This window comes from Sylvia atricapilla, chromosome 4 (genome assembly GCF_009819655.1).
Source record: "Sylvia atricapilla isolate bSylAtr1 chromosome 4, bSylAtr1.pri, whole genome shotgun sequence".
Taxonomy (NCBI): Eukaryota; Metazoa; Chordata; class Aves; order Passeriformes; family Sylviidae; genus Sylvia; species Sylvia atricapilla.
In genome coordinates this window covers 60573028-60861385 of record NC_089143.1, presented here as the reverse complement: position 1 = coordinate 60861385, position 288358 = coordinate 60573028, and the positions used below count along the sequence as shown (strand labels likewise).

At 41.5% G+C, this 288358-nt stretch overlaps 4 protein-coding genes and 1 pseudogene across 6 annotated transcripts; 3 read left to right on the top strand and 2 right to left on the bottom strand.

Annotated features, from left to right (window-relative positions):
- The first annotated feature begins 28310 nt into the window (after positions 1-28310).
- On the top strand, positions 28311-34279 carry LSM6 (LSM6 homolog, U6 small nuclear RNA and mRNA degradation associated). The gene is made up of 4 exons (XM_066318070.1): positions 28311-28343; positions 29271-29383; positions 32500-32613; positions 34098-34279. The coding sequence occupies exons 2-4, from the start codon at positions 29290-29292 to the stop codon at positions 34130-34132; spliced, it is 243 nt and encodes an 80-aa protein (XP_066174167.1). The 5' UTR covers positions 28311-28343; positions 29271-29289; the 3' UTR covers positions 34133-34279.
- Positions 34280-42198: 7919 nt separating this feature from the next.
- REELD1 (reeler domain containing 1) lies at positions 42199-49822 on the top strand. Its single transcript, XM_066318462.1, is given in 8 exon segments — positions 42199-42418; positions 43469-43691; positions 45285-45436; positions 46159-46444; positions 47096-47159; positions 49205-49343; positions 49346-49508; positions 49510-49822. Coding segments are annotated over 8 exon segments (1560 nt in total).
- Positions 49823-56135: 6313 nt separating this feature from the next.
- On the bottom strand, positions 56136-64748 carry LOC136360652 (acrosin-like; annotated as a pseudogene).
- Positions 64749-69362: 4614 nt separating this feature from the next.
- SLC10A7 (solute carrier family 10 member 7) lies at positions 69363-207112 on the bottom strand. Its single transcript, XM_066318461.1, is given in 14 exon segments — positions 69363-69547; positions 69549-69560; positions 72775-72920; positions 88253-88326; positions 89864-89915; positions 92816-92981; positions 103215-103298; positions 114183-114218; positions 160291-160329; positions 194288-194331; positions 194334-194362; positions 198512-198648; positions 202589-202671; positions 206077-207112. Coding segments are annotated over 14 exon segments (2109 nt in total). The 3' UTR covers positions 69363-69376.
- Positions 207113-233722: 26610 nt separating this feature from the next.
- On the top strand, positions 233723-235933 carry POU4F2 (POU class 4 homeobox 2). 3 transcript variants are annotated; one of them, XM_066316856.1, is made up of 3 exons: positions 233723-233958; positions 234124-234168; positions 234622-235933. In XM_066316856.1, exons 1-3 carry the CDS (start codon positions 233867-233869, stop codon positions 235571-235573), a joined length of 1089 nt encoding a protein of 362 aa, XP_066172953.1. In that variant the 5' UTR covers positions 233723-233866; the 3' UTR covers positions 235574-235933. The 3 variants fall into 3 exon arrangements, with proteins under 3 accessions (XP_066172953.1, XP_066172951.1, XP_066172954.1); XM_066316854.1 differs by having other exon boundaries at positions 233723-234172; positions 234632-235933; XM_066316857.1 differs by lacking the exon at positions 233723-233958 and having other exon boundaries at positions 234143-234178; positions 234632-235933.
- Positions 235934-288358: the final 52425 nt, after the last annotated feature.

The window sequence follows — 288358 nt, the reverse complement described above, 5'->3', positions numbered from 1 at the left end:
TTGCAAATGAGGCTTGCATGGGACTGTCAGAAAAATTACCTTGCTTGTCCCTGCATATAATTCATTATCAAAACTTGTACAATACTAAGCTTTTAAGGACAATGTCTTGTTTTTAATTCATGGTTGGACTGTGGTATGGTTTAGTGTTAGTTTCAATTTAATTTTATTACATCCTGTATTTTTTTCTCAATTTCTTTCCAAGATGTGTCTAATAGTAACAAAATAATTATATCTTTTGCTCTCTCCATCAAGGATTTTGTTTTCTTCTAATTTTACTCTCAGCTGTTGTCTCCCATTAGGTCTCCCATGTCTAACACTTAATTTCTACATTAATTTCAGCTCCTAGCAAAGTAAAACATCATAGATTGAATCCTAAGTGAAAAACATGGAGAAGGAAAGGAAGTTACAGTGGATGGAGAGGAAGAAAAATCACTATTATTTCCCTTAAATTTTCTGTAAAATGAAAACTTTCTTCTACACTTTAAAACTGAGCAGGAGCGACAATTGAAAAAAAAAAAAAAAAGTGATACTTGCTTTTGCTTATACTTACTTCTATTCAAAAAATCTGCCATTTTATGCTTCTTATACTACTTTCCGTGGAGAAAACCTAAAAAACCAAGCAAAGCACAAAACTATGAGGTTAAAAAAACTCTCATGCTTTCATTAGAGAGAAACTAAAACTACAAGTTGTAAAGATAGACATTAATCACCATTATTTTTTAAAAATTTCAAGTCATATAAAAAAGCAAATAAAAGGTGTTAATCATGTACACCTTTTCTCTTCCAAAACGGGCAAGGCAAAAAAAAATTCCCAACAAAACCAAAAAAATCAGACAGAAGGTCTTTTAAATTTAAATCTAGGGAAAAAAAGTTATAAAATTTCTTGAGAGAGATCCATTAGAGTTTTTGGGGTGAAGAAAATAGAAAAATGTAAAAGAAAAAAAAAATCAACAAAAGAACCAAACCAAAACCTCCCAAAATATTTAGTTGCTAATATAAAGTAACCACTTGCCATCTTTCGTTATTTAGCAGAGTAGTCTCCAGTGAAATGGAAGTACTGAAGAATGACTGGAGATTTATCTTATACCAGCCTGACTCTTACATTGCAGGTCAAAAGAAGACCACTGTCTATTATTGCCTTTAAAATAAAAATGGGGCCTGTAAATACACATTTTAATTAGGAGGCTCAGCTCTCCCTGCCTTGACTTCCACGACACGTCCAGGATTGCAGACACCAGTGGAATGCTCAAATGAGATGTGCCACCTGAGAGGTTCCCCTTTTGCTTCCTGTGCTTCGTAATAAGGAAAGGTTAATTGTGATCCTTTGTATTTCCCAAGAGAGACTCAGGAAATGCAAAAGGTTCAGGTGTGTGTAAACACAGAGTTGTTTGGAAGCCTGTGCCAAAGGTGGTTATTTTGCTGGCCTTGCCCCTTGTGTCCTGTAGTTCTCAGCGCTGTCCTTCTGACAACATCCCCTGAAGTACCCATAAAATTATTTCACAGGACACTGGAGTGTCACCAAGGCTAATTGACTTGTGCTGCTGCAATGATCCGTGCCTGTACACATCCAGACAGCCAGCATTGTTCCCAGCCAAATGTATACATGCATCTTGAAGTGGAAACTGGGATTTGAATCCATAACCTTTAGTTTCCCAAATGCAGGTCTTTATGCAGAGAGTTAAAAGAGCAGCTGCAGTCACACAAAAATACTGCTATCCATGAGGATATTTACCTGCCAAGGTAAGGAGCAGCAGCGTGTGCTCACTTTGGCCAAAGTGACAGATTTCCCAGGGAAATCTGCTTCTGGACAAATGCCAGGGTTTCCTTACCTTCTTTTGGGAATCTGTGCCTGGCTACTGCTGAACAGCAGACACTGGAATCAGTCTGAACTGCCTCTATCTTTTGCCTCTTTGCCTCATTTCCTGGTCTTCTCCTTGTCCCCATTCTTCCTTTCCCTCATGTTTTCTCTGACTTACACAGAAATACAGTTTGCAAGTACATTAAAGCTGCTTAAATTTAAGTATGAGGTGCACTGCTCACAACACAATTACTGATATAGTTGATAAAGTGAACATGTTCATAATTGTTGTAACGTATCAGGCCTTAGTACAATTCATTGCTAAGCTTTCTATCTCATGTAATACTCCAGTATAAGGAGATCCTTTAGGATTTAAATATGTATTTAGAAGGATATTCAATGCTTATGCTTTTTAATTATATAATTAGGGATGAGGAGGATGTGTTTGCAAAAACTTTCTGAAGGATTATACTAGCACACTCCCTGTTGAGGCAAGATAACCTCACCTGTCACGCCACCTGAATTAGGAAACTCCTGCAGTTACAGAAGCAATGCTGGTTACCTTCAGGAGCTTCCTCAGAAACCAGAAAAGCTGTTTGTACAGGGCAGAAAAAATAGGCAAGTAGTGTTTCAAGTGTCCTTTAAAGAACTATTCAAAGCATTTCCTCTGGTTATAGCACACCTATTGTTTGGAGGAAAACAGGATTACCTGACAGGACTTTTTGGCCGATGTCCCAGGATCCAGATCTCCATCCCAGGAGCAAACACGAGGCAACCTGCTTATACATTCACTCATTTTCACCTCTGTGCACAGCCCAGGAATCACACTTGGAAACAAGATGTCCCCGTTTGTTCACACAGAGGCACAGAGACTCCTACTTTCAGTGACCTGCGTGGCATCTGCTGTGGTGACACGACACCAGGTAAACCAAAACCCTATGGCCAGTGCAAGAGAAGTGGTGCCATTTCTTTCACACTGTCCTCAATATGGAAGTTAGGGACTCAGTGGAAAGCAAAGGACTGAATGTGTCTTCCTGGTGTGGAATACTGCATAGCCAAACCAGGTGATGTCACTGTAATATGATGTCAGAAATGAAACATGAGGCCGTATCTTACCAACAGCTACAGCTGGGCAAGACTAGTACTGAACAAAATCAAGACAGAAGAAAATGAGAAAGGTAATAATTAGCATATAGACCTGTCCCACATAATCAAATGTCTTAAATATAAAATATGGATTGCAAACTGATATTTATATTTTGCAAATGCAGAACAGCTACAGTTATTTTGAAATCATTCAAGGACATGAGTCGGATTCCTTCAGTGTCGTTATTCCTATTTTTAATCAAAATGCCACAGTGGGAAGTGCAGATATCTTAGTTTTGCTTTCTCATAGTATAAGTGCAGAATAACAATCATTAAATCAAATTGTGCTTACTAGCTTTTACTGCCCTTCACATCTAAATAACCCAAAGCATTTTGCACATCAGAAGGGTCAGTGAGACCAGGCACTCAGCAACTGTCAGTGTGAAGCTGCCTGTAGTGACATCAACCTGCTCAGGACAGGAAGCCAAACGATACTGAAATTTATGAAGATTGAATTTAATTACCTAAAAAGGCTTGAGAAAGGCTAGGATTGCTACTTTTACAAAGAACCTTATGTGCCCAAAATGACACCTCTCTAACAGCACAACTCATTTCAGAGCTAGGACTGCCAGGTATTTGCTAACTCCTTTTATCTCCTGGTGCATATGTGCATGTTGCAATGATTTACCATTCAAATAAAACCCCTTTCTGGCTTAATGAAATCCGGACTGGTTGCAGCATCAAGATGGCCAGCTCATAAAATATCACTCTGGTTCTTTTTTCTCCAAACATAGGGCAAAAAGCTCAACTTGTACCAAACACCAAATACTGTATCTGGTACTGGATCAATTATGTTACTGAGATATTTTCTGAATGCAACGCCTGTCCCCATTTCAGGGTGATTTTGACTCTTGCCTGTCTGTGGTCCATAAATAATAGTCCTAATGCATTGCATAGCTCTTCTATAAGCACTGAAGTATAGTTAAATACCAACATAAAGGAAGTGACAAACACCGTTAGAAATGGGAGAAGGAGAGGGGGGAAGAAACTAAAAAAAGATCAATTTTAATAATAGCTTGACAATTACAATTAAGTAATCCAAAGCTCAAGCTGAGCATTTTTGTTACACACCGCATGAATGATGTTTGTACTTTGGAACCTTTAAAATATTTAAGCAGAGAAGAAATGAAATGAACTGCAACCAGTTAAGGTCATCCATTTAGGACAAAATTGATAAAATATTAAAATGAAAGAAATAAATTTTCAAACAGAGATACTAAGGCTTCATAGAGATGTATTATTCAAAGCAGAGGAACATGTGTGACCTCTAGGCTATTACATAATGGAGAAAGGATATGACAGTTCAAATGTGCAGGAACAGCAGAGGCAGAGAGGGAAGATGGATTAACCATTCCATGAGGCAGTGCCAGGCTTCCAGGGTACTTTAACTGGACCTCTGTATTACAGCATGGCACTCTCAGAGCCAGTTCTAGGACCCCGCTATTGTATTGGCCTTAAAAAGCTGTGGAAAGACTGTGGATTTTAACTAAAGATTGATTTTGTGTCTAGATGAGCTTGCTGGTTTCCAGAAGCTGCCATTTACAGCAGGGGTGGCCCCAGGCTGCTGAGTTTCAGTGTCTCAGCTTCTTCAAAATCCCCACTCTGTCCTTACACATCTTTCCATAGAACAGCCTGGAGTTAGGGCTGCAGGGGCTGGCCAAGGTGTAATCATCACACTTCTCCCTTGCTGTGGTCAGCTTTGCTGGCTCACAGCCAGCCTTCTCCTCATCCATCTTTGCGCTAACAGGCCCTGAGGATGCCCAGTTTATGCTTTGGACATCTTCAAGTGGATTAATCAACTCTAGCAATAAATGATTCCATTTTAATTTAAGGCCAGAGTCAGTATTTATTACACAGGTTTATTATAAAATGGGGTTTTGCAAAGATCTCAACTCTGTTGAAGTCTTTGGGGATAAATCTCCCCAAAATGAAGAAGTAGTTGCCTAAAATGACATGTATTTTTAAATCCCAGAAAAATCTGCCTAATAGCAAGGTCTATGCTCCTTTGAAAAATTAATTCCCACCTAGCAGAGGGTTCTTGCCTTCAAGCTCTGTGTTCTGAGGCAACTCCATTGCTCTCCTGTGGGCAAAATGTGTCCAGTATTCACGCAGTCAGAAAGGCTGTGCCTAACGTAAGGTTTGGAACTGCACATCAGGTGCCAGGTATCAAAAAGTTGGGGCACATAATGCCAGAGCTTTTTCCTGAAGGCATCTTAGCCTCCCTAGAGGACATACAAAAGCACCTAAAACATTAGGAAAATTAGTGTCACTGACAGTCATTTGTGATCTTGAGTCTTCCAAATGTTTTTGATCCTTTTCCCATTTTTACTCACTTGCAATCACTCCATGTAAAAAAAAATAGACCTTCGCATTTGCAGAGTAAGCATTTATTTCTAGCTCTCAAAGCTCCTTCCAAAACTAAGAATAAACATTATTAGCTTGATTTTATAGCTGTCTTAAGTGCAGAGAGAGGGACCATTTACAAATGAGCTCCTATGCAAGATGTAGGCCTAACCTATGATACTTCTTCTCTGTTCCTGGCACTTCAGGCTCTTATTATGACAAAGTGTTCCCTCAAATAATGTAAAACTTTCAGATCATATTTTAGGTGTCCATATATTTTACCCCAGAATTTGGAAATATAACCATGTTGCTTGTGCTTATAATTGTCAAAAGTGATCAGAGAATACAATCCTTTCAGTCGAAGTTAATTTTTTGTTGACATACCTGGGACTGACCAGGGCAATGAAACCAAAGGTCCAGGCCACCAGGTACCATTCCTCCAGCAGAAGCCAACAGCAAATGCCTAAGGAAGTGAATAAGAAGTGGCAAACGTGCAGTGACATCCTATAGTTTCTAGTGATCTAAGATTCAGGGATAGTTTTTATAAGTATTTTTTTAAGAATTACTATCTGTGCATATTTCAAAGTCCCTGATTGGTTTTACCCTCATTAAGTTGTCTGATTACATTTTCAATATATACAAAAAAGTGAGATTCATAAAATCCTATAGCAATGAGTACCACAGTTAAATTACAGGTTGTGGGGGAAAAAAACCCTCCTCTCACGGCCTTTCTAGAATTCAGCTGGTATTCCTCTTTCTGCTTAATCCAGCAGAAAAAAACCCATTGATATTGTTGAGTGGGAGACTGGTCTCTGAATTACCTAGAATAAATCCAAGAAACATTTTTTAATTAAGCCAATCTGTCTTCCTTAAAAATCTGGTAACAGGGATTTATATGGCAAGACTGAAGAAGAAGTGAGCTACTCTTTTCAGATAATAGACGAACAAAACTACAATCAGGTAACTCGGGAAACTCAAACACCAACTTTTTTGAAATTCTGCTGAAATATTCAGCTATGCCTTCAGTGCAGACAGGAATTTTGCAGCCAACATAGTTTTTAAAACTGAGATAAGAATGTGGGGGGGAGGGAATAATAGAGCTTTCTATTAATGGAAAGCAGTCAGGCTGCAGCCTGAACTGTGGTGTCTTCCCTCCCCATAATCATGGCATTAATTACTTCATAGGTCAAATTATGTTTCTGTTTGAAAGAGTTTGGCCATCTACGTGAATCAGGGCATGCATATTTAGATCTACTGTATCCTCCAGCATGGGCTTTTATTCTTGTTTGATGCATGCAGGCTACTAATTTAGATTTTCATTGAAGATGGCTATTTTTTCCTCTCCTGCACAATGGCAGTCCAATTCCAAAATACACAGAACAAGCACACATTAAGTGAATCTGAGGGCAAGCATACTTCCTCCTTTGACCATATGGATGGGATTTTTCTTTAAAGTAAAAAGGCCAAAAAGTGACTGGAACAATGCCCAAAGGGGAGAATAGAGACAGACATTTAAAGGTGAGCTCACTAGATTTATAATAGCAGGGGACACTATCATGCTTTCCAGCCAGCTACCCGGTTAGCAGCAATGCTTATTTCAGAAGAAAGGCCCTGGAGATCCCTCTTTAGAAAATAATAGCTACAACTATTAGTATATGGGGGAAGCTGTAGCAATCCACTTCAGATATTGATAATAAATTACACTGTTCAGATAAGAGATTACACACTCCAGGCAGGCAAACAGAAGAGCAAGTTTTTCGTGTGTATCAGTGTTATTTAGAAGAGCTGCTTGGAAAAGTTTTAAGGAATTAGAGTGCTTCTGTCCAGAAAGAATAGCCAAGGGCTTTGAACAAAAATACTGCTCATCATTTAAGCGTATTAAGAGCCTGGATGAGGCACTAGCTCAGAGCTCACAGGGAAGATGCTGCTTCTTGTGTTAAGCTGATCCCACTATTTGTGGGAACAACTTGTGAAATTACTTTGAATGTATCAGAAGACATAGAAAAAAATCAAAATATGGTAGCACATAGCAGGGCTTCTTCAGTCAATGAAAGCCCTTTCACAGCAGCATTAGAATCATCTTTAAGAGGGCCAGTAGTGGCCCAGCAAGCCACCCACTAAAAACCAAGCCAAGCAGTCTTGGTCTCAGAATTTTTTAGAGGATTAGCTTGCTCCCATGTGCAAAGAGGTGTAGGAATTTTGTTGTTCAAAACTTAAAATAAGAAACACAATGGGGTAGCAGGAAATAAGCCTGAAAATGCCAGGATTGAGAAGTCTAAACACATAAAAAATACCATGAGCTCGTTTTAAGAATTACTGTACTGCAGAACCCTGTGATGTTTCAGTCAACTGTCTGGCTTGCTGGTGTTGAGATAAATGGATTCAATGTCTTTACATTTTTTTCAGCCACCAATATTACACATTTGTTTATCTGTATAATGACAGCAAATATGCTCATGTTACCACAGCTAAGGGAGCTGAGAGATGTGGAAGCCCTTTAAAATAATGACTTTGTGGATAAGGTTGTGAGTATTGTCATGAGTGAGCTCCAAAGACATTTCTGAGCTCTGTTCAAGATCCTTCTCTTCTGACTTCTGAGCATACAGTACAAGAATTCCCACCGAAGCCAACAAAAGTTAAAATCCCTTTTGACTTGAGGTGTTCAGTGCTTTGTAGGATCACAGCATAAGCAAGGCTTACAAATGAATACAATCAGAGATTGTTGGGTTTCTTTAACTTTACCTTTTTAACTGTATTGGAGTCTTTAACACCACTTTTTAAGAAAAGTCAGACTGTAAGAGGATAAGCATAATACAGCAAGTTTGAAAAATTCCTTGACTCCCTGGCACCACAGATTCAAGTCTCGGGATCACTGAACCCTTCACCTTTCTCATACAGATAAGATGACTACTGCAATATTTAATACAAGATAAGCCACACAAGCATTTGACTGGATTTGACCTCTCAGACAGCTTACAAACCCAAGAGCCTGTGTAACCTGAACCTTTGCAAGAAAATGGATATTTGTACATTCTCTGTAGCTCCAAGAACGGGAGACTGTGGAAACATCAAATATCATAAGACATGCTGAAGGTGCTATCCAGAAATACTGCTGAAGACCCTTCTTTTGCTGTATGTTCAAGTATCAGTGGCCAAAGCTGCTACTCACTCATGTATGAAGAGCAGGCTGAGCTTTCGGAGTCTGTACATCTGCAAAGCTCCTCTCCAGAAGCAGCTGCACCTCAGAGACAAACAGTAGGCACATGAACTGCAGGTCAGATCCTGCTCCTAAGTGACAATAGGCTGCTTAGAGACAGCTCTTTGCATGGGAAGCCTGGATGGATTCTCTGTTGTCCCACGTTGTATCACCCTACTGCCACATAACTTGGTGTGGCAAATACCCTCCATGGTCAGATGCATAAACATAAAAAGTTATGCATAAAACCATAAAGTTATGTCCTTCACAACCAGAGAGGAAACCCAGATAGCCAAGAACATCCACCTCACATGATTTTGCTGTTCCAAGCATTGTCCTGGTGGTGTGAGCTCTGGTCCACCAGAGAAGTAGGGCAGGAGAGGACAGAAGGCTGCAGGTGGGCAGCATGGACAGCCACAGGCCTAGCCACACTCCACTGACTGTGGCACTCTCCCTTAAGCAGTTGGCCAGGAATCCTCAAATTCTTCACCCAGCTTCCGCACAAGTATTTCTACTCACATGAAGCACATATACATTTTCAGAGGACATTAACTCTGTCTTCCCATGTGACAAGGTTTCTCTCAGTGGCTACTGTCACAAAGGAAAGCGGTGCCCGAGGAGAGGTACTCAGAGTTTGCCTGCCTGCTTAGTTCAGGTTTCCCATGTACCAGCAGATGCTGCCATTCATGCTGCTGGGGCATCCAAATCTGCTCTGAAAAAGGTTATCTGTTGGTAAGGACACACATGGCTTGTCTACAGCTGAGGCTCTCCTAGTGCCACATTCAGACTAGCAATAGTGGAAAATTCTGAAGTGCAGACAACCTCAGACAGACACAGAAATAATCCACCAAATGTCAACAAACTTATGCAAAGCATTCCCATTTCAGAAGCAGTAATTCCTTATGAAAGTATTTCCATTTTATACTTCTTACTTCAGGGTGTGCTCCACATGCCTCTGAACGTCCAGGATGAAAAATTCTTGTCTTAATCCAAATGTCCTCTAAATAGCAATGGAATTTTGAAATTTTCTGTAAAATGTCAAAAACCTGGGGGCTTTTTTCCCCCTTCTGTCGTGGCATCAGCAGAAATGTAGATGACATAAATTCAAACTGCATAGGTGGAACTAAGGTCCCCCTCCTAGATGAGTTCTAAACAACAGATATGTGTCTTGTTTAATGTGATTTATGAAGACTTCTGGGGAAGTCAAACCACTTTGACTAAGAAAAAATAAACTAAACCGCTGCAAAAAATTAGGAAAAAGTATTAAATTTAAATTATTGAAGAATTATGTGTTCTTAATGCTGTGCTTATTTGGAAAAAAAAAATAGAAAATAATAATTAGAAAATTTATTATTTCATAATGTAATTGCCTTTGTCTGTACAAATATATTAATTCCTGTTCCAACTTGGTCCTAACACAGCATTGTTTGTATTTGCAGGTGATAGGAAAAAATATGTTACTGTTTGTGATTGAGGCTATCTAATCAAGGACATATTTTTGGTACTGAAAATGAGTACAGGAATAGAATTTTATCTAGCCCATAATTATTATTTTTTAAGAATGGAAAGTACAGTACACTATAGATCACATCTGGTCATGATAAACTGGAATATACTCCTATTTGCATGTTTACTTTTCTTTTTACGAAATGATTGTCAATGTGGTTTATTTTGCCTCATCCTGACCGATGTCGGACAAACTCTTCCATGCATTATTGCAAATCAATTCCAAACCATTTCACGTTACACAATTCAATATTTAAAAGATGTGGACTCAAACTAATCTATTGCTTCTGTAGTACTAAACTTGGTGCTAGCCAGCACAACCCCACATCTGAGAACACTTGCCTTAAGTTATGCAAACAGCCACAATTACTTCAGTGGGTCCGCTGTCATATGTGTGATTTCAGGTTCAGGAACCTGGCGAGTCTTCACCAGTTCTGTGCCGGTGGATCCTGCAGGTATCTATTGGCTGCAAAATGCTCCTGCAGAGGAAGAGAGGAAATCCACAGGCTGGGCAACTGCTTGCAAGCTGGATAAATACAATCAACTTGCCAGAGGTACTTCCTTTGTGTCAGACTGTTGCAGTCAGGAAGATTTGACAACCTGTGCCTTCAAAGGCAACAGTTCAAGGTGGCTAAGATCAGTTTCCTCAATCTGACATAACCAGGTATTAGGGATTATTTCCCTGACAGAGACAACGAGCTGACCTAGATTCAGATGCAAAGCTTATTTATGTGCAAATGTTACATGTATTACTGAAGTTATAGGATGCTTTTAAAATCAGAATTAATATTGCATGGTAATGGTTCTAAATATGCGTGTAATGAGAAATAGGTAGCCCGTAAGGTCTGAGATCTGCTGACCCTGATGGCAGTGACAGTAAACTGCTGCTGAAATAGTCCAGGCTGACAAAGGCACAAATATGACATTGCTAGGAGCAAGGCACCTGGTCACTTTCTTCTTGTTACCTATAAGTCAGCACTAACTGGGTGTTACTGCCTAGTATGCAAATGCTGTGCTTCTGTTATAAACACATACACAGATATAAATATTGCATGTATAAAATACACACACACACACTTACATGAAAAGAATATTTTAAATTAAGATTTCTTGGCCTTCGAGAATTTGCAGAGACCTCTCACTGCCTTCTTCCAAAATGCACATCTCTGAGTTAATTGGTTTCATTAATTTTACCCAAGCAAAGCTTTTTTCCCACTCCTGCTTGAGTGTATGTTTGAACCGAGCTTCTAGGTAAGCTCTGTTCCAGCCATGAATAAACCACTAACAGTTAAATGCCACCAATTCTACGAGCTGCTGTCCTGTGGATTACTCACCAGATGGATTTGGTAGATGAAGTCCAATATGATGACAGAGTTCCTGTGACAGCAGAAGACAGGGCATTACTGAGATAATCTCTACTGTGCTCCACTCTAGGGACTGGTGAACTCCTTCCTGTTTGAGCTGATGGTGGGACAGACTCCAGCTCTTCTCCTGTGAACATATTCCAAAGGGCAAGAGACAATGCTTCCATGTTAACTCAGTGACTTCTTCTCCTGTGGTGTTGAGACTTGATATTCTGTGGTGTCCTATACTATCTTAACCTTTGTTTCCCTTTTGACCAAGTTGGTTATGGCAACGTTAACAAGGCAATGACACGCCAGAGCTGTGCCTCTTTTCCCTACATTATTTAATGTTCACGCAACAAACGGTATACATTAAAAATAAGGAAAAATCCACATTAAAATATCGCTTTAGGAGGTTCACCTAAAACAATATTTCCTTCCAAAAAAGACAGAGTGATAATGATTTCAATATGATGGCAAGATCTGAGGAACCTAGTGATCATTTTATTTTACAGTGGTCAATAGCAACTGAATATTTCAATGTAGACATGCTACATTTTAATGTAGACATTAAATAGACATGTTCTCTGTCCTAAGGTCATAAAACAGAGAAGAGAAAGATAACTATGAAAGAGATTTCAAAATTTCAGAGTGACATTTAGGTGAGCAGCTTTTGTGCATGTTGAATATTTTTGTACCTCTGGAAATTGTGCTTTTCATAAAACAATGGAGATACTTTCAGATATCTTAATAATGGTGTGAATTAATTTTATTTGGGATTTTCTTACTGAAATATTAGCATATTTAGTTCTGATATACTTAACAATATGCTTTGGGGAGGAAAATTAAGGAGGCAAGAGTATATGCAAATAGGGTCAAGCAGCATGAAAATTCTTTGTGACAACAGCACTATGGTGGGACCAGCTCAAGACACAGGAGAGACAACCTGATAAATTTTGTCCCCAGTAAGTAGAGTTCAAACATAAGCTTGAAAATATTTACACATACCCAGAGAGAGAAGGAAAGTTCACATCCATAATGAATGGTCATTAAGGAAAAAAAAAAAAAAGGCAGAACAGATTTTTAGACAAAGCTGAATTTAAACCAGGGCTGATTGCAGCTGCTTTAATGGCTGAATCCAAAATTTGGCTCAACTCTAGTTAAACCATAATCTGACAGATAGACTCTTTCTGTTACAATTCTCTGCTGAATCATTTAGTTTGTGGAAGAAGCATGTTTCTAGTATCATAACTTAAATTACAATAATTATGAGATGACTCTTATGATGTAAAACGGTAATACTAGACTCATGTACTAATCTCCATAGTTTGCCCAGGATATTTTTTGTCCAGGAAACATAAATGCTACAGAGTCTAGCAGCCTGTAAGACTTACAGTAGTGGTAGTCCATTAGTTACCCTGTCAAAAAAACCCTGCAGTGTATGCAACATTATTAAATTCCTTGGGGTTTTTTATTTTACAAATGGTGAGCCTGAGAAGGGTTTTGCCACAGACAATATTAGAAACTGCTCAAACTTGTGAGTGACATAAATAAGTGGTTTCCAAACAGAGGTGCACATACAAGAAGCTGTATATAGATAACTTCCGTGTGGCAGATGATGTAAAGTTGCCACTGCCAATGAATGGACTTTTAAAAATTATGGTCTCCAAAGTGGGGCACACACAAGACAGACCACTGGGATGAAGGAACACATTCTTTCTGTGTGCCTCATTGATAAATAATTTTTAAAAAAAACATTTTATCTATTTAATTTTCAACTCATCCTTTTAAAATTTCTATTGTGTGCATGTTTTATAATATATATAAATTAGCACAGTAGCACACGTATACCATTCATGAATAAATAATTGATTGTACACAGAATGGTAGTATATCTTTTTGCTGATAGGGGTATATGATCCAAAAACTTTGGAGACCAGCATTTAGGGATCAGCCCCTGACTGACCAAAGTGGCACTCCCATTATTTGACAATTCTTCTCTAAAAGGTTGGAAAATGCCTGTTGGGACTTGTTGCAAAGATCAGTGAAACAAATGGAAGCCTTCTGAAAAAACTTCCAGTGGATCTGGATCAGACCTGTCAGAATTACAGCAGCAGAAGTAAGAGCAGTTATCTGTCACTCCTGAATCCTGTTCCTACTGCACTGCTGACATTGCTTTCCACAAAGCATTGTATAGATGCAGAAGAAAGAAAAAGTGCTTATGTGTAATTCTGCAGAGCAAAGGAGTGGGTTTATGGTGAGTAAAATATTGATATGGAGCAAGATAAACACTTCTTGAATCACAGTAAAGGTTACAGTTAGCAAAACAAATTTACCTGCCAGCTCTGTACTTTTTCTAGCATTACACAACATAATCATAACAGTCAGAACACTTGACACTGCTGTTATAAAATAACTGAATGCACAGCCCACTAGTTTAGACAAACAATTGCGTTCTATCATCCTAAAAACGGCAGCCATCTTATTCCTTAGCCCATGCCTTGCCCACTCAGGGCACAGCATTGCTGCTGACAAGCAGCACTGTGGTGTGAGGCACAGCCCTCTCCTGCCATGGACTCCCTTTATCACTGGCAGCTGTGTCTGCATGGCCACTGATCAGCACCAGCTTCTCACTGACCTCAGGCCCACAGCCTGGGCAGGAGCTGTGCTCATCCTTGATGCCAATCATGCTGTCCCTCAGGCAGCTCAAAGGCATGTTCTTTTCTTGGATCTGAATGATTAAGAAGGGCACCTGAAATACAGCTATTGCTGCCTCTACGCTCTAGAAACGTGGCGATGTAATGCAACACTTTTACACACCAGAAACGACCCTATCGCTAGAAAAAAGGGAGATGCATTTATTCAAACGTCTAAAATCAATCATCAGCTACCAGGAATAGATCATGTCTGAAAAGCTATTGCTTATCCTCCTCAGTTTCAGTAGTGACTTCACTGGAGGTGTGCCTTTAACATGCCTAAGTGGAATGGGAGGGTCAGAATGAAGAAGTCTATAACATATTCTTCTTGCTGTGAACCTCCCTCCACTAACTGAAACTTGTTTCCAGGTCTCTCTGCTGGCTTTTGGGTTCCATATGGATCTACTGCAGCCTTCTCTATTGTACCATATGCAAAAAGATGTCTGACACTTCCTGGCCATCTAATTTAATAAAATACATTGTTATTAATGATAATTATAGAGGATAACATTGAAATTACATTAGCTCTACAAAAATGCACACATTTAATACCAGGGCAACATTTAACACTGACACACTACCAGTCCATTTTTGTTAGTATATCAACAGGACATTGACTGATAGGTCTGCACTGGCCTGTTCTCCAGGCACTGCCACACTTGTGCTGTGGCTGCTACTGTAATTTCCATCTATACACAAGGGAGGGACTCAAATGATTTCACAGGGTGCAGAGGGGCTCATTCATTAGTCTGGCCTCATAAAAACTTACTCTACTGCAAACATCAAACTGGCTACACCTATTTTAATGCAATTAAAAGGCTGCATAAATCAATGTCGCAACAAGAATTCCCCTTTAGACACCCACTAATGATCTGAGCTCTTAGGAGAGAGCTTTGCTTTCCTTTCCTGAGTGTCAGCTCACTACATCTGGTTGGCCTTCCAGAGGCAGCAGAAGTCAGATCCTGGATAGCCAAGTGGCTACAGGTACTCTCTGGCATCACCAAGTCACTGTAGCCCTGGAAGCTGTTCAACAGACTTTCTCCTCTCCACACTCCTGGCAGAGCAGGTGTGCTCATTTTGGCTTGGAGGGCTTAATTCTTTCCACAGTTAGTTGATATGGGGTTATGTTTCGGATTTGTGCTGGAAACAGTGTTTGTTACACAGGGATGTTTTTGTTATTGTTTCTACAGGGCTTCCACAGAGCCGAGGCCTTTTCTGCCTCTCACCCCACCCAGCAGTGAGGGGGCTGGGGGTGCACAAGGAGCTGTGAGGGGACACGGCTGGGACAGGTGATTCCAAGTGACCCAAGAGATATCCCAGAACATATGGAGTCATGCTCAGCATGTAAAATTAAATTAGGGAGAAAAGAATCAGAGGAGGATGTCCAGAGTTGTGGAGTTTGTCATCTCAAATCCCTATTACCTGTGATGGAGCCTGGATTTCCTGGGCATGGCCAAACACCTGACTGTCCTTGGGAAGTGGTGAATGAGTTCCATGTTTGGCTTTGCTTGCAACTGTGGCTTTTGCTTTACTTCTTAAACTGCTTTTATCTCAACCCATGAATTTTCTCACTCTTATCCTTCCAATTCTCTCCCCCATCACACCAGGAGGGAGGGAGAGAGTGGGGCTGAGTTTCTGGCTGGGGTTACACCACAACAGCAAGCACTGCTGACCATTTCTGTATCTCACTGCTGCCCTGCCTTAAAGATCACTGCTACTGTTAGCGCAGCAAAGAGACCCCGGCACTGCCTCCAAGCCCTTTACAATGACAATCTATGTCCCATTAGGCACTTTCTATAAAAGAGGAGTCACAAAATGTTTAGGTGGCTTATCCAGGATCCAAAGCAACATCAAAGTGGTAATTCTTAAGTAACTCTTAAGGAAAGGAGCATATTTGACTGAATCATGATGCCTCCCAACCATAAATTACAATACCTGGAATCAGCACTTTCAAAGCTAAGAGCTGTTTGGTCTCTGACTGATGACTAATGAAAGAAACTGCTTTTATCCTCCAAAAACTGAAGAGAAACGGGGTATATTTCAAGCCTGTTTTATGAGTGAGCCCATTGTGGAACAGATAAAAAGTTGGAGATTCCCAGGAAACTTTTAATTACAAGCCTAAGCAGGTAATTTTCTGGAGACATGCATATGATATTAGAAACAGAAACTGGCATAATCACATCATGCAGATAAAAAGCTAGGTTAAACTCATACATCCCCATCCACAAGCACGAGCCCCCCACAAAGCCCCATGGGGTGCACATAAGGCAGGGCAAGGCTGCTGAGGCTTTGGGAGGTCTGCCACAGAGACAGCTGAATCCCAGAGCACAGACCAGCTTCATCCCTTCTCTCTTCACCAACAGCAGCCCAATCTGCTGCTCACAGAGGTGAACAAGGGGAAGGGCACAGAGCCCACTGGACACCTTCATAAGGCTTATGTTTATCTGAACATGGTTTCTATCATTGTTTTATAGTCTGGACCATGTCAACAGGAGATAAAGAGGAAAGATGACTGAGGAATTAAATTATCTGTAGTGCTGAGCAAGCCATTTTCAGCCCACTGTAGTTCAAATTTATCACCTGACATGATAAGGTAGAAGAGGTTTTGTTACACTTCAGCTCAAGATGCACCTGCCTGGGAAGGCCTAACGTCCCTCATTAAAGGGGACAGGGCTCGACCCAGCACTGAGGTTAATACTGAAGTATTCCCCTGGAGCCAGGACTGTGGGCCCTCATTACCATCACCCTCTGAATGTTGCTCTAAACACGGGCACTCTAACTGATAACCAGAATCAGCCCGCTTCAGACCTCAGAGACAAGCAGATAGAATTTGAGATGGCTGTTATTTGATAGCCAAAGAGGGCAATTTTAATTTTTTCTTCTTGTGCCCATTAGGTGTGGGCAGAACTTTAATCAATCTTCATGTGATGTCAATAGTCCACAGACAGAGCTGCAGTGCTTAAAGGAAATAGGTTATCTTTTCCCACTGTGAGCTGCTAGCTCTGAGGAGTGTTTGAAGCAAGTCTGAAGAAAAGTGCACACTCTGAATTTGAAAGGCCCATTAACCAAGAAAAAGTAACAAAACACTTAGAAATTACTGAGCTCGGCTGGCCAGTTTTCCAGCTATGACCTTTAATTCTCCATAAAGAGAAGGTTCTTAAAAAAAAATAAAATAAATCAAACACTCACCAATCTGGTTAATTAAACAGAATGGTGAATGTTAGCACATGTGTGGAAGGAATCCAAAAACAGTTTGGGTAGAAGAAAAAAACTGCAGTTATAACCCAGTCTTATTTAAAGAAAAAAAAATAAGCATATGGTATAATATTTCATGAACCTGTGAAAGTAGTGTAAATATATAATTGCACTAAACATATATAAATATTTCATTAAATATTTTAAATAAAAACAAACTGTGAATGAAATAATTTTTCCCTAAAAAATGTTACCAAAGTACTCAGCATATACACACATATATATATATACTTAGGGAGAGAGTCAAGGGAGCCAAGTGTTGTAACTTCTAAGTCATATTAAGTTACTTATATGAGACTCACACTGATTAGTGCAGATTATCTGACTACATCTGACTGTCCTGGTCTAGCAAGGATGTTGTCTGACTGTGCAGGCCAAGGGCAAATGAAACCATAGGCATTGCCAAGTCAAGATGTCAGCACTGGATTCTCTCAGTAGCTTGCTGTCTCTAGAGGTGAAATTTGGAAATGAAACGTTCAAAAAAAATGAAGCTTTGGTACAGGCAAACCATGGAGTTTATGCTGAAAATAAGTGGTTGCCAGTGGGTTTATCCTATCGATTAATTATAGGCTCAGGTATAAACTGGGCATCCCTTTTCCTTAATGTCTTAAGCAGGACAACAGGAATACAGTATAAAAAGCAATTGAAAGTGGCCTATTTGCAGTCATTACCCTTAAATCTGACAGAGCGAACAGAGAGGGCCTGGAGGTCCTGTCACAAATCTGAAATCTCTAAATTATTGCATCAGTTAGCTGTGTTCTGCAGTAGCCCACCATAGCTAGTGTTCATAAATAAGTTGTGTTTGTATACGTTAATTTCTATTAAGATTATTTAAGAGATCTCATGACAATTTTCATAACTTCACACATGACATGATCTACTGCTGAACTCTAAGCAATAAGTCCTGCTTCTGACTGTACCCTCACATTGCCATGGTATCCTGCTGCTAATACTTACAGTGCTAATCTAAATTCAGGCTTGAAGAATTAGATCATATTTCCTTTTCCCTTTCATCACACTAGAAGGTGTGTCCTCCTTACCTGAGTACTTGGTTAAATATCTCCTGGCTGTTCTTTCATCAGCAGAAAATGATGAGCTTCTGGTCCAATATACAATTATTTAAAGATTCTATTAGCATAGCACCTAATGGTCCCTTGCACTTGGCACTGGACAAGCACATTGCAGAGGCAAAGTACATTGCCAGATAATTTTCAATTCAGTTATGAATAAAGATACAATAGAGAGATATATCATGGAAAGCACAAACAAATAAGACTGGTTAATGTAATATAGAAGATTGAAAAATGTTACTTAGATGTGGCTCTTCTTCCACATTTCAGTCTTCCAAGAAATGTTAAAAATAGCTAAAATCCCTTAATTTCTTCCCTAATAATACTTTCCCAGGTGACCATATGCCACAGGGATGCTGCATGATCACAAACGGGAAAAATACCAAAGATCGTAAGGGGAATGAGTCATGAAGCAGCAAGACATGTTCTAAAAATATTTACAAATCCTTAGTTAGAAGAGGAAAAAAAAAAAGGCTGCTGCAAATAGCACTTCTTGGACAACAGGATTCTTTGTATGGATAAACAGCACATGCAACATAACAAATGGCAAGCTTTTCATGCGAGACCAATTTTCAAAGAGCTTATGAATGTCTCTTCCCCGACTTCCTTCTTCAATTTTTGCCCAAACTACCTTGAGTCTTACATATGGAGAAGGAATAAGCTTAATCGGGGCAACTGTAAGCCTTTCATCAATTCAATTATCCGCTAAAGGGCTCGCTCATTGAACTCAGCCATAAAATGTTAGAGTTGCAGCGCTGCTCCTGTCCATCAGCTTGTGTCCCTGGATTCTTTGTACCCTTAGGGATGTTTTATCTTCTGAAAAATGTGACAGCCTGCCTTTGGAGACTGGCCTCGGCACAGCTCCATAACCAATATATTGACGGATATAAGGCAGCGTGGAAAGAGAAGCAGTTCACGACTTGTGTCTGTCAAGCTGCTTTCCTCTCCAGACACAGGACCTTTAAAAGTTATTACAGGGCCTTTCCAACCATTACCTTACATTAATGACACCCGATTTATTTTTATAGGCATCTATGGATCTACAGCAGTATCACATTGGATCTCGTTTCCCAGTATTCTTACTTTTTGGAAAGTATAATTAAAATATTATCACAACTTAATTAGCACACACAAGGCTTATATTCAAAAAGTACCTTTGCTGTTGGAATAACAGGCTTAAAATGGGGAGAAGAATTCATTAATATTGCCAGTATTTCTGACATTTTCTACTGAAATGTGACTTGACTGTTTCTATATGTAAACTTCAATTTGCAGTTTCTCTTCCCTCCATTTTCAAAGTAAACGAAAACCAATCACATCACCTCTAAGAATACACTAATCTACAAAAATTAAATTCAAAAGAACACAAGACTAGCAAGTGGAATATTACAGGCACCCTCATGAGGTCAACCATCATTTCTGATTTTGCAGGACACACAGGTATGCAGCTGTATTGGCATAAGCGCACCGTGTTAGGGATAACTATACAAATTGTTCAATTTGCTCCTTGTTTTACCTGACTGCCACTGTTCCTGTGCCCCAGAACCCTGGTTAGGAGACCACCATGGTTCAGAGCCTCCTCTGAAAACCATTTTCATTTAAAATCAGGATTTCTGCAAAGATAATAGAAAACAAACTAATTACTTCTTATGTTGTTATTTTTCCTCTTCATTGCAATCTCTTCAAGATCAAACTGCCGAAATACCAAAGGACATAATATCCAAAGTTGGTTTTCTGAAATTTTAGTTTGGAGGAAGCAACTCTCTTGAGGAGATAGCTGTATCTATATATATGACAACATATTTTAATTTCCTGTCTTTAATCAAAGTCACCAGCCCAATGCTAACAGAATGTACTTATTGGACCTTAAGATTTCTTGCTATTTTACAGCCTTTAAATCTTATGCTCTTGTATATGATGTTTAATAATGGTGCATCTTCAGCATGACATGATAAAAGCTTTCAGTCAGGAGCTGGGAGCATATTTAAGAAATGCACATTTAAAATCAGCCTTTAAAATCACTGGCAAATATTTCCCAGACAAAGTAGTAAATTCTCTGGTCTAATGTCGAATGAAATAGGTTTTTGCTACTGGGTTCCTGTCCTTTCTCTCAATGAAATAATCATGTGTCCAGGTAATGGTGGACTATATTGCTGTCAATATCACTTTCAAGTTATTAGGTCCAATCAATGCTGGATAAAAGGAAAAAGGGTGGTCAACAGGCAATCTGGCTTTCGGTTTAACACTCCCTTGAGGATTTTCATTATCCTTTCCCTTTCTGTTCTCAAGGTTAGCTCGAGCTAGACTATTTGTAGCTTCAGCTTCCTGCAGATAATGCACATCCACAATAGCCTTGCTCCTCCAACGTCAGAGTGCCCTTCCACCTGAGTAAGCTGAGTCCTGTCTTTTTTCTATTATTTGTGACCTTTTCCTGGGTTAAAAGGTGACTCCTGAAGCAGACAGGTTTCACTTCTTATGGTGATTGCAGTGCAAAAAGCACACTTCTACCTTGTTAGAAGTGACATCACTGTACATTAAAGACATCATATCTCCTTTCATATTAAAATGCCTGTCAGTTCTGCTGCTCGCAGGCTGTAAATCTGCCACAGTACCCTGTGCTTGGGAGCTTTCATTATGAAAATACAGAAGATAAGCACTCTGCTGTACTGTCAAAAGGAAAAAGTAGTCTGGTAGTCATGAGGTTACTTTAAAAATAAATACACGATTCCTTCAACATAGATTACTTGATGCAGGGCAATTTTTGAAAGCAAGCTTTTTCATTTGAATTCCTAAAAAATTCAAGTTTAAAATATGGTATGAGTAGAGCATGCATATACAGTCCTGCAGAATTTATTAACGCTTAGATTTAGGATTGCTCATGCAGTAAATCGTTAGATTTTCCTTTGACTTTGGCCTTCCAGCCTTGAGAGAAACGACATACTAGAATTTAAGCTGTTTTCCATCTTTACATAATAGAGGTACAAAAAGACTTGGATGTTCTGCAAGACAGTGACAACACTCAGCTGTTGTGCACTTGACAGTAGAAAATATAGTCAGTAGAAAAATACCTCCTAAACAGCAAAGAAAAATATAAATAATTATTGGTCATTTTCTCTCATGGCATCATTAGGATCTTAATAATACCTTCCTACAACAAAGTTTTCATGCATTGATCTGAAAGCACTTTAGATATATAATTATTGTTGTTTTGCAGAGGAGATGGTGAGACACAGAGAGGTGAGATGATCACAGCATTTGAGAGCAGCTCAGCAGCAGAAGGGAGAACAGACCCTCCCACCCTGGACTAACCTGCTCATTTCCAACTGGAAATTTGCCCTGTTTGTTGGTGTAACCCTGAGGTGTTTACACAGCATGTGATTATTCATTTATTATTAATTACTCAATAATGGGATAGATTACCACAGATATTTCTTCATTGTTACAAAAAACCAAAACAAAACAAATCTTATCCATTTTGTGTGAAAACACTAACCCAGTGTTATTCCCCATTTCCACCAGAATTCCCTCCAGCTAAGGAAGCTTCAGCATGTGAGCATAGCACGTGTATTTTCACATTTCATCTTCCAAATGATATCCTCCATTGCTGATACTCTTTGAGGAGCCAAAATGAGCAGTTTAAGAGCTATTTATGGGTGATGAAGGCTTTCACCTCCCAGGCATTGATTTTAATGTCCAAACCCTACATCCAAAGACGGGAATATATTTTTAGGCTGTCCTGGGTGCACTATGTTAAATCAATTGGTAACACCAGTCCCAGGCAGACAAGCACACAGGTGAGAGCCATGGGGGGAAAATCTCCAAGAAAATAAAAAAAGAAAAAAGGAAAAAAAAAGAAAGGAAATTATTTGGATGAGGAAGGTGAATGCATAGGAAAAATGTATAGCTGAGGAGGTGACACAGTTGGGATATGACCTGGTGAGGCAAGACCAGAGGGTTGCACACGCCATGGAGGAAACCAAGAATGTCACTCAGTGGAGCGGGAAGCAAAACAAAACAAGAACCAAAGAACAGCATGTGAAGACAGTGTGTTTCTTCACCTTCCACTTTCTCCTGGAAGCAGAGAGGATTTTCTTCCTCTTTGTAGCATGAAGTCCTCTGCTGTGGAGCAGATTAGAGAGAAGTCATGAGAGCTGTAGTTCTTTAACAATCCAAGTCGTAAGGATTTATAACCCATTTTACAGCAATGTTGCCACCACTTTCCTGGCCACAAAAGCCTGCAAGGAATGATCAGGCTTTTACATCATCTGTCTCCTGCTCAGAAGAGGCTTTTGAACCTTTGCAGCTCCACAGGCACAAACCCTGTCTATGCTGAGTGCTTTCCTAGCGTTCTCCACTGTTTCCAACACCCATGCAGGTCCAACAGCAGCAGCAAGGGTGAGATTTTTAATGCCAGGTGGTCTGGATGTCTACAGACACTTTATGCTACTGCCCTCTCAATTTTCCAGGTAGGATCAGGCGAGTGAGAAAAGATGGGTGGAGGTTTTTTGCCCTAAAGCTCCTACAATTCCTGGGAGTGGTGGAGCTGCTCTGATGGCACAGATGGCAGTTTTGCCTGAAAGGCGTGAACCAGACTGCGGAACAATGAGTCAGTTGCCCTGCAACATTCCCCTCTCCTAGAAGATAACATTCCTCCAAACCTGCGGATCTGGAAGAGGTAGGACCTAACCTTCTCCCGTAATTTTTCCAGGAATATATTTTTTCATGTGAAAGCAGACAAGACTAAAGTATAGAGGAATATTTTCTGGCACGTGTGAACACCAGGGAATCAGATCTGAACATTGTGTTTGAGGTTATACTACATCTGAAACTGCAGGCCGCAGGGACTGGGCCACAGGCAGTCACATCAGATTGACAGATCTATATTTATAGGTAGAATCTTTATTTTCACTAGTGTATCCATTGAATTTATATTAGAGTTAAAAAGACAAGAGAGTTGTATAATGTGTTCCGTGAAAATTAACTTTTAACTTAATACACAGAACTTCATACTATTGTTCTATTCCTAGCAACATAGTTTATTTCATGGAAATACAACCTTCTAGTCTTCCCTTTTGATTTTACCTATTTTTGTTTTTGTATTACAAAAGAATTGCATTCTGTTTCATTTCCCTCATAAAATAATGACTTTTTAGTCAATAGTCAGAAATTTGGGCCTATTGGAAAATACTAGCTCACAAATGCACTAGGAGTGGCCTAACATTGACATTAAATTGCATTTTATTTCTGAAGAAATTGAGCTCTCCTGTTAGTAAATGGTGATGGTAACATAATCCTCATTATGCTAAATGCTTAAGTAGCTGAACACACTCTAACCTTCCTTTTTCACTGAAATTCAGGGCAAGGTATGTATTGTTATTACCACACTACAAATGTAAATCATGTTTACTTCATATCCCCAAGTCTGCATCAAAAGAATTTCTAGAGAGCTGAGAACCAACAATGTTTTGCAGCAGGAGGTCAGTTTAAAGTGATCACTTCAACTCCTGTCTGTGCTTAAACTTGATACCAGAGTTTTCAACCTGAAATACTGAATCAGCTTCATCAAACTGGATGTGGGGAAAATTTACATTGAAATGTCATCTGGAATTGATACTCCACAAGCAAAAAACATAGAATGTGTCTTTACCCTGATGTAAAGACAGATTCTACAGAGTCTAAGCATGAAAGGCTTTGCTCCAACTCCATCATACTTTAGAATAAAATACAAGCTAAGTAGTGTAAAAAGGAATCAAGTGGGGCTTCCAGCCTTTGCTTAATAGAAAGCACAAACCTGACATCATCTGTCACACTATATTTTAACTGGATAGAAAGTAGGAAAGACAAATGTGACAAAAGGTCACAGTGTCACTTAATGGTCACTTAAGCCATATAGGAGGAGATGAACATCCCAAGGTGGTGAGCACAGTGTAAGAAGTTGAAGACAACAGAATTTTGTTAGGCTCTTCTATCTAAAATCGATAGCACAAAGCCAGTACTTTTATGAGTAAGGTTCTATTCAAAACGACATTAACTTTTTAATTGAGAACATGGAAGGAAATCAGTGGTTCTGATGATCTTAGCACAGCATGGCAAATAATGCTGGATAACTAAGCCTCCATTTACAAAGAAAAACATCTTTGAAGTTTTACTGCATAGGCACAGACAATCATTCACATGCTGAGAGGCCTGAACTCTCCCACCCAAATGCATGCAAAGGGGAACATCAGACCTCTTAATGCTTGTGATAAAGCTGTGCCCTTGGGAAGCCAAGGAGTGCACTCCCAGGAACTTGGAGAGGATTAAATGAACTCTGAAAGCTTCTCAGGATCTCTCTTTCTGTTTTACAGAACTGAAACTGTAGCAGACATAGAGAAAGCCTCAGGCTGAGTTCTTACATTTGTCTCCCCACCTCCCTGGAAGAACTGCTGACAGTTCCTTGTTTGCCAGGAAGTTTGCAGAGGAGGAAAAGGAGGAAGGTCCCAATACTTCCTTTCCTTCTCTTGCTTGTTCATGCACCCTTCAATCCCTTAATGTCTTGTTCCTCACACTCAGAACATCAGAAGAAATCAGTTCTAAGAAGCACAAATCACAGTGAAAGAGCACAGCTCCAGAAGGAAAGTTTTGAGACCTCAGGTGTATTTTCAGTAACTTACAGAGGCATTCTAAGTAATGGAGGAGTAATTAGCAAAACTTCTGCTGGCTTCAGTGAGAGCAGAATTTTGCCCTGTGCCTCTCAAACCCCAGAAATGCACGATCATGTTGACTTCAGGGCTCTCAGGAAACCCTGCAATAGCAGTGCTAATCTTGAATGGCAGAGCTTCTCCACCTCAACACTATTTCATGGAGGCTGACATCTCCTTCTAGCTCCCCATTCTCAGAGGCACAGAACAAGAAATGCTCCCCTGGACTTGGAACTTGATTTTGGCCTCTTACTTGATTACATACTTTTTTAAAAATGGTCTTTTCCTTTTTTCCTAACCTAAGAAGGCACCAAAATTAATCGTTAAAATCATGTGATATGCTGTGATTTGGGCCAGAATGGATTTGTCCTCTGACACAAGTTTCAGGTGAGGACTGTGTAAAGATTGTGGCTTTTATTCATCTACTGAGTGCAGCTGGGGATTGTTCAGCCTGAATTCAAGATGTGCCACAGACACTCTTTTGTCATCTGGATTGTTGTTCATCTGCACTTAACTTATAAGAACGATGTGCAATTCACAGGAAAGGAGAAATTGGACACTCCTTCTGACCCAGTCTATGCTCTCTAGCCATCTCACTCTGAAAATGCTTTTATTTCAAGTAGCTGGGAGAGAAAAACCTTCCTAACTTTGAAGTGGGTTTTATCACATTGATAGGGGCAAGAGAGAGAGAGAGTGAAATCCCATCACATTATTAAAGTTAACTATAAAGTTTTAATTACATCCTCTGAACAAGGATTCTGTGATGCTTTATGTTTAAGAGTTAGCAACAGCACACAATCCACAGACTTCCATCTTAAAGTTCAGTTGACAAAGGCCAACACAACTCTTTTCTTTGTAACTCTGTAACCATTTATGTTTGAGGTGAAGATGTTAATATGGAAATTTTGTGAGCTGGGAACGACTACGAACTCTATCATTGTAATTTATGACCTTTCATCTGAGGCCAAATGTAAAGGCAATTGCAACTGTTCTATATCTCAAGGCCAGCACATAGCAGATGTGTGAAATTTGGAGTGCTAGACATAAACTTTTATTACCAAATTATAAATAATTTCTCTCACTTACAATGTTCACCTTTCAAGTTCATCTTGATTAAAAGGCAAGGGCAGCATCTCGCTGATTTCCATGAGCTACACAGCTGAGAAAGCTCTACCACGGTACACTAGGAAAAGATAATGCAATGCAGTTTTTAAAACAGTTTTAATGCAGTTTTCTACTGAGAGCCAGGTATGCAACATTTTAGATCAAAACACTTTTACATCTAGAGGACAAGCAAACAAAAGATAATAATTACCAATGGCATCTGAATTCTGTTTTCACCCTTGTAGATCTGGAATCCTTAAGGAGTCACTTTAAGGCTAATTTACCTCTAGGAATAGCACATGAGACTGCTTTGAGACCTCTGGAAAACCAAGGAAAATTAGCCAAGATTTGGGCTCATGGTTTGGTCTCAAACTATGGAAGAAGGGAGCTAAGGATACAGAACTTGCCAATCTCAATGCCCATGATTCAAATCTGATGTGCTTGTGAGGTTCACAGGCTGTGGAACAGCCAAGTCCAAGGGTTTTGTTGACTGACAGCAGCCAATCAAAGTACCCACACACATAGAAACTGTAATTAAGGATAAGCCTCAGCAAGCTAGAAAGCAGCCTATTGAGCAGAAGGTATAACAGCACAGTTTCTGATTGCTTGGAAAATAACATTACAAGCTCTGAAGGTAAACTTGTAAGAAATAAAACGAAGAGGAAGGCTCACAAAACAAAGTGCCCCTGGTTTGATTTGCAAAATTCCTACGCAAATTTACCAGCCCAGACATGAAAGTTTTATTTGCCCAATCTTTCTAGTGGAGATTGATAACAATGAAAACCAGAACATTCCCTTATCAAAGCATTACTCACTGAAGCCAGGCAGCCAAATAAAACTTTGCAAGTCTTCTCCCCTGAGTAACTATTTTATGTTCCTTTTCTGCTTCAAGTACTAGATATAATCAAGCACAGTTGGATGCTCCTGATTAACATGACGGTTGCCTGGAAACACAGGCGTAGCGTGGCCAAACTTCCCTGTCCGTGTCTGTGATGGAACTCTGGGACAGGCAGGTGAATAATGCTGGGTTTGCAGCTCTTGCCTCTTACAAGCCTTTTAGACTAAGCATCGGAGAAAAAATTGGAAAAAATTGCGACTGGGCACGTGTTTGGAAAGGTACTAAACCAATAATGGACAGATTTAAAAAAACCCAACAAAACAAGACAGTCCAAAAGCTTTCACAGATGATTAACTCTTGTCACAGTACTAAATCTTTAAAAAAAAAAAAAAAAAAAAAAAAAAGAGAGAGAGAGAGAGAGAGAGAGAGAAAAGAAGGGAAAAAAAAAAAAAAAAAGGAAAAAAAAAAAAAAAGAAAAAAAAAAAGAAAAAAAAAAAAAAAGAAAAAGTTTTTTCCAGACATCAGGAAATAGCTGAGGGAAAGGAAGAAGAACAAGTGAGATAATGGGGAGAAGTAGAAGAGTAGGTGAGCTCAGTTTCTACTTTTGCCAAGTTATTCCCAGGTGACTTAAAAAAAAAAAAAAAAAAAAACAAAACAAAAAAACAACCCAAACACTTACATTTCTATGCTCACTGATTCCTCTGTGAAATGAGCCTCAGCACTTTCCCGTCTTGTTCTGGACAGGATCCTGCCTGTGAGGTGCTCACCGTGTCTCTCATAAGGACAAGATCATTTGGGAACTACCAGGCTCTCAATAGAGTAGAATAGAAGAATGCACTGGACAGTATCGGACATTAGGAGGAATTCTTTCACAGAAAGGTGGATCAGACACTGGAATGGGCTGCTCAGGGAGGTGATGCAGTCACCATCCCCGGAGGTGTTTTAAGGAAAGACTGGATGTGGCCCTCAGCGCCATGGTTTGGGTGAAAAAGCGGTGTTGAGTAATGGGTTGGACTCGCTGATCTCTGAGGCCTTTCCCAACTTAACCGACGCTGCGAGATTTTTTTTCCACAAAACACCTTTTCCCTGTCAGATTTCTCTCCGATGGGGCGTTATTTTGTGCGGAATTCTAAACGAGACATAAAAACCCCCGCATCTCCTGCAGGGGCCGGGACCCACGGGCGGCGAGGCCTCAGAGCTGGGCGGTGGGGCAGGCTCCTCCCGGCCCCGGGCAGGCGGGGCGCGCCCCCAGCCGCGGCCGCGCGTTCCGCGCCCGGCGCCGACTGTCCCGCCCGGCCGCCGTAGCGGGGCGGGGCCGCGGGGAGCGCCGGGAAGGGGCGCGGGAAGCGCCGGCACAGGCGGCGGGCGGTGAGTGCGGGACCGGCCCGGGCCCCCTGTGCTCCCCGTGCTGCTTTCACATGGAGCCGTGCTCTCCGGCCGGCACCTCCCCCGGGCCGCTGGGGCCGGGCGGGAACGCGAGGGTTCCGCACGGGGAGGGCGGCTCCAAACGCCTGTGGTCCGGGAAAGGGGCACAGCCCTGGGGCGCCAGCATTGCTGGTGGCGGTGGGTGTTGATACGGAAACTGAGGATCCCTGGATTCACGGCTGGAATTGCCCATTGCCTTCTCCAGGAGGCTGGGAAATGAATTCGGCACCGTGCGGGTGTCTTCTGCCTTTGGCTTAAAACGCAGAACAAAGCGATGTTAGAGCAGAAGTCAAGCGAATACTGACTGAGAGGGGGTCGTGCACCAAACTGGGAGCGCCTGCTCCGTTTTTAAATCACAGCGTCTTTCCTCTGTAATCTAATCACAAGCCTTAACTTAGCCTGTTTTATTTTCTGAAGGCATGCTTTTTAATCTGTGCTTTTCTTATATCTGTGAGCCGAGATCGCTACTCTTGCTCTTACGGCACAGACTTCCGTGTACAGAGCATGGATGGACTGCCCCCTCCGCCCCTACAGAAACCCCTGGTTATGGCTTAGCCCTCTGGAACCATTGTAGCAAAAGGTTTTAGGGATGATAAGGCTTTTGGCACTGTTGAAACGTAAAAGATGCACAGTGTAGCAAACAAGAATTCTTAGTAATGCTTTCAGAAGTAATGAAAATTCCAAAGGGAAAGGTTAATGCAATGGCTGTAGGAGCTCTGTCTCTCCACCTCAACCCTTAAAGTTTTGCTTTCATCTCCTTCAGCATTTTCTCCTACTGAAAGTATTACAAATCAGGGGTCTGCCTGTCTGTACAGAGTATTTAAAACAATGTGGAAGCACATCTTTTACACTAATGTTTTCCCTTCTCAGCTTACCAGAGAAGATCAAGATGAGTCTCCGGAAGCAAACCCCCAGCGACTTCCTAAAACAAATCATTGGAAGGCCAGTTGTTGTAAAATTAAATTCTGGAGTTGATTATCGAGGTAAGTTCTCCATCTGACTCTCACAGTGAGTAATTCATCGAGGAGGCTGGAATAGGTGCATTAATTTTGAAAAGAAAAACAGTGTGATCCAGAATCACGGAGTAGGAGAATAGAAGTCTCAGAATGGTGACAGTAAAAATAGAAAATCAACTCTAGAGAAAGTGATTAAAAGAGGGGTAACAACAGTGGATTTAGAGATTAAAATAACTGATCTAAGTCATTAGTGTCCTTGGTCACGGTGATTAAAGTGGATGATTCTGAGTTTCTAAACTGATACTTGGAAAGGTTGTCTGGAATTACAACTCCTGAAACAGGCAGAAACAGCCCTTGTTGGAACTAGACCTTTCTTCACCTTTCTGTTCTCATTTTAGATGCAATACAAATCTTGATCCAGGAAAGCTTCAGAGTAAACCGTGCTGTCAGTCATAACAAAATTCTTACACGAGGGATGAAAGCGTTTTTAACATTCTTGGTTAAACAACTACTTAGACCTGTGTTGGATCAAGACTCACAGAGATACAGGAAAAAGTTGAGTGTAGCCTTTGACAACTTCATTTTAACACAGCCCATCAGTTTTATTCCTGATTTCTTCAGTTTATCAGTATACCTCCATGTATATAGGATTATAGATTTTTTGACCAGTTGATGAAACTTCTCTGTGCAGTGAAATGTCCTCATCCTGCTCCCGTTAAGATAAGAGTATCAACCTGACCAATTTTTAGTAGTATCTAAATTCATTCAAAACGAATCATGTGTTTTCTGTTGTGTTCAATTAAGAAATTTTATTCTGACTTAATGACTTAAATGTTATGGTTCTGCAGCAGATCCCTTCTTCAGAGAGGTTTACATCAAGTGGCTTAGCTTGGCACTTGTGAGAGGAGACTTGTTTGTGCTGTGACAAGGAACTTTGTGCTGTGACAATTTTAAATTGTTACTGTTCACTGACAGAGCAAGCAGTGCCTTCTTATCCCTTCCTGTTTCTCTTCAGTGTCACTCAGCTGACAAAATTTGCAGTCTCTCATTTCTTTGAGAACCATGTTGTCTGAGCACTTCAGGTGGGGTTGGGGGCTTACAAGGTTCTCTGCCTCTCTGTAAATTCTTTAGGGCAGGAGAATATAGAGGGAGCTCATTAAAGTCAATTAAAGCAAGTCATTTATCTGAGGGGCACACAAAAGGCAGGGCCAAACCAGATGTGGGTTTGGCTGCACTTTCTATTTTCTCTGAGACCATTGCTACCTCTCCCTTGGTAAGATCCATTTGTAAATGATGAACTACTCAACCTTCCCTTCAGCAAAGCTAGTTTAACGTGCCTACAGTCAGATACCACATTAATTGAACAAGAGTTCCTTGAACACCCTTATTTGTCACTGGATTTTTCTCCCCTCTTCACTTTCTTATTTCCCTGCACTCCTTTGATCTAGTGACAGAAAATCCGTGTAGTGTTTTAGTTTGAAAAATAAGCACTTGGTTGGTTTTCTGCAGAAATGTGACCAGCAGTTGTAAAAGGCAAACATTTACAAAACAGCATCTTGGGCTGTTGTTGCAGATCTGTCTGCATTCTCCCCCAGGGTGTGTTGCTGATTTTTTTTTTTTTTGTTACCTCCACCCTCAGAGGCCCCCCACACACCAACGTGGCCTCATGCAAGTGTTGATATGTCACTGAAATGCCTCGAACCATTGCCAAGTGCTGCAAATGTCCAAGGCAGGAAGCCCTGGGAAATGATCAGGGATATATTAATATATGGTTTCTGTGTGTAAATATGGATATGTACATTAAAACATCTCTACATACAGATAAAACAGAAAAATTGCTAGCCAAGGTGGGCAGTGATAATATTTGATGCCATTAGTGGTGTAAGAGTAAGCACAAAAAATAAAAAGGACAAAGAGAATGAAACAACCATGAATGCACTGCACTCTAGGAATGAAAGAGTCTGAAAATACTGCATTTATGGCCTACTGAGTTGTAACTCAGGTAAATCCACATAAAGTCCAGTTCTAATTTTGGACAAACATATTTTTCCGTTGTGTGGATCCCTTGGGATTACTAGAGTGGAAAAGAATCCTGACTTGGGTTTGGGTTTTTTGGTGCATTTAGTGTCACTTGATGAGCAGTTTTCCTATGCCTGTGGAAGCAGAGGAGAGAAAAACAAAAAGGAAAATAATAATCTTTAAGCCATGACAAGTTGGCAGAAGATGTTGAATTCCTGATTGTTATCTAGAAGATCCTGCACTAATGCTTCTGCAAAATGAAAATGTGTTGTGAGTTTTCTCCCTCTTCCTAAGTACAGCCAATATACTATATTTCAAGTTTTACTGCTAGGTAAATAGCTAGGTGTTATTCAGAGGAAAAACATTATTTAAATAGTATTGGCTGTGCAAGGATGAAGTCAGGAAAACCCACATGCAAGAGGAAGATAAAGCGACTTGTAAAAAGATCTATTACCTATGTGCTACTAAAATGCATATTTTCCTGATCAAAAAAAAAATCATCTAATACTACAAATTACAGGGGGGTTTTCATCAATTGCATTATCAAAACAGTGTAATTTTATTTTTGTGGGAAGATTTCAGTGGCCTTTGTTGAAAAGTATGTAGAATTTTGTTGACATCAAAATAGAGACTTGCAGCCAATGTTCTTCCAGCTCTGTAGGCGTGAAGACAAATACGTGTACACTGTCCTGTATTAAAAGGGTTGTTTTTCAGCTATATCCTTCACAAGTTTTGTTAACAACTCAGTTTACATAGCTTTGTCCTTAGGTTATGCAGTTACACTTAATGTCACTGGTGGTTTTTTTGGTGTGTGCTTAAAACACAAGTGAAAAGGGACAACTTACACTTTCAAAATGGAAATTGTCTATCTTTTGAAATAATGCCTTAATGTTTTTTTTTTACTCCTACAACTCTTACACCAGTTAATAACATAGCTGCCAGAGTGCCTGAGATTCCTTTCTCCCAGCTGAATTCTTTGAAGATGTCTGTCCATGCTTGGGTTTTTAGTTTGTTATAAGGATACAGGGTGGATTTTTTTCCCTGTACTATTCGAACACAACACAATTTTCTTCATTTTAAAATAAGTTCAAGCTGATTCTTTTTTAAACTGCCACTGTTCTCAGGTGTCCTGGCTTGCCTGGATGGATATATGAACATAGCTCTGGAGCAGACTGAGGAGTATGTAAATGGACAGTTAAAGAACAAGTACGGGGATGCATTTATCCGAGGAAATAATGGTAATTCCTGCTCCTTCTGTTACTGCACATTGGAAAATTGTCTTTTGATAGTCTGAGTTTGAGGGGTGGCTGAGGTGTAAGTAAGCTGCCTGTAAGACTAAAATATTCTTTCTTGGAAATCTTTACAGTATTTGCTTTTTACAGTTTCACTTGCCAGGGTTTGTGCTTCTCTACTTTCCTGTGGCCCTTTGCTCCTCTGAACTTGAAGTTCATTAAGAGAAGCATGCTCTTTTCTAGCCTTATGGAGCTTATTTTCTACTGTTTGACAGGCTTACTCCTTGCTTACTGCTTGCTTAGATGGCCTCTGCACCCTAAGAGTTTGTGTTTTTTAGGCAAGCTGCTGCATAAATTTATGTTATAATGCAGATATTACAGTGACTCAAATATTTTTCTGGTGAAGCAGTTTTCCAGGACTGAATGAATGCTTATCCGTAGTCCTGGAGGCTATTTTCATCTTCTGAGTGAAGATTTTACCACCAGTCAGAAAAATCACTCCTGCTTTAATATTGAGCCTTTGAATATCTAAGTGCAGTAGGTGGATTTTAGTGCACTTCAAGGACAATCCCAGGCTCCTGCAATGACTCTCTGGTATCAGGCTGTAATAGCAGGACATGCCAGGGAGAAGAGTATCTAAAAATAGAAAAGGTTCACAAGTCAGAGTGAAGAGACTTGTAGAGGAGGTAAATGAAGCAGAGTTTGACCAAGTTGCCTGGGAAGAAAATGGAGCTCAGCAAGGAGACATGGAATAAAAAGACACAAGGATTGAATCTCATGTTAGAAAAAGAGTCAAAGAGAATGTGGCAGCAGTGTAAAAGAGCATTTTGGGTGGAGAAACAGTTTTTGAAATGAGGCCAACCCTTGATTTTTGCAAGGCATTTGGGACTGGAGGGATTGGAGTGACATTACAGCTGGAGAATCAATTAAGGAAATAATCTGTTATGAAACTTAAAACAAATGGATGAGAGGCAGAAGGCTCAAGAACAGGCTGAACAGAGAACTGAAGACATGTGGCAGGTTTAGGAGCACAGCATCACTTTGTGTTGTGACTGGATCTGTTCTGGGGCTATCAGCCAAGCAGGAGGAAAATGTTTGTTCCTTCATAACTAATCATTAGCTTTGCCTTAAGTGCTTGGGATTTCCAGCTTTTGTGGAAAGATCACAGCATTAGTGACTGACACCTGTAATTCTGCTGCTGAGGAATTCTCTCATGCTCCCCTCAGAAATACTTGGTTCCTGCTCTGTTCAGCCTACATCTGCTGGAGCATAGTTGGGCTGTGAATAAAATAAATACTGAACCAAAGCAATACATAATGTTTAGAGCTAATGGCATTTTTTGAAACTTGGACTCGGAGGTTGCCTAGCTTTGTTCATGCTGAATGGGATCTCTTACAGTGTCAGTTTATATGCCATGGAAATAAGATGTTTTAAATAAAAAGGCTTCTGCATGTTATTTACCCTCTTCTGTGTGCCATTTTCTCTTTCAGTGTTGTACATAAGCACCCAGAAGAGGAGGATGTGAAGATGCCAGAAGGAGGCTGTTTTTTTGTACTTGTGAACCTCTTTGACGTGATGAGTCCTATTTGATTTGTAGTTCAAAATCCACAGGTGAAAGACACAAGTGTTTAAGTATTTTTTTTAAATAAATGTAAACGTGACTGTAAACTGCTTGAATGCTTTTGTTTCAAAGCATTGCTCTGTTCCACTGTACAGAAAAAACAAATAAAAGAGAAGCATGTAATAGTGCTGCAAGACTAATTTGAAGCAACAGCTCATTTAATTGTGCTAACAGTTACAAAAATACCGATTGGAAGTTAAGCAGGCATGGAGTAATTGCAAATCAGAGTCCTGTATTGATGGCAAAACAATAGTTGAACTGATGGTGGGAAGGGAAACACTGATGGTTTGGTGACAATGACCTGTCCTTTTTGGAAAGCACAGGGTCAGCTTTAAATGCCAGTCTAGTAAGAGTCATGGGCTAAAAAGTTCAGCTGTCCAAAAAATCTTGAATTGTGGATTGAATCAAGGGATGTAACAGTGACACTTCAACAGTTAGGGGTGGGGAAAGAATTGAATCAAATGGAAGAAAAGCCTCAGGGGTGAAAAGAAAGCTCTGTGCCAGCTGAGGAAGTCAGTCAGAGGTGAAGAGCTCTCAGTTGGTGTGTCAGCACAGCCTAGTAGCTACTTCACCTCCTGCCTGTGTACCCCCCACCCTCCTCTGCTTGGGGTGACCTTTTTCTTGTGCTTCTCTACCAAACACAATAGAATTCTTCAGTAAAAAGCAGTTTTAACTAATACCTAAACCTACTCCTGGAAACACACTAGGAATCTGAAAGCTTTTGTAAACACACCACATGTGTCCTCCTCAGCCAGTTCCTACTTTGTCCCATCCACTCCCCCCACAACCTGGAACCATCTCTATGTTCCCTCTGTCCAGACAGAAATGAGAACAAGTGCATTAGAGTATGGGGTAGGCAGTGGGGAAGGGGAACCTCAGCCAACAGCAGGGAGGAAACCTGCATTTTGCAACAATGTTCCCAGATAAACAAAGCACAGTGAATAAATGCAGCTCAGTTTTACATGGATGCTTATTCCAATTTATAAAATGTATCTTCTACTTTTACATGCAGTCAGCCAAGGGAAAAAACCCAAACCAACTCCGAAAATCCAGATTCTCCTTCACCTGAGTCTTCCTGCACTTAACATCACACACTCAAGGATGTTTTCTTGCTCTTCATAACAAAGTTGTAAGTTAGGGTAATGTACCTCATGGTGAGGTTATTGAGTTGATCTTTTTAGATGAGCTTTCTGAAGCCCAGCTTTATTCTTTGAAGGGTTTATAATGCCTCCAGGAACAAAAGAACTTCTAGTTAAGGATGGATTAACACACGACAACAACGTGAAAATAGCATTGTCCCATTCTTCCCAAGTAGCAGTAGGGATGCAGGCAGGGAACAGTACCATTCCAGTTATCCAGGAGAAAATGTGAACTGCAAAATTTTAATTTTACTGTTTTTTAAGATGAAGAAATAATTCTAAATTAGTTTGCAGTCAGTAGTTAACCTTTCCACATTAAGCACTTCAGAAGTCATGACAGAACACAAATAGAGTTGCGACTGTACAATATGCTTCAATAATTTATCATTTTCTGACAAGGGTTGAGAAAGGTCCAGGCTGTAAGACAAATCACCAACTTGTTCTTCTGTAAGTGACTTTTTTTTTAAAAAAAATGAAGATGTACCTCCAAGCGGGGCATGCAATTTTTCATTTGCCTTGTCATCTATATGTAGCTGGCAGGTAACTGCTTTCAGTCCTGGAGACTGTCTGGATTTTGTTGTTTGCTTTTTTGTTTTAATGTAGGGTTAATTTTTTTCCCTCTCCACCTTTCTCTCCCCCTCCACACACCTACCCATGGATAGGAACACATTTTGCAGATTTTAACGTTGAGCTTGCATTAACTTTTTAATTGTGGTTCTGTTTCTACAAGTCTAGTTATAGAACATGTTTCAGTTGTAATCTGCTACTTCTGGTGGTCTAATCACATACTAAACTCTCTATAAATATAAATACTGTGTTGTTTGCACAAGGATTTTTTTTAATGTATTTTAGGTCATGAAGTCACTCTTACTATGAGGTAAACAGAAGATTTGCATTGAAGGTCAGCTGTTGCAATTCAGATTTAAATTTTAAAAGTAGCAAAAGAAATGAAGCATTTACTTCCCACAACCACTGACTTTCAGTTTATTTTACAAATTCTCCATGTGACATCATTTACCATATCCTTATGCTCTTGCCCCAACACTTGTGTATAAAACAGTTTCACCTGGGGATGAAGCTCATTAAGATCAGAGCTGACCATGAAACATTAATACCTTCAACCACCTGCAAGTATTTGTCCACCACTTTTCTTAGAAGCACGTACCCCAAATTAAGTTATCCAAAACTAACAAAAATGACTGAATTTCAAAGACTAAATCTGCACCCGTGTTGACAGTCAGTACCTTTGTGCAATGAGATCACACTGTAAAACCACGGCCATTCAACCACTACCCCACCCTCAGCTACACACTCAGTTCACAGACACCCTATCAAAAGCAGTGACTGTAAGTTTGCTACATACCCACATCCAGCACAAGTTTCTGGCACTTGAAAATGCAAACTAAGCTACCTCTTAAAACAAAACCCTGCCTGGGAGCAGCAGCACACCATACCCCACAGAAACTAGAGAAAGCCTGGAAGAAGAAAGCAAGTACTCACTGTGTAGCAAAGCAGTCAAAATCAAATCACTACTAAAACCTGCAGAGCCCAAGAGTTGCCCCTATATAAAGAGAGCAGAGCATGCTAGGAAGGTTTTCTTTTAAAGGGGTATACCCTGATGACCCTGATTTATAAATTGTTTCCACCTGGTTCCTAGTTCAAAGGGAATCTAATGCAAACCACTCTGAACATCATTCATTTGAGTTTTTTCTATGTTTTTTGTGATGTTACAATGACAAAACAACTACTGAGAACCCTTTTGGGTATGAATTTGCCATTAGTTCCTTAGGGTTTTTCACAGCTCTGAAAAACAGCTGTGCCCCACAGCTGTGTTGTTCCTGGGAGATAAGAAAGCATGAAAGTGTTTGCCAGGTGACAGCCTTGCAATGTGTGACTGATGGTACCAGCAATGCCTGCCTGATCTCTAACATCCCAACTCACGCCCATGGCTGACTTCAGACCTGGGCTCGTTTTGAACACAAGCACGCTGTGGAGTCAGCAGTTTCAAAGTCTCACATTCCTGTGCCAAATTTCTCCAAGGCCTGAAATCAGACGGGAGGGGGCATTTCCTGGGCTGCTGTATTGACCCTGAGCGAGGGACCCTCGGCCACAGGATCCCCCAGCCAGGTCACCCTAAGGGAGCTCATGGGCAGCTCCCACTCTGTGCCGTGACCACACCACCTGCCTGGCCTCGCCTTTAGCTAACAGAGCAGCAACAAGAGATCATCCTTTAGAACAGAGGGTTGGGTTTGTGTGTGGAAATCATAAAATAGCTCAAGTGGTGAAAAGGCAGAGCAGTTCTCCATGGATTGTTTGCATCTGCTCTGCGCAGCGCACTGTGGGAAAATCAATGTGGGTTCTGACTGACCCTATGTGCATGTGAGGAGCCCAGCATCTGATTACCTGCTGTCTCTACTCATCTTACTCAGCCTTATTAAGCAATCATTGAGCTATTTGTTGATAGGCCTTACCTCTCTCTTTCTCTCTCTCACTCTCTTCCCTCCCCTCAACCCCTCCTCTAGAGCTGCCCAGGTTGCAGTAGTTACCAAATAAGATAAAGGGTTATTTTGGTTTGAATTTGTAAGGGAAAGAGGCTCACAACACACATTGCATACACGTGTACGTACCAGTTCCTTGCCAGTAGTGACATTTTAGACATTGTCACACTTTAGTAAGTGACAGAAGAACAGCAAGAATAGTAAACTGGATAAAAGGAGAAGGACCTACCAGTGCTTTTGCCAACCCTCTGCCTAACTAGTATCAGAAAAACATCCTGGTCTCCCCAAACACACGGGCAGAGACATGCATCGGCCAACTCTGAGATGCCAGTTTGTAGACATCATTCTCCACTCTCCCTTGTGGGACTACCATAGCTTTTTAACCACTCATCTCACAGCTGGACACTGCTCCTTGTTTTAAAGATGACTTGAAATATTCTTAAATAAGGTGGTGCTGCCAGCTTTGCTGGTTTAATGATCAGTTCCTTGTGATCTGAACTGAACTGTTGCCACCTTCAACCTGCCTACTTGATCAACCTGCCCACTCTTCCCTAAGCCCCCTCAAACTTGGTTCACAGGACTCAGGTGGCTGCCAGCTAACCAGAAGAGACTTCTAACTCATTAAAACCCTTATTATCTTGCAGCAGCAAAGTACTGCCCAACCTGTCAATGAAGCAACCAGCTTGCTCTGGAGTGTCAGCTCTGAGTTTCTTACATCCATGCCCAAATTACATACTGAGCTCCACTGCACCTGCTCCACATCTGCTGTCCCTGTTGTGCCCTGGTGATGTGGAGATGTAGAAACAATCTGCAAGAAGAACAGAATTTCTGCACCAGAGAACCTGCAATGTTATGAGGTTTATAATCCTTCTGTGCACTTATCAGTGACATTTCAAGTTACATGGTTTATACTCTATCTTAATTATCAAGTCATTACAGAGCATACAAAGTTGTCCTCAGTGCTATTTCAAATTCCCAGCTCTAGTCTGTGGGCATTTTTTTCTTCTAGAAATCCACCACACAAACGCTGCTGGGAAAACAATAGGGTGGAAGTTGTCTTATGTCTTATGTCCCCTTCTCCTGGCAGCTTCCTACTAAAGAAGAAGTTTATGACAAGAAGAGGCAAACCTCTCTGCAGTCCCAGCAGTGCCACGTGGTCTGTCTGAGCTCAAGTGACTCCAGCAGGTCACAGCCCTGGCCAGAGAAGGCTGAGGCAATGCTGTCCTGGTGGGTGATGCAACCAAAGGCTCTGAGAGGGCTGTATTTCTTACTGGAAACATCTGCCTGTCACTTGGCATTTGAATGAGCAGCTCTGAAGGTGCTGGTGGGTGCTTGTGTCATGGTACTGACTGTGACAGGCTTTTTCCATCTGTGAGGAGGAGATGGTTGTGACACTTGCTTTGACTGTAGCCTTGAAGCCACTGAGTTCCTGTGCTTGAGAGCAGGCAGTGAGGATGAATGCTGTGTAAGGCTGTATTTCAAGATCAGCCCAGCAATTAACACTGTCCAGGCAGTGCCATCTGACTGGTGCTGCTGAACCTGTGAACAGCAGCAGGCCCTGCCCTGCCAGAGGCTGCTGCAGCCTTGGAAGTGAGCACAGAGTTCAGTGCTGCCCTGTATCCTCTGCTGTTACACATGGGTTGGATCTGTTTGAGTGTCTTCTCCCCACAGCTTTGCTCCAGGGAACACCTAACACTGCTGTTTCAGGGTCTCCACTTGGCTGATTTTCCCTCTTTTCCAGGTGGGAGTCAGTGGACAAATGGACCTCACTGATTTTAGGAATAAATTAGGAAGGAAAAACCATAAGAGACTGGCTGGTTTCAGGAAAGGATTAGTCATAATACAGCATAAAGGTATTCTCTTTTGTGTATGAAGGATGGGCAATTACAAGCTGGAACAGAATCAAGAATGCAACTTGTCCTCCTTCCCCCTGAACTATGCTCTGCTTCCACTGAGAAAAGGAAAGAAAACTACAAGACTTACATTGTATCTTGAAATTCAGTGATTTTTAAGTTGTCTTTCAAATGCAGAGGAGAGCAGGTTGATGAGAGCCCAGTACCATCAGTTTCTGTATTTTCCAACCAGTTTAAGAGCTGAGAGCTTGGCTGTCAGCAGCAGAACTTCAGTTCTGTCTTCAGCAGAACCCGGCATTTTGTATCTCTTCCAAAAGACAGGCTGTAGAGCAGGGCAGGCTGATGGGAACAGCACTAATAAGGGAAGCATCTGCAAACTTGCCCCCAGTTTTTGGGGGTGTCTAAGACAAAGCTCAGGATGACCCCTCTGGACAGACTCACACAATAGTCAGATCCCAGACAGGATTACAGATAAGGCACCACTGGCAGAAACGAGCCACTGGCAGGGAGCAGGGCGAGCCTGGTGACAGTGGCCAGGGTCATCAGAGAGCCCTGATCACCAGAGCAGTCTGCAGAGACAAGGGACAGGATCAGCTCTGCCATCGACCGCCAGCACAGCTGCAGCAAAGCTCGGGCAAGGAGCAGGGCTGACAGCCTGCACACAAACACAGCTCATGGGCTGGGGGACAGCTTCAGGGGATTTGTGGGGTGTTGATGACTCCTTCTGGCAAGTCTGGCACATGGGATGAACCTTCCCAGCCTTTGTAGCAAAATTCTGCTTTTACTGCCAAAATTAATCCCATGTAAGCATGAGAGACAGGGCACACTGCTCGGGCGTCATGTAGGGAGCTGATGTGGCTTGGCTTTGCTTCCACATGGACGAGGGGATGTGTGAGGGGGAGGGTAACAGGGAAGAACATGTCCCATCATCCTGCACCTCTGTAAAGGAGTTTCAGGGTGTCCCACACAAACCCCATGATTTGCTGTGGGTCTCCCCCTTCCCTTCCCCAATAGTTGTCTTTGTTTTCATTGAAGAAACTTGGAGATTTAACAAACATACACAAGAAAAAAAGAAGAAGAAGAAAAAAGAAAATAAAAGAAAAGCAAAAAAAGGGGTAGGATGTGAAGAAAAAACCTAATATGATGAAAGCAGGATTTGGGCGCTGGCAGAGAGCTGCTGTGGGTGGTGGGTATTAGCAGTAACAGCTGCTGCGCTTCCCATTAGAGGAGCAGGCGAGGAAGGTCCCTGAAAGGATGGCTCTCGGGCAGGCTGGCGGGGCAGTGGTGGCAGCCAGCCCGGCAGCGAACGCGTCCCAAGGTAAGCGCTGGCAGCGGCGGCAGCCTGAGGCCGGGCATCCCCGGGAGCAGCGCTGCTCCCCGCGGGGACCGGCACAGCAGGGCCCTGGGGCGGGGATGGCAAACGCCACAGCCGGGGCAACACGCATGGAAAAGAGTTGCTGCTCGGGGTTGCTTCCATGAGCTCCTGAGAGAAATCTTATCCAGCCAGGAGGTTTAGGTGTGCCCAAAAGGGAGGCTGGCTCCATGGAGAAGATATCCTGCCGCTAGTCCAGCAGGGCTGGGAGAGTTAGCAAAGGCGCCTGTGATTCTCAAGAGCATCTTCTGGCACACAATTGGTTGGAGTGGCAGGAGGCTTGGCTGTGGAAGGTTAAACTGCAGCCATCTGCTTGCTGCTTTAGGCTGGGCATGAACTGTTTCATGTGCAGTGGTGCTTCGTTAGTCGGCTGGCAAGTTTCAGAACTGCTTCAGAGGGAGGGATAAACTAGACCTCCTCAGCCTCTGTTTCCTCTGATTTATTTATGTTTACTTGTTGATTAAGTGTAATGACATCTCATCTAAGGCAAGAAAGGCTGCAGGTTGTAAAGATGATAGTAGAAAGCACTACATTAAAATCAGGAGCACCTGCTTTGTGTTATCCATTACAATAAACGTCACACACTCATCCTTCAGCTTCACTTTGAAAAGTGCATTTTGAAAAAGCAGAATGGCACAATACTCTGTTCAGTCTGGAAATGTGTTTTGTGCTGTCACCGCAGGGACAGGTTCTGCCCTGTGATGGGGCCTGCAGCAGCACTGCAGGTCCAAGGGGCAGATGTTTCCCCTATTAATGAGGCTGTACATTTGGGCTGGGAGTGGTGGAGGGTGCTGACTGGCTGTACAGAGCCTGTTCCTCCCCCTAAAACCCACAAGACTTTTGAGAGCAAATCTTTTCTAGCCACTCCCTCCACTGGCAGCTTCACAAGAAATACATCCTCTTGTGGGGGGCTCTTCCCTCTCCCAGCCTGAACAGTTCACTTCAGAATGTAAACAGCGGATTCCCAAAGCGGCTCCAGGTGCCACTGAGATCACTTACTCCCTTTTGTTTAAAGACGGTGGGGAGGGCAGCTCTGGAGACCAGATGAATCAGCAGCACCATTTGGGAAGCCGTTTGCAGTGAAGTCCACGTTGTTTCCTGCTGAAGGATGGAGGATGGTGGGAGAGCCCACACTGCCATCGTTGGCTGGGCCTGCACCACCCTGTGCCTGGTCTCCTGCGCGGCCGCCTTCTCGCAGGGCGCGAGCCTTTCCGCCTGCTCCGACATGATGCCCAGGCACCTGAGGGTGCAGCTGCACAGCTCCAACAGCAACTACGTCACCGTCCACACCAACGTGTCCTTCTACTTCCCGGGAGACAAGGTGCCAGGTAAGGAACAGCTTCTCATCCCTGCATCTGAATTAATACACGGTAACGTATCGCAAGTGACGGAATTAATCTCTGCGAGGTCTGGGGAGAGGGATAACTGCTCTGAGTGAGTTACAACACCTCTCTTGTCATGAGGATGTATTTACAGAGGAATTCTGTTTGCAGCGTGAGTGCTTTGGGTGGGATTTGTTTATTCATACATGAAAGGCACCTCCAGTGGGTAAAGTCACCTTCCCAGTGCCTCTGTGTAGCCCTGGTTCATGCCTGAGATGTTTTGGCTTTCTGAAATTCTTTTCCCAGGGCATTTCCTGCAAACAAGAGAAATGTTTTTGCAAACTGTACCTGTGATTTCATTCCTTTTCCTAGGAGGGACTTCTTGATGTCCCTCTGGTCTGACCAATGTGATTGAAGAGGTTTGTCTTTTTGTCACGAATCAGATTGATCTGTGTAAAACAGTATATAAGGGAGACGCATCCCAAAAATAGTAATTTTCAGCCTTCTGAAGTTTGGAGTCTGTGTCCTGGTGTGAAACAGCGTCACCTCTGCATCACTTGAAGGGGTCTGGGTGACTCACGTGTCTCTTAGGCATGGTTGGCAGCATTCCCCATCTCTGGCATTGCTCCTCAGGCAGACACAGACAGAGCTGAGGCACCATTCCCCAGCTTGGCCACTTGCCTATTCATCCCTGTGCAAAGAAAAACCCCTCTGAGCGCAGAACACGAGCTTTTGCATACATACAGAGCGGTGTCCAAACCTCCTTCCTCAAAAATGGCTGCATGCTGCCTGATCCAATGTGGTTAATGGCCTATCAGTAAGGAGGGAAGTGGGGGAAGACTCAGGAAAATCTTGTGTGCAATTACCTATTGCAAAACCAAAGGTGAAAGTCTGGCCTCCTGTATCCAGCATGTCCAAGACACACTCTGAGGTCAAAGACAGTAAGGTGTTTTCGGTAGTGCTGCCCAAGGTTTTTTCTGGGAACTCCATTGCAGACAATTCCCTCCATAATAGCAAGACAAATCCCTTAGTGTCTCGTGTTTTGTCTTCCAAAAGTGACAGTAAGAAGCACCCGGGATTACATGGGCTTTATGCTGCAAGCTCGCGAAGTGTCCAACAACAAAATCGCCGGCACCTTCATCTTCCTGCCTCCTGGTTCCAAGCTGCTGACTTGTTCTGAAGATGGTGACACTGTCACACACTCAGACAAGTCACTGAAGAGAAACCTCTCCTTCGTATGGAAAGCACCAGACCAACCCATTGGAGACATCAAGTTTTTGTAAGGACGTGCTGGTTCCTAGTCAGAATTTGTGTTTTCTCAGTTGCAGGCTGTCCAGTGCAGTGGTTTATGTGTCTTGAACCCAATATAGCTAAATACTTACCAAATGCCACAACAATGTCCCAGCTGGCACATAAATCACCATTAAAATCTGCTGCCTAGTGCTGCTTTGTATTTACATGGTCACTGTTTTCTCAGAATAGATACACTAGAAGGTGACAGCTTAAGCATTTTAGGAAACAGAAATATTAAGGCATAAAGAGAGAACTGTGACCATGTTGCCTGTCTTTGTCAAATAATACAGCCCATAGGACTTCCCTGCCTGCAGGATAATCTTGTATATCTTGTATATCACTTATTAAAAAAAAAAAATTCTATGTAAACAGAATTACTCACAATAGAGAAAGAGTGAGCACTGTGTGTCAAAACTTGACATCTCTATTTTGCACCAAACTCCCAAACTGTTCAAGCAGGTTGGTTCTGATTTGGAATGAAATTAAACATCTTCTAACTGACTGCCTTAGAGAAAGCACAGTGCCTTTTCATTTCAAAAGAGATTAAATTGTTGTATTTCAACTTTACAAAGCCACTTAGAAACTGCTTGGCCAGATCCTTGGCTGCTTCCCAAAACCTAAGTGTCCTGTTGAGTGTTGTGGCTTGAGCATCTCATCGTGATTCAAGAAAATTCATTGAAACAGAAATATTGCTGCTTAGAATTTCCAATCTAAAGCCATTGATTTAGATCAGAAAATGCTATTAAAGTTTAAAGAAATACTATTAAACTCACAAAAAACCCCCAAATAAACCCAAACAAATTCCAACAAGACCTAATCCTAGCCACCCACTCTGATACTTCCTTCACATTCTGGCTTTTGACCCTCCAAGCTGATATCTAATAGACTCTCCCTTTTTACCCTGTCACAGCATCGGGAAAAATGCCTTGTTAGGCTTAAAAATGCTTTGTAAGTGTCATCTGGCACAGGAAAACCCAGGTTGGTTTCTCCTTAGATAATTCTCAGAAGCAGCTGAGCAATCTGAGCTGAAATTTTCCCAAAATCTCCAGCTTAAATAAGGCTCTTGGAGTGAAGTTAAAGGTTGGCCAACACAGTTTTGGCACCTGACAAAAAGCAGAGGATTAGGCAGGCTCAAATATCAGAGGGCTGAGAAGAGGGACTTTTTTTTCACCTTACCTATTCTGCTGTTTGTACAAGTTACATTGACTTGTTTTAATTAATAAATACCACTGTTGTTTCCCTGCCTACCGAAGATTATAAGCATAGCCAGTCCAAGTTTTACAAATTGACTTCTAGCAACATGATGGATGTAATACAGCTTTTTAAATATTTTTTTTAAGTTCCCACACACTTTTTGGCTGAACTTAATTATTAATTGAGTGGTGATTCCTCAGCCTGAATCTTTCTTATGGGACATGGTACCTTTTATTTGTAATAGAAGATGTACAACAAGCTAATACTTTAAAATACTTTTGCATTGGTTCTCTCTTCAGATTAAAGCAGTCTTCGTGATTAGCTAAACAGTCAGATGTTTTATTAATGCTATAGAGCCAGTAAATTCTTGATTATATTTTAACAGCATCTCCATAGTCCAGTCATACTTCGTTTACTGGGCAAAGATTGAATCTGCTGTTGTGGCTCAGGGAGGGCAAAACGAATCTCTTGCTGACAAGAAGCCTGACACCATAGTCCCTGCACCCCCACAGGGACCAGCTGACCCTCACCCCACAGGTATGGTGAGCAAACCTCCTTGTTTCTTACTAACACCCCCTGCAGAGTTGTTTTACAGCTTATTCTGGGCAAGTGTCCAACACAAGTGGCCCAAACAAGCTGGGGTGACCCATTTACCTCCTGGGTCTGTCAAGGAGAGCAGTGATGGCCAAGGCTCCCTGAAGTGAAGGTGTGGGTCAGTATTTGAGGTGCGGGTCAGTATTTGAGGAGCCAGTTCCAAGGAGGACACCAGACAGTTAAATGGAGTTGCCAGATCTAATGATTTCAATGCAAATCTTAAAATACTTTACCTAAAGCCTCAACTCCTGAAAAGAAGGAAGTGCAATTAGCAATGTTGCCTAAACAGAGGAACATATTTGTCTCTAAATGTGATTAATGCCCTCCAGGTATATATTTAGTTGTATTTATGCAGGCTTTGGTCAGTAAAATACTCCAAGAATTTACTTATACCCAAATCAGATGTATTTCTCAGCAGTTTTGGCATGGCACCCAGGCTGAGTTTCAATTATTTTACTTGACCATTACATAGGCAACGAGCTTTGCTGCTTTAATTTCCATGTGGGTTCCCTCTTAAAAATAAGTGACAAGAAAATAAAAGAGTCACTGTTACAAACCTTCCTGGCAAACCTTGGCACCGAGTGGGATTTGAAATAAACAAACCAAAGACAATAGACTTCTGCTCCTCTCTCTCTGATTTTTGTTTTGTCTCTCTGCTGGACAAGGTCCCATCTCTCCTGCAGCTGCCCCTGGCTCCCTGCTGCCTGCCAGCCCCACTGGCATCGTGGCAACACCAGCAGGAGAGCCAGGTTTTGGTGTGGGGTCGGACACTCGCCCCGTTGCTGAGCCAAAGCAGCCAGCCCGGACATCGCGGGCTGTGTCCGGCAGGAGCACCCGCTCCAGAGGTGGGGGCCTGGAGCCATCCCTTCCCACCCAGGATGTTGGAATGGTGGATGCCTTGGAAGGTTCCTTCTCCCAGGACAATGCCTCCAGCTACAGCACCTTCAATGGGTAAAAACCAGGTGGTGGGAAAAGCTGTTTCTCCAGTCTTTGTGGGCAAGGAAAATAGTACTAGTTTCCCTGCAGGTGAACAAGGAAGATACAGGAAGGTGTCTGCATGTAGGGGGAAGGAAGAGGGTGTTTGTTTGCTGAGATTTTGAGAAATGATCCTTTGGATACTGCACATGACAGACAGCGACAGGGAGAAAATCCAAAACTCCTTAGAACCCAATGCTGCGTTGCTCAGCACAGTGGGGGACTGGCCAGGTGGTGGGAAAATGTGATAAAACCTATCGATTGTTACACTTTTCTGAAAGTGCATACAAATATTCAGTGAAACAGTGAACTCAGCAGACCTATTTCACCATCTGAAGGGAAAAGGAAAAAAAAAGGATGCAAAGCAATTATGAAATTTGGGCTTGAGAATGTCTGCTCAGAAGTCTTAGAAGGTTTGGGCTGCATGAGCTTTCCTGCAATATTTCATGCTCTAGGTGAAAATGATGAGGACAGGAATCAATGATCAGGCGTTATTCAAAATACAGCTTGTACGATCTACATTGACTGCATGCATCCCAAAACTGCTCTAAGGAGCAGCACTTCTTGGAGTGGTGTGAGCCACAGGTGCCACTTGCTAACCCTGCCTTTCCTCTGTCCGTATTTCAGAGCAGGAAGCAATGCCAGTGCTGCCACCCTACACTTGTGTTTGATGTGCACAGACAAGAGGAAGGTAAGCACCAGGGGCAGGGAGGATGCCCTGGCAGCCATGTAGGTGTCATAAGTGGCTAAAACTACACTGAGACTGTTAAAAGTTTTAATTTTTTTCCTTAACTGGAAATTGGGGTTTATATCTCTTTCTAGTTTGTTTGGGGTTTTGGGTTTGGTTGGTTTTATTTTTTGAGCCCACTGCCTGGGTTTTTAAGAAGCCCACGGTAAAAACAATTGCTTTCCCTTATGTAGATGGGACTACAGGTTGCTGGAAATGTGTGTGCTTAGAGATACAGGACACAGAGTTAAAAAGGTAACTTCCCTATGCAGGTGATAGAGAGAAGAAAAATACAAGGAGCAGAAAGAACTAGACCTGTTTTCCAGGATGCCAAAGGAGGAAGAGAAATAATCTCTCAGAAAGCAAAGAGAAAGGAGATATACAGCACAGAACGAGCCAGAAATATTTAGGAAGGAGCAAAGGACAGAGCACAAGTAAAGGAGAAACGTGTACCACAAGCACCTGGCATAGCCATGGAGAGAAGTGGAGAACTGGGAGTAGAGGGAAAGCAAAGGGAAGGATGAGTTACTGCACAAGGCAAGGTCAGAAGAGCATAATGAAACAAAAACACAGAGAAATTAGGGAAGAATGGAGAGGAGTATGAAAAGAAAGGAGAAATGAGTTGAGAAAGGGCAAGGACTTGTGAGGCAGTTCCATTTTCTATCCCGAAGTCCCAAATCCTGCAGTACATCCTTGCAGTATGGCATTTGCATTTTGAGGGCAAGTGATCCATACACATGCAATCCTAACTTTGCCAGCCTGCTACTTTACAGTTTGCAGTTCAGCCACTGAAAGTCTTCTATTTACTTCTGTATTTTAATAGCGCCTTCAGAAACCATCCCTTCCACAAAGGATGCTCTGACCCTCCACTACTTCACAGCTTGCCAGGGCTCCTACCTCAGCTTTGTGCTCCTGTCACACTGTCTTCCCAGGAAGCTTTAGAAATCACTAATGATGGTAGAGGGTGAGAGTTTCTCTGGTGTAATTAATGGATGTGTGAAAAAGCCTGCTGGGCTGGACAGGCTGGAGACATGCCAGCTACTGAGGGCCACATCCAAATCTCAGTGGAGCCAAATTAAAAACTCCAGTACATTTTACAGGTTTTGGATGGGGCTCAGGTGCATAGTGGGAATGGAAAAATTCATTGGGGCCTCCTAAATTGCATGCTTGTTCCCCAGTTAGTCTTGGATGATACCTGCAGCAAAGCCTGGGCTGCAGAACTGGAGTGGAGCAGCTGGCATTTTGTGACAGTTAAAATAAGTGCATGGAACCAGGGAGTCCCCAGAAACAGGCCCAGGCAGGAACTGTCATTCCACTAAAATGGGTGGTTAAGCAACACAGAGGGGCAGAAGATTTAAGACTGGCTGTGTAAACTGAGAAAGCAAGACAGGCTTTGGGGGAGAGTTTATAGGTTGCATGTGAATGCCCCAAAACTGCTGATGGCAAAGGCTGTCCCAAGTCTCCTGTGTCCATCCACTCCATAGCCTGAGAAGGGCAATCCTGAATCCCGTGGGTCTGTGTGAGCCTACATAGGCAGCTTGGCTGGGAAGATCACACCTGCCCTTTCAGCATGACCCTGGTGGGCTCCTCAAAGTGGGAATTGTTTATTAAGTTATAATTGATATTATTTTGTGATAATGATGCCTGTGAAAAATACCACCACCACAACAGGAACTGCAGACGTTTAGTTAGACAAAGCAGTGATCTTCCTCTCTACCTGTGCCCTTCACGTTTGCCCCTCCAACCCACACTGCCTTTGCCCCTTGCACCAACTTGAGCGCTTTATCCCTCCATGGCAATTTTGATATGGATGGAGCAGGGTTATGTTGGCTTCATTTTCTAAAAGCTACTGAGTAAACAGGGAACAGAGAAGAGGTAATCTAAAGCCAGAGGGACACATGGGCATCAGAAACAGAGCTGAAGTGTTCCACAAGGCAAGTAGTGAAAACTTAATCAGCTGCCTTTTCTCTTCCCTCACTGCACATTTGGCCTGTTTTTACTTTCCAAAGGGCAGTACCAAGAGCGGGACCATCTTGAAAGCCTCCCTTCGTGCGACGGCGTCTCCCTCTGCCCTGCACATACGCACTCACCTGGGTGACATTGCTGCTACCCCAGCCTGGCTTGGTGACGCCGACACTGCTGGCAATTTGTCCTCGCCTCAAGGCAAATGGCAGAAAGAAGAGCTGGCCGGCGGCCAGAGGAGGCAGGCACCAGGGGTGAGGAGGACAAGGATGAGCAGGAGGCACGGGGGGAATACCCCTGCCGTGGGGCGACCAGAGCAGCTCCCGAATCTGCTGTTGCCGGGAAGGGAAGGCCCTGGCAGAGGAACCCGGCTCCTTGCAGCCCAGCTCGGCCTGCTCCTGGTCTGCACGGCCGTGCTGGGGCCGGCGCTGGCGGCTGCCGTGCGCTGTGTCTAGGCCCAGCACTGCCACAAGCGGCCGAGGTGTCCTTCAGCGAGCCGACCCCGATGTCATCGCCGTCACGGAGAACGGGGGAGTGCATGCGCTTTCCGAAAGGTCCGGGAGAACAGCTTCGTGCTGCTTGCAAGCTGAGCACACTGGGTCAGCCCCTCGAGCAGTGCGAAGAAGACTGTGGTAGTCTTAGTCCCCCTACGAGCTGCCATATAGGCAAACAAACCAAGCAGCCGGTTCAGACAGAGGCGTTAGGCCAAAGTATTCTAAACTACAGCTGCTGAGAAGATAGAAGCTGATAGATCGCTCAGTGTGTTACACTTACTGCAATTAATATTGTATATCTGCTCATTAGCTGTCACTGTGGCAATGACATGCACTTCCCCTGTTGCCTTAAGGGTGTAGGCAAAAATAGAAATTCTTCCTCTGCACTGTGCTATTGACTCCTGTTTAATCTCGGAGAAAAAGTTTCTAGTGTTCTATTTCTTTCTAGGAGCTTCAACCAAACCATTCCCATTTAAGAGCTTACAGGGTTGACTCTGTGCACTTGGTATCCCTCGGATGACAAATATTTGCCACAAGATTTCAAGGTTTCAATTTGAAAATAAAAAGCAGTAACTCATTAGTGGAGAACATTGATCCAAGAACACTGAATTGATACGTGGAGTGAAACACAGGATGGCAGACACCAGCTTTTGGGGGAGAAAACATGCCTCCATCATCAGGTGCAAATGGAAGAACATCTTTCCTGTCCATTTGCACTGATGAAAAGATTGTTGAAGCCTGACAGCCAACATTTATTTAGTCTTTTATTTTGAGTCAGCTCAGTGACACTGTGCAGAAACACCAGACTGAGAAGTACCCTTCCCAGGTCACTTTGGAGATGCCCTGCAAAGGCTGCATGGGAAGTTAACACATCCTCTTTGTGCAAACTTCTCTCTGACAGTGTGATTTTCTGCAGGAGACCCCTAAAGCAAACCTTGGAAAGCAGCATGATCCTGGACACCGTCTAAGAAGGAGATGTGATAACAGAAAGGGCAAAGTTTTATTTTACTGCAGCTTAAAGAGCCAGAAATAGACCTGATCATGATCCTCTTGAGATGTACATTTTAGAGCCTTTCGGAGAGCAGGAATTGACACTTCTGGTGTCCTTTTCTAAGGGTGGATCAGTTCAGATCTGATCATTCCCAAGCCCCATAATGGGGGACTAACTTACATTTTGGTGCTGCAGCCTAATTCACAGCTCACAGCAATCCCCTGAACAAGCAGGCAATGATTGACAGGACTCTGATGCTTCACCCAGCCTTCCTGGTGGCAACGTCCCCTCGTCAGGAGGGCCCTGTGTCCATCGCCAACTACTTGCCCATCTCCATGCTGGACAGTCAGTCAAAGCCCTGCTCCCCATCCTTACTTGCCATCACCACTGACTTCAAAGACAGGTGGGACATGAGTTTCCTGCTCCAGCTCCAGACTGATGCACTGAGTACAGCTTTTGCTAACAGTGCCTTCCATTAGCATCAGAAAGAGCTGGTTTCTGACCATACTGCTGCACTGTGATCAGTGACATTTGTGCTGCACACATGGACAAATTTTTATCGACTTCACTTCTAGCCCAGGGAGCCCTGGGCAAAACAAATGAGTAGAAAAGAAGTGTACTCACAAATGCAGCTTGCAGAGATGAGCTTGATGCTCTTAACCATTGCACTTGGAAGAGAAGGGCAACTGCACCGTAGCCCTTTGCTGCAGAAAAAGCAAAGGATAGTGCTGTAATTGAAAAGACAAAGTTTGGTTTAGGACTCAGAAGGATGCCAGGTGCATGGTTTATATTCGCTAATTGAGCTTATGCCCTACCTTCTAGTAAGTCTCCAGGTTGATCAGCACACATCTAGACACTTGCAATGGCTTTCCTCTCCTGTGTCATGCGCCTTAGAAAGAAATCATGTTCTGTAACCCAGTGTAGCTGAACATGTGCAGTGACCTAAAACAGACTACATTCAAGTCATTGTTAATGCAGCCAAAAAAAACAAAAAAATCCTAATTAACTGAGAAATAGGTCAACAAACTCTTAAATATTTAAAGAACTATCACATATTATTTTAGAAAGTTTTCTTATGATGGCATAGCTGTTTATGAATAAATTACAAACACCTATGGACTCTTTCACTGTCTCACTAGGATTAATGCTACCAGACTGCTCTAGCTATAAAACCAGAACGTTCCTCTCCTCAGCTCTTTCCCACAACCCCAGCACTGCTTCCTTCTGTGCTGACTAGAGCAAGGGAGGGCTCATGGAGGTGTTTGACTGGGAATGTGGTACTTCAACACCATTCTGCCCTCTGCCAAACTGATGTGCCCCAGAATGATTAGTAAGGCCAGTAATGGTGGGATCTGAGGGCTACAGCTCCTCTGAATTAGTAACGAGTTTTGCTACGTTTGCGGCTCTCTTGGCTGAGACCTAAAGTGCCTCTGTCTTTTTCTTGACTTCTGAATGATGTTCCTTTTGTTACAGTTGCCATGACACGGAGGAATGGTGGTCTTATATCTTCTTAAAGTTGTTAAAAAAACACGAGCACTGGTAATTTATGAAAAAGGCAAACCACCCAGACATCCCCATTCTTACTGACTTGCCTTATATGGAAATTAATCTGTGCTCTGCCTGTAACACATTTCTGAGAAAAAAAAAGTTCAGAATTAAGAAAACAAAGGCACAAACCATTCTTTATACTGGAGAGACAATGAAACACTTGCCTTGTTTCCCTTTCTAAGTGCATGACTGGGCTGGTCACAGACGTTCTGCTGGAACTGGGGATCTCAGTTCCTGCAGGGCAGCTCAGCCTGCAGTCACCCATTGGCCCACACCAGGCTGTGACTTCATCCCCCAGTGAAGTGTCTTGGTTTGGGGTCAGAAATACTGAAAGCAGCTAATGCACACCTGTCCTGACGCCTATCTCCCCACCAGCCAAACAGGCACAAACACAGTTTTGGCAATAAAAATGTCTACAGCTATTGCAATGCTTGAGCTATCCTAACACTTGAAAAAAAATAGAAATAACAAATTGTAATGTGGAGAGGCTGCACTAAGCAAGACAATTGATGCAAAGCTTGGGACATCACAGGCATTTCCTGCATTGGTTGAATTGCCACTAGTAAGCAAAAAAAAAAAAAAAGCCAGATAGGCACAGATCTGGCCAGCTCCAAAAAGGGTGACAAGACTGACAGGAGAAGCCCCAGGGCCCAGTGGGCCCAGCAATCATGGTCAGCAGGGATGTGCAAGCTCAGGCTCTCCCAGATCCAGTGTGGGATGCAGCCCCAAGCATTTCAGAGATCTGGCTGGCTGGCTTGGCCAGCCCTTTTGGCACAGTTTCTGCAACTACTCAGGACCACAAAACCAAGGAAGGCAAAGCAGCAAGGTCAGGAACCCGGAGAGTAAAACATTCAGCAGATGCATGTGTTATTTATTCACTCAGATTTAAATAATAATGACAAATGCCTGTAAAAAAGAAAAGGAGATGCTCTAAGAATTCCTGCAGCATTCAGCTCCAAGAAGACAGCTGCTTACAGCAAACCAAATGACAAAGTAGCAGCCTGACCTGCAAAGCTGTGTGAACAGTGCCACAGACCTCTCACTCCTGCCAAGCTGGACCCTTTCACTGCCCCAGCCAGGCTCTTAAGGGTCTTTGTGTCAGGACAGCTCTACAGGGCTCCCTTCCTTCCTTTGCCTTCCCTTCTCTCTCCTGCCAGCTCATCCAAGGCTATGAGAGGGCAGAGAAGGATTTGGGGAGTCACAACCTCCCCAGGACCAGGAGCTGCTCAGAGGTCTCTCCCAGCCCCTTCCTGCCACCAAACTTCTTCCCCCTCACAGGTCTTGTCTTGGCAGCCTCTTTCCTCACTAGTGGTGTGTGACTCTCTCAATAAAACATTTTGCTACATGATGTATGAAGGACTGTGTCTCAAACCACATTTACTGTATATTTAAGTGCCTGTTTTGCTGATTTACAACTGTTCTAGAGAACGTCTCCCTCCCCAAGCAGGCAGGCCCGAACGGATACATCAGCTCTGACTAATGATTATTAGTACATTCCAAGGTTATGTCCCACAATCAAATAATGTGTAGGAGGGAAGAGAGACTCCAGCTTACTCGGCTGAGGACAAAGATCACAGATAGTCTCTTTCAATCTTCAGATTGCAATATCCATTACAGATTGCCACCTTCTAATGTCAAAGTATATTTGTTGGGGAGAAAATGTCTCGGTTCCAAGGTGAGTCAAAGATCAGCCTGGCTGTATATCAGCGCATGTTGATGTACATTAAGAACTGACGGCCAGGTACCAAGGACATCGGGCAGCTGGTGCAGAGGGAACGGCAGCAGACGTGACTCGCTGATCCTTCCTGAGCAACACAGGCCCGGAGTGGGAAAATATTAACCCAGTCAAAGTGAGGTGTCACCAGTAATTGCCGGTGTCTAAGACAGCACCAAGGCGACGTGCCAGAGGCAGCGTGCAGCGCTCTGTGGCCGCGCGGCTCCGGGCAGGGATGGAGCAGTACCGGCGCTCCCGGCAGAGCCGTGCGGGATCCATCCCGCGTGTTCCCGCCGGGCAGCGCCGGCCGGGCGCGCTCCCGCCGCCAGGGGGCAGCCTTGGCCCGGCCAGGCGGCGCCGCGCCCCGCGCCCGGCCGGGGAGCGCTCGGGGGTTTCTAATCCTTCCCTGCACCCATCAGGGACACGCCAACTTACGTGCTTTACACCCTGTCTTAATTACCGAGCCACTACAGAGCACACGCAGTTGTCCTCAGTGCTATTTTATATTCCCAACTGCAGTTCGTGGGACTTTTGCATCTAGAAATCCACCGCACAAACGCTGCTGGGAAAACAATAGGCAGGGTGGCAGTTGTCTTATGTCCCCTTCTCCTGGCAGCTTCCTACTAAAGAAGAAGTTTATGACAAGAAGAGGCAAACCTCTCGCAGTCCCAGCAGTGCCACGTGGTCTGTCTGAGCTCAAGTGACTCCAGCAGGTCACAGCCCTGGCCAGAGAAGGCTGAGGCAATGCTGTCCTGGTGGGTGATGCAACCAAAGGCTCTGAGAGGGCTGTATTTCTTACTGGAAACATCTGCCTGTCACTTGGCATTTGAATGAGCAGCTCTGAAGGTGCTGGTGGGTGCTTGTGTCATGGTACTGACTGTGACAGGCTTTTTCCATCTGTGAGGAGGAGATGGTTGGGACACTTGCTTTGAGTGCAACTTTTAAGTCACTGAGTTCCTCCAGTTGAGAAGTATTTCTTCCTAATATCTATTCTAAACCTACCTTCACTTTAAAGCCATTCTTCCTTATCCTATTCTTACTTGTCCTTGTAAAAAAAGGTCCTTCTCCAGCTTTGTTTTAGCCCTCTGTTTGCAGGGCTCCCAGAACTTCCTGCTAACAGCTTGCAGGAAAATACCCTATGCGGCATCGTGGTCTCTTTGGGAGGTTCACTGCCCCCTGCTCTCTGCAGCTGCTTCCCAGCAGTTCCTTCCCAAAAAGCACCACTAGAGCACATGGCTCCTGCAGACAGCACACACGTCCAATCTGGTTACAGACATGGCAGGTGAGCAGTACAGCACAAATTAAACATTCCAGAGATACCCAAGCAGTGTCACCCTTCCCATGCAAAGCACAGGAAGCATGGATGCAGCACAGTCCATGCTGGCCACAGCAGCCACAGCAACAGCTTCTGGGAGACTCCCTGTCCTTGATGCCTACAAAAGCTAGTGCTGTTGTGGGCCCACACTGACAAGGGCACTTGTGGACCTGGAATGCGAGGCCAAGGATGCAGCTTGTGTCTGTGAGACTGGCTCATTGATCCTCCCATCTCCCTATTTGCCATTACACATCCTCCTCATCTTCCTCAGCTCCTCTCTTTCTTTGCCCTTCTGTCCTCCCAGCTATCTTTTCTCCCTGAATCCAAGGTTTGCCCTACCTGTGAACAGACTTGGTGTTGCAGGTGTTGTTAACTAGCTCACCTTGGCCTTCCATGGCATTACAGATGCAGTTCCTGGATCCTTCTGCTCCTACCAGGTTCTTCTCCCCAGAATGACCCCAGCTCTTCCTTCAAACATCTCGTAAGTGACCACCTCACACATCAATGTCCCTTTGCTACCTGTGAAATCTTGCTCTTCCTTAGGGCACTGTAGCTCCTGTCAGCTTCTCCCTGTCTTTGTGACAGTCAGCAACTTTGCTCTTCATGCTCAGCATTCCCAGGTCTGCTCCATTAGCTAAGGCTTTTGCCAGGCCCTAGTCACCAGCCTGTGTGCCTCAATGTATCCCCCCTAAGGTGTCTGCATGTGGCATTGTCTTCTCCTGTCCTCTTCCTAGCCTTGATGTGCCAGTCTTCTCCACCTGTGGTGTCTCTGAGCACTCTGCTCTCTGACCAGGCACAGTTCCAGCCCTTTGGAGTGACTCCCTTTGTGCCCAAGTGCTCTGGTGCAGCCTCATTTTGCAGGTTCTGGGCAAACAAGTCCTAGCCTTGCCCAGGGGACCAAACTGGACTGAAAGCATGGTGAACCACAAACATAGGCAACTTTATTTCAGCAACTAAATCAACGTTAGCATTTGCATACACACAGAGGAGCAATGCGGGCAGGACAGAGCAGGCCTTCGGCACTGAGGTGGCCTTTGGATCAGCAGGCATCGCCTCAGCAGGAAACAGTCCCATGCAACCTGCACTGGATCCTGTCCATTCTCCTGCTCAAACTGCAATTCCCGGTAGGCTCTTCAGGAGCTCCTGCATCTGAGTGAAGAATTCCATCTTCTTGAGTGGAAATGGGCAGATCCCTTCCCCTGGTGGTGGTGTCGAACTTGGCCTCTGAGTGGGGGTTGGTTTTTGGCAGTGGCTTCTGAGTGGAATTGGTTTTGGCCATGGTTCTGAGTGGGCAGTGTTGGCTGTGGCCTAGGAGTGGGAGGTGGTCTCGGCCACGGCTTTGAGTGGGGGGTGGTCTTGTCCACGGCTACTGAGTGGGGGGTGGTCTCGGCCACGGCTTCTGAGTGGGGGGTGGTCTTGTCCACGGATACTGAGTGGGGGGTGGTCTGGCCATGGCTTCTGAGTGGGCCATGGGGCACTTGTCTGATGAGTCCAGGGTTGTGAGGCGGTTGTATAATGACCCCATGCCCGAGAAGCCTCTACTTGTGGAAGCAGTGCCATCTGGACCAGAATCCAGTTATAGAAGTGCTGCACAGAAGTGTATATTCCAGGCCGTTGTGCTCTGGCGCAGCCTCTTCCCCAGCTGGTCACCCCGACAACCCAGAAGAAGTCAGCGCTGTTGTCTTTGCACATGAGTGGACCCCCACTGTCACCCTGCAGAGGAGCAGAGAGGATTGAGGTGGTGCTGCGTGGCCCCTGTCAGCACTGGGGCTGCCTCCTTCTCTCTCACAGCCCCTGCCAGAGCTGTATTCCCAGCAGAGCAAGGCTCTGCTCAGCTGCTGGAGCCTCTAGAAGCTTGACTGGGAGCGGGTCGGGCCTATGAAGTCAGGCTGTCTCTCAGCTCTGCACAGTGATCCTAGATGTGCAGAGGACAAATGTTCCAGCATTGGCATCTGGACCTCTGGGCTGCCAAGAGCACTAGCAGGGCTTTCTGGGCAGAGTGCCAGGCCTCTGGGACAAGGGAGGCCCTGGGCTAGGCCTTGCAGATGTGGGGAACGGGTAGGAAGCCCCAGCAATGATGGGGAGCGGGGGCTGAGAGAGTGACTGGCCAGGGAAAGCAGGGGCTGGGCTGTGTTTGGGGTGGTGCTGCTTGCACTGCTGGGGGCTGGGTGACTTGTCACACACTCCTACCTGGCAGGTGTCAATGCCACCCTCCGGGTAGCCAGCACACAAGTTGTGCGTGGGACGTCCCCGTCGTACCACTTGCTGCTGTTGCACTTCTGGACATTGATAAGGTGGACCCTGGCCTCCTGTAGGACATCACTTGTTCTTTGAGCTGTGAGCAGAGAAAGGGATGAGGACCCAAAAGCTTGAGGCCACTTTCCCCATCTGGGGGATGCCCTTCCCTAGGGCTTGGCTTTGCCTCTACAAAGGGGCTGGAGCTCTGTCCCTGCTGTCTGCCTTTAGGGGGTGGGCAGCCTGACTCCGGCTTCGGCCTTTACTGTCAGGAAACCCAACTTATCTTCCCAGCATATCAAGCTTGCCCTCCATTTTTGGAAACTCACATCTTGCAGTGGTGGCACCCCAGCCAGCGACATAGCAGTTGTCCATCTGTGGCACGTTCAGCGTGGCGTTGGGCACACAGACCAGCTGGATGTAGGGGCTGCACTGGACAGGCTCGTTCAGCTCCAGCAGCGCGATGTCGTTGCTCTGGTCGGTAGGACCGTAATCCTCGTGAACCAGCAGCCGCTTGATCAGGCGCACCTCGGCCCCCGAGCCCGGCTCAGTCAGCTGGGTGGCCCCGATCAGCAGGCGCATGGCGCTGATGTTCCTGCACGTGGAGAGAGGGGTGAGAGGGAGCAGAGCCTGGAGCTGTGGCAGCCCAGCAGTGACCAGCCTTCTGCTTCTCAGCGAAGAGAGGAAGGCAGCGCTATGAAGGTGGTGACTGCTCTAGCGTGGCTTAGGCTCTGGGAATGTCAGCTGGAGGCTGCTAGGAAGCAGTGGCATGTGCCCGGCCTTCTCCTAAGCAGTTTCTCAGCTGGGCTCTGCATTGCCCAGGCACTGGGCACACTGCAAGGAAATGAGAAGGGAGAAGCATAGGCACTGCTGACAGGGCACCTGGTGATGTGGGGATATCCCTGTTTCCTGCTCCTCCTCACCTGGAGTCAGCAAAGCAGTGGGCTGCTGTGAGGACCCACTGTACGCTGATGAGGGACCCTCCGCACAGATGCCCCGTGCCTGAACCGAGGGGTCTTGGATGCTGACGAGCCAGGGCCAGGCCCCTGCCTGGGCACTGGTGCCACCCACGACGCGTGTCATGCCTTGCTCATCATCAGAAGTCAAGGGCCGGAGCCCACAGCTCCCTCTGCAAGTAGAAAGTCATTTCCATCCTGCTCTGTGGCTTGCTGCTGCTCCAGCAGGAGCTCCCCACAAGGTGTGCAGGGACAGCAGGCCAGGGAAGGCGCGGGGTGTGCGCCTGTCCACAGGGAACTGAGGCTTCCCCAGGGGCTCAGGAAGCTGTGGCCTGGCCACGTGAGGACAAGTGGGCCCTCTCCAGGGAGCCCAGAGTGCTGCCCAAGCTCCCTCCCAGAGCCTGGGCCCACTTACTCGCAGGTGTTCCACATGCCCTGCACAGGCCCACATGGCCACGAGGACAAGGAGGCAGAGCAGCAGCATCGCTGCCCGGGCTCGTGCCAGCTGCGGAAGCGAGGCCTCCGTGCGCCAGCACGGCCGTGCCCTCAGCCCCGGGCTGATGTCACAGAGCCGCCGCTTCCGTGTTCTGGGCACGGCGGCCTCGGAACAACGTGCAGCTATCAACGGGTTGGGTCAGAATGGACCTCAGCGATCATCCACTTCCAGCCACGGGCAGGGACACCTCACACCAGACCAGGCTGCTCAGAGCCCCATCCAACTGGGCCTTGAACATTTCCAGGGATGGGGCAGCCACAGCTTCTCTGGGCAACCTGTGCCCGGGCCTCACCACCCTCAGTCGAGAATTTCTTCCTCATATCTATTCTAAACCTGCTGTCTTTCAGTTTGAAACCACTCCCCCTTTTTCTACCACTACTTGCCCTCATAAAAAAAAAATCCCTCCTCAGCTTTTTTTGGGCACCTCTGCTTGCAGGATGAGGCCCTGAGGCACAGGAAATGCACGCGCATTTGTCAGCAAGATGGAAAATTTTGCTTTCATTCTTTAAAATGACAATTTAACTGACTTTAGGTATTGCTATCATGTACCCCAAGTAAAAGTCCATTTGGTCATATGTGTACTAAAATGGAAAATACCTGTGTCCCTGCTCTCCAGGACGACTTCTCAGCCGCAGTCAGCGCTCTCTGTGAAGGACAATAAAGTGCTAAGTGCTGCCTACAAAGAACAAGGCATAGAGAAAACACTGATGAAAGCACATGGTATTAAGAAGCATTGAGATATTTGATAAAATCTAGCTCTGCTTTCCACACCAGCCCTATATTCTGAAAACCTCCTGAAGATCCTTAACCAACCAAACAAAAGAAAACATGAATCACAATGGCATCTAAATATAACCTGCTGACTGATACAGATGTACACAAGTAATGTGTATTATATTATATATGTGTATTACATTATTTTAGTTCCATAGTGCTTTCTATGTTGTATTCTGTTTTCAGACAGCAAGGAAAAGACACACATAAAGAAATAAAAATGAGAAGCTTGAAAGAGTCAAAATCTGTATTTGCAAAACAAACTAAATTTTTGGACACTCGTTCTTTAAGCACTTTCTTTCCAATCTTATTAAAAGTGCTCAGTTTTCAGAGAGTACCTATCCTCCCAGAGTGATGGTTACCTGATGTGTCAGTGCCAGCTGAGCATCTGCCATCATTTCTTATTTTGGGAAATGTAGGCCTCATGTATTTACAATTTCTCAGATTGTCAATCTCTTTCAAGGAGCTGGCAAAAGGTTTGCATTTGCATTGGTTTTACTTATCTGAGTTGTTTTTCCATTCTTATCATCGCCCTTTTTCTCAGTGAGAGGCTGAATTTCTGGTGTAGTAATATCTATCCACATAAAAATGAGGGCTCAATACATTTTAAAAGGGAGAGTCACTTAATCATTGATGAAGGTACAATATTCTGAGTAAGTCTTAAAACCACCAGAGGTCACACATGGGTTTCTTCCTTCCCCTTTTTCTCTTCCAGCTTTTTTTAAATTTTAATTTGTTTGTTTGTTTTTCCAGTACAGCTGGATTTTTGATTAAAAAAGGGAGCTAAACTTAATGTATGGAAGATGCTGAAAAATAACTGCATTCAATGTTTGAACAGACTTAGTGATTCTAAATTTTCCTGTGAAAATAAATAGTGTGCCCAGAATATGAAAGGATGCTGGTTTACATGATTTGGTAGATTTATAAGGTATCATTTTAATGACAAACAGGAGAAATTAAAAATATGTGGGTGTTTTTGTTGTTGTTATTCTAGCGATTTTTTGGTTGGTTGCTTTTGAGTTGTGGGGTTTTTTGCTTGTTTGTTTGGGTTTTTTTTTTCTTTTAAGATAGCTACAGCAGTCAACACATTTGGAGCAATCTCCTACAGTGTTAATTGAGTAATGGCAGCTAGAACCACAACTTCTGCTGCCATAAGGGTCATTTAAAAAAGTTCTCTTCTTGGTGAAGATGCTGAACAGATGAATATCTGAATGGGATATATGTCTCATGTTGATTTGAAATTCACTAGAGAAATACAGACTTTGGATAAAAACATTGTTTCTGTCTGTAACTTCAACCTGTAGCAGCATCCTGTGTGTGGGTACAAATACTGGTATCTAGGACAGATGTTAAATACATTTTGTTATTTACTATTATTGTTATTTACTATTACTATTTGTTAATTCATATAGTTTTGTGGTATTATGTCTTGCCATTATTTGAGACATATTTCAACTCTAAATCAATTCCCAAACAACAACCAAAAAAGTAATCAAGGGTACTTAAAAACTAACTGGAAGTGGGTGATCAGACTCTTCCATTAATTAGGAAAAATATCAAAGAGATGATGGAATGTGTGCTGCAGAAGCACCAGTGACTGCACCAAATAAGCTGAAATCAATGAAGAGCTAATTAAGTGAACATAATAATTACCTACAATGTATTCTTGAAAGATAAGAGGAGCACAAAGTATCTACAACTTCCAGAGCAGAGGGATGAAACAGTGGAAGATACTGGAATATCTGAGGACCTGGTCAGGGCCCTGGGCCATGATGCCATGTAGACAGACACATGGACACAAAGGCTCCACTGTCAGCTCTGGCTTCTCAGGAGACTTGGGGTGCTCCATAATACTGGGGAGGGATAAATAACTGAGCCATTCATTAACACAAACCAGTTACCTCCAGTCTCCAGGTGTGGTCAAGCTCCCTAGAAACTAAGAATCCATGCCTGCCAGCCCTCTCATTTTCCAAACTGCAAAAAGCTGAACAATAATAAGGCCCAGGACAACTGTCAGTCCAAATTTTTCACTTCAAGTCAAGGGACTGATTTGACTTTTGATTTTTAAAGGACGACTATCATGGCTTTGAAGCAATAATCTGCAGAAGAGATGAATAGCACACTTAGGATTGGCATGATTTATTTGGCAAAGCCTATTAGTCCTTTCTGGAGAAAATTAATATTAAGTCTCATCTGTTTGTCACTGGGAATTTAATGTAGGCTAAAAAGTCACAGAGAGTTTTCTTCAGATGGAAGTCTGTTCAAAACAGAACAAAACAGATGAGTTTGAGAAAAATGCTTAATAAAGTCTTCTTTAAATGAAAACTACTCACGACTTGACTGTTAATCAAAAGAACATTACTTATCTTACTCAGCATCGCTGTACCAGAATCTGGCAGCAAGTTTTAAAAAGGAACCCTTTTCTCTTTCTTTACAGACATAATTTATAATAGCTGAATTATTGGCTATAAAACCTCTTTCTACTAATGTATTACGCTTCTGGGATTGTTCAGAGCAAATGTTTTGTTACTAGGAGAATAAACTCCTAAATTGAGGCTTCTGGAAAAAAATTTAAGCACATTCCAAGTAGCAGCCATTCAAAGAATATCACTGTGCCATCTTAACAGACTAAATTTTATTTTCACTAGTATTAAAACATATTGAAATTTCTCACTAGATTTATTTTTAAACTTAGGAAGCTGCTGCCTGCCATACAAGCAAGCATATACCAAATTTCAAGGTTCATATTCAATTAAAATATAAAATTCGAATGGGATGAGTTAGCAGAGGGAGTTTGCTTTAAAAGCTGAGCATTAGATAAGGAAAATACATTCCTAAAAATACATAAGGTATCCAATTACAGAACACAGACTATAATAATTTAATACAATGGAGGAGTTTTTATACATGTACGATGCACCTTACTTTGAGACAGCACAAAAAATCCTACCAAAAAACCTTCTGAAAACCTGATACCGATACCAGCAAGATTTGAATTTTGTCGGTTATTTTTGAAAATGCCCTGATAGATACTTAAAATGAGAATGTTTGGAACAGTTATATGTGATAGTGCAGCTATATACAGCTCTTTATGCCTTTTATAAACAGAGAGGTTCCACGTTAGTGTTTTGTGTCACAAACAGGCGTTACCTGATCGCAAAGACGATACGAGTCGGGCTCCGCTGACTGCAGCGCTTCTGTTCTGTTCCCTGACTCACACAAAATCTCACAGATTACAATTCCCCCATGTTTTTACACCTGGAGAGGCCAGAGGGAGGAAGTTTGTGAGCACAGGACGGCACAATGCTGTGGGATTTGGCTCTGGCTCCGGGAGAGATCCATGCACGATGCTCACAGCCAGCCGGGCTGGAGAGATACAGGCTTCTCACATTAACACTCCATGAGCTGCAGCAGAGTTACCAGATTAGCTGGCTCAAATTGTGTCATACTCTTATTTTTAGCATGCTATTATGCCTCTGGGATATAATTTATTTATCAGGGAATTGGACCTAAACACATGTTGTAGCTGTTGTCTAAAAAAGAGCTTTATGCAACTCACTGTGAGGTACCTGAAAGACTGTATGTTTTGGGGAAGGGGCAGAGTGAATGTGTGAGGCAAATACAGTAGTCCTGAGCTCCTTTGGGAAAGTACAGTTAATTTTTCAGACAATAGAAACCTAAAAGATATCAAAAAAGGGATTTTTTTTGTCATTTTTATAGAGAAAAATAGAGGTCCTCCCAACATTTCTCTAATTTGAAGCAATATTATGAAACAGAACGAGTGAGAATTTGGTGAAGAACTTGGAAAAATTTGTCATCAGCAGTATGGGATTGCCCAAAGGACTGACAGTGACTCTAATGGATCCAGCAGTGAGCTTCAGGTCTGCATCATGTGGGTGTCCCCTTCCAGGGGGGCTGCGAGTCCTTACAAAGAACACAAGAACTGTAATTTGCATGGGTTAAGTTGTTCAGTGTCAGCACAAAAGCTGACTTCTGCTTCCTCAAGCATCCTTGGAAGGCTGCCCTGATTTCTTGGCTACAGGACAGGGTCTCTAAGAGAGCTTGGAGAACAGATGAGAGCATCACCTTAGTGATGACACCAGGTTCAGTTGGCGACTGCTAACTGGGAGAAGCTAAAATAAGAAAAAAATAAAAAGGGAAAAAGATATTTTATCACTTCATTAAGCACTGTTGAGAAGTGGCAAAACTACACAGGGAAAGCACTGGGAAATAAAACATTTTTGTGACATCTTAGGTATGGGCTGTGCAGCATACAAAGGATAGAAACAGGGAAGGACTGCAGTCACAATGCTAAGGAACAGAGGGAGCACAGAACTGCAAAAGTGTTTGTCAATAGGATTTCATACCCAATTATTGTCACAGGACACTCAAATTTTATTTCCTGCATTTCTCCTGGCAGAAGGCCAGTTCTCACATGACCTCCATAATTTTTTAATCTTATCAATGAAATTGTCTTTCCTTCAAGGAAGCCCATTTTCTTCCCTTTCAAGACAGCTGATTTCTCTTAGAAGTTGGAATTGTTTCACAAGAACTCTGACCGTGACTAGTAAATTTTCTCTTACAGAGATGAACCAGTACCAGCATGCCAACATCTGCAAGGCTTTGATTTTGTGACTGTTATACTAGGTGTAGCCCACCCCACACAGTATGCCACGCAGAGGCTTTTTTCCTTTTTCTTACCTGTGTGTCAAATGGTTGTGCAGGTGCAGTTTGGAACACAGGCAAAGAGCAGATGAGATGCACCAACACGGGATCCTTTGGAGACGCATGGCCTCTTCCATGGGCTGCAGCTGCTGGCTATGGGCTGTCCCTCGGATCACAGTCAGCTCCTAATCTCACACCTGCTTCTGGCTGGGGCTAGCAACACAGTCAAAGTTCATCTGAACCTACCAGGCAGCCTAAGAATTCACTGGTTATTTCCTTACTTAACTGATCCAGGTGTTCCTGTCAGCTCAGCAGGGCTCTTTTCTGCATAATAATTCCAAATAATTCCTTTGATTTATCTGCCCTCCCTGCCCTGACTATGGTCAGAAGGGTGGGTGGCAGGGAGCAAAGCCTGATTCAGCAGCAGCTATTGCTCATTTTCTCGTCGCTCTATAGGTCACTGGCTGGCAGAAATCTCTGTGGACATGCATCTAAAAATTTTGAAAACTTGGTCTCCACTGATGAGAAAATTAAGTGGTGACTCATGCTCCCATCAGCGCCAGACTCGATTACTGCAATCTGATGGACTGAGAAGCTGATGTTCCACCGAGACTGCAATTTGCTTAGGGGAGCAGCTGAGAGGCCTCACTGGCATTCCTTGTTTCCAACACACCTCTCTTGTCCTTTTAATCACTGATAAATCTAATTTCACTTCTCACTGAAGATCTCACTCTCCACCTTTCTGGCAAGAGGGGCAATCCAGAGGCTGCTTTCATGACCTCTGCTGCAGCTTCAGATGCCAGCACAAAGCAGACTTGCCTGGAGCAGTGCCTCCAACCTGCATTTCCCAGCACTGCTTTCTCTTGTCCTGCACAGCTTGTCCATGCAACTCCAGAAGATTCCTTAGATCCTGCAGGGTGCCCTCTGTTGAATGAGAATTTTACAGCAACAGGACACATCGACTTGGAGGAATTTAAGTCAAAATGCCTCCTCGTAGAAGCCTCAGTCTAATGATCATGAGCAATAATGTGGTGAAGCAAGAAAATGGCAAAGAGGAGAATACATCCATCCTCCTGACATTGTTCTGATAGGATGCTGTAAGTTTTGGTCTGGGAGACTGGGGCTACCCCATGGAAATAGGAACAAAAGAAATCAGTTTGTAAGATGCTGCAAAGGGCAGGCCATCAAATCTAAAGTAAAATACTCTTCATTTACTCTCATCATGTGCTACATTATCCTCGAGCTTTGTTAGAACGATGGCAGGGCTCTTCAAACAGCTTCCCTGGGGAGACTGCTCTGCAGCTTAACAACCTTGCACTGGAGATGTGCAAGTGTAACCAAGGGCAGAATTTAGTCTCTTGTCTATTTAACGTTTGCGAGGGACTGCCTGTGTTCCTGGCACTTTAAATAATAGTAATATAAATGCATTTGGATTATAACCAAATGGAGAAACTATGATTTAGCCCTTTACTGTGTTGTAATTCCCAAATGCATCAACATCTATTTAAGTGCAAAACAGTCTACAGTTTACAAATACAAAGCTGCGATTGTCTGCTGTAAGGGTTCTGTATGAGATTATGATTCAATACAAAACACAATTCAGTGTCTGAAATTTCATTTTTAATGGCAGAATAACATCAAAAAAAGTAGCTCTTTCTCCATATGCAGTCTTGCAAAAAAAAAAAAAAATGTATCCCAGGGACTTGGCCCTTTCTAGTCATTTCTACTATATAACTGCTCATCTCTTATGCACGTATGCACTCGCACATAAATCAAGTGCTTGCAGACAGACCATATTTCATCTTGCCTTCTAACCTCCCGCTGTCAAGATATTTCCACAGAAAAATGTACACAAATAAAACTAACAGCTCCTTTTTCCCTGACTGCCAGAGTAATGTAGGGGACTACTTCTGTAAAACCAAGAGCCTTCTGCTCTGTGAACAAGCACAACTGTGCAGCTTCTGCTGAGACTGCTTTCTACCACATAACCTGTTCACACTAACTAAAGGATCAACGAGAAAAAACACAACCACGTCTTTGATTTTAACTACATTATGAATTGTTTACCTTGATAAGTTACTGGAGTCATCAAAACCTCTCAATTTAATGCACAAAAAGGGAAATGTCTGAGTAACTCAACACGAAATGCTACCATTGCCCATGACCTCTGAAGTGCTGTTTTATTGTTTGGGTGGGTTTTTTTCCTCCGTTATCATTAGCTGTGATTATAGAGATGCAGAAATAGGAAGTGTTGATGATCAAGAAAATGCTCATGTTGTAACATTGGCAAAGTTCTCATTTGCCATCAGTTTTGTTTGATTATGTGTAATATCAGTTAAATTTAAAGACAAGAAGTTGAAAAGATTCCCAGCTGTTCTAAGCCTTTACTGAAACCTGGTTAGGTTCAATGCTTAATTTTCAATTATAACAACTAACAGTATTCTGAGGACTTACTCACCCCCGAGTTCATAAAGTATTTTCCAGACATTAGTGGATTTTTTTAAAAAAACCCCAAGCAATCGGTTTAAAAGCTCACCCACAATAGAATAAAACAGATAACAGAGGTAAAAATGTGACTTAGAGGATAAATAATTTTATCTTGTTTTCCTTTTAACAAATCTGAATTCAAACGATTCTCTTTATTAAAGACATATAACAAGTCATAAACCAAACATCTTAACAGTCTTAACAGAATTGATGTGCACAGTTCAGTTTCATTAAGTATGGATTTAAAATATGCATTTCAGTTTAGCCTGATACTCCCTTTAGACCACCATCTCCAACGCTCATACACAATATTTAAGCTGCCCCAAAGCAATCAACAAAGACTTTGTAAAAGACTCTAACAAAACTACATTGTAAAACAGTTTGAAATACTCTAGAATGTAGAAAAAAAACAACCCCCAAACAAAGGATGTGTTAAATGGAATCTAAGCAAGTTGTTGGAAGTACCGAAAGGCAGAGATTCAGTACACAGAGGTAGCTCAGTAAGGGTACTTGCAGTGTTCTGACTATTTAGCATTGACACAACCACAGTCAGCTACTGTCTGCTTGAACTCTTCCTATGTATTTTGAAAAAGGGAGCATTGCCTCTGGGCCTGTTGTCTCACCATTCAAAACCAACAGAAAGAGCCACTGGTTTCAGTGGGGTGGTTGAAGTCTTTATACTCTCTGGAAATTCAGGTTTATGGAAGCAGAACAAAAGAAACTGCCCTGAGTTTGGAAGCAGTCCCCTGCTGCAAGTGGGGTTAAACCCAGAGGAATTTTTTCTCATGTAATCAGTTACCACTTAGAATGCTTAAGGAAGTGGAACCTTGAATTCGGCCCAGGAACTCTCCAGTTCCTTGCAGGCCTGTTGGTGGGTCTGCCTGTGCTATCTAGGGATGCACTGATCGAACAGTGAGCTCACTGCCAGTGGGAAGAGAGCAGAGCCCTGGGGACACGGGCAGTGGACAGTGTCCTCAACCTCTCACGCTACTCAGCAGGGAGAGCTTGATGCCCCTCCAGGGAAGGAAGGAATTCAAGCATGGTGCCACCTCCCATACCTGTGTCACATGGTCCTTTTATTGTGTGCCAGTTCTGAACCAGGCTGATGCTGTCAGCTCCCCGTAGTTTCTCACACCGATGGCAACAGGGAGTGGCCATCAGGTAAAGCACCAAGGATTGGTACCAGATTACTTTTTTCCTGTTGATCACAGGACTGGAAGTAACAGACTAGGTAAACCAAGCACAATTATTTTTTTAATAAGGCAAAAGGATATGAATTTCACATGCCTATTGTCACATAGAAGATCTGCAGCTTATGTAAAGGCTCACAGCCTTATTAGAGCTCTGATAATCTCCATTTGCTAAAGACTTGCTCTGAGGTGTTTGTGCTCAGCCACACTGTTAGCTGCAATGTTAACCATGACACACATGGAAGCTCTGCCTTTATATCGATCCCACACTGACCTATGCCTCCCTTACTTAATATTTTAATGCACACTGGCCAGCACAGTTCTTGCAGATGGGCACAACCCTCCAGTCTGGACTAGAGCATCTCCCAGACAAGATGTAGTGCTGGCTGCATATTTAATATATGCCTTATTCCGTCTCTTCAATGCCTAGAAATAGTATTTTGGTATTCTTTTTTTAATACGCTTATTAGAAATAGTAATACTATTTTTTAAAAGTTGTGATTGATTGTCAAATGAATTAGGATAGGGTTTCTGTCACTATAAGGATAATTTTAATTAGCAAAAAAAAAAATTGTCAACTTTCTTGTCCTCATAAGTTACTATTCATTATCAAGGCGCAAAAGAGAAAATTTAGCTTGGCTTACAATACAATAAAGGCTCTGTTTCAGCATCCTCAATTCTCCGTGCATTGCACAGGGGGAAGGAAAAGAAAAAAAGAAAACCAAAAATTTGTGATCTTCAGGGATAAATTATAAAAGATCTCCTAGCTGCAAACACAAATACTTCACTCATACCCAAGCACCAGACCATTTCTTTGAAGAAGCTTATGAGGCATTTAAGATATACAATGGCACAATATCATACAATGGAAGTGAAAGAATTTTCTTGAGAAACCATTACTTTGAAGGAATGTCCTAGACAACTGTGTCAACAAATGGCAAATAATTCATGCTTTTCAGCTTCTATCCATTGGATGGCCCCAATGCTGAGTATACACAAACTCAGAAGAAAAAGGCATGTCACAGTCATATGACTAGGAGTGTAACAGAGTCACACAGACATTCAAGTCATCTCAGAAAAAAACCATCAGAAAGCTCTCCCCAGGGTAGCCAGTAGTGGGATAGGCTTCTGGTCATTTTGGCTAGTTTAAAACAGAGACTTGCAGCTGGTGCACCCTGGCTTCAAAGCAGGGGCAATGGAAGAACCAGCTGTCAGTCATGACCATTCACTTGGTTAGAAAAATAAACTAAAGGACTTCCAAAATACTGTACAACCTCTTGCAGAATCCAACAAGTGGCTTCTGAAACAATGCTTTTGCCAAAAATGCATCTGTAAGGCACTTAACAGGTATCTTTTAATATATATATATAGATATAATATAAAAAAATAAAATATGCACTGAAGCAACATTCACAAAACCCAGCTGTGTCAACTGTCCGTGTGTAAAGTATAGTACATATACATTCACTGTGACACAGGCCATCTCCACAATTATAACCTTCACGGGTGCTTTGGGCTGCCTGGTTTAATTTCAGTGCCTGTGAACAGGAAACAAGACAGTCACTTTTTTATACCCTTCAAAGACAAGCAACAGCACAAGGTAAGATTCTCATTTATAAGGGGCAACAAAACACTCGGTGTACTTCTGAGAGGCTGAGAGAGGAGTGAGCATGCAGCTGACAGACTGGGGTTCTGAGATGACTTTTTTGTCTCTTACAGCCCATCACAGCCTCCACTTAGACAGAGAGGAACCACAAGAACTGTGACTACAGTGCCAGTGAAGGAAGCAGAGATGGGTCTCAGATGCCTTTTAGAAAGCAATATTTGGACCCCACTCAAACTACTCGTGGCAGAGATTAGAAGAGCTTCAGACCCTCTTAAGGAAGAAAATTTGTGCCAACACCTTGTGTCCCCTGCTTCCTTCCATGTGGCTCAAAGCCTGCTCAGAGGATAATCACTGCTACAGTGGTGGATGTCATGCACCTCTGATGTTTATACCTTCCTCTCTGAAAAAAGGGAGGAATAAGCCAAAGTCCATCAGACCAGAGATGACCTTATGCCAGGGGACACCTGACATCTTTGTAGCTCTATTGTTGCTGAGGAAGAAAGAAACCCCTTTCTTTTTTGACAGCAGAATCTAGCTCCATGTTCCTCACAGGGCTGGCCAGTTCTGGTGGCTGAGCTGTATATTCAGTGTGAAGTGACAGAAGTGCAACTCAGTGCTCATGCTTCCAGTCTGGTAGGAAGCTGCCTCTCTAACTGAGGAGAGAAATGTGATACATAAAAGAAGGTATTGGGTTTCAGCTGCTCCTGTACAGCAGTGTGGTCACTGGGCTAGATTCTGGCTGTTGGTGTGCTCAGCAGCAAAAAAAGCGCCATGCCTTCTTAGGTGGGACAAACTGGCCCAGGGGAGAGGAAAATAGAGAAAGGAGCAAGTCCTGAAATATGGAACCTTTGTTTTTCTGAAGTCCTTTTGGGTGAAGAACCCTGACAGGCTGGCATTTTTCTGACTTCTCGTTGCCAGCAGGTTGGCTAAACAAGCAATTTTCAGTCTGAGAGATGCCTGATGGGGCTTCCTATTGCAGATATTAACCTTTAATATTGTACACGTAAAGCTTGTAAGCACTGCTTGAAAATCACTCCAGCACAAATGTAAACCCTTAAAAAAAAACCCCAAACCTTTAAAAATAAATGGGCTATAATTCTCCTCAGAAACACCAGCATTTAACTATTGTTAAATCCAGCCATTTGAGATTAGTCTTTTGGATATTATTCAGCAAGAGACTTTGGAGAGAGAGACATCATTCCACACTTTGTTTGGGGAAACAATTTTTTAACTTTGTAGTTGGCAGATTCTGCTGCCATATTTACAAAGTAGAAATACCTTAGTGTAGATGAACCTCTAAATATTTAAATTCAATTTCATACAACCGGATCACATGTACTATCATAATTAAGTAAGAATGTCACTGGCAGTTGATAGTACTGTGACTGGATAACTGCCTCCCCCTGCAAGAGAGATGCCAAATGAAGCCAAGGTGTTTGTAGAAATAAACATCAAGGGTGATGATGACATTTTATTTTCAAAGCAGGAGACCATTATCCAGTCACAACATTCACTTCTATTATACTTATTGCAAACTGCACCAGACCCAACCTCATTGATTTTTTTTCAAAGAGTAATTAAAATAACATTTGTGAATAATACAGAAGACCAACTGAAGAAACCGCTGCAACAGAACAACAATCCCCAAAGTGGTTCTACAGTGGCATTACAGTCCTGCTTAGCACAGGAGGTTTATTTGATGCTTAATGAATAAGAAACTAGTGCTGGTGAACTGTAAATCTCTCCAGTACTGATTGACTGTTCTGATGCTCTGTTTAAAGGCTGTTTTAACTTGCAGCAGCTGACAGCAGCCCTGAAGGCCATTACTGGCCCTGAGAATCACGGAGGTCTGGATGAGCTCCAGTCCCACTCCTGAGATGCTGAGAGAAGTCAGCATTGCAGGGATTGTTCTGTCACCAGCAGCACTAACTTTAGGCTGTCTTTCTACAGGAATAGCAGGGAATTTTCTTTGTACCACCTGTAAAGCCTCCTGATAATTTCTGATTTTCATCCTGGTGGATAATTGCCACTGGATTCTCAGATTTTCATTTTCAGATACTCAGATCAGTATATATTAAACAACACCTGAAACACAGGTCCTGAAAACAGAGTTTTCCTGCTTTTAAACAGTTCAGGTAACACATGAAAATCACTGATTTGGTGAATTTTAGCATTCAAGATAGCAAGGTTACTTCAGTGGTGTGAAGCTGTAAAATGGCAGCCACTGGGTTTTGTTGAAAATTGGAAATGTGAGTGTTAGCAAAAAAATTTCTCAACTGCTTAGTGGAAAATGCAGGGTGCTGATGGGAGCTGGGCTTCCCACAGTAGGTCTCAATCATCACTGAAAATGGCTGCCAAAGGTTGCTTCAGTTGCTGCAGCTTCTTGCTTTTTATTATCTCAGAACATTAAAAGACAGCATTAAAGTCGATTTCATGGACTAGTTTTTGCAGGGTGGCTATTCAGAGAACCTGGCTAAAACTGCTGCAATCATTTCACATAGATCACAGAATGGCTGTCAGACATCATACCTTCAATTTGTACTGAAATAAGCATAATTTGAATCACTGATATTGATTCCAAACCCTCTAGGTTATAGTGCATAATCTTACAAATTATCCCATACTTTAATTTTGGCATGAAATGGGATGCCCCAGACTCCTGTAGACTTCTTGCTATTGTAAAGGGTGACCCAAATGGAGGGGAAGGGAAAAAAAGGTCTCATCCTGCTTCAATCCAGTTCAGAAGTGTCTTTATTTTACCTCATTTCCCCAGCTCCCGTGCCAGCCAACCAATCTTTGTCACTTCTCTATAAAGGAGATCCAAAGCTGTGATTATTAGTCAGCTAATGGATGGAGACATTCTTATGGGACATATTCTGAATTCATAATTCGAATGAATTTGCAATTTGAATTAACTGTAGAGGCCTAACTTCATGCTTTGAACTTTTCCAGAATTTTTTTCAAGTAGGATAAAGTTCTGCACTTTTAATTTGATATTGCTGTGATTATCACTGTTATACAGGAAGCAAGGAAATAATAATAAAAAAAGCCCTACCATAGAAGGAACTCCAGGAGTTTAGGACGTGTTTAGTATTTTTCCCCTCACAATACACTTGCCATTATAAATCAAATCCAGCAATTCTTACCTTTTGCCTAGAAACCATCCAGGATTTTATCGTTGGTACCAACAGACTGCCGAGAAGGATCTGAGCAGGATGATAGATGAGCAAGGGACGGAAAATTAAGGACAGGTGTTCATAACCTGCAAACACTATCTTCAGCATGGGAATCCCTGCAGGCAGAAAAACAGGAGACAGACTCTCACCTCAGACTTTGAGCTCCAGATAAAAGCAAAGCATTTTATGCTGCACTGACATTTCACACACACACACAAAAAAAAAGGTCCCAAAAATCCAAAAATGAACTGAAATGTTTTATACATTAAAAAGCCGACCCAAACGAGCAAGAAAATGGAAACAAAAAATACATGGCAGGGAAAGTTCTGTGGCAGAAAGGGAGGAGTAAGGGAATGCCATAAAAGATCTTTTCTATATTGCAGTCAAGAAAAACTGCTGCTGAAGACTTGATATACAATGCATTCTGCTATAGCATGACTGTCCAGTTGCTGAGCACAGTTCTGAACTGCTTATTAACTACTTCCTCTCACTGGGCTGTTCTGTGTTCACATGATTGTCCTCCATCCACCTGCCCAACTCCTGCTTGTAACCTTTGTAACCTTTTGTGGGTCTGTTCTCCACTGGAGGAGGGTCATGTTTTCCTTCATTCCCTCCAGCTGGTGAGCATCCCAAGGGGAGCCTTCCTGCCTTGACTGATCCAGGTCAGCTAGGTGAGAAATATGAAGTGATCCTGCCCACAAAGAGTTAGGGCAGCAGCTGGAGTACAGAAATTGCTGGATGCTGGAAGAAGTCAGTGCTAAGACCTAGAGATGGGCCATTTTTCCTAATTAGCACTCAACAGTGCTAATTCTATCAGACATCTCCATGCACAATCTTCCTGCTTGATGATGTGATATGTAAATTAAGTTTCATTCCCTTTTGCAGTAATGACACTAATTATGCCTACTTTGAGCATATTACTGCTCAAAATAATCTGTTTAAATCTTGGAACTTTGCTACCATGCTCCACACATTAACAGGTGTGTGCAAAACCTGCAACCAGCTCCATCTTGCCTGACCAGATATTTGCACAGCTGCCAACAAGAGCAGCTGTGATTCCTCAGGAGCTGCCTGAGAATGCACCTTATTTTCTCTCTCATCTTAGATGTCACTCTAGGAATCCTCTGCCAGCATCAACCTTGAAGTGAAGCAGACACACACATTTTCACAGAGCTCTTCTGAGTGTCTCATAAAATCGCAGAGTGGTTTGGGTTGGAAGGGACCTCAAAGACCATCTTGTTCCAGCTCCCTGCCGCAGGGACACCTTCCTCCAACCAGGTTGCTCCAATCCCCATCCAACCTGGCTCTGCCTTGTCTCCTTTCTCAGTAAGGACAAACACTGAGCTTTGGGCCACATACCCTCCATTTCCCCAAGAGATGTTTCAGATCAGCCAAAGCTGCCATATTTATGGAAACTTTTCTTTATATCTTGGATAAACTCCCATTCCCAACACCATTTCGGGTTTCCTTTAATAAAGCTGACGCCTCCCTGTGTGAGTAAACAGCTTATTTGTTGAATATTACCACTTCACCAGTGCCCCACTATTATTGACATGTGTCTAAGCTTGCTGAAATCTTCATGATCCACAGCACCATTTCTTGTAATTATTAATATTATTAGCTTCCTCACTATACACCACTAAAAATCTCATGCCTATGCTAGTAGCCTTTAACTATGTGTATATTTGCAGGGACGGATTAAATCAAATAAATAAAAGCTGGCTTTTATTTATTTTTATTTTTTTATTTATATTTATATATTTATTTATTTTTATTTATTTTTATTTATACTGAAATAAATGCTTTATTTCAGTATTGTAATTTGCTTCAAAACAACATCATGGACCTATCACAGAATTGTTTATTATTAATTTCTGGGGCTTGGGAATAAACCGTATTTAGATAGAAATTAAATGGGCATTTGTATTACATTAAGACATATAATTTATCTCACATGCCTATCACCACTGTTTTTGTAAATAGATGAAGGTTTATAGCCTATTTCTACATCTCAAATTGACCCTTGTAGGTGCTTTTCTATTTTCTAATCACAGAAATATACACTAGAGTCCCAAGCTATGAGCACGCAGTATTTCTGTTTGTAAGACAGTACTTGGTGTTTTGGTAGTGCAATTTCATCCACAGATCCAAAAACATTTTAGAAAGCTGAAGAGAGCTCCTACAGAGAATCAGAAACACTACAATGACTAGCCTAAGATCACACAGAAACTAATGGCAGAGATGTGAACAGAATGCCTCCAAAGGGACTGAGACATGCTTTAGATAACTGTATATTTTCTGAAAGAAATAAAAGAAATTCCAGCCTAAAAGGTAAATTCTCTAGAGGAAAACTATTTCTGTAAACTAGGAAAAGAAAATTAAAGTTGTCAAATATAAATACAAAGTACTATAATTAGCCTGACAATATAATTAGATCACTGGGTAGAGAGGAGTTCTTAATTCACAGCTTGTTTAAATACATGTCACAACAATAGGTTCCTGGAAGCTACTAATGTGCAATTAAAGTTCCTATTATTTACCAGGAAATGCTAACTGGTGAAATGAGGAGCTAATAATCATTTCTGCAGGTAAGGACTAGTCTAATGGAAAGAAAAAAAACCACCCAACCTTGTTGCCTTTTTATGCACTTTCTGATCTTTCTAATTCTAACTTGGCAGTAAGTAACTCTCTCAGAAAATATTTCATGACCGTGATCCCCACAGTGTAGTCATCACAAATGCTTGTGTCAGGAACATCACCACAAAGCTAAACTAAACAGGATGAGTTGTATTTATTTTTAAAAATGCCATCTGAACATTTTAGTAGCAATATGCAGTCGCTGCAAGCATCAGTATGACTGCTAATGTTTTCCAAACATATAAAATCCATGCAAATATCCAATTAGGAAAAAAAAGCGCTCTAATAGTTACCTTTACCTCTTTTAAAATGAAACACAGAAATAACTACATTTTTATCACACACACACATATATATATATATATATATATATAAACACTTGGGGAAAAAAAACCAACACCAAACAGTGAAGGCTCTTTATGCCACAAACCCCACATTTCTGCTGCTGTGGTTTGTGGAGTTATAAGCTTCCAGAAATCTGTTTCAACTCTCTGCCAAAGACCCTCACTCACTAAATATCACAAGACCTGAGTAACAAAGTTCTCCTCTGTGCCTTGGTGCTAGGTTGGTCAGCTTTGCTCAAAGTGGGAGTTTAACAGGTATCCCATCCTCCTCCAAAGGAAGCAGTGGGATGAGACAGCAGCGCTCCCCCTGACTTGAACTACAGAGAGCTGCAGTAGAAGGGAGAAAAACCAAAGATGGTTCTACAGGTATCCCTTTGAAACAAGATCATCGGTATTCCCAGCTTTTTACCCCAAATTTCCCTCTTCCCCTTTATTTGGGTATGTTTCTCCTACCAGTGCTCCCCCATCCTCCTCCTCGCTCTTTGGCCCTGGTATTCAGAGAGAGGCTCTTGTTCTGTTTGTATTTTCTCCCTCCCTCCTTTTCCCTCCTCCATTCCCATGCTTCCAGCCTCTGAGGGTTTGCTTCCCAAGACTTTTGATTCTACTCATTGCAGCCATGTACTTCCACTGAAATCACTCAGCTCCACTAAGGGCAGGGGCACCAACATCACAGCCCCACTGCAGCTGAGAGAAGACAGGCCTGTGACAGGGAGCACATTTCAGTTTTCTCCCTTTTTTGTGTCCTCACTCAGCTCTTTTTTTTCCACATTAAGCACTTCGCAAACCTGGGGAAAGCAAAGGAAACACTGTTTATCCATGATCTTCAACAGCAAGGAAGAGTGAGAGGACTGCTCTTGCAGGCCAGTATAGGAAAGCCCTCTTGGCTCTCTGTTGCTCCAGGGTGCTCCAGGTTGGCTCCAAGGCTGTAGGTTATCAGCCCTGGCCAAAGTTCACTGCTTCTCTAAAACTCTGCTCAACTCAAAGCTACTTCATCCTTCCCCAAATTTGCACCCAGTATGGCCCCACACATCTTCCCCTTTCCCCTTTCCTACTTTCACTTTTCCTAAAAGGCCCATGAAAATATTATGCTGCACTTCACTACATTTAGTTAACTGTAAAATAATAATAATAAAAAACCCTAAAAGATTTGAAGGTATTTTAAAGATAATTTAAATATAGGGCTCTTTTCATCTAGCTATCACTGCAGTAATATAAATGAAGCAAATTAATTTTAATGCTCCAAGGTACTGATTCTGTGTCACTGTCACTGACAGGATCCAACTAGACTTTATGAGATGGCATTTGACTTTATGGAAGTGAGCACTATGCACGCATTTACAATTTTACAGGGACTTTAAGCTGTCATGCTGAAAAATGTTTATAAAACATTAATCAAAAAATGCCTCTTTAATACAATGCATTGTCTGAAAGATGTTAGAAGGCACATATTGTAAATGGATTCTTTTTCTGACTAAAGTAATTTCTACCAAAAGCCTTTCCCCACTGCTATACAAGTACACAGTGTGGAGAGATAAAGAGCACTTTCTCAGCACATTACTACCTGATCCAAACACTTGGGAAATCACTAATGTACAGCATGCCATATTTCCATGTCACACATGACACATTTGTCTAAAATTACCCAACAGAGTTTGACATTGCAGCATATTCCTTAGCAGAGCTTTCAACTGACATCTGCCAAGTAAGAACTTCAAGTAGGAGCTTTCTTCTTCTAACAAGCAAGTAAGAGTTTTCTTTTATCCTATACCCATGATGGAAATGATAAAACAATAAGTACTGGAAATCAGGGCTTTTTTTTTCTATTTTAATATGTTTATTTTATGCTTGCTGGATGTGTAAGCTCCCCTTAAAGCACTGTTTCATCATTTGCTGTTTTCTATCACATTGCAATGGGTTCAGAGAACTTAATAGAACGTTTTTATTACCACCAAAACACAGGCCATTATCTCTCACACCCGAAGCAGAATTATTGCTAGTGCTCTACTTCCATACTTCACTGTATAGGTTTTTCCCCTTCAATGTCTTCATAACAAACAATTTATCCTAAACCTTGATTGCCTGCATTACTGCAACACATTCCACATCACAGAACACCGCAGCATTTCTTCTCAGGAAAAGAGATTTGGGGCAAAACAAAGAGGTCATCCTAGGGCTATGGAACCACCAGGCATCCAGGAATCAGAATGCCAAAGTACCCTCACCAAGAGGCAGTGGAAATACTTGGAAGAAAAGCTTTAGCCTCTCAATTTTCACCTCTCCCTTGTACTTCTCAATGCATTAGAGAACTCTCAATTGCCACAATCTTCAAGTGTAATACACAAAATGAATAAAGTGTACCATGGTAGCTTCTCTGATGCTCTCCATGCTACTCTCCTGAAGGATCCTCTCAGGGATTGATGTGAAAGGAGCATTATTGGTCCAACAGCTATTTCTTTTTTCATCTGAGAAAAGGCCTGTAAAGAAAGGCATATACTGCACTGAACCTCTCCCAAGCTGCCAGAGCAGGGGGGTGTCTGAACTCATGCTGCAAAGACAGAGCCAAATGAGCACCTGAAATTTGACTGCCAATTTTCAGAAGAGCTCTGCATGGAGGCCAGTGACTGCATGGTGGGAAGGGCTGGTGAGATTCAGGACGAATTCCCCAGTTTAGAGGATTAGAAAAGAGTTGCTCATGCAGAGAGCTGCAAGAACAGCACGATACTGCTCATCTCACTTGAAAACTTTCTTAGGGGTTTCCCTGTTTCTTCCCATGCAAATCATTGCTGTGGTTAGTTTTGAGGAAGCAGAAGGTCACACACTATGCCTGTCCCCAGTGAAGCCAAACCAGGGATAGATGTTTCTTGCCCTCATTCAGACTGTGCTATGACATAGTGAGGTCACAAAAGAAGAAGATGCTTTTGACAAATGAACTGGATTCTTTTTCCTACATCCATGCCCTCTTCAAAGCACACCCTGAATTCAAGTTAAATGCTTTTCCCTAAGGACCAGTTTCTTTCAGGTTTGGGAATAGCTAAATGACACCTGACTACCCCTAAAAATGCAAATATTTGTTTGCTACTGAGTATTCCTGTTCCAGCCAAAGAAAGCACTTTCCAATGCAATATGAGATCACCTTACACTGCAGGGAGAATTGTGCCCTTTTCCCCACAATACATGTTGTATGAAGAAGACTCACACTTAAAACATTCTCAGGGAAAAAAAACACAATTTTTTTTCAGTATATTTGCATATTTCAGGTCAGTGACAAATGTAATGGAAAGCAAAAACCAGGCTCATGGGGTGGCAAAACCAAACATCTGAGGGAGAGATTACACAAGGGCCTGTAGGATGTTAAGAGACTCTGGAAGAACTGCAGGGGAAAACTGCAAAATGGAGGCTTTCAGTTTGGAAGTATGGACCCTAATCTTCAAAACCCTTTCTCATTCTTTGGGAAAGAATAATCCCCTTGCATTACATTAACTGATTGCAGGACTAGAATTACTGGAAAGGCTCTGCCCTTAATCAGTGATGTGGCCCCATACTGGCTGTACATTTGCATAGGATGCAAGAATTTATGCTATGTTATAAGAGACTGGACTGGTCTAATATTTAAGTAAAGGATGAAGAGGAAGAGAAAATAATGACAAAGAAGATTTTCCTTTTGCTCTAACATGAATTTTAAAAAAGAAAAAAAAACCTAATATGCTTTGAATGCTTTTGCTCATTCTTTATCTTCAGGTAATTGGCCCACTATACTCACACAGAAATCAGTAATTCAAGTGCAATGTATACAGTTACCAGGGAACAGAATATCTTGACACTATCAAGGTTTTAAGGAAATAAAACCGCAAAAGCTGGGAGGAAGAGAAAGAAAGTACAGTTTGTCTGTTTCTGGGATTTCAACGGGTGCATTCAGATTGGAGGTGATGTTTAAGGAACAGCATAGGCAATCTCACCAGCTGCTAACAATGAAACATTTAACACCAACTGGTGTTACACTGGTGCCTGAGACTCGGAACACCTCCACCTGCCTGGCAATATGGTGGTAGGAACTAGTTCACAGGGAATCCAGGAATGATTTCAACCACCCTAAGTCATTTTTCATATGTGACTTACCCTTAATTTGGCAGCACAATGAGGACCTAGCAATGCTGTAAGCCCACACTCACACTTCAGGGCTTTTTTCATGCCTTGGATATCAGCTCACTCTTCATACACATGCCCTACTCAAAGCACAGGCAGCAAATTGATAATTAATTGCAAATTTCCTATCAATAACTAAGCTACAAAGCTAAAATTAATAGAGTTTAAAACCCTTTTTAGAGGTTTAGTACAGGAAAGCTACTAATAAAAGAATTCTGGACAAAGAGATGAACAAGCAACCTAAAAACAGGGAGCTGAGATTTGATTATTTCCTTGAAGACTACTGCCCTTCTACACACTGCTGAGACTAAGATTTCACAGTATTAAACTTCTCATTATGTAGATTTATTTACACATATTATTAAAAAAATTGCAAACATGTTTTATAGTTCTTATTATATTTGTAAACACAGGTAGGAAAGGTTTATGCTCCAACCTATTTCACACTATCTTTTCATCAGCTTTTTTTAAAGCTTTTCTCCACCTGTAACCTTGATGCAAAGGAAAACACGATACACAAATTCATTATAAATAGTAAACCAGGAAAACCCTTCTTTTCATAAAGGAAAAACCTGTAATTTTTCCTTTATTCATCTAATTTCCATAGCCAAAAAAAAAAAAAAAAAAAAAAAAAAAAAAAAAAAAAAAAGAACATATGAGGCCAGAAAACCTTACTGCTCCATTTGGGAAGGCATTTTGAGAAAACAGCTCCCTACACCTTGAAATCCTATGGGATATTATCTGCTATTCTAAAACTCTGTGGATAGGGTTATGTGCTTGCAGTGGTCATGGCAGCTTTTAGAGCTGGATCCCTGTTCCACACTCCCAAACTGTCATGCAATAGGAGATTTCTAGATTTCGCTGCTGCTGTTGATTTCTCCCGTGTTTGCACCCACTGCTTTAGAAGTGTCTGGAGTGAGCAGCTCAGAGTGGCTGCCAGAAGGTGCACTGAGAGCAGCAAATGTAGATACAACTCCCTTAGGGAGACTCGACATCAGTTTCAATAGTTACCAGCTTTAGTATGGGTGACACTTGTAGCCTCTGCCAGCTTGAGGTAAAAAAAAACCCCAACTTGAGTCATGTCCAAACATGGATCTTCCCAAGGGTAACCTGTCAGCTGTCTGCTGAATATAATGTAGTTTCTTAAAGAAGATAAATTAATTTTAACTGTTCTAGGTGGGAAGGCAGAGCTCCTGTGTCATTATCATTTTACAGATGGATATGTGTGTTTACTTTTTTTTTTATTTCATTATAAAGAGGTATGAGTTTGCTGTCATTAAAAAACCTGCAATCTGGTTTTTAGTGTCTGATCCAATTATGTGTGCTTCTGGAAAGACACACAACCAAATAAATAATTGGAGAGGTGCAACTCTGAAATGACAATTGTTATTCATCGATCTCTTTCTGCAAGCCGAGATTGAGAGATGTAAACTTCAAGTGAATGAGATCTCCTGGGTGAGATTCTTCAGTTCAAACACAGTAAACAACTGTTGTCCTCTGATGCACATTTTAGTACTGCTGCAGGCAAACTTTCTAAATATTAATAAAAAACCTATACAGATGAAAAGGAAGCCCTGGGAGTTGCTACAGAATTACTTGCCACAGTCTAGGTCTAATCAAAGAAACACATGTTTCAGGTCAGAAAGGAAAGGAGATTCCCTAATTTGCTGTAGTATTTCCCCTTCTGGAATCACAGAGAGGTCAAAATTGACTAAACTGCAACAGATTAAATGTACCAGATTGTGATTGTTGTGGTTAAAAAAAATCAAACCAAGGGAGAGCCAGGTATTTCTGTGCCCAAAAGCCACCATATCTCACAGGATTATACCATTTCCTACTGTCAGACTGGCCTGCAAGAACATTTCCCTCTGCCAAGTTCAGACCCAGGGATGCTCTGCTCTGAAGGAGGCAAATAGGGCAGTCACATACGAGTAACAAGAGAAAATAAGAGAGATGCTCTGGCACAGATGATCCCAGTGACCACAGGCTCCCCAAAACTGTCAGTTTGACTTCCTGTGAAGATAGTCCCTCCATGCGAGGGATGGTGTAAGTGCTGCAGAAATGCTTTCATGTGCAAGATAGCATCTCACCCTGGGGAGATTGGTGTGTGCAAGCAGCAAACACTCACCCCATCCCCAGTTAGAGAAATCTGTCTATATTTCAGTTTGCTGATGTTCTGATAGAAATAAACATATCTATATAAAACCTTGTATTTTATATACCCAGATATACATGGGTTTGCAGCTGTACTGAAAATAGGTAGCAGCATTTCCCAGGCATTTTTTGGAGTCTGTTGAGAAAGAAGACGTGATAGTTGCATGGTGATAACCTGACTGATAATATCGGTGGGTAAGAACCAAATGTTGGCTCTAGAAGACTGCCAAGCTAGGAAATGTAACTCACCTCTCTACAAAAGAAAGACGCTAACATGAGAAAAGGGCAGTAGATCAAGATGCTTCTGTTCTCCCCACAGTCATCTCATGTAACACAAATCCCTTGGTACTTATTTTCCAGAGACAGAGAGGAGAATCACAGAGCTGAGGAAAAAGCACACACAATAACTTGCCGCTCCTTTCAAGCTAATGCTGGGAAAAGACTGAAGTGGTGAGAAAAAGATTTCATTTTGGCCCAGAGAATCATTGCATCAAAACCTAAAAGAGGTTCTAGCAGTCACTAAGCCCACTCCTGAGGGATCTCAGAACCAGAAATGAGAAGAGTTCCTAACAGCAGCAATGAGGGGTCAAGACACAGCCTTTAGAAGACACTCTTTCTTTGAATCACTCTCCTCCCATCAGCCTCCCTTCTGCCCTGAGGGACAGCACCCACAGCTCTAGGCAGAGGAGGAGCCAGATGATTTTTACTTACATCACCCTATCAGACACCTGGGGAAGGAATGAGACTAAAAGCCTGTAAAAGATACAAATGCAAATTCAGGCACTACCATCACCAAGAGGTATGACAGGATGCAGTAACATCTCCTGTCCAACACTCATGGGAAAATTCTGAAGGTAAAAAACAGCATTAAAAGTCTTACTCTAGGAAACTTTCAGAGAACAGTTAACCAGGATTATTTTCTATATCTTTATGTGAAAGGCAGAGGACCTTGATGAATAACTGCCTTAGAGGAAAGTTCTCTGCCAGGAGCAGAGAAAAACCACTACACTCCAAAAATACCAGAGAACAGCCTGAATACTTGCTTAGGGCAACACACATGATTCTGCCATCTTACCTTTCTATTACAGAATGATTAAGAGATGCCTTCTTTTAAAAATCATCCACCTTTTATCTTAGCACAAATTCGAACATTTTAGCATTTTTCTGTTTAAAGGAGAAAGGTGATTATCACCATACAATAAAAAGAATCTACAATGGATTACTGCGGCATTTCAATAGATTATTTATCCTGAAAAATCTTAGGAGGTGATATCTGTAGAAAGCATGATAGAAAACTATAGATAGCTGGGAGCAGACTGGAGCTATATGTGAGCATGATGCCCTCTGTCCCACTGTGCAGCTGGGGAGCTCGGGGGAAGGCATGGGCTGATTAATCCACAGCCTGGATGAGCCCCTCACAGACATCCTCCTCTCAATCCGCTTGTGCATTACATCAGGTTTTTAAGAATTGTTCAAGTACAGGCCATTGCTCAAATACTTGAGTGGTACAAAGCTGAGTATTTAAAAAATAAATTTGAACTAAATTAAACAAGATAAAAGAAAGTTGGCGTTTTGGCTTTTATTTTTAGAATGAACTCTATTCTTGCCTGAAAGTATTTGGTAGCCTAGGAACTTTGATTGTCTTACTTGAAGGGCTTCATGGTGAGAGAACTGCTACATTGCTGAATCCAAATGAGGAAAAATACATCCTCCATCACAAACAATACCCTGATCTTATTATTAGGTAGGGTTATTTTTGCTGTTTGTTTTACCAATCTGCTGTTCATCATAGCTCCAGTACTAATATTTGCCCTTGTGGTAGCCAAAATAGGTAAGAGTACTTTGATTTTTTAATGATAAAATATTTTTTACATAGTAAATACCAAGAATTAAAGCATATATACATTTTTTGACAATCCTGAATTTTCCTTTCAGAGTCGTAATGTCGTCCTAGCTAGCAGTTCACTCTGAAAAAAATAAAATAATGTTCTGTATTTGGCTGCAACTTTTGTGTAAGTGCAAGCAAGAACTGCAGTATTTTTTAAATGAGCCACAGTGATAGCTTTGCACTTCCTTGAGGCCTCTTCTCTTCTCACTGAATGAACTCCAGGGAATGGCATCATGTCGGGCTTTCCAGATGGATTATGTGAAGCCATAGCTCAATGTCATTTTCAATAGCAAGGCTCATAATTAAAGGTCAAATAGTCACTTCATCTGCAATCAATCAATAGAAGAAGTACTAATACTAAGTACTAATCAATCAATGGCAAATGCACTAATAAAAGCCATGCATCAAATGTCTGCATATGTGTGTGCTCACATGTACCATGCATATATGTGAGCAGGGAAAAGGAGAGAAAGGGAACAACACGGGGGTGAAAATGCCAGAGGCCATTGTGGATACTATATTTATCTTGGCTCCCTTGCAAGTTCCTATCCTGCTTCACTCATTAGGTGAAATGCAAATAAACAGTGTTTTTTCTGCACGTGTGATGGCCTGTATTCACACTCCACCTCTATGCAGAGGTACCGGCTTGTGCTCCCAACTAAGGAACACAAAGGCACCTTCCCTGTGTAATTTGTCCTTACACAAACACGCCCTGCACTCTGATCTTTGAGACAAAAAGTGTGTCAACTGTTCTGTCTACAAAATAAAACCCAGCATATGGGAACAGCACTCATCTCCGTGCAGAGCAAGAACTTATTCATGGATGCAACAGTGGAAGTGGCAGTTGGCCTCATGAGCATGCACTGCATGGGAATTAGTTGGTTTCATAATATGGTGTGGGAGAAAGTGACTTACAAAAGTCTTCTCATGCCTCTCTTATTACCACTTCTAAAGCTTTAAAGCTGTCAGCTCTTCTCCCACTTTAGTTGGTGCCATTCTCAGCTCCCCAGGGAATGGGCCAGACATACTTATTTGGAGTTTCACCTGCCAAGCTGAGAGAAATCATTTTCAAAGTGAAAGAACAAGTGTTGGGGGGTCATTTATACACTGACACTGGAATCCTGAAGACAAACAAAGCAGAGCTCCACAACGGATGTGAAATGGGAGCGTGAGTCGTGTTTGTGCTTTCAGGCATTGCAGTGACAGAAGGGGAAGGAAAAGCTCTCTCCACCCTAAGCAAGGAGAAGATCTCCTTGGTTTATAACAAACACCTATGGACAAGCAGAAATGTGCCAGAACAGCAAAAGAGTAAGGGCCAAAATGCCTGTGTTCATCTTGTTTCTGCTAAGACCGGGGTAGACAGGGAAACATGTAAGTTTCATTCAGAAACAGCTAATCCTTAAAAATGAAGTAGATCTACTCTACTCCCATCTTCAGTGAAAGAAAAAGTGCTGCCTGCTCTAGTTAACATATCTGCATCATCAGCTCAGGGGCATGCCTCATCATACCCTGGCTTTGTAAAACTCAGTACTACTTATTTTCATATAGATTTGTATTTATACGGTTCTTCGTCATCTGGAACTGGTATTAACACCAAACAGAATAAAATATCAGTGGTCCCAAACTCAGCCAGGTGGAATCTGATACACAGCAGGCACGCCTGGACACCCGTGGAGCAGGGTGCACACAAGAACAGCAGACTTTGACCAAGGACTGCCAAAAGGAGCATCTCCATCCCACTCTCCCAGCATGACTGGAAAGCAATCTGCCCCAAAGGTGACAGACAGAACAGTCCAGAGCTGAGAAACAACCCCACTGTAGCACATTCCACTATCTACCTGTATTCACTTCAACCTGCACACTTGGACATGGGATATCTGGACTAGGGAAAAAGGGTATTTATGGCTGTGGAGAAGATGCAGGAGTCCTTGAAGTCAATGTGGCCAAGGTATTTTTGCTGGTGCACTCAGGCAAAGAAAGCTGCAGAATACAAAAGCTGGCTCATGAGGCTATGCTAACATGAGCAGTTACTTGGAATTGGGAAAATATGAGCCAAAAGGTCAAGGGAGCTAGGAACCTCAAACTAAGTTCTTCTAAAAAAGAAAATAAAATAAAAAATTGAGAGTGTAGTAGCAGAAGAAAAGTGATCTGAGTCAGCTGTGTGCACAGAGTCAGGTCAAGACAGGCTGCTCATGCAGCTTGGATGCTTGGTAGAGTGAGTGAAAGAAACAAACAGTCCTCATTTTTTGGGGGGTGATGGCAAGCCCCTTTAGGACTTAAATATTTAAAAAGGCTTTGTGCTTATTTTCTCTGTGTCATGGCAAGCTGGCAGAAATATTCAACACAGCATATATAAAACTATTCCCACCAGGGAGAGAAGGGGAAACTTGCACATTGGTGCTGTTAAACACAATGAGCTTCTCCAGCTTTTCTTTTGCAGTATCCCAGTTGTGCCCTAAGTTCATACTCACCTCCAAACAGCAAGCACAGCAGTGTGGTATGACTTATGTGTGCAGTCGCTTTGTACGAATACAAGTGTAACTGTCCTGAATACATGCTCATTTATTAGTCCAAGCTCAGTTTCATAGAACATTTAGCTGGAAAAGACCAATGTCGTTTAATCTATGTTCTGCTCCAAGGCAGGATCAACTCCAGCTATTTAATTCCCATCTGAGGCTTGTCTACAATGATAGGAGATTGAAGACATCAATAGGCAACATATTCCAAAGCTGAGCTGTTTTACACTTGACAGGTTTCCCTGATTGTTAGCTTAAATCATCATCACTGTAACAAAGTCCTTCCCTTTACAAAGTCCACTGTGACAGAGTTCCTTCCTTCCTTCCTTGCATCTACCTTTTATGCATTTGAAGATCACTGCAGTATTTCACTTATCTTCTCTCAACAATCCCAAGTGCTTCAATCTACCTCTGGGGTCACATTTTTAAGGTCTATGATCATTCATGTCACTCTCTTCTGATCTCCTTCCAGTAAGTCCACATAATTTTTGAATTGTGGAGCCCAAAACATTGTGCAAATATCAGAAGCCGTAACATTCTAAAGCCACACAACTTTTGCTACTTCTCTGCAACTCAAAGGACCCTCTGTGAAAGGAAGGTAAGTTAGTTTAGTATGCTATGTATTTGACAGAGCAGTGGGGCTGTTACTCATTTCCTTGTTCTTCCTACTCTGTTAAAATAATTTATTTAATGACTTGGTTCAGTAGCATTCTACAAAATGAAGTTAAAACTCACTGATCTATAATTCCTCGTCTACTTCTCATTTCCACTGTAAAAAGAGACATGTTATTTGACTTCTCCTTGTCTTCCAGGAACTCCTCCACTTCCCACAGACTTTCAAAGGCACTTGCTAACAGCTCTGCAGCACAGTCCTGGCTGAAGCAAAGAACCCTGAGGTGAGTTTTGCTCTATCAAACCGACTTGGAAAACATCTAAGTCCCACCTTGTTCTTCCCCTGTTTCAGGCTGTGTTCTTACCTTTGTTATTGACATTAGCTGTGTTCCTCTTTCACAGATACACTCTTGGAAAGAGTCAGATATTGAGTCATATATGATTTACCAAACATCTGTTTTTATAATCTGAAAACAGTCCAGTTGTGTCTCTGACTGAACACAATGGATGAACCAGTAGCAAATGGCTGTAAGTTTTTCTGCTTCACAGTATTTTGTGAATACCCATCAGAACATTCTATCATCACTACGGGGTCATAAGTGACAAATACCTCTATGAAATTTTGATAAATGAATTCCAAGAAATAAAGCTATCCAATGTACCTGTAGACTTCAACACATACATTTTGCTCATGTTAAGCAAAACAGTATTGTCTATTTGTGATTTCTGAGTACACTGCGTCCTTTGATTTTCACTTGGACATCCCAGTTTTCAGATGTAAAATTTTACTGTCAAACTGGGCAGATACAGCTTGCAATCTCTTCAGAAACAAGCCTGAAATTTTATCAGCATTGGGTTAGGCAACAGAACAGAATGAGAACAGAAAGAATAATACAGCTTTCCAAAAATCAGGTGGTCTTACAACAACTAAAATCTCAGCTAAAAAGATTGTGTTCTCTGCTCTGTAGGAATCATTTATTTCATCTGTGCAAGAATATTATCCTACTATTAGTATCATACTGGTAGCAGTACTTGTTACACTAAACCTAAAACCATTTAAGCAGAAAAACCAGCAACCAAACCAATTTTTTTTCCAACACAGCAATGCATGAATGTTACGGTTGTTTTACTTACAAGCTCATCTCCTGACTTACCCAGGGTGAGGGATTTGTGTGTGGAACAGAAGACAATAGCCACTGTGTCTGCTGGTGTGAAAGTAGAGTTATTCCTACAAAACAAAAGAGTTTTAATAACCTCTGATAGCAAAAAACCTTCTTAAAACAGCATCTATCAAATTTATTACTTTGAGGATCCATATACACGTTCACATCACTTTGATCAGTCTAGTGATAGAAATAACTCCACCCATAAATGAACAGTAGTGTTTGATTTATTTTTTTTAGCAGAATTGTTTCTCTGTTGTGGCAAGCTCTCTAATGATTACACTCCCACGTGAAGGATAGGAATTTTGAAGACATGGTGTGTAGGACACAACTTTATTCCAGCCAAGTTTATTTTGTCAAACATGCAAAAATATCAGAGCAGGGGTGACTTTGCTCCACAAAAGAAGAGAGAATGACCTATGATTTCTTTTCCTAGTATGGAACAGTAAAAAGAATGCTCAGTTTGGGCACTATATTGAGTCTACACTAAGAAGTTAGCTTCCACTTCAGTGAAAAACTACTTCTAAGGGTTTAAACATGGACTAAGGTCAGGAGGGGTGGGGAAATTACATTTATGGAGAGAGAGGGGGATATGACTGGCCAATGGATCACTCTTTGGACCAAATTAGGAGCAGTTCTATGAGACTGCAGATATTCCCCACACTGAGCTGGTTGCTGCTTAAGGCATTTTAGATTTCACAGTTGGGGCATATCTTCCCCCCAGGTTAGGTCTAGCAGTTCAGAAGTTATTTAAAAAATGCCTTTTAAGGCCAGGATATGATCTTGTCACAGAGAAATTTTCTCGTGGCACTGAAAAAAGCCTAAGTAGCTCTACGACACTGTCCCCTTCTTCGTGATTCTCCCTTATGGACATTGTATAATTTATATAAAGCATATGCCTGGAGTCTGCTGTTTTGTGGCACTCCCCATTCAGCAGAGTGCTGCTAAAACAAATACTCCAGTAAGCCTAAGTGAGAGGAGAGCTGTGGCTACTCCAAGCAGCACCAGTGATGCCCTGAGTCACTGGTTAGCACCACTCTCACAGTACTAGTTTTTGAGAAGTGAATGTTCAACTATCCTCCCTGGTTGATATTTTAAAAAAGAAAAAAACCAAACCAAACCCCCGCCCAAAAAAATCTACCAAACATTAGTTCAGGACAACTGTCTTTTAAGAATCACCATATAAATGTAGCAAATTTGACATGTACAGAGCGGAGTGAATTGCCAGCCCAGCAAATGTATCTTGAGATGTAAAAAGTCAAACTGAGGTCTCTCTCTCATATGTCATCAGCATGTCTGCAAGGCAAATTATACCTCCAGTGACATCTGTGCAAATTCATTTTTTTCAGTGGATGAGGTATAGCAGTGATTGATTGAGATTTAACAACTCTGTAATTAATGCACAAGAAAGAATAGAATTCTGCTCTCTTAGCCTATGAAACTCTAACAGAGAAAATGCAGTAAGGACAATACAAAATACCAAAATGAGGTGACCCCTATTCAGAAACCCGCCTTCACACATTTGCATAAACTTTGTCACCCAAACCAAAGATAGCACACAAAAGAAATATTCAAAGGTTGTGATTCGGCACATAAAATTACCTTGTGGAGAAGAGGAAAGTCAAAAACATGAAGCTCATCTGAACAGAAAATACTGAAAGAGAAACAAGCTAAAATTAGACCACAATAGAAATTACCCTGTCTATGCCTTTTGTTCCCATACTACCGGCCAGAAACAAGGCTGGACCAAGTCTAGCCAGAGAAATCCACTGACAGACAACCTTTAAAGACTGCCTGGAAGAACAATACAAATCATTCCATCCAGGAAGCTTGAATTAATGTTATGGCTGCACAAGTTCTTCCTGGGGTAACTCCTCTGAATCAAGTGCTTCTTGACACGATGAATGGCAGGAGATAGGGCATGGGCTGCACGTCTCTTTGTACAAGTTTTGCTTATTGGGTTGACAACATAAAATCTGTCAGGCCTGCTCTGGTTGCTGGGCATTTAGACTTGCTATTTTGCAGGAGAAAGCAGAGTGTGTAAGGATGATCCAAATAAATATTCTCAGCCCTGGGTATATCAATCATGATCATTCATGGGGAGAGGAAGAGAAGATCATCATAGATGTTTGAATTCTCTCTGAGACAAAGGCTAGCTCCTGGGCTGGGCAGTGTGTGTCAGACACTTCCTTCCAGCTCAGTCAGCTCTGTTAGTGCAGGGAGTTGTGAGCATCCCAGGGGAGCTCTTCTCTCTGCCAGCTCTGCTGACACCCACAGGGGCTCGGGGGAGCACAGAGCCCTCCCTGGGACTGCAGAGATACCAGGAGAAGCCAGTGGCTCCCATGAGTAGCTGCAGAGACCAAATGTCACCCCAGAGCACAGGGACTCCCCACAAGGCTGGAGGAGAGACCCTGTGACCTGCACAGGCCTTTTCTGAGCTGGTGGGTTTGGGGAGAAAGGCTTTTACTTGCAGCAGAATCTGGGGTGGGTTCTCTCCGTGTTCCTTGCAAAACTTGTGAATGCAATAAGGCTGACATGCCCCATAGGGCAGTGCAAGTCAAGACAATGCATTTGATTTTGACCTCAGTTTACAACTGGGAAACATGGCAGGGATATTAGCTATTACCAGTGACATTTTCTATTCTCCTACATACATTTCCTAGAATTTATAAATGTCACCTCAGCATGCACTTAATTCCTCCTTCGTGAACTAAGGGAGCAATCCATTGTTCCTGAATCACAATTTTTCTCCAACTAAGTACAATAATTTAATATGCACAGAAAAAACCAATCCCCTATTACACATAATTCTGTAAAGCAATAAACATGTGTTGCTACCAATTATTCCTTGTGAATATTTTGCCATGGCTAGAATATTAGCATAAAAATTACATAAAAACATTAATCAGCAGAATAACAAACTCAGTTTCACCTCGAATTCCTCTTGCTAATTTCACTTCCTGGTGTAACACAATACAAGCATCCACCTAACACATCCAGTGGTGACACAGAAACATATTCCAGAATACAACATGCATACCCATCTCCAAAACTTCCTTGGTTCTTGGTTTTATAAATATTCGAGGGAAAAAACCCATCCAGTTGTCTAATATGTTCCAAGCATTTCCAACACTTATGTTAATGTTCTTACTAAGAAATTCCAGTTCGTGCACACTGGCAATGAACGTGTAGATACAATTTTCAGTGTATTCCACAGCAAATGGCACACTTCATTCCGCATGGCACAAGTACAGAGCTGTCTTGGAGAGAAATAAAGGCCAAGCAAGGCAACAGAAGCAAACACTCTACATCAGCTATTCTAGGAAGAAAACGCCTTTTTTAAATAAAAAAGGAACTTTTTTTCCCCCACCAAAGTAGTGGTCAGCAGAGTAACATAAAATTACTTCATTCTGAGTTTCTCTACATGTTAAGTCCAAGTAGAAAATCTCTGTATCATTCTTTTTTTGCTGACAACTCTGCACTGATTTAAGTGCAAGGTCCTTCTGGGGTGCCAGTACAAAGAAGTATTTATTCCATTTCAAAAAAAGCTCCATAGCATTGCTCCCTACTTCATTGCTTTCAGAATAAAACATTGATATAGTACCATTTACAATTACATGTATTATTTGACACAGGTATAGTGTTTCATAATCAAAAAAAAAAAAAGCCACAGATAGGACAGAATGCACAAAGGGCAGAAGCAATTTTCCTACTGGCTTTAGTAGAGGTCAGATTTGTAGAAGATACATTATTTTTATTAGACAGAAGCATATGCAGACACATATCTCAAAGCAGGTGATGGACTGCTTTCTTGAAATCTAACAGTTTTAGAGTATGAGATGTGATTTATGCTGAAGTATACTGTAGTTACTTCTCCCCCATGCAAATTGAAACTCCTGTCTGCGGACAGTCTGAAGCAAGATGGGAATTCCCTGCTGGGAGAGGAGACAGTGCCTGTACAGCACTGCCTTTCCCTGGGAGGGAGGGATCTGCAAGAGTGTTTCCAGCTGATGGCAAGGATACCAGCAGCCTATTCTCACATGGATGTTATTTAAGGCTGAATGACTTGAGTGCTTCTAAAACAAACTCTAAGAAATGTGCTCATCCACAGAAACAGATCAACACATTCAAACTCCCAACTAGTTTCTACCTTTATAATATGCTAAGGAGGGACAGTTTAAAAATTATAACAGTGCTTCTGAGCAACAGCTCAACCCCAAATCTTTCCTTGCTGTTTGGAACAGTGCCATCTGTATATTTCATGGCTGTTTAATTACATAAAAGCCAAAACCAGAATGCCAATAATGCCCTTTCAGAAAGGAAGGACCACAGAGCAACCTCAGGCACACCTAAACACCAGGGTTCATTCTTGTCTAAAAGCTTACTTGACCACCTAAATGCATGCAGCTCCTAAGAGGTTTGGCAATCTGGTTTACGAGATGCTTTAGGAGTTCTAACACCCTGCTAATACCCCCTCCAGCTCCCCCACTACATGTAGCTCGTACCAGACCTGAAACACACACAAAAAAAGAGTCATTTTAGAGCTGAACTTACTTATGAACACGACTATAATCAAGCTAAATTTATCCAGGTCGATATTTGGATTGGCGAAAGTATCGCAGAAGGTTGTGTAGATGATCATCAGGAGCACACAGCTGCTGATAGCACCAAATGGAGGCTTCTTCCTTTCCAGCCAGTCCTTGATGTATCTTCGGACAATCTGAAACACAGAAACCAACAGGTTGCCTCTTTTCAAAGATGCAGGGAGCCAAGTTGGGCATCACAAAGTGAATCTGACAGCGGAAAGACACAAAGAGAAGAGAGTAATTTGGATGACGGCCACAGTGGATTTCAAAGCTTCCCTGCCACACAACTCTTCTTCTGGGGAATTTAACATTTGTAGTGCAACTTCCACTGGGCGTCCATAATGAGAGAATATTTTCAAGTACATTCAAATCCATCCTTAATCATGCCAAATGTTCTTTGCTAGCTGTCACTGAGACATGCCCATTAAGCCTCCCCAAAGTTTATCTCCTCTGCTGATACTAATGGATGTATGTAATTATCACAGTCCCCTTTGCATCAACAGACAATTCCAAGTGCAACTTTGGGAATCTTAAAAATCTGACATCTTCAGGAATTTCATGACGGTAGATAATCGAAAGTGATCCATGGAACATTTTAATATTTAAATACCTAGCGATGCACCAGAAGTTTTTAATTAAATTATAACTCAAGCTTGAAAAGCAAAAGTGCATGTGTTGTGGGAGTTTAAATAATTCAAACTCTGAATATCTGGAGTTTTTGTAAATCCAAAGACAAATGCCATTTGCACGCTTTTAGAATACAAGAATTAACACATGAAAACAAGGAAACCTACTGCACTTAGCGGAACTTTTGCACTTTCAGGAAACGGAATATGAAGCAGTTTTTCAAGAATTTTTTAGAAACTACTATAAATTTTAAAGCAACCTCAACTTTCAAATTATGCTGAATACCACAGCACTAAGCCTCAGCAGATACAATGCATCTATTTTAGTCCTGCCTGGGGAGTCGCTTTTAGTTTTTCTGTTTACTTTATATGGTTTGAAAAAACTTTTTAAAGCTTTTATCATACAGCTGCAACTTGTGTTAATTTTTCAGCAATTGCATTATCTTGCCTAATTTCTCCTGAGGCCTCCTGATGTTCTCTGTTACCACGCTCTTTTGGAAATCACAGCCCAGGATCCTGAAGCATTTCTGCCAAAGGGCTCCAAAGGTGTCTCATGACCTTCCCTTAGCGGGGCCATTAGCAAACATCACCACCACTGGTTTAATAACACAGAAAATCTTAGAGGCATTCAGGATTAATATCAAGGCGCCATCACCAATGCTACCATAGGAACCTTTCACATAACAAATGCCAAAGCCACGGGATCAAGTTGCTCTCAGTTTTCCTGAAGGCTCTCAGTTTTCCTCACTGCTTTCCTGGCTTGTTTGTAAGCCCCTCAGCAGGGAAGTCCTGGGAGCAGCTATCCCCGCCATCACAGCAATGAGACTCCATCAGGGCACACACTAAAACTTTGGCACGTGGGCTCCATGCCAAGCTGAGCAGGCTGAAGATCAGCACTCACTTCCCAGCTCTTGTGGGCTTCCTGCTGATGAAAAATAACAAATTTGCAGGAAAATATCTAAGGGAACGCTCAACGCCCCGGTGAAAACACTGAACTTTAAAATGTCACACTTGCCAGATGTTAAAGAGAGAAAATAACAAAAAATGTAAGGCCAGACTTCTGAAAGAGCCTCCACTGGAGCTCCCTCAGCTACTGGGTAGGAATAAGACACTGCATTGATGAAAGAGACACAAGAAAGTGAAGACATGCAGGGTGCAATGTGAAAGACATCTAATAGGAAGTTCAGATTAGTCTAAGTCTGAGCAAATTTGGGACTCTAATTATCAGAAGCAAAAAGCAAAGTCTTTCACTTCTAAAGTGAGTGGGTTTTTTAAAGAAAGTTAAAAAAAAATCTATTATCCCTTAAATTGTCACACTGGGGAAGAAGAAAAACTACTTAAGGCCATCTATTAATTTATGGTCCTTCCAGAAGATTTATATTGAAAGTAACGAGATGTTGAAAAAGTAAAGTGATGGTTCATTATGCCACGGTACAATTTCTAGTAGAAGTATTTAATACAAAAACTATAACCCTGTGTTTTTTCAGGCTCTAATTATAACAGATATGACACTAATAACATAATACACATATTTATCCTTGACTGACATAGAAGAGAAATTAAAAAAACATTAAAAAATGAAACTGCAATTATTTTCTCATAATCTTCAATTGAGTGATACCTTCTTTAAATATCCACCTCTACCTAGCCTGGAATTTTTGTGACTCAATAACCATAAATATCAGTACAACTTCTTACTGCACAGGGTATTTTTTTAAAAAAAAATTACATAGTCACACCCTGAAGAACTAAATTGTGGCTCCAGGAAATCATCTGATCAACCCAGTGTCATGCTAAATGTGCAAAAAATACAGACAAGATACATCTTCTCTAACACAGAGTCCCTTACATTTTGATCTTCTCACAAGGTTCAACATGATCTCTAATTTCAGAGGTCAATTCAGCCTATAATCACTGATTCAAGGTAACCTAAATTCTTGTATAACTTCAGGGGAGAAATATAACCCTACAGAAGCTCATGTCAGCTGATTCACTTTGACTGAAAAACAATCCATTTGTTATTCATGCCTGGAAGAGCTGCTTCAGGACAAGGATGCTTTGAAAGCCTTTTAATTCTTAACCCAATTCTATAACTTTTCAGGGTAAACACGGAGCTACAAAAAACAAAATTGTGACTATTTGTAGCGAAATAACGATAAATGCCACAAATACAATAAAGACAACGTGCATTCAGAGCCAGGGCTGAGATACTAAAGCTTCATTTGTCTGAAATGCAACAAAAGCTAACACAGTCAGCTTTGAACGTTAATGTGAACCACTGGTATCCAAAATAGATGCACGACACTGATGAAAAATAGCAAAAAGGGGATGTATTTGGTTTTGTGGCAAGGTTTGGTGGCGGAGCAGGCAACAGGGGTGGCTACTGGGAGAAGCGCCAGAAGCTTCCTTAATGACTGATGGAGCCAGTGCCAGCCAGCTGCAAGATGGAGCCATCCCTGGCCAAGGTCTGAGCTCAGCAGTGCTGCTGGTAGTGATGCTCTGTAAAGATTTTCATGCAGATCCAAACGCCAGGCCCAAAGAGCAGGGAAAGGCTGACCCAGAGATTGCACGTGAAAGAACATGAAGGTGAATCCTTCCCTCAGACTACAGTTTAGTGGAGAAAACAGCGGAAGAGAAGCAAAAGCTCATAGTAGGTGATATTTTATAAATAACCTGTGTGATCAAAGATGCTGATAAACTCACAGAAAAGTTAGACAATAAAAGAACATAACTGTGTCCAGCAGGCAACCACCTCCTGAAGACTACATTCTGGCAATCTCCAAAGGTTTTAGAAAGGCATCAGGTCAAATTTGCTTCAAAACACAGTTTCAGGCTCAAACTTTCCTCTTGCCCAAGATTTAATTTTTAACAACAAAGAAATGTAATTACACTTGAATTAACAGTAGTGTCCCCATTTCAATTTAGTTCTTCTACCAGAATAGTTATATCCACAGTATTTTTCCTACAGACTGCTCTGTATCCTGCCATAACCTCCTTGTCTGAACACCAACCTCCCAAAGCAAACTGGCTCAATGCTCAAATGCTTATTTCCCTTAACATCCTTGGGCAAAGAAACGTGAGCTGCCATTCCAGGAAAGCAGGTAAATAATGCTCATCTGTTATTAGATCACACATGAAAACAGCAGAAGGTGTGTTACAGAGAAACAATTCACTTCCCTAATAGTACCTTCAAAACAGTCACACTGTATGCCCAGAGAAATCTGTCAGTAAAATACAACTAGAATGTTTCCACCTGTCTCCCCAAGTGCTGGACACACAAGGTAAAAATGCAATGAACAATGTAATTCATTAATGTTCATTATTAATTGAACTAAATAGGACAAGGAGTTCCCCCTCCCACATCTTATATGGAATGAAATAATTTCTGATATTAGTCATACAGTACATCTCCTAAAAATTACCTAGATCTGTGACTTGTTTGTTTATTAAACCCAAGAAATGAAAAAAAACCCACCAAACCCAATAACAATGCCCCCAAAACTAAAAACAAACAAACCCACACACAAAAAATCCCTCAAAAAAACCCAACAAAACACCCAAACAAACAACCCAAACCTAAAAAACCCCAATGGAATAGATTGGAAATCAACTTTTTTGTTTTCAGTATACACAAAAGTGTGTCTTGGTATTTACATCATTATGTAAAATAGATTTTCCCTGATTCTACCCACTCTTTTGGACCGACTTCCTCCTTAACAGAATTCACAGTGGTTTTACTGCACTTCTGCTCCTTTTGTTTATTGTGTATTGGTATGTTCTTCTGAATACCTGGGAAACACACCTGAGGCTTCACCATCTCAGCAAAGAAACACAATCCACCTTTTCCTCGTGTTCAAACACATGAGTAAACAAGCTGAAACTGCTGGATTATCACCACACCTGAATGCAGCAGTCACCTTACCTAACTGGTCTTCTAAGGTAAGATTCCGAACTCATTATTAATTAATATTATTACTACCTATAGCGACAGACTTTTGCAATGAAGTTAAAATTGTAAAATTTTCTTTTGAAAATCTTTGAGTCTGGCTAGATACTTTAAACAGTCCAGAATTTTTTATATATCTCTTCTTATATAGTGATGGCAAACCGAGGAAGACAATTGCACGGAATATTGGGAACTATGTCAGTGAAGCCTGTAAGACGTGAAAGGTGAGAAAAATGGGAAGAAAATCAACAAAGATGACAGCAGCTGTAAAAACCAGTATGAAGAATCAGATCCTGGAATGGAAGAGAGATTAACTGGGTTGTAGAAATGAAATAAGATGCTAAGATGGACAACCTTCACAGATTTCTATAGCATAATCAGCCTCCATATATACAAGGTCTGCATGCCGGTTCAAATGCACAGACCCTTTTACACAGCAAAACTTGCACCACTTCAGCCACACCTCGCCCTGATAATTATAGAGGGATTTTACCTGTGTGAAGGCATAAATTCCCACCTGTTCCTGAATACTGCTGTAAAGTTTCAGACCTTGTGATGGTTCACCTGCTTTCCTAGGACATCAACAAATGTCAAATCTATCCTTATGCTACAGAGTGTGCAATCGAATGTTTCTTTTCTGAAGGCAGGGTGGAAAAAGCCATTTTTGCAATCTGAGGGGAAAAAAAAAATCCTTTTCTACAAGCACCTTGTTTTTTTCCCCTCAGCTTACCAAACTCCCCTAAAAGCTATCTTACTCGATTATGTCAGTCAGCTTACTCCCAAGAGGTAGCTCCTGACACATGTACACCTTTAAAGCAAGGTTTATAAAAACCTCATGAGGCCACTTTCAAAATTAACTTTCACAGTTTGGGGTAATTTACAACTGTTGCTTTAAAACCTTATAAACAGGTACAACACAGTAAAAAAATGTGAAGGGTGCCTGCAGCAGCAGTATGCTTCCTTCATATTTTGCATTCTGTGGAAACGAGGCTCTGTTGCCTGTTTGAGTCAGGTGTTAGCAGGGAGTGAACTGTGCTCTGAAGGCTGTTATCTGCTTTTTTGGTCCTCTGCAACAAACGCCTGGGAGAGCTCATCTCCTCCCTGCAGCTCCCCTGGACCTTGAAGAGAATCAGGGCTACTTCTGTACAAGAACAGAAAGATTTGACACTGCCCTCTCACTTCTTTTTGATAACAGTTCTGCTAATTTTTGTTTCCTCCACTGTAAATAGTTCCTTCTACTCCCTATCAACTGCCACCTACCTTCCCCCTTTCCATTTCTCATTCTTTAAAAATAAATACCTTGCTAAGCTCTTTAGCTTCAATTTCACTTACAACTTGTATTGCAATATAGCACCCTTTTAGACTCGTGTTTATAAGCACAGCTCCCAAACGCTGATAGGGCTCCTCTGGAACATTTTGGGCAACGATGCAGAAGGCACTGAAAAACCTTTACTTGTAGGACATCCAGAGTTTTTTTGTGTGTGACTAGATTCAGTGAGGATTTCTGTACAACTGGTTTCATTTTATAGATTTGGGAAGAAGAACTATACAGAACCATAACAATAATTTTAGTTTTAGTTAAGGTCTGTTTAATGTGAAGTGCCCACTTTACACTGGCAGACAAATCACCAGTGGGGCAACTAGAGAATGCATGAATGATAATGTACAGACAAGCTTTTTATTATTTATTCATAGAAAACAGTGGGTTTTGGTGTGCTGCTTTGAAAAATGTTCAAACTAGTAGAATATAATGAAAGCACGGTGAAAATTCTATTTCATTAACATTTAATCATAAATCACTCTTTAATATAAAACATAAAATAAAAGTCTGTCATAAGCGCTTAGGTGTAGGGAATGGAGAAAGTCTGCAAAAAGGGGAAAGGAAACATTGTGGTGGGTTTCACTGTTCCTGTTATCTGTCACTTCAGAAGGAAAAAATAAGCAAAGAAACAACAGTCTCCAGCTAGATCTCGCAGCTGGTCATGATGAAACTGCTTGGATATTTCTCAAAACCTTACATTTTGATGACTAAAAGTATTACTAATATCTGTGGACAAGGAAACAATGATTATAGGAAAATCACAACAGCTTTAGAGCAGCAATCTTACCCAGGATTCTGCTACCCAGATAAAAAACAATCAGAACTTCAAGCTGCCAGAGCAGATTCAAGAATCTTCTCCATGAAATATCTATTACCATGTTTATCGTGTAACAAGTATTCTCAGATTCCCCTTAGAGGTATACAAGAGTGATGCACAAATAACAAGCTCTTACCCACTACAGATCTTCAAGGCTTGTAGTAAATTAGATCTTTATAAAATAGTATAGATTGTGTCCCTTTTTGAGACCTCTTGTCAGAGGGGTCTTATTCGTTACTCTACAAATACAAATGCAATATTATACTATCAATTCTGATTTGAGTAACATCAGCCTGTCAATTAGCAGAATATGTCTGTAGACACTAAGGACACAGGCTACAACATTTTTTTTTTGCTTCAGACACCCTGCACATCTCTGACAAAGAACAGAGGGATTCTTCTTTTTGGAGACCATCTATCAATCTCTGAGACTCCATGCCTTTCTGATAACATACTATCTTCTTCCTCCTTTGACAGTTTTCTTTCCCTAAAGATTGGGCCACCATTTGAGCAGAGCCTGTACCTGCAGCCCTTTATACATTTCAGTGTCAGCAGCTAGAAGAGCATGTTTGACTCCTGTCAATAGTAGTCCTAAAAAGCTAAAAGTTCAAAAACGAGTAGACAATAAGCATCAATTACACTACTGTAACTTCTTTCTCCCAGCCATCATCAAAAATTCTGACTAGCCAGCCAAGCAACCAAAACTCTTGATCCGTTTTGCCATAAAGCAAACAAAAAAACCCAAACAAAACAAATCTAAAAGCACCTTCTTATCTGCTTTGCTTATATCCCAGGGGCTGCTCAAACAGCCAGCTCTGCAGCCTGCTCAGGAAATGAGCATTTAGGCAACACAGGTTTTCCCAGAGGCAAGATTTTTTTTTTTAAAGGAAAATAAAGCCCTTGGAGAATGGTTCCTTTAGGCAGCCTCCTCTGTTTTACACTGTTGTGGTTTGAGCATAAAGTCTCCACTGATCAGAGATGAGTCAGGAAGGCTGGAGAGAAGCAATCCTCCAAGCAGGCAGGTTTCAAGCTTGGGATTTTTTTTTCCCCAGTCAAGGTCTTTGCTACCAGGTAACCTTACCAGGCATTCTTCCACTGACTTTTCTGCTCAACAGTATGGCTGCAAGTGGTAAGGAATTGATGTGGGCTTGAAATAATAAATTCAAATTAACTGCTGAAGGTGTCATTCAGGAATGGTGGGCCATTATCTCCTGACACATCTGGAACCCCAGAGTGAGTGACCTGTCATTCACAAACATGTCCCTTGCCACATGAAGGACAAGGAGATCTATCACTGGATCTCTTGGTATCAGTCCTTTTCATACTTATGGTCTTCCTCGACTCCTGCCCATTACTTTTGGATATCCACCTTCAGAAATGGCTTCTACTCCTATCTGGGCAGGTTGGTTTACCTTTGTACAGCTCTACCTCATCAAGACAATCAATGTAAACAACTGGCATTTCTGATCTGCAGCTTTCATGAGCATTTCTTCTCTTCCACATCCTCTGAACACATATAGTCAAGTGCAGTAACTTCAGAAACAAAGTCTTTATGCTTAGAGAAATGTGAGCTACTTCTGTTGACCTTTCACTTCCACAAACTGCTTCAAACTCTTTTAAAGAAGAATCATCCTATTTCTTGTTCAAGTGTATTTATAGAAACCCAAACTATTAATTTGTCATTGAGTTACACAAGCTTTAAGATTCTCTATTTTTTAAGATTCTCTATTTTTTCTTTCAGTCTTTATCAGAGCTCCGAAACCCCATCTCAGGTAAGTCTCATCACAATTCTCATTTTGATGTTGTGGTCAGACAGAGCACTTCTTTCATATGCTTACAGCTCAATTCATGACACTCAGCCTTATCACTCCTTACAGCTAAAAGAACACGCAACTCCACCAATTAGCTCACATATCGATTTCTTATATCATCTTTCCAAAGTAACATTCCATTATATTTACAGATGAAAGTTCTCTGGAAATTCTGCCATCACTTTTTCCAGCAATCTGCCATCATCTTTGGGTTTATTACATAGCAGCACAGATGCTGATACCCCATGGCTACATGACACCTTATTGCTAAATCTGCTGCTGTGCATTTGTTTCCTAGAAATTCCCACCTAAGGCTTCCAACTAACAGCTTCCAGGGCTTGGACCTTTCAGAAGAGGATTTAAGTACTTTTGCTTGTCTGCTTTTGGTGGACACTTAATTTTGATGAGGTAAGAATGCAATACAGAGGTTGGTTAATCAGCAACCCTTTGTCCTAATTAATATGGAAGCTCTTTGACATTTAATTAAAAGCATGAGAGCAGCTCCACAGCCTTCAGGGACACAGAGCTAATGTCCATTTTCCAGATGATATGGTTGCAGAGAGGTTACACAGGTGCTGATGCTGATGACTACTGTCATGTTTATCACGCTTGCCCCTTTTCAGACTTCAATGTGTGTTTTTAATCAAAAGAAACTTCCAAAGCAATTTGTTAATTTTCTGTACATGCCAATTTTGAAATGTGCAATTACAGTTTGAATACAAGACTGATTGACTGTCCTGTGTAGCACAGGCAATGACAGATATTCTTACCCTTGTCCAGGGTGCTCCTTGATAGCCTCTGCTTTCATTTGCCTGCATTTCAACCATGCCTACCATTTCAAAGTCTGCTTTAGGCTAACAAAATTCAGAAGGTTCTAACTGAACCCAGAGTTCAACCAGATGCTAGAATGAGCTGCAAATCCCACTGATACTCCCTCTGTGCATTCTGAATGCCTGAGAACAACAAATACTTACAAGTAAGTAAAAATTAAGACTTAAGGTGCTTTAGTGTCCAAGAATGGTGACAACAGTTATGCCAACTTTTGTTCTTACTATTGTGGTTTCCCATCGTGACATGAGAGAAAAAAATAACTAATATTAACATTTGTGAACAAGCAGACACTACAGAGACAAGGATCACAGAAAACCTTATATATGCAATTAGCATTTTTTACATTCAGTAGAAGTTTTCTATCATATGCCATGAAAAATAAAGCTTTGTGTTAACATATGAACAGCGAGTATAAAATTAAATGTTGAATAACATTTCACAAATATCTTCCACCCAATGTAACATGATAGAGAAGTCATGTAAAAATAGTTTGCAGTTGTACAACTAAACCCCTTATTGCAAAGCATAGGCAAAATGACTTGAGCAGCCTTAATTTCATGATTTCTTAACTTGTGACTGCTTAGCCTTCATGTGTTTATTAACGCTGAGATTTTTTTTATTCCTGTAATTATTAGCAGATACTACACAGGGAGGAAGGACTTCCTTCACCCCCAGGCAAAGGGCACGTGACAAAAGGACTGTGTAGTATTCTCCAAGCTCATTTGTATGGGGCTGGAATTTCTCAGAGCCTGGGCTGCCATTTCTCCCACTTTATGTTTAGGAGCTCCCTCCTCGCTCCGCAGCAGCGCGTGTTTGTGGTGGTGAGGGACAGATGCTCAATCTCAACAAAGATCAATGTGGCTCCAGGGAGCACTGTAGCATCTTTTCCCTGATATTAGACTTCACTATCCTGAGGCTGTTCCTATGTGGCAGCTTATCAGGTTGCCAGTCTGTCTTTCAGATAGCTCTCTTTATCTTGTTTTTTTAAATAAGAATGTATATTTAAAAGACATACCTGTCCAATAATAAGAGGGACTACAACAGTCATAAACAGCTGCGAGAATATGGATGTGAAAGGCACAGAGGAGGATGATCCAAGCTACAAAATAAAGACACACCATTAACATTGCACTTTTTCTTAGTATCTGCAAATTTCATACGTAGATATCACACAATAATATGCATTTTATTTTACACATAAAAACTGGGAATTGTGTGCACTGGAAGTAGCTGCACACATGTTTAATAGTTAAGTCACAATAAAGCATTTGGTGTTCCACAAAACAGAACTAAACCAATCTCTGATTATTTTATAACCTAGGGTAATATTTCCATCAATATTCATTTAACTGAAAACCTGCTACACATATATGCCAAGTAAATTATATAAGCATTTAAAGGATGATAGTCTAAAGAGACAGGGAGTGAATTCTCCTAACTAAACAGTTAGCTTGACTTACTTTACTATTTATGCAAAGATCAAGCAACAGAAGTCAGTGTAGTTACTTCAATAAATAAATGAAAATCAAAGAATAGTGAAGACAACATTCACGTGTTTTATTTTGGTGCTGTTAAAGAAGAGATATACTGGAAGTATAGAGCTATTCTTTTGCTAAGAATACTAAACCAACAGGCTTAGTCCTCAAATAGGTGATCTAACTATAATTCAAATGCCAGAAGTATTTTTTTAACAGATACAGGTAGAAAACAGGAACACGCACTCTCAGTGGAATTTTTGGAACCTGCTTCAGAATGTTGAGGAAAATACAGAGTATTTTTTCCGTTCTGACTGGACCCGTTTTAGGCTAAGTAATTGTAAAGTTTCCTTTAATGTAATTTAACGCCTCTTTAACAGCACTGGAACATACATTAAGCAACGTACACTTCGAAGACTGAATAGCCTTGTCAGAGCTCCCACAGGCAACCACTTGCTTCACCATGAGGCAAAGGACACAACATCAAGGTTTTCACAGATCCACTCTATTTTATATTTTGCACTTCACTTTAAAGATTCTCAAAATGACAACAGAATACAGAACCTTTTCAGCACCATCTAAATGATGCTGATTTCATAAAACAGTCTTACACACACCATTCTTGTAAATTATACTCAGATTGGATTATACTTTTCACATTTACCTTCCCTTCCAAGCTACTTGCATGACAGACAAGGTGATCACGCAATCTAGTAACTTTCTATAAGCCTGCCTTGAAAAATCAATATATGGCCATACAAATGGGTTTGGCATAAAACAAGATTCTTCATTAATTTGAAGAACGGAAAAATCAGAAATTGTATACAGTGAAGTATTTTAGTTTAGGCAGAAATGTGCACCTGCACTATTTTCTTTGTACCTGTACATTTGTATCCACACTGCTCGTGAAATGGGCTAACACACCTGTGGGGGATGTCTGGGCAAACTGAGCTTTTGGTGCAGGCAAATGGCATCAGAGTTCATGAGTCTCCTTCTGAATACACTCTGGGTGGAGAGTCTCAGGAGGAATGTACAGGATCTGGCTGCTGTCTGTGTGCTACCTTAACTGGCAACATCAGCTAAGACTCAGTCTGACCGCTTAATAAATTACAGTATCTCGTCACCATCACCTCCAATAATGTGCACACATGGGAGGGGACCTGAGGATGACAGCACAGCCGAGAATTTTGGTCTGCAGGTAGGGATTAAGTGAGCCGAAATTTCCCACCGAGTTAACAGGGAGAAGTAAAAGCTCGCATAGGAAGATTCAGATCACCCGTGAGTACCCAAAGTCTGCCAGTGCAGCCACAGTCCCAAGGGACACAGGGCACTCTGAGTGTTTCCCTACAGAGAGCACAGACCTCCATTATCCCCCAGGCATGATCTCCTTGTTGTTTTAATCCTTGTAAGGAGCTTCTGAAATTTTAAAAGGTTCTTAGTTTTTCAAATTGTATTTGGACTTATTGTTACGTGCCAGGAGCTAAAAGCATTACTTACTGGGTATTCCAGGAAGCCTTTTCAAGTGAAAGTGAAGATTTTTAAACTTTAAAATCTGCCTGGGCCACAGAGGAGTCAATCTAAGCAAGCCAGGACACTTGCACAGCCTCACAGAACTATGACACTTTGGCAGTGACTCCTGTGCTTTTCTATAAAAATGCTGATTGGACTTTGCACGCTACTTCTAAGTTTTATTCTCAGTGGCTGCACAGTTTCTAAGTCAGGAATGAAAAACTATTCAAGAGCATAGTAACACACTGCTGAGAATTTTTAAGCACTTTGTGACTATGAGGATACATTCTGCTTTGGATGTGGTGGGACTTTTGGTATTTGTTCTGTTGTGTTTTTTACACAATTACAAACTGAATTAAAGGTACTGATATTATGTCTTCTAACAGACTTCTAAGTTTGTTTCCCTTCCGTATATTTTGACAATTGTTTCAGTGAGCTGGATTTTATCAAAATCTATCTCTTAGATTATGTCTATCAACTCTTGTACTACCTTAACCTTAAATCTATTTCCTGAGACAGACACAGAAGGTATAAGCTGGAGAGTAGGCACAAACTGCCCAATCACACAGAAAATAAGGACATTTTAACCCAGACTCAGCACACAGTGGCTAACCACTAGGAATCAAAAATACTGAAGAATCCCAAGCTAATGGAAGCATACTTTGACCAGGGCCTCCTCAACATCTCAACATCTCACATCCTCATCAGGCTCACAACTCTAAGTGTCCCCTGGACTCTCAGACATTGCCTGAGTTCCAGAGTTCCTTTGAATGTATATTTCGATATGCTTGCCACGCTTGTTTTGAGAAAGAGAAGTGAGGATTGAGGCACAGAGGAAACAAAAACCTTGATATAATGTTAATCAAACCTTCCTACACACCTACAAAATGCAAATATTCTGTCCAAATTATTAAATAGGATTTCACACAGGTTTTAGTTGGATCAAGCGAAGTTCTGTGCTCCATTAGCTGTCATGAAAGTTTTTTTAGAAACTACCTACCTAGATGATGTGCATTGCACACAGATTAGTATTACACTAACACGGCTGATTATCTTTGGCTGCCCTCCTTCTTATAATAATCTCCATGCCTAAAAATGAATCTTTCTTCAATGGCAAACAGACCTCCTGTAAGAACTGGCATAAAACCGTCATAAAATCAAACTGCTGATTCATAGCTGAAAAAAAGCCCACCCCTATCTGATTGGAATGATGTATGGCAGATAAAATGCTCGAGTTAATGAAAAAGAAATCACAAATTTCATGCCACCATGTTGTATGTTGTCTATGCTTATTTAGGAACATTTTTAAAATTTTTTGATACTGTGAAGAGATTGTTGCACACCATTCTGGATAGCAGCATTTCAGTTAAAGGTTTAGTAATAAGCCAGCCCTGCTTTAATGGACTCACTATTCAAGAACAGACCCTGAAAATTCTTGACTAGGGAAAGACACTTTTCACTGAAATAATCTGAGTGATTTCAGCAGTGTAACTCAGATATGCAGAAAGATAATTCCAGGCAAATCTTTCCAAACAATTCTGTCACCATGCAGTACTTCAAACCTGACCTGTAGCATTCTTGCTCATTTAGTCCTGGACCTTTCTTCTCAAGAGACTGCCTGTTTTAAAAAACCCAACAAATAATTTAGTGGGTTTCTTTATGAGTTTGTGGTAGAAGCACTGGCTTATCCTTAATTAAAAGGTTATATTTAACTGGATAGGGTAAAAAAAAAACAAAGAGCAAATCCCAACCTTCCTTACACAAAAACAAGACAATTCCATCTCCCAGCCTAGACTGTCTCCACAAGCCAGATGCTCCATTCTCATCTTTCTGGCTGACCAGACAGGTACCACCACAGTGGGTGTTCCCATGTCTGCACCGCCACAGACTCAGAAGAAACACATCCTCCCAGTCCCACCAAATTACAGCCCATGACACATGTGCTGCACACATTGTGTCCAGTTTTGAGCAGGCTGTCCTTTGGGGGTGACTTTAACTCTCCCAGTGCTCTCCTGCAATTAATGCTTCCTCAAGTTGTGTCTTTGTGCTCTTCACACACCATCAACCAGCTTCAGCCTCACCAGCTGTTGAGCACAGAGGAGGAAGTGAGGCAGGGGTGAAAAGAGGGCAGAACTGATGGGGAGGGGCACTACTAGCTGCTCTTTTACACAAGATATTAAATTTTAAGCTTTTCTTTTCCACATTCAGGTCGAAAGGTCTGGCTGCTCTGACACCCTCTTTAAATTTTGCATTCAACGCTGTGTTGTCACTGCTTCTGGTAGCTCTCATCCAGCCCAGATCCATGCACCTCAGAGGCCTGTCTGGAACACCCCATGCCCTAATCCCTTTACATCCTGTTGTGGATGGCAGACCCATTACAAAAAGGCCATGGAATACAATGCACTTTTGGAAAAGATGTGGATGGGATCCTGTTTAGTGATGAAGGGCAACGAACAAGAGTTACCAGATGAACAAAGCCCCCCCTTGCTTTGGACTCTTTCCAGAGCCCTTACCCTGACACAGTCGCTGCAGCATATTACAGTACAGTGGAAAAATATCCACATCTCCCTGAGTAAGGCAGAAATGGAAATGCTGTGATGGGAACTGCCATGGGCACTAATGATGCTGAGGCTCTGGGAAGCAGGGAGCAGTTGGAAGAGCGCTGATCTGCTCCTGTGAGCTCCACAGTGCCCAGCTCCAGATTTCAGATAGGAGGTCGAAAGAGGTCGTTCCTACACACACCTGAGCAGAGCTGACAGGTCACTGGGGTGTCCTTCCCACCCCCTGCTTTACAGGAATGCACATGGACAGCATCTGGACATCTCGGTAAGGCAGAGAAGCTGTGTAAGAGATGCCAGCTCCCAGCCACTGACCAAGAGTCATGGACTGGTACTGAAATAATCCACCAGGAATGGGTGGAAGGGAAGGGGAGGCATGTCACTGAGAATGGAGTTTCTAAATAGCATGCTTAAATTTAAAAATAATGGCAAACTGCAAATTGTCTCTTCCCTCAGAAAGTGGCAAAGGTACAACAGAGATTGCATCCAATGTATTTTAACAAAGAGATCTTTCAATATTATTCCTAAAAATTAAACTCAAGTCCCCAGTTCTGCTAAATAACTAGACATATTTTAGCATATTCTATACGCTTGTGTGGCTGTGGGAGTTGATTCGGCACAAATGAAAATGTATCTATTTGTCTACATACACCCTCCAGTTCTCTTGTCTAATAAAAAAAACCCAAAAAAACCCCAACAAAACAAAAAAACAAACCCACAAAAAACAAAAACAAATCACCCTAAGTTTCACATTTAGATGTATGGAAAAACAAAAGCTGACAATCTTGACTTTGTTTTTTGTTTCCTGGCTTGGGCAATGAGACTGTATATTTTGGGTTCCCCTTGTTAAAGTCATCACAGATGCCTAATCCCCTTTGGGTTCCCCTATGACACATTAAATACCAACCAATCCAAACACATCCGTGGATTTTAAAGCCTTTTATAGCGCTTTAAAAATAACCACAGGTATTCTTCATCTGAAATACACCAGAGCTACTCTTCCACTTAACTGTGGCCTAATAATGTGGAGGGTGAATGTACAGAAACAAGATCAAGTTTACAACCCAGAAACACCTAAATGGGAATTAGATTAATACCCTTGGAGAGCTGGGATTTAAGGACTAGCATCCAAAATTTCTGCTGCAAACAAGGTGCTGACAAGCTGGAAGGACATAAATACATGAATACAGGGTAGTTAAGAACCATGAATATTATTTATCCATGAAAAAGGAAAGTGTGATATACCAGAAGAAATAAATCAGTCAAGACAGGGGATAGTGGAGACATTGCATGAGGCCTGGATAAGCCCTTGGTGAAGCAAATTGCACAACTGTGCAGGATTTGTATTACCTGGGCTGAAGGAGGAATTAAGCTGGAGCAGGTGCACAAAACACTTCAGATTAAGGGATTTGTTTTACGAATTTAATGATTAGAAATGCATGGCTTATTCAGCCTAGCTGACTGAAGGCTGGCAAAGAGAAAGAGCCAGGGAGATAAATTTCAGAGAAATGCTATTCAGATGTGTAACACTGCCAACAAAGACAAATGGATTACACATCTTTAACCAGTACTTACAGGAAATTAGTTTTCTATTTATCAGAAACACAAGTTTCTAGTACTGCAAGGGTGGAGGGAGAGCAAAAATGCTTATTTTTAGGCTGGATCATGCTCAGTTCTGAAGTGAATTGCACAGCATGGAAAAGAAGTGGGTTGGGTGAGTCGGGATGGGATTCTCCTGGTAGCCTGATTCTATGATCCTACTGAAGATGTGGGGTTAACTTCTGCCCGAGTTGAAGCAGGTTGTGCACTGAAAGGCTCCCCTAGTTTCATACAGATGAAAATCTCAAGAGCAATAACATGTAGAATAAGAAACGCTAGAAAAATCTACAGTATTTTGCGTGTGAGTGAGGAACAAGGAAGGTCCCTATTACTCTGTTATTTGTTCCAATTTAAATAACAAAGCCATAAAAGTGAATGTGAAAAAAGCAATAAAATGATTAAGTAACTATTTCACAGCAGTCATTGAAAAGTTCTAGTCAATTATAAAGAGTTTGGATCAGACCAGAGAATTTTCTTTTCCCACTGATTAAAGAAGAAAGGAAACAGTGAGGTAAATAGCAGGTAGAAATAATGATGCACTTTAAATCTTCCACATGAATGAGTTGATCTGTTAATAGCTAATGCACTGTGCTGCTCCCCCCCCTTCCCCCACAACTGTAATCAGCCTTTTGTCACATACCAGTGAAATCCATTAGCTGCAACTTCCTTATCAACTTCCAAGGCTTTCCAGCTACTAAGATATTTGCATATTTAACGATTCATTTGACTGGTATCAACTCTCATTTACCAAGTGCTTGAGAAGCAAATCAAAGCATACTGTGTAGAAGTTCTGTTTAAAAACAAAAAAGTACTGACAGCTCCTTCCAATACACAGATTTATCTGAATTAATGGGATTGGAGTAGACTTGGAAAAAAAAATCTGAGAAACATCACCAACTTTTGGACCCATATTTTAATTTAACAATTATGAATATAAGTGAAAGCTCTTCAGCATTTAAATCAGCTTCTAAATTCACTCACTTTATTTCACTTTTCTCTGCTCTACTTGCATCAAACTTCCTTCACTTGTCTACTCCTGAATTATTTCAGCACTGCTACTTTCTAGTACTTATGACATCGCCACTACAACGCCAACATAAAAATAAAAATTAAGAAATCAGGAACAGGAGCAAGCTGATAAAGCCTTGGGAAGATTCTGTTTTGACACAACTGTCATAGCATTTTTATTGGCAAAAGAGCTAATGGAGAAGCAATACCTGACAGTCACATAGAGGGTTTGCCAAGTGTATCTCTAAAAATACATGAATTCTGTACTGGGTCTTTAACACACCACATTAACTGCTTTTTGAAGAATGTGAAGTACATAAAAATGTAAAATACTGACTTATCTCTAATACTTTTTGATGGTCTTTCAATATAAGTACATAGATTCACACACTTTAGACTTCTGCTACTTTAATAACTAACCTTGGAGAAAACAAAACTTATTCCTCTGCTTTAAAAATTTTCCCAATGGATCTGTAACTCTGGCTCCAACTGAGTATGCAAAGTGACAAGAGGGAGATGGACAGCCTCACCCTCTGAATGCTTCGGTACACAGCCTCCTAATCATTGTTAATGAAGCATTGCAGAATGCTGCAAACAAATACCAAACAGCACAACCTCATGCTAACTTGAAACTGATTTAACTTGCTTTGTTTCTGCTCACCACCTGTGTGAACTTCAGTTATATGCAGTTTATGGGACACTGGTGCTTTGTAACATCTTTGCTGGGAATGTGGCAAATTAACTGCTAATAACAAGGGTTAACATGAAGAGGATGATATTGCTGATTAACAGATCTGGGAAGAAAGATTCAATATCTTCCTATTAGGCAAAATGCTATCAGAGGTATCTGTGACAAAGTCAGATCTCCTTTATAAAGTTCAGCTAAGCATCCTCATACAGTCCAGTAATTACAGGCAGAGTATTTAAGGCTTCATTAAATTAACCCAAACCTCTAAGAATGTTAATTTTGAGTAAGCTTTACACCAGAAGTTTCACAGCAGAAACATACTTCTCAGAAATGTAACTGACTACCTTTTCAACACCATTAATTTAAGATGATAAATTATTTGCATTAAATGCATTATTTATTATAGCTTCAACATGCCTTTATCAATGTTGCTTAGACAATTTATACTTACATTACTGGGCAATTATGAACAAAAAGGCAGCTCAGAACATTATATTCTCTGGTGCACATAGGGCAAAATATAAACAATAACTGCTACCTCAGGTTAAGCTGTATAACAAGCTAATAGACAACAGTGTATTTTATTTCTGGCAGCACTAAAGCTATTTTATGCACTGTACACGGGGAGAATAACAAGTATCAACACTAATCCAACAGAGCATTCAGACTATCACAGCACAACTCCGTGGAAGAGTTAATGCTCATGAGTACCAGATTGAGGAGCTAAAATTCATTGGTGACACTGACTTGAAAGGTCCATGAATAGCATTCAGCAGCTCAGTTATTGCAGAGGTAAATGAAAGTGTTATTTTGAAACTTGAAAATTCTACCCTGTATTAATTAAGCATTAAAACTAAGCTGTGTGACTAAACTAATGAGATAACCAGGAATTTTCTAGTCAGTGTTTCTCATTCCACAGTACCTCATGAAATGATGAAGCTGCAGGTTGTAAGAGCAAGCATACAGAAACATGGGAACTGTGTGCCTGAATCCACGATGTGTTCACCAGGCCAGATGCATCGAGGAAACTCAGAGGGAAACTGGAGAGGCCCACAAGAAAAAAGGGTTTCAGCAGTCCAAGCCACAGACTGTCACAGGACATGGGAACCCGGGTTATGCATGTTCAGCTGTCCCAAATATCCACCACTGAATAAACTGAACCTTCACAGAGGGCAGACCTCACCTTAGCAAATTGTCCTGCTGGGCTGACCAGAATACTGCTCTTGATGTGTGAAACCCTCAAGGAAGGCCTCAAGACATTTTCAATATTTACATACCACAAGAGAAGTCCTCAAGTTTTGGGCTTTGTGACAAAACCCTACATATTTTGTAACTCCCTTCATCCCCAGACCAGCTTGTTTATCACTCTGATGACAAAGGAATTCACGTGTGCATCTTCCTCAAGAAGAACAAGTCCACGTCATGTTACAAATCATCCAACAATTAATGTGAATTTTACACACTTCTGACACAAATGTTTCCAAGGCTGGTAGGAAGAATAGAGACATGATTTGCCCTCCTGTTCTTGCACACATGAAGTTTTATCATCTCTTCTGAGAAGTAACAGTGAAAACTGCTATAGGAGAGAATATCTTGTTATCTGCCCATAAAGACACCAGAGAAAAGAACTTTATCTTGCTTGAAAAGATACACAGATCTTTCCTTAACATTTCACTTTCTGCAGAAAATACCCCTTTTGACCATTCAGTGCACCCAACTCAGTGAGGTAAAGCAGGATGAAAGCTGCCAGTGAGCAAAAGTAAAAAAAGCTGAAGTTTCACTTAAAAACAAGGGCACAGGTCTCTGAATGAATGCCTGTGGAACAAACACTTTCTATATACAAGAGGGAAGAGGACTGGAAAACAGCAACACAGATCATCCTGAATCAACATATTCAGTGCAGGAATAACAAAACATCCATCTTTTTTTTTTTAGAAAAAGTTACCTTTTTCAACCTACAGTAAGTCTATGGTCCCAGGTGTATTGAGAAAGCTTTGCTAGTGTGTATCAAAATATACAATATAGTCAGAGCAGCTTGTGTGTAAACACAGCTACATCAGTGAATTACAATTTGTTCTAGTAAAATAAAAATCTTCCCACACAGTTGCTCTGAGGAAGCAGTTGATGTTACAGCCACTCTCACAGTACTATTTATCCCAGTTGATACTGTTATATTTGTATACAGTGCATATGTTGTTGAGACATCCCTGCTATAAACAGTGCATCCCTTGCATGCCATGTACAAATTGTTTCAGACCAGCTTCCCACTTCTCCACCTTTGCAGTGTGCTGGCTTACATACAAAGCCATCAGTAAGACAAACATAAATGTAAGGCAAATGTATGTCTTCCTTGAAATCTTTGAGTGCTTCAGCCTATACCCCCTGCTCCTCACAGAGCTAGAGCCCTCAGCAATTTGCACCATACCATTTATGCCAGCAAATCCCCAAGCACCAAGACCTCCTATCTGACAAGGGATTTACTAAACACCACCACCCACCTGAAAAAGCCTCTCCATTGCATGCTAATATCCATGCCTTTATACAAGATGAAGATAAAGCTTAATTTTCTCTCTTTCTTTCTACCACAAGCTGCAAGGACCCAAGGCCCTCACGGAAGGGTAACAACTGAACGACCAGGAATGAAGCAGCATTACATTTAGTGATGCACAGGAGCTCCAGTAATCTATCTTGCTAACCTCCACCACAAAAATATCCACAGGCTTAGCTGCCCTAAAGCAAGGCTCCATTTAACTGATAGTGCTTTTCCAGCTGTTCTCATCCACTCCAGATCAGTGGACAGCCCTGTCCAGCTCCTGCAAGTGAAAGCTCTCCAAGAGCACTCCTGAGTTACTTTCCTACCTGGCAAGTGTTTGCATCTTGCCCAGCCTTACTAACACCATATGGTTTTACACTTGTGTAAGGGCAACAGCTTTTGGTCATCTTAGAATGAAGTGAAGGTGGTATTTACATTCACTATGGTACATTTTGATGGCCTTCCTGGGAGGCAGCTGATTTCAAATATTGACCAGAAAAATCTTCTTCATTGTTTATGCATTGTGAAAACCATTCAAACTTAGATCTTAAATATAATGTCTAACAGGTGCAGCATTACCCAGTAAAAGATATATTAATATTATGATACTTACAAAAAGCAAAAGGAGAAGTGGAGTTATAACAATGCCCTGGAAGAGACAAACAAAAACAGTCCGTTAGTCAGTGAGGCAGAATAATCTTTCTTACCTTAGTACATGGAAATACACAGACATCATTTAATATGATAGAAATTAACTAACAAGCTCAACTTTGCTCTTCATTGAGCATGTTCTTTAACATTTATACAGCAATCATTTCATAAACTACAGGCAGTATCAAGTACCTTTTTTTTACCTTTTTGCACCTAAGCCCCTCTGTTCTAAAAGATGGGGTATACAGAAACATGGATCATCTATTAAAAAAAATAATACTAAAGCTCTCCCCTCAGTGTGCTGTATCTTAACTTCACTAAGCAGCTCCTCCTTAGGGGGAGACTTGATCAAGTCCCATGCCACCCAGTCCCAGGTCCTCTTCTGAGCAAAAGCTGCATCAACTGTGATGAATTAGGTGTCGTGACTGTGTAATGTAAGCAGATATTCCCCAAGGAAAGGAGCTGAGATCTCAAAACTCATTTCACTTGATTAGACTTCATGTCTCACTGGTAGAAGGCAAGTCTTTCATCTAATTTAATCACACAGGACCACCTCGGCTTTCCACATCCCCCAGGCAGATGCAAGCAAAAAGATTTGTTGTCTTCACTGACAAGGAACAGGTTTAAAGCTGATGATTGGACAAAATAGAGGATTTTAAGTTTCATGAAAGCAAATCTTAGAATGAATTGTTTGGGTTGGGAGTTAACATGACATGCATCACTTTCATTGCTGCAAATAGCAATTCCCCATCATCCTTCCATCTGACTTCAATATTTTATTATTGCTCAATAAAATGATTCCATCATTTAATGCATGCTAATTCATAGAGCTGGCTCAGAACTTCTCTAGGCCAGGACTATTCTTCATCCAGATAGGTCACAAGAATACCTAGCTTTTCAGCTATTCACAAACTTTATTTTTAAAGGACAAAGGTCCAAAACACGCTCACATTTATCTAAAAGGGTGCTTATTTTATGTTTTATTTAGCTACAAGTGAAAAACAATTGAACAAAAAACCTCAACTGTCCCCTACTTTTCACTTAACTTTGAGTAACATGGCTTTATTTCAATCTCTTGGAAGAAAATATAAAGAAATCCCTTAAACAATTAGTTTTGTATTTGCTTTCTGGGTCCACAAAAAAAAAAAAAAAAATCACAGATCCAGATGGACTGTCAGCCACAGAGAGTTCCTATTGCATTCCTAAAACAAAATGCAACAAATCAATGCCACAAATTATAGCAGACAGGAAGGATCAGGGAGGCAACAGTTAAGCTGTGCAACTTGAAGGCTCTGCAGAATTTAAAAACATATTTCAAAATAAATAATACATGCCATATCTGACTGCCCCACAGCCCAGCTATCCATAATAATTTATCTTTTTGCAAATGTCACAATTGAGATAGATCATAAAAGACTAAAAAGAGAAGTAGAAGCAGTAAGAATTGCTTCAGGGAGTCACTCACTATTTACAGGAGGTCTAGACCAAACTGCAGGTAACAGATATGAAGAAATATAGGTGTTCAAGTACAGCAGCTGGAGAGGAAGAAACAAAAGTTGAGGAAGGGAGGAGGCATCAAGGGCTGAACTGACACTTGCATAGAGCAGAATCTATGAGAAAAAACTGACTGCAAGATCTGTGTAATGTAGGGACAACAGAGTCACTTCATCTGAGCGGCCAAACTCCAGCTTTTAGGGATGATTGCTCAGAGTACCTGAGCCAGACTTGGCCCTTCTTCCTCTTTCCCCACTGACAGCTACACTACACACCTCAAATACTACCAGACATTCCCAAGTGCCTGACTGCTCCCTTGGCCTCCTCTTATTTTGGGATGGCAGAACACCACTGCAGCAGGGTTCCACCTTCAAGCTTTTGCACAAGTGAGGAGGAGCATGGATAGAGCAGGAGGTGATGCTCCAAAAGCATCCTGCACACCAACTGAGCACTGAGTGTAGGGAGAAGAGAGCACAGCCAGCTCTCCTCTGAACCGGAATGAACTCCTTGATTCAGCACCATTAGCTGTTTCTTATGTGCTTCATGCCTCAGCATGGTTTTATATGGCTTTAACAAAGAAAAAAAAGCAAAGGTAAAAAAGCAAAGCAAAGCAAAGCAATCTTTATCTTGTTGATAAATCAAGATGGTGCCCTTCCTCTTTGGGATTGGAGCTGTGGCTTGTTACTTAATGGCTTTGGAAGCTTGCCCATATTAACACAGTGGGCAACAGGCACTGCTAATTCAATGCATGTGCCACAAAAGGAAACTGTACCTCTGTGACAGTAACACTTCACGTAATTCTCTAAGTGGAGAGCAAGAGAATCCTCTTATATATCATAAAGAGATTCCTGATGGAGCATGCTGCAAATCTAGCATTCAAAAGGTCAATTTTAGCAATTTGTTATTAAATTTTGCTATTAAACCTGGTGATCTTAATAATGCGAAGTGGGTTTCCTGTTGCCTCACCACAGAAAGGATTTACAAGGTTGAACTTTTCCATTTGCAACACACACACACACAATTCCCTGGGAAGCTAAACAATTACCTGACAGAATAGAGAAGTTCATATCAAAAAATAGATGCTGTTGCTGAATCAGAGTAATTCGATGTTAATGTCTTATTTTGATAAGGAGTGCCAGTTTGAAAAACCACAGGGATTACATTAAAACCAAAAGGGTTTTTTCTTCAGTCAGTAGTGCAGTGGTGGCTGTGATGGTTTACAGGTGCAAGGAAAGCACGATTTACTATGGGAGGGAACCTCTGTTACCCAACCAACTGATGGAACTGCTAAAGAACAAACTTTGGGCACGTAAAGCCCACCTATATGGTAACCTGAAAACACTGATGTGCTTTTGTGTGCAGAAGCCCTTCTCTTCTGGTTCCTGCCTCAGATATAAAGGAGGGCTCACCTGACCATGGTGCATCTAACAAAAGGCATTACCTTTCCCTGCACACAGCACCTTGCCTCACACGTCACCTCTTCATTAGGAACGTGCTCCTCAATGTGCTCATGAGCATTAGGTGATGCATCTCAATTCATACCCACTAAAGAATAACAAATAGAGCACTCCGAGTCTAAAGCCTACTGGCAGAAAATACAGGAGACAATTTACATCTTGAAGGTAAAGCCCAAAGGCTGATACACCACAAATAAAGAAAATGTGGAAGAAAGCAGTTACTCCAGAGCCCAACTCACACTCCAGCAGAGGCTTCATGAAGATGAGAATATTCTAACACTGGGACTGTAGCTGCTTTCTAAGACTGCAGAGAAGCACAAAGGAAGCTAAAAATTAAAATAAAGATGACCATTTCTAAGTCCATTGGACACTGAGACTATCAGAGAGGAAAATGGAACTAAATTTGACACTTTCCCCTGCCTTGCTTTCCAGGCAAGTGCTGTCAAATACATAGTGTATGGAGATAAACAGATTGTAGGTTAGCACTTCCAGCAAAAGCTGAGCATCTGCCCTTGAGAATGCAAGGTCATTACACAGTTTTAGCATCTTCAAAGTTCGGGGGGAGTGTTAGGCTTCCCCACTGCTGCCCACAATGGAGTCAAAGTTGTAAAGTGACTGCCGTTTGCTATCTGCAGAAAAACTTTCAAGAAATCCATTTACACCTCTGATGTGAAAGACTGACTGAATATATTTCAATGATTTTAGTGGAAAGGGCAGGAAAAAAAATCTCAGCCTGACATGAGACACTGATCCAACATAGGAGTCTGAAGAGTCAGATATTTGGAAATATCTCTCTCCAGTAAAGATCACGAAACTGATTTTAAGAGATTTTAAATATAGGTTTGTGTGTGCAAGCATGTACATAAATGTACATATTAACAACAGGGATGTACTTGGAGATCCATTTAATTGTTATTTGCTTTGATTAGATAAAATTGCTAAGAGGTTTTCTATAGGTTTCATCCAGCACACCATTGCTGTAGAGCAGGTATTCAGAGGTGTTTATCCTCCAAAAGAATATATAAAACCAATACAAGGAATTGGCTGCCAAATCAGACAGGGAAGGGAAGTCACCTAATGAATCTGGAACCGTGGTGGCAAATCATTAAGAATGAAATTATGCAAATAGGAAGAGAGAGGTGGGCAGAGATCCAGAGGGACACATGGTAGAAGACAAGTAGGGATTATTGTAATGAGGCATGAAATACATGTGAAGTTTCCTTCGTTTTCTTTACCCGCAAATTTCCCATGCAATTTTTCATCATTCTTACAGGTCAGCAGTACGACAGGCATGTGGCAACTGCTAGTGAGAAAAACCTTAACCAAAGTCACGTCTGATTTGTCTAAAGAACCAGGGCTAGAAAGGAAAAGAAGGGTTTTGTGATAAAGGTTCTGAACAAATGTGTATTTTCTGAACTTAATCACCTACTCATGCTTAATGCTACAGAGGTTCCTGAATGCTCCATCAGAGCAGGACACAAAGGAAGCAGAAGTGTTAGGTAAAAATTACTGGGCAGCATCTCCACGCTACCATTGATAGGGTAAGCTGTGAGAAAAGAGCTTAAGAACACTGGATAATTTCATCAGGAGACAACCATAAGTGAGAAATGAAACTCAGCCTTCTCCTCCGTATGGCAGTATTTCTCAAATGACTTTATTTCAAGAGCTGCTGGCACTTTTTGGAAAAGAAAGATCAACCAAAAAAAAGATTAGCTCAGTATGGTGAGAGTATAACATCAAAAAACCCAGCCTGCATGCACACTCCAACACACAAATAAACAAACAAATGTTCCAAACACAAAACTGTAGTTTTTATGATTACAACCAAAGAGAAATGTCAAAATATTTATTATTTCTTATGTCTTTTTTTTTCCCTTGATTTTGTGCTTGGAACTGTGTTTTTAATTTACTCTTCCTTTATTTTTAACAAGTTTGCAGAAAACTTTATAATGTTTCACATTTTAAAAAGAGAACCCTGCCTCTAGAAAAGTGCTTCTAGGTCTGAATTAGGCATATTTGTGAGCAACAGGACAGCTAGTACCAAAGTTCTGACAGAATACCAATGTTCCCAAAAAAACCAAACCAAACCAAACAAACCAGCCACAAAAACCTCACCCAAAAACAACAACAACCCACAAAAGAAAGAAAGTGGGCACTCCTAAAGATGGAAAAGCTGATTGTTCAGTGTTTTCACTAACATGACAGAATTGTGCTGTGGTGAAGGCCACAGCAGCACTCAGCCAGCTCTCAGTCTATTCAAATAAAGGAGCACAAGAATCCCAGTACCTCACCCCTCAGACTGGTCACAGCTCCACAGTTCCACTTCACAGCATCACCTCTGAGTAAACACACTGTTTACCCCATGTGAGACCACATTATTCATCACCTTGAATAAACTGATTTAAAGAGTACTCCCATGTCCATGCTTTGCAGTAATCTTAACTTCAGATATCATTTACAGGATGATTCCTTCTGCTAAAGCACAGCTTTCATGTACCAAAATCCTCAGAAATTAGCTGCCTTCTCCCTTTTTCCACCTGTCCCCACATAGATTTAGAATTAGGCAGAATCTCTTGACAGATACCACAGATGAAGATAAAATCCCCTATGCTAAATATACATACTTGGTTCCAAACCAGAAGGGCAAAATCCTCTAAAAGTCAGGTTGGGACCAAGTTCTTGTGAAACCACAAGTAGGCACTGAATGCAGAAGGGGCATAACAGAAAAAGGCCTGATAACAGGTGCAAAGGCAACTGTGAGTTTTACACATCTCAGTTTTTAAATACTAAATCATCTAAGCATGAACATTTCAAATTTGTAACTGAAATGATTCAAAAAACATTTCAGTGCCTTAGTATTTGGCTGCAGGAGCCTCATTGAGAGACTATCTTTTTATGGGTTCTTTAAGCAGCTTTTAATATTTTTGTGAGCATTGATATGCAAGCTATGCTGTTCATTTGGCTTACTTAAATATGGCAGCAGAGATGAAAAATTCCTGTTAATCGAGATGTTAAAATTAATTTTCACAATTAAACATGTTTCCCTCCTGTTTCCAAATTTATCCCAATGTAAATGACAAATGCTTGGTTTTCTCTCTTGCAATCTCAGGGATTAAATTGCAGCTTTTTCATATTCTTGTAATTTCAGTCATTTCCCCAAGATGTAACTTGTGTCCCTTTGTTGCTCCCCCATGAACATCACAGAAGCTCCTGGAGTCAGATAATTACTTGCCTTTTGTTTTCCAATTCAATTATTTTCAAAATAATTTCAAGTGTAAAACTCCTACTACACATTCCTTTTCTGTCAGCTACTCTAATGACATTGTTGGTTCTGAAAGTATGTAATTTAGCTCTTTATGTCTTGTTCTATATGAAATGACTGTTCTGAAAGCTGGGGAGAACAAAGGCTTATGAACTGATGCTTTTTAGGATGCTTAATACACCCATTCTCCTCCTAATAAATAAAAGGAAAATCTGAAAAGATATTAAAAATAGTATGAAGTTAAGTTCACACACTTTTGGAAAAAATTATAAATATTGTACCCAAGATAACAAACTACAATACAAAAATCTAAAATACAATTCTGTGTAACCCTAATTCAACTATAATTATAAATAAACACCACAACAATAGCTGTAACTCATCCAATTAAGCCAATATTAGATTTTAATAACAAAACTGTGAAATTAGAAGAACTCTGTCAAAACAGCTTTTGATTTCTCAATGGGGGCAAAATAAACCAGATTTCATATCAACTATGAGATTATACAGAGGGCTTTGTGAGTTGCTCCAGACATTTCACCACCTTTGTTCTGTTGTATTAATCTAGTGCCTCCACTTGTAGGAATGGACATTAATTTGAAAAAAAAAAAAAAAACAACAAAAAAAACCAAGAATGAGATTATGTTAAAAAGCATACCAGCATCAGATAACAGTAGAAATCAAAAACATTTCCAGTATTTATTAATAATTACTATTTGCAGATGTTCCTCTTGCCTACATTTTATACAAGTGTGAAAAAATGCAATCAAAAGGAATGTGAGCAGCCAGAGTTCAGTTCTTTCAACAAAACAGATCAGAGAAACAAGAAATACCCTGATCTGAACTACCAGCAGTAACACTACCACACTTGTCACAGATGAAGGGTAAAGAATAAAACCAGAAGCAGAGAGCTTTTTTTTCAGTAAGGTTAAGGGGTGACTCTCTGGTATCAGATTGAGTGTTAAACCAAGAATAAGAAAAGAGTGTCTCAGAAAGGTAAAGCTGGAGATTAGCCCAGTTTGCCTGGCTTTCCCAGCAGAGGGCATCTTAAACACATTAGAAATTTTTCTTACACAGCAACAGAATAGTTCAGAACACAGCAGTAATGACCCTGAAGTTCTAAAGCAACTATAAAAACTTCTTGTCGCTTCACAGGAGATACAGGAGTAATATCTGGAACAATGCACAAAACACAACACAAGTCTCAATCAGAGTTGGAAATGACCACTTCCATGGAACGACCTGAAACCAGCAGTTAGATGGGAGCTGCCTGCCAGGGTGTGGAACAGCCTCTACAACAGGTGTGATCCCAGGTGCTGCTTCTGGCCACACTTCCCAAGTGCTGCAACCTCTCCACAGCAGCTCCACAGCTCTGTGTAAGACCAAGGACACTCCAGTGGGCCTTTGCTCCCATTCCTGGAACAGGATCAAGCCATATCCACCAACTTCCTGCAACTTTTCCTTGCCTCTCTCTTGTGCGAGGCATTAACTCAGCTGTCTTGTTGCCATCTTCAGTGAGCTCAAGGATACTGTCGAGCCTGCTGGAGGTACATTTTTCACTTCCCACTTCCTCTTCAGTGGCTTTTGCTGACCATCACTCCTGGCCTCAAGACTTTCTTCCTCTCCTTTACCTTCCACCTCAATGAAGCCTTCTAAAACTTCATTCTATGCAAATATTTTCCCTAATTCCAGCTGATTAAACCACTGTCTGTTCCTATTCAAATCAATTTCTCGTGGGGTGTCAGCAGAGAACAAGATCACTGAGGTATGTCAGGACAGGAGGTTATACACTGGCATTAAGCGAAGGTTAGAGGAGACATAAAAGTGAGAAAGGAACTTTTTAATCACACCCTTACTCTTGTCAGAGTGACCTCCCTGCCTTTGCAAAAATCACTTGGACACAATCCTGTAATTTCTACCACTGCAAGCACATCATATGAGCATGACCTCAGTGAGACTGAGGAGGAAAGGCACAGAGCTTGTAGGATTAGGGTGTCTGTAGCTGTAAGCACAGCCCTTCCTTGAAAATGGGTTTAAGGTATAATAAGGATATAATAAACTTGATTACTTGTGTTGGGGTGTACTTCAAGTGCAAGGTATATTAGTGCAGTGCCCCCAATTTATCCTTTGTTTTGTACACAGAAAATAAAAATGCAGCAGCAGTAACAAATATGTTTCACGAGAAAATGTTATTTTTGACCGAATTTTTAAATCTGTTTTCTTGAAGAAGTTAAAAAGAATCTAAATTTCCCCGGTATAAGGATCCATGCCAAGTCACAGGCAAATCTTAATTTAAATTACTAAGAAGCCATTCCCAGCAAAGCATGCCAGCCTCAGCACCACTGCTCCCACACAGTCATGTGGCACTAGGACAGGATGGCACTAGATGGAGCTGTGGGACCTTCCAGGGAAAACAATCTCCTCATAAAACAGAAGTTATTGTATTGTTCAATTAGCCAGAGAGTTGATTCTGTATTTTGAGACACATTGAAGAGTACTAAGTCCCAACAAAAGAAACCAGACCCACAGAAATGGAAGGAAGACGCTAAGTAAACGTTCTGCTTTGACTGACACTGCTTTTTGGAGCAGCTAAGTGCCACTCCTCCACTGGAAGGCTTCTTGCCTCTCCTTCCCAAAGGAAAAGGATGCCGATTTTATGCTCTGCGCCAGCCTTGCTTTAAAGGGTTCTAAACAGAATTGAAACAGTCCCAAGTCACAGCTCCAACAGGCAAGGTCCCCACAAGCCTATTCTATCATTCTTTGGGACTGGACCTCACCAGCCTTTAACAGACATCATTTTATTCTGGTCAATGTTTAAAAAATTATTTTGACACAATAAGATTTGAATTCAGGAAACTTTGAATGAACTAATCAGTGCATTTACTTTTCCTGCCATGATAATCAGTTGTGTGAAAAAAACCAGAAGCATCAGGAATGATTACAGAAACCTGAAGGGAAAGCTATGGCAAATTCTAGAGAAATGAGCAGTTATAAGAAGGTATCAAAATTGATTCTCCTTATTTCTTTCTATAGCTTTCCATGTAATTGAAAACTATTCAAGTAGAACGGGTTCTGTATAAAGATACCACCAATAGATAAAGCAAAGCACATTTTGTTAACATAAACACTATGTTTAAATAAACTGATCTCCTTCATTCTTCTTCTAGCCAAGAACCTCAAACAGTGCAAATATAAACATTGCAAAATCACTCCTTGACACATGCAAGAAAATAAAAAAAAAAATATAGAATGGGCAGGAGTGTTGTGCCAACAAAAACCTATAAGGGTTAATTATGCACCCGTAGTATGGGTATTTCAATGCTTACTTAGCATTGAAAAGGTTTCTGAGTGACCTCCTATTCAAAAACACCACCTAAAACTTACCAGTAAAGCGCTGGCATAATTCTCCACTCGCCCAAAATGTGGGTCTTATCTGCAGTATCCATGAAATGAGATATTATCCCCCTCACCTCTAATCAAACCAACAGCATAATTTGTCTGTAATTATTGTTATGAATTAGATAGGTTACACTGGCTTTATCAGAAAAATGTCTCAGCCAAAGTGCTACCTGTACTCTGTAAGGTGAGAAATGCCCTCCAAATCCCCCAGGATCCTTCAAGATTATTCCTAAGTCTGGTGGAAAGTTAAGCTACCATCAATTAGTTTCAGAGTGAGCTCACTCAGACTAAAGATAAAAAAAGGAATGTATGAGTGCCTTGAACTGTTTTAATAAAATGTAAGACAAAGCTCATTTAATCTGTTTCCACTGTTATTCTCAGGTAACATTTTCACTCAGCATTGAGTATTCGCAAGGCCAAACCCAACCCAAATGCACAGAAGCCCATGCATAGACACAAACCCCCCAAACCCAGCCCCCAGTATGGTAATCTATATTGCTTGTGTTCTGTGCTGCCTGCCTGGCCCCAAGTCATCAATAATGAATAGAAATGTACAGCTACAGCAGTAGCCTGTGTCATGGGCTTGTCAGGGATTTTTGAAAAGGAACAAAAACAAGGTCTGCCATTTGATTGTGTCTTCCTCTGCAAACGCAGGAAGGGCAAAGCAAAGTGGTATTTAAAAAGGGGTAATATGATTAACCCTGTTTGTATGAAATGAATGCTTTCCTCAGCCGTATAGATTGGAAAATTATTTGCTTGCAATGCAACCAGTATTCTCCTAGGCCTGAGAATTCAACAATAATGTTGATTCTGAGCCCAGGGAGGAGAGATTTTTCTATTTTAAGATAATGAATACATACTCAAGAGGAGTCAAATACCACAGTTTACATAGAGAGAGAAAGGATTTCTTTTCTTAGGAATCCAGCAAGTTCAGTATTGAATAAATTTTGTTCTTGAAGCAGAAACTTAATGCATGCACATATACACACAGTCAGTGAAAGCAACGGCATTATTAAAAAATATGCAGATCCTCATGAATGGGCTCGGAAACACGAAAAAAAAAAAAAAAGGCGGTACTTGTATTTATTATTTCTTTTCAAATGTTCCCAGATACATTTCTACAGACATTGTGACTGTGGTCTTACAGGAGTGATTATCTCACATTTTACAAACAGCACACACCAGCTGGTACACTACCAATCCACCCCCTGGGGAGGGTGGGTGGCAGACTACAAAATGTCTACAGGACACACACAAACTAAACTGATGGAAAACCAATAGTAAACCCAAATCTTTCTTGCTTTCTACATCTGCATAAATTCCAGAAAAAGTCCTGCATTAATATATGTGATTAATAGAATTAATTAACATGAGTAGTAGATGAGTACATACTCTCCACTTCAGAAGACTCATCTGAAGATGCACGCTTACCTGGAACTAGACAAATTGAGGTAATTTATAGAAGAAATTAAACTATATAAGCACAAACTTCCAACCTGGCATCAAAAGCAAGACATCTCAATTCAGATTACACTGCCAGGCCTTCTTTTCTAGAAGCCAGTAATAAGAAAAGGCACCTGGCTTAAACACAACTGAGGAAAATCTTCAGAAAGCAGCAATCAATAATACAATTTAACCAGCCAACTCTGTGTTCCGACCTAACGTTATCTTGTGATAACTGTTTTTAATAGCTGGAGTGGGGTATTACAGTATTCAGCTGAGCTCGAGTGTGCATAAATCGCTGAACATGTTATTAATGACTGTGAATAAGGAAAAAGGACCATAAACCACCTTTCTGTGGCAGATAGTAAAATAACTGCCTCAAAATCCTAAGTACACACTCCAGCGCACTAAGGCTGAAACCCCCCCAAACCACACTCTGACTTTGACTCTGTTTAAACTAACTCATCAAATTGAGATCATTTACTTAGAAAAGAAACTTTATCCTATTTAAAGAATTCCAAAATTGTTTCACAGCAGAAAAAGTTCCTTCTGAATCCTAATTCCAAATGCACTTCAGCATGACTACAGTAAATATATTTCATTTTGCAAATTCTACACAGTCAGTAAAAAGTTCTTTTCTCCTAGTGACATCTTTTGTGGTTTTGTCAGTACTCAGATACCCCTCCCTCCAGCCTACTGCCCAAACACAGGTTTGGCAGCACAAAACTTCTGCCTTGTTTTGAATGTGCCCACAGAACACACAATCTACTTAGCACACATTTTAAAGTGCTGAATATGCACATCTGCAACAAGAAAATGCAGGAGGGGGTTCTCACATGGGGTAGGATGGGCCCAAACCTCATTCTTGTTATCAGTGACATATGACCCTTGGAGCACCTTGTGATTTTTGTTTTTAAATCCATCTGCTTCGAACACGTTCATTTTTTGGTGTGTTATTCACTAGATCTCACGTTCAAGAAAAGACCAGTGCCTTTGTTCAGTATCATACTATTGCTCAAGTGACAGTGGAATGGCAAAAAAGTCAGGCAGAGGCATCCTAAAGAACTGCTTAAAAAACCCACCACCACAACAAAAAGCCCAAACAAGAAAACAAACAGGAAAAGAAAAAAACAGAAAAAAAGGGAGGAGGGCAGCAAACAAAACTGGGCTTTGTACTTCCATTTCTTGTATGGGTTGTGCTGCTCCAACTTGCCATCAGAAGGAGGCTGCTTTTCCCCTGTCTGATCCAAATACTGGTTTTGCATTTAAATCATCTGCCCCAAAATGTGGGTCTTTGATTCAGTAACATAACAGAATATTTCCAGAGGAGGAAAATTGTTTCTGAAAACAAGAGAGTCCTAGTCTAGCAGAGACTGTCTAGGCAGGGAACAGAGCTGGTGTGTGAGACTGGAACCAAAGGAAGAGAAAATATTTCCGTCACAGTCCCCATAGCAAAGGCTTTTTTGATTTCAGCTCTTAAGAGCTCAAATGGCAAGACAGCGATACCTTGGAAGGCGTTTCTATTTTCTAGGAGGTAAAACAAGAGAATGACTAAAAGATGTTATCCAAGATTTCTACCTTCCTCTTCTCAGAACAAGAGTCTTCAGTCTACTTTGTCCTCAGGGAACCACAGCTCCAGAGGCGGCTCCTTGTGACTCCTGCTCAGGCTTTGCCCCAGCTTTTCCCAAAGAACCACCGCCAAGGTTGGAAGTTCACAGTATGGGATTAGAACATTTGTGGACTTATATTTACAAAAGCCTCAGTCCTCTGGATCCAGAATAATTCTCCTTCTACAAGAAGAATATAGTCCTTTAAAAAGTGGAATCCCTTGTAATTACTCAGTTAAATGACACATCACACACGTTCACAAAACATATCCCTGAGGCCTTTGATTTTTACTGAGGTTTTCTAGGATTTTAGAAACAACAAGAGATTTGTTTGTGCCTATTTTGTGTGCCTAAAACTTTTCATAAACTCTTTCCCCTGGTGGGTGGCAGAGTGGACTTCTCCACAGAAATTGTACAACACTGAGCTGAATCACTTGCTATCCAACCCTACCCTGAATATGGGAGCTGCAGGGAGAGTAGCAAGATTTAACTTATCCTAAGATAAATAACTGACACGATTTTCAAAGCAGTTCTTGGATGCTCTGTTTGCCTCATTGATCTAACATAAATCAGTGATATGCAACCAAATAACACATTACACTCCACTGTGATCTACCACTGTGAAAATCACAAAACCAACTCATCACTCAGCTCAGAATTACCTGATAATAACCAATAGTTACCCATTACAGGGCAGTTTCAATACCCATAACACGGAAGAGTTAAACAGCCCCATCTTGGTGTTAAATATCGGTTCTGTTTGAAAATGAGAAACACACCTCCTGTCTGCATAGGTGTGAAAAGTATGTTTCTTCAGAGAGCAGATTCATATCCACCAGTTTACTGTCAGCCCTTTTTCATTTCAAGTGTAATTTCCATGCGAAAAAGCCACAAGTTCATGGAGTTTTTTTACTAAAGTCTTACTGAATACTCTCACACAGGTGATAAAGCCAAAAATAACTGGTTATTTTCAGTTACACACAGCTAGTTCATTTCTCTTCCAAAGCAGTTTCAGGCAATGCAAATGCACATTATACAGGTTGGCACAACACCTCAATGGGCAAATCAAGGCTCTATTATGAAAAGGCCACAGTGCCATCATCCCTCCCATTTCTGGATCAGACAAAAAGGACATCAGGGTACCTCATACACAGAGTAAAAACAACCATCCTTGGGATGGTTATTATAATATATATAATTATAATATATATAATTTGAGATGGTCATTCCCATCTATATATATATCTATATATGAAGTATATATACAAAGTATCTATATAAGTTTATATATAGTGTATATAAAAAGTATATCTAAAGACATACTTTTTTTTTAATCCACACTGTTTTACTGAGAAAGTACATGAAGTGAAGAGTTGAAAGCCTGTTTGCCACATGCCTACCAGAGCTTTACATGCACACACACAAAAGATAAAACTGCTGAGTTATTTTTTATATATCTTATGTAAGAGGGGTTTTTAAATGTAAATATTATACTTAAATTAGCATTTCTGGTTTGCCTACAATCAAAAGCCTCTAACATCACAAATCATGACAACGAGGTGGCCTAGCAACCTAGACAGACAGACACAGGAAGTTCAGTCAGTCAGTAATAAAAAGCTTTGGCTGTCTGGCTTCAGGGAGAAGAAAATTGCTTGGATGATCACTTCAATACTCGACTAGGTGATGCACTATTTTATTCTTTCTGATAGCTGCAGTTTAAAAGAACTCAAAACAGGAAAATGTACATGTAAAGGCTGAGCAAAGATGTGGACTGAAGCTTTATTTTGTTTCGTTTCAGATTCACACTTTTGATAGAGCCTAGGGAGCCAGAGAGAGAAGAAAGGAAACTGTCCCCAGCGCCTGACAGTAACAAAAGTGAAAACAGCTGCTTGAGTTGCAAGCTACCTGCAGAGTGGCTCTAGGAGCAAGCAGCTCTGCTGGGGGGGAACAACCTCTGCAGTGTGAGCAGGCATCACTGCGGTGCATTCACCAGCAAAACAAAACACACCCATCAAATCACAGTCATCATTTAACTGCTTATCACAATTAACTGAAAATACACTGTCATTCTACTCACCAGCAAATCTACATCTGAATTTACCCCGTGGTAAATTGACAGTGTTGCTCATGAGGGACCCGAGCCTGACCATGCTGCTGAGCAACTACCACTCCTCCCAGAGGAAGGTGGCATTCTACCTCTAGCAGGAGGGTTCGTTTTTAAAGAGGTGCTGTCAGAGCTGAGGATTTTTTCTCCATCCTTCTTCATTCTAATTACATCTAGGCAGTAACAGTGCTAAACTACGCTAACAAGAAGCTTTAAATTCTTCTGTCAACATGACTGACTTTTCCCTTCCTTAGTCTTCTTGAAGCTCATTCTTTTCTTTTCTGCCTCACCTCAAAACCTTTTCCAAAAAGATTAAACCTGTAACCCTTCAGGGAGCTGACTTCCAAGTAACTAACATTTAAGCCTATACTCTGCAGGGCAGTCTATCCTCAGGCAGAGGCTCTGCCCTTTTTGTCATATATATTTTTTTCAATAACTCTTATTTAATCATGAGACCAAGAAACACCTTCTAACTCCATTACTAGTATCAACACTGAACAAACTGCCAACATTAACCTGTCTTCAGTCCCTCACAACTACTAGCAACTCACTCAGACAATTGGCAAATAAATCTGCTTTGGTCATTTATCCAGCAAGCGGTGATTATTAAGATGAACATTTCCAGATTTGACAAGTAATTGCTGTATTAAATACCATAAGAGTACATTTCTCAGAAGTTGATGGCCCATCCACAGGATTCTTATAATTAGCAGCAATAATCATTCTGGGTAAGTGACTATTCTCTTCCAAGGGTAATAGCATCTGCTTACATGAAGGGGTATTTTTGGCATATTCTCAAGGTCTTCTTTCTTCTGCTCTGCTGTCAGAACTCTCATTATGCACAGCACCTACAATGGTCCTGCATACTCCAGGTAATTAGCCTTTCCCACTAATCAGAGAGCATCTCTCATTGCTGCAAACATACAGGACACTGATTGTTCCTTAACCCTGAGGTTTCCTTTGCTCATTTCTCAAAGAACTGACTCAACACTGGCTACCTTGAACTACTCTTTCAGTGCACACAATTTAGAGCTTTCCAAAGAAAATCATTTCTGAGTATTTAGCTGGAAGCTGAATTTAAAGACATGAATTATCGACGTTTCAGCTAAAATGTATCCCTGATTTCCCTTTCCTCCTAATAGTTAAGAAAATAAAAGCTCACAATATGTTTCTCTGTGACCATCTTCACATGCCTTTCTGCCTGAAAAATTGATCTCCTTAGATAAAAACTAATTTACACCTGTGATTTATTAAGACAAGAAACTCGTGTTTAGAAGGGAAAAGGCTGCAGTAAGTGTCTATGCTCTGACAAATGGCAAAAAATACAGCTGATTTAACAAATGAGTGCTCAATCAATGATGCACTGAGGCACATGACAAAGGGAAGTCAAAATCCATTACATTCAAGAACCTCCTTTAAATTCCACTTCAGTGCACTGACCCTGTTGCTCAATGCTAAAGACTTTACAAGGTTTTCGGAAACATTTAGAGAAGCTTTTGTTTTGGCATTCGCTCAGCTGCACCTCACAATTAACACCGCCAGACTCCTCTCCAATCAATTATTCATTAAGATGACGAGCATATCTTTGGAGCGCCTTAACTCCACATCAGAAGCGTGTGAGGCATGATACACCCGTGTGTGCTTTGCAGAATAAAAGGCAGACTCTGAGCAGGTCTTAACGTTAAATGAGAACAAGGCTAAAAGAAGCGAAATCAACACTTTTAGTCAAAGTTGAGCTTCAGGCGAGCTGCAGGCAGTGCACAGCGTGAGAGAATTTGGCTCCAGAAAGTGCCCATGTGTGACAGCTGAATAAGAGTTTGAAGGCTTAATGGTAAGAAATGTTCCTTACACTTTACTAACTCAGTTAACTACTCATCTTCTCCAGCTCTGACAGCTGATGACACAAACCCCACTCAATTCAAGTTTTACCAGTTGCTATACAAACATGTTTATTGTGGTTCCCATGGCTAGTGTTTTTACCAGTCAAACAAACAACAACAAAAAAAAAAGCAGGAAATAATTTTCAGGATATAACTATCAAACAGAATTGTGATGAGAAATTAGGAATGCAAAACAATCTGAAATCTGGTATTTCTACAAGTAAAATAATGTGTAAAGTAAGCAATTATCAATTTATGGTATGGTAGAATCTGCTCTATTAAACATGTGTTGGTGAGGAAGATATTTGACCCCTTAACATAATTTAAGCACATAGATTAGGAAGGTTCTTATTTAAAGCCCATGAGAGATCTAACTTGGGCTCTGAAGTTAGAAGGTGTAAATGGTTCTCCCCACAGCACACAGAAAAACCCTGTTATCACAGAATCCTTTAGGCTGGAAAAGACCTTCAAAATCCCATTGTCAAGTGAAGTTATGAAGTTTTCAGTTCTTCTTTGTATTCACCTGTTTTACTTGGGTGAGAGTGAACAGCCAGATAGGACAGTAGGCAAGATGAGCCTAGAGTTACCTAGAATTTTTGCATTTTCTAAACACCACAGCATGAGTAAAGTCTAAAAAACAAGCAAACAATCACCAAAAGAAAGAAAGAAAAACAAAATAACAACATTACCCAAGACAAGCAAATGGTAAAGGGGTAACTGTTCAAGCGCTCACTGTGCTGCCAGAGCAGAACTGAGTTTTCTGAATCTGAAGTAGTATTTAATAAAATCTCATAATCTAAGTCTGAACAAGCCTGTAGCTGCTAAATATCATGTCAGTAAAATGCCAGAGGTGCCTAATACTCCTCTGTTCCGCATGCCCACAGCTGCTGCCATCCTGACTGAGAAGAGCAGCTCTGCGTTTTCTTTCTACACACAGTGATAAGCACATCATTTACCAAAATCTGGTACATTTTGGTTTTGGTAAATAAAAAAGCAGGTCATGTGCCAGGGACTGGATATCACGTTCCAGACCTGATCTTACATTATAGAAACAATAAAAAAACCCCAACTCATCAGCAGCTGGAAACAAGAGCCAGGCAATGCCCTCGAGCATCTGCAACAGATCCAAGCACTTCAAAATGAAGTGAAATTATGCTCATCATGACTACACCTTGCTCTTTAGGTTATCAAGTGGCTTAAATGCACAAGCCTCACCAACTGGATTTCTCAAAGCTACCCAATTCCCTAAAGAGAGACAGGTGCCTAGAAACATTTAAAACAAACAAAAATAGAGTAAGGAGCTTAGAAGTGAAATTGCCCTTGAAATCAAATTAGGTACTTTGAAAAGTTTGAAAAGTAGCCATCATGAGTTTACAAAGCATTCAAAAAGCTAATTGTATGCTTCAACAGACAAGTGTATTCCTAAAATAATATTCATTATCACACATACTGCAAATATGTGCAAAACATTTCAATGTATTGAAATCTTGACAGCAAAAGAACTTAGTGTTATCAGACCAGCATTACTGCACCCAAACCAGCAACAAAGAGCTTTAAATTATCCTTGGATGAAGTCTACCAAAAGGTTTGAATTCGCTGCACAAAATACCAGCTTTTAACATGCTTTTTGTTCCTGTTACGCTTCCAGTGATTTCAGAGAACGTGGTTACTCAGCAATAATTGTTTCAAGCTGAAATAAAATATTATGATATCTCCCAGCAAATAGACTGATATTTCAACTGAAGTACAGTCTAAATCCTTACACTATTTCCTTTACTGTTCTGATTTGTTCTTTTTGTTCAGAGGTAGCACTTGCATATGTTATCTCTGCTTTTCAAAGAGAAAATAATCATTTAGATTCATATGTAAATTCCATGTTCCTTCATGGATTGTCACAGCAGTGCATGACAGACTGTGCAGTATTATCACTGAAAATAAAGTATCCTAAAGGAAAAAGAAAAGAAAACAAGACAGAAAAAAAAAAAAAAAAAAACAACCTAGTAAAATAATTACCAATTCTCTGTTTAGCATCAGAAGCCTGAACACAAACTACAGCTCTGCCATGTAAAGCTCCCAGCTGAGAGCCCTTTTGGACACTTGGGTGTCACGAATTTCTGCTGTAACACAGAGGTCTGTGTTCAGTGACCAGGTTTGCAAATGCTCACTGTGGAGCTCCCCATCATTTGTAAAACAGATCCAAGGGTCCCACTCAACACCCCCACCCTGTTTATCACTGTGTACGGAGCCCTGCCCTCGGGGTGTTCATGAACAGTGTTTAAAAGGCAGCAATGCACACAGCTGATCAGACCAGCAGCTGATCAGTATTTAATCACCAAATCCAATAAGGAAACAAATGAGGCAGAGCACAGGGGTGGAAAACAAAGGTAGGTGGAAAATGTTAAATGAGCCACCAATTTATGGAAGATAAAAGCACTCTCAGAAACAATTTACAGAACAATTTTCTTTTTACACGTTTAATAAACATTCTGTCAGAGTAAACGAAATCTCAGAAGCTGGAAGTTTAAAAAAAAAATCAATTAAAATGAAGTCACAGGGAATGGTGGGGAATTGTTCCTGGCAGTTATTTGATATAGTATGGCTAATATTTCTAGTCAGGCAAATTAACAGTTTGGCTGCTGTAGACTTGCACTCACACAATACATAACCTCTGAGGACTTGTTCTAAAAATTACAGAAATATATGCATAAATACTGTTATATAGCTACATTTGAAATGTACAGTAACTGTTATTTACTACACAGACTCTAATACAAAGGAATTCTATACTGCTAAAACCAGCTGAGAAAAACGTCTGCATCTTAAAATAAATGTAAAAAAATACACCATTCATTCCACAGGGTCCCATTTCACTTGTAAAAAATATTTTGAAAGCTCTTAAATAAAAATCTGTTTCTCTAGCCAACTGTATCAATAGATGAGCTTTTCTTTAATACCATTCTGCTGTATAATTTGTACTGTGCCACACTATATTGATTAGAGAAAATTCCAGTGAGGCAGTGTCAGTTTCTGTTTCTACAGGGAAACCACTGAGCTGAACAGCGAGGCTCCTAAGGTCAAATCAGGATGCAACTTGTGTGTTGCTACTTCAAAATTACACGGGGCTAATGAGGAAAACAACGGGAGGTTCACAGACATAAGATAGATGTCACTTTTTTCCTTCAATATCCTGTTAATGTAACTGGAATAACCACGTGAATTAAGATTTTTACTTTTCATACCTTTTCGTGAATGAAGTCATTTATATTTGCAAGCAAAAGCTGTGTTTTCTTCCTATGCTTCAAGTCATTTGCTATCTCCACTGTGCTGCCAAGTGTGGCCACAGAAAGAAATCCCTTTATCTTCCAGCTTATCTTGAGATTCTGCTTAGGAGAAGCTGCTGTTCCTTGGCTTCTGTAGCTCATGTTTGCATTAGAGATTTACCCACCTGCACTTCAGGCGCAGGGAGGGAGAGAAAGCAGCTTATCTTTATCACAGTGCTCTTTGCAAACACATTCCATTTCACACGGATGGTGAAAGTACAGAAAAGCAACTTGATGCAATCTTGCCTCGTTCAGAGGAATGAAAAGGGGAAGAAACAGGAGCGTTTCACAGGAGAGTTCACATTCATTTATGTCTGAGCTGTACAAGCTGAATAACTCGCTCTCAGCTGTGACAGAGTACCTGCCTGCAGACACCAGAAGTGGGATACAGAGTTCCTCTAGTTTAGGTGTTTGGACACCTCTGAGTCGGCAAGTAAAGGGAGTTTCAGTCCTGCCCACTGTTCAGAAAAGAAGACTCATGTCCTGAGCCTTGGGCCCCCAGAGCCACAGCTCTGCTCTGATGCTTGGACAATATTCATCCCAGCTCTTGACCTGACATACATGGGAATTCTGGATCAAAATACTGTGCTGCTGTCATGCTATGGCCTTTGCCCACATTGCCTGAGCCTGGCACTCCCTGTCAGTGACATCCTTCCCAGATCTCAGAATTACACACAGGTTTGTAACACAGAACTCAGAGCCAGCCAATGAAAAGCTTCCACACCTTCAGGCTTTTAAGGTCTAATGTAAAGGTATGAAAATTGAGCTGACAACACAATGAAACAAAAGAAATATAACAATAAAACCAGTTGTATTTGAACTAAAGAATGGGCAGACTAAACAAACTTCATGTTAGCCTGAAGCATTTCATATATGTCATCCTTCCTGCCCTCCTCCACAGATCATACACAATATTTCTGAGTTCAGTTATCACGTACATGCTCAAAATAGTGAGCACAGACTGAAAGGATCAGCAATGGTTTTTACAAGCACTGTGCTTAATTATATCTTATTTTTTTAGTGGCTACTGGATTAAAAAAAAAACAACAAACCCAAAACAAAGCTATTATCTCGAGCTTGATCAGTGCCTCAGAAAGACTAAAGGAGCAGAAACTGGAAAAGTATCTCCCACCTCAACAATAGCATGACAAATGCCAGAGGTAATGCAATTAAAAGAGCCAACAATTAAAATAACCCCATCTCTCAACTAGCTAACTTTGATTTAATAGAGCAAAATAATTTAGCAGAGAACAATGCACACTTGCTAACTTTTCATGCCATGTTAACAAGCGGCAGTACATTTTTCTTCGATGTTTGTTGTGAAGTCAGATTCAAAGAGCCTGTTCAGTTATTCTTTGTTACATTTGTATTCCCCTCTGCTATCAATAGCTACATTAAAAAACCAAAACAAACCCCTCCCCATATTTTTAACCTTTTGAGATAAGCCTGTCAGTGCACACAAGCATCATGTAACCTTTTTTGAAAGTTATAACTGAAATTATAAACAAAATGCTCTCGATTGCTGACAGGTACAGTTTTGTACAGAAGTTTTGTTTGCAAAATCAAGATACATAGCTGAATTTATCATAAGGGATATAGTTAAAGGAACAATGGACAAAGCAGAGTAAGGACAGGTTACATACAGAAGGCTTTGCTCAGACTGTTCCTGTCTGTTCCTTACCCAAAAGCCAAACTTCAGACAGGTTTCCTGAAGTGAATGATCTCAGTGAGTGACAGTCCTAAACAAGCAGCAAACAAATCCAAGTTCTTCTGATGCCCATCTCTATGAAACTGTATAGCCGTGCCTTTATCCTGCATGTAGCATTGTTTATTTCCAAAGATTTGCACTCAAACAGTTCCCTGCCCTCCTCTTGATGTGTGAGAGTCTGAGACACCAGTGCCTTACTGTTTCAATACAATGCCTCAAGTAGTAGCAGGGAAGCAGAGCTAACATATGGGAGAAATGGCAGAATCTTCTGGTTAAATCTAATGGAAGAACTCTCATCCCAGACATCTCTTTCCTTAAAACTACTCTTTCACAATTGGATGCACATATGAGGGCTTCAAGAGAAGATGTATTTGTTGAAATCCATTACATATACAGAAATTATATGTAATTTAGAAAATACAGAGCTGGAGAGTGTGAGGGAAAAGTGACACATAAGGATAACCTGAACTTTGAATACAATGCCTGTTAACTATCTGCTCTAGGCCACTGATAGAGCAGGAATATTCAATCAGTTCCAGTATAGCAGATTTTGTTTGCTGCAATACAGTTGCAGCCATCCATGTATGAAGTTATTTTCTTTGAAGGAATATACTGTTTCCCCCCCAGACTCATAATACAACTGAGCAGCCATGGAATCTCTCCCTGTTGTTTTATTACCTACAGACTAGGAGAATTTCAGAAATTAAGGAGACAGATTAATTACATTACGATTTAATTAAGTCTTTGAAGAATAATGGATCCAGCAGAAAGCTCTGTAATAGTATGACAGAACTGTGAAAGAACAGCGAGTTCAAAGCAGCCTAAAAGGCTGCAATGGCACAGAATCTCCCTTTCCACTGAAGTTCTCAGGATGCAGAAATAAACACCTCCACAGCACGAGCCTCAGGGACCACATCTGCACTACCTCCCCCAGGACTGCAGGGTCAGTGCAGATTATCTCAAGGATGCCATCTCTGTTAACAACCAGGGCTTCGGCACGGTTCCTGGCCCAGCCAGGAACCACAGCAGGCACAGAGTGAACATTCCCAGGGAACAGAGGGAACAAAGCCCAGCCCTGCGCTGTGTCCTAATGAATCAGGATGTACTGCTGGTGGCTGAGGGATGTCAAATGCCCAAGTACTTGGAGAATAGCCCCAAGCTCTTCCCAAATGATGTGCTCTGGTATTACAGAGCTGCTAGCAAAATGTATCAGACTCTTTTGAGCAAAGAGGACAGATAAAAATAAATTGTAGAACAAAATCTGATACCGGGTGGAATAATAAAGGTGTTCAGTGGGGAAAGGTTTTCAGGCATGGCAAAATTCTGCAGAATTTCAGATGGCCAGGACACAGGTACAATAAATGCAAATGCATTCACTCTCATAAAAGTGTGGAAAACTTGGAAAAAGAAAATTCACTAGTATAAACATAAAATCTTGATCCAAGCAGCCTGAAAAGCTAATTATCAGTTAATAGTATATGCAAGACAAAAACCACAAACTGACAGAGTTTTTGAAAATGGCATTGTGAATGAGCCACGAAAAAAGTGCATTTTGAAACTGTATCAACTGACCATCAACAGCCAACAAGATATGAAAAACTTAGGCATCTGTGCATCGAAATTATTTACTCCATCCTGCAATGTGTTTAGTCTCAAAATTAAGGACAATAATAACTTGTAGGGCTGTTTGGTTTTTTTTTTGAAATCCAAACAACCCCAGGTACATAAGTTATGGTATCTATTAGTTCTACATCAAGGCATATGGAGGTGAAATTCTGCAGATGGATATATTTATCTTACTGGTATCAGCACATTCCCATCCAAAACCAGGATTTCACTAATCATATACTTGCAAGCCTTTGAAAGAAAAACTATGAAGAGCTCTCCAGTAGCCATCTGTCCTTCTTATGCCAGTACAATGTAGACAATTCTAGCAGTATTCCTTTCAACCTCTTGAACAAAGTATATTAAAATGGTTTGATCAAATTCTCTTTATGCAATATATGTCACATTCAGTGAATACAAATTGATGACCTTGCCCTTTGCCCTGGTCAACTCTGTCTTTCCTCTGTGAAATGGCATATTTGAACACAGTATTTTCTTAAATGTTGCCCTAATTGCATATGGAAAGAACACAGGCAGCTAAATGTTAATCAAACAAGTGAATGAGGTTCCTTAAATGTACTTCTCGTACACAAAATGCTCTTCTTGTACACAAAACGCTCTCTCACCCACCTCAAATCTTCTGCATAATGAAATGCCAGACAGGAATATTATGCAAGTATGTTAAAAAATGGCATAAGCTCAAATTATTTAACAGTACCATGAAAACAAATCCTCCTTTTTGTACCAAAGCACCAACAGATTATCTCTAAAGAGAATAATATTTTTTAAAAAAACTTGAGCACAAATGATGTTTAATAACTTCCATGGCTGTGGACAATTCATTAGGCTGCTGTGACTGAAACAGGCTAAAGAGCACCTCTCCTTTTTTGTTCAGTTTAGTATGCAAATGGTTGTCAAACTGCCAGAGTAGCTGGTTGCACTGATTTTTCTACACTGCCAGTTAATCAGTCTCCTATTTCATCTGTATGCAACCTTCATACACACATACAGGAGAAACAAAAACTGAAAACACCCAGATAAGAGCTAACCTACAAATTATCAGGGAAGACTCGGCACTAGAACAGATTTATTTACGTTATTTGCTTTACAATAGCAGTAAATGGTTACACGAACCAATGTGCAGTGAACTGCATGTATTTATCAGGCAGTCTCTTCCTCCCAAAGTCTATAACCTGGCTTATGAGACACACATTAAAAAATCCCAGAGGACAGAAAGGGAAACCAAGAGACAGATAGATATATGATGGGGTTTGTCTGGTTTTCTTGGTGCCCCCTCCCCCTGCTTTTTTTCAGTCTGGGTTTTTAATAAAGACCCCTTAAGAGTCACAGAAGTTACAAGTGATGGCACAAAGTGAACAAGCACACCTGTCTGCTCTTGGGCTGCAGAACAGAATGGATTATGTAGATATTTATAGACAAAGTTCAAGAAATTGAGACAGAGCTTTGTAAAGTGCACATCCAGAGCATTCATAGCATTTAACACAAAATCATTTGTAACAGGCTGGCAAAGACAAGGGATTAAAAGGAAGCGTTGAATACAAAGTGTTATTGTCGTGCTGACTGCCACTGCTTGATCATCAGGAAGTCAGGAGGTGGCATTTGATAAAGCTGGTTACTAGAAGGAGAAACAAAGAACACTCCATCTGTGTCACATGTATGCCACAGCTCATATTAGCAATGAAAAATACAGAGAAGATTGCCCTTTTATTAGTATTTCAGGGGATAAGAAGACCTTGCTGTAAGTAATAAAGACTGACAATTCTTCCACTTTGCTTCATTGAGCAGGTAAGATAGAACAGAGGTCCCCTCTGGAGGAGTATAGCCCACACTCAACTGATACATCACTGGCACCCACAAAGGGCATTTCTCCCCTGATTTCTTACACAAAAAGCAGAAGAGCCTAGGCCCCATTTGATTTAGGTACTCTAGAACACTTTTCTTTGGATTCTTTCTTGTAATATCCATGCCTTTCAGAACCATTGCCAAGTCTTAACTCTGCTATCAAACTGTGTGACGTATCTCACAGATATTCAAAAATTAAACCAGAAGCCCTTGAACAGCTTAAAAAAAGGCAGTGCCAAAAATATATCAAGTGCTACTTATACCTCCATTTGGTACTACATATATTTTATCTAAACTCTTAACTTCAGCATTTGAAAAGCAAGTGATTTCATGCAATTTTATCTTTAAAACAATTGCAGTTGTTCCATTCAAGCAAAAGGAGGTTGAAAGCAGTAACATTTCTCCAGCTGGAAGGTACTAATCCTATTTATAAAAAGAAGACTATTGTGTACATGGTTTGCTATTTGGACTAGGGAGGGAACCCAGCAGAATCATGAGAAGGACATTATCAGAAAGACTGTGTAAGAACAAGTGTATGAACTTACAGCATTTCCACTTTTTTAACCATAAGAATGGAATAAATAACAGAATCATTTAGTTTGGAAAACAGCACTAAGCTCATGAAGTCCAACCATAAACCCATGTCCACCACTAAACCTTTTCCCTCAGTGCCACATCTGCGTGTCTGTTAGATATCTCCAGGGTTGGTGACTCCAGCACTTCCCTGGGCAGCCTGTTCTAATACCCAACCACCCTTTCCAAGAACTTTCTCCTAATATCCATGTACCCCTCCTGTTGGGGAAGATCAGTGAAACCTTATAAACATGATTGCTTAGCAAAAGATTCTGAAAATATGAAACCTATAATCGAAGTAGAAATGAAAGCTTACTTTGAGTTGTAGGATACTGAGTCTTAGTTACTATATAACCTGCAAACAATAGTCTAGCTGAAGGAGAATCCCTTCTGATTGAACAAAACCTTTCTGCTGGCTAAGGGATCCAAAGGTCAATGTAGCAAAACAGAAGTTTAAAGAGTAGTTTTTAGAGTTTAAAATATAACACAGTATGGTAATGTAGTAGTTCTTATAGGCTGTATGTAGATTCTATAGGATTTTGTGTCTTCCATTGGTTTGTCACTGTAAATTAGAATATTCATCACAGAAAGAGATATAATGTATTGTAACAAGACCTCGCTTTCTTACTGTTCCTCTCTTACTGTTCCTCTTTCCCCCTTCTCTTACCTCTGTCCTTTTCCCCCGGCTCTTACCTCTCCTCCCCTTCCCTCTACTCTTGCTCTCTCCCCCTGCCCGTTGCTCTCTCACTCCCTTCTCATTTAGCCCACACCCTCCTGCTCTTTCTCCCTCTCTCTTTGGGACTCCCCTTCAGCCGAGGCTGGTGGCTGAAGGCAAGGCCCTTTTACCCACCACCCTTGCAATAAAACCACATGTTCTAGAATATACAGATTGGCAGAATTCCTTGTCCCTGCCGTCCACGGATGTTCCCCTACACCTCCCCTGGTGCAACTTGAGGCCATTTCTTCTCATCCTATTGCTTGTTACTTGGCAGCAGAGACTTACCCCCACCTGGCTATAACCCTCCTTTCAGGTAGCTGTAGAGAGATAGGGTCGATATGAGAGCGATATGAAACATGCTTGATTGGGTTTTTTTCTGGCCATAGCTTGGAGCACTTCAATACTTGACAAGATAAACTTCAAAATATACTAACAAAAAAACCCAGAAGAACAATTCCACCAAAAAAAAAAAAAAAAAAAAAAAAAAAAAAAAAAAAAAAAAAAAAAAAAAAAAGGCAATTGCTCCTTCTAATCCTTCTGGTTTGTAGCAAAACATTAGTTTAAGAAACCGTGCACTTTGGCACCAGTCCTTTCCATTGATTTTCTTCAGGGCAGAATTCCACCTTTTAAGTTTACACAGGGCACAGTTTCACTTCAATCTTCTCCAGCAAAAATTGTCATCTTTATCCTCCCCTCCTTTGACCACAGTTAACCATCTTCTCTTCTTCAGTCACACATGAGACCATTTCTAAGATGGATCACAGATGTGATTGAGTGGGGAAAATAAAACCCTGGTTTTTGTTTTAAAACACAGCTCGTTTCACTGTTCTGGTCTGAAACACAGCCCAAGAAACCAACATGTTGGCACCTTTTTTTTGCAGCATGAGAGGAGCATAAAGCAGGGTTGTCACCTCTTAAACTGACTTTGTCACCAGAGAAGTCTTTGAGGAATTGCACCTCAGATTAAAAAAAGAAGAAAATATATTTTTGCTGGATTTTGCTGGATCACACTTTCCTTCTGAAAGTGCTGTTAAAAAAAAAAAAAAAAAAACCACAACCCAAAAGTGCCTGTAAAAAAACTCTGACCGTGTCTGGACACGAACATTTGTCCTTCTGAGCACCCTGCTACTGTCTACCAAAAGATCCTCAGAACCAGGTTCACTAGAAGTGTGCCAATAATCACATTTAGTAAAATACATACATTATTTGAAACATAATCCCTCACAACTGCAGCATTTAAAGCACGTTTCTTGCTGTAAGCAGCAAAGCAAGAAGTTTAGTGATCTTCAGTGATTCCAGGCATCAGCAGAGATCTGTGATCCACTGGGATATTCTCACCAAAACACACAGAACTGCCAAATGCCCATTTGGGGCCACAGTAGAAACCATTCTCCTGCCTCATTTTCTCCAAACAAGGTTAGTTCCAAATTCATAACATTTATTTTAAAAGGTCAAGTTTACATTTTGACTTGCTTGATGGTTTTTAACTTTTGTAGCTCCACTCACCTGAACAACCTATAAAAATCAATGCATTTTCTAATGATGTCAACTCCATCTTAAAGTGACTCTGGTTTGACTATCCAAAGCATTCCACTCTCTCCCAGCCATCTCACCACTGTTCAGGGCTGTACAAAATAATATATGCACCACTCAAGCCTCCTGCAGGACCCCAGAAAAAGAACTTACTGTGGTGTACACCATAAAATCAATATCTGGACTAACAGTCTCCAGTTACACCGACAAGCAAAGGATGGACCCTCATACCTGCTCACCAGCTTGATTCCTGAAAAGGCTACCACATCTTTGTCAGACAAAACCAAATTTTTATCCCTCCAGTTACAGGGAAAGAAATTGACAACTCTCTAAAAAAGGCATTAGACATCCACGATGTCACTTCCAGCAGGTAAATTTACTAACTCTACTTAAAGACTTATTTCAAAGCGTTTCTTTCTGATGAAACAGAAAACCTCTGCCTACTTTTTGCACTCAGTTTTACTTTTTCAGACACATTTTCAGTGTTCCTTAAGAAGGAAAACATCCATTAATCAAGGAAAAATAATAATTCAAGTACATAAGTACACGTATAAATTCAAAAGTACATTTCCCCCCTAATACTCTGTTTTCCTATACAGCAATTGTCCAATCTCCTAGTGCTTCTCTAGTCCTTGTGATTCCATTTTTTGCCTGTCCCTTAGGGATGGCAGTGAAGAGAAATTCCATTGATGATCCACTGCTACACTGACCTCCACCACTAACTTCTGCCAACAAAACTGGAAACTTCCCTGTGCTACCTGGGCTGACAGCAAGTGGACGGTGTGGCCACCAAGCAAAGATGACACACCAGGGTGACTTCTCTTCACTACAACAGCATATTTTCCACTAATTGTGGCACGGACTTTGAATTACTTAGATGTGGATGGCTTAGGAAGAGAATACTACAACTAAAGAAATATGGGGTGGGAGCTGAAATGACCACTCCACATCTTTTGAGGTACATAAAGAGTCCTGGAAATCAGTCAGCTTTGGAAGGGCTGGTTCTTTTGTAAGCAAGAGAAGTCAAACAATAAGCCCACTGAGCCAAGAAGGCAGGAAAAATGGCTCGGCACAAATGCAAGGCTCCCAAAAGCAGTGACAGAAGAATAAAGGAACTGGAGTCTGTGATTTTACTGAGAGTAAATTTCTTGTTGTGTAAAACTTGTGAAAAAAATAAACTCTTCAGTTCTTTGCTTTCCTGGAAAGTGTTCCCTGCTAAGGGTAATTAGAAAATCAAAACCTCAACTCATCACTAAATTGTGGAGGGAGATGTAGGGAGGTGAGATAAACTAAAAATAATCAGCACAGAGCACAGGTTGGCTAAGCCTTGAATGAAATCCTTGTTCTCTGAAGCTGCATTTCCACTTTTGAAACAGAGGCTAAGCTTGCCAGCAGAGATACAAGCCTGTTCAGAAACTCAGCAGTCCGGTTCTGTCCATTTCCTACTTTTGTGTGAAGTTCTTGCAATTTCAACCAATTGTGAGTTTTACCCGGAAACAGAAAGTGGGAGATGTCACTTTTGACACACAACTCTTGAGACGCTCTGCCTGACTTTCCCTTGTGTTTGCCATTTTCCCTGGCACCTGTGTTGTGTATTATTGTTCTCTGGACTAAGATCCAGCTTCATGGCCCAGGACCCAGGTTTCCTCTGCTCACGAGGATCAAGTATAGCCTAGTGCCATTCTCTTTTCCATCTAGTCTCATACTTCTGTTCCCACATTCTGACAGCTCTCTGATAAACTAGACTACTGCCATGCTCAAGATTTAAAAGCAGAACAAAGCAGAAGAAAGCCATGCAAACACGGAAAGGGAGATTTTAATACTCAGACCAGGTCTGTCTCCCAGCCCCATCCCGCTGCTAGTTGTGCTACAACAACTCTGCTTTGGCTTCTCTGGAATTACAAAAAGGCTTCACTTCCCATATTAAAACAACACTGCCAGCAGCAGAAGCCAAAGCCAAGAAAAATATCCCTAAACTACCTAAAGACTAGCAAATGAAAGAGAAAGGGAAAAGAAAAATCTTTAAACTGTCTCTTCTGCACAAGTGTTAAACTGATCTTTCAATTATTGATATCTTGTGATCTCACTTTCTCAAGTGGCCACTAAACTGGAAACTGCACAAATCTTTATTTGTACTTCAAGACAACAGTCAATGAGAAGTCTCACAGCCTTAGTTTAAAAAAGTGAGCAGGCCCCTTGCAAAGCAAATTTGCAATCTGGGACTGCAAGTGGAATCACTGTTTTTCAATAGTGATTTCAACAGTGAACAGTAATTTAATCTAATTGAAATCTGGAACAAAGAAAAAAAACTACTCCTATTTAAAATCAACAGCCTCATATTAAAATGGCATTTATACCAGCACATTAAGAGAAAAATGAAGCTTTTGTAAATGGGCTTGCTTAACATGGCAGTGAAATACTCAGTGTAAAGTACTTTTATCTTGTTACATAAAACAAATGCAACTTGCAAAACATCACTTCAAATACTAAATTGCTATGAAAAAGAACAAGTGAATGTGCCTATATGAATTCAGAGATAAAAAAAAGAGTGAAAAATTATATCTGCTGAAGTGAAATGAACTGAATAAAAATTCTCTGTGGCAATACTTCAGCAGCCTCACCAGTCAGCCTATCAGTTGAGAAGGCTGGGGGGAGGAAGGAGAGATAGTGCATAAAGTGAAAATACAAGTCTTCTCTTATAAAAGTCAATATATCATCTTAAGCTAGAAAAAAAATGGTCCCTAAACATCCGTAACTACAATCAGTAATTGTCATTAAAAGCTCTCATTATACAGAGTAGGTGTAATTAGAGCATCTTGCCCGCACAGGGTGCAGCACACACAGAATGCTGGAAGGATTCATAAATTAGTGCCAAATCAGTCTCATTCCCAGCTACCACACAATCCACTGTAAACCAGAAAAATTGTATTTACACACATTAAGGCAAAGCCCACTGGCCTCTACAAAATTAGCCTAAGCACGAAATGCAGTTATTTGAGGGACTCCCTATTTCATTATGTGTCTTAGGAATAAAGGGATAAAGTTTGCCATCAATAATGCTGAACATATCTGCTGAACCCCGCAGATTCCAGGGCATTAATAATTTAAACTCTTATGGGAATTTTGTCATGGTGGAGATAGGACTTGTCTGCAAACGGAGCTCAGGGGATGTTCAATGTGATCTATTCTAGTATACACACACAATTGCTACATTTATCATGATGCAGAGGAAAATGGTTCCTTCTTAAGGACTTCAGGAATGTTTCTTCTGTAATTTACACAACAAAAACTTCAAGCATTTCTAATAAAAAGAAAAAAAAACCCAGGTCCTATAAAGATATTATTCTAAGAATTACACTGAAAGGCTTTTTTTCTCTCCCTTCTGTTACTTGTGCATGTACAGTGGTGTTTTCAACACATTTTAAAATGGAATGGGAAGAGAGGAATCCAGCTCCTGAGAGTAATATTGTCTATGCAAGATGCTCCTGCCAGCACGGATAGTGTATGAGCTTATGACCCAAGAAATAAAGCTGTATGACTCAAATATTTATGCTGGTGCAAAGCTAATAGCTCTGTATATAACACGGTCAGCCACATGCACAACTACTGGATGGCAGAGCAAAAATCCCCTTTTGCACACGTCAGTGGAAAGCATGGAAAGAACAAATCCTTTTGAAATGCTTGTGGTATTTATGTAATACAGAGGGAATTCAGGCATTTCTACAGTAGCAATCTAAGGTAAATGCTACGTATAGGCACATTCACTAAAACAGGCTTCAAAATAATTAAAGGAGGAGGAAGAAAAAACTTCCTTTCACAACCAAGCCCTAATTCTTAGACTGCAGTTTGGAGAAAAAAAAACTTTAAAAACATTTCTGTCCACATGCTTTTAATGTGCCCACATTGTACCTTCACTATGCCAGGCATGCACAACCTGATGTGCACCACCGCTCCAGAGTGGCAGAAGGACAAATGTTCCCCTACAAAGATCAGGCACTAAGGAAGCCAGTGCAGGAAAACACCTCAAAATAATTCCCTAATTTGTTAAATTTGCTGTATTTCCACTGAAATACTATTAATATATAGGTGATCAGAAAGAATCTCAATGGCACAAGGAATGCCTCAACATCTTAGTCCAGCTGATTAGTTTTTCACCATGACTTAAAATAGCCCCTGTAAAGCCTAGAGAACAGCATCCAAATCCTCTACAAGATTATTGCCTGATTGCCCATGAAAACTGAACTTTGACTTCAGTTCAAGAATCTTATTGTGTAATGTCATAAACCAATTATTTTTCTACTGGGATATTTGTAAACAGATTCAGTCTGGAAAATGTAATTCAGAAGTTTTTCATCATCGCAGCTTTTACTTGATGTTAACACCCTGAAGAGCTATGTTCCCATCTCAGCATAAACAAGTTATGCTAGTGCTAGCTCTCAAATGATTATCTGGATGAAGGCCTCTGCGTTTCTGATGAAAAAAAGAAGAAAACACAGGAGCAAGAACAAAAGAGAGGCAGAGGATGTGTGGCAGTGGTGCAGAGGGAATAAATCTGCAGGACAGTTGAGGTGTGTGCACCCTCTGCTGCTGGAAACAGGAGCCCCCAGCTTGGGGCAGCCTCAGGAGAACCCTGGTCTAGCCTGAGCCAGAACTTGCTGTTCTTCCTTCTTCATGGAAGCCAGCACAATCCCCAGAGATCTGCCCATCCTCTCTCGCTTATCCAATGAATCATCTTGATTTAGACCTCCTGTTCTCCAGGGCTCCTCTGTCCCAAAATCCTGCTTTGTCACAAACCTCTTTTTAATCTGCTTGGACAGTTCAGTGCTTGACCAAGCCCTGATGTCTGATGGATCACCTCCTCTCTAGTTCTCCAAAGAGAAAGAAACTTCTTACTCGGACAGGGCTTTAAGAAATCCATGGCCCAAGTACATTACCAAAACATTGACTGGACAGCCTAGGGACAGCAAATACCCCTGCAGAAAAACATACACCTACAAATCCTAATGTATGTCTCACTATTCCAGAGTGTTTGAACAGTTTTATGAAACAGATTGATAAGAATGCAGTGCTTTTTTTCTATCAGCCCTGGCCCTTTACAGCTCCTACAGGAAAGCACAGTAATTATTTGGAAGAGGCTGTGGAGGGTTTTTAACAGCTTATAAAATAATACCAACAGCAACTAAAACAAATTATACCTCTGAACATATATTACAGACTTTATAGTTTTCTGTGTATTATTTGATAACACTGGCTTGGGATGGTCTGAATACAAGTTCAGCTGGCACCGGACTGTGCAGTTGTCTGAATTAGCATAACAATTTTAATCCCAAGAGTTAGGAGAAATCAGATTGAAAAATAAAAAAGGATCCAGCATAATGCTTTGTAAGCATTTATGGTGCAATAATTATGCCACAGCTTGATGTAGTAGGACTCTCACAATACATTTTTCCAAATGTCTTTGGAGTGACATATCCCAATTCGATAGACATTCGTGAATGAGGGGAGGAACAGCCCTCCACTTCCTCTGCTTCAGGGTAAGCAAACTGAAACAATAGTAATGATGAAATTCTATTTTAATTCTCTGACCTGAATACATATACACACTGACTGGATTTTGAAACTGCAAGACAAAATGGCAGACGGGACAGCTTTGCTGGGAAGCCCACACTGGAATTAGGAAGGGAAAGGGGAAGAGGAAAAGGAAAAAGCATGCAGCAAATCCATACTTATACTTTTATTAACTGACTAAACTAGCCAGTAAGGCAGTACTCTATAAATATTAGGCTTCATCTAGATTTTATTATTTTGCAAGCTGTTTGTGTTATAGTGATGCTCTTAGCTTGTATTTTAACTACCTACTAAAAATATGGAAAGCAATAGTAATAAATATATTTTATACGTGAGTTTGCGTACCAGTTCTTTGCTGGGGACACTACACAGTCTATGAAATGAATCTGTAGTCTTTGACTCTGTGTTAATTGGCCTGCAAAGTCAGGAAGATGGATAGAAGCTGTTTCTCAAAGCAAATGACCACAAAAATTTGACCAAAATGCTAAACAGGAGTTAAGGTTACGGTGAAACTGACACTGTTATTTTGCTAAATGCTTCGCTGTAGTGCATTATCTGTGTTACAAATGCACCAAGTGGCCTTTCTGGGGACTTCATACGATTTTGCATCCACTGTAGGCAACTCCATTCTGTAGCACAGGTAAAATACAATGATCACCACTGAAGGAACAGAAGCATGTGTCTCTAAGCACCAATTATCAGAAATAAAAAATTGAGCTATGTCTAAGTGCTTATGGAAAACATAAGCAATCTATGGTATTTATTTGTTCTTCCAGAAAATAAAAAAAAGTACATGCATGTAAAAAAATGAGACCCATCAATAGCCTTTTCAAATTTCCAAAGACTGGTTTGCCAGCTGCCTGCTGACTACTTCCCAGGATGCACTGGACAGACTCTTGAATATCTGTTTCACTTATTACAACCAAGCTCTCACAGCCATATACAGAATATTTACAGACCATGGACTAGCTCCTCTAGTCAGAGCAGAACTGCTGCCAATACAAATACCATGCCCTTTGAGCTGACAGACAAAACAGTATTGTCTATGTTAAAAAACCCAACAAAAACCACAAAACAAAAAAAAAAACCCAAAAAAACAAAATCAAAGAGGCAGTTCTTGCATAACAGCATACCTTTAGAACCAGCAGATCCAGGGACTACTTAAGAAATAAATCCTGCAAAATTTCTCCTTCCCTCGCGGTAATTCTTGGTCACAAATGTCTCTGTTGCTGTGTCCCCTGCCAGTCAGATGTGAGGTCCCACCAGACTCTTCTAGCAGCAGTCCAGAGTGAGAACAACACTGTCTGTCTGTCTGCTGAGCAGGGGCCTCAGTACTGCTCCTCACTTAAAGAGACTCCGTCTTCCAATCCACTTCCAATTTTAATTTGTCCAAGAATTAGACCTCTTACAGATTGATTACTAGCTCCAGGCACCTGATAAGTCATGACAAAATTAAATTCACAGTCTAGTACAGTTTATTAGCAGGTTACTGAGCTGTTGGAAGAAAACACCCTCAAGTCCTCTCTCCCAGTGCCTTTCTCCCACGCTTCAAACCACCCACACAATAAGGCACCTGCACATCATGGAGCATAATGTCTACACAAAGCCTGTGAAGTCCAAAAAAGACTGACAAGCAAAATAACACCTTATGTCACTTTGTGTGGAAGGACCAGATTCAGATTTCCCAGTGTCTGCAGATTTGTACAGCAACACTACTAACATTCAGTCTCCTTCCTTTACAGGAATTGCATTTATCCACAATTGTGTATTTGCACTGCATGTTCCTGTAAAACACCTAACTGGAAAATAAACTTACACTGTGCATTTATCCACCTGCAGTATGTATTCTCTTTCCAAGCAAAACTCACACAAGGAAGCAAATTCTGTCAGCTGCTCATCATGTAATATTAGAAAGACCAGGGGGAAAATTAAATCATAAATGCACAAGGACCTTCTTCTTAACTGCTGCACTATCTCACACAATAAAATTAATAATTTAACTAGCTGAAACTTCACATGTGCAGGGCACTGCAAGCAGACCAGTGGCATTTTCACTTCAAATTTATATAGTCTTTAGTCAGTATACTTAATCTGCATTTCTAACACCTGCTTCAGTCAGCTGTGAAGTGCAATGTTATCTATAAAATTTTCTTTCATCTTTGTACTGTCCATCCAACAGGAAAAAAAATTATGATAGTGGATAATTATTTGACTTTTAAAAGGATTTGAAACTTTTCACACGTTTTTGATCACTGCTTGAGAGACATGCTCATATATTTGACATTCCATTTTATTAAAACGTTTGAGTTTTTCAAAAACCCTTTCCCATTACTCATGTTATCTATACCTGCATAATATAGTTCTCCTCCAAACAGTTAACATTTGCTTTGCATATAGTATTAAAAATGTGGTTAAGGAAGCAGAGCACAATTAAGCCATGAGGTGTGCATTTTCAGACTATCAGAGCTTGCCTCAAATGCACCAGGAGGAAGAAGCCAGAATGACTTTGCCACTCAGGTGGGCATCAATGCTGGCACCTGCAGCTACCACAGCACAAGGTGATATGGAAAGAGTAGACAGAAGGGAGAAACCACGTGCAGCTTTCATCCAGCAGGTTTATGTCAGGCAAAAAGCTGTTCCCAGTCATACACAGTCTCAGCCAAGTTAAACACTCAATACCAAAAAAAAAAAAAAAAATTCAAGCAAAGTGTCCCATGTTTAGCTTTCAGGACACTGGTTGAAAAGACAAGAGATAATATGAAAAACCTATCTGCATATATTAATGTACAAAATTTTCTATCTGACACAGTCACCTAATTTAGATACAAATATAAACAACTCTTTTTCTTGAAAAGTAAAAAATGGCAAGTTTTCAATCATTTCATCCTTTGAGGGCACACTAAGTTTGTCACAGATGAAGCCAGATGTTCATCTAGTCTGATCTTCCATCAGCTCTCAAGGAAAGGACATCACATGAACATCCTTGCAACAAGTTATGCCGGAGCAACCAAGAAGGTACCACCAGAAAATAGTTTAGAAAATGAATTTTGTCTTCTTTTAGGAAGTAGAAACAACAAATACAACGATTTACTTATCACTGTAGGAAAATAATCAGGAAGAGGTGGGTAGAGATTGGAATGAAGATGGAGGAAACAAGATGCTGGGAAGTGCACTTGCTCACATGCCATGCCAAAAAGGTGATAAACTGTAAAGCAAGCCTGAGCCTCATTAATGCCAACACGGTTTGGATTTTGCTGGGCTTGTGTTTTTGAGTGCCTTTTTTTTTGTTGAGCATTTATGTTTATTCTTTGGTTTTACAAGGAGTTAAAATGAAAATTCTATGCCACTGAAAGAACAGTGTTAAAAGAAGCCAAATAATGACAGATCATCAACCAAAACAGCTCCCTCCCTCCTCCACAATTGCTGGTCTTTTCAAATACGTGCCATTAAGGATGAAAGCTGAAGACTGGATACATACAAAGAAGATAAGGCAAAATAATAATGGAGACTCTCCACAACAACAAAAGTACAGCTATTAAAAGAAAAAAGAATTCCTGAACTACTCCTGGCTCATACTGAAGGGTCGTGATGGTTTTCCAAAACTGACTTCTAAAAAGCCAACAATAAATAATAAACACAATTTCCAAAGGAAGATCCAGTTTTATAACCATGCCTTGCCTGCTAGTTGAGTTAAAGACACTGTGAGAGCTTTTGACCTAACCTTTGGCACCTCCACTAAGACAGTATTTGTCACCTTGACAGCAAGGGGAATGATTTCCAGCCCCTCAACTTACAGTAATAATGACATCAGTCTTGTTTTCACCCCTAGAGACTGAGGACTGCTGAGTTTTGAACAGGCACTGTTCAGTCAGATAGAGAAGAACCATAGGAAAAAAAAATCCGGGCAGATATTTAACCTGTTCTGGGCGAAAAATCACAAAGCTTAATAAATTAATGTGTTTAGGATATTTTTCCTCCCACAAAGAGTCAACTAAAGGTAAAAGGAGGTTTGCAAACTGGTGTTGCTGTTTGTAGCACGTGCTAGAACACAACTCTTGCTAGCTACTGAAGCCACATTTGGTGGTCAGAGAAGGAAAAAGAGCTCTGTGCTCCCTGACAGGTTAGTGCAGGTGACAGCTCAGCACACCAGCTCGAATTTCACAGCACACACACACACAGCTGCTGGGTGAAACAGCCCCTTGCAGCAGCACTAATAAGGGTTAATCAATGCAGCAGCATTCAAAGTGTTAATCAAGCACAAAACAGGCACTTAAATATCCCTATTCCCATGGAAGGGATGATTTCTCTCCACTCCCTCTCACCCCACACACACTTCGCTTATGCAGGTGACTAAAAGCTGCAGCACAGAGCAAAGAACATTGCTCCATTTCAATCAGAAGCTTAAACTTCGGGAGAGAACACTAACAGCAGATTCTAAAAACATTTTCATTTCCTTTTGATGAATTTTTTAAAAGTGAGGGAGAAAATTATATATTTTGTGCATTTCCAAATCTGTCTGCAGGGAACATTTACCCTTAAATCAGGCCAAACGACTACATGTTTGTGTACAACCACAGCCCTAGAGAAATGCAGAGGAATGCTGCTTCTAGTATTAAAAGATACTAGAGAGGGCAAAACAAAAACCAAATTGTCTTTCACAGTGCCTCCCTTCTCAATTTCTCCTTGATTAGGTTCTTTACCTAACATAAAGAACCAATATATTCCAACATTTGTTTCCCACAGACAAAACTAAATTCTTGCAAGAATTTTAAATCTCTTGCTTTACAAATAAAGTGTTTGAAGTTTCGCAGTGTACATTTTCACCTTTTTTAAAAAAAGCCCACATACTTCTCCAAGTAGGTGTCAGAAACAAATAAAGCAGCTTTTCAGTGCAAACACTTTTTAAAACTAATTTTAAGTGATATGACACTGTTCCATGATACAAAGTTCAATAACTTAACTAGAAGTCAGACACTTTGATCTTACTTTATAACAGAACAAGTGATATTTCTTTCTGTTAATTTCACTTCATTTTGGAGTGAAAAAACAGGAAACCATTCTAATACAGAAGACAAGAAAACATCACAAACTAAACCCAGGACCTTTCGACTTTATGATTTGCACATAATTTCCACCCTGGGACAGTTCTTTTTATTTGTGGGTTTTGGTTGGGGTTTTTTTTCCCTTTCAGGTTCTGAACAATAACCATAGTAAAGCAAGCAAAACCAGAAAAAAATTGCCCAAAACAATATTCTTTTGAAAAAAATATGATATTTTCACACTAGAGAGGACAATGACAAATCTTGCTAATTATGACGTAAGTAATCTTAGACAAACTGATTTTATGCTAAAACTGTATCAGCACAGATATGATTTACATACTAATTCCAGCCAATCACCTGGTTATATAATATTAAACACATATATTTTCTTCTCTAGATCTTCTCCAAATCATAGTTACCAAAGACAGACACTCTTCTGATTCTGTAATTCGTTAGTTTCACTTCAAATGGATATTTTTATCAATCTCCAGTATTCAGTCTCCATTAACAAGAGAGATGACTGCAGCACAGTCACAGAGCCACTATCATTTCCAGTTTCCCCATGCTTCTGAAGAAAGATGCCAGATGGCAAAGTTTAAGGGACTTTGAGTGTCCAGTCTTGGCTATAGGAACTTCTCTCCCTTCTACATTGCAATTCCCTAAGTGACAATTGGACTAGGAGAATGAAACTGCTTCAGCTCTCATACTTTCTCTCCAAAGTGCAACAAACACCCTGAGTTCTGCCTCTATTTTCTCCAGCAACATCCACTTCTGCTGCTTGCTTTACTAACTCAAGAAATGCTGCTGGCACATGCGCATCCTCATCTCTCTCTTTTCCTAAAAGCCTGCTCATCCATGGAAACAGTAATGATGGGTGCAGGATTCAACCTACTGTCTCAAAAGCCAGCACCAAGTACCACACCAAGCAAGCGCACTAGATGAGGTTGCTGATCAAAAAGTAGGTGCAAACAAAAAATCCTACCTGCCTGCTGTGATATGAGGAAGTGGGAAAAGCAGAATACCCCAATATACTTATTTTCAGAAAGGTAGCAGTTACCTATTTTCTGGCCTCAAAGATAATACAGAGAGATGTGTTTAATGGCCTACTTATTGCTATCTTTAAACAAACTTTTTTTTTTGGCAGAACTGACTGCTTGAGTCCCAGGAGACCAAGCAAGATTAATTAAATGATCAGTAGCAAAAGCTAATGGGAAAACTGAGAAAGCCCTAAGACCAGCTACAGCCCACATAATTTCCACACATTTGACAGCTAATGGTTTCTTTTTTTCTTATTAGGTAGATTTCAAGGCACTTTCCTCTTGGCCACTTTAAAAAAAAAAAAAAAAAAATACAGGAACTAATCATTGGCCTTCTAGAGGACACTGTTTTTTGAGACCTTGACGGCACATTTTCTTTCCTCTTTGTTATGGTTACCTACCCTCCTTCTCTGTAACATTTCAAAGACAACCACCAGCAGTGCTGTTATTTGTGTATATCTGTATATCTGTGCTGGCTGGCTCTGCAAATCCCTACTGACTTCAGTGTCTTTTCAGACCAACTGTGTCACCAGTGAGACCACACAGTGGGTGTTACAATACTCACATTTCCAGTTACCCCTCTATCTGATCTCTCTCAATCCCTTGGGAGCAAGATCCCATTTGCTTTTTTCTTCTTTTTTTTAAAGGAGTCCAGCATTAGTCATAGACAGGCAGATTTTTTTATTATTATTATTTTCTAAAAAATTCTACATCTCCTTCTATCTGACACCCACGCTCTCAGTTTGGCTTTGGGAGGGAGAGAGATGATCAGTAAAGGAATACTGGGATGGGTGCACATGCCTAGCAATCCCTCAAAATAATCATGTGTGTCAAGGCTCTTTTTTAAAGCCCCTGCTAAAGGGTGTCTTTCACAGGGAGCTTTGTTATTCTGCCTTGCTTGTACCAAAATAGTACAAACTAACTAAAATGCAGGTATTGAGCCGAGCATGCTATACACTGGACATTTAAGCACACAGAAAGAGTGAAGCCTACACCCTCTGAAAAGTTACTTGGCAAACCTGAAAACAGCCAATGATGCTCAAGCTTATATTGAGATTTCAGCTCCAGCTAGCAGAAATCAAAATGGGGGTGTTAAATAGCAACAAGAGATCTGAGCACCAACTATGAAACAAGTTACAGGAAGGCAACGTAAGTAGCTCCCAAGATTATTTCAATTCCATGGAATATAAACTTTTCCCGCCTGGTTCATACTGTCTGGCCCAAACACTCGCTGCTGCTCATGCCAAAATCAATCCTTCAAGGATAAGGTGCCTTCCCTAGTGGCTGATTAAGAGGGAGAACTCACTCAGGACTTGGAGAACTACTCCAATCAAATTCGGAGCACAGACCAGCAGCACCTCTGTATTGCTCACAGAGCAAAAGGAGATCACTTCTAAAAGTGCAGTGACTCACCACAAAGCAGCTCCACTTTGAAATTAAATAAGAATGAATCTAGAATTCAGCACCTGTTGTGAACAGACTTCCTGGCAAGATTTCCTCATAAACAGCTAGCACAGTAAAAAGGGAATCCCAGATGACTGCTCTGCCCCTTTTCATACTGCAAAGACACAATTAAGAGGGAACAAAGGGGTATACAAACATGTGCCTGAATTTAGAAAAATATTTACAATGTTTGTACTAGAAATACTTAGGACAGATAAGGATATTTATCCTAGAAATAACTAAGACAAAAAAAGCGATAATAAAAAAGGCCCCAAATAAACCTAAACCATTCAACATCCATTAAGGTAAAATAAAGTAAATAAATTCAGCCAATTGGTTATTTCCATATGGTTGGATTTCTTTAAATAGTAATGAAATCATTGCCAAAAAATCCATTGTTATTAAAATAAAAAAGTTGGCTCAGCCTACCAAAATTAGATTTGTAAGTTGCTGGTCATTCCCATAATTAAATCTGTGTCACAAATTTGCAAGAAAAATGGACAGTATGACTAATGCATTTACTTGCAGCACTAGTGCTGTCAGGCTGTGTAAATCATTATGCCTGCTAAAGCAGACTAGATAAGAATTCCATACATTTTCATTAACCTACTAAGCTTTGTGTATATGTGAGAAGCTAACTTTATTCCCTGCTAGCTTTAGCTTGCATTTGGACAATGTAAATAAAAACATGAGCCTTGATTTGATGAGCCATACGGCTGCTCCAAAAATTATTTGAGCTTTTTGAACAACATGAACCAGCTCCATCCACTCTGAGAGATGGTCAGCTAAAAGAACAAACCCACACAAACTCAGTTTGGACAAAGGAGATTAATGGAATGATAGGTACCTGAAATGTGTCTTAATTCATCTATTGTGTTTCAAGAGAGAAAGAAACGCTAATCCAAGACAGCATTGGAGGAATGCTTAACTGTTTTCTCAGGAGTCCCTGGAATCATTTCTTCCTCTATTTCCTGTCAGCACAGCCCTTCAGCTCTCAGTGACAGTCCCTTGTTTGAGGTGAAGCTGATGGCTGTCCCTTTCACACTAACTGTTCATCACTCCAAGAAGAACCAGCCTACGCTGACCCACACCACCACAGGCTGGATTTTCTTATGGGATTCCCAGCCCATAGTCTAAAGCAGAAAGGAAATCAGTGACAGGTAGACAAGGCTGGTGTAGTCTAGCAATGCAGAGCATTTGGTGAGGACACAGTGTTCTGGAAGCCCATCTCCCACGCACAGGGCAGTACACTGTCACTGCAAACTGAGTGCAGCGCTCAGCCAAGCACATCTCCAGCGCAGGAGCAGCCTCAGGGACAGGTGGACAAAGCCAAAGGAGCTGAACCACTCAGGCAAACACCATGGAACAACCATCAGCACAGCAGGTTTTGCAGTCTCCTGCCTATTGCTCTGTGATCTGGACAGTTGCAAGTATTTGTTGTCTAAGAACAGAAATGCTTAGGAAGCAGGCAAATGCATAAAATGTTATGAATTTCAGCAGACCCACACCTAACATTCCAGGAAATTGCTTTAGCCTTTAGGTGCAAAAGTACCCTCTCCTCCAAGTGGAAGCAGCTAACAGTGCTTTCTATCTTAGCATGTGCATGCAACCTTGTGATAACCAACCACTGTGTGTGAGTAAAACCCTACCAGATTATATTAAAACCCCATTAAGAGGAAAATCTGAAATCACTTCTTATGTTCTACAATTATTGTAAACCAAACTGCTTAAATGAGGGGAGGAGATAATGATATTAACTACCCAACTCAGAACAATCCTCTGTGGTATGAGCCTAAATATTCTCCTGGCTGAAATTTATGAAAATTGAATTCATCTATCGTTAGTTATTACTAATCTAGCTATATAAAAACACTTTTCTGTAACAATTAGTTTTTTCAAACACTGTGTTTTAATTAGACCTGGGACGTTATTAAACTAAGTCAATAAAATAAGGTAAATATGTACAGTATCATTCCCTGCACTGTTTTGTCTGTATATTTATGGGAATATGGGCTTTGGTGGAGTTAAAAAGGAATTACTTTGTAGTTGGCTGGTAGTTTTTGTGAATCTCTTCACCAGTGAAAACACCCCCAAGTCCTTAATCTAAGTGAATTTCTGCTCATCAAGACATATTTGGCATTTCTACATTTTGTGTATGACAAGATGTTGTTTCATCTGAATAAGCTGATCTCAGTATCATTATAACATTGTACTGAGTATTTTCCTGCAGACATTTTGTTTCACAAGTTACTTTCATTTAACTTCTCAAATGCTATTTCCTTGTCTTAAGGGGGAAAAAAAAAAAAGGTGATTGGGGCAGGAGAGTAATCAGCACAGCACATCTTTCAGCCCTTTTCAATCAGCCTGTTTGACACTATCACACACAGGCACTGGCCCAAAGGGCATAGTCTGAAAAGAGAAAACACTATCCTGGGTTTGTCACAAGTGTCACAGCCTGCCCACGTGCTACACCTGGTAAGACAAAGAACATCAGAAAAACTTCAGCCTTGCTGAGGTCAGAGCCTTCCAAACAATCTCCAGTACACAAGAAAATATCAAGTTTTGGTCACAAAGGTCTATAACTCCACCTAAGCCCGTCCACATACAGCTCATCATTAGACACTACTATGAAAAATGCAAATGTGATTTAGATTCACCATGATTGGAAGTCACAGGACACAGATTCTCCCCCCATAGCCAAATCCATAAGTTAGGCACTGATATAAACTGATGGATTCCCAAAACCACTTCCACCATCATCTTCCATTATCTTCTCAGAAAAAAGCCAATTATTTTCACATTTTATAGAACAGTTTTGACTTCAAACAAATATATATATACACACACACACAAACACGTATGTATTTAGTCCTTTGCCAGCTTTTCAACAGCAAACTTTCTTTGTAAGTGACCACACACTTGGACCAGTGCTCCACATCTGGAGCTGCTTGATTCAAGGTCATGTAGACCCACACCAAGCCCCACCACTGTGAAACGACTTGTGAACAACTCTGTCTACTTACTACTGTCCCTGGCCTACCATCACATTTCAATCACAAGGCTTACTCTATCAACTTCATATCTGGAAAAGTTTGTAAGAGCAAAGCACTCAGTAAACATATTTGTCATTTGTTTTGTGTCATACACAAGTATTCCCTAGATAATCATGATTTCAAAGTAAAATTACCATAACAAGTGTTTAAAGGTGTGGATATATTTGTAATTTAACCAGCGTCTTTGCCATGTTATTCTAAAAAATCACTAAGCAGAAAAAATCAGCTGGTACTGTGGTTTCATTCTAGGTGATCTTTTATATTTTTGAGAAGTCTTTTCTGGGAACTTTGTAAGAATAACATTTACTGCAGTGCTGCTCCAACGTTTGCAAAAAGAGTTGAAGGGAACAAAAAGTGAAATTAGGTAATTACATGTAAGTGGAACTTTCCAATGATCGTGAACCAAAGAACAAATGAACAAGAGCAAAACCAAAATTAGGAGTATTACACGAAGACAAAAGAAGAATTACATAAAGACAAAAAACTAACTCAGCTTCTTGAGCTCAGATTTCTTCAAAGAGCTGCAAACAACTACTAGGAATTGAAAATACAGTCCCTCTTGATTTACTAGGAGCCAGCATTGTAGTCAGGTGCAGTGGAGCCTAAATTCTTACTTGAAGCCAAAAGATGTCTCCAAATGGCAGCTGAACTGAGCCTTTGGGTATTCACACAAACCTCTTGAATTAAAGCTGGAGACAGCAGAGAAACCAGGAGCTCATGCCAAGCAAGAAGAGAAAATACCACGCACACATGCACACAGATTTGAGAGCTTTTCCAACATTTCCACAGTTTGAGGCAGGCCATGAAAAGAGGACGTAACAGGTAACAAAAAAAAAGGAGGAGTACTTGGGAACTGATATTTTAAACATGTGACTGGTCCTCTATACCCAAAAAACTTACATCCACCCTCCTAATTCAGCCTAGTCCCCCAAAAATGCAGCAGTACAGCACAACTTCAACACGTGTACAGTTCCATATACTTAAGCTACTAAAAACCAGCTTTTCATTAAATAAACCCCAAAAATGAGCCATGAATAAAAAGTGAGTTATTTTGTACTTGCAGTTTTGATTTCAATTTCCAAATTTGAATTCTTTTATCATTCATTCATTTCATACATCACAGTATAAAATGAGGACACAAGACTGGTGTCACAAACATATACTTCTAAACATGCATATTTTTTAGTAAGAACAAATTCAATTATTAGCTTGCTAAATAAACAATCACAGTAGTTTGCCAACATATAAAATAATTTTTTTACTTAATACTCATTAGTATCTCTCTAAGGAAGACATCAGTAAAAAATCTATTCTTCCTTTCTTCATAAATATATTTAGTTTCTTTACAGTGTCCTTTCCAAATGTTTGTAAACCATCAAGACCACAAATGCTGCTTTTGCTTTTTAAAGAAACAGTTATATTTACAGCTGGATTGATTGCTTCCCCACATCTAGCTATTTTAGTGTGTTCCTCAGAGACATTGAGCGGCTCCACTGACAGTAAAATATGCTAAACAAATGACAAGTCACTGAGTAAATTAGCATCTACTCTCTGATCAGCTGGGTCATGTTTTCTTTTCAAAATCCATGGCCTCTTGATAGAAAATAATGAGTATTTGATGGGCCTTATTAGAAAAATCAATATATTGATGCCCATGTCTGAAACATCTGCATAATAATAGATTCTGTTAACCCATTAAGGAGAAAATTAAGATGTGTTTACACATTATTAATTTACCACGAGCAGAGAATTTATTCACTACCTTTCTCAAGAGTTTAACAAAAGAAAAGAAATGGCAATATCTGTATTTAAGGCCACGGTGACACAAAATGAAAGATGATGCAAATTTCTGCCAGCTGAATGGCAAAATTCCACCAAGATGTGAAAAAATACAAACACACCAATGATCCTGTTAAAAATGAGACTATTAAAGCACTTGCTATAAATACTGTGTTACTTACCAAAAAACTTCCAAAAGCAGAATTAAATATAGCAGCTGCCTGGAGAGAAAAAAAAAGATAAATATCACCAATGGTAAAATAGCTACAGTGTGAGAACAAAATGTTCTTCCCCCACCCACCAAGCTATTAGATTCTCCAAATACACATATACACAGAGACCATTAGGCAGTTAGCCACTGCTTAAAAAATTGCCAGTCGCCCGTAACTTATGAAGACTGATGGATTCTGGTTGATGCATTCATAAATAATGTGCTGAAATGGAAAAAAAGTAAGAGGAGATGAAAATCCTCGCCGATAGACTGAAGAGGAATAGCCTCGAGAACCAAGAATATTACACAGAAGCTTGGTCTCACTAATGGTGCTCTAATTCGCCAGGAACACTTTTATATATACTAACCTATTAATGAAAATAAACATTACCTGATTTAACTAAAACACTGCATTTCCATATACTTTGAACAATTTTAACAAAATATTAATCTGGTAAATAAACTACTTTAATAGTTCATCATAATAAAGTGCTGACAGAGAGAATTTCCTGTAGCTTGAGAAACAAATTTAAAATCAATAGGAATAACAAAAAACCCAACCAAAAAAAAAAAAAAAACACCCCACAATGACCCAAATACTTGTGAGGTCAAAATGTCATTACTTTTCACTCCATAGTCTTTTAAAATAAGAAAACAAACAATTTTGATAATTACTTAAGAAGTGTTTGTGCTTACCTAAATATCCAGGAAATATAAGGTAGCAGTATTATTTCTTAATATGAACTCATTAAATTCCAGGAAGTGAAAACTTGAGTCTTGCATAGCTTTCCCCAATTACCAAGAAAGAACAGAAACTCTTGTATGGCAGCCAGTCTGATGATGAGAAGCCACACAGCACAGGCAAGAGGAAAGGGAAGAGAGAAATCTACCATTTACGTGCCGATTTAGAGTCAAATTAATCACCCTGGACACTTCCAGCCACAGATTAATAACAAGAGGCTGTTAGTGAGTTGAGCAAGTTTGAATAAAGTCCAAAATCAGCGTAGGAGCAGTAGCTGTACCTGCCTTCTGCTCCATAAGAGGATGCAATGAAAATGAATGGGTAATGAGATCCTTGGCTCTAGAGAGCTTAGCTTTCTTATTCAAGTTCATAATTAATTCAAAGCTTTGATAATTTCATTAGATTCCTCCTCTGCTGGCCCTATCAATAAAAGATGGCACTGGACCACAGCTCCTCAGTGGCCCAAATACAAAAACAAATGCAGACTGGGAAACCTTTGCTGACTTGCTTACTGACAGGGACAATGGCATATGGCACTCCATGTTGTGGAGGGATCATCTGAATAGATACAGCTAAATAAAACATTATAGTTGACAGTTGTAAACTACAGTAACATATTTCAACACCTCTTTCTCATCAGCATTTCTTTTTTGAACATTAAAAAAAAAAAAAAAAGAGGCACAAGTCCAAACAGCTTCTCTTGCCAGAGATCATAGCTGAAAGGAAGTGTGAGTAGTATAAACAATTCTTCAACAAGTGTGAATTAAATCAGGATTTTCTACTTGTATTTGAAGCTGTGCAACTGATACATTCATGTAGCAAGGTAAAGACACATGATACCCATCTACACAAACCTAGAGCATGACTACCAATCCTGATTTGGGAATCATCTAGAGATATGATGTTATTTTCCTTAAAACAGGCTGCAATTTTACTTGCAGAACGAATTCTGTATCTGGAAATGTGTTAAGGAGACAAACTAGATGGTGGTATTTTGTCCATTATCAAACTCCTTTTATTCTTTCCTGATCCATCTGGAAGATATCTGGATTTTTAAAATCATCTCAAGCATATAACAGGGACTAAGAGAACAGTCTTGGACAAATTTTATGCTTCAGTTGTTTAGTCAGTCATGTGCAGAAGTCATCATTCACAACCACTCTCGGAGTACACTGGTTTACAATTTTTAACTCCCTTTCTCTGAAGTTTCAGAAAATATCCCTAGCAGATGATTAAACACTCAATACAGGCAAAAGAAGAGAAAAAAAAATCAGCAAGATTGCAAATTAAGATAAAATAATCCAGATTATTTGCCTGAGTGAGGGAGGACTTACATGTGTCAATCACTCTATCTGCAGTTTTCTTTGTGAATACTTTCCCTGCAAAATAAACTCAGAAGTAATTTCTTCCCATACTCACAAACCTGGGGCTTCTATTTGTGATTCTGGTTCAGTTTAAACAAACTGAGTAACTGAAACAGTAAACAGCAAACTGAATGAACTGCTCCAATCTGTAATTAAACATACCTAGTAGCATAACCCTCTAGAACTTAAACACTTTCGTGCTTCCAACTCCCTTCTGTCAAAGGGATACATACCTCACAGGGCATTGTCAAAATTAATTCATTCCTGAAAAAGCACTCTGAAATCCTTAGAGGGATGATACAAATAAACATTAGTGCTGACACATGATACAGCCAGGCTCTTCATTTTCTATTTGAAACATTCATTAGTCACTATTATTGCATCACTTTTTTTAGTGTTTGCTCTTTTTGTGCTTCAACTGTTTGCAGTCGGCTTAAATGAAACAATAAAACATGAAAACATTTGGATGTCTTTATAATACTCCAAGTTCAGATTTGCATGTGTTTGCAAACCATTCATTGCATTTACCATTAATACGAGGGGAGAGCTCTCTATAAAATCCATAGTGAAATCCTTTTAAAAGGTAAATGCATCACCACGTACTGAAATGCAAGGTCAGAGCACATTCAAAAACAGCAGTATCAACAACTAGACAAATTTTCTATGTTTCTATCAGCTCAAGAGACATGACCAAAAGTCATTGCCAGGACTCTTAACAGGGAAAGTACAGAAGAGCACGGACAGCACCACTTGAGTTAACAGTTGTACATATTAGCTCCATTAAACAACAAATTCACTTATTATTAGGCAGGTACAACTTCAGTCAACTCTGTATGGCACTGAGCTTGAGGGAACGCTCTCATGGTCTACATTTCCAGGGAGAATTCCAAATGAGAAATGGCCAGGCCACCTCTGAAGGACACCTAAATGTCAGCACTTGGCAGTAACTTTCCTCTTCTCATACCAGTGTCTACCACAAAGCTTCAACCCTTCATCTCTCACCTTATCCTGGAACACATATATGAAAAACACTAAGATTTCTACAGTGACAGCAACAAGATCCAAGACAATCCCCCTGGCAACAAAGGCTGGTAAAAGATGGAAGAAAAAGGCAAAGCCACTACCAAAGGGCTGAGCATTTTCCCCCAGGTGTGGATCCAAATTCAGCAGTCAAGTACATGTGACTGGGCAGGAAATCAAACAAGTGTGTTTAGAATTCAAGTATTAAATACAGAACACATTCTGAACTTTATTTCATTGCCTTGTTTTTGGTACCAAGCTAAACTATCTTGGAGTTTGTGAGACTAGATATTGTTTTGATAATAACGTAGCCAGACTACATTAAAAAACAGGAAAAGACAACCTAGCCACATTTGGAACACCTGGGTCAAACTGCAACATTTTATCATTATCAGCAGGATTTCAAAGAAATTGTTCTGCACAACTAAACTGGAACTTTAGTGCAGAGTACAGAGAAAGAGCAGTGCCTCACAGCTTTGTATATGGACCTCAGGAAAAAAAAAATAAAAAGATTTTCTCATCAATATGTGTATACTGCTTCAATACTAAACCATTTGATTCTCGAGTGTCATTTGGCAATCTTTAGGGAGACAACCTTCCTAGATGTATCTAAGCCTATGCTTACCCCCAGGCACCCCACAGCTGGGACAGCACATGCCATGGACACCAGGGCCTATCCCCAAGTCAGCCCTGCTCTGAGGAAAGGACATTTCAGGGTCAAGGCCACAGATGCAGAGTAATGAAACCAAACAGCCTCAGAACATCCTGGAAGGAAGCAGTCTGGGCATCCTACAGAGCTGTTCTCTGTGTGTCTGCCATTCCCTGCAGTTAAAACCTGAGCACTGGGGGGATATACAGCTCAAGCATCAGCAATAAGACTAATTATCCTATTTAACAAACAGGGCACAGTGAAAAAAGAAAAATCCAGAAATGCAGAAAAGAACTGGGGAGTGACAATCTTGCAGTTCTAGCGCAGGATTATGCGGTAGAGGACAGAGAACACAACGTGGTAGTGTAACATTTTACAGCATCCATACTATTATTACAAAATTTAATGCAACCATGTCTCCTACTGACAGAAGAAGAAAGGGGAAAAAACAAAACAAAACAAAACAAAAAAAAAAAAAAAACAAAAAAAAAAAAAAGAGAGAGATTGAAGAAAGTGATGGAAATGGTTTGACCAAACAGGACAGAAATTTTATGTACCCAAAGAGATCAGTGTAGTCCGAAAAGGTGGAAGAAGGCAGAATGTCAGTAACTTGAAGGAGTTGGCAGAGTCCATTTAAACAACTCCTTCAATCTCCTATTTAAAAATAAAATCTCATGTGAGTGTTACCACAGCTCATGTCTTAACTGCTGTTTTCAATAACAAGATGTTGCATCTCTGTAGAAAGCTATTTGCCACAGCACTGTTACAGCAAATAGAATATAAATATACCTAATAAGGTTTAATCTGTGTTGCTGTTCATAACTATTCATCTGAGTTCAGACAGGAAAAAAAAAATCTATATATTCAAGTTCCTGGTTTCGAGGGCTAAATTGAATCAGGTGTCCTTTTCTCTTAAGAAAATTAAGTTGCTTTTGTGCAAGAGTGTTTTAATGAGAACAGAGCCTGCCGACATTGATAAATGGGAATGACACCAGAGAGAGCATGTAAGCAGGACAATATGTGCATGTTACAGTCTTACAGGCTATTTTTCACTGACTATCCTGAATGACTTCGCTGTTTCTTAAGGGGCCTATTAATCTCAAATTTAGTTATTACACAACGTTTATTTGAACATATATTCTGTGGATGATGACAGTTAATAAAGGAAATCTTTTACAAGCTGTATTTTTACATATTGTTCCAACTGCAGCTCCCAGTCATTCTACTGTATTGATGGAATAACCTAGTTATGATGCAGCTTTAAAAAAGGCACATATATTCAGATTCCTTTCTAAGCATATGGGGACTCTTAAATAACTGTTAAAATGCATATAAAAATCCTGCTCCAGCATGGCAAAAATGAAAGAGGCAGTGTTAACTGCTCAGCCAAGTCTCCAGAAGCCCAGTTGCCCCCTCCAAGGTGAAGCACGTGCCTTTTTAACACCCCAGCACCATCTCTGGAAAACAAATAGGGTCTAGATTTGACTCTGATGCATTACACTCCATCCTGAATTCAACAGAAGCTGGAGAATACATCTTACACATGACTCCAGCCCATGTGCTGTATATGTGATAGGGCACCACAACAGTTGTATTACATTTACAACAAAATAAAAAGCACACATAAGCCCCAAACCAACAACCATCCAAACACACAAAACAGGAAAACCACAAAACCCCCACAAAACTTTGATACCAACTAAATTTTGAGTCCAAAGAAATCTTCCCCCAAAAAAGCATGCTGACGTTCAGAAAGTCTCTTAAAAATACCAAATTACTCTAATTATTTTAGTCGAGTAGAAATGTACATAACCTTATGCTCTCATTAAAAAAAAAAAAAAAATCCAGAGAATCACAAATACACACACACACACTCAAAAACTACACCCACCAACCAAGAAGCCCCCAGTATACCAAGAAAAAAAGCCCAAAGTATGGAGTGGATCATGTATTTATCCACTGCCATGTCCCCTGTGCTCCAACACAATTTGCTGACTGGGGAAAAGACAGCAGAGATATCACCTAATCCCCAACCCGCCCCTAGAGCTGTGCTGACAGCATGAAAACATTGCTTTATTCCAACCATATTCAATAACCATCAGTTCCATGGAAACAACACTGAAAAGGCACCAGGAAATGAAAACAGAATAACTAATCTGTTGTTTGTTTGCATTTCAGCAGGGGAACATCACCCAGAGGATGATGCTCTCTAAAACACCGCGCTGAGCCCTCTGTTCCAGGCTGCCAGAGGTCGCCATCCCTTGAGCAGAAGTTGGTGCTGCTTCAGGCAGGCACAGCATTCTGCCACAAGCAGGGCACAGAAACAAGCTGAGGGCTCTGCTGGCACAGAGATACTGCCTCTTACCTCTTATCAGCAAAGTTGTTCCTGTTGAAAATCAGTCTTGCATTCCCCCATTTTTGTAGTTCCTCATATCCTTCACCAATTTTGGTAAATAATATTTACAAATACAAAAACAGCTGTTAAAAGGAAAGCTTTCTGGACACACCTACTATGTGGTTCTTGCCACTGAAGGATTTCTCTGTTTCACCAGTAATTTCAGCAATACTGAGGCAGATAAAAAAATTATCCTGCTCACTTTCTTTTTGTTAGAAATACTAACTTGTCTCTACTGACAGCAACAGGGACAGACTCAAGGGAGCTCTGGAGTGTCAGCACGGTTTTTCTCATTCAGAGGCAGGAGGAGGTGAAGGAAGGGTAAAAACCAGGAGAGTAGATGCATTAAAGTGGTGTTTTTGTTTTTGTTTTTTTTCCCAGAGAGTAAAACCAGAATGTAAACATTTGCTAACAATTCAAATGGCAAACGTGAATCATTCAGGTCTCAGGAAAGTTTATGTATCACTCTGCAAATTTCCACCAATACTAATATATAGACAAGTAACAGGAATTCCACGCTCAGCAAAGGTTGAAAAGCAACACTACTATACCTCATTTTACTTGAGATTACTTGTATAACTGAGCTGAATGAAAATAGACTTTTGTCATCAGAAAGACCGCTATGAATGAAGCCAGGAGGAAAGAACCTCTGGCAGGAGCTGGAATGTCCATTTTCACACTGAAAGAACCAAGATTTAGTCTCCTCAGGTACAGAAGAGATGAGAAGCTTCATGAGCAGTGCACAGTGCCTGACCAGCCCATGCCATCAGCTGTACAGTGTTGTCACTTTGCTCAGTTCTTTGCTTTGTCCTAAATGGCAAAGATTTACCCACACCAGATGTTCCTATGGCTGTGTAGCAAACAAAACTTGTGTGATCACAAGAAAAGCAGAAAAAACCTCATCTAAGCCATATTCAGAAACACAAAGTTAGGCAACACAGGAAACTTTTGCAAAGCTTTGTCTATTCCTTCAGGTTGCCAAGGTTAAGGGAGCCTTCCTCTTTGTAGCAACCATGATCTTTTACTTTTCAACAACAAGAAGGGCTGTAAGCAGACACCCACCAACACTCTTCGCTCACCCTTGTGTCACAGTCATACCCCAGGCCCAGGAGTACCCTGAACATCTAATTTAATTTTCCCATCCTCCTGTCAGCTGCAACTCAAAACACAAAATCACTCTCATAAGACACAGTGCCTTCCACTGTTGGCTCCTACGTGACACACCCCAACGGGAAAGTGACCTGAGCACCTACAGTGGACTTTTGAATATCCACATGAATAAACAGAGGCAGTTTCTCTTTTTTCCTCCTCTACTTACGAATTGCAAATGCAAACATTAAGATGACTGCCCAGTGCCAGTGTAAACATTGGCACAAGCAGTGATTTAAAGCTGACAGGCTCGTTACAACACAGGCTTTCTCACACCAAATACACACGTGCATAAACACCATGCTCCAGCATCTGACTTAGTCCTCCACAAACTTCACGTGGCTCTGACACAGCAGAAGGCTCTGAGTTCCTGGAAAGGCATCTAGCCAAACTTTTTGTACATATTTTCCCCCAGATGGAATGGGCAGCCCATTTCCATCATTTTCCTAATCAGGTAAAAACAAGGTAACTTCTCCCTTGTACTCACATATTGTGAAGTGTAAGCTTTTGCTGCCACATTTGGCTTGTGAAACCTGGTTAGAGGGCAAAAAGTTAAGACTTTAACTAGTCACTGGCACTTTGATATCAAAACTACCCACAAGCCTCATGCAAATCATGCCTTTCTTAGGGACTCCAGGTTTATTACCTTGGCAGTGAAAACACTGGGTCTCACACCAGAACAAACCGATTGCTGAACAATGATTTAATAAAGAAGGCTCAGCTGAACAGTAGTAAATAGCCTACTTGTTCCTCTGTTATGGTCAAACACTTCATAACTGTAAGAGATTTTCTTTCTTAAAAAAAAAAAAAGACTGTGGAAGGTATCCTCAAAAGGATACAGAGCAATAACAACCTCCCGAACATACTTTTATTTAAGTTCACATTTTCCAAGATCTTAAGCTGTGATAAAAACACTTAAAGGTCTTGTCCCCTGCTTCTCCTGGAGACACATCATCCATAACATGATTAGAGGTCTAGTTAAACAATGCATCCCCCAACTCCAAAGAGTATTGCTTCCCTGTTGAAGTGAAATGAAAGCACAAGGCCACTTTTTAAAAGGTGCCCTTTGCATTAACTGTAAGGCTGTGCCTGCACCAGTAGTTTTCTATAAATATCCCACTGTCATTTTGCTTCCTGGGCAGTTAGTAGCAGAACCAGACATTGTTAACTGCTATGCCTTTAAAACCAACTCAGAATACCATTGTTATCAAAGTCCCTGTCACTACTACCACTGGCAGCAGCTTCACTACCAGGAGTAATGCCAGGAGATGGCAAACATAACACTAGTGGAAGGCAGGCCACAGCATGGGGAGGCCAGCTGAAACAGCAGCTTTGTAAAACATAAATTAAGCGTGGCCCTTTGCACAGATCCATGAATCCTGAGCTCTGGAGCTCGTGTCAGAATTTGTCATCTCGTCAACAAACGTCCATATTTCAAAGAAGGACAATTTATTTTTTCTTAACCTACCCCAAAGGTTAGGCTTTACTATAAGCCAGTATTATATGGTACTGGAAATTCCCTTTTTATGAGCCCAGGCAAAGCTCTGCACACTGCAATATTGTGGTAGAGGCAGAAGAGAGAGAAGAGGAAAAGAAAAGTAGCATACAATAAGCAAGAGACCAACAGAACAGCCACTGCATGAAAGATAAGAAGGAGCAATCTTGATGCACACAACTGCATTCTTTGAAATACTGCTCAGCTACTTTCCCCCCCTCTATTACCAATTTATATAACTAAAACTTATACCTGCACAGAGTGAGAAAGTGCCTAAATGGGCATCTTTCTATATTAAATATTCCCAGAATATAGCCAAGGAATTCAGCGGTGGATCGGTAACAACTGAAGGTCCAAGCTACTTTTCTCTGACCACAAATTAACTACAGCATTAGTTAATTGCCACCATCTTCTTCTGAACCATGCCCAAAACATCTTTAAATTCCACTCAGAGGGTTGCCCCCATTTTTCAAGTAGAGTGCTCTAATCTACATTCTGTAACCCAAAGATGGCAGAAGGGCCTTGTCTTCTGTGTAGTGCAAGGGTTAATACTCAACTGCCAATCGAGTCTAGGTCATGAACATGGTTTCACAACTACTTGACAAGCAGCACCAGAACATCATGAACTACAAAGATGCTGAAACTGTTCTTTAGAATTTTCCTTCATATATGTATATATTTATTATGTAAACATATCTACAAATAATACAGCAACTCATTAGCAACTAAATTAAACCTATTTTTATTACTTCCTTAAATTTACTTGACTCTCTAATGGGTCATATAGACTACTATATAACCACTGCTTCTCTAAAGAAAAGGTGGAGAGAAAACACTAAACCCTATGGGTTTCATATACAAAACTCTACTCTTGCTCTGTGGAGAGAAGAGGATCACCAAAAGCTGTGATGGCTGTGAGTTTTACTGCATTAAGTTAAAAACTTGTCATTCACATTGAACATGCAGTTTGGGGCAGAATTCACTGAATTTTCCACTGAAATCCAGAGATGGCTGAAAACTGGAATATGCAGGGATATTGCAGTATTTAAACACGTGCTTTAACCCCAAGTTCCCTCTATCTTTAGAATACCTGCTTTTGGTCCCATGTTTGATGTTTTCTTTTTTAATAATTTCATTTTGTTATTTTGCTGCTTTCAGCTCTATTTCTCCCATGCTTATTGGAAGATGGCCTCTGTGACTGCTGCCACACTAAGCCTTCCTGCTAATCCACAATCCAACACTGTTATCAAATTCTTTAGATGCACTGTGAAGACACAGCCAGGGAGATCAGTTTACCATGAGAAACAAACATGGAATGCCTAAGTTATACTGAAAAACATGGACCATGGGAAAATGATTTGCTAGTAAAACTGACTGAAGCTAACTTGACCTGGAATAATATTTACAAACAGATCTTCCTGAAAGAAACAGGAAACATTTCTGCAAAGTCTAAATTGCATAAATGGGGGAAAGAGATTAAAAAACCAACCAAGAATGGAAACATTCCAAATTTGAGACAGTATGTAGCTCAAGTTCTGTATTCCCAAGGCTGTTACTCAAGAACTACATGCAGACACAATGTGAAAGAAAACAAATATGCAGTTTTTCAAAAATACACTCCCTTCATCAAGAAGGCAATTATTTCGTATCAATGCTCCTATTTTTCAGCATTTTATGGTGAAAACTATCTTCTCACCTGAACTCATAAGCTGAAGAGACAGGTACAACACATTCTGATTTGCCTACAAAGAACTCCAAGGACACCCAGATAAAGAAATCAATAATTTTGTGTTAAGTACAAAGACTCCAGCAGGACACAGATAATGTTACTACCTGATCTGTGATGGTTATTTGTGGGCAGCCAGTGTGGCAAGGGCTATAGAAATTCTCTGTCATGTCCAGAACATCCTGTATCTGCACTGAGACTGCAGAAGCAGTCTAGATCCAGAACTCTTCTTCACCACACAGTTCTTCAGTAACATAAGATGCATAAGTGGACAACACCGTGCAAGAAGAACATTGACAACTGCCAGGTCAGAAATGTGAGAGCTGCCGATTTTGGTGCACAGCAGGAGGTACCCATGCCAAGACAGGCACCTTCTTAAGAGCAAGACAGAGCAGCAATACATGTGAACACAAAGGTAAGGAGCAGAACTGGGACTCCTGCTCTTCACACATTAGGGTAAGATCACATCTTTGACACACACCAAGCACCCTCCATGAGCAGCACCTCATCTATCAAAAAACCTTTTTATCTGACAAACTAGCTGCATTTTTTAAAAATAGCTTTCACTTCCAAAAGTTCAATTTAGACAGCAGCATTTTTTTTTACTAGTCAGTGATCAGCACTTTGGGATGTAAAACAGACAAATAAGGATGTTAGAAATCCCATCTGACTGGTATTTTAAATCATGTTTCGATAGATGCTTGATAAGAGGCAGAGAAATATTCAGTATATCAGCCTTATCATCATGAGGAAAAAAAATCCCAACCAAACACACACCAAGCCCCCCCATCTGTCTATGGAACACATTCTCATCTCTCACATACATTCATTCTAAAACCCAGTCACTGTTTAGTCAATTGTACTGCAGGAAGGACCTCAGAAAAATATCACAACATCGTCACCATCTTGTTGAATCAAAGTTCAATTTGCTTTAACACCATAACAAACATATTCCTGTAATCTGTACCTATATCCTACTCTCCAAGTATCAACAAAATTCAGAGTGATATACTTATCTACAATACATAAAAGAATCATATCACCGCTATAAGCTGTAGTGTAGCAATATAGTGGCAAAGCATGAAACAGTAATCAAAGTCCTGAAAAATACACCATTGTCAGCACTGTACACTGGTACCAGTGTATTATAGCACCTCGGTTTCAAATAAATCAACCTAAGTGCCTGCTTTGGTAAGCACTTCAAATTCACTGTACATCAGCATTAGGGGGGGTAATGCACAAAGAAACAAATCAGGGAATGGGACTTGTAAATAACAACTCAATTAGCAGATTTATATTACTCATTTCCTAATAAACTTTCTATCCACACCTACACAGCAAACCCTCCTACAGCCTTTCCCCCTTCATTTACATATCTGTGCAGGCCTGCTCTTTTTTCTGGCGAGCCCCTTTGCCCTTTCAATCATGAAGTATATTACTCCACTGTCAGAGCAAAGCAGTTCCTAACAACGGGGAGCCCAGCTGGGATAGGAAGAGGGCAGCAGGCTCAGGCATTAACATAATAATCCAACTGTGTTCCCCCAGGCCCTTAGGGCACACAGCATATTAGGCAGCCCTCCTGCGCCGCCCGGGCCAGCCTGCCGGATCACCTGCCCATCAACCTGTGGCAGTCGCCCCCACCTCGGCCCATCCAGCCCCTGCCAAGCTCTCATCCCAATTACCTTCCCACAAGAGACACAGGGCCATTTTCCACGCCTCAACGTGCCTGCTGCACATCCTTATTTACTCCGTTCGAATGCACCTTGCCGTGCCACTCCAGCAGACTTGCTCCCTTGCCTTTTAACTTCTGGAAACTCTAGGGATTAGAACAGGACCTACTGCTGCTGGCGGCAGGAGCCAGACCTTGGAACAAAAATTCAGATACAAAGCAGTGCTCTCCAGATGCATCTTTCAGCTCTACCTATCCTCTGGATTCTTCCCTGAAAGAAAGAGCAGGAAAACCCAAAGAGGCAGACACATGCCTTTGTTATTTCTGCGCCGTGCCATGCAAGGAAACCAGTTTAGGGTGGGCCCGCTTGTTCTTGCTGGGGTTTGGAATGCTGGAGGATTTTCAGCAGTAAAGTTATTTCACAGTCTTTGGTACAAGGCCTGCCACCCTACAGGACACAGCTACTGATTAAGGAACAGAGCCCGTAACAAGATTTCAGTGTACAAACACATTCTAGGTATTTCCAACAATCACTATAACGCTGATTTCAGACACAAGACCTATGAAACTGTCCAGTTTGAAGAAGCCTTAGAATTGTACTACTCTCCCCAACTAACATTCCTTAGCACCTGAAAAATATTCCCATATTTCAAATGCTTTCGGTAACAAACTACAACTCAGAATATTAATTTGCACATACCCTCTACTAAGCCCTTAAAATATATATATATACACTTCTTATGCAGTGTATTTCAGTGCAGTTCTGTAAAAACCCTTTATTTACAGTATATATGCTGCTTGTACAAAGTACTTAAAGAAAAATAAACACACTTGCCAGTAAAACCCAGTATTTTCCTCATATTATACAAGACAACCTCGGAGACTACTAGGAGAAAAGCTCTGGTTCTACTCTAACTTTTATTCTCATTAAAACATACATATTCTCTAATTACCCTTAACAATGGAAGGCACAACAGAAATGTAATACAGTCTTGTTAAAATAACGTTCTGCAGAGTGTGCAAAGCCTAATTTACTTGATCACTTGTGAAGCAAAATTTCCCTAACCTCATTAATTTTCATTAATCTAGCCCTCTCAAAGAAGGAAATATTCAGCAGCAAATGTGCATTTTATTTTAAAAGCTCAGTACTTATATTATCAGTACAAAGAAGTGTTAAGCATAGTAATCCATGTCACAATAGCCTGTCAGAGAAAGACCACAGAAAACAACATTAGCCATGTAATTAAAATATTTTAGAAAGCAATCCTTAGGCAAGCTCTGCCTATTACTATTCCTTGAATACACAACACTAACAAAAAGTATACATTATGAAAACCGTGTCACATTTTAAAAACATTTTGCTTACAAGCAATTAATTTTCCCAACGCAGACGTTCTTTTCTGCCATCACAGCCATAACTTGTTAGCAGCACGCCCCTTGGAGCTGGGAAGGGGGCACAGTTAAAGCAGCCCTTTGCCTTGAATTTATGCTGGGTCACAGGGTCACCAATAAAACACCAGGATAACCCAGGGGTTTGCTAAGTACTTTATAGAGTCAGGAGACTTCTTATACAGCCACAAGCTCATATATTACTATGGCTTGATTTAGATTTTTAGGATCTGCAATTTAGAGAGGAAGGGCTTTGTCAACCAGCTTCTGACCTTTCCATCATCTCTTCTGCCACACGAGGAAATTCCCATCATGGCTGGCATAAAACTGAATAGCACTTGGAAAATTCACTACAGCTTTTTTCCTTCAACACCTCTAAGCATAGATGACTTTGCTCATCCGAAAACCAGAAAAAGGAGTTGACATTTTTAATTACAAGAGATTATAAGAACACTCATAGCTTTCTGGAGTTTGTTCTAAATTATTTCCTTTCTTCCCCATATTAGAAGCTCCACAAACTAAAGTAACAGCAAGTTGTTCTTGACATGCTGGAAAACCAGATGTTCTACAGCAAGATTTCCCTGCCAAGAATTTGAATATAATCAAGTCACCAAGCAGCTTTTGCTTGTGATCACTCACACCTTGCCATGAGCAGACACCTTTCAAAAAGTTGCCATGTTAGTTACATTTCTCATTTTTCCTATGAATTCCAGTGTTGTGAATGGAACATGAGACTGGAAATAAACTTCTGAATGGAAACAAAGATCTTTCTATTTATCTCATTACGTGATCTTTAGATCATGTCCCTGCCTCAATTACATCAATATGAGATTTTTAATTTAATTTTACACAGCCCAAGGTCATAATGGCTCAGGTAAGTAAAAAGTCAAGCCATAGTTTAAGTTTCTCATACAGCTTGGGTTGTCATGGGCTGTTTTAAAACAGTAAACAACCCCCAAACCACTAAACATAACAATAGCAGTATGGAACAAAACAGATACAGATTTTACAGATACAGATACAAAACATATACAAATTTCATTTGACGACATTACTATAAAACACCTACATAATCCCTTGAAGTAACAGACTCCTAGGTCCATGCAGATGTTGCATATTAATTTTCTGCATAATTTGCCCTTCAATTCAACTGTAACTTTCTTTTCTTTTCTTTTATAACCCTCACTCTCGCTGACTGCTTCTAGAGCCCTTCCCCTTTCATATGGCTTTATTCTTAAATACAAGACAGGTACATATTAGTCACACAACTGTTTCCATCACTACACAGCTGTGCCAGCAGGACACCCCTGTCAGCCCTGGATACCCAACAGCCCTAACCAGAGAACGCTTCCCACAGATTTCTAGTAGGCTGTGTCTTTACTTCCTGTGTTTTTTCCTTCACAAAAGTTATTTCAAATTCATAGACTCTCTGGTAATAGAAGCATCCAGAATGAAGCAGTAGTCATTAATATGCAATGTAACACCTTAATGTACTCAAATTTATTCAGCTTGTTGTGGTGGGTTGACCTTGGCTGGATGCCAGGGTCCTACCAAAGCCACTTTATCACTCCCCTCTTCAGCAGGACAGGGGAGGGGAAAAATATAACACAACACTGGTGGATTGGTATCAGGACAGGGGGAGATCACTTACCCATTTACTGTCACAGGCAAAACAGACCTGACTTTGGTAAGAAATAATTTTTTCCCCTATCAAATCAGAGCAGGATAACAAGAAATCAAATCAAATCTTAAAACCACCTTCCCCTCACCCCTCCTTTTTTTGCAGGCTTAATTTTACTCCACAATTCTCTACCTCCTCCTCACCAGAGGTGCAGGGTGATGAGAAACAGGGCTTATAGTCAGTTCATCACACACTGCCTCTGCCTCCTCACACTCTTTCCCTGCTCTGGAAGGGGACTGCACAGGCTGCAGTTCATCAGAAACTGCTACGGTGTGGGTCCTTTTCCATGGTGCAGTGGTTCAGGAACAGGCTGCTCCACGATGGGTCCCTCACAGGGTCACAAGTGCTGCCAGCATGAGCTCCTCTCTCTCCATGGATCTGAAAGTCTTGCCAGGAGCCTGCTCCAGTGCAGGCTTGCCCCAGAGTCACATCCTCCTTCAGGCATCCACCTGCTCCAGTGTGGGGTTCTCCATAGGCTGCAGGTAGATCCCTCCATGGGCTGCAGGAGAATCCCAGCTCTGGCACCTGGAGCACCCCCAGCCCCTCTTTCTCCACTGGCCTAGGTGTCTGCAGGGCTGCTCCTCTCATGTATTATCACTCCTCTCTCCTCACTGCTGTTGTGCAGAGACTTCTGCCCCTTCTTAATTACGTTATCCCAGAGGTACAACCAGCACCTGCTGATGGGCCCTGGCCAGTGGCTGGTCCATCTTGGAGCCAGCTGGCACTGGCTCCATTGGATGTAGGAGATGCTTCCAGCAGCTTCTCCCAGACTACGCCCTGTAGCACCCTGGCTTTGCCACACAAATCCAATAGACTTGTATAAGGTATTTACACCTGTTTCTGAGTCCACTCAAAGACCTGCATTGCTCTAAAGCCAGTTTTCTGTAAATCCAAATCAAGAACTGCATTACAGGTCCTTATGGTATTTCATGGTACAGAAATGTGCCACATGAACAAGAAAGCAGGGGACAATCTACTTGAAGAAGATATCAGTAATTTCACCAGTTTCAAACACCAAGTACTTGTTTAAAAACAACCAGCATCTCATAACTTCATCTCTCAACATAAGAAGTTGCTAGCATGTAAGGGAGAAGTAGTTCTGCAGTGCTTTTCTCTGCTCCTCCAATGCATTGGAATCTCCCACATCACCTCAGATTCAGTCCCCTTTTTACTTAAACTGGTTGAGGTGACAGTAGTGATCAAAATGTATGAATTTTATCAGCCTGAAAACACAGGGAGATGGCTGTGCCTCTACTTCTATAAACTCATCTAGTATTTGCTGACTGCATCACATTCTTGCTTGTCAGCAGCAGTGGAATGGCTTCCAAGAGCTCTAGGCAGATAACCAAAGAGAATGAAGTGAAAGGAATTCTGTTTCAGAAATGCTGTGTATCCATCCAGTAGGGCTCTCCCCAAAACCTCAGCTAGGGATTGATTCCACACACCCTCCAGGCCCCTGCTGCCTTTTTTCAGGTAACTCAGAGGTAGCTTTCATTCTAACTGGCCTTTGCAGACATAACTTCATGGACACCTGGATTTTACCTATTCCAGTTCTGACTGTAACCTTCCACAGAGCAGTGCAGACAAACAAAACTGCTCCAACACCTCCCAAAGGAATGACGGAGAAAGAAACATAAGAAAAAGGCAACCCACAAGGCTTGTGCAAAACAGAATTGAAATGTTATGAAGAACTCATTTCTTTATGCTAGGATAGCCAGGCAGAATCTTTTGAGTGCTTGTGCCTGGAATAAATGGCAACAAATGATCCAAAATCCAGGGTGCCACCATCCTTATGGGAACAGCTACTGTCTGCAAATCACTCCTGTGCAGCTGCACCTCTGAGAAGCACAGTACCTGTCTTCATCCTGCCCATGTTATGAACCTCATTGAAATTTTCAGATAATGATTGGCTATACCTGCTGGTAGCCATAGGTTAAATAACCCTGGTTCACCAGAAAGCTTTTCCCTCACATTTCTTTAGATGGTGATGTGTTTTAAACAAAGCTTTGGGTGTGCAGCTGAACAGAAATGGGGACAATGGAGCAGCAGCCACGGCTGTGTTGGAAGATGCAGACAGCATCTGCCACACCACCTGTGACAGAAGTGAAAGTATATAAAAAAACACAATAGACTTTCAGGCAGGTCAGCTTTTGGGGTTTCTTGCTCAAATAAAAGGGTTCGAAGTGAGACTGTCAAGACTGAAACAGACAAATCAATTCAACCCTTTAAAGCACTCCAGGGATCTTTTCTTCACTTACTGCTCACTTCAAATGCCTGTTAGAATTGTTAGAGACCTGCAATATAGATATTAAACCACACACAAACTTAGTGTGACCAGAAACTAAACATGCACATAGAGTATTTGTCACACATAATATTGTATAACGTTAAAGATAGTGAAATTGCAGTGATCAGAACAAACAACAGATATCTCTGATAATTATACATTATTATTCAAAGTCAGGGAAAATTGTTGTCTTCAATTCTACAACAACAGAGAACGTTACTGCTTAGTAAAATAGATTTTCAACTCACAACCTTCCTATTTTCACCCGAGTAAAAAAAAAAAAAAAGAGAAGCACAGAAGGTCACAATCAAGTTTTCCTCTCTTCTCCCTCTCCCTAGGAGTCACTCATTCCTGAAGCACAAGAATTCAGAGTCAGCACTTACAGTCAGTTTGTTATTTCAGAATGTAGAATACAAACAAGTCATGATCACTAAAAGTATTAATTACCATTTAATTAGAAATACCAATAAGGGAGAAAGCAATGATATGCAGACATCTCATCCCTGGAATTAGATACCAATTCATTTTAGATTATTAGGAAGCAATAAACCAAAATGACCACCCTGACAAGTTAACTATCATTACTGACACAGTTCTGGATAAGAATGACACCAGTCCACAGGATGGCACAGTAAACAAAGGGAAATCATGCTCACCTGTGACATTTACAAATGACCATGATAAAAAACATCTGAATGAGTTACATAAATTTGCTATTATGAGAGTATTTCATTTACTTTTAATTTTTTTTAAACTAACATCTAATGGTATCAAAAAGAACAAATAGTTCTTATGAACAGGACTGTACTGGAAAGAAAATTTAACCAACAAAAGGGTTAATTAGGGATACAAATTTTCTCAGACTGTTAATAATGGGAATGACACATAGTATGTGCCCATAAGTAATTCTCAGGTATCTTTGATCTTCAGCCCCCAGCGATTACTGTTGCCTACCATACCCTGGCCTCTGGGACTCTCTCAGAACCAGACATCTGGCTACTTTGTTGTTTTAGACTAATCTCATCCCAGGAGAGCTCAAGAAATGACACCAGGCAAGGAGGGTCCTGGCAAGGGAAAAAACATTACGGTATCAGCAGATTTTCGAGTGGACTAGAGTATCAAAATTGTCTGCAAATTTCTATAGGGATCCCGGGGCTGCTCAGCTCTCCAGCACCACTTTCACACAGAACACCAGAATGCACATGATCCTGTTTTAAGAAACTGTTATCTCTTTAGAGAAGCTAATGAAGGATAATCCAAGCAAGAACGTGTGACAAAGGCAAACAGAAGTTAAAAAAAAAAAATCCTTTAAGGGAAGTGTGGATTTAATGAAGACTTTTTTTGAAAGACCAAGACGTGCTGCATGAGCAAGCAATGTTTTTCAAAGCCCGTTAAAAATAATCCAACACCTCAAACACTATTTTTGAGCCATTCAGAGATTTTAGCTGCCAGCAGTGTTATCCCTGAAGAATGACACTGACAACTGCAACACATCCAGCTGAGTGCCCGACTGCCTGCTCTGAGCTTAGACACAGAGCAGTTCATGATGCACAGAGCTCACAGGGGTCAAATGGTAAGTAAACATGGACAAAGGAAGGTGTAAGTCCAAGGCCAGGCTCTCTCACCATCAGAGGCTACCTGGGTTTTCCCACAACCTCTAGTCCAGGCTCCCACCCTGCCCAAATCGCTGTAGGTCTCAGATGTGCCGCTGGCAGCTCCACAAGAGCTGTTGCAGGGATCCCTGCAGAAGGCTCTTTTCCTATTCCTACAGCAGAGCTCCTGCATCCCAGGTGTTCCCAGTGCTCACTTACTGCCTGCACTCAGCAACACAAGGAACCAGAGCGCTTAGACCTGGAATAAACAGAAATCTCACGTGTTTTTTCTGAGAGCAATTAAAATTAACAACAAACACTATCTGAGCCATGTAATTCCAATAAGCATCGCTTTTAAAATCCAAGGATAGCACATAACAAGAAAAATTCACTTCTGTGTGGGAGTCCTTTTGTTTGAAATCAGCCACCACACCTTTTTTCCCCCCTTCTATTAGAAAGAGTAAGCTAAAAAGAATGGACACAAAATAAAGTCAGATTCTAATACTTTTCTCATGGCAGGCCCATATGACTTAACTTTGCTTCATTTCAGGATATTTCAAAGTGCTCAGAACAAAGGTATGGAAAAAAATCTCTGAATAAACTGTCATATCACACCAGCTTCCAAATAAAACCTTTAGCAAGTGCTACAGACAGAAACAGTTTGAAAATCATGTGCTTTTTACTGGTGATCTGCTGTTACAGAGCATCCTACTCTCTTTATTTCCTCATTTCTCAAACCACAGCTATCCTGCTTCCTTCCAGCCACAACATTCTACTCCCAGTGGGACAAGCTACACTAAAAAGTTACCCCAAAGTATTTATGCAGTTTCCTAATGCACTGTAACATTGGACCAATAAGAAAAGAACCTGTGCACCACTGTCTTTAGCTGCATCATGTTAACAGCAAATTAACTCCTGAAAAATTCAGTGTACTTGTGAGATATTCAGAAAGATGCTAAGCTATTTCTTTCTGAACATGAACTAAGCAAATTCTCCTCTGCTTGTATGGTATGCTGTTAGAATGAATGTGGATTAGTCCAAATAATTACATTTTAAAATACTGGCAGCACCAGGATGACATAAACTGTTTTTTATGCCCTCTCTATTAACATGCTGAACAAATGTTTGTCTGAAAAGCTTTGCTATGATATCAGCCTGTTAGAGTTTAATTGATGACTTCTGTGACTGCTGTATCTTGCAAGTAGCTATGATGTTTCACACAACAGAAACAGGAAAAAGTCATGAAATATTCCATATCATCACAGTAAAACTTGTATTGGCCTTATCAACACATCGTCTACTGCAGAGCAATCCAGACTGCAGTGTAACAAGAAAAGTGCTGTAAGGCAGAACAGGTCAAACTAAGGTGTTTTCCTGAAAAGCATGCGACTTTATGGGTGAGTTGGCATCAATACAAGTAACAAAAAAATGAAGTGCAGACTAGGCAGAATTTTAATTTTGGTATTTTATGCACTGTAGATACCTAATACCTTCCTGTCTTCACCAGCCTTAGAATTCAAATAGCATCCCACACAGTTGCCTTTCCCTCTACTTCCTTTTAAATCAATGATAAACAAAACTCCACAAAACCCCACATTATCTACTTCACAAAAACACACAGAAAAAGATAGTAAAAAGCAAAGAAATCTCACACGAATTCTACATATCAAAACCAGTAAAATTTAAACTATATACACATTCTAATGAACATTTTTCCCAGTGCCTAAAGGCATATTTTGTGAGATTGTGTTAAATATGCAGTTACAGCCTAGACATAGGTGCTACAGCCTTATTTGCAAGGCCATATGCCATCACCAGGACTCCAACAGCAAATGAGCAAATGGTCCAGAACATAAATACTCCTCGTTTTACTCTAAGTATTGATTTATGTTCTGTGGGTATCCAAACTCGGTAGCTAATGCTGCCTGGCACTATCCATTATGAAATTACAGCTCTTCAGGTGAGGTTTTCTAATAGTGAATAAAGCTCCCCACAGCCCTTCTCCAAAAGCTCCCAGCTGCAAACAGAAAGCACTGTAGCATGACAGGAATGCCAAGATGTCCATACAAAAGCAAATCAAATATGAAAACAAGCTCCAGAGAAAAAAGGATTGTCTTCAAACAAAATCCGTGTTAACACTTCTCCTAATTTGGAAATGAAATGGAATAGTTCCTATTTTTCTGTCATTACAGTGGAAGAGAGAGAGAAAAAGCCCTTCTGGACATGAGTAACACCACCATGAACAAGAACTCCTCCAAGAACCTAGTTAGTCTACACCAAAAAAGGTTTAATGGCTAATATTTTAAATGGGCTACAGTTCAAGCAGTGATCTCACTGCAGAACCATTAATCTCCCCCAAGTACTAAAGTCCTAACTAGGATTCAACCTATATATTTGAAAGGCTGTCTATACAGCTGGTACATGTTCTTTCCTCTTTCTCAATCCAGGGCATTGAACAGCATAGCTCTATAGTTCACTGCTGACTACATGTATACTGTACACTTTTCATGGTTTAGGTATTTATTTCTGTGTTTCATTTCTGTCTGTACGAACAAAACCCATGAGAAAACATCCATAAACCACTTTGATTAAATTCTCCTGGGTTTTGGAGGCTGCCTTTGCCTCCACTGAAAGCTAGAGGAAATAGGCTTCTGAATGTAGATGGAAGAACCACACATTTCCTCCACTGGGCAAAGCTCTGCTTCTTATCTTGTAATTACAGAGTTTGTCAGTTAATAAAATGACTTTACAGTCCTCTAAAACCTGCATAAGGAGATAGTAGAGGTGAAGCTTAGTGATGTTCCTGAGGACACACTTCCTAGAGATAAGTACAGTTACTCTAACTTCAAGATAATGACATAAACTTAGCCCACAAATCGAGCTCCATCTTTGGAAGCATTTATAGCGTGAACAACACTGATCCTTGTTTTTTAGTTCTCTATTTTATAATTACAGGCAGTTGCAGTTATTTGAAATAAGACCATATTTTTAAAAGACAGTATTTAACCTCGAGAATACAGTGGACCAAAATGCAGTGCTTTACTCATTTATGCATCTCCTTGGCATTTACGTCAGCTTCACACTTTTGCACAAGGACACCACACACAATTGCTGCCTCTGGAATCCACCTACTAGAAATCACAAAGGTCCAATCTCCTTTGGACTCTCACCTACACTGATCCAGCCCATTCTTTGACTTCAACAGAAGAAGATCAGATTTACACTAGGATAAAGGAGAAGAATCATGCCCAAGTTTCCAGGTACCTTCACTAGCAGCATAGGTGTTCTTGTGCTGGCATGTGCTAATTAGAAGGAAAAACCCAATTCAACTATTTCTAGTTTTGTAAAAACATCTAAGAAATGAGATGGCTCAGAAGAAAGTCTCAGCATATTACAGTATGTTCCACAGGAGGAAATAAGCTGACAAAAATGAAATTTTCCATTGCCTCGCATCACACATTTAGAAGGAAATTGAAGCCTGAAAGACAGGAGATCTCTAAAATCTGCTTGTATGCAATCTGCATTAGGCTGCAAAAATATTAAGAGTATTAAAAGACAGTTTTGCCTCCCACTACTCTTAAACCAAACAAAAAACACCCACAAGCTGATAAAGAAACCATGACACAGCCTGCTGGAGTGTTGCTAAATGAGCCATGCACCTCACAAGATACTGTATGATAAGTTACCATGACAAGTCATTTGTCTGAGTGTAAAATCCTCCTGCAAGTTGGAAGCACTGACTGAAATTAAAACCAGACAGTCAGGGAAAAGAAGACTATTACAGATTTACACTGTGGTTTCATACTAGTAGGGAAGATGACAAACAGCATGCTGAAACTGGCTGATGATTTGGAAGAGGAGAGAAATTAAAGTCAGTCTGATCACTTAGAGATATGACAGAATGCTTAGCCGATGTGCACAAGGACTCAGATTATGCAAAAATACCAGAGGGGAAGAACTGGGAGCATGGTAAGCATAACTGTGCTGCTAAGACAATGAGGGAGATTGTAATTCTGAAGACAAACATGCATATCTGAATCCTGATCACAGAGAGAGCACAGCTGGCAGACTCACAAAGTACCTCAGTTATAAGGTATCCTTATGTTCCAGGAGCTCATATTTACATAAACCAAAGTTACACGAAACTGCATAGGCTGGTGTTTTAAATTTGTATACGGGTATACATGTTACCTATAGAAGTGAGCTATTTTAATGGAATAGTCTAAACTCCAAAACAGGAAAAAAAAAAAAATAATTAAAATGCTGAGGAATCAATTAAAATAAAGAAATCTAGGTTACAAGGTAGGTATTTTGTTGTTATTTGCAGAAGGTGAGATAAAACTCTGAGTTTTATCTACTGGGAGTTTCAGGAAGGTTTGGAAGCCCAAATGCAGCAACAGAGGCACTTGTTACCCAAGGGGTCATGACAGCAGACTCCTCGTGAAGCAGAGATACCCCAGAGTGACTTGCTCACAGAAGAGATTTGAGGACAGCGCTGTACAATAACATGGAACTCTGTGTATTCCATACCTACAAATACCATCTATTGTTCTGAGTACCTCAGATCATAAATTACAGAGAACCAAGCCATGCAGAAGTCATCAGCACAGGTGCTGCAAGCAGCAGTCCCAGTATCAATAGTCACAGACATTTGTGATCAGGCTTAGAAACAGAAATGCCTCACAACTGCATAGAAGAGGTGGCACTGCTGGTTGAGAAAAAAGGTATAAGAGAGGCCATTGACTAAATTATTAAAATATACACCTTAGAGGACATAATCTACACAGAAAGTCTCACTCAACACTGATATTCCGGGACATTTGGATAAAGAAAGCACAGCAAGTGTTTTGAGATAACATACATGACAGTAACAGTACAGAAAAAAATGTTATAGGATATATTTCCTAAACTGTAGACCACATCATTTTAAAACAGAAGCATAAAACACATGCATAGATCAGAACTGAGATTTTATGTCTAATTTTAATGCTGCCATGTCTTGAATTACAGGAAACCTATCAAGCCAGTTTATGCTTCCTCTTCTTACAGGACTTTTAAGTAATCTGGTAAGCATTGAATATATGAAAGGTTTCCCAAGAAACCCATCCATTTTGAAACAAAATACTTTGCTAAAGTAGAACACAATTTGATAGCCACTCTTAGAGCTGACTTGCTGTAGCTCCAGTTATAAAATCTGACTACTGTAGAATTAGCTAACATTTTCAAAGAGATTAAAATAACACTTGCCAAGAATATGTATGTCCTTGTCATTTGCCTTTGTAACCGGAGAAACAAATACCTTTTCTTAAGGAGATAGAAGGATTTAAGAAAACAAAACAGCAAAACATTGAATTTTAACCCAAAAGTGAATGGCATGAAAAGAGGACCAAGCAGACTATTCTGAATAAAACTGCAACAGCTGAAATTTTCCCGTAAAGGAATCACCTTCATGATAGCAAAGCAAAACAGACTCATTTTTGGTGATGGTCGTTAAATGCTCATCTTTTAAATGCAGCACATCACTGGCAGATTTCACCACTTCTGCAAGCAAAGAGGCTGAGCACTATACCTCAGTAAGCAAGTAAGTACTGCTACAGGCAGAGATATTTGCAAAACCAATCCCAAGGTAGGCACAGAGCTCAGACTCTGCTCATGGGCAGGTTTCTATTGCTCACTGGTACGTGTGTACATATGCAAAGCTTAGAAAACGGCACTGTGTTGAATAAACAGATAAAGGAGTATCTATTTCTAATGACAGGATAAAATTGTAGGTCTCTAACAACCTTAGTTCCACTTATGCTATTCTGCCCTGTTTCCCTTCACCATTTGCTCTTTCTGATTTATGTGACCTATCAGCAAATAAGGACATGCATGCACATGTGCTTGGATGGATTCATTAACATCATTCAGGTTTACTAAATTATCTTCCCATAGAGGGATCATGATTATTATTAAAGTAGGCTGTGTGCAATGACAGAGACTGACACACCTGAAAATCCGGGAATTTTTTAAGTCTTTAAATATAATCTAAATTTAAAAATTTCTCCCTTTGCAAAGGTGGAAATAAAGCATAACAGTAGCAATGATTAGGACCATTCTGATTTCCAGTATCTGGATTACAGGCTGTAAACTCAATAATGTGAAAACCTCAGTGAACGTTTCACACCCCAGTATTATGTCTCAGAAATAACTTTTCAGACTCCATTATGTCCGCCATGAACTTGATCTTTCACCTCTAGTGAAAATCCTCTTACAACTATAATTCTAAAGTTAATGATGAGAGATTTCATTTGCTTTCCAAGCACAGATAAAACCTTTTTGAAATACACTCTCACTGCCATGACCTTGGTCTATGACTTAAGAGTTCACCACATGTAATAATTTACTTTGTCCCATAGGGCTCATTGAGATTTCCTTTTAAAAGGTTTTGGATATGCAGTTGGAGCTGGAGCACTCACACAGCATGCCTCAAGTATACATCCCCATATACATTACAGACATTTTGCAACCACACCATTAAACAAAATGAATTTAGACCATTAAAAATATAACAACAACAACAACAAAGTCTAACTAAGCAAAATCATCCAAACAATAGAAATTCAACATTCTGGGAATACTGTTGCAATAATCCACAATACCTGCTAGAATAGGCAGTTGAAAAATTTCACTGAAGTAACACACATAAACTGGCAAGCTAATTCAGAAAATACACTGTTGCTCTCAACTTAGCAGCTCAAACACAGCTCAGTTCAAGCCCAGAAACGCTCTCTTTAGCTCATGTGCCACATAATTACCAGATTTACTGCATCAGACAACTTGGTTACATATGGCTGCTGACTTCTTTGCTGATAAGCAAAGCTTTTCTGTTTGCTTACGCAGGTCTTACCAAACACGTCTTTAGTATTAAAAACAAATAGAAGGAGTCAGACCTACTGTATTCACCTCAATTAAAGGCATTTTTTTCTGTTCCCTGAATCTTGGGGAAATCTCTCCTGGTCCAAACTCCCTGGGGATGCATCTGAGGGCCTGGGGCAGGGCAGGATGTGGAGGCAGAGCTGGGGAGCAGACCTGGGGAGGTCAGGCTGAGGCTGGTGAGGGGATCCCAAGTGCCAGAGAAGCAAACAGCCTGCAAATGCAGCTTGTTTAGGGGGTATGTACCATGAGGTGCTGGATGGGTTGGCGAAGATTATGTTTAACAGCAAAACAACTTCTCCCTCATCACACAGATGAATTATCAGGGGCTGTTGTGCTTCCAGGGCACTGCTTCAACAGCCTCCTGCCCCTCAAAACTTCCATTTTCTCATAGGGGCTTCCCATGTGAGTACAGAGTTTAAGCTTCTGCACCAGCTATCTCCTTCCTCTGCTAATTTACAATGGCAGGAAAGTACTGGATTTCAAATAGGAAGAACATATTCACGAGGGACCCATGCAAAAATCCTGCCTGAGCAGGAAAGCACCTGAGCATGGGGTCTGCATGTCAGAAAATGGGTTCCCAGGAAACACATGGCTTTACTTCAACACAGCCAGGAAACACTTTATCAGCAGCTTGCTCTTTTCAGACTTCACCATAGGATCAATATTTTCCAGAAATTTGAGCTTGAAAAATGCTTTGGAATCAGTAAAAATTTGCTGCTCTACTGCTCTCCACACTTTTTGCCACATGCTCTAAATAACGAACAAAAAGTCAGTTTAACAGAAAAGTACAAATAGAAAACGCTTCTAAAATATTTACACTTCTCCTATAAAATAATTTTTAATAAATTTGGGCTTATTTAACTGTATAAAGTAACCTAGGAATTTGTCCTGTTTTCACACAAATTAGGTTTTCCTTACAGAACAAAAACACTTTTCTTAACACATACTGAATAAATTGACAAACAATTCAGAAGACAAAAACATTAATGTTCTTTCATAAACACAATGATGAAAAAAAGAATAGCAAAATAAATTTAATTTCCTTGAAAAGGAATAAATTTTAAAGATAATAATAATTTCAACCAAAAATCCTGCTTCATATTTCACAGCTTTAATTTCCACAAATCAGGACTTTATACTGCACACCCAAAAAGAGAGCTAAAAAAAAGAAATTATGGAAATGTTCAATTTGCTTTCTTTTCTACATATTCTTATTAGCCACTAAGCAAAAATATTCACGCCAGCTAAAAGAGTGCTTGGATAGAAAAAAAAAAAAAAAAATGCCAGATAAATGTGCTGAAGCTTTGATTTTAATATGAAAGTGTAAAATCAAGAGAGAGAAACGATGCAACATTTTATCTTTACAAGTCAGTGTCAGAACTCGAGCAGCAATGCTCTCCTTGACTAAACCCACTAAAGAAATTCCTAAATGGCACTTTTTGTTCTCAATAGATTTGTTTAATTTTGATGTATCTGCAGAGAGCTGTAAGGCAAGAGGTGATGGACAGTGGAACCAGAATCCAGCACATCCCTGGGTGTCAGTGCCAGCAAACAACTGCACTGCTCTGCCAAAAGAAAGGTTTTCATTAGAAAACCACCGTCACACAGTGAATGCAGGTGCTCAATGGAATCGAGACTGCAAAAAACACTCCACTGAAAAACAAATCACTTGTACTTTGAATTTCTTTCTAACTTTTACTGCTCCAAAACAGTCTTTAAGCCTTCAGAGGCTGAGTTAGGGAGAGCAGGTAACTTTCCTTGCTAGCAAAATACCTGATTTCTCTCAAACAGGCATAAAATTAAATAGCAAAGAGTCCAGAACCCGAATTTTAGAGCACTATACCCCACCCTCTGCAAATACTTGATCTCGGAATAGTTCACAGTTAAAAATGCTTGCTTTGCATACACAAAGCATTTCCTACAGCACTCACTGCTAAATAAAGGAAGCTCTTGCACAGTGTAGATTCACACTGAGTTAACTTGCAGACCAAGACAAATTCAAAACCACCTTTCTTTAAAAGGCCACTTTTGTCAAGCGTGAGAGCAAGACTCTCCTTCTATCCTGGCTTCTTTATGCCACAAACAGCTTTCAGGGTCAGCGATTGTGCCATAGCAGACAAAAAACTGGCTTCCCAGCCAAGCAAACCTCTAAAAACACTCTCACAAAGTCAGACCGAGGACAGTTGTGCAAACACAGCGGTAAAAACACAAGGCTGTGACAATTCCAGGTAGCTGCCAGCCACAGCCCAGTTTAGTGCCATTTAAACAGGCTGTTTTACAGAGTTCTAGATTATGGCAGAACATGCACAGGACTGCAAGTTCTGCTTTATCATCTTAACTGCACAACTCTAAGAGTCTTGCACTTCCCTACTCTCCTGCACTCCCAGGACTTTTCCAACTGGACCTTATGAGCCATATGAAAAACCTCAGCTAGAGGTAATGACAACAGAGCCAAAATTAAATCTTAACCCAAGTGTAACTCAACCACTGACACCTTGGGTTTGTAAATCAGCTGCTTTTCAAAGGTGCTGGAGAATCTGAAACTTCGTACGAAGTGAAGAGTTTGGAGTTGAAGGTCTTGGCTTGGGATTTCACACACCTCATGTTAGCCTAGATTTGCTCTGCTGAATTAAGAGCAGAAAACCCCCTTCACTCTCAACACTTTGACTAGTGGGCTTGTACTACAACCACTATTGATAAACCAAAGCAGATCAGTGAGAGAAGGAAAAAACCCCAAAGACCCCAATTGCTTGGGTTATAGAAAACTTGAGAGGATATGAGAAACTCTAGAGATAGCTAATGGAGCTGCATGACTGGGGCACATTACAGGGATGAATTCCTATTTTAAGTAATAATTTGGGCTCTTCTATGCATTGATGGAAATAAAATGCACTCATCACTCAGGGAAGGAAAAAACCCAAGTATCAATAAATAGTTCAATAAAAACCATCTGCTCAAAGCACAGCAACGATAAAAGAAAAGTAAACTCTTAGGATTCATAAAAAACTAGACTGCAATACTAGAATAGAGTGGGTGAGTTTAATAGCACAACAGCTCCTATGTACATACAAAGCTTTTGCTGACACAGTTAGTGCTTTATATTTGTATATGTGAAGTACAGACATCCTGCTAAATTTGTCCTCCAACACTCATACACTTCCAAGTGTAGTATCTAATAATAGAATTATTAATTTTCATTTAAAATTGTTTATCTGTGTAGGCAGACAAAATTTACTACTTAGGAAAGGAAAAAAGAATCATGATATTTCTTTTCCTTTTACAGTATCACATTTAAAAACAACAGAATTAAACTACTTACCCTTTCATAAACAAATGCTGGACACATAATATTTTAAGTGTATCTGGAAATCAAATTTTAGACGACACTACTACAGACTTATATTTAGAGAGGAAAACTATATTATAGAAGACAACTAAACATTATGACACATTTAGTTATTTGTAGATTTTAAATTATTTTGTTTCATAATGTTCATGTGTTACCTTCCAAGAGTAAACACTCAGGGTACACTGATGCATCAGTTGTGTATGAATCACAAACCATTAGAGCTTGTACTTCTTTTTATTCATTTTATTTTGTTTTCTAAAAGGTTAATGTACATGTATATACAGTTCAAAGAACTTCAGATATTTTTAGAGAAATCAATATCTTTCCTGTGGCTTTACAGTAGTGTTAGAGCTCACTTTTGCTTTATTTCTACTAAAAAGAACCCCCAAAACCACAGAGACAAAGGAATTTTCCAGCCTTCATTTCTCAGAAAATTCATGTGTTATGTTTTTCAAAATATCATTTAAAACTATAGTATATAATTTGTTGGGTAAATGTTGCTGCTCTCCCTTGATTCTTTCCCAGAAAGGCTAGCTGTGGACCTTGCAAATTTGTATTCGGTTTTATGTTCTACATCTGCTTAAAAAAAAACAAACCTAAAAATCAACAATAGAACTGCTTCTCTACTTTAAGCCTTATTTAATTTCATGTTCATCAGAACACCTTTCTGGCTTTTCTCATTGTAGTCTATTTTATAGTTCAAAATCTTGTCTTGCATATGCAGCACCTTGTTTTACAAAAGGGCATAGCGGAGCCACATTAAAGTTGCAAAAAAACCCAAAACATCACGTTGATTGAGAGGATTTGTACAAACCATAGCTCAGCTGAATAATAACAAAAAAACCTCTTAGGTTGTGTGGTGTATGAGACAGCAAAATAGCCAAAGTATTCTTCAACAAAATGAGCTGTCTGCAACGATTTATCTGTACAATTCCATCACAGCTCCTGCCTGTTATGTTACACTTTTCAAAAGTATGTCATTAAGCTGCCATAAAAGTCATCACAAATTGCTTTTTCTCCCAAACTGATAATAGACTTATAGATCTAATTTTCAATCTCTTTTCTTCATTACTTTGATTCTTAAGGAGAGTATGACATTTGCTGTCTGAATACTTTGTAATATCTGGCATCTCTACAGCACTTCTGAGTACCTCTGAGCTTTTAACAGGTTTGTCTTCACAGTGCCTTGAAACACTGACATGTTTATTTGTCTCTATTGCAGACTTTTAAAGAAATTGTTTTTATAATTTCAAAAAGACTACAAGACTTGTTGAGAAGAAAATGACACAACAAAGCCTTCAGTGCTGTGTCAAGCTACACCATAAAAATTCTGACCCTTCATAGTACACGAGCAAAGAACAATTGTGATGCCTTCAGGTTTTCATCCCAATTTTTTTAGCTTCTTGGACTGTCCTCTACACAAACATGAGACTGATTGACAGAAAATAAGTAATTGAGAAAATACCAACAAATTAAAAATTAGATTTTGATTCTTATGGTGATCCCTCCTCATTTTTCGCCAGTCAACACATGAACCTTTTTTTTGTTCATATAGGGCTTCATATGCATCAAACTAACATTCAGTGCTTGAAATTGGCTTTGGTAATGAACTCAGTGTATTTGTGACAAAAGCTAGGAACAGGTTGGTTTAGAAAGTTGCTTGCAGGGTTAATGAAAGTAACAAAGGAAAAGATCCCAGAAGCAATAATGGAAAATCAGGGTGAAGGAGAAACAGAGAGAAGAAAGTAAGTCTCCCTTTTTATTATCTCACAACCAAATTTTCCAATTATTATGCAGCAAAATCCACCACCCAAGTGGCCTCTAATGATGCGGGCCACTTTCTAAGCACTTGACCAAATACTTAATTACCCTCTCCCAGGCCAAGAAAATATAGATCTCACATCAGATTTTTTCAGCACTGATCTTCAAACACTTCACAAATGTGCTATTATGCATCACAGCTAACCCCAGAGACAATAGCTCACTGTGTTTTACCCAAAAGGTTGATGACAGAGCTAAAAACAGAGACCATGTTTGCCCAGCCCCAGATGTACTACTTCTACCATGACACAAAGCCTGATATTTTCTTGAGAATAACCCAGGTCCAAACTGACAATTAACAGTCACTTCTACTTAGACAAAGAAACCTAAACCTACACTGTCATAACACAGGCAACCACCACAGCTCTTAAGTGCTGTGTTTCAAGACATCCAAAAACGTCTTCAGAGCAGTTATTGAGGGTCTGCCTGTACTCTACAGCAGCAGGACACTTCTCAGACTAAATAGTTCAAGTGGAGCTTCCTTGCTATATTCCTTCTGAGAAAGCTCATTTATCTTCATATTACATTATGCAGTGTAGATACATCCTCAGACAAATCAATTTCTCTAGGTAAGGGATACACATGTTGAGGAAAAAGCAGTTTAAGAAGCATTATTATGAACAAATGCTCTCACAGTATAACCATTTGTATTTCCAGTTGACTGCCAGGTTAAATTCTTCGTATATCAGAATGGATTCAAACTAAAATGGGAAAAAATGCAGTGTTCTGCTATATCAGAAAAAGAAATATATCAGTAGTAACAGCTCAGGTGACGTTGGCAAGGAGAGGTGCAAGACTGTTTTTCTCCCCTACATGAGGGATGTGATTTGCTGATCTTCAGAAGAAAAAAGTCTGAATGACAAAGAAACATCAAATTCCAAACATATGCTTGCATTGGGAACATGCTCAAGTTTGGCAATAACTTTGGTGCACGCTTTGTCTACTCTGAGCTGTTGAAAAGGAGCTTTTCCTTTACAGACTCTCTTTGAGCCCGACTGAGAACCCTCAGTTCCCACGACCAAATTCTTGATTCACCCTCTCTGCTGTCAGCAACTATCTGTAAAACTCATTACTAGGTATACATTTTTACATTCCCCCAACATCAGTTTGGCACAGAAGAATCAGAGTTTAAAGCTCACCTTTAAATCACCTAAAGCTCAGTGATTTACATATTCATGTAATATAAAACAGCCATTTTTCAGCTGGTGTCAAATGCACACACCCTCGCCACCCCTGAAGGACACTACCATCAAAAAGTGCATTCTAATGGTCAAAACTAAAGTACCTCTCTCCCTCCTGCACTGTATTGCAGTGCTTTCAACTAACAAATCTTACTCTAGTTTTTTCCAGAGGATCTTTAGCCTGTTCAAAGGATAGTACAAACAGTGCTCAATGAGCACTCAGTCAATAATCTCACTTAATCCTCACTATGTGGTATCTTGCTGTGATTTACAGCATCTACATAGAATCGTAACTGGAAAACCTCTCATTTCTCTGTTGATCATTATTAGGTATTGAATTATTTCTTTATAGTAACTACTCCCCAGCACCTCCATCAGACAATTTTATGGTTTTTTTTTTCAAGGTAGCAAACTGGCAGACAGTGATGTGCATCAGGATTGCCCATAATTAGAGATGGTTGACTTGAAATGCTTTGGGTCTCTCTTCAGAGGATAAAGCAATTAAACAGCACTTTGTCAGTACAAAGTACAACTTCAATCTCTTTCAGCGCTATCATGTGTTTTCAAAGCTGACATTAATCGGTCCCAAGAGCCTGAACTCAGAAAATGAGAAGTTCACAACTAATGGCCATATTTAAAACATGTGGTTGAAGTGAACCACCCAGCCTCACACAGGAGGTCTAGGGCTGAATTAAGATTTGCCTTGAACCCTTCAGAATAGCATCCAACAGCCCCAGGTCTAAATCCCATCTGTCAATGTTAATTCCCTCCTTTCTTCACCTACCAGTCTCCTCCACCTTCAGCAGCTACAAGGAAGCAAATCTGAAGGAAACAAGCTCATTAATTAGCACAGCTGGATTAATTTCCTAAATGCCATTTAGCTGGCCTCCCTGAAAACAGCAAGTGCTTTGTGGATAAAGAGTCTGAAACGATACCAGAATGTGCCATTTTAAAGCAGAAATTTATCATGACCAAACTGAGTTTACACAACAACTTCTATTCCAGCATTTCCCATCTGTTGAGAACTTCATGTATCAGAGAACTCCATATTCCCTGAATTTTCACTTTATGCAGCCTCAAATAACAATGTAAGATTTAAATCCTGTTTGTATTGCCATATCACTTGCTATATTTGCAGCTTCAAGCTGGAAAAATTCCTACTACAGGATTTCTTAATACTGAGCACATCCAAAGAATCTGTGCAAGGGCGCAACTTACTGCAAATCTATTGGTCTATGCAATAACTACAACACAGCACAGGAACATTATAGGGTTAGGATTTACAGTGCAGCAACCAGCAGAATCCCAACATTATTTCTATCAGAACCCTTATATCACCTCAGAAAAGTGAGTTCCTTTTCCAGCACATAACATATCACTATTTCCTTATTTGACACCAAGAAAACACCCAAGCCCAATTCCAGACAGATGCTTTACAAACCACAAGAGCATCACATTTCTGTTTGCTTCACCACTTGAGTTCATCATAAATAAATACTTATTTGAATACCTGTTTAAAAAAAGCCAAAATGCAAACTCACCTCATTCCCACCAACAGCTTTGGTTAAAATTACAGCAGAAGACACGGAGGTGGCATGCAGCCCACTGTCTGCAAGCTGAAAACAACAAAAAGAACATTACATTCCTTACAGGAGGCAAACACTAAGCAACCTACAACGTTAAAATACCAAATAGCTGAGTAGAAAGTCCTATCACCTGTGCAGTGCAATCAGTTTCCAATCACTTACAGCCCTGCACTAGGAAGGGCACTCCTGCTGGCAGCATTTCCATGCCATCTCTCACTAGCCACTACAGTGAAGATGCATGTCACCACGTAAAAAGCACAAACACTAAACCTCTCTGTGACTCCACTTCCCCATCTGTAGTCCTGTAGCTCTCTCATTCACAAAGGTGTCTATACATCTATGCAGACTTCTAGATAAAATCACCTGACTGCCATCAAATCATCAACAGTTTCCTCTTACGCTTTAGAAATCCAGATAACTTTATTATTGTCATTGTTTGGCTCTGTTTGTGCAGCAAGTCATTGATGTGTAGAGTAAATGCTGTTGCAAGGTAAGAAAAGAGTGGTGATCTTTCCTTTGATTTCAAAGATAGTCCACAAAACCACACCACAATAAATTACAATTAAATTTGGGGCTAAGTAAATTTTTTCTTTCTGAAGAAAAACTGTGTTGACTTGGTAGGAACGGTAATGCATGGATAAAACAGATTGCAAAATCCCCAGAAGTGTGGAATCTACATATGATTTCAAGTATTGGAGCTTGAGATTCTAATTCAGAACAATCAATTACTAGTGGTGACTATTTTGCATTCGTAACCATGTCAGTAGAACCCCCGAGAAAAGCAGTGTCAAAAAGCTGCAGCAAACAGAAGTATTAAATCCAGGCACCAGGGTGCACATTACAGTGCAATTGATATTCTGCAAATATACAAAAAGCTTAAAGAGAAGAAACAGGTAAGTGACAATGACAGTATTCCCTTTGTCAGCTACACACACTGTGGGAAAGGAAAGAAGTAACCAATAAGCATTATATAAATCCAACCACGAGGTGCCAAGTGCCACCTTGGAGGCACAGAGCACCTTCAGCTTACAGTGAAATAAGCTATGGCAGCAGAGAGTTGTCAGCACATGGCAGAATAAGCTAATATTGAAAAGAAAAAGAAATACAGGAAAAAGAAATGGTGCAGGAAAGTTTGGAAACATACAGGAAAATATACAACAGACAAACAAACACATGGCAATTCTGATGTCCATCCCCTACACTGTGATACTGTTATCTCTGTGGCAGCCAGCTCCTGGAACTTCTCACCTGCTCTAGTAAGGAGTGGATTAAGTTCAGAGTTATCCAGAGAGGTACAAAATGTAAATGCAAGGGCATTCATCTCAGCTGGCAGGCATTTTCCATACTATAAGGGAAAGATTTAATCATACAATCTCTGTTAACCCTCTCAAACTGAAAACAACACATTTGGGATTAAAAACAAAAATCCCTATCAAGGAATATTAATCTAAAAAAAATCTGGTACACACTAAATGGAAATAGTTTAAATTGAGTGTATTGAAACGTGCACCTGTCAACTTTTTTTTCCAGTTTGCATCGACTACACAATTCTACCAATATACAAACAGATTCCTCTAATGCCCAACAGACTACTAGAGATAACAACCAACCAACTAATATATTCCACTGGATCAGGCCATGCTATGACTACTAACACCAGGGTCCAAACACTTGCTGTTCTGCTGATAACACTACAGACAACTGAGTAGTAGGCTCTGAAGTCACATGTCTTAGATGTGTCAGCTCCAAAGTCATATCTTATACCCAATCTTTGCATCTCATGCCTTACACCTCTGCTGGGAATGCTATATGCTAAAGTGGAGAAGAGGTCAATCTGTGCATACATTAATACCTGCTTCATGCTCCTTTTCTAATAGATGTTGTCAATGCAGAACCTGGTCAGCTAACAAAAAAACTAACTTATAAGATGCTTGGGAGGATGTTTTTCTCCTCTATTTTATACATTTCAAAGTAATTGCAAAGCAACAAACCTCCTAATATCATCCCAGACAGAGAGGGAGGAAAGAAAAAAATCCCACTCAGCTATAGAAACACAGTGAAAAGCTGGCACCACCCAAATCTGCCTCTCAAATAACACAGCAAAACAGACTGCTAGAGAGGGTGAGAGAATCTACCACGCAATCTGATGCAAGATGGAAAAGGTCCTGTGGGCTGTGCCCTTCAGGCATAACCTTGTGTAGGGAGCAGTGGAGAGCTGCAGGCCCAGGGGAGGCACCCTGCCAAAGGGTGCTGCTGCATGCCCTTGGGAGCACATGCCTGTTTTTCCAGGCCTTTTCGAGGGCTATCAACCAGCCTCCACTGCATGCTGTGCTAATGTGTGATAAGAAGTAACTTTGCCAACACCTGTCTTGTTCCCTTCCCTTCCTTAGGTGCTTGAGCATTTCTAAGGGAATAAAAACTACAGCCGTGGGCATAAGGATGAACTTTTATTTACACAGAGCTGCCACAGCACGGTCCCTCACATCAGCTCTCACACACACATAGGGACCTTGCTTTATTCTAGAATTAGGACAGAGCTCAGCTGCATCACATGTACAGCTCCCAGGCAGTGGCTGCTGTCCTAAGTGTGTCCTGAAAATCAGTATTTCTCAAGAAAACATCTTTAAAAAAAACCTAACCAAAGCACCTTAATTAAACTCCTCATTCTGATCATTCTTTCAATCAAACCTCAATAAACAGGGTTACTGCACTAAAAGAAACAGTCAAATCAGAAGCAGTGCTTCAAGGAACAAGTGCTTGAAAGGCAGCTTGAAGCAAACAGAAGCACAGCAGCTCACTAGCAAAACACAGACATACTCATGACAAATGCCTGGTTTAGGCTTTACATTTAGAAAGATAAATGCACAAGCATTTTTTCCTTTACAAAAATACACAGATCCCCAGTTTTACAAAGTTTTACAGGTGTGCATGCATATACATACAATTATACTCATGCATGCAATGGATCATGTCACTTAAGCACTAAGCACCAAAGTGGCATAAGACTCATGGGAAGGAAGGAATGAGAAATGCTTCATGGAACCAAAAACACCACAAAAATCTCTTTCACCCCGCACTTCAAAACTGAAGCTTCATGGATTAGGAAGGAATTTGAGCTAGTGTGGAAAAATCACATATCTGTCCTAGCTGAGAAAAAACTATACAATTATTTTACTTTAAATAGTACCCTTTACTACAAATACCTAAATGCAAATGAACATCACATAGTAATCTTGTTCTTCCTTGCTTTACTGACACTGCTAAGAAAAAGAGTGTTAACTTCTAATTGATGCTGTCTCAATGTCACCTTTTCACTCTCCTTTGGACCAATCACATTTGATGGAGCACAGGAGAAGCCTCTTAAACAAAATGAAATGCTCCTTTAGGTTTAGGCCTTGTAGAAACAGAAACATGAGCAGCTTTTTCATTAAACTTTTAAGACAAGGAACTCCCCAAGCAATGTTTGAGCAAGCAATGGGGATTCTTTCAGTAGTTTTCTGAAATAATTGATTTTTACATTCAAACATTGCAGTATACCTGCATGGCACTAAGTATTGACCTCCCATTCAAAAAAAGAAAACCTTTAAACTTTTTTTTATGTTACACAACATCTATCCCTAGTACACCATCAATGTAGCTTTGCACATTGGCAGTGTACACCCAAGATTTAAAACACACTGTTTTCATGGTAACTTAGTTTCTGCTCATCACAAAGGTCTTGTCCTACAAAAACTTTACTCTTTTTTTCCCCTATAATTTAGCTGGAAGCAGATACTGAACTATGCAAGAAATACTCAATACAGACTACTTTAAAACAGAAGAAAAATATGTAGCACACAGTATTTATTCACTGGTTTATGCTTTTCCTTCAGCTTTTTTTTCCTCCTACCTTGACCTTTCTTGAGACCCAACACATCACTTCAGCTGTGTTTGAGAAAAAAAAAAACTAACCTGCTGCAACCTCCCTACATATAAGACTGCCCAGACTTTCTAAAAATGAGACCAGGCTCCTGAAGGAATAATCTTGTGCATGTACTTTGTTTTCAACAGCAAAGTGCTGAAGCACAAAAAACAACCAGCAGAATCTGCTCACAATACAACAAAACACCAGTTGCAGGATAAGCAGCCCTTTAAGATGACAGCTACAAATATATTTCACTCCATTATGCTTAAACATACCCTTTTAAAAGCCATTCATTTATAGGTGTGATTGATAACAGCTGAAGAAAGACCCATATTGCTGTTGGGAAGAACACAAGTGTAAAAATCTGGACAAAAAGGTGTAGTTTCACATGCATCAAAGCACTTGTCAGCTCCTGCAAAAGAAAAAGAAGAGAGGAAGTTGCAGTCATAACAGCTGAAGCAAGATCACGTTTGTGCTTTTAAAACTAGGATCAGCTTATAACACAAAAGGAGTGCATGTCAAAAGGCACCTTTAGGGATCATCTGATCTCCTCTTTAATAATGAAGTAACAGACAACATGAAAGCTGTCTGCTCCTGGGCACTTTTCCACAAGAATTGTCCACCACTTCAATAACAGTGTAGCTCTCAGAACAGCAGCTTTTCAGCAGGCAGCCTTAGCACTTTGTCACGGCTTCAAAACCTGTGTTAAATGCACTGATGGCTGTTTACTTTAGTGACTTGATATCAAGAGGCATGAAAACTCGTAGTGAGCACATGATTTCAGGTTCCTCTGTGCAAAGAGAGCCACAACTGTGATTATCATCTAGACTGTTACAAAAAAAAGGATGTTTATGGATGTTTGTATTACTAAGCATTCATTTGTGGTGCTGGGAGGGTTTTATGTTTGCTATTTTTTCCTTAAAAGCAAAGTAATCTGTAGCAGACTTTGATTATTTAGTGTATCAGCAGATAGGAAATCTATAGGAAAAAAAAATTGGTTGATGAAGAATAACAAAGAGGGGATAACAAGATGGTAACAAACTAAAACCTTAAATTTCATAGAGAAATTTCATAAATTTTAGAGAAATAAAGTGTAAGCACCACTGGAGACTCATAAAACAACAATGAAAGTTTTAATTTTAAATACTGTGAGAGCACTCCAGAGAGGTGATCAAGTACCCTTAAAGAAAAAACTCTTCAGCTAGCTCTGTGTCTTTCAGGCATTTCAAGGACCTTCTACACAGGTTTTTGAGTACAAGGAAAAGCCTTGCACATTTCAACTCACTTCAAATTTTGCAGACTGAGAATAAAAATTCCTCTTCCTTTCTCTCAGAATAACTCACACTCTTTTCAAGTAAACAGTGCAAAAGAACTGATGGCACTCATTCAAAATCTAACTTGCTGGGATTCTCCAGCTGACGTTCTAGATGCACTAAACATATCTATCTGTATCTCATATACAGCTTTAATTTCATATTTTTACAATTGGAAAATGCCTCAAAACCAGAGAGTATCAAGAAAACTCCGTGATACTTCCAAAACCAAACTCAAGGAAAAAGAAAGCCTCATTGTAACTTCCAGGGAGGAAGGAAGGTGATACTACACAGCCAACCTACTGCATGGGGATGCTGTTTTAAATGGAGCAAATCTTTGCAGATCTAAATTACCAGACTTGAAAATGTCTCCAGTGATTGCCTTTGAGAATAGGTACAGTCATTTAGAAGCGTTATTATAAAAGTTATGCCTTAGACTGGATGATCACAGAATAAATGCTGAGGGAAACTGCCTTCACCTCCTTAAACAATTTACAAGGGCTTGTCCAAAAATACATCTGCCACTTCAAAGAACTTGCTGGAAGCTGCTAGTTATGACTGTTTCTGCACACCAGACAGAACAGGTTACCTTGTCTTCCCCAATTTCACACCCTTCAGGGAGCTTATTCCAGTTTTTTTTTTTTTGGCTGCTGTGGGTCCCTGTTGCCATCCAGCCACACTTCCGATAGTCACAGCTGGACTCCTCCGAGCAAACACCCACACAGAGCAAACAGTGTTTCCAGTGCCTGGCCAAATTCCTCCTTGAAATGGATAAAAGTATGTGATTTAATCTGGAGCCCTATGGGAGGTGTTTGCTTTAAAAGAGCGAGCTATCCAGTCACTGCAAACTGAAATAGCATTATATTAAGGTGGAATCAAATGTTCTTGTCAGAGAACACACAGTATTTCTACAAATGTGAGAGGACCTTGGCCCCCTCTGGTTCTGGAAGTGTAACAAGGCTATGCACAGACAGGCTTTCCTTGAATGTTGCCAATTATTCTGTAAAATGCTTTTTGAACATGTTAGCAAATTGTTTTGAATGTGACTTACACAGCAGATTAAACCAGAAGTGTAACCTTAAAAGAGCATCAGTTATTTCTAATTTTTTCAGATTTATCAGAAGGTCTCTGTTAACACTCAAACTTTTCATCCTGTCATAAAGCATGCCAAACACTAGTTTCCATGTAACTATACATTATCTAAGGTAGAACAGCTGATACACAGGTCAAGAACAAGTAAAACCAAAACCAGAAACCATATACTTTGCAATCCAACAAAAAGGCATATGAGTAGTAATACCAACTTTGTGCCTTAAACAACAAAACATGCCTCAAAGTATTTTAATCAAAACATGACCTGGTCACCTAACACATATAAGGATGTTTTTAATATACACGTAAGAAAGTAATAGCACAAGGTACAAAGTGAGAAATTATTTCTTCCTCTGTATTCTACCCCATGGCAGAAATTCAGGAAAGGGCTAGCTTCTTCATGAGGCTGGATAACAGCAGCAGCCCTAAGTACTGCTGCCAAAACAATCTGACATCAGCTACCTGGACATAAACATCAGCTCCTGTATTGATTTACATCAATATATTGCTTTAGTACTAAAGATGGAAAAAAGTTATGTAAGTTCAAAGTAAGACATGACACATTGCCCAGAAAACTGTCAGTCACTTCACCTTAACTGGAAGAAGTTAGATGTAAACTACTTCTAATCAAGACTCTGACAATGCTCCTGATTTCTCTCACAGGTGCTTTACAAATACAAGGTTTCAAGGATACAAGTCAGTGAAAGGGAAAGAAATTCTACTTTTTTCTCTCTGCATGCAAAGATTCCTAAGCCTGAAAGAAGAGGACAACTCCACTCTATCAGTACTACTCAGGTTTGTGTTTTGGGTTTCTTCTCTGTGGAAGTCTCTCCACAGCCTATTCCCATTAGGATTAGTTACCATCCCAGGCAAACAGAAACAGGATTCTTCCTGCATCCCCATAAGGAGGCTGCAGAACTGACTAAAGTTCTCCAGTTCACTTACACTGTGTCCTGGCAGAACTAGAGGTTCTAGTGCCAGACCTCCCAGGATACAGCAAGGGAGAGGGCAGCATCAATTCAAACACCTCCTGCACTTGGAAATGCACCACTATAACCATGATACAGGTGGAGAGACTTTTTTTGCTGCTGAAAGCCTAATGTTCACTCAAACCCCAGTTCCAGGAGATAACTGGACAAAATTGTGATGATTCTTTCAGGCATTAGTATCATGCAACTTATGAATAGCATCCTCTGTTAGTCAACAGCATAAAGGAATCAGAAAACTAGACTAGCAGAGATGTCCAGTGTCTCATTTCAACTCTGGCTGCCTCTTCTTGGCACATAGCCACCATCTCCTTTCTCCATGATTCCTTTACACACTCCTTTCATCTCTTCTGAATCCCAGGCTGTTCCTCTTTGAATAAGGTGTGACACAAAATTTTAAACAAATCTCAGTGCCTGTGATATGCACCAGAGTGTAGGCACCTCAAATCCACCTGTCCACAATGAAATCCTGGGGAAAAGATCGCCAAGACTTTGCACTTGTATATTGACACTGTTATCTGCATAGGAACCCTGCTGTGCTGATCCTAGCTGCTGTCCTGGCCCCACCAAACAAGGTAACAAAGTCCTCAGGTCCGTTTCCATCAATCCAGCAGTGAGCAGCTGCATCTCACCCTGATTTGGGTTTGGGACACAATCCGGGTGTAGATCCAGTCTCCAAACTGTGCTCATCACTCCCATTTAGTTAAAACTGAGCAGAGACAAAGCACCCACCCTCTGTGGATGGGTGACATTTATTCAAACTATCTTTCTCGTCATCTTCATAACTTAGTGAAGCAATTCCTGAAATTAAGGAGGGTTATTCCTTAAACATCTAACATTTATCTTCTTTGCTACCATCCTCCCAGCACCACCACCATGCAATTACATTCAAATCTGACCAGAAGGAACACAAACTTTTTTTAGAGCATAACAGGAATGAAGCAATGAGAAAAGACAGTACCTCAGTTTTTAAGGAGAGTCCGCTGTTAAAGAATATAGCTGAAACGGCAATGTAAGTTATGGTAATTTCTGGTTTCAAGGGTCCTAAAAATACAGACATAGAGAACAAAGTGAACTACAGTCAAAGGGACAATGACATGCATATACTACATCACAGTAAATGAGAATACTTTAAAAAACACCTGGAGAAAGTCTAATCAGTAAAGACTCTAATAAAAAGAACGGCATTTCTATCAAGTTACAGAAAGCGTGCTGTTCATTTTTAAATAAAAGTAAACCAGTGGGTGCAGAGTGAGTTATGTCAACACATAAATTTGACTTCCATGATCAGAGGCCACTGGGAACTCACAGGTAAATTCTGGGAATTTGAAAATAGGGAGTCTTTCATAATTCTGCCATCAGAGTATCTCTACAGCATCAAAACACAAACCATACACTCAAGTAAAAATATTATCTGGCACCTTTGCAGGGCCATTGATGTCCCTCACACAGCTCCCTCTTACTTCTCGCCCTAACACACACACCTGTCTGGCTGCCTGCACAGAAGAGCCCAAATCACACCTTGCAATCATTCTTCGGGGCAATACAACTCTGTTATTCCCCTCAACAGAAAATGGTTCAAAATGGTTCATTCCAGCCCCACAACAACACACTTCAGACACTGCTGCAGTGAGACCAGCAAGGGCAGATGCCTGCACCACCAAGGGTTCTGCTGTATTAAAGGCTTTCATTTGTATATATTTATACACTTTTTTTCAGAAGGGAGATTAAAATATAGTCTTTTTACACTCCTATAAAAAATGATGAATTCTCTTAATACACTTTGCCTTCAGAGGCCACCAGGCATAAAATGTATGCGCTCATTTTTTCATGAGCATTCCACCAGATTTTGTTAGAAAGAAAATATTAGCAGTCTACTTAGGATCAAGTGATATCTCACTCTACGAGTGACCCTAAGTTGTCATGAGCAAACTGCAGAGCAAACAAGCCAGCCTGACTGTCCAGAAAAGAGGAGGAACTTTTCTGCTCCCTCAGATGAATGATATGATGGTCCACTGGAGTGAGGTCAATGATCCTTAAATCAGAGCGACTTGATTGTACAAATAAAATGTGCATCCCAAGTCATTTCAACCTAAATCCTACTCTCAGAGAGAACTCTGTTGACAAACTCTGTGTGCCAAATACACACACACACATTAAAAAAAAAAAAAAAGGCAGCAAACCCCCCCCCGCCCAAGTGACATATATGAAGATTAAGGTAAAAATAAGACAGGAAATGCAAGACTTACAGTTGCAACAAAGCGCATGACTAGTTGCAAAATTATGGCATGTTAACTGAATAGATAGGGGGAAAAAAACCCCAAGAGATTATATAAATATATAGCTCTACAGAAAATTACATTTTATAGCCACAATTACCTCTTTTTCTACTCTTTCAGAAGATTAGAGTATCTATGTACATGCACATACAGCAGACAGGCAGTGGGTTAGTCTGGCTAAAAGAAGGGTTCTTCCAGGACTCAGTTTTTTCTGGTTTATGGTTTTCACTGGCTACCTGAACTCCTTTTTCCCAGGAGAAGCCTCTACTACTACAGCAACCACACCTCGTGGAGCACAGGGAACTCTGGTCACAACAGAAAAATTCTTCTCACAAAGGAACTAAATGGTTCATTTATCAAATAGGAAAACACACAAAATGGCTTGGCTTATGTCATGAAGGTGACAACACACAAATCTTTGTTATTTATGGCACAATCTTCCACAGGAATGGATGCTGGGCCATCCATTCGCTAAGGCTCTGCAAATTACCGTGCATGGCTTTGTCAGCTGGAAGATGACAAACTAAGGTTTTTCATGGGTTGATACTTCCCACCCCTTCACCTCTTTCTGCTTTTAAACAGGAATATTTTTCTTCCTCAGAGCACTGAGATCCCATAGTTTCAGAGGAGGGGATACCACTCAGGGGGAACATGTGCTCACTACTTTCAATCAATGCTTCCAAGATTTTTCAAGCAAGTTATCCCAGGAACAATACTGTGTCAAAGCTTGACGTCTCTTTTTGCAGCAGGATAATTTAATGAAGTGCTCCATCATAGTGCTTCCATGCAGGAAGTGAGCCGAGGAAAAAAAATCATCTCTTATTCTAGCTAAAAGGATCTCCCACATGGTGCTAAATTAGCAGGGCACTCAAAGCAGAAAGGGACAAAACACCTGAAACTATCCATTTCAAGTCGTCTCTAAGGTCTGCTGAAAACACAGCACAGATCCTGCAAGCAGCTCCAGGTGGGTTCTTCACCTATGCAGAACAGCACACAGATGTTAGGAGGGATCCTTGCACAGCAGGAATTTGCCTACCCAGAACTCCATGAAGGACCGGAGCCTTAGTTGCCACAGCATGTGTCCAGAGCCATATTTTTTTAAATCACTTTCTTTTTTTTTTCCCCCCAGAATCTAAGAGGTGGGAAAAGTTTGGCTCCTCAGTGAGAAGCTGTCTATCCTAAACTCAGCTCTGTTAAGAAGAAAAAAAAAAAGGGGGAAATTAAAAAAAAATAATAATCCCCTGTGCCAATAAAAGATTGATAGATTCTTCCTCCTCTCACATAACATGGAACTGCTAGAGGAATTCTACTGACGTGTTCTACATCCCTTTTCTTAACCCATCACAGCACAGTTAGGAAAAAAAAAACACATAGTTTAATTTCTTCTCGAAATCTGCGAACATCTGGAGCTGAAATTCCAGCGGAAACTAACCAGCAGACCCGCAGCGTTTATACTTAAAGATACATTGTTGATGTTTAAATAACAGTGGCTATTTCATCAGCCCTTGTTCCGGGAACCACACAAGCCCTCCCTGCGTGGGGGGACAGATCAGCTTTGCCCCCTGTGTGCATTTTTTACACCGCCGCTTCCCACGGGATCACTTTCCCTGTTTTCCCTCACCTTTCGTGAGGAAGTGAGAGCGAACAACAACGAGACAAAAAAAAAAAAAAAAAAAACACAAAAAAAACCAAAAACCAACTCCAACCAAAAACAAAACCCCAAAGCTTTAAAATACAAGTATTCCACTATAAAGTGGAAAAAAAAAAAAAAAAAGGTCTGGCCGAAACACAGCACCTGAGTTGACCACAATACACTCCAGCTACACCTCCGGGGACGGCAGAATCCATACTCCGAGCTGCCAGGACTTCACGCCCACAGCTCTGGAAGTTACGACTTTGCTGCACAGGAGCACACTCAGAGCCAGTCGCTACTTGGCTTCCACCACTCCTAATCCCAAAAGAGCAGGAGACACTCCTGCAGGCACGGGTAAGCGCGGAGCAGAGCGGGAGCAGAGCGGGAGCGGTTCCCGGCTCCTGAGGGCGCGGGCAGCGAGGAGCCGATGGCGGGCAGGGAGCCCGCACGGGCGGGACGGGGCAGCGCGGCCGCCGGGAGCTGCCCAAGCGCCGGGGGCTGCCGGCGTCCCCGCCGGGGCACAGCGCCCGCACTCACCGCCTTTGACGCCGACGCCGGGCTCCAGCCGCGCCACGGCGATGACCAGCACGATGCCGAGGATGAACCACTCCTTCCGCAGCCGCTCCCAGCGGCCCCATGGCGCTGCCCGGCGCTGCCCGGCGCGGCGCGGTGGGCCCCGCCCGGCGCGGTCCGGCTCGGCCGGGCTCGGCGCGGCGCTGCTCCGGGCTGCTGCGGGCGCGGGGCGGGGCGCGGCCCCACCGCCCGGCGGCAGGGCCAGCCGGATCCGCTGACGGGAAAGGCTCACCCCGGCCGCCATCGCTACCACGCAGATCCTAATAGGCGCGCAGCCCCGCGCTGCCGCCCGCCGGCCCGCCCGGCTACGGCCAGCCGCGGGCTCCGGCCGCCCCCGCGCCGCACGCCCTCGCCGAGGCGGACACCGCGGGTGGCGACGGCGGGAACGGGACGGCGCCGTGGCTGCCATCGCCGGGCGGGTGGCGAGGAGCACGGGCACGGCGCCGGTGCCGGCGGGAGGGCGCTGGGCTGGGCGGGCGCTGCGGGGTGGTGCGCGCTGTTTTGGTACATTACAACGCCCGTGTGACGGGCCGGCGCTTGACGCGCGGGGGGGCGGCGCGAGCCGGGGCGGGATCCGGGATCCGGGATGTGTCCGTGAGGGCGGCGCGGGCCGGGGCGGGATCCGGGATCTGTCCGTGAGGGCGGCGCGGGCCGGGCGGGATCCGGGATCCAGGATCTGTCCGTGAGGGTGGCGCGGGATCCGGGATGTGTCCGTGAGGGCGGCGCGGGCCGGGGCCGGCGGGGCGAACACCGGCAGCGGCCGCGCTCCCCGCGGCCCGGGCGTGCAGCGAGGGGCCCCGGCCGGGGGGGCCGCCGCCTCTCGCACCTGTGACCGGGCTGCGCTCACACCGTCCCGGCGTTGTGCCAGCGACACGCGGATCGGGATAGCCCTGGAGTTCCCGTCGAGCGCCTGCCTGTCCGTTCTGGGCAGAGCCAAAGGCACCTCCTCAACCCATGTCGCGACATGCCGACAGCAGCTCCCGAGCCCGGCCAGCCACATCCCAGCGCCGGGAGGTTCCTTGGTTTACCTCAGTGCTAAAACACTTCCATTGAAACAGTCTGGTAAAACTTCCTCCTGGTGCTCCACCCGCGCTTTCCATTCCCCGTTCCCTCTTGCGGCGATGGATTGATCCATGCCCCTGCCCGGCCGCATCCAAGCAGAGGATGAAGCAGGAGAGCTCTGTCTGCCAGCGGCTGTCCCGGCCCGCGGCTCCCTGCTCTTCCAACAGCTCATCCCGCACAGCCGCTGCCGAGGGATTCAGGCTTCAAGGAACAGCCCCGCCGCTGGCCTTCTGCTAACGAGGAAAGAAAGGTTTATAGCTGAGAGCTCAGCTGATCTCCACGATGCGTGTATCCCTGCGTGTCCTGGGAGGTTCGCTGGTGTAAACAGGGATACATCAGAGCCGAGATGTTTGGATATGGGAGGGAATGTGCCTTCTCCCACCCGCCAGCGGATCCAAACTGTGCGGTTTAAAATGGTTATACATTTCACCGCTTTACTAAAGTTGAGTAGAGCACATGTCGATCCTTGATTCTTTCTCAGGAGGGAGAGACACATTGCAAAACCTCACTGCACTTGCCCTGTGCAATCACTGCGGGTTGGCTGTTTTGGAGAAAATAAATGCATCGTGTGTTCATCCAGAGCAAGGTGTGATTATACGAGTGTAGGATTTGATTACTGCACAGGAGAGATAAATCAGATGAAGATGTACAGTTAATGCTCATCATATAAACTATATTAAATCTCTCTGTGGATACTCCCTCACAGGAGGCCCTAGTTCCAGGACATCTGCACCGTTCATGGATCAGAGCATGCACATCTTTTCCCGTGTGGCTCTGAAAGCACACCAGCATGGGCATGAGCTGAAACAGCAGAGACCAGGCAGATGTCCATGGTTTCCCACGTGGTTTTGCTGTGAGTTTGTACACAGCCCTGGGCTCTTAACAGAGATGGGAAGGAGACTTTTCACCCTGTTCCTAGTGGTTCCAGCCAGGCTGATGAGTTGCAAGATGCAGAGACCTCACACACCAGCAGGGCTAGAAGGCAGGAGCAGATTCAGCATAATTAGCATAATTCATGGAAAAATACAATAATAAACAATCCGTTTGAGTCAGAAGTTATGCACTCAGAAGTTGGAAGCTGAATTTCATAGTGAATGAAAATGCTGCAGTATCAATTCCTGCAGAAGCTGCAGAGGGATGCAAAGAAGGGGCAGGTAAGGAAGCTGCTCAGTCTGGCAGTAAAATTCAATTGTGCAATAAAGACAGCAGTTTCACCTTGCTTTTGCATCATAGTTTTTACATGATTACTCTTACGCTTTGCAGGTGGATACTATTAATGAATTTCTAATCTTGCTCACTGCTCAAGTTAATTCCAGTTAATTTTGCCAACAAGTTTCAGGTGTTTGCTCACAGCTAATCTAACTGGCAAAAGCTAGAAACGTCAGATTCAGTCCTAGGCTCTGGAAGGTGCTTCTCAATTTCCCCTCCAAAGGTCACTTCCTGTGCTCAGTCCCAAGCCTCTTTCTCCTTCTCTAAAGAAGGATGAGAATTCTCACTGGGTATTTTTAGAATAGTTAAGAAATATATACTAAACCCCACAAACAAACAAGGCCCCAAAACCAAATGGTTATCAGACATAACAAAACTTCTGCCTACACTCAAATAAAAAGATAAGTTTAATGAGGCTCTCTTTTGCTATTGAGTGGACGCTTTGCCTTTAAATTTTTTCTAAGAGATCTGAAGCTCTCAATAAACATCTTTTACCGAGTTACAAAATACCTGGGTTCACAAGGCTCTCTTCTTCTGTAATCTTTAAAACCATATGCAGATATTCTAAGCTGTGTGCTGAAAGACTTGTACAAAGACATTCTACTTGGTTTGTTTTAGGTTTTTTTAAGCTGTCCTGCTATAACTGTGGTATGCCTCTTAGGTGAAATAGATGAAACTGTTCCTGCTTTTAAATGAGAGGACTCTGTAAGCCCTGCCGTGTCCCATGGGAGTGGAGCAGAAGGGCAGGAAACACTACATGTGACTTTTATAAATGGCAGGACACTCACATATCCTAAATCAATCTGCAAGACAGTATCACTGTTGCTATCAGAGAATTTATCATCCATATTTGGTCATTTGGTCCCTGTTAGGGAGGGCCAATCCAGCATCTATCCTGTCACCCAAAACAGTCTCCTGCAACATTTGACATTCCTCCTCATGTTCCTATACAGTAAATACAAATATTCTAATCAAACACAAGGACTCAAATAGATCTGGAATGGTCTGGCACATGTGCACGTTTATTCTCTGTTACGTTGTACAAAACATTTTGGACTACATTTAGCTGTGGCTTAAACATAATACAGGAACAAGAATTTAGCTTCTCTCTTATTTCACATGACCAAATTTTCATTTTTGTTCAACTGCAAACGTACCTCAAGGCTTCCAGATGCTTTCCTGCCTCCAAAGCCCTTGTGCTTCCTTCTGCATAATACAAAAGCTCTGTGACATGTGTAGGTGCGTGGCAGCAGGATTTTGTTGCTCACAGGTGGCCTGGTGAAACCAGCAGGACTGTTGGTGTGAGCAGGGACAGGTTTTCATGTCTCCAAAGATGCAGGAGTGGACTGGACATTTCTGGGCTTCACATCTTGAACAGCCACTCTCATGTGGTTTGAGCCTGTTCCTTTTGTGTGCCCAGCCTCTGATCTGCACCACATACCTCACTGCCTGGTAAGTGCACAGTTATTTGAGGGCATGTGTGAGGATTTTCATGCTCCTGAGTAGCAGATGTCATCTGATGCATTTAGACAGGAGAGATTTTAATATAAAGGAGAGGGGATCACCAGATAAAGGGAGCTTAAACGAGAGGAAGAGATAGTATTAAATAATTTAGCTTGAAAAGAACAAAGATACTCGGAATGAACAAGATAAAGAGAGGTGTTAATTAAATAGGAAAGTTGAGGAGAAAAAGTGGAATATATGGGAGGCAGTTTACAACACATTTATATTTCTCACAAGCACTTAGTGGCATGAGCTCAGATTTTCTCAGAGAAAATTGAAGAGATTGCTGTACTGATCCCATTAGCTGGATTTCCTGGTGGAAGAGGAATTTACAAGCCTTTATTGTGTCTTGGCCTAGGTGCTTATACTGCTTTAGGCATCTGCAAGGGATCTTTTGGTTCTTGCTACTGAATATTATTGAATACCTATAATCACTTAGGTATTGCCAGCTGCAGGACTTAGAACCCTTAGCATAATGCAATAGCAGGAATTATGTACAGGTTCAATTTAGAACAGCATTTTATAGGACTTAAACACACATAAGTGTGCTTTTCTAAATAGAAGCTATGAGATAATGAGAGGGTTTTTGAATCTTTGGGTTTATTATGCTATGATCTTTTTTTTTCCCCAGAGACCTTAAATGCAGAATACGTTTTGTTTTTAACTTGTAATAAAGTTTAACTCTTACATATTTAGTTATTCAACAAATAAGCGATTTTTCTTTTACTTAAGAGCTCAGTGTGAATTTTTCATGAGATCTCAGGTATTAGGAAGAAAATCTAAAAGACAACAAGAGGGTTATGCTGATCCCTTTTCTAGAATCTGCTTGTTCTTACCAGAAACAGAACTTGGTTTACTGATGCTCCACTCGTGATATTTTCTTGACTTCTCCTAGGCTACCAAGAGACCATATAAATTTAGAGAAATTTTCATGTTTAGCACTTTTTCACAGAAACACGGTTTCCCAGTAGACAGCAAAGCTATAATGTATTCAGAAGGTTGCATTAAAAAAATAAAAAGGAAAGAAAAGCTATTGGCATAATAAAGCTGTGCTCTTGGTACAAATTATGGGCTTCCTCAACTGCAATTCAAAAACGGAAGACAAAAAAGATTTTTTTTTAAAAACCATGAAAAGCTGTACATATTTAAACCTGAAATATGAAGGCAAGAACAGGAAATAGCTTCCCTGGATAATTTCACAATGAACAACTGGATTTAACCTATTAAATAAAAGACTTCAGGATAACATGAGGATACCTTCATATCTTTTCCTCCTTATGCTTACAGAAATAACCTTCTAGTATTATAATAATCATACCAAAATACAACGTGAGATTTTTCACTACAGAAGTCTGTGCTGCAATTTTACAGGGGAGAAGCAGGGGATTTATTCGTGGGTGTGGATGTACAGATGTGCAGATGCAGAAGTTTTACAATGCTTTTAAGGTCATTATCCACTCATGATGGGAAGAGAGTGTAAATCACAGAAAGCAGAAAGAGGAGAGCAGTCACACCAGCCCCTCTAGTGCTGAAATCAGGAACCTGTCACAAAGGTCGAGTTGGAATGAGCAGCCACCAGAGAAATCAGCTTCTAGAAGTTTCTCTGAGGTTTGCCTTAAGGTTGTTGAAAGCTGGCTTTTAGGAGTTTCAGCTTTATCTTCTAGAATGTCCAAGAGGAAGGACAGCCCGTGCTCCAGATTTTTGTATTCTCTTAGCTGGAAAGAAGGTAGAGCCTTATTTCACTTGCATCTGTCCCATTTGATTTTAATATTATTGAAGAGTTTAAAGATTCACAGAAACAGTTCCAATTCACCAGCTTCCCTGAGGGAGAATGCCAGAGAAGGCTTTACACTTCCCGAGATTTGTCAGTTTGGCATCTTGTAATGGCACCTGTGACACATCTTGGGATCTTTGCAGGTCACTGCTGGTCCTGTCTTCACCCCAGGCCAGGACCCAGCGCTCCACCAGTCTGGAGAAAAGCAAAGTGTATTCCACAGGAACCTTACAGACACATAACTTGACCTGCATCCAAGTAAATTCCACAGTATTTGCAAATATATTCATCTGATCCCAGCCTATCTGGCCTTGATTTGAAATGGACTAGGGAAGTGATGTCACAAGAACACTGAGTGCTTCCCAGTGCTGCATATGTCAGTCCTGAGAGGAATGTTCCCACACAGCCCCTCCTAGAGAGGCATGAGAGCACATTAATAGATGGGCTCTGATATGTCTGATGTTGATCAGGTTCACACTTAAGTGAAAAAATGTCAAATGATAAAGTAGATGCAAAACAAAAAAAAAAAAAAAAAGAAAGTGAAGCCAGAAAGGGAGATAAGCTATGGGGAAATACACTAAATAATTAGGAAAAATACAACCAGAGAAAGAAATCCTTTAAAAGCTATCTGATAACAAATCAGATATTATATCTGTCAATACATAAAAAATGAGGTTGCTGACAACTCTTCATCCCACAATCTGCAGCATTAATAAGTCATGAAGTATTAAAAAAACTGGGACGCTTTGTGCCTAAAACAGTATCACACGAGGACAAGGGAATAAAACTGAACTAAAACAAAGGACACGATTGTGTTTTGCTGGCAAATAATGACATAAATGAGAAACAAAACCACGGAAACAACACAACCCCTCCAACCATCAAATAGAAGGAAAACATGACTGCCTCGGTCCTTTGGCAGTTAATCAGATACAGATCATGAAGTCAGCACTATCTGATGAAAGTTTTGGATGCAGTCGTTATTCTAGAAGTGTCCAGCCCAAACTTCTTATTTAAACATGAGAAGGAGATGGCAGGGGAGCAGAGGATAAAGGTTTTAGGATCCAAACTATCCCAAGACAAACAGCACCCTGAGGGATAGAGCCTGAAGAGAAAGTCATTTCTGTCCAAGCCTACTGTCCTGCTGCTCTCCTCACACTGTGAATTCGTTTCCCTTATGGCTGCCTCACTAACCAGGAGACAAGACTTTTGCACCTCTGTCACATCCAGGCTCAAACATCCACCACTGGCTTTTTGGCACAGCCAACAGCCCTGCTAAACTCCCTCATCCTCCTTTCTCTCGTGTTCAGCCATCTGCCTCACACCTGTACCAGGACACTGCTGAATAGGTTTACTCCTGGGACACTCTGCCTTCTCCTTCCTGTTCCCAGGGAAAGCAAAGAATTATTCTTCTGTGAAACTGAAATATTCCTACAACATAATCAGGGTTTGACAAAGACTTCCAAGCAGCACTATGCCCTGCCTGACATCTATCCAGATTACCCCACACGAGTCATCCTTGGGCGATTTTGTATTGTTCATTCCACAGGTCTCATCCAATCTCCCCCCTTCCCTTCCATGTAAGCGGCTTTAATGAACTGCAGCAAGCGAGAGAAGGAACTAATTAATTTTTTTAGTAGGTACAAGTCAGCCAGCAAGCACAGTAGGGAAGTTAGAAACAGCAGCAGATGGGGAGGGATCATCTGGCTGGGTTTTTTTCAGCAGAACCTAAAGAGGCTGTATTAGGTAGGGCCTCATATTTCCTTTAGAGGATGTGCATTAAGCAGAGCTCTACTCTGATCCCTTTAGGAAGTGGGAGAGTTATGATGGTGCCTTTTCCCTGAGAGCATTTCTAAGCTTTCCTCATAGGAAGCTCTCCTTGTGGTGCATTCTTAAGTAGATCAAATGTAAAGGAAAATCCCAATTCAGAATTAATTGGCATACATTTTTTCAGGAGCTGGAGGATTTTAAATTTCTTCCTTCTAGATGAACTTACAACACTCCTGCATTTGAAGTTGTACCTGTCTGTGGAAGGAGGCAAGCACAAGACCTGTAGCCAGGCACATCACCCTGATTTTACCTCTCCACCCTGTTAGTCAGAGACTCTCCAGTGTGGTGTCCATAGCCCACGTTTAGTTCCAGCTCGTTCTTGTAGTTGCTTCTGTAGGTGCTGTTCTCACTCTGGAGACAGCGACACAGAAGGAAAGCCATGTCTGGGATTAACCATTTCCAGCATCCCTGCACAGCCAGAATCAGTAGATGCTTGGTGGGGGAAAGACTTCTTTTTAAGGGGGTCCAGAGTAACAGAGTTGAAATTGCTAAGTGCCTTTAGCTCCAGGATCATCCACACCATGTGCTTGCCTCCTGTTATTTGTGAAACAAAGCAGAGGTGTTTCTACCATGACACACCACTATCCCGAGTCACCCTCCTGCTCTGGGAAAATGGCTTTCCATTTTCTAAACATGCCCAACCCATGGCACACCCAGCACTGCCTAAGCAGCACCACGCTCCACGCAGACAGGTATTCCTCTTCACCTCCCGTCCAGCAGCTCTCTGGGTGCACAGCAAGCTCCATCTGAGTCACACTGCAATAATCATTGCTTATATACAAGATCCCTTGTGTACTGTATATTAATGTCTGGCTGGTAATTTAATGGCACCTCTAGGCATAAACAGAAGTTTATTAAAACAGTAAGTAAAATGTTCCCGAAGACTGGCCTGCATTTTTAATTTTCTATTCAGCATTCCAAAGTACAGAGCCAGCCTTCTTATGCAAAGGAAGGCTACAGAGTTAACACCGAGTCACTTTGCACAAGTAAGACAGAACAGTCTGAAGCAATAGGATGCTTCATTTATTCTCACAAGCCCCTTTTTTTCCTGGTCATCTTTAGCAATAACAGCCATACAGAAATGTGAATTATTAGGAAATGTGTACAACTCCAGAAAGCAGCAGCATATTGATTACTCCTCACTTTACTTATCATTTCTCAGCTAGGAAGCCACACAGCAGCTAAAACCTCAAATCCCTCTCAGCAGTTGGCAGTGCCCACTGTAGTTAAGACTGAGTCATGCTCTGAAACTTGGGCACATAAAAGTAACACCATTCCTCCCCCATGCTTTTCATTCACCATTTTTAACCAATGATTTAGAGCTCTAAAACCACCAGGTTTCTTCTCATAATGTAACTTCTTGAGCTCAGTAAAATGTGTATGTGCTTTCTAATACATATGCTACTTTACATTTAAAGTGGGCAAGTCGGTGCACATATTTTTTAGACAACATTTAAGCAGAAACTTGAACTGATTTTCACATTTTAGATTGAAGTTATGGAGACATGAAAAATTCCAGTTAAAAAATTGTCCATTGAGAAAACTCACTGCGGAGATTCTGGAGGAGCAGCTGTGCTTTTAGCAAGTCTCATTTCAACTCCCAGCCACACTTCCAGACTGCAGTGACATTCCCCCTCCACTGCAATTTAGTGTACACTAAGGACCAGGAAGCATTTCTCGGCTCCCAGGGGACATCACCACCTCTCTCCACAACGAGACACAAGCCCGTGGTACTCAGCTGCCTCGTGGTTTCCACAGAAAGGCAACGGGAGCATTCAGACTGCACAGAAGGTGCAAACACATGCTCCAACAGGTCCCATGGATGTCAGCATCCACAGGACTTTGGGAGCCTGGAGGAAACACAGCTGGTTCCCAGCTCTTTTCTTGATGCCTCAAAACTTATAACCTAGAATATTTCTCTACATGCCACCCTTTACAGCTACCTGAAATGAGGTTGTAGCCAGGGGGGGTCAATCTCACCTCCCAGGTGATGAGAGGAAATGGGCCTCAGGTTGTGTCAGGGAAGGCTGAGATTGGATATTAGGAAAAATTTCTTCACCAAAAGTGTCATCAAGCTGCCCAGGGTGGCGTCCATCCCTGAAGGTATATAAAAGACAGGTAAAAATGGCACTTAGGGGCATGGTTTAGTGCGGCTTGGCAGTGCTGGGGGAACAATTGGACTGGATGATCTTAGAGGTCCTTTCCAGCCCAAATGATTCTGTGATCAAGGAACTCAAGCAGCTGAGAAGTCACAAACAGCACCAGCAAGAACTAGAAGAGCACTAGAGGAGAAAGAGCACAACTGTCATGGAAAAAAATGCCAAGAATTAATCCTTTAATGCCTTTACAGAATGAAAACTTATTCTGTAAAAAAGAAAAGCATTAATTGTGCATCAACTTTTTTTCATGCACCATTCTTCAGCTTTTTAATTTTTAGAACATGTTTTTCTTATATTTAAGAGACAACCTAATATAAACAGATTTGCTATTGACCTGTTAGCCTTAACCTGCAGAGACTGGTGTCCTTTATTTACAGCAACATGATTTTAGCTTTTTAAAAAATACAAAGACCCATGTTCGGGATTAGATATTAAAGCTTTGAGCATTCATCAGTAAGCACAGGGCTCCAAGTCTTGCACAGAAATCTCAGGGGGTTTTTTGTCTATCAATATTTCGTGGCACTGCTCACATGAGAAAAAGCAAAAGATAAGGGTCAGGCAACAATGCCAGTGTAAGTGTAATGTGCACTTTGTGGTATTTCTATTTCCAGTTAGAACATCAGGGCTGATATGTTATCTGTCATAAAATGCTGCCACAAAATATTCAGACATAATGGACTAGATATGCAAACAAGAGCTTGCATGATCTGGCCCAGAACTTAAAATTAGGCAAATTAACACTGCCTTTGCAGCCTTCAGACTACCCTGGCAGTAAGTCACTGACATCCTCACAGAGGTCAAGGGGTCTTCCACATGGGATGGCAATTCTTATTCAAACCATTCCCTCACATAAGACATTCAGTGTAAGTCTCTTCTCTGTGTCTTTTCTTCTAGAGAAGAGTTAGAGTGTTTAGGATCCTCACCATAAAGGAAAGGATTCATTCCCATTTTAGCATTTTTAAATCTCAGTTGTGATTCAATAAATTCTTAACACCACACTGTCTTTGCAAGGTCCACCTTTTATCTCCCCTGCAGAACAGCTGTGAAGACACAAGAGCGGAAATTTTAGCCCCAGTTCAACAGAGTACTCACACACATATTTCAGGTGCTGCAGCTGCTAAAGAGGCTGATTTACTTAAATGCTCTGCTGAGTTAGAGACCTGTGACCTTATACCATATGCAACTTTAAACTGAGCTAATGGCTGTCACAGATATATGCACTGACATAAACCACTGGCTTTTTCATTCCAGGAACAGAAGGGAAAAGGAAAACGTTGGGTCAGAGTCTGGAAGCTTTGCATATTCATACTTCTCACAGTTGTTAAGTGTTTGAAAATTCAGGTAATGAGCATACAATACTCAGGCGCCTTTGTATTGCTTGGGGGTTTGCTATCCTAGTAATATCTCTACAGAAACCATTCTATCAAGACAGGTTTTTGCCCTCAAATTGAATTAGCACTTGTACATTGAAGTTTTCAACATCACCCATAAGATTTTTCAACTTGTCAAAAGAATCTGCATGGTCTCTAACCATGAATAAAAATGATTTCAGATATCATCTTTATTTCAAGTTTTATTTCCTGGGATTAATCTAATTGATTGTGCTGGTAGCTTGTTGAACAGCTGCTGAAACAAACAGACTATTTGTCTTTCTATGTAAACATGGGTACCTGGTTTAATTAAAGTTCATACTAGTGTTGAGGGAGAAAACATCCAACAATAACAAAAAAATATACCCTGTTTTCCAAACTGACACCATAGACCTGAAATTGCAAGAACTCTCTTAATTTTTCTCTTGCTGATTTTGATAAATCTTTTATCAGCAAGAGAAAAATTATAAAATCCAGTCGACTACATATAACCTCATTTTTTAATATATCCAGATGGTCACACAAGGCATGCATGGTTTTCCTCTATAAATAGGAATAACCCCATAAACCTTTACTTCAACATAATTATAATTTTTTTTGCTTAGCAGACCTAACCTTGTTTTGCATCTTAGATTACAATCCCATTAACCTTTTCATGGCTTCATAACAGACCAGGGTCTAAACCAAAGGGAAAATACAGTGAAATGCACACTTTTGGCTTGAACCCACATTTTTACTTTCCCCAGGTATCTCTAGTGAAGAAAACAGCATTGCCAATAGGAAATAAAAGGAATAAATAGTTCCAACTAATTCTTCTTAAACTCTTTAAAAATTATTTACTTGCTTAAAGATCCTTAGGCATCTTGATTTTCTTAGCTATTCTCATATGCATAATCAAAAAAATTATGGCTGGCGTGGAGAAAATACAAGCATAAGTAGGTGGAGCCTCTAGCACCAGGGTGGAATTGGGCATAAGAATTGCTTCTGTAATAAGATGCTGGCAAATAATAGGTACATACAGGATCAGTTATTAATAGCCTTTTATGCATAGATAAGCACCACTCGGAGCAGCATGCATGTGCACAAATGAAATATTAATAAGCAGCACACAGTTGTTGTCCAAACAGAAGGAAAGCTGCACAGATAAGAGTTAGAATCATAGAATCACTAAATTATTTAGGTTGGAAAATACCTTTAGGATCGAGTCAAACGTTAATCCAGCACTGCCAGGTCCATCACCAAAACGTGTCCCTAAGTGTCACATTTACACATCTTTTAAATACCTCCAGGGATGGTGACTCCACCACTTCCCTGGGCAGGCCTGTTCCAATGCCTTCTGGAGAAGAAATTTTCCCTAATATCCAACCCAAACCTCCCCTGGTACAGCCTGAAGCCATTTTCTCTGGTCCAGTCACTTGTTACCTGGGAGAAGAGACTGACCCCTATTCAAGTACAACCTTCTTTCAGGGCATGCAGAGAGTTGTGAAGTCTCCCCTGAGCCTCCTTTTCTCCAAATTTGTCTCTAAACAGCTAAAAATTTCAGAAAGACAGCAAAGACTTCAGAGAGGCACAACCAAGCTATGGTTGCTGAAGAAGTTATTCATTTAATGGCAAAAGTAAGCTATTCCCATTTTCTCAGATCAGCATATAATTTGGGGGGCTGTCTATCTTGGGATAGCCTATTTTTACCCTTAACGAAGGAACATAAAAATTCTAATCAGTTTTCAAATCTCAGGAGTCCAAAGAGATTTGCATATCTGCATAAAGAAGGACCTGGTAGAGAAGAATAAAACGGGAATCTTTTGGATTACACCAACTCAGGGGGATGCTGCTGTGGTCAGTTCCCCAACAGGATTGAGCACAGTTGGTAAGACCTACCTTCTTTTCAACCCTCCTCTGGAATGATGCCAGCTGTAATTATACATTATAATGAGCAAGAATCCTGAATTCACAGTAGAGCAGTGAGTTGTTCTTCTCACCTTCAGTAATGTATTTCTGCCCTCCTCCTTCATCTTCGCTGTGTGTTTTGTAGTTTATGTCAAACAAGTCTCATCTTCTCATTACAGACAAAATCTCTGCTTGTTGAAGTGCTGAGAGAGCTAATTCTTGTTGTTCTCACTTGTTACAGAAAAGCTCCTGCCAAAGGAACCGTTTGGCTTAAAATATTGTAAACAACCTCTCCTCCTTTACCCGCCACCACAGCTTGCTTTTAAGAAGTCTGTTTTCATAAACAGTACGTCTTGTCTGCTCAAAACAGCCTAACTGGGAGTTGCCATATCAAATACATTATAGAAGATGGCAGCAAAGGAATACCTTGACAGACTAATGATGACCTCCTGCAAGTCAGGCACTTAAAAGGCTCATTTCCCTGGTTGGCATATTAAAAAGTAATGGCTGAGTGGCACTGCTTCCACTCACTTGTCAGGGTAAAACCTGCCCTGTGGGCTGCTGTGGAAACAGCACCCAAACTCACCACAGAGGTGGCTACCAAATAAGTCAGGGGGATACGAAATACACAAGTTAATGTCAGCTTCCAGCAGAAAAGACTGAAGCTAGACCAAAAAATACAGACCTGCTTTTTCCATCACACGCTTTGGCTTGGTAGTGCCCGTGGATTTCTACAGCATTTCTTCCAGGTTAAAAGCAGGGTGGGAAGGATGAGCTTTGTGAAGGAGAAAAGCTGTCTTTTATCTATCTGGGTGTTTTGCCTGGTTCCTAAGCACTAGTCTCTTAAAATACAAATGCACACAAAAAGCGCTAAAGCAATTTTTAAAACTAGCTGTAGTTATTTAAAACAGGTCTGTGTAATTCCTGATGCAAGTAGAAGGGGAAGAAATTGCTTCATGTCCACAACTTAGAAATTCCCTGACCTGTGGTCTTGCACTTAGACTACCACCACTCAGCCCAAACATTTGAACCAGAGGTAAAATTAAGTTCATTCTTTGAATTGATTTATTCTTCCAGACTTCAAAGCTGGGCAGAAAGCCACGGTAGAAAAGGCAAACAGTGAAATCTTTATTCTATTTGGGTAGTAGAGAAGATACTCTAGACAACTGAAGTTAACCCTGGCTTTAGTTTCCAAATTCCAAGTCCTGACCTCATGGAAGTCCCATTAGCATTTCTGAAAGTATCAGAGACCAATACACTTCTGCTAAAATAACCTCTGCATCTGAGTGCAGGGATTACTCACAGAGGTCCCATACAGACCAGCAGGTGCTGGATGATGTTGAGTGAATTAAATTAATTCTGCCTTGGACAGAACTCCTGCTGAAGCCCATTGAGCTCCTCCAGGTAGGAGTGAGCAAAGCCATATGCAAGGAGGTGGGCTGTTCCCCAGAGATCAGGATTAGTGTTTGAAAATGGGAGAGCAGAAGGAATTGCCCTAAAAAGCAATTTGCTTTTCCACATAAACAGAAAACAAAACCCCAAACCAAACACCCAAACAACAGAATAAACAGCAAACTTAAACCAACTGGAATGATGCTAAACCAAACTATGATTAATCAGTGTTGGGCTTCGTATGTAAGACACCTGCAATACCATCAAACTTCCAGATAGGTATTTTTTTTAGGTTTTTTGCTTATTGTTTACTAATAAGAAGTTTTGTCACCTTGGAGTGAGCTGCATGGGTATCACAGAATCATAGAATGGTTTGAGTGGGAAGGAGACCTGGAAGATCATCTGGTTCCAAGCCCCCTGCTGTGGGCAGGGATGCATATGGCAGGACATGCCCTTGAGGTTTGTTTGTGTTTCAATCCCACTGGAAGGTTTTGAGAAGTTCCCACCTTTGTTTTCTATTTTACCTGCTGTATTACCCTCCACCTCCTGAAGATTGCATGGGTTCCTGTTTATTCATCACTTGGCTTTATTAAGATGCAGTTCAGGTTTTCACCTACGTTGTATGTTTTGCAACCACAAAATAAGGATTTAAAAATTCAAAGACACAAGAATGTAAAGAACCCTTCAGACACTTTCTGCTTTCTGAAGAAGCCTCAAGCAGATAGAGCAGTTCAGCAGTCCAGGGCTGTTACCTGTGACCTAAAATAGCTTCTAATGCAGCAAATTATTTTAGATATCGACATTATTATGCTGTAATAAATGTAGAGCTCTTTCTACATTTTTGTCATGTTCTGATAAAATCACAGGTCTGACAGGATTTCTTGGCTAAAGAGTCCACATGAAATATGTTGCTAATTATTTATACACCTCTTCAAAGGCTCAGTGCTGCTACTTGTACTTCTTGCTACTCTTTCCTACCCAGGCCCTAAAGTTGTTTTTCAACCACTGAACTGAAACCCCATAGAGTAACAAGTTTATAATAGAGGTTCATAAACCTGGCAGTGATTAACAGCACAGGTTAATCAAATGAGCAAAGAACAGGCTTTTTTCCTCCCTTTTCCTTTAAAGGAAACTGGCCCCAAGTGTTTCTGCTATGTAGAAATAAATTTGCAATTAACTTTACCTGTTGGTGTCGTAGACCCTCTGCAGACCCCAGCCAGAAGCCAGCACTTGTCGTGCTTCTCAGCATGTCAATGTGCACCAGAGGAGTCACTCTGCAGAGCTGACAGCTCAGCACCATCCCACAGCTGAGCTCCAGGGGCCAGGGATGGGCTCTGCCAGGACCCACTCCTGCATGGAAAGAGCATGCAGCCTCATGCCTATGTGTCACCCTCGTGACTAAAGCTGCTTGATGATTAAAAATAATTAAGAGGAGTTGTCCTCCACTGACTTTCATTGGTCAGCTTCTTATGAAAATTGTCATGATCAAGTCCATCTACTGCCAATTTCCTGTGTTCAATTTACTCCAAGACCAACAGCACATAAGACTCCAGCATGCCCCACACACAGGGAATAGTATCTGATTTCAGCCCTTTGCAATCAGACTCTCACTGAACATGGCAGAGTAACAACAGGAAAAAGGAGTTTGTGGTGGTTACCAGGCCTGGATGGCAGCTGGGCCTGGGAAGTCTGAACTTCCCAAAACTTGGAGCCAGTAAGAAAGTGCAAACAGAAAACAGCTATGAGAGGCTGATTTCTACACCCTCAACCCATTGTTTATCAGTCACTTGCCACAGCATTTTTGTGTAGGATTTTCTGGAGCATGATCTTGAAATAAATGGGATTAAAGTCTCGATTTGATTCCAATTGAGAAAAAAAAAATTAAGTTCCTGGACTGCATTAGCTAAGTGCAAAGACAAAAAAACCCTTTTGAATTAGCACTGAAATGTATATTTGCTTCACCTCACTAAGTCAGAGGGGTTTTCCTCCTTGTGTTAATTGCTTCTAAAAATTGCAGGCTCCAACCACCCGCAGTCTGGGTGTGTGACAGGCTGAGCCTGAGCACACAACACCTCCTCTCAGGACTCTCCTTGCAGTTTGCAAACCCAGACTTCCCTCGCTACCAGCTGAGTTTATAACAGAACCACCACGTTAATCCAGAACAAACTCATCCTCCTGCTTGACAGCTCACCCTCCTGACGAGGTCCTGGCAGCTCACAGGAGCAGCAAGCAGCCCTCAACCCCCTGCCTGTGTCTGTGGCCTGCTAGGACCTCTCCTTGATCCCCAGCAATGCTCAGGACTGGAGAATCCAGGTGCTGCTGTGTGCTGCACATGAAGATGTGCAAGTAATGACTGCCATGGGGTTACTCTGCTCCCTTACCCTCACCCAGCCACTCATCAGGGTGTATTTTTTTTAATGTTTAGTTTTTTTTGGGGGGGTGGTTTCTGCTTAGATTTTCATGTTTCTGTAGTGCTCCCCTATTTCACTTTGTTTTGGTGATGGGCATGAGAGTTTTATATCAGCAAGTCAGAGGAGTGATTGAGACCTGAGACAGAAGGGAATAGCATCAATCCCCAGTTCTTGGGTGTGCTTATTCCATACCTTGGACCCATCCTGAAGGAAGATTTTCCTTCTGCAGAGTCAAGGATTTACAGAAATTTTAAAACCCCGACCCCTTACAGCACTATCTTCCACCACACCAGAGGAACAAAAGCTTCACTCCTGAAAAAGTATGTGCTTTAAAAAAGTGCTTTACAGTTTACCCTCTCACACCAAGTACTCCCTGTCCTCTACTGCTTTTCTATGAAACACAGACCTTTCTAACTAACAAAAGTTACCCCCAGAAGGCATCTGCTTCCTGCTCATGTCCTGCACTGCCATCACCTGTGATCCCACTGTCCTCTACCTGCTTCAAAATGCTGTTTCTCATTTATCATGACAGATTATAACAATCAGGAGCAGATTAAAAAAAAAAAAAAAAAAAAAAGTCATTTGCACATCAGCATAAACTATTGCTAGAATTCAAGGAGTTATGAACAGCAAGATTTAGTAATCTTAAAGAGACAAAGTTGCTTCTCTTTCAGATAAAGGCCAGATTTCTCATTTATGGCCTGTGCCATAATGAGTGTTGAGGGTGATTATCTAAAAGAGGATGTCTCTCTCCTTGCTCCTACTTAGTCAAACTATCAAAGAGGAGGAAGAGAGGAGTTGGCAAGGACATCACAAAACCTGAAATAACTTCTTTGTTAACTTACAGTTGGGAGGTGGTTTTTTTTTTTTTTTTTTTTTTTTTTACAACTGGAAAGGTTTCAAAACTGATGTTACAGCCCTAACCTGAGCAATGCTATAACCCAAAATCTTAATACTCTGATGGGTGCCAGATAGCATTTAAGGTCCAATTCATACATCATTTACTAACAAACTAGGGAAGTGCTAACTTATATAGGAATTTCTCATTCCAAACACAGAGGGATGATGATTTCAAGAGGCAACTGTGTGCCTACACTAAAGGACTGAGTTTTGTCATCTCTGATTCATCAGCAATTTCTTTAATGGGAAGAATAAACAAAAAATAAGAAGCAAACTTTCCCACCAAAATAAGACTGCAAATTCCACTTAGCAGTTCCTTAGTTTTAGGTACTACTAATACAGCTTGTCCTTCTCTAGGTTCAGCTCAAACTCTGATTTGATAGCTGGTCTTAGACTTGACAGAGCTTTGCCCACCAAAATGACCAGTCCTGCTTTCAGCTTTCATTTCCATGGCTTTTGCTCTGCAGATGCCAGTGGCACCTTAAGTCCCTGAGTTTGAGGGAAACCAGCAACTGTTCATACAGATACAGAGATCGTTGTTTTCCACCATTTACATGGAACAGCTCAATTTATGGAGAAAAAAAAAAAAGGAAAAAAAAAAAGAAAAAAAAGAAAAAAAAAAAAAAAGAAAAAAAATTGATTATTGCAATGAAATCTTACCTTACAACAGGTAAGGCAACATCACAACACCACACAAACTCAGTGAATTGCAGCCTGCTTTGAAACCAAATGAACATAGGGCTGCCTCTTTTAAAAAAAAAAAAAAAAAAAAAAAAAAAAAAAAAAAAAGGAGATAGTCTTGCTAAAGAGCAGCACATCTCAGCTCTCAGAAGAAACCTACCCAGCTATTCCCAGGTCTGGTTGAATTTTAAAGAACACTGAAATGTTTGGAGCACTCACACATGTATTAATGCAGCAAAGATACTTCCAATTCACTTTTTTTTTTTTCCCCTGACTTAAAGTGGAATAAATAAAGCAAACCTAGTCATGTACCTTTGCTGAATCAATGTTTTTTCCCCTCTCTCTTTAACCAACCTGGCTTCTTTATGCATGGCTAGTGGTCTTGTTTAGGGTCAAGACTGACACAGCAGCTCTTTCTGTTGCCTGACCCACTGTCACACCTCTCACACCAATATAATGCACATGTAGAATCATTGTCAAAATGTTACCAGAAAGATATATGGTGCAGGTACGAAGAAAGTCTGCTAGCCCCTGCAACATCATCCATTTTTATTATGCCACATTATAAATTACATTTTTCATCGTGTATCTTAGGCATGGAAAATAAATGCACTAACCCTCTAAAAATAAGATTCCTCACTAAAACCCTCTATAGTAGACACCAGTCCAGAGCACACATTTACAGCTACATCATAAATCTTTGGTAAAAATGGGATTATAAAAGCTGTGCTGACACAGCTTATCTACAAGATTGTGAAACGACAGCCATGTGTAGAGAGCTCACCCTGCTAAAACACAGCTGTATGAATATTGAACATCAAACCTCACACAGTCCTCTGACCTCTGCAGCAGCTCCCAAACCACCCCTGCCTGCCTCTCTTCCCGAGCCAGGCTCCCACCCCAGCTGGAGCACAACTGTGAACAAAACAGAGCAGAACTCTGTTCATCACTTCCTTTCCCTCACTTGCCTGAAGGATTATATTCTTTCTACCCACCTGTTTTGGGGTTTTCTCACCACCATCTTTCACTATTTAAAGCAGCTGGGCCTTGCTAATTGATGCTAAAAACAGTGCCTTTGACCTCCAGGCATGTAACCCTCACTCATCAGCTTCCTGAACTTGTCTGGTCTTCTGGTCCATTCTTAAATGTTCTGAGCAAAAACCTTCTTTGGCACTTGACACAAGCCCTGCAAAATACTGTGACATGCCATGAAACATCCTTCTAGGGACATGGAAGGGCACCAGGTGCGAGAGAGACATGAAATAGAACCACATTTCATTCCAAGATATACCTCTTGCATGATCCTTGCAGTAGCTGAGTCTCAACACTCTGCTAGGCACCTGAAGAAGGATTTGCTTTTGGCTCTGGCTGAGGAGAAGAATTTTCCTAATTCCCTATAACAGGCAGTAAGAAGATGCCAACACCAGGGCAGCCAGCCAACCTTTGGAAGCACTTCCAGGAGTCACCCTTCCCAGAGCAAACTTGCAGGGCTCCCCAGAGCCATGGGAACACAGATGAGCTCTGACTGTTGCTAGCCCCTCAAGTACCAACGGGACCACGGAGGAAGAAGAGGGGGAAAGAGAAGGGCCGGGTGAATCCTGGTCCCGAGCTCACCTCTCCAGCGCCTGGGCTGCCTCGACCTTCCGAGAAAAGAAACAAAACCCCCAAAACAACAACAAAGCAAAGCTAAACAAAATCAAACCACCCACCCCAAAGCTTCCACTCACCACCACAAACTGCATCGAATCTCCCCATTGCCCCAGCTGTATCTCTATGGATGGAGGGGCGGTGCATCCCACCCCATCCAATCCCACCCCAGGCTCCCCTCCCACTCTGCCCTGGGAAGCCTCGCGGGACCCCGCCCGACTCCAAGCCTTTGGAAGCACTCCCGAGTGCATCCCCTCCTCACTAAAAGCCATCGCACAGCTGTCAGCACTTACAGCAGACAACTTCAAATGCTCGTAAAAGCTTCTTCAGATCCCGCCTCCTCATTCGGAAATATGCGCGAACATTATTAAAAATTATATCAAGCAAAAAAAAAAAACCCCAGGAAACTCTACCCTTAATTTAAAAAAACCAAACAAACAAACAAACAAAAAACCTCCCAAAACCCAAACAAAAACAAACAACAAACCAAAACAAAAAAACAAACAAAAAAAACCCCACAAACCACCAAAACTAATTATCCACTCAAAACTAAAAAAAAAAAAAAAAAAAAAAAAAAAAAAAAAAAAAACAAAAAAACCAAACAAACCCCCAAAAAACCCCAAAAAAACCCAAAAAAAAACCCCAAAAAAACAAACAAAAAAAAAAAAAACAAAGAAGAAAGAGACCACCACAGAAGCCAAAAGCCCTCCCCACCATGTTGGCCTACTTTGGGCTAGTGTGTCTAGACCCAGCAGGAACATTTTCAGAGGCAGACAAGTGCACCGGGAGCCCAGGGGACTGGGAAAGACAGGGATGCTGGGACCTGTTAGGAAGTGTTTCCCTCATCTCATGGGTGCACAGCAACAAATTCGCTTACCCAAGGAAACATGCTGGCCTAAACAAGGAAAGCAAAATGCATTTTACTCAAGTAAGTTCACCGTGTCAGGTGAACAACCAGGCAACAGAACTGCTAAGGGATTAACAAGTAAAAAATATGATTTGATTCTACATTTTCTATATATACGCAGCAACAGACACAGAGTCACACACAGGCAGCTTGATGATTTGAAAGGTTTCAAATGACAGCATCTTTGGGTTGTCCCAGGTCTCCCCCGTCAAAACAATCAGTAAAGCAGTTAAGCATGAATTTAGTTTGTTCCAATTCAGCAAAATATTTCAAGTAAGATGTGTGGGCAGAAGCTGTTGCGAGTACATGCCTGTACAGAAGTTTGTGTTACATGCTGTGGACCGAGCTGTCTGCATTTTAAACTCTGCTTTGGATTGGCTGTACACACAAATGTCAATTATTAATCTCCTGCTTTTTTTTTTTTCTGGGATTATTTTTTTTTTCTTCAATTTTTCTTTACCTTCACAGTACCATTTTCAGAGCTGTCTTCTTTCCTGCGTGCCTGTGTGTTTGCAGTTCTCAACACAGAACCATTTAATAAGCTTTGATGTTCCTGGCAAAACTCCCATTGATCGTCTTGATTGCCTTTGTAAGAGATTTCACTGGAATTCGATGGCTGTCTCAGGACTGGGGAAGACACGTGATAACACAGTCCTAACCCCCTGCCTCCAACAGGAAATGTTGATGCAAGCTGCAGATGCATTTCATGACTTGATTTCATTATATTAGCAGTCTTCGAAACGTACAATACTTCGTTTATAAAAAGGGGTAAGGGAGCACAGGTGGATGCCTGCCCACGCTCTGTGTGGGAAGGGAAGGGCTTTGATGTGTGCCTGGAGGTTGTACAAAAGGCAGAAACCATATCTGCTGAATTTTAACCGATATAAAATGAAGAGGGTTTGTGATCAGCTTTGAATAAAACTTAGCCGAGTGTCTGTGCCCACATGTAAGGTGGACACCCCCCAACGTTATCCCTGCTGTTATGCACAGATTTATCTCCTGGGAATCAAAGCCTGGTTTTCAAGGATTGGGTCTGAGCTCAGTGTGCCTGGTCTTGCAGGGACAGATGCTCCGGCACACATCTCCTATTTCCTGGAAATGCTGGTCCTAGTGAGGCTTCCCCACCAGTCAGGTTCCCACCACGCTCTGATTGTGTGAGAATATTGAATCAAAGGGAGAAAACAGAGTAATTCCCAGATATTTTCCACTGCCCCATTCATGGAGGAGGATGAGTCCATGCCAGACCTCACCAAAACTATGGAGACTGAAAGCACAGTCCGTGGCGTGGCACACACCAAATACCACACACCACATGACCTTGTCTCCCTAAATAAGTATTTTAACACGCTGTTTAATGGTGCAGAGGTACAACACCGACCCAGTGACACAACTGTGCCTGCTCAGAATCACGAGGTTTTCATCACCTTTTCCAGTGCTTATCAACTATCACACTTTTCTTCCTGGCTGGAAGGAGAAGGCTGCCTGGTGAATCCTGGGGACATGAAAAGAGACCAGCCAACACCTTGCAGGGTGGAAGGGGGAGAAAAGCAAATCGCATTTTTCTTGAAAACACTGAAGAAGTAGACGGAAGACACTGAAAATTTGCAAGGGCTAGAGCTCCGAGCTGAGGACGTGCCCATGCTGGTGATCAAATTAAAACCCACAACATTTCCCCTCAGTTAACAGCAAGCCCTGAAAGATATCTGAAATGCAAGCACCATCTTTCGTTGCACCAAGTGCCTGGCACCAGCCTCCAGGCACCAGGCTGAGCACACTGCATCCTCACTGCTCCAGTTAAATGGCATACGGAGCCAGGGAGAGAGGAATCTCCTGCTTAATTAGGGAATGTGTTTGGAATATGATTTGTGATAATACATCTGGAACAAGGGGAATTAATGAAAATAATTAATGAAGGCTAATCTAAGATACCAAGGTTTTGTCTAAACCAGCAAGAGTGGAGTCCCAAGGACATTTGCAGTGTGATTTATAGCATTTTTTTTTTTTTAATGATCCATGAGGTCTTAATGCTTTCAATACAAGGAGGAGCTGGGGAGGTGGTTAGGGAGGGCTCCCACCTGTGACGTGGTTTGTAAGGTGAGCTCCTGTGTTCCTGTGAGAGTTAGATCTGAATTTATCTGCTTTGTATTATCCAGTGTTTCTTTTCCTTTAGAAGCCACTTCATGTCTGAATTTCGCTCTGTACAATTTTATCTTGATCTGTACGGAAGAGCAGTGAAGTTCACTGCTTATCCAGCTGCTCTGATTGTACAGTGTTTGCACAGCAGGTGTACCTCAAAAAAAAACCCCCCAAACTCCAAACCCAAACAATCAGAAATACAGACAAAATCACAGCCTTGCAGGACACTCATGACCCTTGAGCTATAAAACATACCATGGAAATTTGAAATAAAATGAATGTATTAAAAATAACTTTTGTACGGCCCCATGGCAAGCCAAGCAGGTGATTGCTGTGCTGATGACACAGAAGAGGGGGCAGGAGTCACCATTGCCACAGGCATTAGCCAAGGCTATGGATGCCAAAGGCCTTTCCTGAGGTCTCCGGGATGGGCAGAGCCTGGGAAGAGCCTGAGGAGGTGTAGGAGTGTTCTTGGTCTCCCCTACCACACTGGGCCCACCTCAGACAGCAACTCCAACAAAGAGGAGAGTTGAAATCCGTGCCAAAAAGAATGCCAAAAAGCCCTGTATAAAGACAGGCCCTGCCTCCACCTCCACCCTCCCTCTTGGAAAAGCAGTTTAAAAATGGTGTCCTGGGTGCTGTGCAGTGTGTGGGAGCAGAGGAGAGAAAGTGAGGGCTGGATGGCTCCTGCTTAGCAGTCTGCTCACATCGTTCTCCCACGAAGAATATTCAGCTTTCTTTGTCTAAAATGTTGAGTGGTTATGAATAGTAAGGATAGACTATCTGTAATTATTTTTAAATTATTAATGGTTTTGTTAGATCCCTTCACTTCTACATTAGGTTTCTGTTAATGTAAGTTAAATCAAAATGTACTTCAGTTTCCAGGCAGCTCCCAAATGTATTTTTCATTCTTTCATAACATTACTTCAAGTTCTTGATGAGGTGTCGATGATAAAGTTTGCTCCCGAGCCGGCAGACATCCAGTCCCAGTGAATTCAGCGACAGGCTCACCAGGCAGGGCTCTCATCAGCCGGGCTGGATGGCAAACGAGGAGACCGTGGCTGCATTGCCACTCAGAGTCACAGCTTCCAGGTGTCATACTCCATCCACGAGGAGCATGGGATCCACGGGAGGATCACGGGGGGGGGAAATTCCTCAGAATAACTGAGTTACTGTATCGGCGCTGTCCATCACGCTTCGGAGACTGAGCTCGTTACGCCAGGCACTCCTGATCAGAAAATACCTACGTATGCCCGGCTCAGGGCTCAGACCCTGCGGGCAGTGACGAGAGGGTCCCGCTTGCCACCCTGCCCCAGGGGATGCTCTCGGATGGGGGAGAAGAGAGTGGCACAAATGAGGATTTCTCTTCCCTCCTCGCTCCTCGGCCGGGGGTCCGCTCCTGCCGAGGGGGCAGGAACGTGCGGAGTCAAACGCGTGCGTTCAACACAAACGCCACGAAAAAAAAAAAAAAAAAAGAGCTTGGATAAATTATGCAGAGGGATTTCTGGATTTCTTCAAGTAATTAAGTTTCGATTTCTTGCATTTATTTTAGTGCCAGGAAGCACGAGGCGCCACGGACGGCAAAACTCTTCATTGATCGCTCCGAGCTTGAAGTTTGACTTCGTGACTTGACTGGGCTCGGGGCGGCGGCGCGCTCGGAGCGGGGGAGGAGATTCGGGAGAGGGGCAGCAGGGCGCGGAGCGGGCGGCGATGCCGGCCTGGGAGCACCGGCGGGGCCGGGGATGCCGAGGCACCGCCGGCGTGCGGGGATGCCCCAAAGAGGCGTCCCGGGCCGCTGCACGTCTCCGCACCCGCGGAGCCCCCGCGGCGGCGGGGCCTCGCCCTCCGTGCCCGGAGCCCCGGGGGAGCGCCCCGGAGGCGGCGGGGGCCGGGAGCGGAGCGGGACACCGGGTGGCACGGCCGGGCCCGGCGCTGCCCTGCCCTCGAAACAAAGGTAGAGTTTGCTCAAAGTGTAGTCCGCATCTTAATGGATTAAAAATTCATAGGGCGCATTAGGTTCGGTAAAATATGAATGCGCGTCTTTAAATTTTAATCGTAAATCAGAACACGGATACATGAGAGGCGACAGTGATTTCTCCCCAGATGTCTGCGTGGGTCAGGGTGTGGGCGTGGGTAAGTCGCAGGGGGGGCTCTCCTTTTATTTAGGCAGCCCAGCGGTGCGCAGAGCGCTGCGGGGCCGCCGAGGGGCCGGGGGGCGGCGGAGGCTCCGCGGCTGCTGCGGCTGCTCCCGGCAGCGCGGGGGCTCCGCGGAAAAAAACTCCACCACCCGAACGCCGACAAATAAACAGACAAACAACAATCCCCGGCGAAAGGGGGGGATGCGGGAAGGTGCCGGGCGGTGGAGCGGCGGGCAAGGCGCTGCCGGCAGCGGGCAGAGCGGCAGCGCGGCGCTGAGCGGGGCCGGGGGCGCGGACAGTCCCCGCAGCGCGGAGAGGCACCGCGGGGACCCCCGGGGTCGGCACCGGGGAAAGTTGGCCCGGCTGCGCGGCCGCGCCGCTCCGCGTCCCGGTGGCGGCCGTTCGGAGCGGCGCTGAGCGCTCGGCGTTTTGGAGATCGGCTGTCAGTTGCTATTAAAATCAAGATTAATTCATATTAACGATATGCGTTCTCAATTCTCCCGTGTGACAGCATACATTAGAACAACTATTGCGAGTAATTAAACTCAGTGCGGGAGGGGTTAAATGTATAGCGGGCGGGGTGGGCTGGGGGGGTTCCTCCCCGCGTTTCTCTCCGCCAAAGTTGAGCCGGAGAGCCGGGCGGGCAGAGCCCCTTCCCCGGCTCCGCGCACCCGGCAGGCTGGCTGCCCTCGGACCTCCCCGTGCCAACGAGGTATTCTCTCCTTCTTTTTTTTATTTTTTTCCCCCTCTTTTCTTTTTTCTTCCCCGGGAAGCGGGCGCTTTCCCTCGTTCTCCCGCACGCCCGCGCCGAGGCGCGCAGGGCTGCGGCCGCTGCCGGGGAGGCGGAGGCGGGAGCGGCCGGGAGCGCTGCGGGGACCCCGGCGGAGAGAGGGGGGCACAGCGGCCTCCCTGCCCGCCCTGCCCGCCCTGCCAGCCCTGCCCGCCACCCCGCGTGGGCTCGGCCCGCCATCGCCTCAAAACGCGCAAAAAAATATTATTATTGGTGGCTCTTTTCTTGGGCGTTGGAGATGCTCGATGCTTTAGACTAATTAGACAAGCCAAAAGCCTTTTGAAGATTAAGCAAATTGGACAACCCTTGTTAATTAGAACATAATTTAAAGTTTGAAATTATATCACTCATGAAGTAGCCTAATTAGTATGACGATATGTTAATAGCCTACCGAGACACGAAGCGCGGAGGTTTGGCATGAACTCCTTAAAGGCTTGCAAGAAAATCCTCTTTCCTATGTTGTCATTAATAAAAGATTTCTATAGACTTCAGCCTTTCAACGGTGACATACAATTTATAGTACACACAATGCATTAGCCCATAGTGCTGCTCAATTTTTTTACTATTATGAAAACTAATAAATTCGTCAAGCTGAATTAAGCATACAAATCAGATGAGGCATAACAGATTACATATTGAAGCGCCGTGTCTCCCGAGCCTAAATGAAATTTCAATCTAATAATTCCTTCCTGGCCCGGCCATAATTTGTTTAGAGATGTTGTTCTACTTCTTTCCAAGCGCTATTCACACCATAATTAAATGATACTCAAGCTTTTAACTTTGATTTATTTCATTTCTCCGAGCTGGCGACAGTGAGAGCTGATACAATGTAATTTTTTTTTTATTTCCCTTAAAATTACCAAGTCTGCTGTTTAGGTGAGAAATTAAACACCTAAGCACTTATTTTAACCTTTCTACTGCAAAGTGAAATTCATGGAAATAAACCCGACCACCTCCAAGAAAACTGACTTTCCCCCATTTCTTTTCTCTCTGTTTTCTTTTTTTCTTTTTCTTTTTTTTTTTTTTTTTTCGCCTTTTCTATTCTTCTTTTGCTATGAGACAGGCGTGGGAAATTGGCGGGATAGCGGTGCGCTTTTGCAGGAGGATCCCTCCGGCTCTGGGCCGATGGGGAACGCGGGCGGGGGCAGCCCCCGGCCGCCGCTGCCGGCCCTTCCCCGCGCAGCGCCCCCCGCCCCAAGCGGCCCCCGGAGCGGGACCGGGGCAGCGCCGGGACACTCTGGCCGCAGGTGCGTGCTGAGCCCGGACGGGACTTTTTTTTTGCCCCTCTCTTTTAATTCTTTTTTTTTTTTCTTTTCGTGGAGGGTGGATTTGAGGCGGTGGGGTGGTCGCTTCCCCCTCCTTTTTTTTTTTTTTTTTCCCCTCTCCTTTTTGCCTTTTTCCCTCCCCTTTCCGGGAGGCGACGGGGCGCGGCGGTGAGTGTGGGAGCACGCGTGGGCGTGGGAGCGGCGGGGGGCGGGCAGGGAGCGGCGGAGGAGGGGGCCGGGGCCGAGGAGGCAGGCGCGGAGGGCCCTTCCCGAGGAGTTGGGCTGTAGTGACAGGCGAGAGGGGAGGGGAGGGAGGGGAGAGAGTAAAACCCACCGGCGCGGCGGCAGGGAGGGCACTTCGCGAGAGGCGAGGGCCGGCGCCGGAGCGGAGGCGGCGGCGGACAGCGGCGAGCGCCCGGGCGGAGGGCGGGCAGGCGGGCGGGAGGCATCCCGCGCATCCCCCGCGCATCCCCGGCTCGCCGCAGCCGCCTCTCCCTCTCGTCCCCGGCGGGGCTCGGGCAGCCGGCTGGGGGGCGAGTGGGATTTTTTTTTTTTTTTTTTTTTAATTTTTCGGGGGGTGGGGGCGCGGGGCTCCTGTGGCTTTTCCGGGGGGTTCGGGCCCCCGGCCCCGCGCCCCTGCCCTCCTCCGGCGGCCGGCTGCCGGCGGGCCGGGCCGCGGCGGCGGCGAGCACCATGATGATGTCTCTGAGCAGCAAGCAGCCTTTCGGCCTCCCCCACGGCGGCAGCGGCGGCGGCGGCCTCCACGAAACCAAGTACTCGGCCCTGCACACCGCCTCGCCCTGTCCGTCCGCCGGCGCCGCCGCCCCCGCCGCCAGCTCCCCCAGCAGCACCGGCAGCGGCGGCTCCGCCGGACGCGGCTCCGGCTCCGGCTCCGGCCCCGGCGGCAGCGGCGGCTCCGGCTCCAGCTCGGGCTCCGGCCCCGGCGGCAGCGGCGGCGGCGCGGAGGCGATGCGGCGGGCCTGCCTGCCCGCCCCTCCGGTAGGTGCCCGCCGCCCCGCCGCCCCACTTTAAGGGGAGCCCCTCGGCGGCCCCCCGGATCCGCCTGATGATTTTTTCATGGCCGTGCAGCAAATCACCCGGCGCCGCCGGGCGCTCGCCCAACTTATGCATGCGGCGGCTCTTGCCGCTCGTATTAATTTTTATGACCTGGGATGCTGCGTGCGGCTGGTGCGTTTGTCCGTCCGTCCGTCCGTCCGTCCGCCCGCCCGGCGCGGCTCCTCTGTGCGAGCGGCTGCGCGCCGCGCCCGCTCCCTCGCCCCGCTCGCTCCCTCTTCTCCTCTCCTCTCCTCTCCTCCCCCCCCCACCACCACCCCACCCCCCTCCCTTCTCCAGGATTTCTCTTTTAACATGCTGGGAAGGTTTTAGTGGCACGGCGGAGTGCGCGGGGAGGCGAATTCCCTGCTGAGCGTTATGTGTGCCTTCTATTTGCAATTGCAGAGCAATATATTCGGCGGTCTGGACGAGAGCCTGCTGGCCCGCGCCGAAGCCCTGGCAGCGGTGGACATCGTCTCCCCGAGCAAGAGCCACCACCACCACCCGCCGCACCACAGCCCCTTCAAGCCGGACGCCACGTACCACACCATGAACACCATCCCCTGCACCTCGGCCGCCTCCTCCTCCTCCGTGCCCATCTCCCACCCGTCCGCCCTGTCGGGCACCCACCACCACCATCACCACCACCACCACCACCACCACCAGCCCCACCAGGCGCTGGAGGGGGAACTCTTGGAGCACCTGACGCCGGGGCTGGCGCTGGGGGCCATGGCGGCCCCCGACGGCGCCGTGGTCTCCACGCCGGGCCACGCTCCGCACATGGCCGGCATGAACCCCATGCACCCGGCGGCGCTGGGCATGGCCCACGCCCACGGGCTGCCGGCCCACATGGGCTGCATGAGCGACGTGGACGCCGACCCCCGCGACTTGGAGGCCTTTGCCGAGCGCTTCAAGCAGCGCCGCATCAAGCTGGGGGTGACCCAGGCCGACGTGGGCTCGGCGCTGGCCAACCTGAAGATCCCGGGGGTGGGCTCCCTCAGCCAGAGCACCATCTGCCGCTTCGAGTCCCTCACCCTCTCCCACAACAACATGATCGCCCTCAAACCCATCCTGCAGGCGTGGCTGGAGGAGGCCGAGAAGTCGCACCGCGAGAAACTGGCCAAGCCCGAGCTCTTCAGCGGCGCGGAGAAGAAGCGCAAGCGGACCTCCATCGCCGCCCCCGAGAAGCGCTCGCTGGAGGCCTATTTCGCCCTGCAGCCCCGGCCCTCCTCCGAGAAGATCGCCGCCATCGCCGAGAAGCTGGACCTCAAGAAGAACGTGGTCCGCGTCTGGTTCTGCAACCAGCGCCAGAAGCAGAAGCGCATGAAGTACTCGGCGGGCATCTGAGCCGGCCGCGGAGCAGCCCCGACAGCATCGGCGCCACCGCCGCCGACAGAAAACCCGATCAACGACGACGACAACGAAAAGGAAAGGAGGAAAACAATCCCAAACGACCCCAGCCCACCCCGCCCCGTGCCCAACTTTCGGGGGGAACTTCCCCGCAGAGCCGCGCCCGGACCCGCCCCGGCAAGTACCGCTGGTTTTTATTCCTAACAGACCTCGCCCGGGTGGCAGCGGGGTGGCCACGATGTCATGGCTTTCTCGGGACCCAAACTTGAATCTAGAGTTGAGGCTTCGCACCGTGAGAGACGTCTCAAAAGTATTTTGATTTAAATAATAATAATAATAATGATTAAAAAAAACAGATGGCAGGTTTTTCTGCATTTACACTGCGTATTATAAATATATAAATATATATATATTTTTACTGTGGTTATTATCCTTTTCCTTCTCTGAAGTTATAACGCTTAGGGAAAGAGCTGATCCTGCTGTGTTCACTGGTCTTCAAAAGCTATTATTAGATTACTGCCAAACAACCCCTTGTAAATTATTAATTTATCTCTCTAGCAACTTCATTTTGTGCTCATTCTAATTAATTACACCTCTTTAATCTAAGTCTTGATAAAAGTAAAAAAAAAAATTGTTAGTGAGAATCAAATATTTTGTGTTGGTAGGATTTATGAACGTGAGCTTTTCTTCTTCTGAATGTCCCTTTTGGCCATTTGTAAATTGTCACCCGAACCTAAGGTATTTCTCTGGCGAGTATTCTTATTCGTACGGCGTCGGCACCCTATAGTAGATGTCCTACATTATTTGTGTAGCCTGATTCACTGTCCGAGGTATTTGTTTACCGCGTTACATATTTAATGGGGATTCCCACATTGTCCCACCACACGCTGCTCCCGAAGTGAGAAAGGACGTGGCCGCGTAGGTGACAGCGCTGGGGGGCGGGGGGGTGGTGGGACTGTCGCTTCGGGTTTCTTGCCAGCACAATATCCGTCTCTCTCGATTTCAAAGGTGTATCGCGACGGTATTCAGACCGGCTCGGTTATTTATTTCTCTATCTATCTACCCGGCCGCTTATTTGTTGGGTTATTTATTTATTTATTTGCTCGGTTATTTATTACCTTTAATTGCAATACTTTTCCACGGAGGGAAGTCCCTTTTTGGAAGTCTGTTTGTAGAAAAGCCAAATTAAAATTTGTAGGGAAGGGGAGCGAGCGAGCGAGAGCGAGGCGGCACTGCTTGTAAATTCACCACCGGTTTGGTACATTTCTTTTTGGAACGACAACAATAAACTGGGGGTACTCGGTTGGGTACCTGTATGTATTGTAAATATTTCATTGGCGTTGACGCACATATAGATATATTCTTACAGATTTCGCTGTATCGCTATTCTATCCGAGACTGTTTGAAGTCTTAAGTTCTGTACATGACCCGATTTCGTTGGTTTTTGTTTTGGTTTCTTTTTTTTTTTTTTAAATTATTTTGTTGCTTTTGTTTTGTTAATAGGAGGTTTATTTATTCTAGTAATGTACTAAGTTATTTTTAAATGTTGTTAAATCGTCTTTCATTAAAAAAAAAAAAAGAAAAAAAGAAAACAGGATTTTTTTAACGTTTTATTGGCAAAGCGCGTTTGCCGCTTGTTTTTTTTTTTTTTTTTGTGCGGCGGGGCAGCACCGGGGACAGCTCCGCGCCCGCGGGGACACGGGGCCGTGGGGTGTCCCCGAGCCGCTCCGTCCCCCCGCTCAGGCGGAGCCGAGGGTGCTAAGGAGCGAAAATTCCCCCCCTCTCAAAATTTGAAAAGGGAAAAGCGATTTCCCCGCGCCGCGCTCACAAAAGCCGGGGAAAAAAAAAAAAAAAAAAAAAAGCCAACAAAAAACAAAACCCGACGGCGGCGGGCGAGGGGGAGGGAGGGAGATCATACACGAACCGCGATTAAATATTCATATTTCCGCCCAGCCACCAGCTCCAGCTGCAGCACCAAAGCCACGCCGAGGGTGCCGGCGGCTCCGCGGGCGCGGAGGCAGGGCCCGGTGTCGCGGGGCCCCGCGGGCACAGGCGCCGTGTCCCGGCCCGTGTCCGCACCCCCGCCCGCCCTTGTCGCTGTCGTTCCGTGGCCCCCGCAGTGTCACCCCCGGGCTGCCCGCTCCTCCACCCGCGGCCGGGGGGCGCGGATTTTTTGGGGAGGGCGTGGCGCTGTCCCGCGCGTCCCAACGCGGAGAGTGCCTCCCCGCGCCGTCCCCCGTGGGCTGGGCTGCCGTGCAACCTCCGCGGGCGTGGGGCTGGCGCTGAGGGGTGCGGGAGGGCAGGGGGAAGCGGGGAAGAGGTGAGGGGGGCCGGCGATGGGCGGCCCGGCGGGGGCAGAGCCCCCCCAGACCGGGAGCAGGCGAAGGCAGCGAGCAGCCCCTGAACCGCCGCTGCGCCCTCTTAAATGAGCCATTCACTTAAAGGCTATTACGGGCGAATTAATAAATTACACAGCGAATTATTAAATCCAGATAATTACAAGGAATAAGTAAGTAATCATTAGTTATCTCAGCTAATTACTGTGGGTCAGAGCGAGCGAGAATGTGAAATCCTCCTCGGGAATTGAAATTAACTTTGCACTGTGAGTCTCTCTGCTTGACATCCCCAGTCTGTAGGCACATGGCAGCTCCCCTGTGAGCTGGGCTTTCTATTTAACTTGGAGAGAATGGAAATAAAATTAAGTGGCGATGTGATAATAGGAAGCTGCTTAGAAAGCAAACGCGGTGGGTTTTATTTTTTACCTTTTACTGCCTGGAGATAGATCGCTCTCTAGTTTGCCAAATTAAAAACCAGGGGCAATTAGCCGACTTCTCCCAGTACCTGGCGGTCCCGCACTTGCAGATGATTAACAAACGAAAAGGCACGGAAGAGCCGGGGGGCTGAGGGGTGTGTGGGGTGCAGAGGGGCCCGGGGTCCGGGAGAACCGGGCCGGGTGCCAGGGCAGCCCCTGCGCCGCCCGGGCCGAGCAGGGCTGAGGCACCAGCGTGCTTTGTTTTGGGAGACAATAAGCTGACGAGCTCTAATGAGGGTCCTCGCCTCTTCCGTTGATCTTTCGCCAGATCCTCCAGGAGCCCCCCCTTCTCCCCCAACACCCATCTACAGCATCACTTCCCGGCTTTCCCTCACGTGCATCTTTTGTAAACAGCAGATCTATAGGCGGAGATGCTCACGCTGCTCTCGCCGGCCTTCGCCCGCATTAAAACAACAACAACAAAAACAACTGCTGTGCCTGCACGGCGAGGAAAAATATCTCGGCTTCTTTGCCTTTATCAATTGCAATTAGGTGGACAGTCTTCCCCCTCTTTCCTTGCTCCAGTCTGGGATGATAATTAAAATTTAATGAAGCCTGGGAGTAGCAGAGCTCTGTCTGGGGACTGTGGAATAGAATATTTTAACTGTACATTTACACCAAGTGTCTGGCTTCAAAGACGTGACTGCTTTTAATCTCGAATTAGAAAACCACAGACCTGAAATTAAATATTAGCCACCCTCGGCTCCTCTTCCTTCCCGCCACACTGTCACGCCTGTGTTTGCCTGCCTTGCCCCACGACACGCACACATCCGCGTCTCGGGTCTCCAATTACCCTCGCGTTAATAATAAATGGCTTTGCCGGGGTACGGGTTCCTCCCCCCCCCCTTTTTTTTTTTTTTCCCTTTTATTTATTTTTTTTTTAAATAGGGTTAATGCAATATTAATTGCTCGTAGCTGCTATAAGAACGCGCCGCGTTTTTCCAGGACCAAATCGATGGATCGGGGCGGCGAGCGCGGAGCAGGAGGCGCAGCCCCGGGGCCGCCCGGGTGAGTACGGCCTCCAGCGGGGCCCTCCGCGCAACTCCCGCGCCCCTTCGCGCCGGTCGCGGCCCCGCTGAGGATGGGGGCGGCTCGTCGTTTTCCCTCCCCAAATCCTCCCTCGGGGAAAACGCCAGCAGTGCCCACTGCCGGGACAGCCGGGCTGTGATCCCGGCGCGGTGACCCGGGTGGGGAGGATGAAGGGACGACGTTCCCATCCCTGCTTTATGGTTGTGGTTATTTTGGCAGGTGGGACCCCCGAGCCCTCCCGGAGGAGGGAGCCCGGCGGCGCAGGAGCGGAACCTGCCCCGCGGCTGCGGCTCAGCGCGCCCCGCAAAGGTAAAGGAGGGGCTCGGGGGGAAGACGAGGACACCCCGCAAGTCTGCGGGGCGGGGGGTGGGGGATAGAAAAAGAATCACAGCCCACCGGCCAGAATCTCCCCCAGGAAAACCCGCGGGTTCCCCCAGACAGCCGGGACCCCCTTCCCAGGGCGGGGCAGTTGCTGACCTGCTGACACGGCTCCTTCGTGCGGGAGCATCCCGGAGGCCGGGCAGGGCCGGGGGTGGGCGGGCAGGAGCCGCCGCCGCTGCGCGGGCTAGGTCACGCCTTCCCTGGCCCGGGGCCGGGCCCTCAGCTGGCACTTGTTGGCAAAAAGAAAAAAAAAAATTAAAAGCAAGAAATAGAAAGAAACCAACCCAAACGAACAAATCAACCAAAACCCTGCCCCCAAACTGGCCACGACCCCCGAACGAAAACAACGGGGGAGGGAAAGAAGAGGCGCTCGCAGCGCGCCGGGCGGCAGCTGGGACACCCCGGGAGAGTGTGTGTGCGGACTCCGGCTCCGCAGAGGGGCCGCCGCCCCTGCCTTTGGGTTTTCCGGGCCCCCCGCGGGCGCTGGGCACTGGCCCCGCCACCAGCCCCAGCGGGACAAGCCCTGTCCTCGTCCTCCCCCGGCCCGGGAATGCCGGGCGGCCCCGGGGCGTGCGGAGCGGTGCGCGGGCGGTGGGGCCGGGGGCTGCGCGCCCCGTCGGGCTGCGGCATCGCTCGGCGGCGCGGCGGGGCTGGGCTGGGCTCGCCTCCCCGTTTATACAGAACAGGATCATTTACATAAAGTCCTTAAGGCAAATAACTGTTGGGGCTCTAATTTATATCTGATCGAAAATTAGCCGTCATTATGCGCTCCATTAGCAGCGTCTTTAATGTGCTTCTAAGCACCATTTGTCAAGCGGCTTGTTAATATCCTTCAAGTCTTTAAAGTTGAGAGCTCATTAAAGAGTGCGCTCTGTTATTGATGTAATTTAGATGAGTTTGGAGGAGCGAGTGTGCCGCGGACAACCTGGATGAGCGGGGAGAGGCTGGGGCAGCCCCCGGGGCCGGGGGAGCGGTGTCCCCGAGCGGTGTCCCCGAGCGGTGTCCCCTCAGGGCGGCGCCGGGCCCGGCCCGGGGCGCGCTCGGTGGCGGGGCCGGCAGAGCCTGTCTGGGCCGAGGCGGAGTAAACCCGCTTAATGAGGTGCGGACGTGACTCCGCCGCCTCTCCCCCACTCCATCGGAAGAGCATAAAGGCCAATAAATTACCTCCGCTGCTTATCTGGAAATCCATCTACCCTGTCGCCTTTTTTCCCTTTTTTTCCCCTCTTCCCCTCCGCTGGAGGACATCGCATTCGTGCAACACGCAGAAGCCGCCCCTGGAGGGCGGGCTGTGGGGCAGCGCCCTCCGGCCCGCCCCGGGGGCTCCGGGGCCCGGCTCGGCCCCTCCCCGCCCCAATTCCTGCCCAAACCAGGTGCGGGAAGGGGCGGCCCCGGCTGAGCTCCGTGTCCCCCCCTCGCCCGGGCACTGCGGGGGCTGGCGGGGAGGGTCCTCCCCTGCGCCGCCGTCCCCGGGCTTCCCCCGGGCAAAAGCAATAAAGCGGGTAATTAGACTGCTAAAGACGGATGTAAATAACGGGGAGGAGGCGGCGGTGACAGCCGTGCGACCCCCCCGGGGATGAGGAAAGGAGGCCCGCAGTGCCCGCCCCGGGGCTCTGTGAGGGGTGCCCGCTGCTCCGGCGGCCGGAGGGCACCGGCAATTCAGGAGGGACTCACCACCATCAGAGTCCCCTTGACCCCCAGAACCCCCAGGGCGTGCAGGGCAAGGGCCAGGGCAGAGGGGCTGTGCTGGGGGACTGCTGCAGGCATCAGCCCTTCAAACCCGCCGCAGCCGGACAACCCCCGCGCAGGGGCTCCAAGTCTTTCATACAGGCTTCTGCCAAAGGGGTCTCTCCGTCACCCCACGCCACAGGGACACACGGACCCCTAAGGCGTTTTCCCTGGAAGTGTGATGTGTGAGCAGCCACATGTGTGATCCAGCCCTGCTCAGCTCTGGGGCAGTGACCCCAGGGGTGCTCCCCATCGGAGCAGGGTAGGGCACAACGAGCCCTGGCCCTCACATGGCTGGCGGCTGCTCCTGACCAGCCAGACACACCTTCTGCACTCGAGCATGAGGTGTCCCAGTCACAGAGCCTGGAGATGACCTGTCCTACAGCCACCACTTCTATACTGCTTCCCAAAGCTCTCTGGGGACGAGAAGAACACCCTCAAGGCAGTGAGTGAAAACACCACTGTGGGTGGGCAAAAGCATGAGGCACAAAGAGCCACCAGATGGCCCGAGGGCGACCTGATGAGTTGTCCTTGCAGATGAGCCCTTAGTGATTGTCACCAGGAGCACACAGGAGCTGCAGCACATTGCCCTGAGCTGGCTGGCCCCTGTTTGCTTTGTCCATCTGTGTGTGGCATTCGGGGACAGAGTCCTCTCAGGGTGTGTGTGGGCACACGTGGGTGGCCTGCTGGACTTGAGAAAGGTTGGTTACGGGATGGGAAGTCCTTTCTTACCCATCTTTTCACTCACTCGTAGTTTTTCTCTTGCCTGTGGTGCCACATTACTTTGGATTGAAAACCACGGAAGTAGATGAGATAAACTTTGAGAACGCACATTTTTTAGGGAGGACAGTTACAGGGAGATAGCTTTGCCTGTATTGAACAAAACCATTCCAAACCAGGATGTCAAACATTGACTTGCCAATGCCAGATGGAGAGGGAAATCCATGGACGAGTCTCATGTTATGACCATGCCAACATTGTATAGCAGCAGTGGCCGCAGCTTTTAGAAAAGTAAAAAGCAGTTCAGTTTCTTGCCATATTTTGTGGGCAGAACTTGTGGATGTGCAGCAGCAAATGAACCATGTCCTGTTCTCACCCTGGACACCCTTGTGGGGGGACTTTTGGCAGTGACACCTGTGGCAATGCCCACTGGGCACCAGCAGGGAGCCCCCTGGGCCAAAGAAGGGCATAATAAAAGCCTCCACCCCAGAGGTACACACAAACATACAGACACAGCAGATGTTATGCAAAAAAAGAAGCAAAAGGTGTCACCTTTTGAAATAGTTTTTACATCCTGAGTTGCTAAATTTCTTTCCTGATTGCTCTCTCTTCATTTTAGAAACACAGATTCTTTAAGAATAGAGTCTTAACATGCGGCACCTTTACAAATGACTGCGACCTTCCTAAATTTCCACTACAAAAAGTGTCTTACCACCCTCCCAGTGAAGCTGAGGGATCCTTGGAGGCCATCCAGCTGAGCCCCGCTGGAGCCTGGCGTAGCAGCACCGGTAGGTCAGCATCTCCTGGCTGTGCCGGCACCAGGGAAGGAAGCAGGGCACCAGGCTGGCCACAGAGAGCTCTGCCTGCCCTGTGCTGGCTGGAGCCAGCAAACACCCCCCAGCAATGCCTGGCCATGGCTGGGGACAGTTCAGCGGCGCCCACGCTGTTTTGGGGAGGCAGGGGAGCAGAGGAAGGGAATCAGCCGTAACGTAGCACTGCTTGGCCCCAGGCTGGAGGACGGCTCCCAGCTGGCTCTGCAGACTGGCAGGGATGCAGCCACCAGAGACCACCCACCACCTACCTAAAGCTTTCTCTCTTCTGTAAAGCCTCTTCCCTGCTGGGGAGCTCGGGCTCTGTTCGGCCTGAATATGAAGACCAGAGCCTCTTCCCCTACCCAGCTGAGCTGCTTTGTCTCCCTGACCCAGGCAGCAGCACTTCCAACTCGTGGAATAGTCTGGATTAGAGCCAGACACCTGATGGGCTCTTGCCCCCACACAGGTTTGCCAGGCAATGGCACCAGGACTCAGTGAGGTTCCGGCCTCTTCAGGGACCCCACTGCCTGTCCTTTGGATGATCCCAGAGCAGCCGTGCATCCCAGCAGCCCCACACGTGTGCTGATGAACAGGGACAGCTCAGACATGGCATGGAGCCACAGGGCTGCTCTCCCAGGCAGCCCATGGGCATGGAGCAGGAGGCAACCCTGGGAGGGTGGGGAGAGGCTTTTCCTTCTTTCAGACAGCTGTTAAAATGTTTTCATTTAATCAGCCGCAGCACGCACGGCTCAGTTAAACAGCTGGCACCCGGGCTGATGCGCGGGGATGTGTAATTTTGATTCCTACCTTTCTGTTTCAAAGCTGTGTCGTTTTCAGCACTTTGATCCAGAGACTAAACTTATTGTGGCATATTTATGTATATGACATTTTCGTTTGCTCCTTTATTTATTTATTTCTGCAAAACACAACAACTGACAAGGTTCCTAGTGCCGAGGCAGAGGTGCTCTCTGAAGGAAAACACACACTCCAAACTCCAGCGTGTGCTGCAAGAGTCCTCTTTTATACGTGTCACAGACTCCAATGGCAGGAGCAGTGGCACAGTGTGGAAGAGCTCATGCAAGAAAAGGAAAAACCAGGCTGGGGGTGAGTGACAGTGTATTTAATGCTGCATTCCAATGGATTGTTTTTTAGTTCTGTAAGGATGCATCTTTCTAGAGTTTTACAATTCTTTCAGGGTCATGATGGCAACTCAGTGCTTTTATCCATCGCTGATAGCAGCATATTGATCCCCACAACATTCCCAGGAAGTAGGGATGTGCTGCTATCCAAACTTACAGTAGAGGAAAACAGAGAAGTTAAGGATGGATGAGGAAATGGAAAGGTTTCCCAAGTCCTAAGAGGGCCCTTAGGCCTGGGATCAACCCTGCCCCATCTGAAAACACCTCCAAAAAACTGAACCAGCACCTCCCTTGAATATCTCACTCCCAGGACACTGGCAGTATGAGATACTCCATGAAATACCCATTTCTCTCAGAAGCACAGCAGTTATTTTTAAAGCTCAGCCTCAGATGTACTGCAGAGGGGAGGTGAAAGCTTACTTCCCTGAATCTGGGCTTTTAAGTTGGGTTCTCTGGTGTCAAATAAGGCACAAACTCTGGCTGACATCAGAGGATGGAGCATTAATAAATCCTCTTGCCTGGGGCTTTCAGTGCCTTTTCCCTTGTGTGGGACACACATGGGGTCTGTCACCTCTGTCGTCCGCTCTGCTGCACAAAACCTGTGGGGATATATCCACAGCTAAACCCCTTCCCCATCTGTTCCATTGGCCTGAAGTGGGCTTAAAACACTTTTTAAACTGCTTTGAGGCTGGGGAGGTACAAACAGAGGCACCAATAGACAGGGCCAGCCATGTGGAGTGTGGCTCCCCCCAGGAAGCCAGCTCCTGTCCATGACTGAGCCACCTGAGGAAGAGATGCTGCTCGTGTGGACATTTCAGCACCTGGGGCACCTCCTTCACCCTCTCCTGCCTCTCAGACAGCTTCTGTTCCAACAATCCCCATCCTCCCAGTGCAGCAGCAGCCCGAACGCAGCTCTGATGGTCGGGGTTGGCTTTCATTACATGGGTCCTCCTGTCCATGGACACACGTGAACACAAACAGCCCTGTAACCCACATGGAAGCAGGACAAATAGTTTCTGTAGAAACGTTCTAAACATCTTCAGCAACAGTTGTAGAAGGTCTTGGGCTTCACACTGAGAGAACCCTGATATGTTATAAATTTAACTGGGAAAACTCAAATATATATATATATATAAAGTTACTCCTTGAAAAGCAACAGAGCAATTGCAAGGGCTGTTTGTTTCTCAACTTTAGCAAAGACTGTTTGACTCATACACCTCCAAACTGAATCCCTGGGCAGTGCTGACACCAATTCTCCCTTCACCCCTCACTTCCCTTCTTTGCCCCTGTGGGTGTTTGTGAGCCAAGTCTTCTTGCCCAGAGGAAATCACCAGGTGGCTGGGCTGCTTCCTTGCGTTTTGTGTCAGATCTCAGTGAGATCTCAACCAGGTGCATGACAATATTTGAACTGTTCCTGACTGAACAGAGAAAAATCAGAAGCTTTTCTCACATAATGGTACCTCACATCCCAAGGAGGAAAACCACCTGCAATTACAGGAGAAATATAACACTGAATGTAGCTCATTTTCCATCCAGGCTTTCTAGGAAGAAGATGTTGCTCCACCTTTCCTCTCACTTCAAAACTGCAAGCCTTGCCTTGATCTGGGAAAGCACTGTGCTCAGATTACAGGCAAATACGATAAACCAACATCTCAGAACACATGTAGTTCTTTATTTTGAGGTACCTATAGGCACTTTTGGCTGGCATTTCATCATACCTCAATCTTTTTTCTACCGAGGCAGAATCACTCTGATACACTGTAAAACAACATTGCTTACCACCTTACACCCTAGGCAGTGAGCTGTAACTAAGATGCAGGTGTGATTTTTTTTGTGCCAAACACCTCTGCAAAGCCAGCTGCATGACAGTGACATATATAAGTCATTGTATTGCCCTGCTGACACCCCCTGGTTAGAAGTACTCTGCTTTTCTGAAGCTGAAAATCCTCCTGAAGTACAAAACTGCCATAAGAATAAAAATTGCAATTACAAATCTTAACTAAATACGCTTATTAATGTGTCCATTTCAATATTACATTTGCGTGGCAAGTTTTTCCATCGTGTGCCGTTCAGTCGTGTTGGGGCAACTTGTTAAATAATGTAGAGGCACTTCATCATGGAACAACATCTGAGGTGATTTACATTCCATCTTTTAGCAGCACACCTGTAAATTGCTATAAATAATGCTAACCCCTATTAAGGAGACATCAGGGTGCTCCCAGACAGAGGGAATTAACGGGGAAGCAGTTGTGGATGATCCTGGATAAAAGCACTGCCACTTGGGGTTGTTCCAATACACAGACCTGCACAGTCACAGCCAGGCCCAAAGGGGAAGTTGTGGGAAGTCCAATCAGGTTGTGGAATGGCAGAGTTTGGAAGGCATTTAGCAGCAGGCTGCTGTCCAGAGATCAGTGACATTCCAGGCTTAAGTACCTTTGTTTCTCTTGAGGCTGTAATGGAATTTTTATAGGCGTTTGTAGCAGAGTTTAATTTGAAAGAGCTTCTCACTTTTACGTCTCATCTGTATCACATCTTAGCAGCAAGGATAAAACAAAGGGAGGCTATGGAGCATTGGAATTGTGGAGACAGAGGGAAAACTTTGAATGAAGGTGAAGGAAAAAATGAGTCTAAGGAAAAGTGGGGAAGACAGTGCAAATGAGGAAAGGATACAGTAGGCCCCAAAACATCAGATTTACTGTAATTTGTGTTTGTATGTCCACCCAAAGCCTTTTAGCTGGGGGGTGAGATTCTGCTATGAATATCCACCTACCTGAAAAAAGATCTATTTCTTTTTAATGATGCAATGCTGTATGTGGAAAATGGTGAGAAAAGAGGATCAAGCTTCTAACCAAGGACTGGCCATGGCAAACCAGACAAAACACGGAAAGCACTTTTCCCAGATGAGCGATCATCATGCAGGGAGGCAAAAAAACCCAGCTTAAGATGGCAGGACCATGTCAAACTATGAAATAAACCTTTTCAGCTCATAGCACTGTTATGAACACTTAGGTTTCAATGGTGTTGAAGATGATTTCCAGGTAGAAATTCAAAAGGCCCCAGCACAGGAAGCATAGGTATGGTGACCCATTATATGGGGCTGCCACATGCAGATTTTTACTTCAGCTTGCAATACCTGTGAAGACATTGAAGCCTTTGCTTCAGAAGTCAAGAGCTGACCTGTCCTTCTGTCACAGAAAGGAGCTTTAGTACACACCTGGAACAGTCTTCAAAGGCTCAGAAATCAGAGAAAAAAGTAGAAGAGATTCCTCTTGTTTTCGTTGAACAGAGCTCTGACCTGTGCCTGAGATGAGACTGAACCAAACTCACTCTATTTTAGAGGTGCAAAAGCCTCTTCCTGGCTCATGAAGTCAACACCATCACAGGCTCATGAGTCTGGATTTGGCTCCACAGAGTCTTTCAGCTGATGAAGACCACTATATATTTTCAGCACCTTTTTCCTTTGAAAAAATAGTTAACTCCAGTCTCACAGTCCTGAAGATATTTCACTCTTGTCTGATATTAAGAAATGTACAACAGGGACTGCAGAAATGAATCACAGCATCTGATGGTGAGATTAAACCCAGCAGCTTTCAAGGGAAAGTGCCTTGTCTCACTGATGGAAATACTCCAGCTCCCTACAGTGGGACGTGGGATCTGAGAGAAACAGAGAGGGTGACTAAGGCAAGCATACTTCTTGCAAATATATTAGTTTTGTTTTTTAATCTTTTACTTTCCTCACCTTTACAGCTTGTTTATTTCTTTATTTACTTTGTATAAACTATGAAGTTTTGTGGCACAGATAGTTTCAAAAAGTTATTTTCTAGGCAGGTTCCACAGTCCTGAATTTTCTAGTCAGGAAGAAGGAGATAAAAACCCTAGAATATGACTTATAGGAGTAACCCCACCCAGGAACACTGGTTAAACATCACCTGCTCCAAGGTGGTTTGGTGTGTGTATGGAAGTGCAGTCTCAGGCAGCTGTTCATGCTTCTGCCAAAAGCAGTGCAGAAACTGAATGTGTCAGTGATGTTGCCCTCCAAGAACAGAGGTTTGTAGACGTGAAGTAAAAGCAAAGCCCTAATTCACCAAAATATTCTAATATCACAGAGCTCCTCTGAGAGTATCAAGGCTCAGCAGATGTGAAAGCTCATTGCAATTCACAATGTTAAAGGGGTTGCTGTAAGAGAGAAGCAACCAGGAGATGGAAAGTAGGTAATCCTGAACTCCTCTTATAATAAATAAATTTTGGTTTAATCTGTAGTGCAAGCAGCCAGCAATGCCAAGGAAACCTTTTTCCTGGTACTTGTGTGGGAAGAGTGTCTAATTGCCTCAGCCAATTGACACTGAGGAGCCAGAAGGCAGACAACTCTTCTGAAAGCAAACAGCAAACAACAGTGACCACTGGGCTTCAGAGAGGGCTCCTTGAAGATGTTTTTAAAGGTGTTGCTATGGTTAAATTCAGATTTAAGTCACTACAATTGTAAACTGTGAACTTGTGGCCAGATGGGCCAATGTTTTCTGACAGTCCAGGAAGACCAGGAGCAATGTTGCCAGGGATAGAACAGCTCAATGCAGGAGGAAGCAGCCTTTCGAAGCTGATTTACCTCTGTGTATGGATAAGTATGTCCCAAATGAGGGCCTGCATGTGCCAGTTACAAAAGCTGACTCTGAGAGACAAGGGCCACCTCTCATCTGTCTATGTGGTGTAGGAGATCTCAATCCTAGCTGGGTTTGGAGCTGAGCAGGAGTCAGGAGCTACTGCCACTCCCAGACACTCCTCTTAGGATGTCCAGTCTCTGGCTTGTCCATGTGCTACTGAAAATCTGCTGTGCACTGGTTTTCTGTCCCATGCCTCCCATGCTGCAGGAGACCAAGCTGCAGAACTGGGCTGGAGAATGAGCAGCTGCTGGGAATACTTGAGATTTGTGTCCCCCAGGATTCCCCTCAGCTCCTAGAGACTCCAGGCCTGTATAAAAAGAGGACTCACACATGGAAATACCCATTAACATGTTTATCTTCAAAGACAGCACACACATGCTATTGACTTGTAAGCATTTGTGTGGCAAATACAGAGATATTATGAAGTTATGTTGTCAAACAAGACACAGGTTTGTTAAAAAAATATCATTCTTTTTGTAGGAACTGTCTTTATACATACCCGCCTGAATCTCATGATAAAGTCCTTGAAGCACATCACTTCTGAGTCCTGAGTTCTCACCTCATGAGTTATAGCTGAACCTCACAGAACTACTTAAGACTTTAACCTATTTCTTGCATTTTTACATGTATATTACTTTTTCCAGTTACAATCTACTTTTTCCTAGCAGGAAACTAACATGTGGCTTTAGTAATGCCTATCATCAATCTTATTTATTCCATCTATTTCCAGGTAATTATATATAGAGTATTTCTTAGTCTATATTCGGATGGCCTATTTAGAGATGAATGGATTCCTTCCAGAATGGCAATGACCTTTCTGTGACTCAAATATTAATTTTCTAAATGGCATCACAGGTGAAATACCTTATACATCATCATAATTAACAAGATACACCTTATTAATGGTCAGAAAACTTGCTTTTCACAATTATGAACAGAATCCTTTCTGAGACACAACCTTCCTCTCTGCTACAAATTGTTAGTCAATACCATTGGATACATCCACAGTGCAACTTACTCAAGCCCTGCTCAAAAGCAACCTTAATTGCCAGCCTAACGTATCCAAGGCACCCACAAAATGTCGATTTTAGAGACATTACACTTCAGAACTATTCAGATATTCATCTGCTATAATATGTTTGACAAGTCTCTGGTTTGAAATGGACTGGCATTATAGGCTAAATTGATCTGCCTGCTTTCCTAACTTTGTTACAGTCCTGTCTGTGATTTCTGAGAGCAAAGAGAAAGGTGTAAACTGCAATCCATGCACTCTCACGAGTCCTCCTTCCTGACTGCAAATTAAGGGTCAAGGGATCAGGTGCTTTGTGGTAAAACTTGTAGGAAGGACTGTGAGGATAAAGAAGGAGCTGGGGAGGAGAATATCTGTGTTCCACAAGAGGAGCTCCTGAAAGGAATTAAAGCACCTCTCATGCAAAGAGACAAAGGACAGGAGTTCCATTACACCAGTGTGAGCTCTGATCCCCGCAGATCTTACGAGCAGGACTGTGTCTGACCAGAGATCAGCAAAGGGAAGTGAGGCTGGGAGAGCACTGCTAATGCAGAGTGGTGATTTTTCTTCTGCAGCACTGGGTCGATACTTCAGCCAAGTACAGTGAGCACTGTGCTTTCAGCTGGGCTGTGTGAGGTGTTCACTGTGGCTGCTGTGACCCGTGGAGCTCTGACTGCTTCCAGCAGCTGAGAGCACTACTCCAGAATCCTGTCCAAATAATGGAACAACATCCTGCCTAATCTCAACCTCCCAGCCCCATTAATTTGGAGGGGGAAGAGCCTTCATTTTCCCACTGAAAAAGTCTGCAAGGGGCTGAACTCTGCATTCTGCCAGACTGAGAGCAACCCATCAGTTACTGGGATGGGAGACAGGTATATTTAGCACAATAAACATAATTTGCTCCCCAAGCTCCCTGACTTTCAAGAACAGAACTCACACTTACCTTGCTATAGGATGATAAATTTCCCCTTATTTTTATTAAAAGCTGCATCATGTAAAAGTGTTAAAAAGTGTGGGTGAGTTAATGCTCTAGGGGATTAATTCATGACCATTTTTCACAAGCATATCAAAGTTATCATGTAGCAATGAGTGCAGATTGGCAAAAAATAGTGGAAATCATGGATGCTATTTAACATAACTACACAATAACTTTTGAGACACATAAACAGAATGTTCAGTTCCTGCAGAAATACACATGGAGTGAAAATTAAGAATTTAGACACTTCCCATTGATAAATTGTTCGTTGTCCTTTCTAGAATATTGGTGTAGTTTATGTTATTTTACATACTCTATTTTTTTACTATGAAGGCCAAATTCAATTTCTTTTGACAATATTTTGATAAAAGAAATTCCAAATATCTAAAATTAGTAGTCATGCTATACGTACAAAGATTAGAAGAGCTTGTAGATTAACGGGATTTTAAGATATTATTTTCAAAGTTGTGCTGGTTTTAGAATGTTTTTTATTATTTCATACCAATACTATTAAAACACAAGGGGGAATCTAAAGGGGTAAACAATACAGACGTTGTTTATATTTAACTTGTAATCCTGTTTCTCTTTCTGGTTTCCATAAAATGTTTACCTCATTTTGGCACTCAGCAAAGAGATTTGTTGCCTATGTGTGTGCATAATTCCATGTGGGAATATTCCTATACAACTTTTCAGCCTTGCAAAAGCCTTCTAAATTAACATTGTTACAATAAGCATGGTGTTCAGACAATAAAAACCTATAAACAAAATAATAAAATTATTGAGCTATTTATATTTAAATTGCATGTATACAGCATTTTGGATCAAAAATAGTATAATAGCTGGTTAATGATACAGTATTACTATTCTTTAACAGGGAGAAACCCTACTGTCCCATGTCAACCAAATATATGGATTACAATCCTGAAGAAAACTGTGAATTGAGGTATTACCATGGCAAAAGCTAAGACTTGCTCAAACACTATCATAAAACGTGGGTTTAGGTCTACTGGACCTCACTACACACTCTGAGTCTGGAAATCTCCATTTAAAGAAAGGAATGGTTGGCTGTTGGAAGTGTTAAAGCTTTGTTTGTTTAGTTTAAAAGAACGGGGTTTTCTAATATGTGAAATCATGAATCACCAATTTTCCTAAATAAAATTCAAAGGTTCCAAATATTTTGCAAAGTGATAACTTCCATCTTGTGTCCTCTAACTCTTCCTCAAGCCAACAGTGATGGCAGCAGGCTCTGAGCACTCTGAGTCTTCTGAGGACTGTAAAGACCACGGATGTGGATCATGCGTGGAACCCACTGCCAGGAGTTTCATCAGCCCAAAATGGGACACAATCTTTTACACAGAGTCCAAAATCAGTGCTTCAGATTATTAACAAAAAGAACCTAAGCAGAATTTAGTTTACCTGATGGTCTGAAGTGCAGAGTCACAGAATGGGTCAGTTTGGGAGGGAACACATCTGATCCCACCTCCAGGTTATCCCACAGCACGTGGCACTGGATTGCATCTAGATGGATTTTAAACAAATCTGGTTGTGTTTTGAGTCCCACCTGTGGTAAAGATTGGATCAGAATTGCACCACAGTGTTCCACCCAGGCTGGATCTGTTCTATTTCAGCTACAGCCGAACTCCAACCATTATACACATGATAAAATCACTGGTAGCTCTATGAATAAGTTTTTCTGAAAGGGACCACAATCTAGGATTTAAAGAAAACTCTCCAGACACATTTGGAGCCTGATCTTACAAGGCATTGAGCATCATGCTTAATATCTTAATAGGAGGATCTTGACACTTTGGAAGGTATTAAGCAATGGGGGCACAAAGTAAGAGCTTTCTATTCTACTACTCTTCATCTTTTTAAAAAAACATTTCAATGACAGATGCTTTTTTTGGTAATAGCATTTTAATGACAAAACCCTTGCTGAAATTCCTACTTTGTTGCACTACTCTTCAAGGATCTTCCTGTACTCATTTTACATCAGCTTCTCTGTCAATAAGCAGGCATCCTCTAGAATAAAAAACAGCAAATGGAAAAATATTAAAATGTCAGAAGTTTATGTATATACATTGATATCTACATGTTTTATATATGGGGTTGGCATCTGATTATTCAGATTTGTTTCTGTCTCAAAGGCTTATTTCTGTAAATTAAAAGTAATTACACGATCAAAGGCAATTAAATTCCAAAACTGGGAATATGTGTAACAAACTAAGGGAAATGTGAATTCATTCATTTATGAGCAGGAAAAATATAATTATTTAGACACAGTAAGACAGAGATGATGTGTAATTGCCTGTCAAAATCAGGTTAAGTATTGAGAGGCAATGACATTTTGTAAAAATCAGCAGATTGGTATAAAGTCTGTGGATTAAGAGCAAATACTGTACCAGGAAGATCTAGAACTGGTGTCTTGGAGAGATGCTCACAGAGGCTTTGAGGCACTTGTTCCTTTACCATGTTCTGTTATAAAAAAAAAGAAAGTGCATGAGTGTTTTAGACTTACAACACTTTTAATGGTTAAAAGGCCTAAGTGGTTTAACTGAAACACATGACCTACGGTAAAAAGTCACAAGAGAAGAAAATCCAAAAAACACAGAGGTGAGTCACATAAAACATAATCCTAGAAATGCAGAACTGACAGGGGTTTCTGCTCTCATTTCTTGCACTCCTGTGCAGCAGTTCTCCAACAGGACAGGTCTGAGTGGGACCAGCAGGGGAGCCAACAGGAGAGATGCATTTGGGAGCATGCACTGAAAGATGGCAGGCAGGAGGAACACCATGCAGGGGAGGAATTGAGCAGCACAGGAAGCAAGAGAAGGCTGCCACCTCTCAGTGGAGTCTTCCTCATGGGATGTGGTCCAGGGAACAGGTGGCTGGGAGGCCATGGCTGGGCTCTGCATTTCCTGACAGCCACAGAGTTCATTTGCTCCAGTGATGCTGTCTCATTCCTCCCTCACTCCATTTCCACACCAAACTCCCACCTCCTGGCTGCACTTTCTGCTCCATTCCCAGGGACTCTCCAGCAACACACCTCCCTCTACCTTGTTCCACCCACACCATCCCTGGGGCATTGTTCCTTATTTTGGGAACTACTGATCTGCTTCACCTCCTCAAATGAAGAACGCGCACAAAGGTATCTAGTCCATCCCTGACATCTATTCTCCAAGGCTTCCAATGAAAGCTGTTTCACAACATCCCTAATCTCTCTGTTTCAGTGCTTCACAGCCTTATTGCTCAGTCTCTTCCCTAATACTTAAGATAAATATTTATTGCAAATTAAACTGATTTTTCTCTTGTTCTACCTTTTGCAGATATGAAGAGCAATGGAACACCGTCCTCTTTCAGAATAACTCCTTATAGCTTGAGTGACTATTTTCTTTTTTCTAATCCTCTTTTTTGGAAGTTAAGCAAACACAATCTCTTCAACACTTGAAATGAGCTCATGTTTTCTTAACTGGATCTTCCTCAGTTTGTCATTACCTCTTTGTATTGTGATGCCTAAAACTGGACTTTAGCTTTCAGTCACAGCAATACCAATAGTATTTGTATGTCATCATAATTTAACTCTGCCAAAATAAATCACCCCATTCTGGTGGGGGTGAAAAATAATGTTTGAAGCAGTGTCTCTGCTGGTGCAATGTCTGGAACAGATTAAAACTACTAGACCACGCATGACTCAATAATATGTATGTTTTGTCATTTCATGGGCTTTTATTAAGTATAGTTGCTAACTAGGACTTACACATAGCTGTATGCAAGTAAGAACAGGATTAGTAAAATCTGTGAAGAACATCCGAGAACTAGCATTCCCATATGGAGTCTCATGTCGTATGAAGGCAGTGTGTGTGTGTGTGTTAGTGGCTTACTCTGTCTTTAACAATGGAGTTATTCCAGGTGACATATTCTGAAACCAGGCCTAAAGTAAATGAATGGGAATTCTTCTCCTAGCAGACCAAGTCTTAAATGAAAAAAGTCTAATAAAACCTGCATGGCTCAGTTTGGTTTAGGAAGTCAGCCAGTGGGAAGCAGCCCAGAGCCCCAGGCAGTCCAGAAGTGCTCACAGGGGTCAGAATTGCACTGTCCCACCCCAGCTTCATAGCAGTGCAGAGTTACTGCTCTTTCCAGTGGATGCACTTTGGTGGAAAAGTGGTGCAAAGAGAGTGGATGACTCAAACTCAAAATGTGGCTGGATACAGCAATATCTGTATTTCCAGGCAAACACACAGAAAAGCCTGTCCCTGACAGCTACAGACACTGACATGTGCATGAGGTGGTGGGGATGTGCACATGACAGATGGAGAGTTACAGCAGAAATTGCTTTTCTCGTGCACCTTTTGGCCTTTTGCCTTCACACTTGGACACCAGGCTATTATTGGCTGATTAACAGTTCTGCCCTCCCAGCACATATTAAGCACAACAAAGATAACTGATGGAATACCGAGCAATAAATGTCTTCTTGGCATTTGTTTGGCCTATGCTATTTGGAAACAATAAAAGCATCTCATATTCATAATGATAATACATATATACCACCACAGATCACACCATCAAGCATTCTCCTTCTATCTTACTGTGCAAAATGTGGAGATAACATTAATATGTATTAATAGAATGCAAATATAATTAATCATAATAGGATGTCCCTGACAGATTATCACTGCTGTTGATAAAATATAATTAAAATTGTCTGGTTGGATTTTCAGTGCAGTTAGAATTGACATCTCTGTTCCTTCCGTTTCCGTGTGTCTATCTACAGAATGCTACACTTCTAAAAATCTCATTATTTCATGATGTTTTTGGGAGAAAACAATGCAGGGCTGCAAGTCCTTTACATTATATAATTAGTGAAAAGCCATACAAAAGAAAGAAAGCCACACCCACAAAGACTGAAGCTACAACTAACTCCAGAGAGGAGAGGAATTTTAGGCACCATTCTCTCAAAAGATTATAAATAAAATGAAACAGATGACACCTGAGACTGCATGCCCATGTGATGGGGAAGCATTCAAACCCAAGGTTTGCATTATCTAAAGACTTTTGGAATTTAGTAAACAAGAATTCCACTGAAAACTCCATGAAGTGATGAAATCATAAGAGGAGTATTGTTTCAGGCAGCTGAAACTAGTTTGAAAAAAAAGAAAATTTTTTGAGGAGATGACAAAAGTAAGAATGAGCGCAGCACGCACGAGGTGACCCAGAAACCATTTTTCACTATGTTTTCCAAATAAAAAAAAATGAGGTAGGGTCTACTGAAAGTGGGAGGTGGTGGGCTTGGATACAAAGCAAAGGCTTCTTTGTGAACTGCCAACTCATCACTGGAACTCCCCGCTGCAGGATGCTGAGGATGCAGTAGTTTTCTGTGGGCTCAAGGAGCACCATGGCAAAGAAATACAGGGAAAGCCCAAAGCCTCTCCTACTCCTCCTCTATAGCTCACCTGCTTAAGCAGAATCCTCCAACACATCACCTCAAACAAGATATGGTAACATGCTGTTCTGTTCTCACATGGGTTCAGGTGCATGTACACAAACAAGGCCCTATTTCCAACACCTGCTGACGAGACTGAACTCCGACTGTAGTGTACATATGAAAGTAGTAATATAAGGCAACATAGCATTTTTATTACATCTATTTTCCTTTAACAGAATTACTTCCATGTATTTAGATCCACCAGTAGCCAATACTGCATTTTTTTTCCCACAAAAGAGTGAGAAAGCAAGACTATCTTGATGTATTACCATGTTGGTATAACACAGCTGACGAGATATAACCCATTATTGTATTTCAAAATTTACTTGCATTTTTAAAGGTCAGCTGCTTTGAGTTAGATAACCTGAAGAATGATGGGATGTCGTTAGAATAGAGACAGAGCAGAAAATAATATGACTGCCAAAAACATGTTCATCCCATACTTGTAGATGATCTTCCTATGTATTTTTCTTGATAAATGAAAATTGATGCAATGCCTTTTAAAAGCATGTTTGGCCTACCTGTTTAACCATGTATCCTGACTCAGTTCACTTGGAATGGAGGCAGTTGTACTTGGAAGTTTTACTAATATAAAGATTAACGAATTTGTACAATTCGGACATGCAAAGCATTTCTATCAGGCATATTCCATTTAGAATAAGCAGTAAACCATATATAAGGGTTGTGTCAAAGTTTACTGAATAGGGCCCTTGGTAGCTAATGTAACATTTCTCCAACAAATCAAAGGTATTGTTCTATGCTCACATGAATATACAGTAGCCATTACCTTAAATTTAAAACTCACTGTGAGCAGCAAACACACTGTAGGGATATGAAGGCCATATTGTATCAGTGGAGTCTGCAGAGATTTTCTTCATATGGCTTTGCCTGGTTGAAATATATGTTGCAGTTGAAAGCTAAAGGGATTACTTTTGAATAGTCATCACAAAGGTTGATTATATTCGTATATCATTTAGCTGGACCCTGCAGGCTATTATTCCATTAGCTGTGCTGGCCCTGCACTGTCAAAAAGTTGATCGTATAATGTAAAAAGGGTCCATGCTATGTTAAGGTATGTGGAGTAACTTGAAGCAGTAATCTTTTAAGAGCAGCACAGCTCTGTACTTGAAGGTAGATTGCATTTAAAATAAATACCCACAAAATGGAATAAGTACAATAAACCTACCTCTGTTTCCTATTTTTCCTTCTTCGAATAGGCTGTATGTAATTTGAGTAAGTTAATTGCACCAGGTAAGACATTGGCTATGGAGTATTTTTTCACGCTCACACAAATAACTACACCTCAAAATAGCTGTGTCTTTACGTGAAACCCTCATGGAAACATTTCTGGTGAAATAGGTTTGCTGATTATGCTTCCCTTGCACATGCAAACACACATTTTCTTTCAGTGCTTAATAAAATGGATCTTCAGACGGTTCCATTATGTGGATGCCTTAATATTATTTTATGCTAAAACATGGACAGCGCATTAGATTGAAAGCATCTTACTGTTCCAGGAGGCAGAGCAATCATGGACTATCCCTAGACAGCAAATGCTCCCATTGGGGAAACAATGCCAACAACATGGGCTAATGAATCACAGCAGTTATTAATCATGGGCATTTGGAAAAGCCCCACATAATAGAGATGGACTCTCAAGATTAGGATGGTTAAAAGGTGGGACTGAGAAATAGACAGAAGATTGTCCAATTGCATTTTAGAATAAGTTTATGGATGAGTATTTGCTTCAGTACAGTTGTGACCGTGCTTGCCTCCGTCTTTCTAAGCAGGCAGAGAGAGAAACAATTTAGGTGGCTCGGTTGTCTCAGCTTTCAGATCCTTGAAGGACAATTTGGCAAAAACAAATAAATAATAAACAGGCACATACAAGATCCTTAGGGCTTAGGGCCTAGTTGGAAGTGAGACAGTGCTTCTTATTAGACAAAATTGTTTAATTTAGATTGTAAAAGCAAGAGTTGGCTCTCTTTCAGTACACCATATATATTATTCAGGGCAATGAATGAGTCTTTATGAGTACAAATGGGAGCCTTTAATGAACTACAGCAAGTACTTGAGCAGGTAGGTTTCTCTGAATGAAGGCTTCACAGATGGGCAAGTTTATGAATGAGAAGCAGAATCTATTTTATAAGCTTTTGAAGAGCCTACTCAAACTATGACACTATAAGGAAAGTGCAAGGTTTTTCTGGTTTGGGTGAGAAAGCCTAACAGGAATATGATTTTTTCCCTGACTAATAACTTCCATTGTTTACTTATTCATATTCAACAGTTCTCAGACAAAATAATCTTCCTCTCTTACATAGTTTGGGCATGTTCCAGACATTTATACAACCATAGAAATCTCTCTTCATCTTAAACTTTTCAGTTCTGTGCATTATTATACATTCATCTGGGACATCTTTTGCACAAACCATTTGTTGAATATCAATTTTAAATAACAACTCTATCAGGCCAAATTGTTGACTGTAGATAGAAAACTAGGGATTTTTCTCAAGGTCAAAATATGACACTGTGTCTTTTGTTTATCTGGGAGTTAGAGATCACAAAAATTCTACATAAATATTGGTAACACAGAGAAATCAACTTTGGAAAACAATCATCAAGAAGATCACTTCAAACATGAAGAAACATAAACAAAATCACTGCCAGTTTTTGGCTTATAGTTTTACCTTTACTGTCAACAAATTCTACATTAAATCCAAACTATTAACTTTAAAACTCAGTACAGCATCTTGTCTCTGGCTCTACTCTGTATTTGCCATTCAGCATCTTGAAACATTCTTAGTCAAAGTTTTCCAGCAGCACAGTGCAGGTGAGCATCTGGCCAGCTGGTTAATCAAAGTTTCCACAGTGCAAAGTAGAATTCCCTAATGGCCTAGAGAAGGGTTTCTTTTCTTTCAGCCCTGAGCCAGCTGCAGAATGATGACAACTGGAACTTACTTGCTGTCTCCTAAAGACGGGACAAGTCCTGGGGGGACCCTGAGAAAGCAAACTTCTGAGCAAAGGATGTCTGCTTACTGTTGTGGTAGAAGCCAAACTCACTTCTGCCTACCCTGAGGAACTGGTGGGGACAGAACACACAAGGAGCAGAAAACCACTTCTATTACCTCAACCTCTGCTGACATGAGCTATCACTAAAGACTGAGCCTGAAATCTACTCAGAAATCCATAGGAAAGGAAACCCTTACCTTGCTCACAGAAGTGGCATTTCATTGTCTCAAAGAACACCTGCCAGTATTTTTAGAAGCATTCCTATAGATTTTTACAGAAATGTGTCTATCTCAATGATATATGCATCAAAGTTTTAATATGTATCTTTAGAGTTATGAATGAAATCTACTCGCATTGCAAAGGGCAAAGAAGCAGTAAGTGGGTTGATGTTTCTGACAACACACTGATCATAACAGAAGCAGCATATTTGTTCCTAATTTGTGTGCAGAACTATCATGGCTACTTCAATTAAAAAAAAAAGGTAAAACCAGGTATTATTGGGTGCTCAGTAAATAAATACAGTACAGTAGCTGTGAAAACAGATTACAGGCACAGTGACAATTCTGAGAGCAATTCATAACAAAGCCACTACACTGAAAATTTCTTGCTTTCTTCCCCCGATTCACTACAGTCTTTGTACTGTAAATTTAAATATTCTGCTGGAGAATCTACTTTTTGCATTTACTGTGCAACTTTTGTGTATGACTACACACAAAACCTTGCCCTTTTTCCTTTACTCAGACATAGTGCATTTTGTCTGTTAAGTACTTGGTATAAAGGCACAATTAAAACCTGCAAGACAGCATAGCAGGGCAGCTCATACCTGCCTTTTGTGAACACCATCTTCTATCCATTGAACAAAACACTGAGCAGAGGAGCTGCTCGCTGGCAGTGTGTAATATTTATTTCTGAATATACAGCTTGATATGTCTTCAAAGGAGCTGACTGTCACACAGTGGTTAGCACCCCTTTCTCTGAAATTCAGGTTTCTTAAAAGTGTCCCAGGGGAGGAAAGCTGGGAAACACAGATTACTTAAACATGTCCTCTTGCGTAACTGTATGCCATGATCATACTGAGGTTAAAATACAGTATCGGACTGCTCTGACTTTTAAAATATCTCTGATTTTAGTTCTTTTTTGCTTCATATCTGTATTCTGACATGAGCGTTCTGTGGAATTTTGTTGAGAGTTTCTTGTTCTGCAGCTCTCATTCTTTATGCTCTGGTTTGGCTCTGCTACTTTCTGACCTCTAAAAGTTTACCTGCTCTTCTGTAATGACATTTGTACGTTTTCATGGCTGAGACTTTCAGCATCTCCAGTGATGACTCTGCCTGGTGGCTTACAAACTGTTTGTCATCTGAGGTCTCTATAATGCAGGGTTTTTTTTGCCTGGGAAACTCTTCCAAGAGCTTAGCCAAAAGTATCATCTGAGTACAGAAGCAGAAGCCAGTGAAGCAGAGAAATCCCAGCAAGGCATCTGCTATAAAGAAAAAAGGAATGCCATGGAGATTTTTTTCTCCTTACCTGACTTTAGTTTTACATCTTCTAAGGCACCTTAGGCATGAGAGCATGCTCTCTGGCTGAGGAGATGTAGGGAAGTGTCTGGAAGAGGATGTTCTTTAAAAAGAAGGTATGCAATCCCCTATGGAAGTATCAATTTTCTTGTGACTGAGCTTGTCTGGGAGAACATTGCTCCCCTCTAAGACTGAAGCAAACAGCTCCTACTTATCTTTTAAAAATAACCAACAACAACAGCTGCTGGAAATACAGGTCCTGGTTTTTTGCAGGGTCCTTGCAGTGACACACGCTGACACTGGTGTGCTATGGGGCACACTTCTCCCATGGGCACTTGGGAGAATCCTCTTTGTCTCAGCTGTTGTTGCTGATTTTACCAACAGATTGAGAACATAGAATCAGAGACCAGACCTAGCTCTCTTCACCAGGCATTGGGAACAATACTTTTGCTGGCCTCAGCAACACAGGGTGATTAGTTTCTCCCTCCTAGTTTTTGAATTTATGGCCATGTTCCTCCAGACAACGTGTGACAACTTGAAAGGCCACTACTTGTCTTTACAGATAAGTAGAGAGCTCCAGCTTTCACGCCACTCACCCACTTCTTTTGATGAGAAATAGATTCGCATGAAAAAAAGATTACACTGAAAAATGGAAATGGATTTTCTGTTTTATTAGCAGTAGCACAAGACTTGTGAGCTACTTTAGAAAGTTATAGAACTACAGAGACTTTTAAGAAAAAGCTAGCAGAAGCTAGAATTTAAAAATAAATGCTCTGGCTAGTCTGGGCCCAAATCTCAAGTGATGCAGCCAATGCAGCTTCACTGAAGTTAGCATGGTTATGTCAGCTTTGCCAAATTGCTTCAAAACAGATCTTTTTAGAAAACATTTGACTTCAGAAATTTAAAATTCACTTTGAATTATGCCATACTAGTCACATTGTTTTGCTCTAAGAACAGCAGAGACTAGAAGCATGCAGCTCACAAGCAAAATGTCTTCATGTAGTAAAAAGATGTCACCCTGCCACTCCACTCCTTGACCACTGTGATGAGAGTCACCAGCAGATACTTCCAGGGTGGCTGACACTCAATGAGGCTGAGGGGAGGCGTTGACTTCTAGGGGCAAGGGGAGGAGAGCAGCAAGGGGTGACCTGGCCTCTTTTGGATTTTTCCACAACCTCAATGCATGAGGAGAAAAGGAAACAGGGTTATTTAGGTGTTGCTGCTCAGTTCTGTCCCTCACAAAGGCACCAGTGGAAGTGCAGGCAGACACCAGCTGCTGCTGGTTTGAAATGCTTTCCTAAGATGAGAGAAATCATGCAAAGCCACCAGCTGAGAAATAAAGAAGGAATTTTTCCCCAGGGCACAAGTCTGATAAGGATTCTGGCAGATTTTTTTCTTTTTTAAATAAACTGTTCCCACAATTGAGGAAATCTGTTATGAAACTGTCTTAGGTTTGAAAATACCACAATTTCCCCAAACTCACAAAGTGAAATGGTGAACTTGAGATGATTTCAGGTGTCTGAATCTATTACAGGCCAGGTGACCCCTTAACTGTGACACCATGCCCCTTCACGGAAGGATGTGAGAGTCTCTTCAGAAGCTGGATAAATTCCAAGCACTAGGTAGAAAACTCTGGGTACCAGTAATTTGATAATTTAACATCAGTCTGTACTCAGATGAATGTTTGGTGCTTTGACACCAGGTCTTGCTAATAAAAACAGTAACTGGCTTAAAATTCATGCTAGGATCTGTATATTCTGATCACACCACAGTTCTACCTCACAGCAAAACTCACAAGGTGTAATAGACAAAATTCATTGCTATAAACTGGAGTAAGACAGCCCTGCTTGGAGGTTTCAGAGTCTCCAGGTCACAGGCAAGCCTGCCAGGCATGGCAGTAGGTAATTGCCCTGGGAAGGTTTACTTGCCCCACTGCAAGTCTCCCTGGTGGACTGTTTGCTGTGGCTCTATTTAATTCTTAATCTCTGCATCTCTGTTTAATTCCTAGCTGCTTTAGAGACCTGTTGTAACACAGCAGTTAAAAAAAAAATATTCACATGTACTGCCAGGCCTCCCCAAAGAGCACTAACTTGACACGTAGGCCATGACAGCTGGGCTTGGACTACTAAGAAACCTAATCCAGGGTTTCCATCATCTCAGTTGTTGCCTTTCTTTCATTACAGTTTGACTCAGCCCCTAATGGATTCAGCTTTATAAAATCAGAAAAAGAGGAAAAGAAAGCAATTTATTCATGTTTCACTAGAGCTCACAGAAGGCATGAATTTTCTCTAAAAATGCAAATTATTTTGTGCCACACAAGTGAGACTGGGCAGCTAAAGCTCTTAGAGGAAGGGTCTTTCCCAGAGCTAATGTTTTTATACCCAGTGATTGAATAAATCGATCCCTTTTTTATCACATCTCCTCTGCTCTCTTTTTTCTTCAGAAGAATGTAACCAAAGGTACTAAAACACCCTTCTTAATTCTAAGAAAACTGATTATGCGTGTTAATTTCCTTTTTTAATCCTAGACATATCAAAATAAACACCATAGGCATACGTGGCAGAAATCAATATCTCTTAAGCATCAAGTTAGTAAAAACAAGGATTTAGTAAGAATCCACTATGTAAAAGACGAATGTACAAACTAAGCCCTTATTTATGTAATGTGCCGTTACACAAGCTCAATATAAACCTGAAAGAAACTATTTCAGAAGAGCAGAAATGGTTTACTTGCATTGCATCAAAAATGACCCCATAAGACCTCCTTTACTGAGCTAGCCCAGATATTTAATGTGAACGTATGTTTTTAAAGGATTTCTTGTCTTATGTCCAGTCATTCTTGTTAATTCATGGGACAGCATACTGCAGATGTGCTTTTTTCTATGTTACATAAAGCAAAAATTACATTTAACAACTGTGAGGTTGGTCATAAAAAATAAATAAAAATAGACTCTTAAAAGCTGGGAAATCACAAAGTGAAGCTATCAGTCATTCTTATTGAGAAGGGTGAGGACAATGTGAAATAAAACTTGCACATCTATGGAGAGACATTCCTAATATGCCAGCACATGCCTGTTATTTCCCATTCTCTATAGGTTGCTTTCATTGGCTCAATATTTCTTCCTTTATGGTAAGCTGCAGTGCACATTTGCTCTAGATTCCCTTTCTAGTCAGTGACTTCAACTTTAATAGTAATTAAATTAAACATTTTGAACCTATGTGCAAATTTGTTTACTTGAAAGAAGAAAGAAGTCAATGTTAGTTTTTGTGCGTTCTACTTCTGGGTAAGAACTTTAAACTTCACGTTTTTTGTTATTTGTCAATATGATTGTTTAATATGGTAATAAAATAACTTTCAGATGATTTTTCAAATACTAATCCAAATCTAAGTATTAATTTGTGCACCTTTTTCATACACAAACTAATCACACCATTGTGATGAGTATTTAGTTCCAAATGGTTTTACTCCTTCCTGAGGGCAGAGGTGAGAAGCAACATAACTTCAAAAAAGGAAATAGTCTTGTCTACTTTTTTTGCTGACACTAAAGATCTCAAACTTGCATCCATTATTTGTACTTTTCTTTCAAGAGTTGGTATAAGATGGCATTCAGAAAGAGGAATCACATTGACTTCTAGGACATTGTTAGTTTAGAGGTCACTAAGTTCGCCTCTATCAAAAGTAGAGACATCTGAAATACACATTTCCTTTATATATTTACATTCAAATTATTATTTGTAATGGCAAAGTAGCTTCACAATTAACAATTATGTGAAAAGGCAAGTTTAGTATGAGATTTGTTTTCTGATTTTATAGGAAGAACATTTCACAGGTAGAAGGAGTTACAACTCAGTTCCCTATGAGCTTTTAAGTAATGCTTTAACAAGACAAAGTATTTTTTATAACTTCATCTGAAGTTTAATCTCACACACAAATGATTTCGAATTCAATAAAGACAACAGCTACTGGCATCTTAAAAGTAGTTTTAGTAGAGAAGTTTAAGTTATGGAAAAAGAGATTTATTTTGAAGAGTTCTAGATCTGTTAATGGACAACTAAATTTAGTAAGACAATGCTAATTAAGGATTTTGTATATAATATATTTGCTAAGGACATACCTATTCACCAAAAGTAAGTGTAAACAAACAACCAAACTACTGGTGCAGGTCTGGACTAAATCCTGACTTTGTAAAACTTCCCAAGTCACTTTATTTTTATTAACCACAGGGGGTATAATATCAATAAAAATTTACATTTATACCTAGGTAATTTAATGTAATTTTTATAAATGTAGGTCTTTACTACATACAAAAGTAAATAGATAAACCAGCAGTCTTAGGACACTGTGAAATAAAGGGTTAAAAGTTAAGCTGTTGAAAAAAATGACATGATTTTTTTGTAATTTCTTTTTTCTTTTTTCCAGACATTTAAATAAATCATGACATCTTAATTCAAGCATGTATCATACACTTGTGAGAAAATATGACTTGGCAAAAATGTAATATGGTAATATGCCAGCTTTGAAGCTAATTTTGAAAAGCTCACACGAGATAGCACAAAGCACACATTCCATCTTTTGAAATTTGCAAAACAAGCCAGCAAGCCTAGAACCTTCAGGACTCCTGCATAACTGAACACCTGACAAAAATGAGCCACAAAGGATCACAAACTGAAATTTTTGGTTCTTTCAAATCCCTGCCCCTACTTTTTGGGCTACCAAATAAAACTTTCAGAAGATACAAGTCTTTCCTTCTTTGAGTGCTGGTGCCTTCTACTGTTTCAGCACATTTATGCATTCAAAACTATTTCTGTCTCTCTCTTTCTCTCAAGTACCCAAAGCCTTCCAAGACACTTCCACTGAACTATTCCCTTCACTTATTTCCCCAAAGAGGTTTGAATGTTGTTCCAATATCTAAGGCAGTGGTATTTTCCTGATCCTGCAGACAAGTTAAAGAATATCCTTGAATAAGCTTCTTTTTCTACTCCCGTTTCAATCAGGATATTACATCTAAATTCAAATAATGGCACTTTGCTATCAAAGCAAACTTCATCCCTGATCATTTAACCAATGCTGTGAGGAGAGAAAAAGGAGGGAAGTCCCTATAAGGAAAGCATTGCAGGGAAAAGGTGAAAGAAAACCCTGAAGACAGCAAAAATGTGAAAAGATGATGAAGGAAAAAAGAGTGGAAATGGTCATTAACAATACAGAGGGGTTTTTTTTCCCCAAAAAAGCTAATGACCAAGACAATACAAGGAAAACCAGTGACTAAAAGTTTAGTAACCACATGATGCTGTATTCTGACAATGATTACTGGGGAAGCTTCCCCTGAACTTAGAAAATGCAAGAAGGAAGGTACAGATGTCTCTAATATACAACTCTCAATTAAGGGCAGAATCAGGGCCTCTGTAGAAATTGCCTGTCAGAAACTCCCCTGGATAGCCCAGGAGGATGCAGCTGATTCACAATCATTCTGTATCCTGCTCATTTGCCAGTGAGACAGAAAGCTGCTCTCTGCCACACCCCACGAACACCAACTTGACCCCCTCACTGCACCTACCAACAGCTGATCACTTTTAAGGGAACTCTAATGTGACCTTTCAAGATATCAGAAGGAATTTTCTAAAATACAACAGCTGGAAGTTTTCAGGGTATGGGCATAAAAGTACAGCTTAACCCAGTGCTTTATTTGATGATGAGCACACAAAAATAACACTGATATCAGCTATCACATCTCCACAGATTGCATTGTTTTCCTATTTCTATTTGTGTCCCTAAGGATGAAATAGTGGGGAAAAGCACAATTACATATTTCTTCTTTTTTTCCCCTGAAAAACAAACACACCCACAAAAAAGCTGAATGAGAGATCAAGGAATAACAGGTAACATCAGTAAGGCAAAATGTATTCTTGGGATGGTGGTCAGTAAGGAAGCCCTCCAGCAGAGATCAGCATTTTTATTTTCTAGGTAAGAGAGGAACAGGCCCAAACTGAAACACTGTTAGAGTAGGATTAGAACAAGCTGAGAAATCAATCAGGTAAGAAAGTAGTATTTGCTCAAGAGGTTTAAAGGACATGTAGAAAGGTATTGCTTAATTCAGCCTCAGTACAAGAGTGACATGAAGCTAAACAAGACATTAATTAAAACCAAGAATGTGCCATGGGAGGAGAGACCAGTAAAAATCTGACTTTCATACCAAGCAAATTAGCTACAACTCTAATAAAGGATATAATCATAAATAAGTAAATTAGGATGTTATAATGAGGAAAAGAAATCAAGATCGCTTTTGTAGAGGTCTCCTGAGGTTATTTTCTTTTGAGGAACACAAGAGATCTGAATGACTATTACCTGGTTGAATAGAATCTTAGATTCAGATTCTCAGAATGCTTCAGATATCTTCCCTGGATTAACAACGAGTTAAAGGTAGAAAATAAAGATAAGAATAAATGGGTTGATTTTAATGATGAAGAAACATCAGTAGTAAATTCAACAGGGATCTAAGGCAAAATTTCTACTGTAAACATTTATAAAAACCCCAAGAACAACTCAAAATGTTAGTGAACAGCAAAGTGACAGAACCTACTGCTGACAAAAAAAATTATACAGGGTGATCAACATCAAAACTTTCAAGAACTTCAAAAAGAGTTTATGACTGGGCAATAAAGTGTAAGGTAAAATTCAGTGTTGATAAATGCAAATTGATGCACGTATGTAAAATGTCTTTTATGTACAGGGAGATTGGAAGCTTCAGCTTGATAGAAAGACGGCAGATAGCAGGAGATAAAGAGATGTATCCATTTTCATGAGTGCCATGAAGAAAAAGAGTGAGAAACAGTAACTTACTTCCTTACAGAGCTAAAGTCCCAACTGAAGCTACAAAACCATGGGCTAAGGGCAGATCCAAGGAAGCTGCATTTTAGCTGCCAAATTAAATGGGGCACGTTGGATGCCAATTATTTAACAGAAATGCACTGGGGAAGTTCATGGACAAATACAGGAAAGCCTATTAAATATAATGGGATCCAGATTCAACTTCTTCAAGAAGTCTCTGACTTATTGATCAAGATATGGAGAGATTATCACACAGAGGGCTTCCTTCCAAATTTCCTGGTTTTATATTTTTCCCTAATCTATTAGCCACTGCTGGACAGACAGCAGGCCAATCAGGCCTTTGATCCAGTTATTACAGTCTTTTTTTCCCCTATCTCATATAACTGTTAGAAAAGCACGATCTCTAATCATCCAGATTAAAGAAAGGTTAGCATAAAAAACCTACAGAGAAACTCTTCCAATTGTTCCATGTAGGAAACAAGACTTAAATTGCCTGTGCTAAACACTACCACCCTCTCAATTTCCTCTTTTTGGTGACTAAAACTCATTCTATTAAACTTGACATTTTCAGAACATTAACACCTATTTGACTTCCATTCAAAAGCTACTAACAAATGGTTTGTGACTGCTGATCTCTTCCAAGATATCAAATTCCGATTTTTTCTTGCAAGAATAACACAGATTCTGCCTGTGGTGCTAATGTAAAGGGATTCAGACTGTTTTTCTATGGTTTTAGCAACAATAGAACATATCAGCATTGCCATGGAAAGACTGTACACTAAACTGTCACCTCCACTCTTCACCCAAGAGCTGGATCCTGTGCTACGTGGGCTGAAATTGGGAGCACACCAGCTGTTAAAAATCCCAAGACTAGCACTGATATTTACAAACAGGAGCACCATTTCCTAGAGCGAGAGGAGTTTGCAGACTGGTCTTCAGCTTGCAGATCATATGCAGCTGCCCTGTGGGAGGACAGTTTTTATAAATAAAATATTTGGGAACAGCGGTAGTTACAGCATTATTACAAGGTCCAAAAAAAGATATCAAAGGGCCATGTTGCCTGTGTTGAACAAGACTGCTTTTTCCCCCCCCCCAAACAGCTGTATACTTCTATACTGTGAAAACCAGAATTTTTAAGGTAGTTTCAAACACAATGCAAGACACATTTTTTTAAAAGCCGGTGATATTACTTTTGTGTACACATGGAATTAATTTTACCTACATAATTAGCTATAGTTGTTACCATTTTCACATACTTTGCTAACATGTCTTGAGGCTTTTTCAAGTAACTCAGCAACTGCCTTGACTCCCCACTGACATGGGAATAAGCCAAATTCCTATGTGTTTATTGCTGAGGTGGGAAGGACTTAGATAGGTACAGGCTTCATGTTTTCTCTGCTTAGAAAAACTATAACTTTAGGATTTGGGTTGTAATATGGCAATGAAAAACGTTCTTCCTCTGCTATTCTTTCTCATATTGAACAGACTCAATTTACTGAAACTTGTATTTGAACGAAAATGCTAAACAGTTGTTGGATAATATGTTTCTATTACATTTATCATTTACATCGGGAAAAAAAAAAAAAAAAGTGGGATAGACCAAAACTTTGCATAAATGTATGAAAAGAAGTTCATCCAAATATATCATCCCGCCTGAAGAAGATGCCAGCAACACAGTTTCTGCCAGACACAGAGGCAGGAATACAATGCGATACACAATCTCAATTCTTTGCAAAGAGAACATTACACTGAGCTGATTGATGTGAAAGGCACAGGTGATTCCAGAGCACGCTTTGGGATTAAATATTACTACCAGACCTGTAGATAATTCAGTAAAACCTGGCAGGGGTTTTAATCCTTTAAAGTATTGTTACTGCATCACTGTCCAGACTTTCAGTGAGACAAATACAAATATCTGGATTGATCTTGCTGTTTCTTCCTACACAATGTCATTTTCTTCACTTGGAGACTCTAAAATACAGTTGAGCCTCGATTTTGCATGACCACCAGGCATAAGCGTGGCAGTAAGTTATGACAGAATTTTATGGTAATCCCTGAGATTTTTAGGATAGCACACCATGCAAGTAGGAGTTATTGAAAGATAATAATTTTGTAGGCAGGTTTGAGTCAGCTTTCTCAAAGAATCTCTGGATTTCATGACGCTATTGGTGCCAGTATGTAAAAAAAGTCTGACTTTCTTCTGATATACTAATATGAAAGTGTTTGCCTTGGTTCCTAATGGTTATTGTCCACAACCGACCAGAACAACATTGGTCACAGAAGACATTAATCTTTTAAAATTATGCAATTTTATTTATTCAAAGGATATGCCTACAAAGCTCACCAAAAAAACCCTCCCCTGCTGTTTTTGGGATGAATGTGTGTGTGACAAGGCTATCCCTGTGGTTTCAGTGGTGCATTTCTGTAAAACGGAGTCATTCTGTCCTTCTAGTAATCACAAAATCTTCAGGACTAACCTTCTCAAGCAAGCTTCCAGTGCAAATTTGTTTCCCGCATATATTTCAGAGCTGAAATAGGAACCATACAGAACATTCCTGGATGACTCTATCTGAGATGAGGGTCAAAGATATCTTGTATTGCTTTGGGTAGGGTGCAGGAGTTGGAGAAGACCTTAGCTAGGCATCATCCCTAAAGAGTGTTTTTGTTGTTGTTTATTTTTTTAGCAGACTTGTGCCTGTTGTTCCCCTTTCACTTATTATATCTTTGGTGTAGTATAGTATACATAATTTAAATAACCAGGGAATCTCTCTGGGCTCAAAACCACCTGCTGGCTTATATTAGCTAATTAATGGTGATTTATCCAAGTTACTAATTTGAGTGGAGCTGATTGCCTTTAGGAATTTTGAGAACGTTGTAAGAATTTTGATTATAATTATGCTTATTTGATGGGCAGTCTACTTAAAATACTTAAAAAAAAAGAATGCCTGCCAGCTGATTTTTAACCATGCCAAACGAATGACTCTGTGTTGTTTTCCTACTTGAGATCATGTATTCAGGTAGTTTGTTTACTCTGATACTCAATTTCATCTTGGTCTGACTCCCTATGATTTTCTCTTTTCTATCAGGGTTTATTTGCCTAGCTTTGAAACAATGACTGCTTGAAAAATAGTCCTGATCTTGAACCTGCGGAGCTTAATCATTTTCACAAAAACTAATATAGCAGATTCATTTTAGCCAAACTTCTCTGTCATGCTGACCTGATTCCCAGGGCCTGAAAGTGTGAATTTAATGGTGGTACAATGTCTGAGGTAAGAATATAATAGAAACCTCTCAGCAGTATATCTATTGGATCAGTGTAATTTCTTTTTTCTCTACTGGTCTCAATGTCTCTTAAGGCAATCTAGTCTGCAGACAGCAAAGGAGACCAGCCTTCTCTTTTATTGTGATCCCAATGCTACTTATACTAAACAAAGAATCAAGTCCCTGGATAAGGTGGGAAGTAGGCATAAGCACATAATCCTAGAGGAAAATTTACTCTATTAAAAAACTTATTCTTCTGCTGTGAATTCAAGAGAATGCTACTTGGAGGTCTATCCTGAAGAACAGAAGACAAAGGTTTTACTGCTTAGTTGTATTACTACTGCTTTATAACATTAGGGATAAAGATATTTTTGTCTTAATCATTTTCAGATACTAGAACTGTGAATTATACACCATATTCTCTGGTAGTAGATATGTTGCCTTCCAGTACACATTTGTAGATGAAAATTTAGGAGAGCAACAATACTTCCCCAAACTGAAACAACTGTTTCCAATGCAACTCAAGCATGATAAGTTGTACTTCTGCTGGATTTACTGTCATAAAAATATTCTTAGTGTGCAAATTCCTTCCACAGAAACTTCTGTGATAAAGGAAACTTAGGATATGATGCAGTATAACTCTGCTCTCACAGGTTCTTCTTTATACAAAGCTTTCTGTCAAAGTCTTGTCTGCTACTGAGGTGGAGGAAATTGTAGACAATTTTCCTGAAAGTCTCAATTAATTTTATATGAGAAAGTATATGAAAAGCTATAATTTATGGAAAGCGTCTTTAAAACTGGATTGCTCCATTTAAGCATTTAATTCCACATCTTTTACTGAAATCCAAGAAGTGCAAGATAATAAAAAATGGTCCTGGAATAATACTGCTGTTCAGAATCAGAATCAACTGTACCTGGATCATTTTGGTCAGACAATTTTTTTAACATACACTTTCAAAATTTCCAAAATCCCACACATTTCCTTCTCTCCCTAGGCTTCTTATAAATAAAGTGTATATTTCTGTTGGGAGTTCTGGGTAATCAACATCTCAAACTGCTTTAAATATTTAGGTATGGTTTTCACTGCCTAATTATAAATAGCCAGTATTAAAGAGACATGACCTTAGGTTTCAGTGAGCTTTTTCCTTGAATAATGAAAGATTAAGAGAAGAATTAATGAAGAGCTGTGTTTTTCTGTGATTATATAAGAAACAAGAGAAAAAGATGCATCAGAGGGAAAAGGTGAATCAATATTTGCAAAGCAAATCAGTGGCATGGAGCGAAATAAATTCCTACATCATAGTGCACACCCTCAATGCCTTATGGTCCCCAGACATTACTCTCCATATGCTTTTCTGGTAGTCTGAGTCCTTGTGGTGATAAATGTTGCTTACTATGAAAATCAGACTTTTGTCCAATTTAGGCTGCTCTTTATTGTTATGCTTTTCCTCTCTGAATAGTGTTCAATGAAATAGAGCAAAGACAGAGCAATTTTTACCCTGTTCATTCATTAAAAATCACCTTACTGTTAAGTAAAATGGAGACAAAGGACAGGTGTTACAGTTCATTTCTGCAGTTGAACTTGTTCAGCCAGATCACGGTAAAAGCTACAAGGCTTTTGTTGTCTTCCACAGCAAAGTAACTACAGCTACTGTTAGTTTTTTCACACAAAAAACACACCTTTTTTGGCAGTGAAGACAAAGCCAACTCTCCCTCCAGTTCCTCTACAGTCTTTGATCTCTTAATTCCCATTTCTCCTTCCCCTTGATGTTCCGGTCTCTCTGATCTCTGTTCATCACTACCATATATGTCCGTATAATCTCACACCCGTAATAACTTTAGGACAACCAGAACCTCATCCTTCATTTCTGGCAGACACGCATTTCTTTGGAAATAAAAATCTAGGCAATCTTGCAGTTTCATTTTAGAGCAGTTCATCAGTGATGTTTTGATTATGACTGCTCAAATTCAGTGAGCAAGTCAGTGAATCATGTCTATGAGCATCAGGCATCAAGATTTTATATTTATGAAAAATATGTAAAAGAAAATTCAAGAGACTTTGTCATGTCATTTCATATTAAAAGTATTGTCTGACTTAGATCACTCAATTGCTGGTCATGAATACGTGAGTTTTGCTCAATGTGTTGATAACATAATGCTCCATTTTAGTTTTTGAGCAACTTTTTAATGTGTTTACCTAATATGCGTCCAAGAAAAAAGACTAGCCTTTCACTAAATGAAGCTAACTAAACTTGAAAAAAACACGATTTATAGGAAGTGTTTGCCATAACCACATATTAAAAGAACAAATGAAAGTATAAATTTTATACAATACCCTCAAATCTGCTTCGTCCCACATTCTGAAAAGCAATTGATTGGAAGATACACGGCATTGTGATATCTAGCAAATGCATATCTATTTGTATTCCCTACTCTTAAACAAGGAGTTCTGCCAACTCCTCCACCCCAAAAACGAATATTCTGACCAATGAAATTAAATATTGTTTACCTGAAGAGATGCTATAGCATTAAATGATATTCATATTACTAACCTCCTTCTTCACAACTGGTGAAAACAAATAGAGCTTAAATTCAAACCTCTGAGCAAGAGATGAACCAAACTTCCCCTCTGTAGAATGTACTTTGTTTAGGCTATATTCACATGGAAAACATCTAGGACTGCTTGGTATTTTGAACACACTGTATTTTTCACAAATTAACTGTGCAGCTTTGGACTTATTAATCATTATTTTTAGGAAGACTTTCTTGTGCAAAAATGCCCTTTAATGCCCTTTACCTCATAGGTACTGTCTTGTGCAATGTACTTATTAAAAAGAGCACATCCCTGTAGCCCAGAGGGCTGACAGCTCCCTCCAAAGCTGTACTGCTGCTCTGAGCTAACCTCCAGGGGCTACTCGAGAGTGATGCAGCCTTCATCCCCCCCTACAGAGTCTGAACAGATCATGCCTACAACAGTCTGAACCTCAGGTATCCTGAGAAATGCTTTTCCTAAGGTGGTTACTGAACTCCCTTCTGGTAGAAAGGCAGTTTGGATGAGCAGAGAAGGAAAAAAAATCACCTATCATTTTCAAAAAATTTCAAACAATTTTATGAAAGAATAAGAGCACGGATTCAGTGCAACTGAGGGCTTTTTTCTCTCGCTCAGACACAGGTAACATTTGTTTCCATTATATCACTCATCCGTGACTTTTTATCTCACATGATGAAAATATAACAAAGAAATAAAACTGCCAAACTCTGAGCCTTATGACTGAGACAGGGAATGCTTGCAGACAGCACTGAAGAACAAAAAAGCACTGAACAAATGCAGTTCAAAAAGACTGATCATATCCTGAGGTACAGCTAGGGCTTTTTTGTTATTGCCTGTTAAAAGTGGCATAAAATCTTTAGAGATTTTTTTCCTCCAAAGATGATATTTCTCTAGTTTACTAGATACACTGTTTTGCTTTGCATGAACACCCTCTTTGACATTAAGTTCAGCCTTCAGGCTAGCGTCGCTTATCTCTGTTTCCAAAAATCCTCATATTTGATTGTCACATTTATTAAGTCAGACTCTGAAAAAACTTCCGTCAGTCTGTAGCCCTTTTCTCTTTCTCTTCTTCCTCCAAAATGTAAGCAAATAATTTATAGGCTTGTAGGAAACTGCTGAAATTATAGATACAGTCAAACCATAAGGCATTGCACACAATTCATTTTTCAAATAGTTACTGGAATTTCAAATCCATAAATATTTGTAATTTTTAGAGGCCAAAATTTAAATATGCAAATTTAAATTACTCAAATATTTAATATCTTACAATATACACCCCATGCTCCAATTTTCTATTTGCTTCGTTTCCCTTGAAAAGCCCTTTCTTGGGTTATAGATTCCTTAATATTGAGTAGAGGAGGAAAACACTACAGACCCAACAGAATTTCTGTTAAATTCATCTTACTTGTTAGCTACCTATGGCTAACCTTGAGTTTACATGGAAACATTTTAAATTGAAAAAATAAAATATAATGAACATCAGACTGTATTGGAAGGCTTGGCAGCAAGAGAAACAATCTTGTGAGTGCACACAAAATGTTGAACGAGAAAATGGATCTCTTGGCTGACCCCAGCTAGTGGGGAAAGAGGCATTTCACTTGCAGCATGTGGTCACCTTTGAATGCTAATTACCAGAGGGTCTAAGACTCCATCGTGGGAAGAGGTGAAATGGTCCTGGGCTGGAAAGTGGAGATGAAAAAGGCTGGTTTGTTATTTTAGCCAGCGAGAGAAGAAACGGGCAATGGAAGGAGGGAAGAGGCCAGACTGCAGCTGTGAGCTTTGCTCCAATAAGTAGATTTCACTCTGTCTTCATAACCCTCCCTCACATTAAACCTGAATAGGAAGCTGATTCCAGGCTTTCCAACAACTAGCAAAAATGAATATTGTTGCCATCAGAATCAATGGGATAGAAAAATCTGATACATTGGTGGCCTTGGAATGGTTTCTGCATAGGAGGAGCACAGATAATAAGAGTAGAAAGAGCTGGAGAACTTCCAGAAAGGGGAGGATGAGGGGATGAACTGGGGTAGGAGAGGAATATCTTTCAATATCCTTAAGCCAAGGAGTATTTTGGAAAGTTGTTTTACAAAAAATATCAACACCTTAAAGCTGACTTTGCAGATGGGCATATTGAGATGCACAGAAATGAAATTTATTATCCACCCTTTTTTTAGCAAATGAGTCTTCATTGCCAAATAAAACGCAGTTTTTGTTCACAGAAAATCATTCCTTTTCCTTTTTTCTAGGCTATGAGATCCTGTCACAGGCATTTCACAGGCTCATCTCCAGAATTACGGCATGTTGGGAATGCTGCTGCCTGTATTCTGATATGAATGTCAAATACATATATAAATCACCCTCATCATAATGAAAAGCCATAAACCACTGAAAAAAAAGTTCCTATAATGCTGTAAAGTTTGTCCCAGTGGCTAATCAGAAGCATCCTTCCATTAACTGTAATTTTTTCAGTCCACTACTTTTAGTTCCCCCTATCATGGAAAAAGAGAAAAGATCATTATTTATTTTATGCTCCTCTTGAAATTCTGCAAAGCTCAGACCTGCGTTTTTGTTCTTCCCTAAATCTCTTCTATAGACACAGAAGCTCACATCTACCGCTAAATCAATATTTTCTTTTGGTCATGATTTTTAGCTCCTTTTCCTCCTTCCTGCACCTTCTCCAGCTGTTCTGCATACTCCATGAAGCATGAAACCCAGCACTGCTATGATACTAAGCTGAGAGCTTACTGGTGTTGAGTAGAGCGGAAGGATTACTTGAGGAGTCATCATTTTTTAATACCCCAGGAAGATGTCTGCAGATTTCACAACAGCTGAACACTGTTCACTCAGGTTCAGCTTGCGATTTACTGCTAGTCCTGATTTTTTTCCCACCCTCTACACAACTGATACTTGCTCCCTTTCTGTAATTCCGCCTTTGATTACTCCTAATTATGTTCATTCACACAAACGCACACATAACATTGAAAACACTCCGTGTGTTTCTCAGTTTGCCAAGATCCTTTAGAATTGCACCACCATGAACAGAATGCTTATGTTCCTTCCCTACTTTGTGTTCTCTTCCAAGCTAAAGCATACTTACTATTCTGGTCTCCAGATAAGGAATGGAAATACAACCCAGTACAGACTCAGATCCTTGTAGAATAGCAAGCTAAACAGCTTTCCATTCCTAACAATAGCCACAGATAGCTTTTATTTGTCAGAGGTTTTTTTAATAATCATTATTCACCCAGTTGATAGTAGATTCATGCAGTTCAGGCTTCCTTTTTTGCTTATAAATGTTGCACATAACACTATATCAAAAGCTCCAGACAGATTATATCAGATATATTCTCCTTATTTTAACTTCTTTACCTGGAAGTCCTGTTGCTTGGTAATTATTTTGGCGTGACACAATTAGCATTAGCAAACCCATTTTGGCTGTTGCAGATTTCCCTTTTTTATTCTAGATATCTATTAAACATCTGGTTGTAGATGCTGGTATTTTTCCAAGACTGGATCTTAAGTTGATCTATCTGAAATTCCATGCTGGCTCCTCCTTTTTCCCTTTCTAAAAACAGGCATAAGGTTTGTCTCTTTCCACTTCTCTGGAACCTGACTTGAACTCCATCCGTTTTCACAAATGGCTAATGACCTCGAGATTGTTCCAGCCAGTTTTTTAAGGGTTGTAGGATCAAGTTTCTGCTGCCCATCTGATTTGCACTCTCCTCTAAGTACTCTCTAGCCTACTTTCTCCTGTTCTAGCCTAGGACCTTGCTGATTTTTTTTTCTTGTGGCACACATAAACTCTGTTTGCCACATGATCCCAGCTGACCTTTTCAGTGAAGACAAAAGCCGAAAAAGCATTAAAGCACGCTGGCCTCCCCTAGGTCATCTATTAAGAGTTTCCCCCCTCTGTCACAGAGCACACTAATACTGTCCTTGATCTTCCACTGGCTAATAACGTGCTAATAGTTTGTTATCATTGATGGCCCTTGTTAACTGTGTATCTACCACAGCTACTCTTATTTTATATCTTATCAGAGCACGAATCTTTTCTCCTCTGCCACACAGTCTACTTTCTCCATCCATTTCTTCATTCTGTGTAATTAAAAAAACCCAAACACTGTTATATTGATATATAAAAGGAGATGTACTTCTTGAATGCACCAAAACATACATGCCTGCCTGAAAAATGTCCTGATGTTATGAATTTTTCAGTATTAGCAGGAATCGAGGTGCTATATAAACAATGCTTTAACCATTTATTGATTGGTGCTTTAACAACATCTGACTCTGCTAAAATCACAACCAGATGTCTAGAAACTCATTGTTTTATTTAAACTCACTGTTGCACCACTGCCAATATCAGAGACTTGAGTTTAGGGATAAAAATTGGTGCTGACAAATAAATTCACTGGAAAGGAAATAATACCGAAATTAAACACATCTCAGTACTGGACTTTTGGCATGCTTCTTAGTGCAGCTACTGAGAGGTGGGTATAACAGAAGCAGTTCCCCCAGGGTCTGGCAACAGTGAGGGCACCATCTGGGTTCTGTGGTCTCAGAAAGTGCAAGGGAAAACTCAGGAAGGGGGATGAGAGGGAAATATTATGAAGGGAGATGACTGCCATGGCTAGTGAGAATAAGAGAGAGGGGGAGAACAAATGTTTTGCTTCCTTTGGGGGCCTAACAACTCCTGATATCTCTGTCCTTTAAATGTGACATTAATTACTTAAATCTCATAATTTTCTTTTCCTTCTCCAACTTGCATCTGAAAGTAAACAACAAGCAAATGAATACTAATTAAAGGTTAGCCTTTTAAACCTTATTTAAATCTTTTGACTGAGCTATTTGTAAATAAGGGTCCATATAGGACCCTCACTGCAGTGAAACTATACTCACATGAGAAAGAATCAAAAATGTATTTCCTAATACACTTGCAGAAAAAAAAAAAAAAAAAAAAAAAAAGGATCCATTTTTCTGCATGTTTCATGGATGGAATTTGAAACAAAGAAGAAAAGGCTTCAAAAATGAAAAAATAGTCTTATTTCTGTTTATCTCAAGTTGGAAAGAAAACAAATTAATAATTTGCAAAGCAACAAGAATTCAACCTTGAAATGCCTCTGGTCATCAATTGTTGCAAGAAAGGAAAAACAAAATGCAAAAGGAACATGGGGATTACATTTAAAAATCAAGAAAAGAACAGCTTCTATACAGAAGAAATGTTTACTTTATACTCTGCACAGATGCTGTACAAGCAAAATTCTCAGTATATTAATATAAACTGTCTGAAAAAAATTCGACCCGATTCCATAAGACCAGCAAAAACAAAACAAAGGGAAGCATGACGTTTATGGTTTTTTTTCTCTAGCACAACCATGCAAGCTGAGCTGTGAAACTGTGATGGAAATATTAGAGCTGTTGTGCCTGAAAAAACGCAGTGATCATTTCATTCTTCCTGTCTTTTAATGCTCCAGGGTTTTGGAGACGAATAGGAGCAATAAGTTCACTTTGCAGAATTAATGCTGTAATTCTTTATCATAAGAGCAGAGCATTACCTCAATCTGATTTTTCTACAAAATGGTTCAAAGTCTATTTTTAATGATGGCCCTAATTTGTTAACACCTTTTAAATTATTAATCCCCTTTATATTCAAGTAGTTATTGCATGTCATAACAATGTATCTATGCAGGGAAATTTAATAGTATTTTCTGCATGTCAAGAAAAGGCTTGTTCTGCAAAATGCTATTAAAACTGATAATGAGCTAAATATTTGCCATAGCAAACACTGAAATTACTATATCAATCAACTTTGGGTTCTCTTATTCAATAAACAAAATTTAACCTATTAACTTTGCCTAATTTTAGGCTGGAAAAAGCTTGTTTTCAGGCATATCTTGCCCTTGACTTCATATCTTTATCATCTGATAACTACATTTTCCTGGGCAATTAAGCCATTGTTTTGAATCAAATGTAGCAATATAAGCCTTTTATTCTGTCTTGAATGCAACTGCATTACTGGATCCTGAATACGATTTTCTCCCAGCAAATTTAGACTACATTTTAAAGCTCACATATATCACAGGAAGATGATAAGCTATGTTCCTGAAGACACCTTTCACACTAAAGAAAAAAAAGAAAAAAGATTTATGACGAAGTCAAAGGGTAAAATAAAACCTTATACTGCAAATCTCTTAACTCTTCAGATCTCCCTAGACCTGTTTACGTGGCAGGACGCTTGTGTTAATATTTTCAGGAAAAACCTCCAGAAATACAAAAACCAGCACGCACGCATCACCGTTGACAGGCACGCCAAGGAGAGCATCCTCTTTCATGAGCATCTGAAGCATAAATCTGAATGCTGATTGAATATCTAACACCCCATTCAGTGACAAAAAAAAAAAAAAAAAAAAAGAGGCAGGCTCCATCTCCTGCGCCGGGTACACAGGATCTGGAATGGTTTATTACATAAGCCTCGGCAGTGTGTGCTGCTGGGTGATGCTGCTGCTCACGCACAAGCGGCTGCACTCACCCGCTCGTCGCCTCTGTCACAGCAAATTGTTGTGTGATCAAGAGGGATCAAAGCGCACCCTCTAGAGGCTAAACACAAGCCCCGGCCCCGCACACGGCACCCGCGCTCCCCTGCCCGCACCCGGGGGCTCTCTCTGCCCCCACCTCATCCCCTTGCGAACGAAATGACCGCAGTCACTCAGGAGAGGGCATTAAAAATACCGGCTTTGCGTTGGTGTCTCGGTGTAAAATGCTCCAAGGGAAGGAGCGCTCTTTTTGTGAGTGCACCCTGCATGGCACTGCTGTCCAGGACTGTAGGGGGGTGGAAATTAATTAAATAATGAGGTGTTTTGGGTTTGTTTTTTTTTTTTTTTTTTTTTTTTTTTTTTTTTTTTTTTTTTTTTTTTTTTTTTTTTTTTTTTTTTTTTTTTCCCTCCCCAGTAAGGGTGATGCCTTGCTCAGGCTGGACATCATCATGAAGCTCATAACAATTTCAAGGAAACGTAGAGGAAGCAAAGTGCAGTCAAAAGACTAGGTCCCCCAGTTTCATGGAAAAGATTTCATGGAAAAAACCTAAATTCAATAATCAGAGAGTGACACAATGGTTTGGGTTGGAAGGGACCTTTAAAGGTCATCCAGTCCAATGAGCACAGACTCCTTCAACCAGATGAAGTTACTCAGAGGCCCATCCAACCTGACTTTGGATGTTTCCAGGGATGTTACCATCTCTCTGGGCAACCTGTCCCAGAGTTTCACCAGTTCTTATTTATATCCAGTCTACATCTATTCTATTTCCATTTAAAACCATTGCCACTCATCACAGCAGGTCCTGCTAAACAGTCTGGCTCCCCTTTCTTTGAGGTTCCCTTCAAGTGCTGAGAGACTGCAACCAGGTCTCCCAGGAGCCTTCCTCTTTCCCAGGCTGAGGAGACCCATCTCTGGCCATGTTTGTGACCCTCCTCTGGACTCCCTCCAATAGGTCCATACCTTCCCTGCCCTTCCCTGCCCCAGAGCTGAAAGCAATAACCTGTTCTTGCTTAATTGTAATTGTTCTTACAGAAAGACGATTTCTTGCTATAGAATATTTCCAATTAAATGATGGAGAGCCGCTGCTGAATGGAAATTAACTGTCCTGAAAACTGTCATTTAAGTAAGACAAAGCTACTTGTAAAGGCTCACGCTCCTGGACCTTTTTCTTCAGCTTATGATGAAATTGTTGTGTCTTTTTTTGTATTTTTCATCCTGCTAAATAAAGCATCTGTGTGGAAGAATACCAATTTCACTTAATTAGGGGCAAGATCAGTATTAAACTATTTTACCTATATAAATTACTCCAAGAGTTGACCTCAAAGTACAAAAATTCCCCTCAGAACAATACTATTATGTTAAATCTCTTACACTTTGCTCTCCAACATAGAACTCTGTTCATTAAGAAACAATTTTCTATTAAAGATCTCTTTTCATAGCGATTAATAAAAACTGTAATTTTTCAAAAGGGCACCATGAATTGGTCACAAGTACATATTAAATTGCTTCATGGTTTTCTCTGGTCATCAAGATAGACCAAGTTTTTAGGTAAAAGTTTGCAGTTCCTCATGTATATAACTGCACTGATGTAAACAAGACTGAGCTTGTGTCAGGAATTTGTGTGTAAATGCAGTTAAATGATAACAGCAATTATCCCCCTAGTGAGCATAATAAAGCCATGAAATTCTGCATTACCTTAAGGTTAAATTGAAAAGAATCTCCCATTTACAGAGAGATTGCTGCTGAAGGTTCGGAAACATTCTCAGTTTCCTTGTAGTGACATGCAATACATAAAAAATTACCATTAGTGGCTGCAGTTTCAGTTAAAACTGATTTAAGGAACACTCTTTGTAGTATCAAGTATTTCTGCTTACAGTGCTGCTCATATGACAGGAAAACGAGGATAAAGAGTGACTCTGCAACAGGGGACTGTTGCTCACTTCTGTCTCACACTGTGCCAATACAGAGAAGCACACACTGGAGTTACACCATGCAGAGATGTGGTGTGTTATATGTTTTTCATGCAGACAGGAGGTACAGGGTAGAGAACTCCACCAAAATCAGCCAGTGGGGATAACTCTGGAATAACGAAAGATCTATGAAGAGCTAGGATTAATAAAATTTTAAAAAATTGAATTTGCTGGGAAGCGTGTCTGTGAATAATCCCTTTTAAAATGAAAACTAATATTTAAAATATTAAACAAAATATAAAGCTTAAGCGAACTCCTCTATCAACCAAACTTATCAGCTGCAGACATGTCAGAATCACAATTAAAACAACACTGATGGAGGAAAACTTTTTTCATGTTTCCAGGAAAACAAGGTAAGAGTTTCAGTAAGAGCACAATCCTTCGGTCTTCTAAGTAATGATTACTTCAAAAGCTCTTAAGCCCTTGCTTTATCCATTGAAACAGATTCTCAGGCACATAGGAAACCTCAGTCTAGTAAAATGAAATGCAACAGCCTCCTTAGTATCTAGACCACAAAGTTCTGTGTACACAGTATTCACAAGGTCAGGGGAAAAAAAATGTTTTCCCCTTAACTGAAACTGTTTATGTCAGACATGAGCAGGTCCCACACATGCATCCTCAGAGACAAATACTTGAAAATGTTTACAGATAGAGAGGCACTGGAGACTTAATGGTTATGAAAACTTGAACAAGAAGCTCAAGTTTATGGAAATCAATAATGGAGAACATATTTCATTTTAAGTCTGACAATTTTCTTCTTTTTTTTTTCCATTAAGAACACACGTCCCCAAACACAATATAACATCCAAACCAGTGTGAGCCTCTGCAGTGCACAACGTACATGTAAGTAGGGGAGAGAAACATCCTTTTTCTCCAGAGAAGCTCCATTAATCAATCAGGAGATTTCAGAGCACAGGGAGACAACTGAAATTGGCAGAAGAAAATCAAACACACCTCTATTTCACAGGGAGTGAAAGAATGTATGGAAGATCAGCTCAATGCCTGGCCATAACTATTTCCACAGGATACTCTTTCTGCTCAGCTATGATGAAGTCATTTTTCTGAAGCACAGTCTCCTTGAGCAGAATGTTTGCTGGATGCAATTTGAGTGAGTTTTATTGATCATTTGATCTAGTTGAAGATTGATGCTTTTTGTACTCTCTTCCCTTAGTTATAACTTCTGCAAAAGACAAACACAGCCTCAGATTTTCTTTTCCATTATGAGTCCTAAGCAAACAAGAGCCTTGCTGGCTTCTAACTTAGGCTGAAGCATCTCTGTAGGAAACTTTCATTAATGAAGGGAGCTATTGTTAGATCTTCGTTAGGATAGAAAAAGGAGCAACATTTAGAAGTTAATTTGAGTTGAGAAACCGGAGCAAGGGAGCTATGGCAGATAGTTTTAAAATAGATTCCAAGATGAGAAGAAAACCTAAATCCTTAATTAAGTTGCTATGGAATGGGGAAAAAAATTAATGAAAAGGGAATAAAAGCATTTGACAAGGATTCAAAAGCTGAGCTATCTGGCTTGTAAATATTTTGATTTTTCATTGCAGAAGACTGGCAAACAGGACTTGGTATAGCTTTATGAGAATCCAAAGCTGTGAAGGCACACAGTAGTACTATATTTTATTTTTTGAGGATAGGGATTGAAATGAACTCTGAAACAAGAGAAAAATCAGTCTGGGTTTTTGAAGCATCAAAACATCTAATCTAGAACAGATAAAGAGTCTGTCCGGTTCTTCTATTTGTGTTTATAGAAAAAAATTCTCAATCATAAGTAAGGATCTAAAGTATTTTATTTAAGATCAGTTGCATCTCTAGGAAGAGTTGAAGTATGAGTGGAGTAAAATGAATGGAGAAATTTAGCTGCTTCCATGCTTCAGGAACTTATGTAAGGAGAAGAGTCCTGAATTATGCACGAGACTTTGAATAACAAAGCTCCACTTAGGGAGACCATTTAAGAATAGTAGCATCCCTTCCCCCTGCACTGGTTTATTTCTTGGGTGTGAAGCCCTGGTTCTTCCTGCCCTTTTCGAGTGGATACCAACCTCCTGTGCTCAGCTGAGTGATATGGACTAGTCCTACCAGGTACTGTAACTGGAAAATAAACAAAAAGGGAAACAAGATCCTTACATCTGCTCTCTACCTCCTTCCATCAGTCTCATACCTCCTTCCATGCTCATAACAAGGAATTACATTCCATCATATATAATTTAGACTAAGTAATCCTTATATCCATCCCCTTCAAAAATCACTAGAAAATTTTCTTCTAAACACTAGCCAGCACCAGATAATTCCTGTCTCTGAGTTTACTGCAAACATGGAAGGGATGAATTTTAAGAATAGTCACAGAGTTTCAATTACAGACAACTTTAGACAAATGAAGAACTTCCTAGTTTATTCCTTTTTTTTGTGCATAAATTTATCCTTTAGAACAGACTGCCTGTGGATGCTGTGGAAAATCAATTGCCAGATTTTTCTAAGAGCAGACAAGACAAACTTCTCTTGGAAATTATAAAAATACCTTGTATTGTTGCTCCTGTATAGGAGCTGGAGAAGATAATTTCCTGATGTCCTTTCCACTACAATTTTTTTATTCTCCTATGCTTATTGTCCTGGCTCATTAAATTCCACAGATCTGGAAAAGACTGGAGATGATTCTGCCAAGGTGATTTGGGCATCTTCAAATTAACCCCACAGGCTTTGGCACTGAGAAACACAAAGACTGCCAACTGCTCTCCGCTTTTTCCCTAGCCTGCCTCTGATCCTTCTAACTGGCATCTAGTCAAAGTAAGACTGAACTTGTACACTTCTGTGTTGAAAAGAATCAAAGTCCCAGAGTTCAGAGAGACAAATGTTAGAACCAGATTACTTTAAATAGCAGATTATACCTATGTGGAATTAAATGTAGGTTTGATTGTCCTATCCAAGTACCTATAAATAAAGAAAACCTCTGTCTCCCTGTCTTACCATATTAAACGCCTAAGTCTGAGGCACTTGCACCATCACAAGTGGTGAAGATCTCAAATCTTTCCATCAGAAGACAACTATTTCCCCCTTACAGACGTTACTGAAGACAAATCTCTTTCTAACAGTGCCATTAAACATCCATCAAAAGAAGCCCAGGGAGTATACCCAAAGAAGGTGACTGAGACGTGCTTTACAATACTTGCAAGTAAAGTAGATAAGTTAACATTGATGATAATTTAACTAATAAGCTTAAAATATTAAAATACAACTGAAAAGAAGCAACAAAGTAGCAATTTGTTGTTATTTGGCTCACAATTTCAAAAGATACAAAACATTTGTTTTTGTGTCAGCCTTACTGACTCCACTCAGCTTTCACTGTTCCTACTTGGATATAGACAGGCTGTTAAATGGTGAGAGCCACAAGCAGCAGGCTAAGTTATTGCACATACATAAAGTCTGACTCGAGGGTTCAAAGCTCAGCCTGGCAAGATAACAGCATGTTCTACAATTATGCAGATAAGGAGCACTTGAGCAAACAGCATCTGAAGAAATGCCACGCTGAAAATGCCATAGTATCACTACAACAATGAATAGCATCAATAGTGATGGCTGCCTCTTTCTGCAAATATCAGATGTCAGAGCATGCAATTTATCTGCATCCAAAAAATGTTTTCAAACTTGCACGGCAAGGAGTCTTAGTTCCTGAATTGATACTCAATTCTCTCTGAAACTGAAAGGGATGGAGAGATGTCATGTCTTGTGTAGGAACCTCCTTCGAACTTCCAAAAGGCTGACAAATGATGTCTTCAGTCCAGCCAAGGAGGAGTGTAACAGTGTCCTGCTGTTTTGATTCTGTGGTAACAAAACTCATATGAAGAAAGAATTTTACTGCGGTTTGCACAGAATTACTTGATTGTAGATTGTGCATGGTATTATCAATTCCAGATGGCTCAGGGAACAAGGGATTTAATTTGAAAGAGAAATGTTACAAGAATCTAAACACAGAACTAAATATAATATAATGTTCCAGTGATTGAAAATTAAGGTGTAGATCTACTGCATAAGGTACTATTGTGGACCAAATTGCAAACTCTAAGGTGATGCTTAAAAATCATAGGAAGACCTAAATGAAATTAGAAATAGCCTGAGTAAATGTAACCTATAAACCTAAAAAAAACCCCAAAAAACAAACCAAAACCAAAACCAAAAAAAAAAAAAACAAAACAAAAAAACCAACCAACCAAAAAAAACCCCAAGCAGCTGTAAATATGAGAGGTATTGTTGTATGCACACAAGGATGTGTGTATTTATATATTTTGTAGGTATAACTGAAGAACAGATTTCAAAATGCCCTTCAAAATCTATACATCTGGGTGCAAACCCTCCAGATCACTTATTCAAATGAGGAAAAAAAAAAAAAACACTCTGAAAATAAACTCTTATTGTCACCTAAATACAAGGTTAAAATAGATCCATTGCTGACTTCATCCATTTGCCAATTTTTGACAGCTGTCAATACAAGGATTTGATTTCTTTATCCAAGCAACAAACATTACGTTTGTATCTTCAGAGAAAGATCTTGACTGTGAGCTGCAGTTTCACTGCCCCAACTCAATTACTGCATTCTTGAACTGCAATGTATTCATTTGTGGGCAGTGGGGCAGCCAGTGGGAGGGTATTGATTGGAGTATAATGTCATGTGTAGCAGCGAGAGTAAGATGAAAAGTGTTTTCTGCTTAATGGGTTGGTATTAAGTAGGTGGGAATGGCTTCTAATTAGCCAACAATTGCTGTGTTTCTCAGTTTCCCTCCCTTCCCTCCTCCTGTCGGTCACCAGCTGCCAATCTCTCTCTCCTTTTCCTTTTTTGTGTGGAGTTCATTGCTCACTGCAGTGAAAGCCTTTGTTTAAAAAAGAGGGCTCCCAGGGTCTCATCTGCCAGGGTACAGCTTGCTGCCTGCGATGAGTAGCAACTGTCAGTTTATTTTATCTCAACCTTTTCATCATTCTGCTGAAACTGGTCGAGGGAAACCACCTGAGAGACCTGAGGATTCAGTACCTACAAGTCATTAGCCAGGACTGCTCAGTCTCTCCCCACACAGCAAGTCAACTGAACACTGCTTAAAATATAGTCCATTTTAACCCCATATCTTCCTACGATGTATTAGGACTCCTCCTGCATCTTCCACATTTTAGTTGCATGATCATTCCTTAAATATACTACAACTATGATTAGCGAGTAACATATTTTTCAGCATTTCCCAGCAAAAATATTCTTTAGCAATACAAAATATAATGTACTAAAATCCAGTTATTAGAGTAGCCTGTCAAAACCTCCTTCTTATTTAGGTTATGCTCTCCAGCACGAATATCATACCTAGCAACTCCCCTAATTATTTGAACCTCTGCTTGCCTTGAAGTTTTTGATAATGCAGTTCAAAGGGGCAAAATCTACTTATAGTTACAGCTGTGCCACCCTCCTCAAAACAGTAAGATTTTATGGGCATAAAAAAAGCAGTATGTGGTCCACAATTTTTAACATATATGCAACGTTCTCCTCTCTTTGCCATACAGTTTCTCTCTTTGTAGGTACACACACATATATGTTCATGTACTCCACATGCACACCCATCTTCCAAATGGCCAATGGAATACAATCATTAAAAAGTATCAAAGTATGTGAGAAAAAGAAATATTTTATTTTGAACGAAAGCAAAATTAAATGTATCTAAACCAAATTCTATGCCATTAGCTTGAGTAATCTGTTTTTGGTAACCACAGTTAACTTCTTGCCATCATTAGAGACAATTTTAATACACCAAGTGAAATATTATTTTTCCTTGTATGAACAATGAGCCTTTTCAAGATCTATAAGAGATGGCAAGAACAGAAATCCAGTTATCCTTCAACGTATCAGTTGACTTCTTAATGTTTGAAATCATCAATGTTTCGTCTCAATGTTTCTCTTCTCACTGCAGCATAAGTGCGCATACTTGTATGAATATCAACAAAATTAAATTTAATTTGATGTAATACTGTTCTCAGAACTGAGCTAAAGGTAAAAGAACAAGCTCACTCTAGGAGAATTACACATTTCAAGGCACTGTTTGGCAGATTGAAAGGTTCTGGAGTCACAGAACTTGCCTCTATAACACCCTGAAGTGACATTTTCCAGCAGCAGCCTGAAGTGTGAGGAAAACTGAGGGCTGCAAGTGCTGCACCCAGAATAAGAAGTCATTGGATACTGTGCAGTATCCACATTCCTCTCCCCTCCTGGTTCCTAAAAATTGGCTTTCCTTGACACCTCGGGTATGGTCTGAAGTTCCTATTTGTTGAATTCCTCGGGTGCACAACCTGAGCTGAGCAAGATTACTCTAGAGCACGGGCATCCTCCATTTTTCAGCTTCA

Bases quoted from the DNA above. Each gene is read 5' to 3' on its own strand.
- LSM6 (XM_066318070.1), top strand. From the start codon at position 29,290: ATGAGTCTCCGGAAGCAAACCCCCAGCGACTTCCTAAAACAAATCATT. The intron at 29,384-32,499 runs GTAAGTTCTCCA...CACTGTTCTCAG, and splicing joins TTCTGGAGTTGATTATCGAG to GTGTCCTGGCTTGCCTGGAT. The intron at 32,614-34,097 runs GTAATTCCTGCT...TTTCTCTTTCAG, and splicing joins ATTTATCCGAGGAAATAATG to TGTTGTACATAAGCACCCAG.
- POU4F2 (XM_066316854.1), top strand. From the start codon at position 233,867: ATGATGATGTCTCTGAGCAGCAAGCAGCCTTTCGGCCTCCCCCACGGC. The intron at 234,173-234,631 runs GTAGGTGCCCGC...TTGCAATTGCAG, and splicing joins CCTGCCTGCCCGCCCCTCCG to AGCAATATATTCGGCGGTCT.